This window comes from Orussus abietinus, unplaced genomic scaffold (assembly GCF_000612105.2).
Source record: "Orussus abietinus isolate OABI.00-Male unplaced genomic scaffold, Oabi_2.0 scaffold34, whole genome shotgun sequence".
Taxonomy (NCBI): Eukaryota; Metazoa; Arthropoda; class Insecta; order Hymenoptera; family Orussidae; genus Orussus; species Orussus abietinus.
This window is the reverse complement of record NW_019394290.1, coordinates 523,098-766,156: the sequence shown is the minus strand read 5'-3', so window position 1 is coordinate 766,156 and position 243,059 is coordinate 523,098. Positions and strand designations below refer to the sequence as shown.

Genomic DNA, 243,059 nt, shown 5'->3' with positions numbered 1-243,059 from the left:
CCCGTCTTCCCCTGGACGCGAGGGTCCAGGGTGCCGCGAAAGCGGCGGCGAAACTTTGGACCCTCGACCGAAGGTGTCCTTGTCGCTCGCCCGGGGACGGAGATATCTATCCGCGATGCCGGATGTCCGCTTTCGGATTTTTTTCCCTCGTTTATATTACTTTCCATCGGATGACGTCCGAGTACTCGCGGAAATCCCGGAATTGGTTGAGACGTCTCGTTCCAACGATAAGACCTCGGCGTGGGGAAAAAAAATTTGAAAGTATTTCGAGGTGTACGCGGTATCGCTTCCAGGTTTGGAAAAGCCGTTCGCCAGGTGAGGAAGCGAGGGAGATAAAAAGCTCGGATGGGAAGCGCGAAAAGAGGGAGGTGGAAGGGTGCGAAACGCGCGGCCCGATTCCGGCCGCGGTGTCGCGGGAGTTCGGAATCCCACGTACGGTAACCGCATACTTGGCATTACGGGATGCACCCGTAACGAACGCGGGGAAAAGAGGCGATAATAATGCATAGCGGTAAAGCGGCAGGACTGGTGCAATATCGGCCATCGTGGCGGGGACGCGCGTCCGGGTTCGGGGCCGAACCGACGACGCGACCGTTCGCGACTTTTCCAATCCACGACCACTAGGTGCGAGATGTCCAAGAATCGGGGAAATCGTCCACCGGGTGGTTGCACTTGCGGTTCCCTAAATTTTCAATTTTATTAAAAAGGTCCAGCCCTCTCACAATTCAGAGGCGAACCGTCCCATTTCTCCTCGGTGGAATTTCCAATTTTCGCTGACGAAGTTTCGGCAACCGTCAGGATTTCGGCTCGGGAGGATGCGCCGTCGTGGCCGAGAGCGAGTCGTTCGGTCGATAAGCGGGAGCGAGCGATAAATCCTGCCGACAGCCGACGGTTTACAGTTACGCGATCCCGGACTCTCCGACCGGGAGAAACGCGAAGGAAGCCTCGTTATCCGGCCCTAAGAACGTCGGGGATCGACGACACCGACCGGTGGTCCTCGCTGCTTTCGCCAAATCCATTTCGCGAAGTGGCCCTCGCGGGCCGCGAAAAATCGCGCCTTCGAGGGAAACGCCGGGCTCTCTCGGCGACTCCACCTTGACCGCAACGGAGGTTTTCTGAATTACGTCAGCCCGGTTCACCGGTCTCGAGTGCGTTCATCCGTGACACTTCCTACGCCTATCGTCTCGTGAATCATAACCTGGCCGTGAACCCTCTACTCCGCGAATCCCTCCGCTTTGCGTCGCGGACGCGAAACCACGGCGCGATGGCGGAATTTATCTCAAAAAGGATTTGAGCCGTCGAAAATGTACAAACTACGACATTCCGCGTGGTCGTCGGGGAAATTCAATTTTAATTAATTCCTGAAGTTCGGGCTTTTAATGGAACCTCTGGTAAGGGTCGCGAGGGCTCTCCCTCGCTTCCTTGAGAAGAAAAATCGCACTTCCGGCACCTGGAGGCGCGTGGTCGGGAAATGTATTTATCACTCGTCAACCTGCAGGCTTTATTGCGAGTTCCCCGTATTTATCATCCGGCAATCCCATTCCGGTGATTCCACGGTCCTGATCCGGGGTTAACGTTTTCGACCAAGGACCCGAGGTCAAGAACCTGGGCGAAACCGTAGGCCTCACCTAGAAGTAACTCGTTCCGGGGCCTATCCGGCGGGCCGATCTCTCCTTTCGCTTTCGAGGGTGAAAAATCGACGGAGTCCTTGTCGAAAAGGAAGGCTCGCGTGAAATTCCCTCGTGAAAGATCGCGGCGGCCCGATTATTCCGGATATCTCCCCCCGCGGGTTTTCGGCGAGTAAGCGCCCACGAAAGCCCTCGCTTTTCTACGTCGCGAAAAATTCCCCGTTAAAAAAAATGACGGTAGAGAAAATAACGATCTCGCTCGTAGGTCGATGATTTTCGAGTCTACGATTCGGCTCGATCCCGCTCCGACTCGTGCGGCCATTCGGAGTCATGTATATTTCGACATTCCGTCGACGAGTGGGTATCAACCTCTGGCGGTCAACGCTCCTTGCTAGTCCGATCTTCGGAATGCTGATCTAACAGTTTTACGTTTAACAGCTGGCACCTCGACGAATCGTACTTACGCAAGTCGCGCGCCGGTACGTTCATTCTCCCCGCCTTTTTATTCCTAAAATATTCCCGACGAGATGAAGAGAACCCGACCCTGCAGCGAATATCCAGGGTTGACCGTCTCACGAGTCCGACTTTAATCCAAGGTTGCGGATTTCTTCTCCGAACGAGCACAACGTGCCGAGAAAAAAATATTCCCCCGAGCAAAGCCTAAAGCGGAATATTTTATAATAAATTCCGACCGGAAGAACGAGGTCCGGCGTTCGGCGCGCTTTGGTTCCCGCGGCCTTGCTAACCTTGACCATCCGCACTCTCCGGCCTCTCCCAGGGCTCTATCTCCTCCCGGATGCCAATTTCTAGTTCGTCAAAATGCCCGTCAATTCCCAAGTGCATTTATTCCTGCGTTTTGACAGTTATGAAAAAAATCGTCGAAATATTTGAGCGCCGCCGTTCCGCGCCCGCCACCTTTCCCACACGTTCGGGTCCTTTCTCCGGAGGAATGGACTTCTAATCCGATGAAAGGGCCGATTGTGTCGGCCCTTCGGTCAAAGGAGAGGGCCGTTCCGTGAAGAGGCTAGGAGCGAAGATCCACGGCTGGAATTGGTTACGAGGTAAGGTGGTTTGACCGGGTAGACACACACCGTTCGCCACGTGGTCGGTCAGGGTCGTCGACCTGGGTAGCCCTTACCTAAAGTCCGAGGCGACTCGTCTCTCGGCGTAACGCGAGTACGCAGTCAAGGCGAGGGATTTCTTGACTCTAGCCGACTCGGACCGATGGTCCGGTCCGACAGGGTCCGAGTTGGGCCTGGGCCGAAGGCCTTTCGGAGATGGACCAGCGGCCCGTGAAGGAGGGACGAGAAATATCCACCTTATTTCCCGACCTCGACTTTCCCCGCGTCCATGTCACGGTTAACGACTAAATGGTCGTTCTTCCGACTACGGAATATTTTTTGAGAAAGATAACGAGAGCCGAGGAATATCCACCTTATTTTTCTACCTCCGCGTCACGGTTAACGACCAGATGGTGATTCTCCGGCTACGGAATATTTTTTAGGAACGATAACGCGTGCATCGGCGACGCGAGAAATCTCGCCCGAGAGCGATTCTCTCGCCTCGATCCGGATTTTGACTGCAACTCGAGGTTCGCTCGTCCAGACGTTTTTCCGTCCCTTCTTTCACGGTGCATCGGCTCCGCCGCGGCGTCCATTCGGCCTGCCTTTTTCCTCTCACCTGTCCCTCGGCGGACCGGGGTGCACGCGGAAGCGAGAATTTGCCCGAAGTCGTTAAACCGCGTCCGAATCCTCTCGGAAGAAAATCGTCCCAGCGCGGGGAAAAACTCCCCGACAAAATGGAGGGAGGGAGGAGGACGTTTTGCATCGCGTCGATTCGAGCGCGATGTAACGGTCCACCATCCTCCGGCATGCCCAAATGAAGTATTAACGCGATAATGGCGCGCGGAGGTCTCCACTGGGAGGAGGGCAGCCATCTTGGAGAACCGCGAAGAAGCCGATCAAAACATAAAAAATGTAAAAGATACGAAAAACATCGAAATAACCAACTCGTTCGAATCCGATTGTCCCGATTCAACGACGGAAATTCATCCCTGTTTCCCCCGTCGACCCGATTTCGAGTAAATCTAAAAATCTGCGGAAAGTCGGAGGGATGGAGTCGAAACTCCGGGAAGGAAGTTCGCGAGTCCGAAAGAACCCCCAGGGCCGAAGCGATAGCGCCAGTTCGATCTCGCGGCAAACGGAGTATTAACGCGATTCCGCGACGAAAAAGGGAAATAACGGCGGTCTAAGGCTAGAGGCAGGAGGGCAGCGATGTCGGCTCGCCGGTAGGGAGCGTTTACGAGCCGGGAGGAGGATGGATAGCTTTCAGCCAGCGAGAATGGACAACGCGGGCAGCACCTGCGGTCGACGACCTCCGGGCTCGAGCTATCGAATGCCGAGCCGACCGGAGAGGGAAAGAGGGAGAAAGAGGAGGAGAGACGGAGCGGGAGAGAGGGGCCGACGATGTCGCCGATACCGGAATGTCGTCGACCGATCGAAAACGCCGGAAGTGCCGGGCCATAGCGTCGAAAAGTGCATCCAACGCCCCCCCGGCCGAGCAAAAAGCCACCCTCTTGCTTGAAACGAGATTCCGTGTCCGACAGGGGACTCCCTTGAACCCGGTGACCCCATGGGGGTGCGAGGCACTTAGCGCCCGGAGGGGTGGCCGGATGGTTTGACTCTTTGCGGTCGAGGGAAGAAACGGAGACTCTTTCGGCTAATTATTTCCCGTTTAATTTTCAAATCTAATATTAGCTGTAGGAATTGAAATCGACAGAATCCGGGTGAAAATTAATTGCCTCCAATGGATCCACGATTCGGGGAGGCTGGACCTCTTGCGGAGGTTCTCGGTGGTGGGACGTCTTCCTCCCTCCGCGCCCGCGGCTTCAATGAGCGTCTTCCCGATAAACGGCATATTCGCCCCCCGGGAGGCCGCGGAGGTGGAGGACGCGGAGAGGTTGGGTCATCCGGCGAGACGGAGGGGAGCCTCACGGCGGAGGACGAGGAAACGAGAGGAGCCGAGTAAGAAACAGCTGGTAGGTTGAACGAGCCGAGAGAACGGGAGTTCAATGACTGAGAGGAGCGAGGGTCCCGAGGTGGCCGTCGTTCTCGCCGTCCTCGACGGCGTCCTCGTCGAAGAGCTCGTCGGTTGGGTCCTTCCCGGGCCCGGGAAGAGAAATACCGGAAGCGGGAGAATTACGAAATTCAACCGGAGGCGCCGCGTAAACGGAGGTCCCGAATCGTTTCCACACGGGGTGACTCGGAAATTCGAAATTGAAAATTCCAGAGTCCCCGGCTCTTTGTAGGGGTCGAAAAATGTTCTTTCTTTGGGGTTCCGAGGATCTCGAAAAGGCGTTCTCGCCCCCCACTCGCCGCGGAAATGGTATCATTGGATTACCGCGCAGTTGCGGTCCCGTTGGGTCTCCTGGGGGGAAAATCGGATGCGGAACGTAATCGCGTTGCGCGAGCAGGCGCACGTGTAAACGGGGCGCGTCTTCGGCTCGGGAAGAGGGACGGCGCTAATTAGCGGCAAATTAGCGGTTTAGATCCGAGGATTTTCACCTAATTGACACCGTTGCGAGCCTAACGGCCGTCCCGCACGAATCGCCGCTGCACGGTTCGCGTCTTCCCCGGGAAAATTAATCCGCCAGGCCGGTCGACGGCCTTCCGAAATGGTACCGAGTCGTCGGAGACGTTGGAAACATAGAGTCTTTGTACATACATATACTAAGAAATCCTTATAATTGAAGTTTTCCAGCCACCCGAAGGAATCAAAAATTGAGGATGACTCCAGCGGCCCTTCTCTTCTCTTTTCTTTTTTTTCCTCTCCCCTCGGTGTCGGCCCTTCTCGAATTCCAAGGCGGGGAACGATCGAGAAACCCTCGTGGGCCGTATCCCCGATTTATGCCTCGTCGTAAAAGCGGGAATGTCGAGGGAAGTCGTCGTCGGTTTTCGGCGACGGGCCTTAGGCCCATCCGAGGCGAGGATCGTGGACAGGCCCTTAGCGAGCCGCGATACGGTTATAACGGGACTCCCCCTCGTAATTTGGGTATTTTCTTGAGAGACTTCCGGCACGAGGCATGAGTCGAGTCTGGCCCCTGGAGAGAAAGGGTACTCCGTGGTTTGCTCCTCGGATTGATTTCGAGCCTCCTTTATTCGCGTCTTTACGGCTTTTCCGTCCCCCGGTCTGTATTTATCGACTAAAACGACGACTCGTTTAAAGGCGAGGCTCGGAAATTATGTACCGGACTGGGCCGTCGTGCCTCGGCGCCTCCGAGCGTTTGTTTTTGAATTTCGAAATAGTCCGCCCTTAAAAAAATTCCGAAAACGAAATAGGAATTTTTTTTCTAGAAAAAGGAATTTATTTGGGCATTTATTCCCACGTGATCTACAGCCCTCCGAGCGGGACAGGTTACTCGAAATCGACGGCATAATTAATTTCTTCGTTTAATGGTCTCCGAGGGGGTTGTCCCTACCTCGTCTTCTCGAGAGTCCCAAATCGGGTCGAATCGTCCACGTCTCTTCCGAAATTTCGGTTGTTCGGGTCGAACGGAGCCAGGTGAAAATTTGATTTCACGCATCGGGAGAGAAATACGTCTCGAAATATTTAGCGTTAACCGGGTACATACAGGAAGCGAGGTCGGGACTTTCGACGCGACCGCATCGCGCAGTCGACTCGTAAGAGAGAACTTGGAAGTCTCATCTCGAGGCGAGTACATATTTGCCTAGCGCGACGGGGAAAACGCGGTTAACCTTAGGATCTCCGACGAGGGAAAGAGACGGACCGAGCACCCGCTGGTGAATAACGCCGAAGAGTCGTAAGCACATACGAGCCGACTGTCCAGGCATCGCGTATAAGGTTACGCGGGGTCACTACGAGGTATCTCACGCCACATCTCCATTCCAGGCAGCGTGGAGGACGTCGACGACGTCCTCGACGTCCAGAATGTCCACGACATCCCTGGACGTGGTCGCCGCGCTCGATGGGACCGCCAGAACCTATCCTCCAAAGGTCTCGACCTTCCCATCCGTCCAACCTTGCAACCGCGTCGACGTAAAAAATGACGAACCCCTAATCGACGTTCCGACATATCGTAAATGAAAAAAAAAATCTCCCCAGAGTGCGGGCAACCTCTGGAGTCGAATTCCCCGAGTCCAAAAAGTCTCTTTAAATTCCCCGAAACGGTCGCATCTTGCGCGATGACTCGACTCTCCAGGAATAACTCGATTCGGTATTCATGAATCACCGGGTATTCCGGTCCACGTACTTAACCGAATTAATTAAGGCCCCGACTCTCGGGTCTTTGACGGACTGCTTGAAATCGATTCAGGAGGAATGCGGAAGAATCGCAGGAGGAGAAAAAATGGAAGAAGCCGAATTTCCAGGGATTTCGAGGGAGCGGGCGGGGTAACCGCGGCTTTATCGGTGCAGAGGGAGGAGATGGGCCTCGTAATGGGTCCATAGGGCCGGGGGTCGGGGAGCGTGCCTCGGGACCTTCACGGTCCCCGGTTCTAACACCGGTAACCATGTAGTACCTACGGAAGGGGCCCACACTCGCGGCCGGGACCGCCGTGGTGCGTTCACGTACACGGGCCCCGGCTATGTGCCGCGTGCGTGGGCACGTATGCGTTATGTACACGCGGCCAAGTATGTAGGTACGCCTCGAAGGCGGGGTCGTCGACCCGGCTTTTGTTCGTGGCCGAACCGGCGAACGCGCAGCGTGCCGAGGGGCCCACGGGCCCAAAACCGGCGCGCCCGGTTCGGGACCGGCCAGGGACCGAACTCACTCGGTCGGGTAATCGATCGTAACGTTCCAAGGTCTTTGCCACCTGCCGCGCTTCCGACTTCGGGAGAATCCACTTTGGGACCTTACCAGGGAAGGGCCCCGAGAGCTCGGGTCGAGGAACGGGCCCGATGTGTTTTTTTTACCCGATTACTCGAAATTCTACTCTCGACGGTCCGTGATTCTCCTCTCGGGGAACGGAAAACATCCGAGGGGTCGAACGACCGAGGAAGGGAAGCGGAGATACTCCGAGAAAGGCTTTTCTAAATTTTGGGAAAGCAATTTTCTAAGGTATATTCCGGAGGAATTCCTGCTTTAAAGAACATTGGGCAGGTAATCGGGCCTGACAGGGTCATTGACACCTGCTGACTTCGGGGGAATCTATTTTGGGATTCTACCGAAGTGCCTCGTTTGCATTCGAGGGCGCTAGGCGGGCCTTAGTATTTATTCTAATTGCGCTTATGAAATCTGACGTATGATTTTTATTATAAACGAAGGGGAGAGACGCGTGCTCGGAAATTGTTCCATGATTTGTTGGGCGAGTTGGAATGATTTTCGAATTTTTTTTTTTTATCGAGCGTCGTAATGGAGTTCCGAGAATGAGGCATTTTACGGGGAATGCGGCTCTTCCGGGCTTAGGGGTTTCGGAAAATTTAAGCATTAAGGTAGGTTATCGATCCTCGTGATTCAAGGTCAATGACACCTGCCGCGCTTCCGACTCCCGGAGAATCTACTTTGGGATTCTACCAAAGCGCCTCACGCCCCGTCTCTCGCGTTAACGAGGATAAACGGAGGACCCGGTTTACGGCCGATCGTTCGTTTCGCGCCAATTTTTTTTCGTAAACCGTGGTTTCAAAAAATCTCTAAACATACCGTTCACCTTCGAAAATTCTTAATAATTTTTTATTCGCTTATTCCTTTTACACCCTTACCCCCATTTATTCTAATAAATAAATTACTTCGTCGAGGAATCGGTCGCAGCGATTCTAGGTCTCGGTCACCTGGGGCACTTCCGACTTCGGGAGAATCTACTTAGAGATCCTACTTTTCACCGTTACGCCTCCCGCCTTCCAAGAGAATTAACCCGGGCATTCCAAATTATCGGATTTGACGATAGAAATCATCTTCTTCCAGTCATCGAGTCACGTGACGGCGCTTACGCGTCCGAAACTCCTGAAAATCGATTCCCTGTCAAATCCCTCGAAATTCTCAAGAGCGACCTTAACCTTGGTCGTCGAAATAATCTTCGAGTCATCGACATCGCCGTTCCTTTTCGCGATTTCTCTCTTTTCTACGTAACGTGAGGTCACGAGGGGGATCGGGATCGTCGACTCGCCGTCAAACTATCACGGCTGCTCGGAATAAAAAAAGATGATCCCAATGATCCGGCGCGCATGACCGCATCGCAGAGGCCCACGTGTCGATGCACGCGACCGACTCGTACCTCGTGTACCGCCGATGCGTTTCCGACCTCCGGTGACCCTGCACTGCTCACGTGCGACAGGGGGCATTTCGGAAAAGACATTCCTAGGATTAAAAGATATCATCCCTCGCCCAAAAGAGCGGCTAAAAAAAATTCCTACCGAAGCGCATTGTGCATAAAAAGAAGAGAGGGCGACTCACCTCTAATGGTGCTAGGCATGATGTCCGAATGTCATATCCTGGTATCCAAAGAGTTCCGCACCACCCGCCGACACTCGGCAATCTTCCGAAGGAGCACACTGCACTATCTCTCCTTGTCTCTTGGAAAATTCGAGCACCTCTTCCCTGGCCGTCCCTCGGTGCGATATTCGACGTACGAATCGATATATTAGAAAACGAATACTAGCATCTCAGTCCCCGTATCCGCGTCGTGTCGAGTCAACGACGCAACCGCCGAGTGCACTTCCACCGCATTTTGCATCACTGACCTCCGCGGTTCGTTCTCGCGCACTTTTCATTAATTATCCTCGTCGAGGTACTCGTCATCGATCCTGCCGCCGTTCGCCCTCGGAACCGAGAAACACGAGAGTTCCGCTCGACCACCCTTGTTCCACCTTTTCGGGGTATTTTCCCCCTGCACCCCGGCACTCGGAACTCCTTTAAACACCCGACCAACGTTCCCCGGGACGACCTCCCTCCAAGTGTCGTTGAACGATCGTTAATCGATGCTTGCGCCGTCTTTCTTTGCCCGAACGACCCCGCGACCCCTCGCGACCGCTGAAATGTCCTCTGGAATTTTTCGTCGACGTCACTCGGTTAACCGGCGTCCTCGGAACCGGACGCTTCTGCTCGCGAGTGTCCTTTGTCGATCCCGGCCGAGCTTTCCTGGCGCAATCGCTCGCTGGATTTCGTTAAACGGGAGCAAGTCGACGGGAAAGCTCGGGTCGTGCCCGCCGTTTAACGGCTATCCGTCCCGGACGGACACGCGGGTGCGAATTTCGCGACGGATCGCGCGGGTGACTTCCGCGTGCTCGATCGATCGGTCCTTCGGGATCAAACGGCGTATCGGGTTCGGAGGTCCGATGGTGGTGGTCGGTGAGTGACTCTACCGGCTCACGGTACAGAGATCCACAGGTGCTCGTACCGGCGTATACCCCTCCCCCTTGCCCCTTGCCCCCTCCACGGCACCCACCGTTCCCCACCACACTCCGAAACGCCGTGTACGCACTTCGTCCTACGTGCACATGCGTTCTCCTTCCTCCCTCCACCGCGGTCGACACCCTCTTCGTCTTGACCGCCGTTTAACGGGGTACGGACCCTCGTCCTTCGTTTAACGCTTCCGTGCCCGATCCGGCCCTTTTTGAATTCCGAGGGATTGACTCTAAACCCGTCGACGTCGATCTGCAGCATTTCCGGGTTGTGGGAAAATTATTTTTTTAGAGCAGGAGCGGTTCTACTTCCAGCAATTTTTTGGCCATTTATGGCGGATTTTCGGGATTTTCCAAGAGCCCGATCGATGGAAGACGACCCGAGATGACGGGGATGCTGCCAGGCGCCAGTGGCCGAGATCGGCAGGATGGAGGACCAATCTATTTTCAGGTCGAGTGTCAAGGATAGCTCGGCAACAATTAGATTAATTGGCGCCACGACGAGTTGCCGGTCGTCGTTCGAATTCCTGTCGTTCCTGTTAGCTCGAACCGGGCGCGGAGCGGCTCGTTTCTCTCGTTTAAATAATTCACGGCAACAAAGCCTTGGTGGGTAAGTCTTCGCTTTCGTTTCCCGGCGGCTCGTCTCTCTTCTGAAAGCAGAGAAAAAAAATGGAAAGGTCGAAAGAGTCCTTTGATAATAATTTCGCGATTCTTGCCCGCGAAAATGATTGGGTTAATCGTTGGTCGTTGGATCGTTGCGTTAAAGTTGGAAATTAAATTCGGTGGCGTTTAGGGATTTTCTTTTCCCGGGCGGAGAATTTCAAGAAACACGGACCGTTTCTCCAATCCCGAGGGACTCGATCGGTGGGACGGTCGTCGACGTCTCCGCGACCGGTTCTATTTCCAACGGGAATTTATGCATCTTGGAACGGCGTTTAAAGATTTTATAATTCACGAGGAACGTGGGTGGCAGCAAGGCTGAACCATCGGATGTCAATGTCACTCGTCAGGGGGTCGGTGCACGGTAAATTATTCATTTGTGCAGTTAAAAATCTCGATGTAAATGCAAAGACGCCTCGAGAATTATCCTGCCGAAAAGTCCGCCCGTCATTTTTCCCTCCGCTTATCTTCGGAATTCTAGTTAGCGAGGGCGAAAGATCAACGGAAAACGGCAGAGAGGAGCAAAACGGAGCGGTAGGTATCGATTCGACATTCTTGGACAGTGGGCTATCGACCTCAGCCGGAGAGAATCGACCGGTGTCGGACAAGCGGTCGGAGAAAAACCAGGAAGAAAAATCGATCCCGGTAGGTGGGTCCTCGAGTCGCCCAAGGAGAACAACGGGCCTTGATCGGAATCGTTGTCCCCTTCCGCCTAAATCGATCCGGAGTCCTTCAGAGAGACGGGAAGTCTCTCCTATTTATTCATTTATTACTTATCGTTAATATCTATCGAGGGTTTTCTTGCCAAAGAGCAAAGTCGAGTGTCCCGCGACGCAGCGTCCGATCTCGCGACCCGGGTAACGGGTTAACGGCTCGGACACGTAAGAAGCGTCGCGCTGACGCAACGGCGGAATGCCCACGAGGCGGCGTTGGGCGTCGCGACGCCGCATCTTGCCGGAGGATTTCGGACGTCCGAGCCGCGTAACGGTAACCCGGGGTGACGATCGATCATCGGAATGCCTTTTATTTCGGCCGAGGACCCGCGATCGGCCGCGATAAGATCGCACTCTAATTGCCGATACCCGCGGTTAACGACTGGCGGCCACGTACCGAGGATCCGACCTATCTTGCGAATCGCTCGAGGAATCGATCGCGTCGGCGAGAAACCGAGAGCCACGCTCGAAAGCCTCGCGACCGTACGTAAATATTCCGGTGGTCGTTGACCCTCTCCTCGGCTCGACCGAGGAGCCTCGTTTGCCGATTTCGTCGATTAATCGCAGAGGCGAGCCCTTCCGCGGCAAAGAATACGAATCGATATATTTCCCGGCTCTCGATCGGCGGCGATCGGTCAGGGTTGGCGACTTTTCCTTCGGCGATCCAGAGGCCGACTTTCTTATGGCGTTTCCATTACCGATCGGCCTTCGCTCGAAATTTCGATTTCCGGAAGCTGGAGGCCATCCGGAAATGCCGGAGGAGATCCCGAGGCTCGTTCTCCAGGGTTTCGGAGATCCTTAGAACGATCCCGGTCTCCTCTCCGCAGGAGCCGAACCTTCGGACGTAATCGAAGGTGAACGCCTTGCGCGTCCTCCCCACCTCATGGTTCCCGATTTCGGATAACGGACCGTCCCTTCCCCGATACACCGAAAAACTTCCAGGGAACTCGCATCCCGGCTACGTTGATAAATTATACCGATTAACTTACATACACCGAGAACAAAAAAAAATGCATCGAATCAAAGAAATATTGCGTTAATTCAAAGAATAATTACTCTACTGAAATAAATTCTCATACTTCCGAATAAACGCGGCATCCAATTTGTTCGACTCTCTTCGAGTGAAAGAATTACTTTTTGAATCCGAGATTCCGATTTTGAAGAAATTAGAATGGAAGTTGGAATTCGCTCCCGGTTCCGTCCACCTCGTTGCTCGGTTTATCTCGCAAAAGGACGTCCACGGGTAGCACCTTGGGCAGGGTCTAAAAAATCCTAAGAGGCCCGGGACATCCTCGTTACCATCTCGCGTTTCCTCGTGCGAGTGGGAATAAAGAAACGGAGGCACGAGCGGGTAAATAAAAGTAAGAAATAAGCGATGACTTGGCTGGATGCAGGGGCCCCTCCTGTACCTCGTCCTCGGTCGCATCTGCGCCGATCCGCGGTTGAACGAACTGCCTTCGACTTCGATGTGGCCGGCGCAACGGCTCCGGCTACGCTTGCAGTTGCAACGGTAAACCGCGAACCGGTGTGCTTGTAAGACCGTCCGCGAGAGGGAGAGAGAGGGAGCGATCGATGTAACACTGCCACCTAGCGGTACAGAGCCCCCTCCACCGATTCGGGGCTAGCCGGCGCACGCTTCGCGGTTTCACGAGGTGCGTGACGCGTGCATCGCGGGCCACGCGGGAGATGGCTACCGTGTGCGGGAGCACGCCCCGAGATCCATCCCTTTTTATGGGATCCTTCTCCGAAACGCGATGGGGAAACAATGGAGAGTGGCCGGTCGGTCGCAATCGAAATCTCCTCCCATGCTTTGGGAGGGAAAATAAGAACTTGGGTATAGATAAGAGAAACGCGACGGAGAGGTTGGATTTTTCCGTGGCGCGGGAGATCGTAGCGGTACGGCCACCTACTCCCGCGAATCCCGGTCCCCGGGGAGGAGGGGATTTCATTGAAGGCGCACACCGGTGCTTTCGAAAAATCGACCAAGTCCGATGCCGATGAAATATACTGTTGCTTAACGGTGCCTTCGGGTTGCGGCGGTCGCGGGGACGCGTCCCGGCGAAAACGGATGTTCGCCTCGAGAAAGGAGGGAAAAAATATCCCCGTCCCGCAACTCCGAGTCGAGGAGGAACGGGGATTTCGGTATAACACCGCCGACTAGCGGTAAAACGCCCCTTCCTCTCGCGGATCGCGCTTTACGGTGCACTTGCACGCGATTGCGCGTGCAAGGACCGCGCGACGCGTAGCCGCTCCTTTTTCCCTCGGCAATCGATCTCGGGAGGCCCTAGGGATGGTACCTTTCTTTGAAAAGCGTCTCGGTGGCCGCTTTTTGGAGGGTGGTTCTCGTCGCGGTGCGGCGTTCCTTTCGACGACGACCCATGGTGGGCGATAAGAGCGATAAGGACCGGGCTTGATATCGCGCCTCTTGGCTGACACGGGAGAGAATGGCGAGGTGCTGCGTTGCGCCAGGTCGCGTGTCCGCATACAATTACGCATGCACGGATTGCGCGATGCGTAACCACTTGTTGTCACGGCGGGCGATAAGAGGGAAAATCTCTCGAAGTCGTCTCAGGTTCCAGGGGTGTGTCTCCTTTGCCATCCTTCCCGAAGAGGTGGATCCACTCCGAGGGCATTTTTTGGAATTCTGAAACGGACGCAATTTTCAGAAAAAGGTTGAAACAATATTTTTCAGGTTTTTTTGGAAGTCATTTTAAAGAAATAATCCTCGATGTCGGATAAACGGAATCGCGGTGGGAGACGGAGTTACGACTTTAGTGACCGATACCCGCGACTCTGCCCACTGCAAGCGAGAAACGGTATTCTCGCGTAATGCCGCATAACGAGCCGTAACGCGACGTAACGTAGCTTATCAATGGACGAACACGTAATGCGCGAGATGCAATTCTCTATTTTCTCTCCTCTCGGAATTATGATAGGGTTCTATTTTTAAATTTGTATCTCGGGAAATCACGGCAAAAACGACGGGTAATATTTGTTCAGTTGGGTGCAGTTTGACCATGCTGGAAATGGCGCTGCGGCCGCAGGCGGGAAACGGTACCGTCGCTAACGCGACACAACATGGCGTAATGCGATATAACGCGACTACGGTCGCACGGAGCGGCGTATCGGCGATCTCTCGAATAAAGCTCCGTTCATCGGCAGAGCCTCGAGCGATCCTCGTTCACGGGCTTGGCGAGGAGCTCTATTGACAGTGGAATTCAGATGCCGATAACGCCGGTAAGTTATTACCCTCCGCTAACCGGTCGACGCTCGCCGGGTAGATCCGCGTTTGGTTAATGGGCCGATAGCGATCGCTCGATTTCGATCGAGAGCGACGATCTACGAGAGCGCAGCATCCGCGCCTTACGAATTGCCGAGACGTTACCTTAAATTTTTTTCTCCCAAAAGTATCGTGGCTTTTCCGGAGTCGAACACTTCCTCGAAACGCAGTCCGGTTGGTACGCCGCCATTGTTGGCGCGATTATCGAAGAGGCGTCTTCTTCGCCGCGAGACTGAGTGTCGCCACCTGCCGGAGAACGTCGGAACCGCGTACCGAAGAATCTTGGCCTCTCCTTGGAAACTTGAAATTCTTAGTCAGAGATCGATCGAGGGGAAATCCCCGATGAAATTGGAATAATATCTGAATTCAAGGCGTTTATTAAATTGTGGGGAAAAAAAAATTCATTAGCACTGGGAGTATTTTATTAATAGGGGCAAAAGTTTGAAATCGCGGGATCTCGATGTTTCAGAGGGGGTATTTCGTGAGCCTGTTCACGATTATTACACACGGAGACGTTCCCTTATCGTATCATTACGATTTTCAATTGCGTTGCCGCTTAAACGTGTCAGGCTGTAACGCATAGAATTTCCGCGTCGCGGTATTATGTGAATAGCGTGGAGAGTGAAATCGATACTATCAACTTCTCTTCTGGATACTCTCCTACAAACTATGTGTAACTTATGCTTTGTCGATAGATTTTAGCGAAATTCATAGGTACTGTCGCAATACTCGAGAAATTGGTATTTCCGTATAAATTTAAATAAATAAAGAACCTGTATCTCCAATTTATTGAACTTTCAATTGTTTTCAGTTTTCTATTCCGAAGGACGTTTACACGATTCCGGGACGTCCGGGGATTTTTACGAAAGACCTCATACATCGAGATTCGCGACATCGACACGACGATTGCACACTTTGAAAATGCGTGGCCAATGAGGAGAGGGGAAGACAAAAGCTCCCGTAAAAGTGTGGATCTCCGGCGTATCCCGGAGCGCTCCCGCAGGAGCGCTTGCGCCCTTTCCCCGAAGCTCCTATATAAATGCGGACACTTGTTGAACGGTGCCCATACCTTCACAACACCCTAGGTATCGTTTACAACTGGCCATCCAGTGCTTCGTACATCCGAAAACATCTTACCGTCCAAATCTTCAACGTAGATCGTCAGAAACCAGCTCGAGGTCAGTTTTCTCACGCATCTCTGGAAAGAAGAAATTCGGACCCCGAGTCCATTCTTTTAATTTTCTGAGTCTCCCTTCAATGAAATTTACGCACCAGTGATATCTAAAACATTAACGGGGTCTGTTAGAATTTTACGTCGAGTAGGGCGCGGCTGAAAAATTATTAGAATTATTTATGGATCCTTTCTGCCAAGAAATGGACTGGGACTTATTAATTGTTTTTTGTGGCGAGTCGTGACCTCTTTCCTGGGATGTGATTTCGGTTTCCGGAGATACAGCCAAGTTCTCATTCGGCAAGAAATCGGAAAGAAAATGCAATATCGAGGATTCGATTTTGGACGGAACTCAAAATTCCAATGGTAGCTTTCTCGGATGAATAATGCATCGCGAATCTTGGAGATGCGATTTTCAAGGGCCTGTCAGGAGGGTCCGTCCTATTGACAGGACGCGTCGATATCCTTTCAAATGTCCCAAATGGATCGGGGTTGAGTCTTTCTCTGGTCGGTCGATGTTATTATTGGGAATTTAACGCCCTCGAGAAGAACTTAAACGAGTCAATAATTTTGAAGAGAAAAATTCAAGTCCGACCTGGCTGGACCCTCGCAAAACGGATGAGGCGTTTCGGTTTTGGAAAGGGATTTTGGGGAAGGTTCATAGTGGAGACCCGTGTTTCGTGAAATAAGATTAGCTGCTATTTCCAGAGCGATTTGCCCTCCTCCATGTATGTAGACGAACCGGCCAGAATGGACATTTCGAGTCCAGTGACGTTTCGTACTCGAAGCGGTACCGTCCTGCTCGCGAGCTCTTCTAAAACTACTTTTGCATTATTTAGTTAAAAAAATCTTTGCTTCCGTTTACTCGACATCTTTGGGGTGGATCGTAGTGAATAATCTTCCGTGTTAAAGTCGACTGCAAATAGGAAATTGTTGATCCGTTTGGTCCTCGAAAATTAATTTCGTACCCTCGGTTCAGAAAATTCAGTTTAAAAGCAATCCGAGGCGCAAATGATAGCCTCACACATAAGGGGACGGTATTTAGTTCTAGGCCGCGCCAAGCCTTGTGACACTACCCTAATAAGCTCGGACCGAATGACAGGCGATCGATGCCGAATCCGTAGAAAATCATCGGTCCGCGCTGTCATCTTCAAAGTTCGAGCTCGCTAGGTCAACGCATGGTGTGTTAACTGGCACGGAGCATTCCGATCAAAAAGGGACAAGAAATTCGTTAAAAAAAAATCAAATTCCGCGAGTGGAAGAGATTTCGTCCAAGTTCGAAGCGGAGGAGAAGGAGCTTTCGCGTGGAAAGGTTGTCAAAAACTAGACGACACATGCGCGTGAAACGGTGCGATCGGAATTTCGAAATTTGGGTCCTGTGAGTCCTCCGAGGGGAACTTGGAGTTCAAATTCGACAAGTCCTGCCGCTAATCCACCTGCGAACGTCTTTCTCTTGCAGCAAGCATGAATCTGGAGGATTATCGCAAGCACGGTGAGTAAAAAAATATCATTAAATTAAAAACCGCTTTAATTTAAATGCCCGAAAAAATATTATTTTTTTCACACGTATTTAAAATCGAGGTCTGCGTTAAAAATCATTATTGCGACCGTTATTCGCTGGCGAAGCAGCGGGGATCAGCTGAGACAGGTGGAATCGCCTTCGATGCAGAAATTTGAGCTTGGCTAGTTAACTAATTGTTTCGACATTTTAGGGTACGGTACATTCCGGCCTAGTGGCGAGAGTTTCAATATCTCGAGTTTACAATCAAGAATAAACGGATTTTTCTCTCGCATTTTATTTTCTGTTCGAGGTAATAATTTGTAATTCGAGAAATCCCAATGATTATTTCATTTCTCCGAAGCTCCCGGTGAGTTCCCGGGATCGTTCGTCGGAGGTGGTGGATATTGCGAGGTTTCGAGTCGGCCTTTGATCTGGAAGTTTGAAAGTTAGACGCCGGATCAATGGCGAATTTAAGACGAGGGATGTCTCGGAGAAAGGAGGAAAAAAGGGAGAAAGTCCCGGTATCCTTCGCCAGGAAGTCCAGGACGTCTTATGGACGTTCCGGGGGCGAGGGTGCGATGTCCCCCTCCCGTTCCAATAAAGGGAACCGTTCCAGGCAGGAAGAAACATTTAAATAAAACAGATGCACGGGCCGGATCTCTCCGCGCACTATAAAGCGCCTTCAATAAAGAGAAATCGTCCCGCGATACCCGGATTTTATGGGGATGATATCGTTTACCCACCCGCCCCTGTGAAAACGATCGTCCCGCGACTCTTAAGCTTCCAATAAACCCCTTGCACCCTTCCTATCGTATTTTCTCCCCTTCTTAGACACGAGGAATGTGAAAAATGTCCTGCAATTTGGGGACAAGTCCAATTACGGCACGGATCGACGTGATTTCAGTCGGATCGATGCAATTGTTTAAAAAATGTCTGCCTTGCTCCAAACGAGTGCTTCTTTCTCTCTCCCTCTGTACGGGGTTCGATAAACATCCTCGCATCGTTTTACAGAAGAGACGTTTTCAATTAAGCGGGACAATGAGTTTTTCCGATTTTCTCCGTGTCGACTCGTCGACACACCGTCGACGCGACGTCAAGTGCTACATTTTCTCCAGCTAGCAATGGGAAAAAAAATAAGACAATACGAAGACAGTTTGCACAACGAAGTATGTAAACCTCGTTGAAAATCCCCATTACACCGTGGCTCTTTCCAACGATGAACAAAGATTCTGCCCCGATCCTTGTCGTCTGCCGAAAAATAGTGGAGAAATACGAGGAGATCGAGTGGACCGTGATCATCTGTTTGCAGGAAAAGAGATGGTCGATTACATCGCCGACTATCTGGAGACCATCAGGTCTCGCAGGGTTTATCCTGCGGTGTCGCCAGGATACCTCAGAAATATCCTGCCAGCCTCCGCTCCCGTCGACGGCGAGTCCTGGGAGGACATTTTCGGGGACATCGAGAAATGCATCATGCCCGGTTTGACGCATTGGCAGAGTCCTCACATGCACGCGTATTTCCCTGCCTTGAATTCCCCTGCGAGTCTTCTGGCGGACATGCTGGCAGACGCTATAAATTGTCTGGGATTCACCTGGGTAAGCTAACGGACGAGTTGAAAAAATGAAAAATCTAAAAATAAAATTCTGACAAGAAGAAAAAAAATTTGTTAACAGGCTTCCAGTCCAGCATGTACCGAACTCGAGGCTATCGTGATGAATTGGCTTGGAAAAATGATCGGACTCCCGGAGGAGTTCCTGCATCGTCCTGGAGGATCAGGAGGTGGGGTTATTCAGACAACGGCAAGCGAAGCCACCTTGGTCTGTCTTTTGGCTGCCAGGACCAGGGCGATCAGAGAGATCCAGCGAAACGAACCCGATCGACTGCCAACGGAGATCAATTCGAAATTGGTCGCCTACTGCTCCGATCAGGTGATTTTCCATCTATTTGCGGATCGTTTATATTAAAGACATAATTGGTGTTAATTAATTTAAATGTCTTGGCACCTCTAGGCGCATTCCAGCGTGGAAAAAGCAGGACTCATTGGACTCGTTACGATGCGGTACATAGAGTCGGACGGCGAGCTGAGCATGCGAGGAGAGACGCTAATGAAAGTCCTGAAGCAAGATCGTGAGGACGGACTCGTACCCTTTTTCGTAAGTTGATGTCAAAATTACGACGATTTAAATACAGCCAAACCTAATATCTGCCACTTAAAGGTGTGCAAAAAATTATTTTGTTCTTGAAATAAATTAATTGCCACGAATTCGAGAGGGAAAGGGGGTGCACGGAGATCACCTGTTAGAGAAAAAACCTGAAGTCCTTGGCAGGATTTCTTCTCGAGGCTCGACTCGGATCGAGAGCTGCAAGGAGGTGTGGAACTGTATAATTATGGTAATAACGGCGGAAACGGTGTGGCGAACCATCTGCTCCCAGAGCATTTATTTACGAGGGCCTCGAGGGCGCACTTAAAGACGCATCGACTCTCCTGGCGAGACCGCGAGGGAGGAAAGAAGCTGGGATATCCGGAGCGGAGGCTGGGAGACGATCTTCTTACAAACGGACAATCTCGCTCGCCCAATTAGCCTTGTCTTAACGGAGATTTTGCTCTCCGAAGGGAGGATGGCCGATAAATCCCGCTAGTTGGTCCCCGTGGGCTTTTCGACGATGACTTCGGGATCCAAAGTCTGCGCCAAAGAGTGGAATAATTTTCCGACGACTTTGCGGAAATGTAGGTCGACCAGTCATTAGGGCAACGTCGAGAGAATTGACATTCCTCTTATCTGAGAGGGGAATAAATACTTATGGCTACCAGACAATACGTGATCCCCCTGCAACCGTTCTTTATCGGTAACCTTGCTGACGTTTTAGGATGCAGTCATAATAAAAATAATTCTTACGCTACCTTACAAGTTTCCCTTTTTATTTATAAATTTGAGGAATATTTTATAGCGATTGTTGAAATATTTATTTTATATTCAGGTCTGCGCTACTTTGGGTACCACCGGTGCCTGTTCTTTCGACAATCTCAAGGAAATCGGTCCAATTTGTAAGTACAATAATTTTTACATTACCTAGGGTTTTAAAAAATGTCTGTCCCATGTTAGTTGAACATTTAATTATTATTTGTTTGTTCCAGGCGAAAAGGACGGGATTTGGCTGCACATTGATGCAGCTTATGCAGGCAGTGCTTTCGTCTGTCCCGAATTTCGAGGTTGGCTTCAGGGAATCGAACACGCCGACTCGATAGCTTTCAATCCTAGCAAATGGTTGATGGTGCACTTTGACTGCACCGCCATGTGGTGAGATATTCTATCCTATCAACCTTCTCTCGGAGAAAGCCTCTCCCAAGAATGCCCCCTTCAGTAATTGTCTACCGATCGAGCATTGTCGCGGAAGTAAAGCACCGGGAGCAGCCTTTTTGGTCCTGACGTAATTTCCGCAATGAGAAATAGGCTTGAAAGGTCTTAAAGGATTTCAATAGTATTTAAAGCAGATCGATCGACACAGGACCTCGAGGAGCTTTTATTAACTCGATAAGTCCTCGGCGTCTTTTATTCTCAAATTCTCAGAAAAATTAAAAATTCTCAGATGTTACTTTTAATCGCGCCTTTTTTTTTAGGGTTAAAAGTAGTCAAGCTCTGCACAGGACTTTCAACGTAGACCCATTGTATCTGAAACATGAAAATTCAGGTAAAGTATGCATATTTATTTTTGAAATTATATACGTCCGATAATAAATCGAGTGTATATTTTGGTATTATTTAGGGCTTGCAATTGATTATATGGTACGTAACGTATGATACTTCTTCCCTTTCGCGGAAGTGTCTTAAGTGTTCGTAACTTGCGTTATTTCATGGAATCGCATTACGGAGAAAATCTAATTTTAGCACTGGCAAATCCCGCTCTCGAAGAGGTTTCGAGCTCTGAAGCTGTGGTTCGTCATTAGAAATTATGGCATCACCGGTTTGCAGAAACATATAAGAGAGGTACATGAAAGGGTCTGAAAAAAATTCTTTAACAATTTCCATTCGTGAAAAATTACGTAAAGAAGACAAAGTGAGGTAAAGGAAAAGAAATCGAGGGCCGATTTTTCCTTCTCTTCAGGGCGTTCGATTGGCTCAAAAATTCGAGGCACTCGTCCTGGCGGACTCGCGTTTCGAGATTCCTGCAACCAGGCACTTGGGATTAGTGGTTTTTCGTCTCCGAGGTGACAATTCCTGGACGGAGCGATTACTGAAGAAGATGAACACCAGGGGCAGGGTCCACTGCGTGCCGGCTGCCCTGCACGGGAAATACGTCATCAGATTCACCGTCACCTCGTCGAAGTGAGGCTCGTCGCTGCATTTTTTCGAGACAGGAACAAAAGGTCGAGTTAGTCGAACTCCGGATTTTCTGGTTCCAGCACCACCAACGAAGACATTCTGACCGACTGGGCGGAGATTCGAAACACGGCCGGCGAAATTCTGGAAGACCACAAGGGATCGCCGGTCAGAGCAAAGGTTTCCCTTGCAGGTGACTACTCCGTTAATAAGAACGTTTCTTCGGTCGAAAAAAGTAGGGAGGCATTGTGTTACAATTTAAAATACATTTTGGATTGACTTAGAAAAATTAAATTGTATGATCTTATAACAAGGAATTGTCAGTTTTGAAATACTCCGTGCCGAGCATTCCCTTTCGACGTGTCGTTGGAATAAAGTGAAAATGAATATTTTTCCCGGTCTAAATTAGAAACGCGCGAAAGAAACGAAAACTTTGGGTCGAGCCTGCTCTTGGCGAATTCGCCGATGTCCCCGAAAATCGTCAATGGCAGTTTTGCGGCCATTTACGACACCGCGGATGTCTTCAATGAATGCGTGCGACACTTCGGACAATTGCGACTGGATGCGAGGGACAGTCCAGGTATGGCAATTTTTAATAGATTTATGGGGCACTCCATAAAATCCTTTTGATTTGCTGTCAACAGAGATGCGTCGCCGCATTCGAGGAATCCTGATGTCGGGAAAGCAGTTTTCCCTGGATTCTCGCATGGACCTGGTCCAGGTAATTCATGCCACTCGCTATATTAAATTAAATTAATTTTAGAGCATAGGAGAATAGTCTTCGGGGATCTGAAAAATTGTAATCAATAACGAGGAATACGTGACTCGTTTAAGGGATACGCGTCCTGCGGCCGATCCCTGGCTGAGCCCTGCTCGAATCTCCCCCTGATGAAGGAGGACGACGACTGCACCGGAAAGACGGAATCTTCGATAAGCATCGACAAGACCGATTCCTCAATGGGTAAGTCGATAAAATACATTAGAAATGAAAAAAGTGGACAGACTGGAAAATGGGAACAGTTTTCCCCTCAGGGAACTCCTGCGGAAGTCTGACTGCGCCTTCGGACTCCGAAGAGTCCTTTGAAAGGAATGCCGAAGACACCGGAAGAGACGCGGCCAGAGTGGTGAATGGCAAGGTGGATTCCGGTCGAGAAGAGACCAGGGATAAGGCCATGTCAAAGAGCGAGACCATCGGAGGGATCAGCAACCTCGCAAACTCCGAGGCGACGATTTCACCACTCTCGAGGGAGGACTCTCGGGAAGGAGCCAAGTACTGCCGGAAATGTGGACACTACGGGAAGCAGCAATAAGGGATACTAACGGTTAATAAAAATTTCCAAAGCCCGGCAAGACGTAGACAAGGAAAGTAACGGAGTCGAAGACTCGTCCATAGCTTCGATCGCCGATCTCCAAAATCAACATGTCCGTATTTTAGTTGAAAAGTTACCCTCGATTTTCTAGATTTCAGGGAATCGGGGAAAATGCATCGGACATGTAGCTTAAATTAATGCTAACGGGCCAAGTCGGCGAATAAAATGCGCAATGAATCGTCGCTCTTTCAGGTTCTTCTCCTCCTCTTCCATCTCTCTGATTTTTATTTCTTTTTATTTTTAGGAATATCTGCCAAGTCTTTCGGAAAATTTCCGAGGAAGGTTTCTTGAATTGTTTCCTTGTTTACCTGGTTTGGTGGGATGACCTAGATTTTTCAGAAAATATGGTAAGGCGATTTGAGTAAGGGGTGATATATAAATTTTATTTCGATCAATGATATGACATGATTAAATGCTCTACGCGTCAGCGTCGCGTGCTTCGTTCCTTTTCGTCAGTCTTCTCGCAGTGGATCCACCACGCAGGAGATAACGTCGGTTTTTTATTCGCGTTCAACGCAAACAATTCGCAATTCCTTACTAGCTAGTGACATCTCACGATTTTGAGTCTAGCGAAGTCGAATCCGTGCGGCCACTCGTCTCGAATTATGAGCGAAAGGTCCAAAACGCTGCCAGACTAATTTTCAATCAGATTATATTTCACTACATACTTCCATCCTAAATTTAATTCCAAGTGACAGGAATCTTGAAAATAAAAATTCTCGTCATTTAAAATTTAAAAATTGAAAAATCTAGAATGGCACCGTCTACGAACCTCGGCCTTTTTCGCAAAGGAATTTCAACCTATCCGCGCAAAGCGTCGCTCGCTAATATCTAGGCACCAAAACTTCGAATGTGGAATTCCAAAGCTCTTCCCAGAATTCTCATTTCTCTAAAAGCCCGCAAGACTTAACTAGTAAGGCCGTGAAATCAAACACGTTATCACAAAATTCTACTCCCTCCCCCAGTGTAGTAAATAATTTAAAAGGTCCTGCAATAAAAATCGCAAAACGTCTCCAGGTGAGATAGTGCGAGAAGTTTTGGGAAAATGCGATGCATCTGAAAGTCTGATTTTTCGAAGCCTGGGAAAATCCGCGGAATTCGAAAAAAAAAATGAGAGAACGCGCCAAAACGCGCGATACACTCTCTCCGATCGTTCTAGAAACTTTTATCAATATCAACGGTCGTATATCATCTTGTATACACGTGTATACATGTATGTACATATATATATTTATATATTATGTATCGAGAATAGCAATAATTATTGTGCCATTACCCTAGTCGGATCGAGTCGGTCCGGTGCCGAGCGAGAAAAAAAATTGACAAATCGCCCGGCTCAAGCAAGGATTGAAAATTTTTCCGTTCTATACATTTTCGCCCCGACAAAGTGTCGTTCTACCTAACTTTACATCTAGAGCAATGAGGTCTTAATTAAAAGATAGTTTTCGCAATTGCGAGACCACGGACGATTCGCGCCTCTCGGGTTGCTCCACCAAGGTTCGCCTTTGCAAAGGTTTCCGACGATGTTGCGAAAGAGACTAGATTTTCTTAGATAAAAAATTACTGCATAAGGGCAGCGAATAATTTTCCCAGATTTGCGGAAGAAGGGGGTACATTGAAATTAATTAAGATTAAAGATGCCTTCTAAGTAGGTACTACTTAACTCAGGTATTATTTTGTAATATCACTGACGTTATTTTGTTACTTGGTTACTTCATAAAGTGGTAATATTTTCACTCCAGTTTGCAAAATTAATGACGATTGATTACTGCGGTGCAATTTAAAATACAGTACACTGAGAGTCCAAGCGTAAAAGAAGTCGCTAAAGTATGCGCTATAATATTGTAAATAATAGTTATTAAATTGTAAGAAGCTTTTGCTTGATGTTGGCATTGATAAAACGTTATAGGGATATGCCTCCAAAAGTACTCCACTAGTAAATTATATCCTTTGTAGTTCGCGACATATTTAAAGACGCTAGGATTTCCAATTCGTAAAATAATAAGAAATTATGCAATTGCATCCTTCGCCATTAGAGTAGTCCGTTACTTTCAACATTAACACCTTTCCTCTCGAAAGAAAGTTCTTATCCAGTAATCATATCCTCTGATATGTCGCGCAAATTATTGCTTTTCGAAAGAACCTCGATTTTTCCGTACCACAAGGGGTATTACATTTTTTTAATACCGTCCATGCCACCATCAAACGGAGTCGCCTCCAACCCTCGACATGGCGTCGTCGATCGCAAGTGCCTCGGGTAAAATAAAAATCGTGTAGCAGTGTTTGAAACGTTAAGGGGAGTTCTACGTTGGCATCGTTTCGAGAGATTCGCATTAGGCCCTGCCCGTTTCGTCTAGAGATTTTCGCGACATGAAAGCGGGATTACGGTACCGAAATGGCGGCCTCGCAGCCGCGCGTGCTACAATGAATAAATGACGCGGCACGAGCCGCATGGCTTGCCATAGGAATCTCGCGGGTTCAGTTTTGGCGAGTGGCGAAATTCGCTTGGCAAAAGGCTCCGTTTGAGAAAGCCTTTCTGTGAGGACATGCGCGTTCAGCTTGTTCCCGCAAAATCAGCCCGCTATTCGGAGTCGCGTGCAGGAAGCAATCTGAAGGCCCACGTAGTGCGTACATCTTGTCTTCCCCTTTCGTCAGGGTGGAGGGTGGGTCTGCTTTCGACTGCTCCTCTAATCTGCCGGTTTATTTTTCTCCCTAATTGCTCGAACAAAAATAATTTAAAAAAAAGTAAAAAGAGACCGTATTAAACAAAATTAAAGTTTGCAGCGCCTTGCACAAATTCTCGCAAAGTGGTGGGCCACTCATTTATACCATGAATTTCGGTGTACATCTTGTCCCCCTTTTGATTGAATTATTTCATCCTATATCTTCTACTCGACTATTCTTGCACGTAACGAGTACTCCGAACTGCTGGGCAAAGCACGTACCGTGAAACGAAGGATTAACATGTTCATGACCGAGCTAACAGTTTTAACTCACCTCGCGTAGTTGTATCACGCGAGTTTACGTAACCTTGTCACGAACGTGTCAAGACCTCGTTTTACAATCGGCACTTTTCCCTCGTTACTGTATTTTTTACTCGGAACTGAACTCGGTTAAATAAATTCAGTTATTTTTTACTTTTTCTTATTTCTCTCGATCGCAATCACGATGAATTGTACAGCGCGCCCCGGCCTTTCTTATCGCGTATGCAATTATTGCGACCGAGATTGTTTAATTAATTAATTAATTATCTCTGTTTGTGGCAATTAGAGGAGCAGCGGAAAAGTGGAAGAAAGGTGGCGAACGTGTACTAGTAGAGTACTAATTCAGGCATGCAGTCATGCAGAGTGCTCACACAGTGCTGGTGGTACAGTGTTCGAACGCAAAACGTTAAAGGACAACGGTACAATTTCACTCGGTTCTTGGACGAGAATTTTGGTTTAAAAAGGTCATATAAAACACCCTCTTGATTATTCTTCACGGTAAAGTTGTCTGGTGCCAAACTTCTCGGCAATCGCTTCCGCAGCGAAGCTCGGCTCGATGGCAGAAACTTGCCCGGGGAGAAATGTCTATCGCAAATCTTCCAAGCAAACGCGTAAGTCTACGGTAAATAATTGTACTTCACCTTCCGTTGCATTCGTGGGTGAAAAGTGCACCGACATGCAGCATTGACATTCAGTGCCAGAGTGGAAATCAAGTGTGGATGGCCGCGACGGAAAAAAATGCGCCACCGGCAATACTTGTCCGATTTGTCTGTTATTATCGCTACAGAAATTTCATTTCTTCGCGCCAATTCTGAATTTGTTTTTTTATCCCTGCAGCTCCTCAGCTCGTATTTTCATGGTTTCTCCGGAATCACGAGCGAATACCAGAGACACTCGAAACTATTTCTATTTCGGCGAGGCGCCAGCTGTACTGTCCAAACACTCCGCCAAGTATTGCCACGGGTCTGTATTTTTTTCCAGGTTTTCCCGACGCGTCCAACGGATCGAGCAATCGCGAACACGGTCGAGAAAGACGGTGGAGGTCGACGACACCCTAAAAAACAATTGAAATGCCAACTAAAAACACTCTCCCCGGAGCGACTAATCACGAGCTCCGGGGCCTTAAGATCCTATAAAGTCCATTCCACGCGCATCCTCGACTTCTATCTAAGTATTAACTATCTACGATAATCGGTGGTCCGCGAACGGGCTCCAAAAAACGGCCTCCCCACCGTCAAAGTCGGCTTCGATTTCCTCTCCACAGGTACGTCATACAAATTCATACGCGTACTCACTTTCTCTAAATTCTTTTTCGGGTAGTTGCGGATTTTGGGAGCTCGTAAGCAGCGCACACGTCTAGTTGGTGGGCATGCCGAAAACACGCCACGTGAGGACGCCTTCCAAGCGCATTCTAACTACGAATCATTTCCAGTGGTCGGGTCCAGGGGAAAGAGGTCAGTGTAATATACGAGAGATAATTGGAGAGACAAAGAGAGTCCGAGGTGCTCGTTACACATGGTTGGGTGTGGAGCAAGAATCCGGAAGTATCGGGATATAAGTCGCTGTGATTGTAGCCGGCGATTGTTTCGAACGAGGGAACGGATTTGGCAGCCATGTCGGATGGGTCGACCGACAAGATGGCTGTCAAATCCGGAGCGGGAATCCCGAAAAAGTCAGCCCGAAGAAACGCGCGACGTAGAAAAGTCCATTATAGTCTCTCGAGCCGTAAATTTGCGGTGAACACGAACGCCGTATATATATGTTTTTTGTCAACCGAATGGCCGCGGTCGAAGCAGTCGACGATAAGGTATTCGACGGGATCTTCGGAAACTCGAGAAAGAAACTACCCCGAGAGACGCTACGACGTAGAAGAGTTGAAAGTTCCTAGGTGAACGGGTAAAGGTAGATCGTCCCATATCAATGACTCCCAGTGATCCTACGATCTACGAGGACTCTATATACGGGGTGAACAGTCAGTGAGAACTCGTTCATCGCAGCGATCTACGAAGCAAGCTGGGACTGATCGGGATGGAGCGGAGGGTCAGGATCGCGGGCAGGATCAGGAAGAGGAGAGGACTCGTACTGGCCGAGGGAGGGACGCGATTGCACATATCTTCCTCACAGAAGCACATGTGACCAGTGCCGGTACTTTCCATCATGCACACGTGGTCCACCATGAATAAGTTAATCTGTAGCTGCGACGTGCAGGTTCGCCGGACGCTCTCGAACGCTGAGAAAAGAAAGGACCTTTAGACGTCTTCGGGGTGTTTCCATGTTTTTCGGTGATTTCAAAGCCTTCTAAAGCTATGCGGGAATTTTAACAGCTCCTCGGAATTTCGAAGAGGTTATCGAAGGTATCGAATTCGATGATCGTACTCACGTGATTTCGCGTTGCGCACCATTTTTACGCAACATCCGTTGCAGGTCATCAGGGGAGGTTGATCCCTCGGTAATGCGGTGTAGTTGAAGGGGTCCTTGCACCTCAAGTCCGTCCACGAATCGCATTCGTAGCAGTAAACGGACCGGGCTGTGCGTTGAACGTACAAGAAATGAACGTACAAGTAATTTGGCAAATGCCTCGATGCTTGGTAATGAGAGCGAATTCGATCCGTTATTAGTAGGTTAATCACTTACTCTGGCACTCCGCATGACAGACGGTGACAAACGCGAGCAAAATTGCTGCTGAAAAATAGTGATTAGTAAGCTCGTAAAAATGAATACCGGGGTTGTTACTTGATCAGGGTTTTTCGTGCTATAGGCCCCTTTCGGACTTTTCAAACTATGAGTGTTACTGTCAACGGCAATGCAATCTCTTATTAACACGGTCTGCTCCAGTTGTGGAGCGCGATTCGGTCGATTAAGTCATCTAGCTCGCGTTAGTCGTTACAACACTCGTGCAAACCTCGGAAAAAAATTAACGAAGCACTTGACGAGGAATTACCAGCGGTGCTGCACCGCGTTATGCATCTGGCCCTCGCTGTGGGAATGCAAAAGAACACGAAAACTGGAATTGAGAAGAATGTTATACTAATCTATATTTTTCCTTTCTCCGTGCATGGTGAACTGAATTTCACCGATATCGAATTAATATTCTCCGGCAGTGACAATTCGTAACCTATGGTACTTCTATACTATCAGAGAATTCTTTCGGTGATCTCAAGAATTATTCAGTCTGCGTGGGATACGTTTCCAATAATAATTTAAATTTCCAGTTATGTACTCACCCGCTATCACGTAATCGGGCGCCATCGTGGTTTCAAAAATTATTCGATTACTCCCGATTACATCTGCAAGGTGTTTTCATAGTCCTTCCGTGATAGAGTGGCGATTATTTCGATTTTCTAACAGCAACGGTATATATTTTCCCGTCTCTCCTTATCCGCAGAGTGAAACATAAAGCCAGGAAGAATTCCATTAAACGTTGCATCGAATTGAAAAAAATTCAATGAGGCCTTTACCTAACCCTTATTATGCTACAATAATTTTTGTTTAAAGAAAAGGCTCTTTCCTTTGATATGAATTTTTTTTAATTATAATTTTAAACGATGACGTAAAGGGTGTCCAGAGTTTATGTGACGCGTTTCCGTAATACAAGAAATGTAACGAGGAGCATGGCTGCTCGCACCAAAGTGCATTTAGATGATCGGGCGGTTATGCAACTAGCTTACGAGGCTAGTCGGTTAACTAGAGATAGCATGTTCGAAGAAAACTTAGGAAACCCCTTTCATCAGGATTTTAGCTCGACGAGTGGCTTCGTGGGGAGCGACGAAAGCGTCACCCTGCGAAGCCATCTCGTTAAGAAAAATGATTCGCTTGTTTATAGGGAAAAAATTCTGTATACGTAAAATACGAATAATTACCTTGAATTTGGGAATTCAAGAAATGCGAGAGATTCCTCTCGTGAGTTGACTCGGAGGAATTTGATAGCTTCGGTTGAACTTTGGCGACTCCGAAATGCTAGAGCCTTTGAAGTTTCGTGGAATTTTCGCTGATGCAGCGCTTCAATCTCATCTTTCGATGCAGGACCTCGAACATCGAGCTACTTCAAAAATTCCGAAAAATAGGAACACATGGACGAGAGCTTTTCCCTCCTCGGTACCAATCTGTAAATCAGAAAATCGTAAGTCAAGAGCCGTCACCGATGACCCTCGAAATGGACCCTTCGAACTCCAGGAATCATATCCAAAGTGCAAATATTCGATGGCTCAAAAATGTTAGCTACAAAATGGCCGCCAAAATTAAACCTTACGAAACCCCTTCCCTTCGTTTTCAGGGGAAACCTACGGAACGATGATTCCTGAGTGTAGTTACTTTAACGCGACGCAACCGAGTTAGTCTCATGGCGTAGGTATATTTAGACAGTCTACCGCCTGCTGTGGCAACTTTAGTACACCTCAAATCTCGCCGTTCCTAAATATATTTGTGCGACTGGAGATAAACGCGACCTCGGAAATTCGTTCCATCGAAATAATTATTTCCCTTCTTAATTAAAATTAAACGCGGCCCACCGTGTTCCCTAGTAGAAGATGCGCGAAGAGAAGAAATGATCTCCGATGCCATCGTTCGACCTGTAATTTCGTGCACCAATTTTACGCAGGTAAATTCTACACGTTACCGAAATATCGAGAATGGACGCGTTACCGTTTTAAAAAATACCTTGATGTGCGAAATTCCGAGTGAGACGAGTAAATCATCTTGCTTGGACCACGGTCAAGTGTTTCAAAAATAAGAACATGGCCGAACCGATTAAATTATCGAATTTCCCGTGACACTTGTCCTGCACTCAAACTCATTTTGAAAAAAATTGCACCTCAACTTCCAGAAAAATTCTGGAGAAAATGTACCCGGCAATTTCAGTCGGCCCAATGCACGGAGGTCCGACCCGAGTCAGAAGAGTCCATTTGATCCCTGCATGAAATCAAACCCTGACAACTCGCGTTTCATTGAAAATGGCCAAGATTCGTTGATTTTTGACAAATTGGGAGTTTCAGAATGTCAACTCGAGGGTTTTTCAATGCGAAAAGGATGGGAAGCTCGACGAGGTAGGGACCTCGAAGAACCCATCGGGATTGGATTTGGATTTTGCATTTATCCGCTATTATACGTATAGGACTGTCGCGGATGGCTTATCAGGCGTATTAAAGGTGGCTTATCCACTCACTGCACCGTGGAGGCACAAATTACCGGAATCACAGGTAGTGCACTGTTTTGGATAGGAATACTCAGCGGGAGCCGCACTCGGCACGCTCCCGACCCTCGGAACGTGTAGTCGGATCAATAAGGTTTACTGCAGCTGCGCTGGGCGTCGCGACGCGGCCTATCCCCGCTCCTACGCAGGCGTCCGTGCTTCGATGCATTTCCGATCGCCTACGCGCAGGGATGCGTCACTGCTGCAAGGATCGTCGCAACTTTGCCTTACTCCTTTGTCGACTAGGGTACTTTTGCCGACTCCTAGAGGAACAAGGTGTACGAAGGGATACTTCACATTTATTTTTATTTCTCGAGATACATGGCACATACAAAAACGTTAGGTAATAATCACAAGGGTTGCTTGAAATTTTACAGGACCACCATCCTTAAAATTGGTACGGATAGGCAAAAAATCACGAGCTAGAATTCCCGCGCGAGTGCTTCAGGGCATCGAGAAGGGGGAAAAGGGTTTCGTTTATCCCCTTCGAAATTTCCTCCCTCGACAAGCTATAGATGGGTTGATGAATCGTTCCACTGGAATTGTCTTCTGAAGCTCGTTCGGCATTCGCGTACATTTTTGACACGAGCTTCCGGATGTAATCGGCGATCTCTTTCGAATGACTTTTAACGCCGATGATTGCACTGTCACTTTTAGAGAAATTTCCATTCGCCTCTGAGTTATCGATTTTCGTTAGGTTGTCCATTCTTGTTACGTTTCCTTTTATTTCAGTGTCACGTCTTGTCCCGATGCTGATAATCGTTGAATTGTCGATTTTCGTTGCGTTTTCATTTCTCTCGTTATTTGTTTCTCCATTCGCAGTTGTCAAATTATTGCTCCTGGGTGTATTTTCATGTTTCGTAGCGTTATCATTTACATTATCATTTTCTATAGAGCCATTTCTCGATGCCGCGGTCTCGTTAATCGACAAACCGTCACTCGATGCCACGTCCGGTTTTATCGCATTGTCGCTTCTAGTCGTGTTGTCAGCTGTCATTAAGTTATCATCCCTCGTTACGTTACCGCTTATTCCTAAGCGAGTACTTCCTGTTGAGTTCCCTTCTACCCTCTCATTATCACTTATAGAAGTACCATGAAATATACTCGAGTTATCGGTTTTCATTACACCTTTCGTTATGTTTTCGCTTGTTGTAATATTTTCTGTCATTTTCTCGTTATTGATCCTCGAAATATTGTAATTTATTCCTAAATTACTATTTATTCCGCTGTTATTTTTCTCCATACCTCTATCAGTAGTATTATTGTTACTCCCAAGCAGTGTCAAATTAAGAACGTTTCCGGTACTGTCATTATTACGTAAATCTCTCTGACTCAATAAAACCCCCGAAGTGTTGTGAAAAATCGTCAATCCTGTAAAATTGTCCGCGATTTTTGCGGGTGTTCCAACAATGCCAGATAATTTTTTATGTTTAGTAGCAACATCGGAGGGAACGTCGATTGATGGAAAACTGAAATCTCTTGAGATTGGTTTATTATTGTTGAATAATGATTTAAATATATTCCCAATTGGTGTCATTCTGTGGGGCACATAACTCCAAGCGTCGGAGTTCCTTGGATTGTCGTGAAATGTTGGTGATAAATTAATTGGAGAACCCCAAGAATTTAAATTCGAGGTGTAAATGGCGTCACTTGGCGGGTCAAATGGCAGTCGGGGTATAAATTCTCTGTCATTAAAAATTGGATCAGAGTTCATAAAATTCGATGACGATAAGGGACTGGAGTTGTCGACGTGTTTTGTGTTTGATATTCTCCCCCTGGATTTTCCGTCAGTGACATTGACATCGAAATGTATCGAGACGGTCTCTCCAGACTTCCGTTTAGAATTAACTAAATTCGCGACCCAAGATCCAAATTCTTTGAAGAATTGAGTCGGAAATTCGAAGTTTTCCGTCATCGAGGAGTCCTCGACAGTACCGAAAGTCGAGCCATTTTTAAAAGAGGGAAAATGAAAACCGCGCGAGTCCTGGAAATTTTTAAAATAATCCCTTCTGAAGGAATCATTCCACGGAAATGGAAAATCAGAATCGGAAAAATTTGTGATGGCGTCCATCGACGGCTCTTCGAACTTTTTTCCAAGATAACTGTCATTGAATGTCATCGCTGGCTTTACAACATCCATGGAAACGTTTCCAATGATGCTCGAATTATTTATTGCCTCGGCTGTAGCAAGCACAGAAATGTTCGTAGTATTATTTTTCGGGAGAAAAGATAGTGAATAATTAATTGCATTAACGGGGTTGAGCAATTCATTCGACTTCGTATTGTTCGGACGAAAATCGCTGGATCTCCGTTTCCGACTTTTCTTGGATTTTTCGAGGAACGAGGCCCCAGGTCTACCCGACCTGTCAGTGGACTTTCCTGAATCAGCAGCCAGTTTGAAGTCCTTCTTCTTGAAGAGGGATTTTTTAAACGGGAAACTGAATGCTTTGCGGAGCTTCGCAAGCCTGGTGGAGCTCTTCGTCTTCTCTTGATCTGAATTTTTCGCCAATTTTTCAGCGGATCGTCGCGCCCTTCTTTTGCACCCTCTGCTGGTCTTCATCTCGGGCTTCCTCAAAGTCGAATCCAAGTCGCGGTTCTTCATCTTCTCCGCGACGTAGCCATAGAAATCCGCGACATCCAGCAGCGTCTTGCGATCCGGAGCCCGATCAAGAACGCTGCCATTGTTCCCGAATCCGACTTCTTCGGGAACCTCGTCGAAGGGTCCATTTCTCTCCTCAATGTGGTCTACCATATCTTTACAGTCCAATTGACCGTCCAGCCCTCTCGAACAATTGGAAGGAAAATCTTGGAGAGCTCTAGACTGACCAGGCTGATCGCCAACGATCGTTCTGGCCACTTTCCTGGTGGCAGGGAACGGATCCGCAGCATCCGATGCCAACGAGGATCTACGGTCATCCGAGAACCGACGACTCTTGTACAAGTCCTTCTCCTGGGTCAACTTCACCTCTTCGGCATCCGACCTACCGGCATCCTCGTGATCGGACCTCTTCCCCGACTCCCTGTATTTCGACATCTTCACCCTCTTCAAGATCTCCTCGAGGATCCCACCGTCTTTGATATCCCCGATAATCTTCTTCAGAAAATCGCTACCAACTACGACTTCCTCCACTTCTGGAGTGAGATTTCTGTGCACCTGACCGTATGGCTTGTTGACCACTTGGAAGAGCTTAACGTTCTTGAAGTCGGCCATCCTCTGAGAGTACCTCGACTGGTCCACAAGATCAGGGTGCATGCGTTTCCGTTTCGTGTGTCTGCAGAGAGCTGCTGGTGTGGACTGGATTTTTCCAGGTCTTGAAAAATCTTGCATCTCGTTGCCTTCGACCAGAGGATCCTTGTCGTCGACCGGGGCCATCAGATTCGGGTTGCCGTGCTGGGATTTGCTGCTCAGCTTAAAGCTGCAGATGTTGGAGGTCTCGGGCATCCCGTAGCCTTTTCCCGAATTTACATAAGAGGCCAATCGTCCAATGGCAACCGCTCGCGGTGTGCAATTGTTCATCCTTGATCCCACGATCGGTCTGTGATGGCTCTTCACCCTGTAGTAGGGCATCAACTGTTCGGTCTCCACGTCGTTAAGTTTCGCGTCTTCCCCAAGGTCTGTCCTATTCTCTATCAGGGTCCCCATGTCCCTTTTCACCCCATAGGCCCGATGGACCAGCTCGTTGGGGCTGGAGAACCCATTCTTACCGTTCTCGTTCATCTGGGAGTTGCGACCCCCCTGAGTTTTCGAACTTCTTGCTCCTTGTGCGGTTCTAGAATAGTGATTCGCGGTTTTTACCCGAGGTCGCAGAACTTTGCGGAGTACTGGAAGGGTTTTGCGCTTCTCCTCGAACGAGAGTTCCGGCAAAACCCCCTTCAGGGTCGACAAGCTCTGCTCCACCTTCGACGCTCGGTTCACCTTCCTGATCCTTTCCAGCTGTCTCCGGAAATCTTGGGTCAACTTGTCCACGTTTATGGTGTCCTCTGGATTTTCTGGGATGACCACGGAAATGATGTTCCCCACGTCCATCGAGGCCTGGTTCAAGACCATCGGCTTGCCTGGAACTGAATCCTCTGATCGTCAGAATACTTAGGAAAAAATTGTCACCTTCAAATCCTGGTTTCCCAGGGAAGGGAAAAAAATTCAGAAGCATTTCTAGGAGACTTTATACAAGGAATTAAAAATTCTCAATCGTTAGAATTTTTTCTAATGATTTATCTCACCAGTGACGGTACGCGTTTCGATGACGGCCAGGCAGAACATGGCGGTTCGCAGCGCGTGCCCAAGAAGAGTCATTTTTTTTTTAAATTGTCCCGAAATTACGAGAATGGTCACACTCGGTCCGTGATATCCGAAATCACTCTGCAAAGCTCCTTGAAATCGACCTATCGATTCCGGACTTCTAGCGATGTCGATCGTTCGGCCGACCGAGTCGAGCCTAACGAGCGATTCAAATCTCTAATCGAATTCCAATTAATCGCTTAACGGCTCGATCGTGAGGTACTTCGTCGGCCGATTGGCAAAATATGCCGTTTCCGTTTGAAAAAACCGATCGCCTCGATACGTCGACAAAACGGTGCTTCCTAGTTTATAACCCAAAGTCTCGACCACAAGTCGAAATGCCCGATTAATTTAATGACACTTGATTATTGCCTGATCCACTTTTGCTGGTTTCCACAATTTTGCTAAACGAGTTAACAACTCCTCCATTCGTAATACAGTTTTGTTTCATGTAATACGCAAATTTATATTAGATAAGAAATCGGGAATTAAAAAAGAATCGAAGTATTGGAGAAAATCTCGAAAAATTCACGAATCGGCTTAAGAAAAATGTCGAAAAAAATGTTTACTCCATTCCTGCAATTTTTCTGCACTCCTGGTATTTTATCATTTAGAATGATGCGTCGAAATGATAAGAGATAATTCTCTGCCGCATCTTCCGAGCATTCCGTCAGCGAGCAGAGGTAGACCGCCAGATGGCGGATCATGATCCACCATCGCCGCACCAGAGGAGGCATTACCATCCGAGTCAACAATTCCGGCCCCCAAGTTTCGGCTCGGTTCACCTGTGCCTACAAAACTCTTATGCCTAGTAAACATGCTCCAACAGTTGGCCAACCGAGTTTGTCGCCATTGTGACGGAACGAAGCTCTCGTCGGCTACCACGGAATCTGTCATTCTTGACAGTCGAGGCCGTGCTTGAAATTCGGTGTTTGTCCAATTTTTTTTTTTTCTATATCTTCCGGCAAGAGACCTCGTGTCTCGCGTGGCACGATCCACGCAGTCTTATCACTCTCCGCGGGACGTATCACTTCTGACAGCCAAGGTTTACCTCTATTCCGCTCTCACGAAATTAGAGTCTCTATTTATTTCATGATTATTACCGAAAGGATGACATAGGTCAAGACAATATTGCACGGATTTATTCATGGACGCTATTTTGAATGTTTCATTTACGCAAAGTTTGTTCTTACGTCTATTACGTTTCTGAAAAAAAAAAAAAGTTTGTGTTCTGTAATCATCAGAGCGTGCGGAGTACAGTTGAACTCACGGTGACAGAAGCGGTCACGGTAAAACAGCCTTACCTACGGTAATGATTGCGTAACAAGTCTCTTCTTCACGGAAGCCCCACACATCTCTTGGTTAAAAAAAAAAAACGACGTGTCGAACGAGTCGCACAATATCTCCCACCTTGCTCATGGTTCAAGGACCGCAACCGGCACGGTCGGTTGCAAATTACAAGAAGAATACGAGCGCCCAGAGAGTACAGGTAATTGTTCGAGTATTCGGTACCCGAGGCTTCGGCTGCCTCCGGAATATATTTACAGTCGGAAAAAAGAAACGGATAAAAACGCGTCTGCAGCGCCGGCCCTCGCTCGGGATGAGCATTAAAGGCTATTCTTCGGGCGCATGAAAGTGCACATTCAGAACGTTTCGCGGCATTGAGTGTAGAATTTCAGTAGGACTTTTAATAAGCTTGGGAACAGTACCTCGGTTCACGCATTGATGCCGCAATATTTAACAAGCTCGCGGAGGATTTTCCATTGAAATCGTGCTTCGAAAGTGGAGAAGAAAACAGGTGCCTCGCGGTTGAGGAAACTGGACACTCAATTCCCGTATAAAGGAGATATCTTTGGGCCGGTGGATATAAATAGCTTATCGTAGCTTCCTTTCCTTTTCCGAGAGAAATGGGTACGGTTTGATGAGATCTTTGGTATCGTTATGTCATTAAGGTATCAGATCCTAAAACCTCGAATTTGACGTTTTCTGTCGTTTAGATGTCGCTTATCCGCGACCGCGGTAGTAAACCCCGCTTGACGGTAGATTTCTCCAGGTCGGTTGGCTCGAAGAGAAGATTCCTTTAAAAGGCTCCTGCCGGAGAGGTAGGTGACCGAATCGAGTGGAGGGGTGAACGATAACAGGTCCGAAGGAACAAGTGGAGGTGCGGTAAATGCGGCAAACGGGAAAGCTGGTTCGTTTCAGGGCAAGTCGACTTGCCCAAGGTCTTTTCGGTCTACTTTAGGGAACGAACACCATTTTGGTGAGCGAGCATTCCACGACTTGTCGCGACAATTTGCCAAGTTGCAGCTCGGCGCGACTTCTAGGACGAGTTTCCCTCCTTGCTCTGGATTTTCGCACTCTCTCTTTCGGGATCGCCGGGAAGTCTGGTTAAACGCGACTATGTGGACGGTTTTGATAATCTTCGGAGATCTTCCCCTTGTTTCTATCAAATTAGGCAGCCTTGACTTGGTCTAGCGAATCCTGGAGGGAGTAAATACCGGTTTGGGTTCATCGTTCACCTTACACCTGCATTATCGTTATCATTAGAGATACACACTGCATATGCTCCGTTCTTTAAATATTTACAATTATTTTTTATTATCGGCTTACGTTCTGCTACCTTCGTTTAGAACGGGAAGTCCTTAGGGCAAATGGTATCAAGCAGTTACTCGATTAGATTCCGCGGAAAACGACATTCGGCCAAAGTTTGCGATAATCAAGGCTTGACCGTTTTCGAAAAAAACATTTACACAGCTCGATATAAGAGGTGCAATAATGCTGGGATATCATAGCTTATTGCGGACTCTTTAAACGCGTATAAATTATTTCTAGAACCAATTTGCTTGCAGTTCGGACAATTTGAAGTCACTGTTGTACAAACTCTAAACCGACCCTGACATAGTAGCCGAAACAAAATTAATCTTTCACCAGAAGAAGAGAGCACCGGGATACGCGAGCAAACAATCTCTTTTCAAAGACGAAAAAAAAGAGACGATATGCTTCGTCTCTCCGTGATAAAGCCTAGGGTGCGAACAGCGGACGTAGAAGTTGCCGTCACGCCGGTTTCAGGGGCAAACTCCAAAGGTTACGTCGATGGACGCAGAGAAGTCAATTGACAGGCCATTATCGGTGCAAAGTGGATTGGGGAGTATCTAATCTACTCTCCTCGTTCTCGCGAAGAAAGCAAGGCTCTTCTTGGGAGGCGACGAGACGGCTTCGGATACATACTCTCCGAGAAATGGCTCGTCGCGTTATCAGAGGGGCTCGGTCCCGACAATCTCGACCTCGTGACGATGCGCGGACGTTTATCATCGCGAAAGGCGGGGGTCTATCGATTCCGCTCGGAAATTTCATCGAAAACCGTTCTCCGACCTGAAAACCTGCATCCAAACAACTCGGCTTCTGCTCGGTCACCGTAAAACCTGCAGGTGCACGCAATTAAGAAAAAATTGTTCTGAAGAAACCAGTGAATGTCGTCAACGGCTCGCTTAACTGATTTGTTTTTACGGTTGCATGATTAGACACGCAAAATAACCAAGCAAAAGGGTTAATTTAGTTCAATTTGGTGCGGTTGGGCCGAAGGCGGCCGGTGGACGCGCAGTCGGCCGATCTCGTGGGCGGTATTGCGCAAATATACGTTGCGGTTTGTTATCGCGGTCATTTTTGCAGCGTCAACGACATCGGCGGTGTGGGGGGAGACGTGATTGTGCTTGTTACTCGAGTGAAGTGCTCTCACGGAGTCAAAAGTCAAGAGGGAAGGGCGTTTCGTGAGAATCCGCGCGGCAGGATTCATACAAACCCTGAACACTGCCGAGAGAGCGTCGGAGAACTCTCGACGTTGACGAGACCAGGAAAAGACGTTCGATTCGCCTCCACTCGACATGGCCAAATTCGCCAGGACCTCCCAGAAGCTGCTCCTGGCCCTGGAAAATGGGGCCAAAATCCGGGGACATCGCAGATGCGTCTCCAATCTGCCGCGCGTCAAGATCATCGATGGGACCAGCGGCGAGAAAATCATTCCCTCTCCTTATGGGTCCATTCCCATCCCCGAAATGCCGGTTCACGAGTACACCTGGAGGAACTATACCCAATATGAAAATAAAATAGCGATGGTGAGTGAAGGTGCTCTCACTGAGCTGGGATTTTATTAGAAATTGCAACATTTTACTAAAGCCCGGGAAAAATTGTTTGAAAAATATTCCTTGTCGAGTTGTGGTCAAGGGGCAGGGTGGATAGATGTGTCTTTCAGTTTGATGCAAGAATTGCAATGCATAATTCACGAAGCCAAGTTAAATGTTTACGGTTCGGCCGGCTGAAAGCATTGACGTTGGGTGCATCAGTCATGTCTGTCAAAAGTTTGCCTTGAAATTGTTTGCAAAGTATGGCGACGGGGAATGCGCCTCGTGACGAAGAAAGCCGCGTGTTAATTACAGGGCGCCATTAATTATTCATAAGGAAGCTCTCGGAGCTTTGCGGAACTCCGGGGAAGAATAATTCTAAGTAGAAACTTAAGTTGCGCTGGAAGTTCGGTACGTAAACGTTGCATTTTCATATTTCATTGGAATCGGCAGTCGCATATCTCCGGTGGGGACTTTTAAAACTCCCCGAAATTTCCATAAAGAACTTTGGCGTTATTTTTTAATTGTCTTTCTGGAGCTTCGGATGGCTAAGTTTCTCCAAAAACTGGCAGCTCTGGAAATTTTCGGTAACATTTTGCTCGTAATTGTCCATTGATTAACGAATCATTTTTTTTCCCCGCAGGAATGTGGGGCAACGGGGAGAAAATACACCTATGCCCAATCAAGGGACTATTCGAACTACGTGGCGAGAAGTTTATTAAATATGGGTCTAAAAAGAGGAGATGTCATTGCCATAATTTTACCAAATATGCCAGAACATGGAATTTCGTTTCTGGGAGCTTTGGAGGCTGGTCTGGTCGTGACTACCGTCAATCCATTTTACACAGTTGGTGAGTAAAGAGTTTTTTATCGTACGTGAATAGAATAAATTTTTCTTATTTTTTTGCGATAAATCAGTTCAGGTAATAACCATGACTCGCGGAGACTGCGGCGAGACGTCCTTTATGTAACGGTCGACCGTAAATGTACAATTTGGAATTATGGAAGTCACGGAGTAATTGCGGGTTACAGAATACGAGAGCAAATTGATAACGTTATCAGCACACGGTTCAAACGGACCGATTTGTATCGTTAAGGATAAGATCCTCGTAACGAGAGCGCAGGCGGTCGAGAGTTTCCCATAAATTCTCTTATCGCTTTGGTGGGTCATAGTCGATACCGGCGTGATCGATCATAGACGCACCAAATTGATAAATCGTATTTTTGAATCATACATTTATCTGCAATAAAAAAAAAAGATACCGGAGAGTAAAGGTGCGCGGAACGTCGTGTACTTGTTGTAATACGCTGTTTACATGCCATGCCCACAGTAATTGCAAATTCGTTATTTAATAGCCGCGCTAGATAATCGTACAGAATTTAATACCGCGATAAATCGGTAATCCAGTGAAACGGATTACGCTGGGCAAAGGTACGCGAAGAGCACGTATCAGTAATTTGAAAAAACATTTAATTTCTTAATCTTACCGTAATCAAGTAATGACTCATTCGTTGCCAAATAAATGCATGAATGATTTAATAAGTTAAATCATTAATTAAACGGCTTATTACTATCCTTATCATATCGGTATGTCGCTCAAGCAATATTTCATATATTTCAGGGGACACGCAGGGATCATCCCTGTCCCTCCCAAAACTGTACCTTAAGTGAGCTGAAAATCGACTTGCACCCTACAAATTCATTCTAAAAACTCTGTAAAAAAAAACAATCGAAATCGACTCGTACCTTAATTCATACCTTCTGCCAACGTCGGTCCACTATAGTTCAGTGAGTCGGTCTAAGACGTCTAAGAAACCGAAGCTGCGACAGGTGCACGTCCGTACCAGAGGGATCAATCCCTCGGCGGAGTAAATTGCATCGAATTGGTCGTTCCCGGTAGTTTCTTCGGATTGAAAAAAAGGAATGGCAATTTCCAGGCGAAATCTCGAGGCAGTTAATTTCCTCGGACGCGAAGGGTGTCATCACGAGTGTGGAAATCGCCAATACGGTCCTGGAAGCTGCGAGTGTCCTGAAGCCAATTAAAGCTCCCGTAATAGTGGTCGACGATGGCACGGGGCCTATTCCCGAGGGAGGGATACCATTCCAGGTAACTTCATTTTGTTCCTGATCGACGAGGGCCACGAGCAGTGATTTTCCGGATAGGTCCTAATTTTTTTAATAATAATTTTCAACTTCAAGGATTTGATCGAGAAGGGTAAATCTCTGCCGGCCGTGCCGCAGTATCCGTGGTCACCAAACAGCTTGGCAGCTCTACCTTACTCGAGCGGGACCACTGGCCTGCCAAAAGGTGTCATGCTGTCGCACATGAACCTCGTTAGCAATATCGAGATGATGGAGAATACAATAGGCCAGGAAGCCTGGAATCCCACCACAGGTAGAAATCCGAAGGGAGGAAAAAAGAGGAATGATTTAAAATCTCAGGAAAATGAGACGATCCGTAATTTCTGTTAATGGTCCCTTTCAGATACCTTCCAAGAAGTGATGCCGACCGTTTTACCACTTTTCCACATTTACGGGATGAACTCGATAATGTTGCCGCGATTGGCGGCCGGCTCGAAGCTGGTCACTTTACCGAAATTCCTGCCAGAGCTTTACGTCAGCGTTTTGGATAAGTACAAGGTCCGGAATGATGCAAAAGATTGGAGTAAAAAATCGACGAATTCCAAACTGAAACGACAATAAAAAAAGAATGACATTTATCGGTTTGCAGGCTACCGTATTGTTCTGCGCCCCGCCGATCATCCTTTTCCTGGGAATCTCTCCGCTGGTAAAGAAACATCACTTGGAAAATGTCCACAGTGTCATCAGCGGAGCTGCACCCATTGGCGATGGTGACGTCCGTCGATTTTATGAGAAATTCCAACTGGATAAAAGTAAAGTGTCATTTTACCAAGGTAAGTCAAGAGTTATTATCCGTTATAAAAGTAAAATGCTCGTAAGAACGTAGGGCTCGGAACGTTAATTAAAAAAATGAAAAACTTGGTAGTGTAGCCTGTACTTGAAATAATTCGGGAACGAAATTTGTATCTAATTTTGCATATTCAATCACGTTAAACGCACCGACTCATGTTGCTCGCGCAAACAAATTTTGCAATTCAATCAAAGACACGGCATTAATACTCCTCCAAGAACTTTGCATGCACCTAAGGCCGTAATGTAAATAAAGAATGGTTTATTCATTTACTGATTGATTTATTTCACTTTGAGAACGTTCTATAACTTCTAGGCTACGGTTTGACGGAGACGTCTCCCGTGACTTTCCTCGAGAAATCCAGTAAGAAGTTCAACAGCATCGGCAGACCGATCTGTAACAGCGAGGCGCGATTGGTGGACCCCATCACGAATAAGGACGTGAAGGCTCCGAGAGAAACCGGCGAATTATGGGTGAGAGGGCCACACGTCATGTTGGCGTATTACAAAAACGAGAAGGCTACTCGGGAAATCATCAACGAAGATGGTTGGTTAAAGACCGGGGACCTTGCCTATTACGATGAAGAATTCGACTTCTTCATCACCGACAGACTGAAGGAACTTATCAAGGTGAAAGGATTCCAGGTAGATTTCCAGTGATTTTGGGTACCGTAACGCAGATTTGAGGTTGACCGAAATTGAGAAAATTTTTTGAAAACGCTTAGGTGCCTCCTGCTGAACTGGAAGCCCTCTTGAGAACTCATCCAGACATTGAAGAAGCTGCGGTAATTGGCGTGCCGGACGAGAGGTGCGGAGAAGTGCCTCGTGCATTCGTCATGAAGAAAAAAGAAAGCAAACTGACAGAGGAGGAAATTCAGAATTTTGTCAAGAAACAAGTGGCCGAATTTAAGCAACTCCGAGGTACGTCGACTTTTATACCGAATTATCAAAAAAGAGATAAACGTCAAATTTTCTATTTATTTTAGGAGGAGTCGTATTCGTCGACAACATTCCTAAAAACCCGTCTGGTAAAATACTTCGGTCGAAGCTGAAGAGTGAATACGTGAAATGATGCTGCGAAGAATGACCGGAAAGGTGTCATTAGATGCATCGAACATCGTCGGAAAAATTTCGGCGAGATATCCCTGCAGGATGTTTGAAAGCGCCGTGACGTCCGCTAAATTTCAAACACAATACTTTGTAAATATTAAATATATGTAATCGGGTGGATGTATTGTAAGGTCGAATGTGTGCAATAACGTCATGATGTGTTAATTTATGTACCTTTTGATGATACTAAACTAGAATTTGTAATTTAAGTCTCATAAACTGAATGCCCATTTTATCTGCGGAGGTTTCGCGCATTTATAATACAAATTACGTTTAACAAAAGGTCTCCGAGCCTGCCAGTTTTTATTATTTAAACAAATTCAGTGCCTCGTTGCCTCCTTTGTAAAATGCGTAGGTATAATAATAATTTTCATACCTTGTAATTAACCCGAAAGGTCTGGAAATTCACTTTTATTATAGCGGAACGTCCCTTTTAAAATTCATTTCGCTCGAAGGAGAAAGAAATTCTAGACGGAAAATCCCATGTAATGATCTCAGCCATGTTTTATTGTTCCCGACAAGGCAGCATTAAAACCGACTGTTGCTTGCGTGAAAATTGCGCTCGAAAGGAGCCTCATGAGCCAGGAGAAGGAAACTCCGCGATATCCACGTCCGGAAAAGTCTCGCCTCTCAGAAAGAGAGTTTACCCGAGTGTTCCCAGTAATGAAGACGAGACGTCATGGTACACGTTTAATTGCGCGGTAATTATAATTAGTTAAACTCGACAGGACGGCGCGAGCTGGTTCACGTGCCTGTTTTTTGGAGCAGCAGACGTCGGTAATTCTGGAGAATTTCTGCATTTTCAGTACAAAAGAGAACCAACGAACGCACAACTAAGACTCGGGACTTAAACGTTTACGACTCTGCTGCGTTCAGCTGTCGCATTTTAATTTTTTTTTTATAATTCTTTTTAAGAGAATCGTGCCTTGATTACGCCTCGGCGTTCTCGAGGTAATTGCACCCGGACGAGATTGCGAGACCCAAATGTTTCACAGGGGGTAGCTCCGTGTCGAAATTTTCGACATTTTCATTTCAAACGCAACTCGAGAACACCGCGGTTAAAATGCATCACTCATTAAGCCGTAATTATTCATCACGGTTGCGTCCAAAAAATAATTTTTCTCCGTTTGCGACAATATCGCCGGCGATGATACTTGGGCGCTCTCGTCGGTAATTGCGCCCGGGTGAGAACTCGAGGAAGGGCGGCTTTGTGTCTGGATTTCTGGCCGACGATGACGCGCCGCGACGCCGGCTGCGAAGACGAGGAAACCGGGCGGAAAAACGAGAGTCGGTGGCACGGCGAGGGTCTGGCCGAAAAAGGAAATGAAAATTCATAAAGACCGAGGGTGTAATTAGTTTACGGGATCAAAGCGGGACTCGTGCGCCACCTAATTAGTCCACTGGGGCTCCGATGAGTGCCAAAGAAGGCGTGGGATTAATCATTAACGGAGGGGGGCGAAACCAGATTCGCGTCATACCTCGCTACCGGCTCTCTCTCGAATGGCTTTACACCGGTCTGGCCGACGGAATTGAGGAATTGAAAAGGGCGCCTGTTTACGCTTTTCCTTTCTCTCGTATTCCATTGAAGAATGCAGGGAACGAAAAGTTCTCAGGGATTCCAATATGGCGAAGCACGGCTCTCTCGGCGGGGATTTACGGGAGTTTCCGTTGTTTATCGACCGTGGATCGCCAAGAATAACGTATTTAAAGCAGGTCGCCGGCATACACTCGTCAGGTTCCCCACGATAAATCACCGCTCGAATATTAATTCGAAACCCCGGCTCCTTTTTGCTCTATGGGTAGGACGAGACGATCGCCAGCGGGACGTGCGAATTGAAAAATGGCGGCCACTCCGACCTCCTGGTTCCGGCACCGCAATTTCCTGAATTAATTTCACGGAGACCCCAGTCTCGAGGGGTCCACGGATCCCCTCTTCGGGAGGGCAAATTCTGGACCTAACCTAACCTATAAAAATTTACCGCTGGCATCAAACCCGGGAAGAAAAGAGTCGAAACGGGCGACTCCATGTCTCCGTGTATAAATGATTAATTTATTTATTCGCGTCGCCCGTGAGGGAGCGAGATGCGAAAAGTCGTTTGCAGCATTTTGAAGGCACGTTTTCCGCCAAGTGGACGCCGATAGCGCAATCGATGGGGCGGGTAAATCAGCAGCCGAGGCAGAACGAGGATGATAAGGGCCGGTGGAGGCGGATCGGAGGCATCTGAGTGGGGCGGAATTTAGTAGGGTGGTGGTCAACGGGTTAGAGGGTCGTCGTGACGCCGGGGAGGACCTAGAAGAGGTCGCCAGTGGTAGCCGTTGAATAAACTATGAGGACAGTGACACGAACGAGGAGGTAGGTGGTTGGACGCTGGAGCGTTCTATTTTTGCGCCCGCTCAACTTCCACGTTCTTCGCCGTGTTAAACGGCGCGCCTTTCTTTTCTTCGATGACTCTTCTTCGGAGCTGGACAACGGAAACCGGGCAACGGCCCTTCCGGAGACCCTCTTTCGGCCAGGCGGAAACAAAGGACCCGCCATGGCCTCGTTAGGATGCTTTTCGTCACTTGGCCTCAAAACTGTCCCCACGTTTTGCCTCCGGACCGGTCGTTGATGTCGTTTCGTTCCTCGCGCCTGTTAAAGATCTCTAAGAAGAAATTTTATTTAGAGGGCGCAAATAAAATTTCTGGAGCACGATTTGGAGGTGGAGGAGAGATTCTCCGAAAATTCGAGGTCGTGCCCACGTCCGCGGGGAGAAAGCAACTCCAGGATTGTACGTCCGGCAGCACGTCGGAGCTTTTTTGTTCCCGAGTTCACTAAACCTCCGCGCCGGTTAATTGGCGCGTTTTCCTCTCGCTTTTCTTTTCTCCCACCTCTTTCTTCCGGCCAGACAACGGAAACTGGACAACGGCCGTCCAGAAGGCTCCTCGTTCCCTCTGTCCGTTCCAACAAACTCTCGACGACTCTAGGCCACGGGAACAAAGGACTCGCTTATCAACTCGTTCTTATCTCTTGCCGTGACTCCCCGATGCCTCGAAAAAATCTCCCTCCGTACTCTTTTTCTCATTAGGGTATTCCAGAAGAAAAGGAACGCAAAATGTCCTGCCAAAGATTTTTTTCCAGCGACAGGATATGTACACATTCCACGGTTAGCTCAGCACATTCCATTGGAATGAAAACAGCGAGGGGAAATTAATTTCATTTATGCCTTGTACCATTAGCATTATTCTTTCATGGAATTCTGGGAGCCACACTTTCCATTTGGCAAAGTGCACCGCGCGAATGTATATTTTTTCTTTCGAGGCTGAAATAATTTCGTTCCACTTGATGCGCCATAATTGCTCCCCGTAGCTCGGTGCGAATCGCGAGCACGTACATATGATTGCGGCCTACGAGAACACTTCGAAAATGCATTTACTCGCCAAGCGAAGTGTGTTATCGAGTTTAACAACCCGGCGAGAGTACCGTTTATCTTCCGAATAAAGTTTCCGCCGTCGTCGGAATCAAACATCGATCCGTTCGAGTGATTTCTTCTCGACTAGAGTCGATTTGCTTCGCCCTGAACGTCTCGGTGCACTCTGACGGTCCAATGTCGTATTTCTTATCGGCAAAGATGCAAAAGATAAAAGAAGGACACAGCGTCAATTAGTTTCATAAACACCGAAGGGGGAAATTTAATGTTAATTAAATTCTAGTTCGCCGCAAGTTTGCGAATCGGTGCCATCCTTGGGGGATTGGGTCCCGATTGGTCACGTAATTTATTGGTTTTTTACGTTTCTTGTGGTAAATTATTTTATTTTCGTAATATACGTTGAAAATTTGGAGTGAAGAGAGTAGAAGGGATATTTTTTCCGGCAGTCTGGAGCCTCCCGACCGCCCGCTCGGTCTTTTCGGGGTTTTCCCGGGTCCGAGCCGTCCGTACGGGGGTGCTCGGTCGCTCTCGTTGTCTCTCTCCCTCTTGCTGCGCCCGCCTTGCTCCGTCCTCGTCTCGCCGTGGCGCCACCGCGGCGGTCCACGGCGGCGCTGCGCGGCACACACCCACCGGCGTAGCGGCGAGACTCGGCGAACCTGCCCTCAGTCGTCCGCGCACCCTTGAACGGAGAGGGTCGCCAGTTCGTGACTTCCGCGCTGTCTACGCTCTCTGCGCCCTCCACGCACCTCTCCCCGGCTGAATCCAGAAGACACCACGAGTGCCGTTCGTCGGGAGGCTGTCTACCTCTAGTCACGAACTATCAGCCCCTATCAACACCCTTCGACGGTATATCATCTGACTCTGAACGTTCGCCGACTATTCTTGGTTTTCTTTGAGTCTTGCTGTCTTCGCGAGGAAATGAAGCGAAACGATTCTGGACCTGTTTGCGATTTTAGGTTAGGTTCGCTTTCCTTCCTCTTTCTAAATTACGAGTTTCTCAAAATGGAAGGAAATATTCTCTGTACAAGTAGAAATGGAAGTTGAGAAATTCTGGTTAGACGTGTATTTTCGTAGTATTTTATTGCGAAGAGAATGTGCGATTACCGTGGATATATTGTGCGAGGCTCGAGGGTGCCGATTGAGTCGGTCATTGCGCAAAAAGCACCGGTGCTCGTTTGAAGTTGAAAACGAGGGCTAATTACGGAAGTACTCTTCGGGAAAAGTCGGTGCCTCGGCCCGCGTTACGATAATATTTCAAGAATATCGTAATTTCCATTTTACCTTGGGACCGACCCCGGCAAGCGATAACTCGAAACTTTTATCAACTTAACTTTCCATTGGGGAAGAGTTCATTCCCTCGGGTAATTCCCGTTTAAACGTATTGGTCGCTGCCTGGCCAACTTTTTCCCCAAACGAGAATTACTCGGAAAAACGAGTTTTCGAGGTACTCCCTAGGTACAATGATCCGACGTCGTCGACCTTTTGTCGTTCATTACAATTACCCTGACTTCCGTCCAACCTCTGATTACTTACCCGAAGACTGGAGTCACTATTTACAAACCGAAGGATTTAGTTCGCCTATTTTTTTTTTCCCCATTCCTCGCTCCGTATTTATTTACGTTCTGCGGTTCGCTCGAAATAAGTCAGATAAATCTCTCCATTTCCTTTGCGGCTGGCAAGAGATACATTGAATAAAAGTTGCTCGCTTCGGGGGGAAAATAATTTGCGAGAGGGAAAAAATTGTCTCGATTCCCCTTTCCCGGGGTTGCTAGTTGATCTTTGTCCTTATTCTTCATTCTTTTTCCGCGCGGCTAATGGTCGACTGCATTTATTTGCCCATGTCGCCACCGATAAAAGCGTATTACTTTTTCTACTCGGGAATTCTTTTTTTATAAATTATTTAATTCGCCTCGGTCCGCCCTATTTTCGAGGAAGTCAGCAATTTGGAGCGACTCGCGTGGTGTCGGATCGACTTTTGTTAACTTGTAAAATTAAGATAATTGCTTATCCATGTTAACAGCCGATAATTCTTCGAAACGGTCGATTCGATACGTGCGCTGGAAAAATAAATTATAATCTTTGGCCGTTCTCTCCAATTTGCATCCGCATCGGAAATGCACGCGAGCGCACTCGCATAAATTGCATAAGTATTGAAAGCATTCATAACCGCGAACGCGATAAAACGGAATAGGTCATTTAATTCCGCTCGTCAGCATTATTTCTTTAGGGCCTGCGTTTCGCATTCCCATTTTGATTCTCGAAAATTTTCCCCTTCGCGCAAATCGCGCTGGAGTGGTTCCGCTCTTTAGATTAATTTATCGTTCCAGGCGGAATTATTTCTCGATCGGTCGATTCTTTTTTTTTTTTCGTCGAAGTTCTGTCGATGTGGTGCCCATAGGTCAGTTTGTTCGCGGTATTATTTTTTTTCCCCCAACCATTCAATTTAATTTTTCGCTTTTTCCGCACCTCGATTCGGCCCTGTCGCGCAGCGAGTTTCGCCGCCGAAAAACTCCCGAGGGATACCGCATAATTGAACCACTGTACACCAATTCTCCGGAGCAAGTAACCTCGGCACATTTCGAATCCCCCGAAAAATGTTGAGAATCTCGCCCGATCGAGTTGGGTCTGCCGCGATCTATCGATCATTTGCCGGAATCCTCATCCATCAGACTCGCCTTCGTGCCCCCTCGACGTATTTCGTGCTCTCTCTCTCTCGGAATTATTTTTTTTCCATTGAGAAGGCAAACCCTCGATCATCTCTAAGACGTAGGAAAATTGTTAGAAATTTATCTGAAATAAAAAAAGAATAACCAGGGGATTCGGGAGGATTTTTCCAAGCATTCCGCAGGAACATTTGGCGCCTTCTCTCCTCGCTATTTTAGTAGCTTATTTTTTTTTGTCGATTTCACAGCCGGCGAATAGCGCGAATCGAGCTCGCTTGTCATTCGCTGCGAGTCAGGCAGTAATTTGCATAAATTTCCCCCTCACCCCCCGGGCAGGAAATTAAATTGAACGTGAAGATTTCGCACCCCCCTCGGTTGACACGATCACTCCTGAACGTCCTCGCCTGCACCTCCCTTCGTTTCTGGCGAATCGAAAGGCAACATTTTTTTCCTATTTCCCTTTTCGCATTTTTCTTCCCCCCTTTTGTCCCTCGCTCTGCGAATCCCCACGGCTCGTTAGTCGGCGCACGGTCGAAAGGTGCACAATTTCTATTGACAATTGCCTCGCAAACGCGCGCTCTCGCATTGTCCGCGGCCTGCAATTCGCCCGCGAGTTGTGCGAATGCACTCGGTTGCATTTTGCGAACAATCCTCCGCGGGCTGTTTTCTCGTCTATCCGGGCGAGAGTGAACCGCGAATAGGAATATTTTTTGTACGCAGGCCGTGAACACTGCCATACCTAATTGAGGCAATTAACGGGGAGGGGATAAGGATGACGAACGCTTAAATCGCGTTTAATTGGACTAGGCGATACCTGTAGTATCTCCTTCGCAATTACCGATGCCGATATCCCAGTCACCGGTTTGCGTTAATATTCGCGACGCTTCGATCATTAATACTGCTCGTATCACCGAAATAACGCATTGATGGAATGTACTCCGCGCAAGGAATTTTCATGTAAAATTAAATGCATAACGTTCTACATGTGGGTCGAACAGAAAATTAGGAGAGCCGTATAAATATCTAAGTGGGCGCGTTTTGGGGGGAGGTAATGGACGCGGGCGAGTAGGTGAACCAGCTAATTGAAATTTCTCTTGCGGGAACCGCGAGGGTGGGCGACGGCGAGACCGAAGGCTTGGAAGTATCACGAGGAGAGGGAGAAACGTGCAAAAGTGGCCGAAAACCGAAAGGCGGGGTAATTCGTGGATAAAGTCGGGGGTCTCTAAAGGCGCCGTGGGAACGGAGGGTGTGAGGAGGCGGGTGGGGGTGGAGGAAATTCACTGAAACGAGTTTTCGCCGATGATGAACGATGCCACTCGGATGTGGGTGCTTCTCCACCTCCTGCGGGATTCCTTGCCATTTGCTAATAAATAAATACGCCCTCGGCCGGGGGGAATCCCGGAGGACGTGACGGGAACGCCGGGAGCGCAGGAAAGTAAAGCCGAGTTTACATTGCGCCGACTCGATGTTGCCGGGGCTCAATATTGACTGTGTACCGGTCCTGAATAATTGAAAGCGAAACTTACCTCGTCGAAAGATACGACAGTGTCGGCCGGGTCGCGAATCGTCGCCATTTTGCATGGACTCTTTGAGCGCGACCCGAGGAGACTGCAGGAGTTTTCCGCGGATGGTGCCGGTGAGTTATTTCGAAATCCGCGGGTGGAGTCGCGTCGATTCAACATCTGAGATGTACTTGCGGTTTATAAATGCCTTGTATATTTTTCTTCCTCCCGAATGATTGCGTTCTTCCCTACACCTTCCGGCCAGGCCTTCGGGAATGCAGGAAGAGGACCTCGAAGCCGGACACCGGACGACAAAAGACTTTGCACGCGGTCGCTTCAACGACCACGTCGAAGAGTCCTCCGGTGGTTGCGGCATTAATTAAGCCACGATTAATTCGCGAAAACGCGGCAAGCTCCTTTGAGGCCACCCCCCGGGGGAACGAGGAGCTAATGCAGGACCGACCGGAAGCGAGGGGGTCCTCTTTCGCCACGCTACCCTGCGAACGCGGAAGTGCCCTCCGCGTTTATATCCCCTTTTAACGCCGAGCCTCGGGACGCGAAGGGGGAGGGCCTCCACCCTGTGTTTTCCCTCTCTTTTCTAGGAACCCGAAGGACTGCGAGCTCGAAACAAAGCTCGAGCTTGCATAAGGCTAACGAGCCACCCGAAGCACGTTGCTGCTTCCGGCTTCTCGATTAAACCCCTCGCCCTCCAACTTCAGCTCCGTTGTTTTTCGCTAAACGGCCGCGACTTGGGTCGTGGGGTGTGTTGCTCTTTTTCGGGGAAGTCGGTAAATTTTTCCGCGAGCTTCTGGAAAGACGTCCTGCCCGTGGAGGCTTAGAAGGCGATGCCCCGGGATTTTTGCAAGCGCTTCAGCCCTGGATTCGTTTGCGACTGCCCGAGGGCGAAGAGACTTTGTAGTAAATAATCCGAAGACGAGGATGTGTCACCCTTCATTTTGCTATTTTTTTTCTCCCCCTCGTCTCTCCTTTTTTTCTCGCTCCTTCGTGGAGTCGCGCGGAGACTTCTTTTTTTTTTCCGGCTGAAATATCGCGCGTCAACGAACTTGTCGGCGGAACTTTGCCGAGGTCGCCAGTCGAGAGCTTCCGGTTTGCTCTTCGTGACGTTTCCCGAGGTATCGCCTACACGAGGTGTATCTCCCCGGTCTTTGCCGCTTCGCATTTGCGGAAAGCTCAGGAAAATTCTCCGTCCCTTGACGAAAAGCTCGCCGCGTCGATCAGGGAAATGGATGGGACCAATAAATCGAGCGCGGGTTCTCCGGACCGACGAATTGGTCCCGAGCTTTCCGTTTTCGGTCTGGAAGGTTTTTCCGAAAAGCTTTTCCGCCTGTGGAAGCTTTTCGAGACCCGGGAGGGCCGCTACGGAAGGGTAATTTTATTCTCCGTGCCGGGGGTGCGTGTTTCTCCCCCTGAAGGGCTACGTCAAAATGTGGATTTCTCGTTTTCCCTCCTCTGCGCGAATCTCGCCTCTTTCTCTCGAATTTACGCGCCGGGCGAGACTCGGAAAAGTTGGAAATCTTATGAACGGGCAACGAAATCCTCCCTCAGGTGTCGTTTTTATTATTTTATTAATGGACCCTGTCGCGCGACCAGAGGAACGCCCCAGAAAATGATGTGCATTTTTCGCTGCATTTCGCCCTCCAAATTTCCCACCCATGGACTCGTATTACCGCGTAAAGGGAGAATATCCGTGCAAAACTCTGGCTGCCTCTGTAGTAAAAATCCTATCAGCTGTGATAACCCATTTTTACTGGCACGGGATTTCGCGATGCGGCAAACGAACGCCGGAAGGGTATTTTAAATCCTGTCCTTGATCTCTCCGTTCCGACAGGGTTCCTTTTTCTTTCTTCTATTTTTTCTTTAATTTCCGTAGGACCGGTTCCTTTTTTTTTTTTCATTCGATTAACGAGAGTTTGCGCAAAGCGGTAAGTCCTGCTCGATGCGGACAAAAAGCTCGGGGCTGCATGGATAACGAAATGCCTCGATAAATCGCGTTGTAATTCGCCCAGCCGATGAATTAATCCCAGAAGTTCCGTTTTTCGGGATGAAATATGCCGCAATATCGATCTCGGGAAACGACGTGTTCATTGGCGCTTCGAAAGCGCATCACTCTTTTATTTCATCTTTTTCTTTTTTCCCCGCTGTTTCACAGAACTGCAGGTTTACGGTGAGGAATGGGTCGCGACAATTTTTTGAGATATTTAGCGCGCCGGCGAAATGTATGTACGGACGTTTCGACGAAAGCCTGAATAGTGCTCGGGATGATTTAGTGTCCTGCCGAAAGGACGGGGAAAAGTTTCCCGGCTGGAATTCTTGGACCGGTGTGATAAATTTCTCTCGTTTTGTTCGGGTGGAAAAAAAAAAATTTCCGTGTTACGCGAGTTTATTGTACCGCGCGATTACGGGATTCGCGTTAACGTCGGAGTTCAAATAATGGAGTATTCGTTCTAGATTTTCCCTTTTATTTTATTTTCTCTTTCCCTCCAAAGAACTGCCTTTAGGCAAAACGGGAACCCCCTGGCAAAGGAACAGGTAGGAGTTTTATGGATCGGCAACGAGCGGGCCGATAAATCGCCCCGCAGTTCCCACCGGCGACGGATTGATCCCGAAAGTCCCGAATTCCCGGTCTCCCGGTTAAAATATCCCGCAGCGGGGACCCGTCGAGAAGTTGCACCCCCAAAGTTGGGGGAACCGAACTCCAAGGACGCATTATCATCCCTCGGCGAGGGGCACTTCCGTTCCACGGGTATTTTCGAGGGCTAAAAGGGCGCCACTTCGGCATTCCTCGAGAGTTTTTCCATTCCGGCCTTTGTGCGACTGTGTTTCTCTTTTTTTTCTCTCTCTCTCTCCCCCTTTTTTCCTCCTTTTCGAAGCACTTCCCGCACAATGAGAATCCCGAGTCCTCCGCTCCCTCTCTGGGGTGGCTTTATCGGGCGAACCGGCTAAACGACTGCGGGAAATTCCATATCGATGGCGGATCGAACCCCCGATTAATTTCGCAAATCCGCGAATTCGAGTCGACGCGTTGCGCCCCATTGCGTTGTTTAGAGTCGAAAGTCCTGAAACCTGAATTTTTTGGGGAAAATAATTTTTTGTGTCAATTAAAAGTGGGAGAGGATTGGAAGATATCTGGAAAATTGGTCGAGAAGAGGGCGAAGGTCGAGCGAGTTCCTACCCTCCCGTTTTCGACGTGCCTGCACGTCGGCCGGACGTTCCGCTCGTTGGCGAGCTTAATCCTGGCCGGTCGTATTTTTCAATGAAATCTCCATGCAAATTGGTCCTGGCGACAGGCGTCGAGCGGCGGACATTCATCGCCGAGTGAAATTTCATTTTGTCTCGTCTCGGCTTCCAAGCTCCCCGTCGGCCGTCCCGAGGGACGCGACCCGATCGGGAGAGTTCTCTCTTCGATGTTTTCTTCGGAAATTCCCGGTGGGTCTCACCGCGAATTTCCAACTCGAGAAAGAGGGAAGGCTCCCGAGTTTCTCGAAAGGGCCGACTCGCCCCCCGCGAACTCCGAATTATCATGGAGACGACGTCGTCGCGTCCGGAATTCGGACCACGGCGGTCGCATCCATCTCGCGGCTTCCTTTTAATCGGTCGAAACACTGGGAAGAAAGGAAGGAAGGAAAAGAGGAGGAGTTCTCCATGCTCCTCCAACCTCCTTAAAAGGACGTTGATTTAAAACGGAATTTTCGGAGCAGCGATTTATATCCCCATATAATTAACACTCCCGATTTATCCTAAGAGGACGGAGAGTCCATTCCATAGCGAGGAATAATTCCTCCTGTACGTTTCGTCACTTTTGCATAATTCCCTTTGCACGAAAATTCGACCTCCTCGAGGTGATTTTTATCCAGAGAATCAGCCCGGCTCGTTTGTGCCAGAGAAGGGTAATTTCATTTGCTAGGAGGACCCTTCCCTCTGAGCGACTCCAATTATATGGGGTATTTTTTGTTTCTATTCTTCTATTCTAAATCCTCCCTTTTCCTTTATGGAACCGGATTTTCTTTGATCTCGCTCGGCGCGAATTCCATGGATTAATATTTTGACCCGGGAGTACACTTGTCGGCTGAATTTACGGAGCAGCATGGATTTTATCCGTCGAGCACGAAATATCTGCATAATGGCGAGTCGGGCCCTTAAGCGAGGCTCGTCGAGCGCACAGAGGGTCGCGTCCTCGCCAAAGTACATCTCTCGCTTTTAACGGGGAGTTTTATTTTAATATCGCGGAGGCGCCGCGATGCCTCGCCTCGAGTAGTCTGGCCATGTCCCGCCTGTGTCTCCTCTCTTGTCTTTCTGAGGAAGAAAAGGAGTCTCTGAATGCGGCGCCCGCAATAATCGCCACCCCCTTACAGACGCCCCGCAAGAAGGTAGGATTTCGACGAAAGGATTAAATAAAAGCGAGGAAGGAAAATAAAATTCTATCGAAACGCAAAGGAACGTTCCGACGTCCGGGTCGATTTTTCCCCCTCGAGGAGACGAAGATCGCGGCCGAGGAAAACCACCCCCGAGTGTTGCGGAGCGCAACTGCGACGTCCGCGGCGCCGGGGACGAATTGCGTCGGTCACGTCGCCGAGCCTGGCCGAGATTGCCTCGTAATAAATTCCTCGTCCTTTTTCCACCCTGTCCCACGCTCGTCCTTTTATTCGCGGAGTTACGCCCCGCGAGTCGCGGCCCAACGCGCGCACAATAACCAAAGGGGGAAGGCGTCGCCGCTCCCGGAATTGCGCCCCGTAAATCACCCCCGAGTCCTGCATGCATCAGCCGGATTTATCCCCAGGGTGGCGCGATCGCACCCCGCTAACTCGGAGGGAAGGCCCGTCGTTCTTTGTTCCGACTATGAAGACTGGACGTCGACGTCCGGAAGGACCTCTCCCACCCCCGACATAGGGATCCAAGACCGGTAGATTTTTTTTGTCGGGATCCTTCGACTCCCGGGGGAGCTGCCCGGAAACCGGGTCTCCTCCCCCGCGAGGGACGTCGTCGGAATCGATCCTTCAATTATAGGTCGACCCTGCTTGGCTGGCGCCACATCCTTCGGCTCTGGACTGTGTACAAACCGACGCCTCTCCGTCTAGGGGTTGGGAATGCTCGATTTAGGTGGTCCGGTTGTTTGTTGGCCTGGGAAAAATTACAGGTTTCCCGTAACTCGAGCAGGACCTTGACGGTTCCCTCGCCGATGGCGAAGACGCGAGGTTTCCGATGAAACCCCTCCTAGGGAACAATTTCTCGTCTTCTGGGCTTGGGGGTGTACGCCGCACAGTTAATTGTCTCGTTCGCGACTTAACGACGCTTGGTTTATCAGGAGGATCGAGATTCATTGCCTCCGAGTGAATCGTTATTCGATAGATCGCAGGGGGTCTTACCGCCCTGCCCGGCTGGACGTGCTCGTTTCCAGGACGCCATGGCGCTGCCTGGGGTACGGGGTCGCTAGATGAAGCATTTCCGCTTTGGCAGGTTGATTAATTCCCGCCGAGGAGAGCCGGTTGAATCTTGAACCCTAAATCCTAAACGGGAGCCGGGAGATAGCGCCACAGGGACCGTTGCGTTCGCCAACAATGGCCAAGAAGATGGACACCCCCGACATGGGCAGCTCCCCTTGGTTCCTCCAGCTGCGGGTTTAATTTATTAGGAACCGAAACTCCGATCGAACGTCGGTCGATGGCAATACGCCTCGGTCTCGTATGTCTGCCGGACCGGATGTGCACGTTCTTCGGTGTCCCGATACCGTACAGCGTGGAATCGATGATGTACCGATATGGTGGGTCAACGTGGCACGGTCTGCCGATAGAGCACTTCCGCTTTGGCAGCTGGACTAATTCTCCGCATTTAGGGCTGATTGAATCGCGAACTCTGAACCCTGAACCAGGAATCGGGGTTACAGAGGGGCAGGGCCTTTGGGCCCTGATGAAGATGGGTCCCTGCAGACAGCTTACTCCGGGGCGATAGATCTTAATTTCATATGATTCCGTCTTCCTGTTTACGTTCCCATGGTACGCAGCGGTCCATGTCCCATCGCCGTACCCATAAATATGGCATTTCTGCTTCGGCCTCCGGATTAATTCTCCGAACCTAGAGCCAGGTGAACCCTGGACCTCTGGACCTAAACCAGGCTCCGGGCTTGCAGATGGCACCGCGGGGGCCATTCTCGGACAATGGCGTGCGGAACGGACACCCGCGAAATGGAGCGTTTCCCGGAGAGACATCCCCGTCGTCCCGTTCCTCCGTTTCTCCGGGTTCTGGAGCATAACAAGCCGTAACCCCGCTGCAGGCGGTGCACCTCTATTACCGCACAACGGTACAACGGCGTTGCACCGGTGCACCGGCTAGAGCAACGGGACGACGATGCGTAGTTGCATCGGCGCATCCGTTGTTAGCTCGCAAACGAGAGGACCTCCTTTGGCGACCGTTGCGACGTGAATTTCGGCAGGAAATTTTTCCTGCGGAAAAATTGCCGGATAAAGGTGACTTTACTTGGCCGATGGGAAAGTTGACGCATGAAATTCCTCCCTCCCCGGTAGACCTGCAGATTTTTTGGGAGGGCAGCGGAATTTCATATAAATTCTGTACTGGGTGGGGGAACTTTTTTCACCGCGTTTCCTGTGAACGCTCTGTCGTGGCACTTCGTACTTACTTATGGGGCGAGATCGTATTCCGGTACGGTCAGCAATTTTTCCATCCGCGGCCCTCCAGTGGAACGTTTCCCCGGGGACACGTAGCTTCCTTCCTCGTTGTAACCCGGTGCAAGCGATGCATCGCTATAACGGCGCAACGGGGCGCAATCGTAGGTTGTTAGTCAGGAACCGTTCCTCAAGGATTTACCTCCCGACAATCGCTTTACGACGCGGCTTTCGCGTCCGTCGTGTTTGCACGCGAGCTCGGGTGCGTCGAGTCCTACCTTTGCCGGATCGTTTTCGGGGTACCCACCGACGAAATTAATTAATCGCGGAAAGAAATGCATGCACCGCTTGTGCAGGAATAAGTGGACGTCGATATTACGCGTTTCGCGTCCACGGGAGCGAATTTCGAATGCGCGACGAGACGCAAATCGAGGCACGTATATAACATGGCTTGCTTTGGAGATCGATCGGAAATGGATCCTGGCTGGGAGGTCGCTTTGAGGCCGGACTTGTTCGAGTCCTTTCAAGGATCCTCCCGGTCATCGCGGATTGACGTTAGGGGTCCTTTGCTGGGGGTCGCGTGGGATGGAGAGGACGCGGCGCGACGGGGAGCCCGAAACGTTTATTGGCCGAGAATAGGGATTCGAAAATAGGTTATCGGTGGTCTTTGGATTATTTTACTTGGCTGGAAGGACAAAGGATGGCTTAATGTTGGAATTTTTGGAACCGGGTTCCTAAAGAGACTTGGATGTCGAGGTTCGGATCCATGAGGGTGCTCGGATTTATCGGTACCATTGGGACCGTGAACCGTTTCGTCCTTTCTCAGCCTTTACCTCCAGCACCTGGACCTGCGCCTCCTCACTTATGAATCGCTCTTCCGGTCGCCGGCAAATGGAAAGCGCCTCGACGAGTCGGTTAATAATGGAGATGCGCGTTAATTTTGCACGTACGCCAGGACGCGTCTCCCCTTCTCGTCCCTGGACCCCTTTGAGAGCTCCAGCTCTGCTCTCCCGGATGAATCGTCGCCTCGTTCCGCTCGTGGATTTGTTTCGCTTCCATTTTCGCGGAGAGGACGTTTCCCCCCGGGGAACCTCCCCCGGGGTGCGTGTCGAAATTTGTCGCGACGTAGAAACCCCCGGTCTCGCTGATACCGGGTACCATTTGGTCCCGCTCGGGCCTGGGAATAATTCAGGGACTTTGCCGGCACGTCCTCGATCTGGAATTCCATTTTCAGGAGGGAACGCTTGCCGGAAGAAGCCGCCCTTGGATTTCATTGTAAAATTGCCGACCCCGCGCCTCCTTGTTGGCACCGGGCACGGTTTGACATTGGTTTCGGTCCCGAAAAAAAATCCCGACCCTGGAGATGACATTTTTCGGACATGGAACGGTCGTCGAATTGTGGTATCGAAATTTCAACCCTCTGATAGATCCGATACCGTTTGGTCCTGGCTCCTTCCTGAAATTCTGATTTTGACGAGAAGGAATTTTCGAGGAAGCTTCCCACTGGGTCGTGTTCCGAAGCCGTTTAGTGCCCAGGGACTTGATCGATAGGGCGGCGTTATCAGGGGGTGTTAGGGAGACCGCCATTTAACGTTTGTCCGAAGAAACGCTAAAGAGGGCGCGATATAACGGCGCTTAACGCCGTCTGAACTCCGTCTAGGTTCCCCGGAAGGGGCGGCATCTCCCAGGGGGTTGGTTCGCCCGTTTGCAACGAGCGATACAAACGAGATTATATTCGAGGCGAGGTCGTAAAACCCGAAGTTGAAACCAAGATGGAAGGAATACGGGAAACTCGGGTCGTTAAACAAAATTAGAGGGGAATAACGAATCGGGGAGGGAGGAGCCGCTCGTCGATGCCGCCAGAGGAGGAGGTAAAGGGTGCTCGTAATACCTCGCACTCCGGAAAATTCCCATAATCACCTAATGATATTGGATATCCGGGGGCCTCGTAACCCCCCGGGAATGGAATTAACCGAAGTGACATTCTCCCGGAGGAGAAGCGTTAAATAATTCCGTTTCGCCGAGCACCTCGGACGATCGAACCCGCCCAGCGTCTGCCTTCGCCATTCCTTGGAAATCGGCTCGTTACATTTTTTTTCATACCCTCGTTGTAATAACCTCCGTTACGTTCTTATTTTCGATTAAGCTTGCCTATCGGTTTTCCTTTAGAATTCTACTTAGGAATACGCGTACTCGTTTAGATTCATCTGAACGTACCTGCGCATTTAGTCTCGTTCGATTGGATCCCGTTTAGACTCCTTTGGTTGCACCTCGTCGCTTAGGCTCATCCGATTGCCCCTCGTTGCATAGGCTCATTTACATGCACCTGCTCGTTTAGAATCGTTTGATTGCGCCCCTGCATTTGGGCTCGTTTGATTACCTCGCCCGTTTAGGCTCCTTTGGCTGTATCTCATTTGGCCTCCGTTTGACTGCACCCTCGCATTTAGGATCATTAGGGTGCACCTTGTTTCGACCATCCATGCCATTGTCCGAAACGCGCCTCTGCGGGGGCTGATAGAAGAAAAGTCGGAAAGAACACCCCGGAAGGGAAAAAAGCTCCCTTCGGAAGTTTCGTTACGATCGCCCAATTGGAGGGGAGTAATTAATTCCGCGGCGAGTGGCTTACCCTCGTTCCATCCTCTCACCCCGTTGTCCTCGGGGGTTCTCGGGGCCCCGCGAAGCATCCTTTACACCCACCCCCAGGTCTCTGCTCTCACCCCCTCAGGACCCCGCTCTCCTTCTCCCTTTATAACTTCATTAAATCTCGAGAACGCGCACGGAAGGCACACACAACGCACCTTCGTGCCACCCTACGAATTAATAAACCCCTAGAAAAGGGGGCGAACCGAGGTGATGCATCCCAAGGCACGGCCGTGTATGTCCGACTCGTGATTCCCCGAATCGTCTGACTTAATTATGACCGGTAAAAAATTGCATCAAGTTTATTCCGACGCTATTCCTGAAAATATGGAGATTTATATTCCAAGGGGTGACGCGTACGCGACGATGCCGCGAGAGGTAATCGTAATTCAAGGGGGATCCCCTTATCCGGAATAGATTCGACCGGCCTCTGCGCGGTCTCTCCGGGCTTTATCCGCCATTTCCCCGTTTCCCACGTTCTCCATTCCCCGGCAGGTCCTTATTTTCCTTCCCTCTCGGCGGAGCCACCCCTTCTCCTGGAAGCGCTCCAGATTTCGGCCCGGCATATTCCCTCGCTCGCAGCATCCCTCCCGGTGTTTACAGGTAACCCGTTGTCTCCCGATTCGGAGGAGGAGGTCGGCCGAATATAAAGGCATTTAAATTTGGTCCGCGCCCCCCGAGGGAGAAAAGTTGCACCCCCTCGGGGATTTCGGGCTCCCGACAATCCGGGCCTTAAATCCCGCTGGAAGTTCGTCTTATCCCCCGCCTGATCCCCGGTTAGCCTTATTCCGGGACGCCCGCACGGATGCAGATGCGGATGCACCCCCTGGTACACTTGCCCCGGGCCTGGAATAATTTAATACGTATCGTGCAACCTGCGTGTGCACGCGAGGACCACCCCGAAGACCGTCGATTGTCCGGGTGTCTTCCTCTCTCCCTTTCGCTCTTTGAGCTCGCCGAGAAATCCTCGGGGAATGAAATTTCTCGGCCAGAAATTCCCTCGGCCCGTCTGGCATGCTTCATTCAATTTGCACTTCGACGCGCGCGAGGGGCCTCCGGGGATGCTCCGCGGGATGCAGCGGACTAAGACGCGGGGATGGGCCGATCCTCTTGCGGGAACTCGTTAAACATCGACGGCCCTACATCCGATGGGACGTCTCCCGCAATCGCGCCGGATAAGTTGGCCCGTTTATTAACGAGTTATTGTTCGGAAGTTACTCCCCTGCGGGGGTCCTCGTCAAATATTGACGGCCCTACTCGGATATGCGCCGCCAGTCCGAACTTAATCTCGCGTAATCGCCCAGACTCCCGGATAATTCGTTAATAAATCGATTAGTCGAAAGAGTGCGCCCGGCGAAACTCGTTAAATATTCCCGGTCCGCGATAAGTCGATAACCGCCCCCCGAGTCGGGGTGGCGCTCGTTAATGAATTCATCGGAGGATTGTTAGGCGAGGGTTGCTTTAGACGCAAGTTATCAAATATTGGCACTCGTTATGCACGCGCGGTTCTGCGCCCGACACGCGCGGAGTTTCCGTTCCCTCGTGTCGGATCTTCCGCGTAATCTCGTGCAATTGGGAATTGCACTCGAAGTATCGATAAGTCGCGGGGATCGCTCGATGAATTTATACCGGATGTCGAAGTATCTCGATTAATATCGGTACAGTGGGATAGGGGGACAGCGTTCGATCTCCCTCGAAAACCTACAGTCCGTGGAATTTGTGAGATACAACGGACTCGGTTTGCTCTCGAGAGCGCTCGAGGGTGCAACGACACGACGCGCGATAACCCTTGGATGCCCCCGAGGATAACGCGGCGCGATAAGTCGATAATCGCGTAAAACCGTGGCGGGGTGCACGCGTCGACAAATGTAACCGGATCCCCGGGCCCGAGCTTTCGGAAAATCCGCGGAAATGAAATTTTCCCTAGCGAGCTCGGTTGCGTCTCCCTCATTCAATTTGCACTTAGCCTGGAGAGATCCGGCTAGAGGGCGGCGCCTCCCTTGCGTGCACCGGAACCCCCGCGAGGTTAAGATACACGGAAGACCCGATGCACTCGGAGGGACTAATTTATCACCAGGGAACGTTCCCTCGGGTCGATTATCCACGTAAATCCAGTCAGCGTTCTATCCAATTACCCCACACGGCCCGGAGAAAAGACCGAATGAAAGTTTCATTTCTATCGAAATTCCGGGAAAATTTGTTTCCAACTTCCAAATCAAATTTTCCCCGATCCCACCCCTTCTTGTATATACCGGTCACGTGCACGATAAATACGTTTGAAAAATTGAAGACCCGATTTTTGAGACTGGAAGAATGGGCTCGGTAAGAAAACATTTTTTTTTTCGCTCCGGGAATTATGACCAGGGGGAAGAATTGATCGATCGTGTGGATGTTTGATGCGATCGCGGCGAAATCGGGCTGGAAGTAGGAGGGGCGGGGAGGAAAAAAAATCGGCGACTCCGGGATAAAAGCCGGAGAAGCCGCGAGCGATATTAATGATGCGGTGTACCGTGGCGAACCCCGTCCGGGACTTCGGGGACTCCAAGCCCCACAATAACCCATTGTCGGTCTGCAAAGTAGTTTCCGATATCGGCCGATAAATTCAAATAGCCGGGCCACCCCCTGGATCGAGGACCCGAACGTCCGACCCCTACAAGGGGCGACAGAAAATCGTTAAAGATGCGGAAAGGGTGTCCTCTCTCGGCTGAACACCCTCTTCGGGAACGGGTGGCTGGACGACTTCTTCGGGGCTGCAGAAATCCAACCCCTGATCCCGAGTCTCGATGCTCCTGTCGAAATAACGGGTCGGAGGGGGATTCCAACCCTCGGGAGGTTCGACCGGAAGAAATCGGCATGGTGGTCTTGAAGGGAAGAATGTCGGTATTGGGGTAAATGAGGCGATACAAAAGGAAATAAATTCTGGGCTCGCCTTTTGGCGCAATAAAAGTTAAGGCGTGCTCAATCGCATGGAATCCTTGAAAGAAATATCGATATCTTTCATCTTCTCATTTTCAATTTCGTGAAAAAAATTTTTTATGTATTGCCGCAGCCGTGGAGTGGTCAGGAGGGAAGGAGCATATTGCCGGATGTGGTCTTGGCGTAATTCCGAGTTCAAAGAATTTTAATTGTCAGGGGGAAAAATTGTGGGCGTTTTTGTTCGTATTGTCTTGAAAAATAAAATTAATACGACGCCGAGGTTTTATGTGAACGGCATAATTCAGACCCGACCTTCCTCGGGGGTGGCGAGAAGCTCTCCTCCGGGAAGGAGGACCGGGGATTGGTCGACGTGTTTCCAGTTTCGCGAGTGGGTGCGCAAAGGAGCCTCAGGGATGGTTACCGGGAACGTCGGGAACTCGAACATCACGGAGAAACCTTGGAATCAAATGCGAGTCGCGAGTCGAAACAAAGGCCCTCCCCTGTGTGCGCACCTAAACGCGCGTTGCTCCTGTTCCAGACTTCCCGAGGGAATTCTAGATTAGAGGGCGCGAACTACCTCCGAAACGCGATCGGGAAATTGCCCAAAAAGGGTGACCGGTTGGGGCGAAAAGTGCAAAAGCGCAAATGCGGAGCCGCTTCTTAAGGGACGTTCTTCTTGAGTCGGGACAGATCGGACTCGCGCAGCATCCTTCGGAGAGGACCGGGAAACTCATACCGGATACAATGGGATCAGGGGGGTATAAAGTTCCCCGATGCATCGGTTTCCTCAAGTTCAGCTATGTGCCATATACAGGATGATTCGGAGTAATTTCTGAACCGAACTTGGAAGTGCACTGAATGCAGTGTTTCGAACAATTTGTCCGGAAGTAATTCGGTTTAACAACTTGGAGCATCGCCACGAGTCCTCGATGCTCGCGTCGTGGATTATCGTTGCACCGGTGAATATCTCGGGGAAGTGGGATTTGTACATTTTGAGAAGCATGGAAAATTGTTGGAGAAGCACCCCTCAGGGGGTCGCGACCCCGAGATTGCGAATTTTCCGCGCGAACGTCCCGCTACCCTTCCAGAATCGCATCAGATTCGCCGATTCTTTCATCTCGGCTTCGGCGTTTCGCGGATAAAAGGGAGCGCTTGGTATCCCGGCGACTTACCTTCCTCGGGAAAGAAGGGAGGGGCATCAAAGTCGAAGAGAGGGTAGGCCGGTAGCAATCGGGCGACAGGTCGCCCCCGAAAGAAATCACTTTGACGTCCCTTTGAAGAGAGCAACGAGGCTGCTTTGAGGGTGCGACCCTCTTCGAGGTCTCGTTCGAGGTTTCCTGCGAGGTCACCGATCCCCGAGTCCTTGGAAAACGGAAACACCCGCCTATCTCTCCAACCCTCGAGACTTTCTAAGGACCACAATTGCCGAAAAAAAAAATTATTATCTCGAACTTGTTTTTTTTTAAATCCTTTTTCTCACCCTCGAGTAGACCTCTTTCATCTAAGAAACGAGCGGGAAATTCTTCCGAAACCGAAACGCAGGTTCGACGTCGAGTTTCTTCCAGCAGGTGCATCGAGCCCTGTCCTCGACGGCTCGGCAGTTCCTTTGAGAAATGCAGACCGCGATTCGTAAACCCCGTCTTTGCGGTTTGTCACGCGGGGGCGATGCATGGCCGCATAATTCAGCCATAAATATTCCGGGAGGGCCGCGCCGCAATTTGGTGGCGCGAATTCGCTCTGCCAAAGTCGATGCCGGGAAAGTGCTGGCGCCAGTGGTAGGGGTCGGTGGATGGTGCGCTTTGGGGTTGCCTCGGTGGGGGTGCAACTGCGAGCATTGCGCCGAGACGACCCAGTCAGGGGAATATTTATGGGGCTCTAAAAGTTGCAGTTGCCAATAGCACTAGGCCGCAAAGTGAACAACGGGGGGAGTACGCTCTTAGGACCGGGTCTTTCCCTCTACTCGGCTCCAGGGAACTCCTTAGCCACGAGATTACTCTCGAGCGAAGTCTTCAAATTTCAGGATTATCCGAAATACCTAAACTTGATGACCATTTCGTTCGACGGGGTGACTTTAAAAAGGAAATGCTACAGGACGGGGCTCCAAAAATTGCCCTCAGAGGTAGTTCTCAGAGGGTGCAACAAGCGGGAGTTCCATCAGGGGGGTTTCTCTTGGCCCGTTCCATACCGGGAATTAAGGAGTTAAGGAATTACGGAATCTTGGAGTTGCACGCGCAGCCTCTCTCGCGAAATACGAGGCGCCCCGAGTTCGCCTCGGAACGGCGGATTCGTCGGTAGCGGTGCATCCCCGAAGCACTGCACCGAGACGGTGCAGGCAGTGCAATGTTTATGGGGCTCTAAACCCCCTGGTCGCGAATGGCACCGGAGCTGCGAGGTGAACAACGGGTCGGCGCCCTCTCAGGGACCGCTGCATTCGGGTCGAGGGGAATCCTGGTCGGCTCTTTCCTTCGGGAATTCCCGGCTTAGCCGGAAGTTTCGCCGCCAGGAGAATAATTGGCCGGAATCGGAGGGGGATTATTCAATCCCTCGGCAGGATCGAGACGGGGCAACGGAAACGCTCCAAGGTACCGAACGAGAAATCCCTCCTCGAGACGTGCCGCGACTCTATCTCCGTTAATGGATTTAAATTAATAGAAATTAATTCGAACACGCGTAACCTCCGCCCGTCAACAGGTCCCACGTCCTGGCCCATCGGTGCCGACTCTTATGCCGGGATACAGGATCCCTGGCGAGCGCGTCCATTCGCGAGGTGACACTCGATTTAATGGAATATCGATGTCGGGGCCGGGTTAGTCGCGGGGAGGCGAATCAAATTAGTACTTACTTCATTTATTCCACAGCCGCGACACTCCGCTGGGATGATTAATGGCCGGTGATTAATCGGATGGTCTACCCGGGGACTCGGAGCAGAGACGTAAATCGCGACGTCCGATCTCTCACCGCCATCTTTCCACTGGCTGGCGGAGAATTAGTTCCCGATTTTCCGCGAGACGGGATTCGTTCCTTTATTTTTTACGTTTATTTGTAATTTTTATCTCGAGACCTCCCAGGTGGACGGAAAACGTCTCGCCCCCTTGGGGGTCGGAATCGAGGCACCCGCGATTTTACGGTCGGCCCCCGTTTTCTGATACCGTTCGATTCAATATCGTTGCCGGTTTACTGCTTTCCGAGCGGCTCGGCTTTTATTGTACATACGTAGCCGTCCGTTTCCGCGCTGGTCGTTCCTGTTTCGTTTACTACGGCCTCGCGAAACGGCGCGCGTCGGTCGCACGTCGTGCCGTTATACGACGGACCCGGCTGTTGCTTCTTCGTAAACCCTGGCGGGGAACGGTCCTGCAACGTGCCCTTTGGGCACGCGAGACGAATAACGAGACGGGAAATGGTCCCTGCAGGAACGCCCCGAGAGGAAGAAATCCACCGGAGGAAACCGGGTGCCTAGCGATTTCTGGACGAGATATCGACGGGGGCACCGTCGCGAAAATTTACGATCCTCAGGCCGACGATAAATTTGTCCTGGCGATCCTGGATGGCGACCAGGAAAAGTGAAATAAAAAGGATACCCGAAGGAACGTATCGAGACTCGTTCCGAGGGGGCGCGAGACCAGGAAGCCGAGCTCTCGAGCCGGCATCGAAGGGAACTTTTCCCCGGCCCCAGAAGTGTCAAGAGAAAGGCGCCTGGGGGGAAATAACAAGGCCCAGCCCGGAAGATTCCCATTCCCGGGTTCGATCCGAGGAGTCCGACTTCTCCGGAAGCCCGCAAGAAAGTCGCGGGTCGATCCTGCCTAGGAGCCGGGGGGAAAAGTTTCGAGAGAAAGGCGCCCGGCAATTTCGCCCCCTCGGAAAGTGCAACCTGTATAACCGGAGAGCTGCGGGGGGTCTCGAGCCGGCGAATCGGGGAAACCTCGGAAGTCCGACCCGGGAGGGGGAGGAAAAAATTAATAACTTCCGAGGACTGGGCGAGCGCCGATAGGGGGGCCGATCGCCAAGTTGGAAAATGGAAAATTGCTCGACCCCTCCCTCTCTCCGGACTCCTCGACCTTGTTCTGCCGCTGACAATGCCGGGATGAGTCGACAGGGACGAGGGTCATTGTTGGCGACGAGATATCGATTAGCGGATTAATCGATCCCTTCGAGGGGGCAGGGAACGACGCTCGGATCGGAATCTCCGAGGCATAAACATCTCCCGGACCCCTTGAATTTCCTTCTCCCCCTCGCATTATCCCGGGAAATCTGCGTCGTCGTCTCGCGCCGGTCCACCTTTTCAACCCCTTCCCTCGGGACCCACCCCCTCCAGGACTTCTTTGAGGCTCCGCAATAACTGCGGCTCCCTCGTTTACTCGCGCGCTCGGATGACCCGCGGACTCGTAATGGCTCGACCTCCTCTCTTTCGTTCTTCTCTCTCTTCCGGAATAAGATCTTGGACTTCGTTGTGAGTTTCGCCACCTCGAAGACTCCCCTCGTTGTGATCGACCCGGAGGCCGGTCGGAGGTCGAGCTCGTCCTCAGGTGGGACGAGGAGGCACACAGGGGTGCCTTCGCACCTGCTCGAGGACGCAGTTTGCCTGGAAAATTCACGCGGAAATGTCAAGGAAAGGGAATTAAAGCGAGGTAGGGAGCTCCGATTCGCAGGGGGTCCGATAAAAAATTTAATTTTGAATTAGACGCAGGACGGGATGAGGCGGGGATGTTCTGGACGGCAGTTTGAAGGGCTGCGGTGGGTGGGTGGGTGGGCTTGCGGAATCGAATCCAATAATTGATTCCCTTCGGCTCGACGGCTCCTAAAAAGGACTCGGCGAACCCGTCAACGTCGCTCCGCGTCCCCCGACTCGCCGATCGGTTTTCCGACCGCATATCTTGCCGATGTCGTTTTGTACCGTGACTCGCCGATCGCTTTTTCCGACCGCGAGTCTCGGCCGACGGCGTTCCGCGTCCTGCCCGTAACTTCCTCGCGGAAAAAGAGACCGAGGGGGCGACTGCAAGAACAATGGACGATCCGCGAGCCACGGGAATTATCCCCGGGGAAGTTGCGCCGATTCAGACGCTATTTAGGTCAATAGGAATGTTCGTAATTAATATGTCACAGGCGGATCATTTTGGTAAAATTTTTTTATGAGTCGCGAACATGTTTTTAAAATTAAGGTACGTATCAAAGTCTAATCCAATCTACTCGATTGAATATTTTTCGGGAAATGTTTGAATATTTTCTAGGCGTCGTGGTTCCTGGAGGACGTAATGCAGCTTATGCATTCCAGGGCGGTAATAAATTCCCGACGTAATTAGGGCATATTTTGCCTCGAGGTTCGAGGAAACTTGCGAAGGTCGCGATTTCCGGTGCGGCGCGACCTAGAGTCGAACTTAACGCGAGGGCTTTCCCTTCTCCTTTTTCATATATTCTTTTCTTTCGCTTTTCTTCTTACCCCGCACTTTCGGAACTTTCTCCCGGGAGTCTTGTCGGGGAGAGTCGTGGAACGATTATCCCCATTGATTAAAAAAAACCTCCGATATAAGCCGCCTCCGGCGGAGCTCCGCTCGAGCTGCGGAAAGATTCGCAGCCCCGATCCGCGGTGGAATCGTTGCGGAATCGTCGCAATTAATTCTCACCTATCGCACCCCGGGCCGTACGTCATCGCGTGCGCCACAATTTTTCATGGAATAGCTGCCGACCCCCCCATGTTCGTTTCTCTCAAAATACAAATGCAAAACGCCCCTAAGCGCGATAGACGTCTTAATGAATAATCGTTTCTTAACAAATTACCGCCACTGAAGTAAAATCGGGGACGAGCGTTCTCGCTTTCCAAATTTTTCCTCAAATTTGACGAGCCCTCCGCGGGACTAACGGCGGCATTTCCGCGCGCGTTATGCGGATCCGTTGCGCCGGCTAATTTTCCGAAGAGAGGACTGTTATTTCGCGCTAATTAGTTTCAACTACCGACCCCTCGGGGGGCTCTTAACCCCCGGGGGAGGCACCGCGATCCCGGGGAAAGTTTTCCCGGAGTTTCGCCGGGTTTAACGCGCAACGACGTATGCCTGAAAATCGCGGAGAGAGAGGGAGAGGCTCTCCCTCTGGAGTGCAGCCGGTGCCAGAAATAACGAGTCGTTACTTAAACTCGATGGCACTCCCGATCGGATCTCGTTAATGTATAGATTCCGTTCCAGTGCTCTCCGATAATTGGTAAGACCTTCCATTCTGCCGGGTAACCTCTCTTATTTCCTCCTTTCGGATGATTTTCGTTCCCCTTGCCGGGACGAGTGGCCCGAGAGCAACTTATTACCGATTTCGCGAGAGCGTTTGACCATTTCGTTAATTAACTTCCACGGACCCTTTTCTCTTCCATCGCCCTTGTTAACTCGGCCACTTCTCGGGTCACCCTGCGGTCCATTTTCCCTTCCATATTCCATTATCGAGTTACGATTCTATTACACTAATTCACCTTCTTTCTGCCTTATCACTTGACCGTCATTTTTTAATCTCGATGGCACTTCGCTATCGATCCCCCCGGTCTCCTTTCTCTCTCCGACTTTTTCTCTCCCTTTCCTCCCCGGTATATTTATAATGCAGCATGCTCGATGTGTACGCGGTCGCCTGGTATAGGAAAAAAAAAGGACCGCGATAGTTCGGCTCGAAAATGGAACGGCGGAACGTGGGCCGCGTACCTAAGGACCCCCCGCGAAGTGCCGGCCGGGCACCAAGAGGCGAGGGGGGGGCTTTCGAAAAGTTTTAATTATACGCGGCCCGTGCTCACGGCCCTGGGAACAAGAGCCCCGGTGTTCGGAAAGGAGGCCATTATTGGAAAAACATCAGGCAGTATCAGCATATTCGCCGAGGCGAAAGGGTGGAGAGGGCGGGCGAAGGAGGCGGCCCTTCCGCCGGGCCCCCTCGGGCCCCTCTCGGAGAAGCCGAGAAACGCGGGGAATTTTTTGGGAATTTTATTCCCACGTTGCATCCGGTGCATCCCTCGGCCCTCGTTGTCGTTGCACCCCTGCGTGGTGGGAGGCATTAATTTCGGATCCCTCGGCCTCCTGGACGTAAAGTCGATACAGAAAACGCCGACTCGGCCTGGAACGAGGCTCTAAGGCCCTCGTTGGAAAAAGGGGTTGATAGTGCCAAGGGGCGAATAAGGGTTGCTTTTTTTCCCGGTCGCAGGTGCGCCTTTCCTACGACGCGGGAGGCGGCATTATTTATCCACGCAATTTTTTCGATAAATAACGCATTGACGTTGAAGGAGAACCGTATCAAGGGTATTACGGGGAGGGTCGAGACATTTAAAAATTGTGCAAAATTGTATCGTTTTTTAGGAAAATAAAATTCCAGCTGGGTCTGGATTCTTGCCAAGTGCTTTCACATGCGAGCTCGATGGTGGAACTTTCCGGGGAAATAAATGAAATTCCTGGCTTCTCATTTAATTCTTTCCTATTCTTTGAGAGTACCCTTGGGTTTATAGAGTTCTCAGGTCGGGGGAAAGTAAAACGGAACGCGAAGAAATATTTCCGCGGTTTAATCTCGAACCCCTTCGGATGTCGACTATTAGCAACCCCGAAAGGCGACTCGGCGCGCATCCCGCAAGAATTTCTCTCGGCGAATCCAGCAAACGGGAAAGTATAATGTACGAGAATTGAATTCCCGATGCCGTTGCCTCGTTCGGGGCGATCTTCGTTGGCCCGTTGCACCCCCACAACGTGGAGCATTAATTTTCGGATCCCCCGCCTCCCTCCGACGTAAAGTCGATACGGCGCGGTGCAACGTCGTAGCAATCGATGCACCCCCGACTCTGCACCTGACTGGATCCTTTATTTATTTATTTATTTTTTCCTGCAAATTTCCCCGTAGGTCACGGAGGTAAAAGAAAGAAGTTAACGTCCCCTCGTTAATTCCCCCCCCGTCCGCTCGGGAAATCGCCCGAGTGGAATCGCGTCGGAATTGCATCGCCGAGATGCGCCCGGGATTAATTATGAAATATGAAATATAAAATATCCCCCCGGCCTGATTCCGACCGGCGGAGTGAATATTTGATCGACGTAATCATTAACCGCTGCTGTAATCGAGCTCGTTGATGTCGTTACAGGTGACTGTTGAATTTTCCGGGGATTTCTGCCTCCCCCGAGACGCTTCCTCTTCCTCTTCAGGGTGCGGCTTGTCAACGACGGCGCAGCGAGGGGTGAGTGAAGAAGTGGATATTTCTTTATTGCGATTATTTTATCACGATGTAGCATATTTTCCTTAAATCGTGAATTCTCCACTCGACGGCCCTGTTTAGCTCCTGGTTTTCGGCATTCCCTTCCACCCCGGGGAGAAATTACATTTTCTACGAGCTAATTCGCTCGAGGAGCCGCGCGAGAAATTGTCGGTGCAAACCGCGAGAAATAAACGCGGATGAATAAAGTTTCTCGCTTGGCGTCCGCAAAGAGGGGGCCTCTCGTCTGACCCGCAACTTTGTAACTCCTTCGAGGGAGCCCGAAATTGACGACAGAAAGTTGCGGAACTTTCTCCCGGGAATTTTCCCCTGATATTAATATCGCCGTGACTCGACAGAGTCAAGGGCCAAGCCGAGAGATCGCGATATTCCGGTCTCGCGCTCCTTTCCGTCCCTTTCGACAATGGCGAGTCGAGATCTCGCGAGGGTCCTTTCGCCGAAGGGAGAGCGGATCCGCATTTTCCCGGGTTAACTCGCGGGAGTATCCACTCGGGAAAATTCCCCGGTGAAATTACGTAAAGGATAATGCGGAAGAATTACGTTATTCCGTTCATCTCCTTAATGCACCTTATTATACGTAGACCCGAGGAGAGGTGCGGTCGGTGCGCCGGGAAGGTATACACCGAGTTTCCGGACGAGAAAGCACCGAGGTGCCGTATTTCCCGGGAAATGAGGACCGAGGGATGTTCATTAGGAATGGACCGACTGATAACGCGTGCCCGGTTGCGCCGCTTCGAACTTTAGCGCTGCTTTACGGCCGACACGTGCGCGCTCCAGTTTCACTTAGCATTGTTTGCCCGGATAAAAAGCTGCCTATCCGTCCACTCGCTCTCTAACTGCGCTTGAATGCTACGTACCCTCCTTTCTGTCGAGGCATTGTCTTATCGGCCGTTCAAGTAAGGTCCCTTTAACCGACGCGGAGCTCCCGTTTTCCCTCTATACTTCCTAAACCTCTGCAAACTCGGAGTAATTCCTCGGGCAGGCCTCGAATGGAAATGAAACATACGAGGATGGACCGTGTACGACGACCGAGTCGTCCTTGATTCGAGTAGCCCATCGTCAGGGTTCGATGAGCGATGGAAACTCTTAGACCATTAGCTTTGGCGGGTCGGGAAACTCGAGTGGCCCTCGGTCCGAGGAAACCGACCGCTTTGATCCGCGAACGGCTTAATCGCGCGGGGACTGCGTTCGACTGGCGTACACGACTCGGTACTCGTGTCGGATGTGCACGTCCGGTGCAGATACCGGGTCGCGGAATGCCCCTCGTCGCGAGTAGGTTCTCGTGTCGCATCTGGATGTTACGAGACACGGGGAATTAACTGCGCGTTCTCAGACGTACCTGCGGCCGGAGTGGAGGAGTTACGCCGGGCCGGCGGAGAATTATCCCCGTCGAATAAACCTTGACAACGAGCCCCATGAAAATTCCGCGTCTCGTCGAAACCCTCGAAACGTAGTCATCTAATTTCCCGATCACGCGTCACTCGGATTTAGAACGCGATCTCTGACATTCGAAACCGAAAATTCGACCGGGACTTGACGAAAACGTGAATTAAATTCCCTCACTTGAAGCTCGTTACACGGACCGCTGTAATTACATCCCAGGCATTAACGTTACCGTCAGCTCCCGCGAATAATCGGGGCAAAGCGACTAAAAGTCGGCTTTGCCCTGGGTTAATCGCGCAGCGAGTGGCGGGCTACTGGCGTCAACTGCGCGCGTCGCGCGCAGATATCGCTGCGAGAGCGAAGGGGTGCACACCCCTCGGCGAGGGTAGGTACGAGTACCCGACAGGTACCCACTAGGGGTGAGATCGCGCTCCCGGTGCTCGACTGTGTCAAACATTATGCAGGCAAGCAAAAGCCACTTGAAATGCAAATGTTTGCTGCAAGTGCAATTAAGGCCCTTCACCCCGCGAACGAGGGGGTCGGTCGGCGCATCCCTGACCTAGGATGCACCCGGCGACCCCGCAGACTCCTTGCGAGACGAGGTCGCTTCGTGGTCTGGGCACCGAGGATCTTTCCCGGAGACTCCAAGGACTAATTCCGCGACTAGGTGCCGGGACGATTACACGGGGTGGCGCGCTTTCGAGGGGTGGCTCGGTTTACGCGAGGGAAAAATTATCCCCGGGGGGAAAAAAATTATACCTCCATAAAAAGAGGTTAAACCTATAAGATGGGGTTGATAAAATCTTGTTTCTTTAAAGATTATGATAATTCACTTGAGTGACATTTGTTCATGGCAATGGCAATTTCCCATTTCCGGAGTGCGGCTGGGATTCCTTGGTTGATTTCCCTAGGATGTTTTTTTTTTTTTCGGTTTCTTCTCGGGTAAGTGGATTGGTGCAGGGGGGAGGGGTCTCCTTGGCGTTTCCTGGGAACCCGGCGATTTGCAGCGATTTTCAGAGACTCGTCCTAGGAGCCGCTCCTCACGTCGGGGCGCAATCAGATAGTATTCATAGATCGGGTGTCGCAAGGGGCTGCCTTCCGGGTATCCCTGGATGTTCCTCCCGCGCCTCTCCATGGGGCTCCGGCTTGGGTTCCGGGACGGAACGGGAGTTTCGGGGAATCCGGGATCGCGGGACTACCGCCGGAATTACCATCACAAAGGCGACCGCTCTGGGAATCATGTCGAGGACGCGACGCTGCTCGAATGCATCCTCGATGGCGCAAAGGGGTGCGCGACACTTCCTAAAAGGGGTGCCCGGTTAACGTCGAGTCGTGCTCGGGATGAGTTAATTGCCAGATAAAATCAGGAAGACGTCTATCCGACAACGAGGGGAAAATAACGAGAACCTTGATCCAAGAGAGTGAAAAATGCGAGGATCTCCGCAAGCCCCCAATTTTTCACGGGAATTTTTCTATAATATGTTTAACGTACTCTGGGGTCGGTCCCACCTCTTCTCCCGAGCTCGGTGGATTTTAATCACCTAAAGCCTGGATTTCCAGGACGTATAGACGTATTTAAGGGATTTTCTGGATGCCGGCACCCCGATTCCGCATTAAGTTCGACTCGGGCGCTCGGCCGCGTTTCATCCCCGTAAGCGAATCGTCGGTTAAAGTGGCTCTCTTTAAAGGCGCGACATCGATTAAGGGAATTCCCCGAGATTGCGTTTATTTCGGAAAAGTGATTTTTCGGGAAATACCCGCGGGCCCGAATTAGCGTTCCCGAGGGACCTCTAGTCGTCGTATAAAGCCGGGAGGGATCGATGGTTAAGGGAGGTTTCGTGTTGCCGCGCTCTTAACAGGGGTTGTATGGACGGCGAGGCGAAAGGTCGAGGGGTGGACTTTGAAAGGGATGTTTAACCGAAAGCCCGGAAAATTCTTCAGTGTACTTAACGACAAGCGAGCAGCCAAAGAAGCGAGCTCGAAGATACTCTTTTCCTCCAAGGGGACTCGATCGGACTCGTTCGCTAATTAATTCGCGAAATGGCAATCGTTCGCCAGGCTGGCACGAATCCGCCTTATTACGGAGCGCGAGCTCCGCGCCAAAGCCGTTTATCAAATCGGAATTGAGCCGAGGTGGACTCCGAGTTCGACAACTACTTAATTAACGATCGTAGGTGAGCCTTCCTGCAAGTTGTTCGCCGTGATCGAAAGGAGGTCCTGGACCCTCGGCTAGGACCCTCGAACCGGAAGAGATGCAAGTTCCGAACGAGGAAGAGTCGACGTCTAATGAAATCGGATGAAAAAAAATTATTTTCTTTATACTTATATGAAATATACATGTATTAAAAATCCTGGGAATGGAATTACCACCTCGTACCATAAAGAGCCCGGCCCGGTGAATCTTCGTCCACTGGGACATCGAATAATCGATGGAATCGGAAATCGGCGATCGAGGGTGCTGATCGGAAAACCCAGTCCAATCGCGACGAGAGTCGGCGCTACAATGTCGAGCGAGTGGTTTCGGAACATCCACAAGTTGCTCGCAGAATCCGATGAGCACGAGGTGTCCGAGAATAATCGACCGGCTAATCGTTCTCGCCGGTCAAAACCGCGGAACGCGATCGATTACCGATTGCGGAGTCAGACTGGCTTACGACCCGAATTTGCGAGGAATAATATCATTAGTCAATTTTTATTATATTATTTTTATACTATTATTTTGTACATTCAGGCCGCGTTGTCCCAAGTATCAACAGTCCGATCAGCTGATCGACGGAATTTAAAACCTCCCCTTCTGAATTATTCTCACCGCGGTCCGAATCATTTTTGCGTAATGTCTAAATTATCGGTAGACGGACATAAATATGGAATATGGATCCGTGGGTATCGTTACGTGCCCCAGGATCCGCAGGACGATTCCGGCCGAGGTCCAATTTTCCGCGCGCGGAACGCGCCCGTCCGTTTTATACCCTTAACCCGTTCGCCGCGCCGGACGAGGGGGTTGTAACGGGGTGAGATATGCACACGCGATAAATGCATAATGTGCCGGCGAGCGCCCCCGTATGCACGGATGCACCCGTGCATACGCGAAACCGTGCACGAGGCGGATGTATACGTAAGCGGGCACGGAGTGCATATACGACGGGGATGCATCCGCGGATCCGCGGGGCGAACCGCGGATGCGCAATGCGATGCACCGGGGATGCACGTTACTTTATGCGCCGTGATCCGGGGGACCGTTTTCCCCCTCGGCGATAAAAATAAAAAGGAACCCCCGCGAGCAAGCAGTTACGTTCTCCGTAAAACGCGAACGGATTTCCGATCCGCGGAAGGGGTTGCTACGATTGCACCCGAGGTCCCCGAGGGTAATTCACGGTAAACCGTAAGAAACGAAAGCACCTGCAGGGTAGATAAAACGTGTCATTTAGCGAACCACTTACCTGTGGGAAGGATAAAACGATGAATGCCGGTCTCGGACTGGGTAAAAAAAATTGTACCCAGAGATAGAACAATTTGAGCCACTCGTTGATAAGACCTTTTCCGATTCTTGGAAGGGGGTGATTTAATCAAGGGCAGAGTTTACCGAAGGTAAAAACGAAGGACAAAAATCTGGGATGGGCGTTACCGGCACTGTCAAGTCCGATCGCTATTTAGGGCATGTTCGGGGGAACTTTCAGCCTCCAGGTCGGACTTTATCAGTTTATCCCCCTTAGCGGTCAGAACGGTCCAATTTTCTCGCTCGTCAAGGGCGACTCCGCCACCGGAAGCTGACCGCACGCGATCGCTCCTGTCCGAGACCGCGAGGATTTCCAACGACGGACTCTGGGCGTGATTTCCTGCGAGATGCTTCGGGGGTCGATTCCCCTCCGGGATGGGTTTCAAATCCGGGTCCAATTACTCTCGGGATGGAGAACTCCCCGATGAGAATGGACTTCCGGGCAGGTGCACTTCGAGGTTAAGAATTGAGTCGATTCGTGTATTATAGGTAATTGACGAGTACTCGGAGTGGCTCGTCGGAGGGGTGCCCGCTTCAGGGTCCTCGTTAAGGTTCTCTTCCGGATCCTCTTCAGGGTTTAGACTGGCGCGGTCATGATCTCGTTCGCGTCTTGCTCAATATTTTTCTTCGAAATTGAATTTCCATGCCGCGTCGCCGACTCCAGTGGTAATGGAAGAGGGCCTCCGAGAGTAGGTGGCGATATCGACGACGCTCGCATCGGAGCCAATTACGATGCGTCGACGATCGCGCGGACCCGTCGAGAGGAATCGTCGGGGCGGCTCTCGAAACTTTCGCTCCCGCGGGACCTCTGGTCCAGGAGGGAGAAAGAAAAGGAAGCCGATCGAATCCCATCTTCATATCCCGGAACTTCCTCCCCTGCCGGTCCGGCTTCCTCGGGATCGGCTGGGGAGATCGGAATTTAATTTCCACGAGTCCCGGGGTACTCGATGCCGGAAATCGATTTCTCGTGATGTTGCGACCCTCCCTAGGAAATAACCAAGCCATGGATCGAGAAGGAATCGATAGCATTTCCCGTGAAAAAAGGAGTTCCACTTCGTGCGGGGGTGCTCGGGACGAAATTCCTCTGGTGTTGGAAAAAAAAACAAAAAAAATTGTAGGAATTGCAAATATCAGATTTTTGGAGAATTCGGCACGTTGTCGACGCGCTCGACGTCCTCTTGCCGAGAGGCGGCGATTACCGTCGCTTTATTTCCCTAGGAAACGACGTTGATCGCGAGGGGTCTCTTCCTCTTTCGGAGCTAACGGAGCGTCCTCTCCTCGGGCCTTGTCGGTAAATTGAAAAATAACGGGGTTCCTCGTCCTCCGGGTCGAGGATCAGGAGACTCGGGGGCTTAAGGCAGGGCCGGAGGGAAGGAGCATCCTGCCGAGGTTATCTTTCCGTTGCAGTTATGCTCTGGGATTACCTCGCTCGCAGCCCGGGCCCGGGTTGGGAGCAACAACTACGGTTATCCCTAATGGAGTCTCCTTGAGTTTGAGCCAACCTTGGGCGGTCGGGGAGTTCTCGATTCTGTTTCGCAGCAAGTGCAATTTGACGGAACACGGCCCTCCGGGGGCGCCAAGTTTCGCCAGGGTGCCTCTCGCCCCGGGGGCGCGAACTTGCAGCTGCAGCGTCCGAATGCACCCCTCTTCACCGGAGTGTCACTCGCGGATGTCGAAGTTGAAGGTACCCTTCACCTGGGGCGACGTAGCTCTCGATATTCCCAGTTTTGAGCGATGTTACGTACCGACCGAGGAACCGTTCCACCACGCAAATCCTACCTAGCAAATCCTTGTTACCACGTTTTCCAATACCTGCAATGGTGCCTTGTAAGGGGTTAAATTAAGGCTTTTAGAGGGTCCTCGCTAAAACTGTGCTTCTATCTGGCGCTGATCCGGATACGGGGGCACAGGGGGCCCGAGTCCCGGGGAAGACGGAGTTGGCTGCTAAGCGCCCTAGAATCTAATTACTGGTTACACACTTAGCTCGCACTCTCCTCGTGGCGAGGTGCACAGCCACTCCATCCGCCCGAACGCGCCTTCTTCGCCCCCAGGAGATCGATGAGACGTCGCCGGCGTCGCCCCGGTAGATCGGGTTTCCCGAATGGAGGGCTTTTTCGCTTAATGGGATTCCCGAAGAAGTCGCCCTTGGGTGTCGAGAAAGAAGGAGGTCCTCCCCGTGGCGCCCTAATAATTTCCCTGATAATTCCCGACTTTCGCCGCGTCCCAGAATTTTCGACTTCGAGACCTTCTCCGTTCTACTACGCCGAACCGCTCCGGGGACAAAAGATAACCTGAAAAATCGGGTACACTCTTTGTAAAGGAGTGGGACCCTGACCGCGACCCGCCACCCCCTTAGAAAAGTTTTCCCATAGTTGGGGAAGAGAGATTCCTCCCGGTGGGGGGTTTCCCCCCAGCGGAGTTTTACCAGATTTTTAAATTCACGTTGCTCGATAAGGGGACTCCGACGCCTCTTCTTTTTATTGGCGCGATGATTCCGACTCGCGTTCGCGATATGCTATGGCGAGTTCTTCGAGGAATTCCATTAAGTATCGGGGAAATTTGATTGCTCGGAGATACGAGGGCTCGACGTCGGCGCATCGATTTTCTTCGATGCGAGAAGCCTCTCTCGGCTGCGTAATATAATGCTTAATAAGGCCTCGAGAAGTGGTACTGGATGCAGTTTATGGAAAAAATTGTGACGATAATTGATGCTTCGCGGGTATATGGGAAAATAAAAGCGGAAATTTTCCTCGCAGTTTCCTTTCACCATGGTGTTCGGTAATTGTTTCGCCATTTTCGCGACAATAATGGGACATCAGGGGGCGGCGATAACGAAGACGGGGACGTCAAGGGGGAGTTGATTGTACTCGGAGAATGATTATCGATTAGGGGCCGCTTAATAATTCCGCGCCAAAGGGCGATCTCTCTTAATGTCAGCCTAAAGGGGTAGGTATTACCCTGACTACGCGTTAGGGGTGTAATGAGATTATCAGCCGGGACGAGCATATTAGCGGTGCCTTCAGACAACTGCCTGTTGCAATAATTTTCAATTATTGCTCGCCGTGAATAGACCTCCCTCGAAAATGTGCCTCGAAATTACCATATAATTAAAACCCCCTAATCCCCTCGATTGTTACTCTTTTCAATTATTCCTAGCCTCTTTTAATCATAATCTCGATTATGGGGGCGATTTTTCCGAGAGAGCGTCACTTGCTAATCTGCCGATTGACAAAAAGCGGTACAGCCCAAATGTCGCCATTTTTCCCGAAAATCGATCTCTCGGAAACTGGCCGAGTTTTAGGCTTGGGACATAAATCTTCCCATGGTCACCCCGTGGTGGAAACTTGCCACAGGTCGTCGGGTTGCCTACGACCACTAAAGTCCATGCCGAGGGGGTGCGCACCCCGTTCGGTCGTGTACACGCAAGCGGCCCTTTAAATATTTGTCAAGCCGTAAATATCGACGGGGCCATTCGCGCGGCTGCGACTCGGTGCCGGAAAGGCACTCTTCGGTAAAATCCGCGATAAAACCCCCTCCCTCCCCGTAGGGGGGTGGCAGCTGCCCCCGCCGGGTAATCGTAGAGAAACTCAATTATCGAATTTCACGCGATGCCAGCAACCTGCGTCGGGTTAACTCCAGCCAAAGTCTCCGGCTTTTCTGCTTCCTAATCGAAGTTGGCCACTTTGCTCTTTTACGCGTGCCCCTTCCCCTTTCTCCCGGAGGCGGGGAAATCCGCGCGGAAGGTTACTTCCGGCTCGATCGCGTACTTCCGGCCTCGGGAAAAAAGGAAGAAAATCAAAGGAACGTTTCATTGGAAACCCGTAATTGCGGGCTTTTTTATTCTTCGCCTCGCTTAGCGAATTTCCCGCCCTGTGGGGTGTTTATTTTTTGAAGTCGCGTTTCGGTGCACGGAGAGGGAAATTCCTTGACGAGGGAATTTTTGAAAGTAAAGCAACGTACGTGTCATTTCCGAATACGAGTTGTTGTCGGTTCGATACATCGAGCCGCGGACGAAACGCGCGCCCACGCGCAGCCATGACCTATCACAATAGTGCGGAAATGCACGATGTGACGTGCGTGCGAGCATAAATCACGGCTGCACAGGCGAGAAGCGAGTTATTGCGAAGCCGTGCCTCGGCTGCGTGTGTGCACAAAGGTGCGTTCGTGTGGGAGCGTGGATGTGAGATCGCACGTAAAAGGAGGAAGTGAAAAGCGTGTCGGTTGCTTTTGCGAGATGTCGATGTTCCTCTCCCTCGAGGGTTGCGGGGCGAGAGACGGGGGAGAAGGAGAGATTTATGTGCGTGAAACGCACCCCTTTGCAAAACAGCCATCGACTCGATGACGCGCCCCTCGCGACTGCCTCCCCCTCGGGGGAAGGGGAGAATATAAGTCGTCATCGAGCAGTCGCTTCTTCCCGGGGGAGAGAGCCACTTTCGAGATAAGGGATACTTTCCCCTAAATCGAGGAAACGCTTGTCCTTCTTCCTCTCTAAATTTGGACAGTTAATGCAAAAACCCGGTACTCGATGCCCTTAAGTGCGAATCTTTGCCTGATAAATTCGAGACGAGGGATTTTTCTCGAAATAGGGGTAAACGGAGAGAGGGCAGGGGATGTGGGGTCTGTGCTGGAAATTATTTTTTTAGGGTAAAGGAATTGATCGATAACTACTGGGTGGAAAAATACCCCTGCTGCGGATCGTCCATCGACTCGATGGATTTTCACAGGCTGGCCTCCTCCCAGGGGAGGAAAAGAGTCTAGGGGAGAATGTAAGTCGTCATCGAGAAATATCTCCTCCCCTGGAAAAGTAGGCCGATTACCTACGAGATAAGGAATCCCCCGTTTAACGGAGGGAGCATCTCGTCTCTCGGAATTGATCCGCGTCAATCATTCGCGGTACGGAAATCAATACAATTCCGTATCACCGCAACCGTAGCGCCCGAGCACGACGGGGTGGATGGGCGAAACTCGTTGGAAACCTGAAAAACGAAAATCTAAAACCTGCGAACACCGAAAACTCCATAGAGGAGGTCCCTCCTCGGTGAAAGAGGAGCTGGGAGATGGATGAGCAACGGGGCGGCAAAATACCCCTCGCAAATCAGCCATCGACGACGCACCCTCGTAAACTGCATCCCCCCTGGGGGCGGAAGGGAAAATATAAGTCGCCATCGAGGAACATCTTCATCCCGGGGGGAGAGACGTTACTTCCGGAACAACCCTCCACGTCAGGGCTTGCCTTCATCTAACGTTTATCCATATTTGCCCCCGTTTCGCGAAAACCAAGTACCTACATGGAATATTTTTATTTTACCCATTCGTGCAGTACCCGCGGGAACAAATCACATGTACATGATATTTTGTAAATGATAAATTGCCCACGCGTTTACCAAACCGACATCGAATTGCATTTTGTCGTAAAATGTAAATAAAACCCGTCGCGACGATAAACGTTTCCGACTGGCGTGCATCGCAATGGGACGTCAAACATCCGGACCGGAAGCGGAGCGGCCCGATGACGTCACGCGGGCCGGAAGAAGAGGCGCCGTTTTGTCTCGCTCGCAGTCGTCAGGGCCGTGCCCGGGGAGTCGGTGCCCTCCTTTTGGCCCCGGAGCTTCCATTTATGTTTCAGTTTTCCCCCTGCCGGGGGTGGAAAGTGCTTGCTTTCCACTTGCCGCCTCTCCTCCGGCTTACGGCGACCGGGAGGATTTACCCCGACCGAGAGATCCCTCGCTTTTAGGAGATTCGGGAGAGCCGGATCCCTTTCCGGGGCTGCGTTCTCTTGGACGAAGGCGGAAAAATTATTCCCCGCCTCGGGACTCGAGAGGGAAATGAGCGGAAGGGGTGGGGGAGGGTCCTCCTTTCCCTCTCATTCTCGGATTGGAATTATCCGAGCCAAGAGGGGATTCCAAGGGGCACGTCAGGGGGATGGAAAGTCTCGATCCCTCCGATCGACTCGATCTTTCGGACCCTCTCGATGCAAAGCATCCGACCCGGTTCTTGTTTCGCTCGAGTCGAAATCCACCCTTCTGATTGAACAGTTTCCGAGATTTTTTTTCTTTCTTCGGTTCACCCTGATGGTTTCGCGTTTCGGTTTTATAGAGAATATTTGGCGAGTCTTGCTTGGCTTTTGGGAATGTCGAAAGAGAAGCTGCGTCTCGGGGTCCGGAATGGAGCTCTTCGGGATCGCAACGAAAAATCCCCGCACCCTTGTCCGCGCTCTCTGGCGGAACCACCCTTGTAATAACATCTCCTCCACTCGCTTCGTCTCTTCCGGTTTATGTTCATCATCCTCGCATGAGAGACTGCGGCAAATTTGGCAGCTTAACCCGGGAAACGCGGGGAGAGAAGAGCCGCGTCGAGAGGAGGAAAGAACGGGGGATGAAAAGCGCCGAGCCAGGGGTGGGGTCGAGCAAGGAATCAGCGGAACGGCTAAACTACCCTCGACATAAATTTCCCTGATATTTGCGTACAAAGCATCCCTTTCGAATCGAAACCACGTTACGTGGTAGGCGTTTAGTGCACGGTCCGATTCGAAACAATGCCGATTTACTGCCGGGCGATAAAATTGCACTCGAAGGGTCACGCCTTCCCCAAAATAACGACGCAGCGAACGCTCCGCGTCGACATTTTCTACGTCTGGCCATTTTTAACGGGACGCGATTTTCCTTGAATTTTTAATAAAGGAGTAAAAAATTCAGGTGTCGAATTTATCTACGAGGTAAAACCTTAAGATCCCTGCAACGGGAACGCTCGGTGGTTTTGATGTTTGCAAAGTGGTTTCTTTCTTTGTCCGAGTCCCAGGGGAACCTCGATATGCGGTATTGTCCCGGTTTGACTCCCCGCGGCAAGACACCCCCGAGTATAACCGCAACAATGGCGGGACGATGTAAGCCCAAGATGCGGCCGGGGTGGCTCTTTCTCTATGTGTGGGGGTGTAACGTAATGCCGCGTTATCTCCGATTCTCTTTGTGCTCACCGCGAGAGACGAGGAACTCGGTTAAAGGCTCTTCGTCGGAGATGCAGAAGAGAAGGGGCTGGACGCCGGCGAGGCACACCCCGGAACGAGGGCCGCCATTGTGCGCCCTCGAGAACGAGAAAGGGTCGTGTGCGACACGAGGGAGAACTCCTGAATAGGTTCCAGAAATTCAGCCTCTCGTGTAAGATTATTGTTTTAAACTGCAACGATCTCAATAACAAACACTCCCCCCTATGGGAAAATTGCTTCGAGTCGTCGCACAATTTTTACCGAAATTTATTTACCGACGCGTACAATTTCCATTACATGGTCATACTCAAAATGCTCACCTGAAAGTACCCGGGAACGCATTTGCACGTCGTGGACGAAGTAACGCAGCGTCGCTAAACGGCCATGACGGGCGAGAAACTCCGCTCTCGTTACCTAAATGATCGATCATTCATGAACGAAGTTCGCAGCGAACCTAACCTCACTCTTTGCGCGGGGGATACTTTCAATTTTACCGCGCACTTACCTGCAGGGGGTTGATGGACCGAAAAGAGATCGATTTAATTCCCGGTCCTTTCGTTCGATTCGATAATTCCAAGCTGTCATTTTCGCCGACTTCGATTTAGCCTTCTTTTCTTTTTTTTTTTCTTGTTTTTTTCTTTACGTGGCAACGCCTTCGTTGATTCTTTGCGAGGTTCTCCCTGGGGTGGGACCACCCCTGGGAAAAATACTCGGGTCGTAAGATCGAAGACGACGAGCGGCTCCTTCTCGAGGCGCCTCTCTCCCTCTTCTGTCGGCGCTCGAGGGTGGCGAGGCGCCGGCACGTCGGGCGCCGGGACGCCGGGCGTCGTGCTACGTCATCCGGCTAACCAACCAATCCCGAGCCCCTCTATATATAGCGCCACAACTACGGATTAATCCGCGTCGGTATTCTCGACTCGAAGGCCGCGAGCGAGATGTCGTCTCACCGGTCTCACCTGTCCGATCGGAGCCACCGCTTTTCACCTGGCGCCTCCTGGGGTCCTAGAAAATCTGAGACCGTAATCTCCGCCACCCGACGCGAGGTGTAAAAATCAAATAGTCGATTTGATCCCCCTTTCTCAAATTTTAAAAAGGGGGTAATTTCACGAAATTGATGCTCAGCCAGAAAAATGTTCGAATCAAGGAAAAAATGAATAATAAATATCTGAAGCTTCCAGGTGCAGCAGGTGAGGGATGACGCGCGTTTAAGGGGAGATATGCCCTCGGTGGTCGCTTTTTTCCACCTGGGACGCTCGAAGTCGAGGAAGTCGTCTCTGTCCTCCCCCGCATTTCTCAGGGTGCTCGTATTTCCCTTCTCCCTCCTCGGGGGGAAATTTATTACCAGGTCGTCCCGTAGGTTTCCGTCGTCCTCGCTTCCGTGTCGGAAGCGTCCTTAAGAGCCCTTCTAATACAATAACGCGCGAGGGGAATAGGGAATCTCCCGCGGGTCGAAGGGAGGTCGCCAGGGGTGGACGGGAAACCTGATCCATCGATACGTCAGAGTTACCGAAGCCTCTTGTATAACGAGGAATTATCCCGTAAGACCTGCTTTACATCCGATCCGTGTTATGGGGAATAAACGAAACATGCAGGGGTGAGTCCTTAGGGGAAAAATCCTGAGGGCGAAATCCCCTCCCCGAAAGTGGGCCGATACTTGAACCGAGGGGATCTTAAGAAAATGGGGGAGTAAAAAATAAGGTGAACAAGGTGGATAGAGAAAATCGGGGTGGAGGGACCGTGGCTTGCAGCGAGGGATGCAAATCCTTCCGCTTGTCGGGTTTCCCGGAGGAAACGGGAGTCCTGGGGAGAAATCGTCCTTCGATTGTCAGCCACTCGGAAGGATTGACGTAGCTCCTAGGAAGCTCGCCGACTTTCAGGCGAGTCGGAGATGTCCTTCCGTCCAAGTGTCAGGACCTCTTCTCCGGGGTGAAGGATAAGGGATTACTCTTCGACAGGATGTTCTCGGACGGGACCGCCCCTCTGTCCACGGCCTTGCATGAAGTAATATCCGAGATTTATTCCGGAATCTGCGACCATCTTAGATCCTTAGAGTTCTTCCTCTGGAGGAGTCGCTCGAAACGCGGAACATTGCCAGATTTTCAATCGCGACCGGAGGAGGTTATCGTTCCCTTCGTTATCTAAACAGAGAATTCATGTTCTCGGTACATGCTCCCATTCTGCATCCGAAACTACACCTCGGGTAATGGCAAACTTCCCTGGCGTGAAGCCGATCGTCGAAATCAAGTTTTCGAAGAGTCTGTCGGAGGATGCACGTACCTCGAGGACAGTAAGTGCATCTCGGGGAGATCCTCCAGGGGGAGAGGAGACTCTTGGCGTTGGGAAGGTACATCGAGTGCATTTACCCGTCCACCTGTGATGTCCCGCCAACGTCGGGAACTGGAACACGGGGGAACATCTTCGGGAAGGAACGTGGCGAGTTTACCGAACGCCTACGTGATCGTCCGAGCCAATAGGCGCAACCTCTGTGCCCGGAACTTTATTTAAGCCACGGCTTCGAAAGCTTCGAGAGGAACTTGCGAAGATACCCGGCTCATCTGTATCCGGTTGCACGATTAGAGCACGTCGCTTGGATTACACCGGATAGGTTACCCTGGTTAGACGACGCGGGTTACACCGATTAGGTTTCACGAAATTAAATTTTCAGGGAGGATCTTCGTCCGACATCCAAGCCCAGTCGTTATCTCGACGTCTCGTCTTGATCCCGCTTTGAATTATTCTCCAGCAGATCCGAGGCGAATTTGAAAGTTCGCGCAAATTTTGGGAATATTTGCTCCTGTCTTTTTTTGCGGTTTAATCGAGTTCTTTGACGGTTGCCTCGAACATTTTCCGAGGTGCAGCGAGTGCATCCACGGCTCCACGCGTCTTGGACAAACTCGGGGACCAAAACGCGAAAGCACCTTGAAAAGAAACGTGGCGAGCTTACCGAAAGCCTACGTGATCGACCGAGCCAATAAGCGTGCAAGCTCCTCGGCTTAACCAGCCCCCAAATTGTTACACGAAAGGCTCGAGCTCGCGTGCGTCCGTTTTGGCCCTCTGCATTTTCGCGGATAATTAAATTGCACGAAATTCTGCCCTCGGATGGGGAGCTTTCTCCCAGGGCGCATCCGCTTAATAAATTTCGGTTCTCCGGGAAGCGTCCGCAAAATGTACCGGTCAAGCGAGTGCCGCAAAATTTCCCTGAAATTTCTAAACCCCGCCTCGGACCTCAGGGCAATTAACAATCGCAGATGAAGTCCCAGGAAATTCCCTCAAAGCTCAAATTTCACCCGATTTCGAGGGGGATAATTTCTGCCCTTCGGGACTTCCACTCCACCGTTCATTTAATCCCCCATCTCGAGTAAATCGCAATTATTTATCCTACTCGAATGGATATTTCACGGATCAAGTTCTTTGAGGCGATTGGAATTTTTGTTTAGTGGTAAAAAGTTTACCTGAAATGCACAAACGCGAAAGACGGATCGCTCGATCCGATCGATCAAATTGCACGGACGTCGACTGGCTGGTCATGCGTCAAAAGTCCTGGAGTTAATTAATTCCATTTTCGCTCTCCAACCGAGAGCTCGTTGCAAACCGTGGCAGTCGTGACGGTAAACATGAAATATTATAGATATTTATACGATACTTTTATGTGCACCCGTTCCGAAAGGTCCCATCAGGGTGGACACGATTTCCCTCGGACACGCGTATCCGGTTTTTGCCTTGAATCGATCGATCGGCGCCGATCGATCCGTATCGGTCGCGCGTGTGTCAACTACCCCTTCGGCGCACTAACCCTTCCGAAGTGGATACAGTGCCAACGGGATGTTGAATTTTGAGGAGGGCTCGAACGGGAATGGCTACGTAAATAGAGAGTGCGCATACCGCGAGATTTCAAGTGTACTGCCATTAATTGGGTCGCTCGGTACCCTGCGTCATGCACCCGTCGAACAAAACCGGCGCGCCGGGGCGCACTAATTTTCCAAAACGCGCCCCAGACAGAAGAGCCGCGGATATTACTTCGTCGGGACGCCCGGTACGGAATTGCTCCCAAATGTGATTACCTATCACTGTGCGCCGATGGCCGCCGTAATCAAATTGGATACGTACGTGCGTTTTCTGGACAGGGCGTGTTCCGCACCGACGTGCCCTCCCTCTTCCCCGGCGTGTTATTTTCTCCCTCTAAATTCCTGGACGCGTTTTTTTACCAAATTCGACGCGTAAGGTATTTCTAAAGGCAATTACATATTTTTTTGATTCATTCATCGGGGGACGCGGTATGCTTGTCAGAGTGGCGGATGCCGAACGTCGGACGCGTTTATCGGATGAATGCGCGGTAAAATACAAACGCAAAAGGAAATATGAGGAATAGCGTCTAGAAAAGTAACGCACTCTGGGGAAATCACGTATGCCAAACACCCGACCTGGACCACCCCGATCGCGGCGATACAAGACCAACAGGGTGTTACATTTTGGAGAGTACACTTGGACGACAAGGCAAACAAGGAAAGCACCCTCCTCGGGCTCCCCGTGTACCTTTATTAATTGGGTCGTATGTACGACGTCATTTGTTGTGCCAACGTCCCGGACACCCTCCGGTGCAACCGCGCTAATTTCCGAGCAAAGACTCGGTCGACCAAACTCAAGATGCACAATTTATTCCGAGCGTCCAAACACCCTAACCGAATTTCGTGGTCCCTCTCCGTAATTACTTTCGTGGACAATTTCCACTGGACCGATTGTACTCTAAAATGGAGCCGGATGGACGTCTCGAGAATCCTAACTCGGAAAAGGCACGATTTACCACCCGGCATCGAAACTTTGCCCGAGTGTATGATCATTCCTAGGTACGCGAGGGTAGTTACCCATCGAATGTGCAACATGTTACGCGAATATCGCGATTCGCCGAGTAAATCGTTTCTGCTCCCTTCGGGGGAGGAACCGAGTTCCGAGTTCCGAGTTCCGTGATCGAGGGGACAGGGAGAGAGAGAGAGACGGATAGAGCTGGGAAGCGGGAGATGGAGAAGGATGGAGAGATACCCAGGGGGAAAGAGCGAGCGAGAGCCCTGCGTTTCGCTCCAACTAATTGCGATTCCCGAAACGTACGGGGAGTTTGGCGAAGTAGGTTTTCGGAAATGGTTTCTCCGAGCGGACTAACGATTATTAACGGCTGTCCCGTAGAAGGAGCGTTTCTGGGCTCTACGGGGAATGTCCTGCATCCTGAATTACGGGGGCCGGGGATAGGTCGAGTGGCTCGCCTTTTCCTGGGGTTGCGATGATACACGTCCCCCCGAAACGGGATCGACCTGCCCCTGGACCCAAACTTCATAAATCCCTGGGCAAGGGTCCGGTCCGAAAATTTACTACGACGATACGAATTTTGCCCTGGAATTGTGTTCTTGCGAGGGAATCGAGTCCTGCCCCGGGAGTGAATTTATTCGATCGGAATCGAATTTACAAATTTATCGCGACGGTTCGAATTTAGGGGTGGAGTCGGTTTTACCGCGGAGCAGAATCCTCGGGGAGGATTTTTAGGGTGACCCAGGGACTTGTAATGGGATCGATTCGAGGTCCTCCCAGGATCTCCCGAAGCAAACACTATAAATCCTCGAGTGAGCTCGCTCGGGCGAAGTCAAATTCTTAGATTTATTTCTACGTCTGGCATCCGGCAATTTTATGTGTCTTTCGACCGTCGAGCGGAATTTTCTCGTATTTTTCGACTCCCTCGTTCCGAAATAAATAAAATGACAGATAGCAAGAAACCGTGGAATATTTAATTTCGAGGAAAAGGAGGTCAAGTGACAAGGGGAGCATTTAATGGCGGACAAGACGTGTTCCTGGAACCGTGTTAACCTCGAAGAATACGACATGACCTGTAATTACGATCACTCGCGGCACAAATAATGGGACTTCCTGGGGGAAAAAAAAAAGGAACGGCAGAAAATGTTCACCCTGTCGGGTCGCGATGATACATGTTTGCTTTATATCATCGCCAACCTAAGGATTACGCCGTCCGTAGGGCGCGTAAACTTCATAAATCTCCGAGCCAAGTAATTTTCTAGCTTGCGAGCTTCCGTGCTTCCGGGGTTTCGAAAGCGCCTAAGTGCCTCCTCGAGATGTACCCTGACGGGAAAGGAGGACGACTACAATTTTAGGAAGAAGAATTCCTCGTTTGGCATTTTTTATCGGGTCGAAGGACGCCATAATGTCGCTAATCGGCGAGATAAAGAAGGAAATGGAGACGACTGTCGGGTTACGATACGCCTCGTGCTTAAATCGGCCGCGCAGGGCCCCGTTACAATGAGTTATGAAAGTTTTTATTGCCGTGTCGTATTTTATTATCGAAGTTCCAGGGGAGGGCGGAGACCCTCCGGAGGCCGCGGTACACGTCCGTTTTACGAGGGGAACGTAAGAGCGTCGCATCCTTCGGACATGAACTTCATAAATCCAGAAGTCTACTTCATCCCGGAGGAGTCACTTACTGACTTATGAGCTGGCACTCCCTTCGAGGTTCCGACTGTTCGCGATCGTGTCGTGGACGGACTCGTACTTCCGGGGGACTTATCGGAATTACGTTTTATTCCGCCCTCCGCAAACCGAACGTGGCGTTTCCGTTCCACGCGAGCTTTCCACGAGTCTGGATACGCGAGTCGCAATTAATCCCGAAATTAACCGCCGACGGAAATTCCCAGAAATATCGAATTCCATTCTGAAACTCGGCGTTTCGCTTTAGGAGGATACCCGGAGATATAAAGTAATTTTCCTGAGGTACGAGCTTTATCAGCGGTATGGCCGATGGAACGCGCTCGTCATGATAGACGTCGGATATCCCAAAGGATCTTCGGAATGAAATTTCTTTCCACTTTGCGCCGTTCGGGGATGGTATTTCTCAGATATGCAGGTCCTGCAGGGAATGTTCCGCGTTGGATTACGAGAGGAGCTTTTCGCGCCGGATTCGAGCTCTCTCCTCTTTCCGAGGCCGAGGGATTCGCGCCCCTGCTAATTCACTCGATGAAAGAAAATTCCGAAGACCCGGGTATCTCGTGTCTTGGCGACCTTAATTAAATACGAGTTTCAAAGAAGGGGTGGAAAAACCGCACTCCGGGCATTTCCCCAAATTTTACATTTTTACCTCAAAGCTTGACAGAATTTTTTTAATTAATAATCAGCCGTTTCTTTTTTATTTGGTCCTTAATGAGGCGCCATATTTTTTTTCGTCCTTTCGCGAAGTCACTTGTATCGGTATACATTTTCTTCCTTCCCTTCCTCGGCGTCAATCGTGATCGGTTCTTTTTTCCCGTCGTCCTTTCCGCTGCGTCAACCGCGATCAGTTTCCTCCGGGTTTTCCCTTAAGAGGATCATCAAAGTCGAGAATGGCATTTTTCCCGTCGTTCCTCACCGCGGGCTGAATTTTCCCTGCAGCCCTCTATTCAGAAGGAGCCGGGACTCCGGCGAAGGACGCGAAGGAAAAGCGAAGAGAAAAGGATGCGCCTCTTGGAAATACCGGGAGAAATGGAACGCGGATGGTCGTTCGGGCGAAACCACTGCGAAATGGCCGCATTTCTAGCAGCGGGACGAGCACGGGATGTCTCTCGAGGACTTTAAGGCCTGCCGAAGAAAAACCGCGAGGACGTATAGATCCTGGAAACGAACTCGATCGATTACACAAATCGAAGGGATGTTTTTCCCTCCTATATCACGAATCCTGCGCCGGGTATTTCGGTCTGCGGAAAACTTTTCTTTCGAAACTGTCAATTTTTTATTTATATTTAGACTTTATACTCGCGAGTTGTATCGCGCTTTTCAAAGGGAAAAGTGTGCCGAAGAGAGGGTGCATCTCATGGAAGTAACATTAGGATCGCGAAAAGCCATTCGAGGGAAACACCCGCAAAGCGGCGTAATTTTTTCCCTACGTGACGAGCCCGGGAGGACAGGTTTGCATAAATGGCTTCGCTCGGAGCTTTTCCGAGGTATCGAGGATGCGACGTCTCCTGCCACGGGTAGAAGTTCAAAGGCACGTCACCAGATTCCAGTTTTTCAGGATATTATCGGTCTCTCTGCATCCAGCAGGAGCGGAAAAAAAAATTATCAACGTGTACACAAAATTAGAAGACAGGGAAAAAATCCCTCCTCGTTCCCTTTGGAAATTTATAAGCTATGGTTCCTTGAATTTTTCCTCGTTATTTAATTTCCAATGAAAATGATTATCGATAAAAAATCAGATCGGAGGTATGAATAACGTAATTCGGTGACTTTCGAAATTGCGAACTTTGTCAAGTTTCCGGAGGCGAATCGAATTGCATCCTGCGATGCAGCACGGCTGGACCAATTTCCTCCGATTATGCGAGCTCGGGGATAATAATCGGCTATCGGGTGGCAGAAGTCGAGACGTCGTCCATCTTCGAGGCTCGATACATCGAATGCATTTTCCGGTGCCGTTTCCGGGTCTTCGGGGCTCGACCAATGGCGGGCAACGAAATTCGATGCATCGACTCATCGGAATTGCCGACGCACCTGCCGGCAAAGGGTAATTCAATCGGCGATCATATTGCAAATTTAGTTGAAACGATGCGAACCGTTTGTCCGGTTACCGGCTGGAATTAGCTAATAATTGAAATTTGCGCCAGCACGGCGCGTTGTTCCATGGGCGAGCCCTGTATTCAATCCCGAACCGGATAGCTGTGCAATTTGCAAGGGTGACGAGGGAACCTCCCGCGATGACGCCCAAACTGCCGAGCGGTTCCGCGCGCGGAATTCCAAATTATCGACTTCTCTAAATAAACCAGAATATCGAAGGGATGCTTACAAATTTTTTCCAATTTTTTTTCGAATTCTTTCGTGATTTTCAGAAATAATGAACTTTGGTAGCAATATGCTACCTGGACGCATCTTAAAAAATTACAGGTGTTAGATACTTCCCTTTCGTAACAATTAAATAATGAACAGAAAATTGCAGTTTGCAATTCGAAGGGGTGACGTGCGAAGCTCTAATCCGCAGTTTTCTATAAATCTGCGTATCGACGGTCGCGGCACTCGGCACTCGGTTATTTCGCGGTATTTTGGGGAAATGCCGAACGGTTTTCTTTGCTGCAATTTCGGGGATTTTCCGGCGGGATATTTCCCCACTCGTCGATGGCAAAATCGGCTGTCAGGTTCCGGACAGGTGAGTACCGTTTCGCGAGCAAATCGAGCGAGTTTCGGGGGCGGTCGAGCTTTGCGGTCCCGCGGCCGGCAGCGATGAAAAGCTCGGCCGGCTTCTTTTGTCTCGCGAGCACTTTTCCAATTTATCGGGGGATGCTCAAAGAGGCCGGAAGTCCCCTCGACTCGGCGACTCGGCGACATTTCCATGGGCCACCTTCGCGGTGGAAATCCTTTGACCAATTTGATCGAATTACCCGCTCCGAAAGGCGATTACGCTCAGAATTGTTACGACCGCTCCCCTCAAAAGCTCTTGTCGCCCGATTCGGGCTAAATCCGAGAGTGATTACACCTCGCCTCCCGAGGGCATTTTTAAAAAATTAGAAATTGACGAAATATTTATTTATGTGTCGACTTTTTACCATTTTTTACGAAGTCGCGAATCCGTACCGCGAGACGAGAAGTGCCAACTCGTCGCAGCTTTTCGACTTTTTTCGCCACTTTAATCCACGCGCCGCCTTCGTCAATGCACGTTACGGGAACGATTCTCCATTTCGGCTGGAAATATCGAGGCGATGCAAGTTTAATCACTTCCGGGTGCTTACTGCAGTCAAAAGCTCCGAGCGCGATCGATGCGCGTTCCGAGAGCACGAAGCGACGCACGAGCCGACGCGATCTTTCCGTCCAGGAGACTCCTTAATTATTCAAGCCAAAGTCGTACGATTTCTGGATAAACACCGCGAAGCAATTACGCCTCGCGTGTTTGCGCTCATTTTAACACGGCTTAATGCACGCGAAGAGCACCGACATTGAAGGGGAGCCGTAAATTGAAATCCAGACATGCAAATTTTAGGCGGTGCTAATTTCCGCGATTCGGGCGGAAAGGCCGTCTTTCCTGCTCCCGTTTTCCTCTTTGATAAAGTCGCTTCAACGCGTTTACCCGGCTCGTTCGAAACATTTCCACGCTTTACCTAGATCACTTTCTCGCGGAATTGTGCAAGGATGGCAAGGAAAATCGATATTAAAAATTAATCTCCAGAAAGGGGACATTCGTCGTGCCCGAAGGAGTCTGCAGGATTTTCGGAAATCCTCGGGGATATCGAAGCCGCAAAAAATCGGGACGATTAAATCGGGTGGGGGCGCGGCTATTTGTCGATGCGACATAACGAATGCTTAATGTCACCGCGATCGATACCCCATTAAGTCCTAGGACGACGGCTCTCGATCGGGCCTCGTTATTGGAACACCGTCGTGGGTGTTCCTGAATTCCCGTAGTGACGGACAGGCCGGAGTTGCCGCCATTGTCCCGCACAATGAAATTGACGAGCGAGTAGAGGGTGCCATCGGCCCGATTAGTACTCCGGCCAGTAAATGGTGTTCGCCAATCGGAAGTCAAAAGCGAATTTCGCCGCGGCCATTGAATTCCGAGGGAATCGAGGAAACGATATTAACGAGCAGGACATTCGGGACCAGGGAATTCTCTCTATACCCTTCCTTTCATTTCCCTTGATTTATTTACGTGCATGGTCATCCAATAAAGAGACGATGTACCCGTCAGGACATTATTTAATTGGTCGAGCTCCTAAGTGGTACCAATTATAAATGTGGGGAAATCGAAATCAACGGATTCGCGAAAATTCCCCTGGTAGGTGTCTCCTTAATTGGATATGTAATTAGGAATAATTGCGACGGCGGTTGGTCAATCGGGAGGATCGATGAGGCGGATATCGATCGCGGGATATGGTCGATGGTTGATTACCGAATCGCGAAATCGATCAGTCGGTAATCGTGAAACTCCCTCGCGGCGCGGTACTCGCTAACGACGTTGGCTCGCCGATCTAATTAATAAAGACATTAATCCGCGGATTTCCGGCGCGAGGGGCGAGGGGCCGAAAGCGGGGCTTAAAGGGTTTCGTGAGCTTCCCAACGGCGCGGAATGGCCGCTCGCGGGAGGCGGCGAAATTGCCGCGATTAACTTTCTAACGGCTATGAGCGCTCTCGATACAGGTCGCTCGAGTTGGGGCAGGTCAGTTCAGTGGCGTAGGTCAGGGATAGGCGAATACTCTAGGGCGCGCTTTTCAAACGTGACACTCATTTTTTTTTTCCCATATAAAGTGCGAAATTCTGTGCACTCAGGAGGAGTGCTCAGAGGAGATATCGGCTGATTACGAAACGATCAAACCAAAGAAAATTAAGGTCAACGTTCCTTTTTCTTCGCGATTTTTCCGCAGACTCGTCCGGTTGGGATAGATCGGGGTTCAGAGCGGCTTAAGACTTTTCGACGCCGCGAGAAAATCGGATAACGTGGCATAATCCATCGAGATTCCGGCGAATATCCGGAACGGCGATGGCTCGAACGGAAAGGGCGCGTTTGCGTTAGGAGGTTCGTAACATAAATCACTGGCGGCGGGGCGAAATTGCCAACGGGGCGCCGGTAAAAAGATTAATAAAAAATGTATTACGCGACGAGGAAGAGGGGTCGGCGGGGAAAAGTGCCGAGGAAGAGCAGGCAGTCGCATCCCCTTTCCTCGGGCTTTCCGGCTCGGTTTTTCCGCCCGCTAATGATCTTCGCGATGATCGCGATCCAGATAAATCGGAGAATTCGTTGACGTCCGATAGAATTTAATCAGCGCTTTTTGCGCTACTCTTGCTCCCTCTTGGCCGGTCCGTGGACCAAGTCGCGGTTTTCTGCCACTCTAATTTTTTAAATGAGACGAGTGGGCCTCTTGGAAACGGAAGTACTCCGGCGAAAAAAATCCACCGCTGGCATTTTTTTTTTCCGAGCTCTCCGGCGAGCCCGCTTTTTCATCCCGCTAATGATCGTCGGTCCATTCGGAAGAATTACGATTCGCCCGAGAGCTTCTGTGATTTCGATAAATCATGACGAGGATTCCCCGGTGTTTCCAGTTCGATGGAAACGAGATGCAAAATTGCTGCACTTAGACATATTTCCCATTTATTTTCCGGGTTCTTCGTCGGATTCCAGGAGGTATACATGTATGGTAGGATTAAATTTCGGAAAAAAACAGTCAATGGAAAGCCTTTTTGCCGGGTCAAGGTTTAAATTTGGAGGATTTCGTGTTCGGCCGAGATGTGATTTTCCATTCTTGGAACTCTTGTAGGATTGGTCGAGTCTTCTTCCCTGGGAAACCTGAACGAAGAAAATTAAGTAGCTCGTCGGTCTGGAGGGGAAAACGCTGGACAGAAATTTAATCGAGACGAGTGCCTCTCAAAAATGAATTTCGACGTAGAAGCCAATCGGTACCGGAAGGACATGGTCCATCTTTAGAAATTTCAGCGAAGTCGGTTCTGGATCGAGATTCGGTATAAGCGCGTCTAAATGAACGGATGCGAGACAGAAATTCGATCGAGGTAAGTGCATCTCGAAGATTAATTTCGAGAAAGAACGAGATGGCATCGGAAGGACGCGGTCCATTTTTAGCGATGCCGTTTCCAGATGGGGAATCAGGATAAGGGGTCCTGGGGAGGCTCGGGAAGGATTCTCGGTTCGAAGAACCGGCTGAGAAATCCAGCCCTCAATAAGCCAGAAGATCTTATTAGGTACTTTCACTCTACTCAAAGCCATTCAATTTACCACGAGAAAGCGAGAAAGGGAGACGACAAAGGGGTCGGGGCAAAAGGCGAATCCGAGGAGAAAAGTCACCGGGTGAAAATTCTAGGGAAGTAATTTTCCGAGCGGCATTGAGTGCATCTATTGCACCCCTAGTCGGGAAATTTCCTCCCCCGGGGGAAAACGATACAAAGACATTTCCCTGCGTGCGATATCCCCACGAGGGTGCTTTACAGCGTCCCGTTGCACACGGGGATGATTTTAATGCAGAATGAAAGGAGGGGGCTCCGTGGCCGCGGAAACTGCATACAGGTGCAACGAAGCGAGAGCTCGATTTTCTGCGAGCTGCAGCCCGTGCAAATCCTACAATCTGCAACCTACACGTAAACCTACGAAAAGCGGACAATTGACGGCTAGAAAACTCGGCTTTCGGTAAACTCGATAATCGGAAGAACTTATTACATTTTTTCCACGTAGTGAAGCCATTGAATTTAACGCGAAGAAGCGAGATGTGATTGGAAAATTCCGTGCAATTGCATCGAGGGCCTCCCTTGCACCTGATTTTTCAAGGATGAGAATTATTATTAATGATTATCCGGGAAATTTTCGAGAAAATGGGAGACAAATTGGCTGCGCTTACAAAGTGGGGGATTCGAGTTTCAATAAGGCAGAAGGCCGTATTAGATGTTCTCATTCTACGTTGCAAAGCCATTCAATTTACCCCTGGGGTGGAAGGAACGAGGAAAAGCTGCCAGGAAAGAGGAGGCAAAGGGGGCGGCGGGAAAGCTACGGATTTGCGGATCCAAGGTGAAGTCGCCAAGTGAAAATACTGGAAATATACGTCTTTACCGGTGGAAAAGCAATTTCCCAACGGGCGTTGAATACGTCTACGCCTCGTCGACGGGAAAATTCCCTTTCTCGACGAGAAAAGGGGTGTTTCCATGCGTGCACCGTCGCGAACATACCAAGGAAAATCAAAGGGACGGATCCCAAGACAATTCCGAATGCCCGGCGAAAACGAAGGGAGTTCCAACTCGGAAGAAAATCCGAAAGCTTCTTTCCTTGCAGACTCGCGATTCTTCGGGGGAAACGGAGCGACTCGAAAATTATCCCATCGCGACAATTGCGGGTGTAGGCAAAGCGTGGGAAAAAAAAAAAATTAGGAAAACGTCCTCTTGGTAAAATCGTCGGGGTAAAAAGGCGCGGTAATAACGGAACTCCCCGTAGGTAGAGAAGCAATTTCCCGGCGAGCTTTAAATGCATCTACTGCGGTTTGCACCGGAAAATTTCCCCCCTTTGTGGGGAAAAGGAAGCCCAGCTTTCGTGCGTGTGGGAAAACGGAAGGCCGGACCGCGAAACAATTTTGAAAATCCCCCCGAACGAAAGAAATTCCAGGGTGGAGGAAAAGCCTAGGGGCTGTCGGTGACATTGGAATGAAAAACCGGGAAAGCTCGAATTTCCGTGGAAATTTCCCTACACGCGTAATTAATTAAAAATATAATTTTTTAACTGAATACTTTGTGGGAAAAAGATCAGGAATTTTCTTTAGCCTATTGGAACGCAATTTTGGGCGGCACTCTTCGAGTCAAGATTTACCAGGATTTTCCAAGATTTTGACAGACATAATTTCTACCTTTGGAAAGAATATTTAGCTGTCGCTCGATATTCTCGACCTCTCGGGTAAATATTGGAGGACTCTTCGCAAAGAGGTGGCTAAAGAGCGCCCTCGAATCGGGTGCGTGACAAGGTGCTGCACACTGAACAAAGTAGCAAAGGAACAAAGTTAGGAAATGGTAACGGCTTAGTAGGCAGAGTTTGATTTCGAAACAAGAACGTCGCTTTCCACTTTCCGAGTTGCGAAGGTTGGCGGAAACTCTGGGGGAAGTTTTGGGTGTGCGTTCAGAGGCGTGCGGGGTGCTGGAATTAACACGAACGAGGATGAGGTCCCTTTACCCAGATTACATTTTTTAGATAATTTCCGACAATATTAAAAATCGACTACGGTGACCCGGAAATCCGGAAACCGGGCTCGGGTTCAGAAAAATCAGAATTTGCATGAAAAACTGCCGTCAAAGTTGGCCTCGGGCTTCGAGATTTGACGTGGAACCGCGAAATCCAAAATGGGAAGCGGCAGGTTATTATAAGAGGGCTGCGCTCATTTGCATAGAAATTTGTTTTCGAGGTTTCCCGAGTCGTAGGTTCCGCGCTTAACTGGAAAGGTTGCGTTGACATAAAGCAAGATCTAATTTTTTTTTCCAAAAACCTCCATTCGGGCAAACTACTATTTTTTAGAATATTTTCGAATTCGCAGCTTCGGCCCAGCTTTCTCGTTTTTGTCTCACTCTGGGGGGAAACAAACTTGCACGCCCCGCAGGGAATTTGGGATGCGAAAAGCACCGCTTGGGGGAAACTTGCGCAATTCAAAATAGTGCTTTCGAGGCTTTCTGAGGTACTCTTAAAATTTGAATGTCGGAGAAATAGCCATCCAGGGAATCTTCGAGCTCCCACGTGGGAGAGCTTTCCCCAAACTCGACTTGGCCCGCTTTCTTGGCTTCTTCGTTTCCGCCATTATTGGATGAACCTCCGTCGAATCGATTCTCCTTCGGCTTTGCGGATTCCGCGTCCGGCGGGTCCACCACGACGAATAATCTGTAAACATAATCGCTAATTTACCGACTCGCAAAAATACTTCCAGTAGATATGTTTCCCATCCACCCATTCGCAATTATTTCCCATCCACTGATATGCGGAGATCGAGTACCGGGCACTTGGAGTGCAACCGAGGGTAACCGTTAGAATTTCTTTTTCATTGTTCATTTCTCGTCCAAAACCTTTATTACACCACTTGCGCCAGTTGCGTAATACCGGCGGATCCGACATGAGAGGTTTTACTGTAGCTTCTTCCGCTTCCGGTCTAATTGCTCGGCATTTACCCTGGTTCGTGCATCAGATTCAGAGCTCCCTTCAGGCCGATGTAATCACGGATCGGCAGATAATCCAGCTCCGTGATTCGCCAGTAAATGCGATGAGCTCGCTGATCGCAAAATCCATCGATCTGTGCGAGGCACAATGGGCGTTATCTCCATTATCGACCTCACATCTGGATTTTAATCAAACTTGGACGGGCGAAAAAATTGCCAGAAAAATCTGCAAGGTCTGCAGAGTCTCAAATAAATTTCCACAGACTGTGAAAGGTGGTTCGAGATCGTCGAACTTCTCGGCGCGTGAATAACGAATCGCAAGGTTGATTAATTAATCGAGTAATTTTTTTTCTTCTTAACCGATCAGGAGTAGGAGGTTCTTACATCCTCGAGCAACTCGTGGATCTTGGGAAACCATTTGCTAGAAATGACGGTCTTGAACTTCTGAATTCCGAAACTTGGCTTCTCGACGCAGGTCACCAGGACGTTCACCTGAGGATGTCTCAGCATGCTTTGAAAAATTTAAAGAGTCTCGTAAAGGCACCGAGCGTACTCTGGAAATCGTAATAACGAAGAAGGATGGTTTCGAGGAATTGGCAAATTTAGAGCGGTAGCGAGCTTTCCATCTAACCTAGAGAGACGTCCGAGAAATGAAAGGAAACGAAGAGGAGTCTGAAAATCGCCCGTCAGATCGACCGGTCGATCGTGCTAAATTTACCCGAAGTACTTAGACGCGTGAAACGTCACTTTTACTTGGTAATTGAATTTTTCTTTTCGAGGGAGACTTTCGAAATCTCTATTTTCGACTTACATGCCTTTCTAAAATCCGTCTCGCAATCTCGTTGCAGGTTGATCGTTTCCCAGGAGTACTGAGAGGATGTGAAGGGGGGTTACAGTGCATGCCGACGAAACATCGCGGCTGCCCACACTCGACGTAATCACGAGCACGTGGCGAGACGTCAAGCGGGGTGAGTATTTCCCAGGAATACCCTAATGCAATCCCTAGGAGTAGTTTTGCTAATACACTCTCCAGACATACCACGAAATTCGGCAGATATTAAAACGAGGTACAAGAATTAAATTTATGCAAACCTCGATAAACGATATCGAGAAACAAAAGCCCTGGGATGAAAGAAATGTGAAGGGGTGGACAAGCAACACAGAGGGGTGACTTTTTAACCAGGAATTGAATCGTCGAAATTGGATTCTTCTCGCGTCCCGAAAGTCCACTCCCGGGGGAGGAAAATGGGGGATACTGGCATTTTTATAAGTGAATTCCCAACCACCTATGATGGAATTCCGAACCTCCACTCTGCAGTTGAATTCTAGTTCACGTATGTTCCACCTGGACGCGAGGGGTGCAAACCGCGACCCCCTCGGAGTGGTTCTTGCAGTCTGGGAATTTCAAATAAATTTCCGGCTATGTTAGAAAAATCATTATTGTCGATTGTGGCTCACGAGGGAGATGGATCGAAGAGGCATTGGAACCGATTCTAGAATTCTTGAAATATTTCGGGATTTTATTTCGAACGGCCACTAGGTTCTCTGGATCCCCGGTTAAGGGCGTCGTAAAGTCGCGACCGATTTGTCAGTTTTTACGTTATCCCCTGAAATACGTACCCTAACGAAAGGGTGATCGTTCAGGGCTGGTCATTTCCTATGACAAAGTTCCGAAGGGTCGCGTCGAGATGGGATTCCTGGCGCGGGGAGGGAATCTCGGAAAGGGGACGAGGGTGATCGATCTCCGGAGCTATACAAATAAAAAGCGAAGGACGAACGATAGGAAAAGAAACGAGGAGGAGCCGTTTCTGGCGAGCGCAGGCGATTTAGCACGAGTTCGAGACAAAGCGACTTCTGTCGCCAAGAACGAACTCCTTCCAAGAGGAAGCGCCGAATCTAGGACTTAAAATGGGAGCAAAGTCCTTACCCTGGATTAAAAGCTTGACCGCGACTGCGAACAATTCCCAAGAACCTCCGAAAAGCATATTTAAGAATCTCATTAGCATATTCATAAAAAAAAAATACAAGCTCCATTTCCAATTCGATTTCGCTCCCCTTTCAGTAGTTAGGGTTGATTTTTGATCAGCCGAAGGACTTCGAAATACTTGGATAGTTACCAGACCATCTTCAGAAATTTGTCCAAAATTGATTCCTTCGTTGAACCAATTTTTCAAATTCCCGTTCCGTTTCGAGCGGGAAGCGAATGACGAGCCTGGGGTGCCGTCGGACTCGAGGGGGTTAAAACGACCCAGTGAGAAAAAAACTGGGAAATTCGCGGGGATTATGGCGAATCGAGTTTAATCTCGAAACGAAGCCTCGTCACGAGGTCGCAGTCAAAAAGGGCGTCGGAATGGCCCGGTGGCCACAAATGGAAGAACAAATAGCGAGCGAGTGCTCGCATGAATATGCAGCGGCCCTCGCCGACCACGGGATGGCCGAGTCGGTGTTCGGAATTTTTCATCGCGACTCCAACACTCGGAAGCTCCTGCCAAGCCTGCTAGTAAACTCCCCTAGACTCCGGATGAGTTCCGAAAAAACACCACGTTGACGCCGAGTGTATTTTCAGTTTTTTCTGTTTGCTGTTTTCTTATTATATTTACACGGTGGGAGCTCACGGTCGCAAGACCGCTACGAATTTTTCGCCCACTGCGGTGGATTTCAAAATGTTTTCGGAGAGGAATGAAAAATTTATGAATACAGTTTCCACGTTTCAAATAGATATGTCGGAAAGACGGATACAATTTTAAATTATAACGTAAGGGTACCATAGAAATTGTAACTCTTAAATAAAAAAATGGTACATCCTGCAGTTCCAGTCGCATTGTTTCGGGCAGCTTCGAGGTACTCGAGAGGGGTTAATAAAATGGGCACGGACAATTGATGACGTTATATGGGCAAGGAGAGTTCATGGATTTACCGGCAGGCAGAACTCCGAACCTTCGGCAGAGCCCATCGAGTTATTTGCGAGCCTCTGACAAAACAAACTTATTGTTGGTCCGTGCAACAAATTGTTACTCAGTTTCAGGGGGACCGGGGCTGGTTGTACACAGGGTCAAGCCGTGACATCGTTGTTTTGTCAGTTTAACGATCGTGTATTCTGGGCGTATGAAATACACGTGCCATTCGGCCAAATATTCTCGGCGAATGAGGGATTCGCATTGTTTTTTGACATTCATACCCCCGGCCATTATCAGCTACGTGAATCCCTCGACAAGCGCGATATTGGACATTGACAAAATACCCTCGGAATTCATGATCCATTCTTCGTCCGATATTTTATTTAATTCTTTTCGATCCCGTGCCCTGGGAATTATTTTGCCCGACAAATCGTTGCTGATCGGCCAACTGCAATTTGCAACTGCATTTCGGGGGCTGACTAATGGCGGGAGGGAGAGTCGTAAAGCCGAAAGCACTAGATAAAGTCCTAAAGATTCCCAGAGAGACGAAGGATTCTCGAGATGAGACGAGGTCTTGTCCAGTTTCCGGAGGCATTTTCGAAAAAGAATTATTTTGAAAAGAGACGCGTTACGGGGCTATTCGTAAAACGAGTCGTGAAAGTCAGAGCGGCGATGAAAGCCTTTCCAAAGGCGGCAGGAGAGGCGAGATTTACGTTGGTGTCATTTTTGCGAGCATTTTCCAGAAAGAGCTTTTTGGAAACGAGTGGCCCTGGTACGAAACCCGGAACGATGAGACATATACCAAATTACAAAGGTCAAAAAACGACGATCTTTTGAACGTCCCGAAAGTGTACGTTCACCCGTTTTTGGTGGCTTTTTTCGGGGGGCATTTTTTGGAAAGGAGACCCGGGTCATGGAACGAGTCATGGAGCAAGTCAGAAAGCAAGCTGTGGAGTAAACGCGAATGCGTCACCTAAGCGGATTCCGCCGGTGCTCGTAATTTCGCGGGATTAATCGCGCCCGCTCGACCTGGATGTTCCGCACAGTCGAACGGAAACACGTACGGCCAGGACATTAGCCCGATACACCCTCTCTACATTATTACACATTAAGGTAATATTCTACGACTAAACATGAGACCCTTATTTCACGGTAAAACCCTCGCCCCCCGCGAGCCACCCTAAAACACGTTTTTCCTTTTAATTCCTCTAGGCGACCCCACGTTATAATTTTCCTAAATTTAAATTCACCCCATTTAAATGTACAAAAAGGCGAATCGTGCCGTATAACAGGAAACGTTAGCTCGTCCGAAAATTAAATCAAACCGAAACATAAGAGCCCAGGTGAGCGGAGGATGTAAAGAGAACCCTCCGCCCGGATTATTCCCCTTCGGCAAGCCTTGCGGAGTATATGGTATAATTTAATCTAATGTTAAAATTTCGAGGAAACGTATCCCGAGATGTAGTTCGGAACAAACGGTTCAACTGGTCCAACGGTTAAGCAAACAAGGGGCCGAGTAAGCAAATTTCTCAGGGTCTAAGGAGAAGACGCCCCTCGGAGTCCTCCCCAGGCAAGGCTTGCAGGATACGCGTACATTATTACGCGTTAAGGGAGCATACCCGACGTGCCCGGGGCTGGTGAAAATTTAATTAAAATCCACGCAAGCCGGGAAGCCCGTGATCCCGCAAAGGGAGACCCGAGGGGTCGAGGACGAGCTCGATCATCCCCGAAGATTGGAAGTCGGGTCGGTCCTTCGATTATACGATCCCACCCTGGCGCACCCCTCGACCTGGCTTTTTAAATAAGGCCCTCGAAATAAGGTCCCGGAAGTGGCGGGATGGAGATCCGCGATTTCGGGCTCATGCCCGAGTCCTCGCCGAGATCCACGAGGGATCCTTATAAATATGTATAAGCCGAGCCCGGGCTCGCTTCCTGAGGGGAGGGAACCCCGAAATGCCGGATCGTCCCCTCTCTGGCATAATTAATCCCCGCCACTTGGATCTCGATCGCCTGGACCAGGGGATGAAAGCGTTCGCCACTTATTGCCGGAATTCCGATCAGCCTCCGACTTCGGCTCCCGAGGAATCCCTGGATTCTGAAAAATCTCCCTCTCCGATATTTTCGTTTCTCGAGATTTCCTGGAGACCCCCTCAAAGTTAACAATTTCTCCCTTAATATTCCGCCAAGAAAATCCCTCTTTACGGGAACAGCCAATCCATTACACCACTATCGCGCCCTGGCGCTCTAACGAGGGGAACAAAGTGACCCTCCACGGTTTCCTCCGAGAAAGATTTTTCCTGCGACCGGTTTCGGTCGAATTCCTCCCTGTAACCAGGTTTTCGATTTTCCCCGCCTCTCGGAGTTCTTCGCACATTTTTCAACGTAGGAAGAGTGAGATGGAAGCACGCAGGGGAGGAATTTCTCCGCAGCTCAAAGTTTTTCTGCTCGACATCTCGGGGCTCGGAGGGAACGCGTGGACTTTCCTTCGAGTTGTTCGCAAGAATGTCGATTCGTCGAAGTGTGTGCCCGACTCGATCGCGAACGAAACAGACTTTTCCATTTTTTTTTATCAGCATTTTCCATTTTCTTTCCAGCGCTGAGCCTGCTGTGCTTGCGGACGGTCTCGAGGAGTGCCGCGATGTTGGAGGCACCTCCTGGGAGCCGCGAAGACCTGGTGGAGGCTGCGAGGACTCCCTGCACACCTACAGGTAAATCTGATTTTTATTTATCAACCGAACGTTTTTAATAAAAATATTAAAAAATGCTTTCGGACAAGCGAAACGACATTTAAATTTCGTTACCCTGAAGGGATGATTTAATGATTTTTTTATGCGGCGAAAATTATTTTTTAAATTATACCCACTGCGGTTCCGGGAGCAGTTGGCGCGTTTCTACGGGGAAAAGCCAGTTTCAGTGGGAGCGTAAAGGTGATCCACGTAAAGAGGTAACGTCGAAAGGAAAACTCGATATCGCGCCCTGGGAAAGTTATCGCGATATTCAAAGCCTCCTCTAGCCGCGCCGACCATAACGCCGACGATCCAATCAAGGAGGAAATGCCTGGATATAGAGTGAGTATTTCTTTCTCGCCTTTCCCTTTTCCTTTTTCGAAACGGCCGAGGCGAGCCCAGCTTTAGAGTTAATGCACCGTTAACCGATACGCGTTATGGCAGTTTCAGGTTGAAGGCTAAAGAGCCATAAGCCCTTCCCCTTGGGCGATGTAACGACGCCCCAACATCCGATCTCCCCCCTTATCCCACCTACAAGGATTTTTGCCCCGAATGACAAATTCCACTTCCTCCCCCAGGTTGAGATAAAAAGTGAGATGAATCCAAAACGAAAGAAAAAGTAAGCCAGCGTTCGCGTGGGAGTAGACATTTTTTCAAAAGGCTCGGCCTACTCTCGAAGAGTGCTCCATCCATTTTTTCGAATGCGCCACTTTCCAAGGGAGGAAGTCAATTTCCTCAAATCCTGAGAGTCAGGGGGAGGAGGGAAGCAGGTATTAAATGCGGTCTGAGCATCAATCAACCACGAATCCGCTGACATCATCAAATTCACTCGGGTGGATTCTTTCCCCTTGACAAAGCCGGCGTTGATGCTTCTCCCCTGTGCCATTTCCACCACCACCGATCGGACCTAACGAACCTGCTGAATTTTTCCCTTCGTTACCGCCCTACGCGAATATCGGCCCGCTGTCAGTTCGCTATCGGCACGTTATCGGTTCTCTATCGATTGGCTATCGGCTTTGCGAGGTCGTAATGACCGATTGATCGGAGCCGCTTACGTCGCCAAACGTCCACCGTCGTTGATGAAACCATCTGAACCCGTGATTATGACACATCTAGGGATGTCTTCCTATCGTCCCTTATCGTTCCTTTTCTTATAGCAAAATGGGAAACTTGATAAAAAGTAGAGTCTTAATTTTTTTGAGATTTGCAGTGCAGAGGTGAAGAGACAAACGGAAGGTTTTTCGGCGGTAACTCTTTAATGAACGGTTGGGGAGAAAAATTTATGTAACAAATATGGGAGGGGATGACGTCTTCTTTTAAAAAGGGTGAGGCTGTCACCTTCGTAGAACCAGCGGTTTCAGCGTAACGGATCCGTGAAATCGCGATTTCAATAGACCGAGCGCCCTGGGTATTCAGGGGAGCCCGGAAGTATGTCAGACTTAGTGGCAATTAGGTTACGCGGAGTGGGCTTTTTCGTGAAATTAATTGCAGGGGGTTTAGACAATTTGTGGAGGGGCGTAAAGAACGATGCGTTTAATTAACACGCTAATAGGTCCCATTGATCGAAGGCGAAGCTGCCACGCGGCGGCGCCTAGTGCGGAAAAATGGGTTGTTTCGCTCGTATCTCGTTGCCACTTCCTCCTAGGACAAAAGTGATCAGAACAGGAAGGAAAGCTCGGAAAATGTTCTACGGAAAAGGTCCAGTGCATTTATTTGGTAAAACGTAACATTTCGAGGAAAAGTTTAATTTTCACCCGACTGAAAATAAGCGCTCTCTTGGTCCCGTTCACAGGGCGGAAATTACCCTTCGGTTCATCTCTCCTATAATTAGGTCGGCAGGGATATAATTACCTCTACTTTTTTACTTATTTATTTTTGTAGTCGATTGCGACAATTTAGATAAATTCACGACGCAGAAGGGAGCGTTATGGGAAGTAGGGGAAGTCCTCCCCTAAAAGGGCACTGCACATTCTTCCCTGGTGATAATAAAAAAGATCAGCGGTCTCACTCGAGCGATTCCGGGAAGTAAGGTGGAGTTACGGCTTCAATGGATGGAGCACCCTCACTTTTTACGCCAGAAGGGAATTATGTCGGACCCCGCAGTACTTCCGGTGGCCTCGTAAAGCCCGGATATAAGCACATCGAGATCCTCATAGATCTCTGCTCTTCAGGAAAGGAAGAGGTGCAACCTTGCATGTGGGCTTCCTCTCTTTCCTCCACCCCTCGTAATTGGCATCCCAGGTTACACAAACCATTTTCCAATTTTCTCCTAATTTTCCCGGAGTAATGGCTTTCCCGGTGTCGACGCCTCCTCTCGAGATAAGAGCCTGTAATCTCGTTAGGATAACGACACATCCGCGTGGGACGCTCTTCGGGAAAGGGTAAGGGCTTCCGCGACGAGCCCGGCTTCTTCCAGGTCGAAGAAAAATATTCCCGGGAAAAGGAGCACCCCAAGATATCCTGTTTTCTCGCAAACGCAGGAAAACATTTCTTGAGGCCCTTTTCCTTCTTTTCCGAAGGAGTTTCCGACCCGCGTGGGTTACATCCCCCGGCAAAGAAAATAGAGATCCATTCTATCTACAAATTAGCGTCCACGATCGGCTAGTCTGCCGTTAATAAATATGGAAATGTACAGGTGCGGCCATCGGAACGTGTTCGCGAAATTGATTCGATTAGCGAATCAATTAACGTCGCTCTCGCGTCGTCCCGAAATTTCGGCCTCGCAGGATTTTCGAAAAACCGAGATTCCCGATTTCCATGTACCATAAAGTTGAGCATTGAGGGCGATTTAACTCGACACAGGTGCTATTCGCGAAACACTTATTTTTCCGGTATTTCTTTTCGGGGTTGTCATTGTTTCTCGCGTTCGCGTAATACCGGGATATGGCTGCCTTATTTATGAACGCGGACATTAAGAGCTTCCCGACAGGGCCGGGAACAGGGAGAAAATTGAAAGAGACATTTACCATTCCATATCAGGAGAGCCTCCGCGAGAGCTGGGATGAAAAATAGGGAAAATAGATGAGAGTCCACGGGCGCGCAACTCTTCGTCCCTAAAGCCGATTTAGAGTCCCGAGGGATACCTCCGTACCATCCTGCCCCGTTAAATCGGCTGTTTCTCCGGGGTAATGACCATGCTTTTGGGGTGGGCCGTGAATTACGAGAACTCCACGTTCCTACCTACCCCCTTATGTCTCTTCGTAACTTCCCTGTACATCCCTCCTCGAAACTAAATTTTATCTACATTAATTTACGCGTACAGGTTTGACCCGAGAAAAAATAATCCACTCTTAAATAGTTTCTTTGAGCAATTTTAAAATCTACGGGAATGATTGTAAAAATGGATTTCCCAGTGAATTGAAATTTCGACGAGCCAGAGGGTCCGGAAAGTTGTTGGAAACCCGGCTTAATGGTCCAGGAAGTATCCCGGAGGACACTTCCGGTGCCAACTGTGACTCCGCAAGTTCCTCTCCACCCTGAAGAGACCTCTCGTCCCTGGTCCCGGCTTTTCCGGCCGGTGTCAAACGGACGCCTTATAAATTTTAAAGAGTTTAATTTCGCGTAATTACCAAAGTTCAGCGAGAAAGGGAGGGAGGGCTCGAGGGAAAGAAGACGTAGGGTGGAAACTTTCCGGCGCATTCGGCCATGGGTTCTGATACCGTTTATTTATTTCCTCATAACTGGCTGCGTGGCCCGGAAATGTCGGTTCCCGCTCGAATTCCCGACATTTCCTTCCCTGCTGTCACCGACGACGACGAGTCGAAGCTTCGAGCGAAATTCGTCTTTCTGACTCGCGGAATACCAGGGAAATATTTTTCGTTCAGATTTCGACTGTCGCAAAAATGTCGAAAAAATATCTAATCAAGAAACCGTCAATGTACCGTCACTTGGACATTTGTGGGTAAGCAAATTTGAGGAGGAAGGGTTGGATGACTGGGATGAAAGTGTCGGAAAGTCGGTCGATGCCCCTCACGAGGGATCTGTTATCCAGGTGGTCCATCGATTACTGCAGCATCCGGGAGGGTCTCTCGTTATTTCTCGCGGTCTCTTCGGGTCTCCCATGGTCTCCCACGGCCTCCCAAGTGGCCGTTGGGGTAGACGGCGAGGCAGCACCATGAATTATTTAGCGATACCGAAGTGGCCCTCGGTGTATTTGCCCTCAAACTGAGCCGAACCTCCGAACCACGTTAGATTTCACCCCTTCACCTGTCGGTACTCTCCTGCGTAAGTACCCCCCTTTACCCGGTTACCTGTACATTGTATGATATTACCCTCGAATTCCCTCCCTTTTCCCTCACATCCACGGGGGAAACATCGTAACCCCTTTTAAGTTGCACTTTTCCTTTCACCCTCGCCCTGCTTGCCTCCGCGCGCCTCCACCCTGGGTATTTATACTTCCGCCTCCTGGAGCGACGTGGGAGCCCCGGATCGAGCACGTGAGGACATTCGCGTTCGATGTTAATTTTCGGAAAACGGCGCACCGGAGTGCGGGTTAATCGCTCTGCGATAGGCGGCGCTGCGCAATGGCGCAATTTTCCGGGGAAATTGCCGAGGAGAGTGTTGCTCGACGCGGAGTCGCGGCTCATAAAGGGAATCGCCTCTCCGTTCCGTTCGAGGCGCGCACTTTGGCGGCACCGGGACGAGAGGAGCTTTGCAAGATACACGCCATCCGGCTGAAAATAATTGTAGGCCCCTTTACGAGCCGTCATTTCACGGCGCGCTTTTCGCGCGGTAAATTCCCGAGGACGCCGCGAGAGAGCTTTTCCGCGACCGAGCGCGATCGAGTTAAGACGGGTCAGTTTGGCAGCCGCTTTTCCGCGGTTTCCGCCGTTTTTCGGCACTTTGTCGACACGCTTTTAGAACCTCCTTGCCCGGGTAACGATAAGGGCACACACGAGGGCACGGAACACTCGCTGGATCGAATTTTTCCGGCCTCCGTTTCCCCTAATGCGCCGAAATTTACGACGGCGAAGACTCGACTCGATTTACGTGGCCACGATAAATCTCGCGGCAAGATTTCACCCTGGCTCTGCCGAGGGGGTTACTTATGCGCCGAAAGTGGCAGGAAATGGATCCGTTATTCCGGAAAGAATATAGGAATATACCCGGCTGGAAAATAGAAACGTTTGTTAGCGTTTTTTCTTAAACGTCAATGCGCTCGCCTTAATCGAGTCGAAGGATCGATTCGAGCAGCGATTCGGAGTAAGCCGCTTCGGCTGGATGAAATAACGGGGGCACGCGTGTAATACCGTGAATTGGCTCACGGGTCGAATATCCGTCACTTGGAGCCTCGTAATGCGAGAAAATTTACGAGGCCGAGCTGACCAAGTTTCCGTGGCCGAGAGATTTACCCGTAACCCGAATTCCCGAAAAAGAGCCGGCCGGGATTCTTTATCGTTTCATTTTATTTGTCATATCTCAGGAATTATACCCCCAATTCCCTGCGTTTTCTGGGTTATACTTTTGGTGATAGAGCCTGTAAATAATACTGCCGACCAGGGAAAAAAAATATTTTCGAAAAAAGTTTCTCTGGGTCGTCGATGGGTCCTCATTTGGGCGAGGCAAGGGATCGATTCAAATGCCATTTTGGGTATACTCCACTCCGAATTAGACGCTTAAAGTGCAGACATAAAAAAAGGATGCACCTGTAGGCGTCTTCAGGGTCCCTTGGTACCGATTAAAAAAATCTCCGAAGTCGAGCCGAACCTTTTTCGATGTCTGAAGTACCTAGTAACATTTGAGAGCCAGGGCCAAATAGTCGAAAACTCGAAAGGATCGATCCCGAGTAATTGGCAGGCGCTGCCGTCGGGTTCGCGCCTTGATTGGCAGTGGAATTTTCACTTTTGATTTTTACCCCTTTTTTTACCGTAGAGCTTCATCTCGAATGCCGGGTGCAAATTGACTCGAAGCGGCGACCGTGGGCCGATCGCGGGGGTGGAGCGGAAACGGGGAAAGAATCGAAATAACCGTGTCGACCTCGATTTTTCTATCGCACCCAGTTGGAGAACGGCCCCATTGGGGGTGGGAAAAAATTCACCGGTGACTTCTGCGGGAAAGTCGATTTCAATCTCCAGGTAATCCCTCGAGAGCACGTGGGTTCGCACCCTCGAAGGACCCTCCAAGGATCGTTCCATCCGAGTTCGAGGATCCGCAGGATACGACCGTAGTTATGGCTTGACTCTTCCGTAAGTCGATTTTGTCCGTCCATGGAAAGCGTATCCTTTCGGTATCACTCGGGGGATGAAGGCATCCGTTGTTTCCGGTCGAGTCGGGGTCGCACCCCCCCGCAGTCAGCTGACCGGAAACTGATCCTCGACGGTACGTGATAGAAAATCTGTAGCTGGGATTTCTGGCCGTGGGATTTACCCGGGCATTCGGCCGGAATATTTTCAGAAATTCCCGAAGGATTTATAAATTCTAGGGGGATTGAAAAATTTTAAAAATACTCGGTCGCAATCTCGAATATCCCTCGGCGTATCAGACTTATCAAACTTCGCTCGTACGATAGGCTAACTGATAATTTCCCATCATTTCCGTAAACATCCTGTTTATAGGAGAGGGGATCTCGCCAATTCAGAGATAGCCCGATTCTCGCAAGGTTTCCCGGAAATAGTTGAGCAAACTGCTGTATCCGGGATACACACCGTGATATTGGATTAATTAATTAAAATTCGTTATTCCGCGAAGCCCGGCGTCTGTACGTTCTCGAAACCAGCTTATTCAAAGTTTACCCGCGGGAGGAAATATGGACAAAGGGTAGGAGCATGGGAAAAATCAAGCCTCGCTAACGACCCCTAAAAATGGGAGAAGTTAATTAATAATTTCGCGGGAGGCCTCTCGAATATTGACGGAGGACAATTTGGAGGGAAGGCAAACATTGCCGGGGAGTTTTCGATTTTAGAATTAATTTGTCGAATCGTTATATCCGCGCCGGAGTAGGACTTCCGGCTTTAGATAATTCGCCGATCAATTCGGCAAACGGCCGAGTCGATTAATTAATTCATTATTTCCACGCGGCCCGGGGCTCTGAAAATCAGCTGACCGGAAGTTTATACATGACGGAGTATTCATAAAAGAGAACAGCCCGGCAGGTCGCGTTAACAGCCCCCTAAAAATATCAGAAGTTCATTCCTGGCCCACCTCGTCCATTCCAGGCCGTGGAAAAAATCACCGGTTGGTATCTCGAAAATACATTTCGTTCAAAAATTAAGTCTCTTGCTTTTTAATAAAATGGGCAATTATCAACGCTCTCGAAAGGCAAATTAGACCCGTAATTGTTATTTTTTTTTTATCGCTATTAAATTTCATCCCGGCGATTTTATAGCTCTATGGCGTATCGTCGGGTCGTCCGTGAAGAGTTATAATTTTTGTACGTGATCCTTGGTGACAGCGACGCGTTTTATAGGGCTTGCAGCTTCCCGAAAAATTAACGAAGCAATGAAATAACATTCGGGGCGATAAATTCACACGGTATTTCGATACGAGCCGGTCCAAGCTCCGGATTTACCCGAGGCTGGTTTTAGGGAAACTGTACGAGGGCTCACCTCGAAAATTATGTCACTTTAACGACACGCTTCGAGAGACATCAATCGCTGGAATCGAACCCGGGAAAAGCGCCAGGTAAAACGCAGGTAAATCGCAGCCAAATCGCGCGACGATCATTACTGCGAAAATTGCGCAGAAAAAAAAAATTCAGCTAGATACGGAATGGGCGATTTTATCGACATTCGCGATATGCCGCCGACGACTGCACTGCGTTATTCAGGAAGTCCCAAAACTGCGTGAAAACTAGCTCGGTTAAAAAAATAAAAAGAAAGCAAAAAGTTTGTCGGTTTCGACACGGCGCTCCGAAATCGCAACTCCAATAGAGTTTGCAACTGTTAGAGCGAATTCGGGGATTAAAGCGCAAAGGGTGAATTACACGAGCTGAATGCTCCGTAAATGATTTCGGGATTTAATTTTATTCCAGGGTAAAAGAGCGAGGTGACAATAGGATCCTTGATCGGGGAGGGCCTTTCGGCGACAATTCCTCTGCTAATGTTCTCGCTTCAGTTATTTGTTTTATTCGTGACGGGATGATCGCGTTGTCAAAAGAATGATATTGAAATCGGCAAATAACGCGAGCAGGGATATAATAGCGCTTGCTTTCCGAGCGAGTGAAGCCTCCAACGGGGCGCGTCCACCCGTGCGCGATTCGCGACTCGGACATGGAACCGCTCTCGCGCCCCCTCTTTCGAAAACCCACCGATCGAGAGCGACTGGTATTTCCGAAAATTTTTGTTAACATTTTCGCCGCAGCTCTACCCCAGGAATATTGAAAAAAAATATTGACACCCGTCGCCCGCGTTAATCCGTTGAAAAAACGGGAGCGAAGTCGCGAGTGTAGGGCCGAGAGTGGAGCTCGAAGCCTCCATCTCGGACCATTCGCTGAAGGGAGAATTATTGCTTTTATTTAGTTTCTTTAGTAAAATCACTTAATAATAGGAGGAATATTAGCTCGGGACGTCATTCCACGTATTATGCGAATTCTCAGGACCTCTTCTGCCGAAGAGAACTTGGAGACGATTTTCCCTCCCCCGAGTTTCTGTCCGTGGAGTTGGAAGCCAGTAATAATGGATATGAATTCTCGTAAACGTGCTCCCCGTGAGTCTCTCGGTAAATTGAAATTCCCAACGAAACTCGCGCGACCACTCACACGCGATTCGCCCTCAGGATCACGCCCTGCGGATCCATAAATTCGGAGCCATCGTCGCATTCGGTCGCTCCGATTCGAACAATGGCTGATAGTACCAATAATTTGCGATTCAATCCAATGAACCCGTTCTCATAATTCCGGGGTCCCAAACCCTAGGCTACGAAATATTTGCAATAACCGGACTACAAGCACGTTGCAACATTTTTCAACGGAAGACCGTTCGGAAATATTTTCTGCGAGTACACAAAAGCCACCAATTTGCGTGCATTAAACATTACCAATCTGTAACCGGAAGCCAGGACCTGACCGCATCCCTCGCGCAATTTTCCATCCTCAAGCCGCAACTGAATCCCATTACCTCTACCATAGGGAAATCTCCAACCCTGCCCACAAAACAATTAATTCCTCAAAAAATTAATAATATATGGAGTTAACACTTTTTCGACTAGCAGGTACCACTCCCATAAACTCGAAAAAAAAAATTATATATGAATGTACGATCAAAAGTTTATTTAGAAGCAAAAATTAATCGGTGGTGCTGGAATTCTAACCTACACTAAAAATGTGTATATGGCGACTGGGGTAGGTTTCGCACTCGGCCCTCGGGTTTCCGGATATTAATTTTCTGTCGATGGACACCTACGCCGCCGGCCAGGAACTCATTTCCGGTCTGGCGAAAATTGCACCGCCGTTTCCCCTGCGTTCCATAATAACCGCGTCGACGGGCCGCGCCATTACCGAATCGCGTCGGGCACGAAGAGGGCGGTCGCCATTTCTCCCTTTTCTCGGGCGCACGTACATTCGAGCGTGTCTTTCCCGGCAAAGGGAGCATCCTCGACTCAAAGTCTGCTCCGGAGTGCAAATTCGCGGGTGTCGCAACTTCCGGACACCCTGACGGTAAAGGGAGATCACCAGGGCGCCGCCTGCGCGAAATGGTCCAGGTGCCAGGTGGGCTCGCGCAAAGTAGTTTCGCTCCAGAGATTCTATTTCAGATTCCGACACGGCTCTTAATATATCTGCCTATCCGCCTATCAATCTCAGGATTCGGAGCACTCGAGATCGGCGATACAGGAGAGCGACGAGGGATGCTGCGACTGCACCCCTAATAGGCGATCCGGCGTTAAGCGATTTCCAAAATACACAGGAAAATACACAAAATCGTATTTGTTTCTGGCGAGGTCCTCTAGACCAAGAAAAGAAATTCATCGAATCAGAGAAATACGTTATTCATTAAAAGAAAAATTATTTCACTGAAATTCAAATAAATTTTCAATTCCTGAGAAACGTTTAATTTATTCGAGGGACATAATTATTCCTGGAATTAACCATTTCTTTGGCACCGTTCAATGAAACATTTCATTGGCACCCTTCGATGAAACATTTCTTTGGTACCGGTTCAATGAAATATTCCTTCGGTTCAGCGAAACTTTTTTCTCGGGATAGCGATACCGGAATTTTTTGCCTCCCCTCCTATCTCCGCTTTTCTCTGGGGAGAAGGAAGGTGAGAAATGCGGAAACGATACAAATGCCGCGTCCCGGAGGTGGGTGCACGTACATTCGGGGGATATCTACGTCTTGGCAGCGAGAATTCACGCGAGTCGTAACTCGGTGACACTCGCGAGTTCTCCGCGTCAGCCAGAGAGAAGAAATCGCGAGCGCCGCCTGCGCGAAATGGTCGCGGCAGCAGATGGGCTCGCTTCGCTGGCAGTTTCGCTCTAATACGAGATTCCGTTTCAGATCTGGACACGATGCTTTACGGATACACCAACGGGATATACGTGCTGGACCACAGCCCGGAATCGCTGCCGGTAAGTTCGAGGTCGACCGCCGTTGGAGCGGCTCGTTATACAAACTCTTTGATGGTCAAGTGGACGTAACGCGGTTCCCGCAGGTACCTTTATGCTCCTAACGTTTGTTAGGCAACAAGTTGCCCCGCAAAACGCGCACAATGCGAAGGGCTAACAAAGGCCGGCTCGATATGGTAAGGTTTTGCACGAGTTGCGAGCTGAAATTGATGAGCAATGGACGGCGGAAGCGTGACGTTTTGTCGGGACTACTCGCTACGTTGATTCCCCATAGTCGATAGAATTTTCCTATGAATTATTTCGCTCCGAAGTTTGGTAACCGTGATGGGGGAATATTATCGATTAATTAATCCCTTCGGTGATCGAGCGACTACCGGCCGGGCGATAAAAGGGCGATCGGTATTACGAAGTTTCCTAATGAATTCGGTAAAATTTTGATCCCCACTCCGGAAGTGGCAGGGACGAAGTCTGCAGCCTGTCGAGGACAGCTCGGCTAATTCTATTAAGCCGAGTTAATGTCACTCGTTCCGATTCCTGGGAGTTTTCAGCGCCGGAGAGAACGGATCCCGGAAGCGAAAAACGCGTTTAATGCATTCTTAATTCGGAAATTTCCGCCCGGCTGAGAATTGCATCCCTGGGAAAGTAACGTTTCATGATGCTTGAAATTCCTTCGCGTGGATTAAAAACGGACTACGGTTATTATGCGACAATGCACAACGTTACGCTCGTAATCCAGTTCGTCGATTTTTCCCAGGAAAATTTTCGCGGTGTTTTCAACGGGACCGAATGAAATTCCAATTTTCCCGGAGGAGGAGGAGGGCGAAGGAGAAGATTGAAATATGAAAATGAAATCCGCCCAGCCCGTCGACCATGCCATGACAGGCCGTAATCGCGCGCTTGGGATGCATTTCGATTTCCGAGGGACCCTCCACGCATGGCCGACGTGTACGTGGATCTTTTTATGCGAGTATTATCGCATTAACGGGAAACGAACTAGTCGGCATTAATCGTCGCGCGAATCGTGCCCTGCCGGGTCACTCGTTTTCGGGAAATTGCCCCGTGATTACTCGAAATTCGGCGATTAAGCGAATTCGCCCGACACGGGGGCACCGGTGAAATAAACATTTTCTCTAATTGTTTCCCTAGGTTCCACGTGACGGGATGTGTTTCCAGAATTTCCCCAGAGACGATTCGCCGAGAACGGTCTAGGGATTTCTTCTAAAAAAAAAAAATCTAAAGGCGAAAAGATATAGGAATTATTTTGAAGGGCACAAATTTGAGAGATTTCCCGAAAATTGGTTGGACATTTGGAACGGTGCATCGATGCCGATAACAAGTGAATCGGTTTATCGATAGGTCCGATCGAGGTCGAGGGGGGCCAATTTGCGGACAATTAAGGAGGGCCGAGGGTAAATCAGGCCCGATCGACTCTCCGGTCCAAAGAGGTCTCGAAACCTGTAGGGAGCCCATCGATCGGTGATTAAGGTTAATTAATCCACAAATAGGCCCGTTAACGAGCAATTTGTGGAACAGGTACACCGTAAAATGTCTCTCGTTGCAGGACCCCGTTGCGTCCTCCCTTCTTCTCCCATCGTCCTCATTACCGGCTGATCCAATTGATCCGGCTCGCAATCAATCGATCGAACGAACACCAGTCAGTTCCCCCAACCGAAACCGCGTTGACTCCGTTCCAAAAGAAACAGGAACGGTTCCAGAACCTCTCGGAGTCCAAGAAGACCAGGTGACTCGATACCTCGTCGGAAAGCGGGGAAAGCGTCGAAAAGACGCAGAGATGTTCGAAGCCGGGCGTTTAATTAATCTAATTAGTGTCTCCAGAGCTCAGCCTCGGCACTAAATGGACCAATGATCGAACCGGAGTTGAATCAGGCGCGAGAACGGAAAAGTCGGTCGCGCGCATGCGTCCTCAACCTTCCTTCGTCCCATTTCTTCCCCCTTTTCCACCTCGGATCCCCGTCGGTGGTTAATCAGTTTCCAATCGATCATTCGGGGCAGTTCCATCCCTGAGACTGGGGTCGAGTTGCAGGGATGACCGAGGTTAAGGTCGAGTCGCCCACGAAATGTTGGAGTCGAAGCTAGAGAATCAATCCCCTCGGTGCTCATTTTCTATTTTTTGTCATCGACCTAGAGAATAATTTCCGCCGTCTAAAACCATCGCCGGTCGTTCCAATTGAAATCGTCATTTCATGGGGAAGAAGGAACGTGGAAACGTGGGGGAACGAGAACGCTAGGTGCAAACGAGCCCTCTCGAGGGTTCCCACTAGAGACTCTAGGGAGTTTCGTCCTTTTTTCAGAGGCGCGAACTAGAGGCGGTGCTTCTTATCGGGCGAACGGCCCGCAACGAGCGGGGGCGATTTCCGCCCACTTGAGAAGAAAAGCCGCGACTTTTCGCCGTTGGTGTTCCGCCGCGCGGATTAATTAACGCGCTGGACTTTTTAGCGACTTTGCGCTAATTATGGGGCGGCCGGTGAGACGCTTCGAGCTCGTCCTGGCGCGTCGGTCCTCGACGCGATGCGAATTAAATTCTCTGCCGGGATGTGTACGGCCATGTACGGAGAGTGTACCATGTACGTGCCGTGTACCGTTTACTGCACCCGGTATACAGGGCGCTGGCGAATTTACCGAGGGGAAATTCATCGAATCGCGAACCCCTAGAGGTGGACCCGGAGATTTCCCTAGGATAACTGGGCTCGACCTCTCGACCGGCCGTAAACCGGTTAATCCCCGGGATAGCACGGGATAGCACGGGATAGCACGGGACAGCACGAGGTCTGCCCACGAGAGAGCCAGGATAGGACCGGGATAGCCAGGGACAGGGACCCAATATCACCAGAATATCCCTAGATCTGCCCCCGCGACCAGACTCTTGAAAGATTCCGAGACGAGGTAGAAGGCGCTTCCAAGGGAACTCGAGACGAGTCCTGGGAAGCTGCACCTCGGTTTTAATCACCTTTCGGGTCCAAAGGACGCCCGGAAAACCCCGGTGAAGCGAAACCGAGGGAACTAGAACCGAATGGCTCTTTCAGGGGAAAGCAGCCCTCGAACCGCTCCGATGGCGTGGTTAAAAGTCCCGCTTCTGGAAGTAGCAAATCGTCCTTTTCAGCCGGCGAACAATGCACCGGAATGCCCTTTTTCTGCAGGAGAGGGTACCTCGCGCTTTTTTCCCGCATTCGAGATCGAGTGGGGCTTTTCCGGTGTTTCCATTTCCTCGGACGCGGGTTCCGCTCCTGACGGGCGGAAAACCGCCCCCTCGGCTCGGGGGAAAAAAGCCGCGGTGGCTGCTCGAATTTCAGGGGATGAATCCGACACCCCCGATCGTTAGCAGGAGCCGAGGTGTCTCATCGACAGCCTCTTAACCGCGCAAACGGAAAACCTCGGCCGTTTCGAGCCTCGCAAATTAACGGCCTTGTTGGTCCGTCGTAATTGCCGTACTAAAAGAGGAAGCCTCGAGGAGTCGTTTCGGTACCGAGAGCCTACTCAAGACTTTCTCGAGCTCTTCCTTTGCGCCAACGGGGACTCCTCTCCTGCTTTCCGCGTCTTTGGAGCCCGTCAAATATTCGGAGTTCGACGTCCCGATATCCTGGATAAACCTGGATAAAGGAAAGGAATATTAACCGATCGCGTGAATTCCATTCCAGTCAGGGAAAAATCCAGGATTTTCTCGCGTGCCGGGGAGTGGGCTCGTTTTTTTAGGCAGCGCTCGTTATTTTATCGATTAATGTAATTGAAATGCGTTATTATTGGACTGCTATTGGAATGCGTTATTAAAATTCCACGGATTAAAATTCATATATATAATGATGAGCGCTGTTTATAAATCGCGCCCTATATATATACAGGGAGTTATGAATTTAATTTTTCAGAGGCGCGGGTCAGAGGTCCTCCCCCGCAGGGCCTCGGCCGGACGTCACCCCGCGCTCCGGAAATCGAGCCCCGATTTGAAATCCTCTCTTCCCCGGGGCACAAAGGACGTAATCGCCGGTAGAGTCTCTCGACCTTATTCCCTCCGATCTTTGTGCCAAGCCCGCGCGATCGGACGACCCGACGCTTTCCTCGGGAGAGCCCTCTTGCGCGCTATCTTGCGCCTCGAAAGATTTTACGGGCACTCGAGTGGCAACCGCGAACGGGCCGCTCGTCGCTCGAAACTTACGTACTCCGAATCCACTCGACGTAAAACCGCTTTCGACGCATTTACGAGTCGGGACGCCGAGTGGAAGGAAAATAAAGGGTCCCCGCGAGCTGCGACCCGGGACCGAAAGTCCCGCGTGAAAACTCGAGACCGGAGGCGAGCAACGATATATTTGGTCTTGCTCTTTCAATTACGGCCTCGCGAGACGCGACAATGGCGGTCTAACGACGATAAGGGAGGAGTTTCGAATCCACTGGGTGCAAAGACGATTCCGACGCGTTTACGTCCACTTTCCGAAGTAAAGGGTTCCCTCGGATCTCCGCCGTGGGAATCCAAGACGGGGCCGAATCCCGAAAGAACAATGGCTCCTCGGGCATTCCCTTTGACGTGCGTTTGCAAGTTTGTACATGGCTCTGAAAAGCTCGGCCGAGCTTCCCCCGAGGGAAAAAGTGCCGGCGAGGGAGGAGGGCTTGGGGAGGGACTCGCCGGGGAAGGGCGAAATCTTCCCGTCGTTATTCCGGGTTCCCTGGAAAATTACCCGGCGGGCACCGGCTTCGGAAGTGCCTTTTTCAAATTGATAGGAGCACCCTTTGGACTTTTTTTATCCTTCCTCCTCCTTCGTGCTCGTTTCGACTCCACCCCCAATCAATGGTAAACGTCCTTTGAAGCGTACTTAAACGGCACGAAAGCTGCCACTGGACGTAGAAATTGTACCGTGAAACTCGGGCTACGCGAATCTGATTATGCCCGTTATCGAATTCTCCCCCGCGAGGGGGAAAAGAGAAAACGGCGAAGAGTCACCGATTTAAGTAACGTCGGCGGCCATTTCTGAAAAAGGAATCTCCGAACTTTTAATTACGCCTCGTTATTGCGGCGGTTGAAGTCTCTCGTTATGGCTCACCATTAAACTTCTTGAATGAGCCGCCCTATACCTAGACTTCATTTCTCCCGAAGAAACCTAGAAAACTTGTGGAATTCCCCGTACTCCCCGGGACGTTATTACAACGCGTAATACAGTTCAACGATCTATACCGATGGCAGTTTGCAACTTTGATAATTCCCCTAATGATATGCGCAAGTTTCGGGGTCGAAGTTGACTCCTGTACGCGTGACGCTTTTCGAGACGTTGTCCCCGGTACCTGCGTTACCGTGTATTACAATTATTTCCGCTAATTATGCTCATAAATTTAAATAACCTCTTTAGAGAGGTTCATCGAGCGATGGCCTCTGAGACGTGGGACTTTCTTCAGGACATAGACATGCTGCAGCTGTTCGCATCCCCAGCGGGTAGAGCTCTGATCAGCAGCGAGAACCAACCGAGAGGGTCGACGTCGACGTCCTCCCTGTCTCGGGAAAGCTCTTCGAGGCTGAAGAACAGCAGGAGGACCTCGGGAACGGGCACCGTCAGCGCCCCGACATCTCCTCCAAGGCAGCGCAAGTCCAGCACCGAGCTTTACAAGGAAGCAGCCGAAATTCTGGGCTTGACATGTTCCCTGAGCGACAGCTGTCGCTGCATCGACTGTCAGGTAGAGATTTGCAACATTTTGTTCGGTATACATGGTCCGGTGAAATAACCCATCCTTCGGTTTTTCCCAATTTACCTATATGGACCACTTTGAGTAGTCGATGGTACTCGATGGTCCTCGGTTCTCGAACTAGCAGTCTATGCCTCGAATCGAGCTCAGCCAGCGATTTCCTTTTCCAGAGCAACTACTTCGACTGCGACGACGACTGCGGAGACGCCAGAACGGAATTGGCTGCCGGCACTCCCATTCTGCTGGACCACGCTTTATCGCATCACCTAACGTGCTCCATACAGTAGCGGGCGACGTAAAACCTGACTGTAAAACGCGGCTTACGGGAGAGGAAAGGAGGTCCGAGCGCGGGGAAGTCGTGGAGGAGCGAAACTGCCGTGGACCCGCTGCTGGAACAGAGAAAATCCGGATGAACTACCGTCTAGGTGGAAGCGGAGGTGCTGGCGAACCTCGGGAAGAGGGTTTTGTCGGGCAGCCAGTAGGGGCATGTAGAATCAAACCGAAGGAGGGCAACGCGGCAACGCACCATCGATCCATCCATCCATCCACCGTGGAGCTGGTCCAGGGGTGCCGATCCCGGAGCCAAGTCCCAGCCCGACTGGCCAGATCCTCCCAGTCTTCCTTCTAGGTGGTCCTTTGCCGATGTACCGACCATCTTTATTTCGACTCGACCCCCGGGGGTGGCCTGGATCCCTGCAACGGCGAAACGAGCTCGGCCTGGAACGAGGAGCAATACCGTAAACGTTACGCTCCCGTAAAGTCAGGGCGACAGCGGTGTGTGGTTTGCGCGATCTCGGAGCCGGAGGAAAGGAGAAAAAAAAGGATAGGGGGAAAAGAGAAGACTCCGGGAAGTCGGTAAAGGTCATAACTTACGCGTCAAGTTGTAACCGCGGCTCCGAGTTTCCGGCCGGGATCCGGGACTCCCCGTGAGTAGGAAGTTGCGAGCGGTGAGATTACTATCCCGTGTTGAAAAAGGTCGGGCTATCGATTCCGGAAGTAATAACCTCCCGCGGGCTCCTCGCGGTGTAATAACAATCGGAAAGTTCCTCCGGTTATTTTTCTCCGGGCCGAAACGAGTTCATCTCCGGGATCGACGACTCGACGAGTACTAAACGCGAGCGTGGAGACTCCTGCGGAAGGTATCGACTTGGATCGGATCGAATGGACCTTTGATGACACTTTTCGACGATCGAATCGCTTCTACCGGGACGTGCTTTGAAACTTTTCAAGGCACCTTTTCCCACCGTGCGTTTAATCGGCAATTCCTAGTCGAGTCGTCAAGAACCGATTTTAATCAAACTCGTCGCCGAAGAAGGAGATGTACATTAAAGGATTTCTTTTTATCCTTGCCGAGTCGTTACTTACATCACCTACCGTATAATTTACCGTATTAGTTTCTCACGCTCGAGAACGGAAGCGCGACGATTTTTTCTTTTTTTTTTTTTCTTTCTCAAGGTAAAGTGGGATTTTCGAGATGGACATTTGGATGGTAATCTTTGTCTGGAAATCGATGCAGGCTCGTCAGAGGACGTTTCCGTCTCCCGGGATTTTCGCGACGATATTTAGTCAATGTTCACGTAAAACTCGAGTTTTCTGCCGTAGATCAGCCGATGCGTCGATCGGCTATGCGAGCTAGTTCCTAAGTTAGAGTAATCCACTTCTCGAGATTATTCGCTTGTCCGAAAGTCCATAGCCGAGTTCTCCGCGACTGGACTTAATCTAGAGTTCGAAGGCCATACGCAACTCGCGGTTAGTCGCTCCTAAAACCGTAGAATCCTCCGAAAAGCTCGAGTCACCCGAGAAGCGAACCACGCAACTGCTTTACCGATGCAGAGACCACTCGGTAGACCCGCGACCGAGTTCCGAATTCGTTCGCAGTGTGTTCGCCGCGGAAAGAAGGGAAGGAAAAACCGAGAAAACGAGGAAAACATTTCTCTCCCCTTTTATACATACGCATTCAGCCATCTCGCAGTATGAAAGAAATATAAGTAGGGAAATCGCTTACGGAGCGATACGCGGTAGCGTCGAATGACGCCACAAAAGGTGCATTTAATTCTGGAAATGATGCGAGAGGGCGGCACAGAAGTCGCTTCGTGAGCAATCTCCGGTCTCATCTCCGTGGTGCTTTGCAGCAAGAAACTCAGTCGGCACTGTATAATTCCATTTAATACCCGGAAAGTAATTTCCATTAAGTATAAAAAAATCCCAGGAGGCATGCGATGCTATGAGTAAATTAAAGAAACCCCGCCATTCCTAAACAATCGAATTTGGAACGGTTTTATTAGCGAAATATTATTTCCAGGGAATAATTATACAGGGTACGCGATCGATTTTTTCTGCTGAAAAGCACCTCGCATGAAATCGATTTTAGCCGCTTGGCTCGAATTCGACGAATTTATCCATTTATCCATCGACCCGAATCATCGGCAAATTTTGTCATTTCATGTCGGTGTTTACAATAGTTTTGGACGGGTGTCGCGTGGCCGGTGATAACGGTCGGCTATCGGCTCCGCGGGAAGTACATTATATACATGTACATTGTATTTACTACACGTTTTACTATTGCAGAACTACATCCACTAACTCGTCGACACGGGTTATTGGTAGTCTGTCGGCCCGTGACGACGGAAAGTTCGGTTTTATAAGCTACTTCAACGACGCGTCCACCTCGCCGGTCGGAGCGAATGGATAATAGGTATAAGGAGTACGCATTAGTTTACGATAAATGTAACGACAAACGAACTTAGGCCTGAGCTGCGAGCCCTGGAAAAAAAAAGCGCACGATCGGACGCGAGGAGAGCGACCACTGAATTTCTCGCCCGTTAATAAGCCGACTCTCCCTCGAATCTCCTCCAACTCTCGGTGGAAGTGCAAGTGCCAAAAATCGACCCGATTGTGCGAACTTATAGCTGTTACGAAACGAAAGACACCTGTACCGTGCTGCTAGACTTAGCGAACGTTAAATAAACTGAATTCTTTCGCACTCGAAACCTTCTCCTTCCCTGTTACCACCGATCAGTTTCATTTTCTTTCCAATTATTTTCTAGGTGAAGGAAGTTTATATTTTTACACGCTGTTCGGGGACTACCATCTTATTAAAAATTCTACTTTACCAACGACGAGTAACGACCATACAGATTGCAGCGCCACTCTCGGTAGGAACTATTCGAAGAGTTTCTTCTCTTCCTGAACTAGTATATCCTTGGTGATGTGTTTTTGTAATTTAAACGCCGGGATTCATTCGGCTAACATTCGAGTTCTTAATTGTCTCTTCGAAAACATGTTCGAAATCGATGATTTGGAATTTGATGAGGTAAGAAACGATTACAAGATTTTGTTATTCTATAATGTATTATTAAGTGAATAAATAATCTGTTAATACTGCAATTTTTCCTTCTATCAAAATTAAGATTTCTTATTCATTGTAGGATCTGCTAAGAGATATTAATGAAAAAGAAGAGACTTATTTTTCCCAACAAATTGTCGACGATGAGTATTCTGTTTCAAAGAAACCCAGGTTAGAGGAGAGGATTAATCCACCGACACTGCCTGAGAATTGTTCTGCATCAAAGAGATTAGAATCTTCGAACAGGAATTTAATTTTAGAAAACCTCAAGAAAAATACAGTTAATAGTCCTACATCCGCTGCTGCAAAGTTAAATTCGAAACCAGACTTTCCATTGTCTGGTAAGGAGCTACTTCTAGACCGTTTAAAGAAGATAAAGGAGAAAAGTACTAATGAGAGATCTGCCAATATTTCTAGCATTATAAAAAATGTACAAACGAGACCAGAAAAAACTAATTCCACTAATGTAACGCCAAAGGTAATCGATGTTGCTAAACCATTGACATCTGAACAAGAAATGAATACACGACTTCAAAATTCTATGATGAAAGAGGAAAAGCAAAATTTAGGGGATTCTAGAACAAAAATGGTACTAGATAGATTTAAGCAACATGCAGCAGGTACCTTTGAGAAACCAAAATTTAATCCACCTACATCGTCGATATCATCTCCAGCTAAGCAGAATTATGGAGTGAAGAAATTTGCTCTAAACCGAAAATTTCCTGGGCCAGCGGGACTGCTGCCTGATAATGTGACAGAAATTATTAACATAAAGTTATATGAAGGTCTCGACGAAGGTGAAGAAAAGCAGAATGAATCTGCAGTCTCGGAGTATTGTTCTCAACGTACAAAGTGTTTGTTCTCCGAAGGAGCGTGGCAGCGAATGTTAAATGACTTAGAGCCTGGTTCTTTGGAAGGCTTTGAAATTAATAATATAAAAGAAAATGCTATAAATAATTCTGTTAGGAGTACAAAAATTCCTATCCTGGCAGGTTAGTCATATTTAAAATTACAAGAATTACATGCAATATATTAATAATTTTTTTTAAAAGAAAAATTTTTTTCCAGGAATTATTGAAGCCGTAGATTACAGTTTTCAAGATCCAAAAGTGGTATTAAAGGATTTTACTGGGTCAATCGAAGCTACTCTACACCGGGACATACTCACAGAGTATCCAAATGGTCTTGAAGTTGGCATAGTCCTTTTACTAAAAAATGCAGGCCTATTAGTGACACCTGGTTTGATAAACAAGGACTTCTACATTCTAGTCACAACGGAAAATATTGCAGGAGTTTACACTAATAAAGAGAAGAAGTTATCCTTGTCGCAGCGAGAGACTGGCAAGTTCGACGAAGAAAATGCAGATACAGAAGATAACGATTTATCTCTGAACACATCCAGAGGGAATTCATTTAATAAAAGGAATTCGCGAAATAATTCTTTCGAAGATAGTTTAAATCTTAGCCATTCTAAAATTAATCCACATGAAGAAACCAGCTCAAAGAATAAATCAGAGACAGATGACTCTGACTCCGACGATGGATTTAGTTCAGATGGTGAAAGGACGAACTGTATTTCCAAAGACAAAAAATACTTTAAAGAGAAGGATCCAAGTTTATTAGAAAGACTAGAAAAATTTGGAAGAAGAGTAAAGCACGATAGAGATAAGGAAGTGTTGAATAAGACTGAGTCAAAGCATTGTGCAGTTCCTAGTACTTCAAATGATTTCCTTGAAGATCGGACAAGAATGGAGAGCTCTGATAAGGTGAAAATCTCGGATGAAGAAAAAAGTTCAAAAAATCGAATCGAATCGAAGAGTTTCGATTCCGATGACGACTGTTTCTCTCTTTTGAATGATTCCATACTAGGTGACAAATCAAATAGAATTAATGGTAATTCCGAAAGTGATGCTGAATTTAAAAGCCCCAATTTACAAGATACTCTACAGAGATTTTCTAGAACACCCAAGAGTCTTAAGAAATTAACTCGAACAATAGAGTGTGTAGAATCAGAAAGAAACAACAAGAATCAAGAGTCGTCCATACAAAAAAAGACAATTCAGAGAGAGTTGACTGTACCTAAAAATGTAAATATTGCTCAAAATATGAATGATGCCAAAGAAGAAAAGAATTTAAAATCTCCTGGCAATAGTCTGAGGAAGGAAACAAACTCAGAAATTACACAAAATAGAGTGCAGGAACAAAATGTTGAAAAGAAGGCAGAGTCGAAGCAGCTCTCTTCGTTGAGAGCAAAACTATTACAATTTAAAAGCAATGATGTATTGACTCCCCCAGACCGCGATCAAACCACTACAATTAATTCAAATGAATATCTACAACTTAGAGATTCTACTGCTGAAACTTCATCTAACAAATTCCATTCAGCTTTTGAAGACGACTTATTAAAGGACAGTGAAGACTCGGATGACGAGCTGATGTCTCAGTTGGATTTGGACTCCATTATGTCAAATTACAACCAACGTATTGACAACGATACATGAAATAAGAATTCCTCTATACAGCAAGGCTGGCACTTTTAAAGCGCTGTTTATATTATAAAATAGGTAGAGCTTTCTTACGGAGTTAAATAGAGAAAGCTCATTTTCTTGTGATATTGCTGCAGAGGAATCGGTCTTGCAATCAGTGGATGAAATCAGATTAAAAACGAAAGCTTACAGTGCCTTAAAAACACTATTTTACTACCTATAAATACTGTAAAATAATTTTGCCAAGACGAAGCTGGACCTTCTGACAAAATGGCGAACGATTTGCCCGCTCTGTTCTTTTCCATCCATCGGATCGGTCACCACCTTGCCAAATGTGAGGAAAGAAATTTTTCCATTCAACCTTCGAGTCAAAATTCCCAGAACCTTAAAAAGCCTCTCATTCATTCGACTTTCAGCTTAACTAGCGAACGGCTAATCGACAAATTCAACACCGACAGGATAATCCTTAGAAAAATGTCGGCCGTGTTAATTATTACGATCGACAATGACCTACTCGTATTTTCTTTCGGTAAGATTCTTCAAATTGTCACATTTTATCGCAATTACATCAGAGAGTACTTGCCCCGTGCTAGTTAATCTCGGAAGCGCTCGAATTAACGGCCGGTCGATAAACGATGTTTCCCGCCGCGACCGGCTCCTAAACTTGTACTTTTCCACGAGAAAAGAAAACAGGTTCTACAGGATGTCAGAATTTTTCTGCGATTGCTCGTAAATCTAAGCGCACGGTTAATGCCTCGAAATGTTGCCAGGAATTACGAGAGTCTTTCTGGGTGGCGATGGCGATAATCAATTTTGCACGTAACATTCATGATTTACCGCCGAGGCTCGGCGTGATAGCTTCCCTTTTCCATCTCGTTTTCTCTTTGATACTCGACACCGATTTCCCGGATAGGATAAATTTGATAGCGCTATTTATTCTTCCCTGTGCATAGTCGCTCTTTAGTGGCTCGCTGAAATTAAGCAGCACCATCCTTGCGCGTTAGGGAACCTTTAGAAATTTCCGAAAACGTCTCCTTCATAAGCTGGAATGGGCACCAAATTTAGAGTTAAATGAAGATGGAATAAATTTTGGAGAATGAATTTTTTGGCGGCTTCCCGAGGGCAGGGGAGGCGTGCATGAATGATTTAAATACCCGATAGCCCCTTTTGATACGAACAAATTGCGGTTTATAGCGGTCAGATGTCCCCCGGTCTGCAGGGTATACCAAGGTTGATGCAATAGATGTCCATTGGCGTAGTCGTTTGCCGAATCCGGTAATATCCAACCTCGATAGATTCGATCCACTGCATCTACGCCGGTGCGTTATCATAGCCTAATCCAGGCCAATATCAGGGAAATCGGGAACGTGAATTACTAGGTAATAATAATCTCCTGTTGTCGAGACGCGAGGCTGAAACGCGTGAGCGCGAATAAAAACTAAAAGTTGAATTACCACTTAATATCAACGCTTGGTAATTAATTTCTCTCGCAAAACTGCGTCATAACATTGTAAATAATTATTTAATAAAGGATAATTATTTTGTAACTTCATTGGGTGCGATCGTTAAAAGAGGATGTAGAGTTAACCCAGCCCTGAACGATTTTTCCTAATAAGTCGCCACTGGGATAATAGCCATATTTTAAGTGCATGTCAATTAAGTTTCGAATTGTATGAATTATTCAAACGAAACGTATGAAAAATTGTCGGATTTGCGAGGAATATTTTGCCTCTGCCGAGTAAGCGGAGCAAACTTTCCATTGAATGAGTATCTGGTCGCAAAATATGTCGAATGTCCGATTTCTTAATGAGCCTTGAGTAGACTGCCCAGCCTTCTAACACTCGGATTGCGCAGCATGTGGATATTCAAATTAATATATATTTTTTCTGACCACGTCCAGTAGCGATTTATTTATTATTACCTCTTTGTAATTATCCTCGTATTAATCCCATTACATAATGACCGGCGGTATTAACCGATTACGTAGGGTAACGACTTCCGGAACTTGATTCAAACTTCAAAATGGCGGTATTGTCTGCAAGGGCGACCATACGACGCTATTTCCTTGTCCAGCGCGTTACGGTAATCGTTTCCGCTAGAGTAAAGTTACTCCGGTTTGCGAAACCTTGACCCTGGCTGAATCGCGCCAGAAAGCGGATTAATGTACCAGTGCACCTGAATTTCCCGTTTAAAGGAGGGACATACAGGTGTATCGGTATATTGAAATAAAATCGCTCCGAATGTATCCGTGTATAAAGAGGACACGAAGCAAACATTATTCAAGGAGCCCCTCCTCTAGATTTTCGTCTGTCTGCTAAATGAGACTTTTCATACGGAAACTGGAGCCAGTCCTGCAATAAAAAGCCTTAAATTGCGTTAGATACTCCTTGATTACTCTAACCTTGGTCTTTCAGCCATTCTCTTCATTCGCTGTTACTTGCTGTATTTATACGGTTTTTTTAATGCTAATCTGCTATGTTCACGTCTCCGTTTGCCTTCTATCAATCGACATTTACATTTGACCTCGTAGTTATCGTGCATTTAGATTTAAAAAGTGCGAGGTGGTTTAAGTATCTCACTCCCGACATGGAGTCGGACAAGTTCGTTCGATGCGCTTCTCACACGCGTTTGAATTTTTGGCAGCGGCGTTTGACGTCTGCGTCATTTTTTCCCGGTGGGGAAATTAATACGACGGCCGAAGCTACCCGATCCCGGTGAAAGTCTTCGCATTATTAATGACTCTTAATATTTCGCACAGTTGCAACTGCGACCTTTTGACCCTCGATCACCAAGAGCGCCACTGTCGCCGCGTCGAATTAGAAAGGTGAAATACTCGTTTCGTATTACATAGCCGTAATAATTACCATGCGTGGCCGTTCTGCAGTTTCATCGACGGCGACCCACATAAAAAAATTCTCCCCCGAGACGTGAAAGGATCGAATTTGCGAGGGCCTCACAAGGCACGGCCATGTTACCGCCAACGCATTTCAAACGAAGCCGAAGTCATTGACAGTCTTTTATTGTCACCACGCGCTGCAAAGCCTTTTAATGGCTCAGTTGAGCCTTTTTATGCAGACCGCGATGCAATTAGCCCGAACGAAGCTGCCGATTTTATTTTCTACAATGACGCATTATGCAATCCTACTGGTACACAAGGTATTGTGCGCGAATCGGAACATTCGTGCTACCTTCCTTTCCATTGAGGAAAATGGCGTCGTTCCTTCCGCGGCCATGAACGAAACTTAGCCAGACTCTTCGGAAAATTTGTTCAACCTCCCAATAAAATTACTCGAGAGTATTTTCCACGTTTGTTTCAAGATCTCGAAGAAAATCTTCGAGCAAACAGAGTCCTTGTTATGCGTCGAAACTGGAAGTAGCTGCACTTAATCTTGAAATGCGGATGGACGGCTGTTATGCCGGTATCTTTATTTGCCCCCGTTTTTCTCCTTTTTTTCTTCTTACGAGCTTTAAAAGATTCGTCTTATTTAACAGCTGTATTATCAAGACGATCGGAGGGTGTCGCGATGCAATAAAACACAGCCATCTATATTTCCTCAAAGAGAACGATCATGTCGCTCAAACAAATAACATCGTCGGATGGGAAATTCTTCGAAAAACCTTGAAATTCTTGGAAAACCTGAATAAACATTTTTTCTTTTTAAATACAGCTGTGTTTTTAATGTACCCGGAAATAAATTATTAATTTGGCCAGCCAACATACGGTTGGAGTCATCGAGCGATCTGACTTTTGCGAGTCTGATTGCCTACGGTTGTAAAGTCTAATAATTGGGCTATAATCCTTAATCCGACTATAAAGTACAAACAGGTGATAACACTACCTAACGTCGGTTTTTATTTCTTATCGCAAAAGTCTTAGTCTCTTGGTCTCTGGCAATCTACAATTCGACAAAATTCCTCTCGGATAATATCGTCCGTAACTTTTGAAGAAAAGCAATTTATGGATCGCAAACAAAAAGTCCGACGGTTTATCCCTGTTAAATTTGAGATTCCTTCGAACGTGCAAGCATATTTGGCGTCGATAAAAAAACCTGTCGTGAGAACAAACGAAATATTGAATAATTTTCCATATATCTAACCCAGCCTCTACTTAACTATGTCCTTTCAAGTGTTAATCGTTGCGACATTCGGAAAAACGTTCGGCTGTTGCAAAATATAGTAATTAGACTACAATTAGTAGGGGGAGTACAAAAGTGGTATTCCATATCGCTAACTAAAGCGCCTTCTTCGAAGGCGTCGGTGTGCGCCTCGACGAGCACGGGGCAATTTCGCGACGTCCTGCATGGGCGAAAATGACATCAATGCCTTAAAACTCAATTGGCATTGATGCAAGGTTATCCGAGCCTCGTGTGGAGGCAACGGAACTACTTACGAAATTGAACGGCCAAGTTCGCGCGTAGACCACTTAACGGTTGTCGCATTAATGAGACATCGAGTGCGCCAAATTGGTTTCCGCTCCGGGGTGGATAATTGTCAAGATGGCGGATATCGTAAGCGTCCCGGCTTTGCGAGGCCGATTGGCGATCGAGTTTATCGAACTTCGGGAATTAAGGCGAAATGGAGCTTTAATGACTCCGATAGCTCGCAGACACCGGATTACAATCCGAGTTAAATTATTTCCGATATTACGGTACCATTGCCTTGAATTAAAATGGAACACTAGCTGAGAAAAATGATAAAATAAGAATTATTAATCGTTGCAGGTGATCAAGACCGAATGGTATATGCACGCGATCGGGACATACGTCACCTACTTCTGTGATTAGACTGAGGCTGAATGAGGTGTATATCAATTACTTTGCCACAAAGTGTATCTCCGTATCCTCCGATGGGGGCTAACGCCCCCGCACAGCCCAAGCCGTCATTAATCCCGTCAACTTCCGCATGCAACGAGGTGCAAATGTCACATGACATGTGTCGCGCGGAAGAAGTCGGAGTAGGGGGAGGTCGGGGCGCGTGTTAAAGGACTGCCACTTCGAAATCCCAGTTTCGCGCCGCACTTGGTACCGACCAGGTGGTCTCCGGGTTCTTTTCGCGAGCGAGAAAGTCCGAAGACGGTATCCCCGGCCTCGCGCGATACCGGCAAAATTAGCCTCGGTTCAATTCGTAACTCGCGAGTTACTTCGGGGTTAACGTCGATAAAGCCCCGATAAGGACCCGCTATCTAAAGTCGCCCGGTTGGCTGGCTAAGTGACCTTAAATTGCAGTTTTTTTTCTCTTCTCTCTGCACCGGGGACGGTCTCTTTTCGCCGAGAAAGAGAAAGCAGTTTTTCTTGGTCTGGAAAAGACACGGTTTAAATATGAAGAAGGATACGTGGAAGCTGCGGGGTGCGGTTCTCCCCTTTTGAGTGGTCTTGCGATCGCATTTGTCAAGTGCGTCGATTTTTATGGAAGATCTTCTAACACAGGAATTTAATCATTCGCCCCGGTTCGTTCAAAATATTTCCGTTTCGGCAAAATATTTCGCTTTCGTTGTATACTTCCTCGATATGCTTCGATAAGGTCTTCTATGTTATTCTATGTATATGTTAACGATGGATGTAATCAGCATCCGTTACTGCACATAACGGAGTGTTATGACACGAGTATGTGTCAAAATGATAAGTGACTGTCTGGAGGATCGCAGAAAGTGCGAGGCTCGTGACCATTATCGAGTCTTTGTACTCCAATCAACAATGTTAAGATATTTGCGAAGCTTACTTTCGCAAGTACCTCGATTCCGTCTTTCGTTTTTTTTTTCTTTTCTTTTTCACGAATGTGAGCGTCATGACTTATCACTGCATTACTTTTACGTTGTATCGCAGGAATTTGCCTTTAAGGTAAATCGTTTATCTCGTTACTTACGTGACCGAATGTCGCATTTTTCACTTTTTCTCCATAATCGCTGGATTTTTTTTTAGGCGAGTCACCCTCCGGATTAAGCATGCTCGAAGGTAATCCATCGCGTACAACATTCACGGTTTGTTGCATTCGATGGAGTAAATAAAAAGAAAAATTCAAGAGGAACTCATGACGATCGCGAATCTACTCCCGTTACTCGGTTAATAACATGGAGATCTTCGCGTGTAAAAATTTAGTCATCCCTCGTCATTGTTGAATTAATCGGGCTCTCTCATTTCACTTGCATTTATGCGAAGACTATTACTCGAGAGACTCCAGATATCTCCAGATCGGAGAAATAATTGTGGCAGGACTTGCATAAGATGAGCTTAGGAATGCAGGTGAAGTGTTATGCAATTCACGTGCAATTTGCGATCCATCTTAACGAGCTGGTACTTTTCTAGGCAAGAATTGCTCCATTTCGATGCGTTTCACAAGGCAAATTGCGAAAAAAAAAAACCTGGAGATTACAAATGTCTCGGTACACACCGTGAGCTTAACGTTTGCCTTCGTTTAATGATCGCTTTTATCGAACCTTGCTTCGAGTCTGATTTTCTCATTGCACCTCCTTCTAAGTCCCAGGCATTTTAATTACGCCTGACTGTTGCAAATAATAATTTCTATAATCAAGGATAACCCACGTATGCGATTGCAGAGATACGCTAATTATTCGAAACAATTGGTAGTAAAATCATTTGAGCACGGCGCTTCCTCCTCAATTTCCAAAATAAAGCCTGCAATCACTGCCTTAATCGCCGCGGAGTAATTATTTTCATTACCGTCACTTCCAACTAGAAATGTACCTGGCCCCTTAAATAACTCATTCAAATGCCGACCATTACCCGCACGGCTTTTAATAGCCACTTGTAAGCTATATCAGGATCGAGGGGAAATCCCTCTTTAAATCGGAAAGTGAGCCTAATGCCGATCTTTATGGTCGCCGATTTAATTGGAAGCAGGTTGACAGTCAATTAGCGTTGTCGATTCGCCTAAGGCAATTCTTTTTTTTTTTTTTCTTGCGAAAACAGACCATCAATCGGTCGTCCTCAAGCGACTCTTCCGCACTTGATTCTTCCTCGCACGTGGAGACAGTTTCCGGAAGTCACGTGCTCGATCTGCATCCGCCACTTTGTCTTCGGAGCGTAGACCACGTAATTGAAAGAAGCAGCTGACATTTTGCGTCTAAAGACTTCCTCACGGAAAATAAAATTCATCGTCGGATTTAATTTTTTTTTTCTTTTTTAAGCAGGCCATGAATTTCACGATTCGCGCCGCGCATTACGTACGGTTGACACTAAGAAAGGCATTCCACTTGTTGTCGCTCCTTATGGCGATAATCACAGAAACTGCAAATGATAATTGATTTTGAGATCTTGCACAACCTCACGTGCACACGAAGTCACCATCGTCGATAATAACGGAAACGGTGCAACGACGACCTTTGGAAAATTATTACGTGCACGGGTTTTCTGCACCGTACTTATGGCTCATGGACGCTTTATTTATATAATTTACTTTGTCCTCTTTTCTTCCTCCAGGCTTGCCATGAGAGCGAAATGATAGTAAATTGCCGCTTGTTTTCTGTATATTAGTGCGTGTTTCTTGAAATCGGACTTATGTATGTTTCCGAAAAAAATTGCACGACGAGTTACTTTTCAGATATTTTAGAGAACGATAACGCAACATAATGTCGCATTAAAGTGGGACTTTATTCGTGTTCGGGTAAATTGGTATTTTTAATTATTTTGGAACGGATTTGCGAGAAATTAATACAGTGAAAAAAAGGGACGGAAGTATCCGTGGGAAATCGTCTAGGAATCGAATTATGGTAAACGATCAAACGTGAATCACCATTTTCAGAGAGAAATCGTCCAGGAATGCGTTTATGCAAATCGGGATAGTATAAAAACGGTCCTTTCGTGAATCATAGCGCCACTTCGTAACTGACCAGTGGAAAAGTATAAATTATCTTTAACTCTGGGAGAAGGCGTTATCTTTCATCTCGTTCTTACGTAGGTATGCGGATGATTCGTAGGAACTAATTTATGTTAAAAGATCAAGTATGGACCGACCCATGCACCTATGAATGTTTATGCAGAATAGGGTCGCATAAGAAAGATCTTTTCGCGAATCATCGACACCGTCACTAAAACACTGTTCGAACGAAGAAAAAGAATGAATGGTCATCTCTGGCCCTGCAAAACGTCGCAATTATTATTCAATCTATTTCTTACGCAAATTAACGAACGACTTTTTTTTCCCTCGATTTCCAGGCATTGGGTGTGTTTGCAAAACCGAACGGAGTGTACGTAACCCGATGATCTAACCAGCCAAGAAAAAACAGAACAAGCTGACTAAAAACCGAGAAGCGTTTTGGAAGGAACGAACCAAAAGTTATGACCGATATCAATGGTAAACACAGCAAATTTACATAAATAAAAATCAATCGCATCGAATTCGATGCAGCTCAAGGGGCGTCGTTTTCGGGAATCCCAGAAGAGGCGGGAGATTTAAACGCCCTTAATTCATCTCGCAGACATCGAAACTATTTGATAGACTTTCAACCTCCGGAATGCGTGCAAAGTGGATTTCCTTTTTCATTTTCCCCGAACATTGCGTCGATGAAAGGGAAACCGGAAACTAACTCGTTTTGCACCTGCGTGAACGGTTCAATTTTAACAAAGTTGAGCCGTGCCTATTTATGAAAGGATCGCGTATCGAGGCGAGTCGTAAAATCACAGTTATTTGCTTATTTGTCAAGCTAGTTGCATGTTGAAGTGAATTTCTATTTGCGCAGCCGCGGTGCAAAAAGTCGATAGGCAAAGTTCGAGGACTCGATTACTATGAAAGTACCGGCTCAGCAGACGAAGGTCAAAAATCTCGGTTTCTTACCAAGGAGGTGAAAGGATCCACGTATCTCCAGTAAACACCGGTTAAAACCGACACTACCGACAAGAAATTACATGGCATACATACTTGTTCAAATTATCGCCAAGTTTGTTTTGCCGGGAGCGGTTCAAAACCGTTATAACAATTGTTCATGTATGTACGAGAGAGATTATTTGGGTCGAGAATGGAATGTCGATAAAGTCGCTCTCCTTAAGGAGTCCTTTACCATTAAACTTAGGGTCAACGTCTGATCATTTATATCGTATCACCGATAAAAAAAATAAACACAGTAATTTTAACAAAATATCTAGACAGACTACAATTGCAAAATTCCAATTTCAGTTCTTGATTTTCGTTGCTTAACAATGCCGATAAGGCTATGAATACGGATGTGTTAGTCATCACAAAGAAACAATAACGGATTGCATTACGATAATGACCATTTTTTTTCCAGTGATGATGTTAAAACCTTTTTATACGATAAATGGTCTAGAAAAAATGACAATCGAAGTCATTGAGGACAATTTATTTTGCTCACGTAGTTAACGTTTCTTACGTTCGTCCTTGTATTATCTATGACTCGGAATGCATTGTTTGCTCCCTGTACTACTGATAAAAAAAGTCATTTCATTAAAATGACACGTTCTCTAAAATAAGAAAAACAATCCACGACTGCTTTGTCGCACGGTTTAAACGTTAAAATTTATTAGAAGAGGATAAATACCCGCCTTCATAAACTTCGCTACTGTGCATTGTACTGAACAAATTAACGCGATCTGAGACATTCAGTTTGTGCTATAAATCACAAAGTAATCATTCAACCAGCTTGACGTTCATGTTGTACTGTGTGTCGTAAAAAAAGTTATACCATTTCCTACCGTTCGCAGTCATTGCGCAGTTCTTGCTTTACTGAGCTTTTTTAATAGTAATTGTTTCAGATAAATTTTACTCGAAATAATATTTCAAGCAATTTTTGTACAAGTAATTTTTCTATATTTGTCACCGTACGGCATACGATAATGATCTAAAATAGAAGTAAATGCCATTGTGACCTTTTCCTTTACCTATTATCTTACTTATGACTTTACCTACGTTATTATCTGTTGTCACGCTTTGTCATGAGTGACTTTATCATGATCTTTTATTACTTTCTGGTAGTCTAATGGGAAACATAATTTACATTATATCGCTTCTAAAGGAAGTTTTATATAACTATGTTGCATTATGTATCGTGATTGCCTCGCGGTGATCTGAGATTAATGTGTAATTACCTGCAACAGTCGCCGAATGTAATTGAAGAAAATATAGTTCGAAGTTTTTTCGCATCCGGGGTGACAAACGCTTCCCTATTAGAAGATCATCAATCATTTTCGAATAACGTTTATTCACTCTTACGGTATTCAAGTGAAGATAAATAAAACTATTCCAAGAATACGGATTTAGCTTCCGATATAATTCTGATATAATTAGGAAATATTTTTCAGGCTTGAAAACTGACCAGACGACGGAGGCCCAGTGGCAGAGGTTAAAAAGTGGCCACGATGAGGATATGGTATAAAAATAAACAATTAATTTAACCCTCGATAACAAAAAAAATCCCACCTGCAATTCTTTCACCTCGGTTACAGCCGAAACGGTTCACATAATCATCCCTGTTAAATATTTAAACCCAACAGTCCTGTACATATTTAAAATACATTTTCCATTCTAGCGAGCTTATGGTTTCGAAAGGAGTTTTCTTGGGACTTTTTTCACGTACTTCTCTTTCGTCATAACTGTGGGATGGGCGAGACTGTTTTTTCATTGGTACCCGCACTTGTACCTTTACGCAACGCACAAGAAATGCAGCCTAAGAGAGGCCACAAAAATTTTAGTGATAGTAAGTCCCCTCTAGAAAATTGCACAAGCATTGCATCCTCTATTTAGAGTATAAAGGGAGAAAATAATCTCGCAATTTTTCTCCAGGACGATTATCAGGGAAAGCACAAATCTTACTTTGTCGAAGAGGTGCAACAGATTTCTCTAAGGAACGCGAGGTACCTCTTCCAGATTTTACGAAAAGTGTTAACAATGGCATTCGGATTATCATAAAAAGGTTAAAGCGAATTCAACGTTAAATAATAAAATATATTATACAGCGGAGATATTGGGCCGGTCAACTTAGGGGGAGTTGACGAAGGACTGTTGACGCAGATCCGAGAGAAGTGCGTCAAGATAAACTTAGAAAATGGTACCAAAAGAGAAGTCGAAGGATACCGAGTATTTCGATGCAAGAAACAATGTTACATCTGGGACGAAACGAGAAACGAATTCTCAAGATTGGTCGGCCTGGACAGGAACGTTCTTCGTTCCGAACTCGCTTCCAGCCACGCTGGCCTCTCGAAAGAAGAACAGCTCTTGAGGTAGGATCCTCAAAATGAAAAAAATTTCGAGTACGATAGATAATTAATAGACAGATGCCATTCGATAGAGGCAGACAATGAGAAACTGCAATGTCGCTAATCTCAGGGGTGAAGAGGTGACATTTTAAAATTAATTTCTACGTTTTCCACGTATTTTTTTTTTTTTTTTTTTCAGGCGCATCGTGTACGGTACCAACGAGATTATCGTTCCTGTGCAAAGTATCGGAGTATTACTGGTGTTAGAAGCACTGAATCCCTTTTACATATTCCAAGTGTTTACCTTGGCTGTATGGCTGGCGGAAGGGTATTACTATTACACCGGGGCCATCATATGTATGTCGCTCTTCGGTATCACCAGCACGATACTGCAGACCCGAAAAGTAAGATTCTGACAAGGTCTTCTTCTCCACAGATTTTGAGATCGGATACTTCCTGATGCGCTATTCTAGGCACATTCAAAAGTTCCCTTAGAAAAAAAAAATTTATATATGTATAAAAAACCGAACGGAACGACATGTATGATTAAACGAATTCTCTCGTCTCGACGCAGAATCAGATGAATCTACACGGGACGGTCGCCTCGACGGAAACCGTCAGGGTGAGGAGAGAAAATGGGATCTTCGAAAACGTCTCCAGTGCCAATTTGGTTCCTGGGGATGTTATCGAGCTTCCAAAGCACCAAGGTACCGTGGCCTGCGATGCGGTTCTACTGACAGGAAGTTGCATCCTCAATGAGTCCATGCTAACCGGTGAGATTCCCTAATAAGGGCCATGACATGTCCTGAAGCACTAGACGGGATCAGTGGCGCAGAATTTCTTGAAAAAAAAGAAATCAAGTATTTCTGCACAATGAGCAGGAAAGAACTTTGAAATATACAGGTTTTTGAAAATTTTGAAAATTTCAGGCGAATCGGTGCCGGTCGTGAAAACTCCTTTGCGACCAAACGGCGGACTATACGAGCCAAAGGAGAGCTCCCATCACACTTTGTTCAGTGGGACGATAATTATCCAGACAAGGTAGATGTTCGCTATCTTTGGAAACTTAGAGTTATACGTTGATGCTTTTTTTTACATCAATTTCCCCTCAATTTCCATTTTATCCGCAGAACTTACGGCAACGACCCAGTTCTGGCAAAAGTGATAAAAACCGGATTCCAGACAAGTAGAGGAGCTCTGGTAGCTGCTATACTTTATCCCCCACCAGCAGACTTCAAATTCGACCGAGATTCATACAAATTTATTGGAATCTTGGCGTTAATAGCCACCTTCGGCTTCATATACACCGTCGTGAGCAAGGTGAAAAATGGAGAAAAAAATGTCCTCACTCGAAAGGCTTTATATTTTTAAGTATCGTGCAAATTCCTTTTTTTTTTTAAGATGTACAGAGGAACCACTGCAGGACATATAGCAATCGAAGCTTTGGATGTATTCACCATTGCTATTCCTCCAGCCTTACCTGCAGCTATGACTGTCGGAAAGCTTTATGCTCAAGCAAGACTTAAACGTGCACAAATTTATTGCATTAACAGTCGAGTAATCAATGTCTCCGGTAGCACTGACTGCGTATGTTTCGACAAGGTACGTTCTTGTAATTATCGCTGTAATTAAATCACGAAAGAAGTTCCATGTGACAATTTATTTAATTTCTGTAAGACCGGGACCCTAACGGAAGATGGTTTGGATGTCTGGGGAGCAGTACCGAGTACCAAGGGAACATTATGCAAAGCCGAGAAGGACATTACAAACTTGAAGGAACATTTATTGTTCGAAGGAATGTTGGTCTGCCACTCCTTGACCCTCATCGATGGAGAACTTTGTGGAGATCCCCTGGACGTAAAGGTAATGAAATATTTATTTGCACCTTTGTGGTACCAGTGGTAAAAAAATTCGTTAGAAACGTAATCACCAAATTTTCTTTATCAGATGTTCGAGAGTACAGGTTGGATCCTCGAAGAGCCGAATACAGAGGAGTCATTAAAGTATAGTTTAATGACGCCGACGATAGTTAGGCCACCAGCAAATTATGTTTCGGGGAATAATATTCAAGAAATAGAGATAGTCCATCGATACCAATTTTCCAGTACCCTACAAAGAATGTCATCCGTGGCTCGAATTTCGGGCGAGGAACATTTTGTCACTTACACGAAAGGATCTCCAGAAATGATCCTTAGTCTCAGCAGGCCTGAGACGATCCCAGGAGACATTACGGTTACTCTTCGTTATTATACAGAACAAGGGTATCGAGTTATAGCCATAGGACGAGCTATCCTGCAGCACAGCTTTAGTAAAGTATGCAGTTTTAAAACCAGAATTTTTTTTTTACCAATTTTCTCTAGAGGAACGTTAAATGATTTATTTTTTTTTCTAGATCGAGGGAATGACCAGAGATATGGTGGAGCAGGATTTGGAATTCCTTGGGCTAGTGATTTTGGAAAATCGACTAAAGCCTGCGACAGTGCAGGTGATCAGAGAACTCAGAGAAGCTAATATAAACGTGGTCATGATAACAGGTGACAGGACACTTCATGCTTATGCAATATTCATGACTCTTTTTTTTAATTGAATTTGCTCATAAAATTTTTAATAGGAGATAATATTCAAACGGCTGTGAGCGTGGCAAAAGAGTGCGGCATTCTTTTACCTGATGAAATCGTCATAGATGTGACCGTAGTACCAGGAGAAGCTGGATCTTCCCCACAAGTGTACTTCACTGCCCAAGGACTGCCCCTGGCATCGGTATGGCAATTCCTTTCTTCAATTAAACAATTAAAAGATTTTTCCTATAATTAGAAAATTGTTGGAAATTAATTTACGCCCTGTTCTAGACTTTACAAAAGAAGAAGGTAGTACTTCCGACGCTGGAAAATGTTGAAAATGGGCTTAGCACAAGGAAATACAAATTTGCCTTAACCGGAAGAAACTGGGAATTGTTGTGTCAATATTACGAAAACTTATTGCCAAAGATTTGCGTCCGAGGAGCTGTTTTTGCGAGGATGAGCAGCGATCAGAAGCAACAGCTCGTTTTAGAGCTCATGCAACTGGGTTACTACGTCGGTTAGCATCATTTTAAAATTCCTATTTCCTTCGATACTCGATAGATTTTTTTTATCATCGAATAGTAAAAATACTATTTTTACGAGATAAATGAAGAAGGTCGATTTAAATAGGAACAAAGATAATTATCAATAAATTTCAGCTATGTGCGGAGATGGAGCTAACGACTGTGGAGCACTGCGTGCAGCCCACGTTGGAATTTCCTTATCGGAAGCGGAATCGAGGTAACATTAATAACTTCGATACAATTGTTAACATATCAACAATTAATTAGAAAAATAATCATTGAATATATTCTCCCCTTTAGTGTCGCCAGTCCATTTACCTCTCGAATCCCCGATATAACATGCGTGCCAAAAGTGATCCGTGAGGGCAGAGCAGCGTTGGTAACTTCAATCGGCATCTTCAAGCTCATGGTGACCTACTCCTTGACGGAATTGCTGTCAGTAATCGTCCTCTACTCGATCGACTCAAATCTAACGGATCTACAATTCCTCTTCATCGACCTGTGCCTCATCGTGAACTTCGCCTTCTTCCTGGGAAAAACACAAGCCTTCGAAGGAAAACTAGCACGCAGGGCACCAACGACAAGTCTAATAAGTTTCTCACCCATCATGTCTATAGTCTTGCAGATGCTGTCGATGACAGTCTTTCAAGTATCAGCGTTCCACATAGTTCGTTCATTTCCATGGTTCGAGTCGTTCGCTCAAGCCACCGAAAGGTCCTACAGCTGCTACGAAAATTATTCCGTCTTCTGCGTCTCCATGTTCCAGTACATCACTATGGCCGTGGTCTTTTCCAAAGGAAAGCCCTACAGAAAAGCGATATACACGAACAGAGCTTTCATCAGCTCCATCTTCCTGATGATCGCCATTTGCGCGTACATCGCAGTTTCCCCGGCACAGTGGATCATCAATGCACTTCAATTAATCGTACCGCCTACTTACGATTGGAGACTACTCATCCTTCTCTTGTCCTTCGCTAATTTTACAACCTGTTTGTTCATGGAAAGCTTCATCATCGAATACATGATCGAAAGGGTGATCAAGCCCAGGCTGCACAAGCCTGAGAAGTCGAAGAGAAAATACCTAGGAGTGGAGGACGAGCTGACGAAGAACTGCGATTGGCCGGTCGTAACTTTGGACTTACCTTGTCTTCCCGTTACTCCCAGCGTGGAGAGCTTTGGAAAATCATTGTGCTTCGGAAATGGGGACGACAAGAGCTACAAGATCGAAAATGAGATTGCGTGCAACGGAAAGAGTGTTTCGACCGATTCAGAAAAAAACGATACTAAAGGAATCGAAAATCCGGCCTTTGTCGGAGACGAGAGCGTGGAGTTCAAAATGATCACCAAGTTATGATAAGAAGAGTGGCCTTAATAGATGGAAAATCTGCGAAGGAAAATAGAAAACTATTGGGTTATAATGAAAAATATCCGTAGACCTATAGAAGGCAGAATATTAGAAAGAAATTCACTGTTTCGTAAGGTTTTAGAAAAACGAATAGAACCGAGATATTGGAAAGACAAATGTTCCGGTATAGAGATTTTGATAAAGTATTCAGAAGTAATTTCTACTGCTCACAGACCACAGTCCTTTTTTATCTTGTATGTTATTCTCACGTTAAAGACTAAATTGCGAAATGATATTATTGACTTGTCAACCCTTTTACACCCGTCCTCTGAAAAGTTCCAATATGTGGAACAGACTAGATCTGTGTTAATAGTGTGAAACATAACTTAGTAATAATTAAATAAAAAAGAAGAAATGGCAATCGACAGAGCACACCTGATCTTAGAATATTTTCTAATTTCTTATCAAAAATATCGTGGATAAAATATAGCGTAGAAAGGAAATAGTTAATTTCTTTAACGTGCTTTCCTTCTTGTGTAGGATGTACAAAAAATCTATGAGGTATTTTTTTAATTAGTTATCATACACTGTAGTTGTCATTTTTTTTTTCACATAGTTAATAATAAATTTGTTCCTCCAAAAAGTAAAATAAATTACAAATAGTTAATCGAGACAATTCTTCATTTTCAGATCCTATTATTTGAATTTTTCGCGCATTTCCTGAAATGTAATGACACACTAATTCTGTAAAAAAAAGTTTGACAAAAAATTTAATGCAATGGGATTTATAACACATACCTAGAATTGCTTCGTGTTTTTCAGTTAATACCTCCTGAATCCATGCTCTGTGCCGCAAAACCACACGATTTAGAGTCTGAATTGTACTATCGTAGACGCTGCTCTTCAATAATAATTCAGGTAACGAAGTCACAAATCTCTTGAATGCTTCTTCGCTGTACATAAAGAGAACTTATATCGTTTCAAGTTTTCATCGTAAACAGATATTGGCAACTGTTTCATAAATTAATAGTTCATCATTTATTAGAATGTTTGCTTTAGATGTTGAGTAACGCACCGATGCAAATTGATCAAGCTATGATCCATCGTAATCTCACTGAGTACAGTGAAAAGTTGCGATTGCAATTCCTTCCTAGGTTGTCGGGAGTAAACATCAGTTACAATTCTCAATGTCTCTCCAAGACTTATATTCCTTGTATACCAAATTTTACTTGCTCTTAAAAATAGAGTTCTCAGAAGCTTTACCAACTGTGGGAGTACTGGATAATCGAATGAGGTCCAGTTTCCAATTTTACCTATTAAGTAACATCAAACATTTGTAAAGTATATTTTGGTAAAAATGATATTAATTTTGTAAATGAGAAATAAAACATTGTAGAATACCATTCAAATATTCCAGTACTCGAGTGCAGTAATCTTTGTTTAAAATGCTCACTAATTCATCTCCTGATCGCACAGATGCAAACCAAATATACAGTTGGCAAATTGCGAGATTCTGCTCAGAAGATTCCTCATCAAAATTCTCGGTACAAAAATCCTCTTGCCTTCTTTTTGCTTTTTTGGCATTCTTTGTTTCCCGAAATGGAAATTTAAGAAATATATTTTCCACAAATGAGTTTTGAAAATGTTGAGCAAACCATTTGCTAATATTAGCGACTCCAATTTTTGATTCTAACTCATCTATGTAATCTATCGTCAGTTGTAATACATTTAATAAACTTTTTAATAACGACGATGCCTCACTGGAAATTACTAAATCAGAGTGTGTTGATCGATTCTTTGGACAAACTTCTATCCATGTTCCAAAAAGAAGAGGTATCGATGCACTTATACATTTTACGAGTTCCTCTGATTCAAAGTCTTTACTTTCCACACCTTCATCGCTTATATTCAAAATATAATCAAAATCTATTATACATTGTCCCAAATTATTTGGTTGATACATAGGAATAGATACAGCACTTTCGTCAACTTTAATAGTTTGTACAATATTGTTACAGTGATTAAAATTCTGTACTTTTTTCTCGTTGACCAGAGATTCTAGTATATTAGTAAGGCGATTAAAGACTTTTATCCTCCATTCAATACTAGTGCTTTTTGAATTTACTGAAGTAACAAGTTGACGGCCAGCTTGCGCATCGGTGCGAAGTTTAGATATCATGTCCAAAAAATTCGGTAGTATATTCCTACTATTTTTGGCAACGAGGCCTCCACAATTTTGTACTAAAACATCCAGTAAGATCAAAGAGTCTTCTTTGATATTTGGATCAATGTGAGTCATGGCACATTTTAAGTATGAAATCGGAATATCTGCAAATGGCAAAAGCTGCTCATTTGAAATTGGACTAAGAACTGAAATCAAGACTTTAATAGCATCTCTGCGAACATCTCGCTCTTTGTCAAGTGCAAGCGAGCAAACTCCATGAAGTAACGCATTTAGTTGCGAACTCAAGATCTCTGTTGAATATTGCAATATGATCTCTTTCAATTCTCCAATTGCATCACGACGCACTGTAGAGTTGTGATGTCGAAGCCGAGACAATAGATCCTAAAAAAGTGTCCCATGTGCTATAAAACAAGCTAGGTCGCGTAACCTCAAACTGTAAATCGACTTACCTTAACGTTAAGCTTTCTACGACTAAGTATTCCTCCGTCTTCCTGTTGTTTAAGTTGTTCTCTTATAATTATTTTTTTCACTTTAAAAGAAGTATCCGTTACATTAAGTCCCTTTGGTAAATGTTTTACTTTTTTTGCTTTTAACTTGACTTTTGCTTTCTCCGATTTAAGACTTTTCTGGTGTTTGTTGCCTTTACCCATATTTCAAAAATTCAGTAGAACAATGTTCTAAATATTTACACGCCTATCTTTATGTTGACATTAACTATTAAACTGTATCTAATTCAAAAGCGACATGGCAATGATAAATTTTAACCTACAATTCGGAATTCACGTGTCCCTAGTTGCTGCTAAGAGAGATTTGCAAAGACTACCCTGAACTAGAGATGAGCCTGAACTCATCTCTGGACTGCCCTAAGTGGGAAAGAGTTAGTGGCTCCCCTGCTTCGTGATTGTATTACGTGGTAACTGAATTTTCAATCGGTACCATATAGCTGTGCCATCTATAAGAATCTCCATAAACTTCGATAAAGTCAGTGGGCTTTCCAATTCTACCCGGCTTATTTTGTAATTAAAATAAATATGTATATTTGTATTGTTACTACCAATAATAAGTTTTTGCAAGACAATTAAAACTTTGTGCTATAGGTACTACCTTTATTGTTCAGACTTTCATTGCTTAATATCAAAAAAGTATAAACGTTTTTATTTGAGGTTACCAACATTTCAGAGTAAATTTTGAAGATATTAAAGTAATCATTTTAATTAACGACTTTCAGTTTCAGTACAAAGTATTAATTCCTATTCTTTGAACTTCTGAATGGTTTCACTGAAGAATTTACCGGGTAACTTTTTGCTGAAGTAACGAAGGTTCTTTCAATAGAATACAAAATGTAATCACAAACATGATAAGTCAGCCAGGGATAATACTACATTGATAATTCCCCCTGAGAGCGATGGTTTAATTGCAATAATATTTATTCCAGCGATGGCCAAGCCAATTACGTTTGTGACAGGAAATGCAAAGAAGCTGGAAGAATTTGTAGCAATTTTAGGGAAAAACTTTCCAAGGGAAATTGTTAGCAAGAAGGTGGATCTACCCGAATATCAAGGAGAGATAGATGACATTTGCAGAAACAAATGCCGAGTTGCTGTGGAAATCATTAAAGGACCGGTCATCGTCGAGGACACTTGCTTGTGTTTCAATGCTTTGAAAGGTCTTCCAGGGCCATACATTAAATGGTTTCTTGAGAAATTGGGGCCAGAAGGCTTGTACAGGCTACTAGAGGGCTGGTCCGATAAAACTGCGGAAGCAGTATGCACCTTTGCTTATAGTGCAGGAAGTAAAGACGATCCTATACTTTTATTTCGGGGTTCCACCCAGGGAACTATCGTCAGTCCTAGAGGGCCAAGAGGATTTGGCTGGGATCCTTGTTTTCTGCCAAATGGCAGAAATGCAACTTATGCTGAATTAGATACAGATGTTAAAAATAAAATATCTCACCGATATAAAGCTGCCGAGCAGCTGAAGCAACATTTTATATTAGCGGCTGAAAATGGACTAGATTAGGGATTCAAAAGATTCTATGGCAAAAAATGTATAAAAAATAAAAAATTCCACCGAATCACCTGTGTTGAAATTCTTGTTGACCCATCCCAACTTTTCCTTTCTCTTGATCAAGACATCGTTTTCCTGAACATTTACTTATTCGGTTGATTAGATTGCTTGCTTTTTAAAGTCAATACCATTGAGTATAAATAAAATTGATAAACGCGATGCACTTCGTTGTGGTTCATAACTACACGAATGCATTGGTAAACAGATAATTACAAACTCGTTTGTTCTTCCCCGTTATCCAGATGCCTATAAGAACTGACGTAGAAAGAACACAGCCCACAAAATAAAACGATTTGACAATTGCCTCAAAAGAGGAAGCCAGAACCCGATCAACAAAACTAATTGTTTAATTTGTCTTTGTAGATAGGAGCTAATGCTGTTCCGTTTTTTCAAGCGCTTGTGTCGCTAAGAAGAACATAACTAAAAGCGAAGATCAACGATGTTCCGGTACGAAAAGATAACATTTTTCGTTATATACAACAATGTAATATATGTACACCGACAGACATGAATGAACATGAATCCCTTTTCACGATGCACCATACTCGCGGGGAAGGTATCCATGTTCGCGGCTGTACGACGGTACGTTAAGTCAGATGCACCGGTCGAATGGGTTATCTGCCGGTGATTGTAAGTAACCACCCTCCGAAAGGTTATCGTATTTGTACTTTTGCATTTTAGTAGAATGAGATTTTAGCCTTATAAAAGGGGGAGACACGTCTCCGGTTTCATCAGTCTTTCGCCATGGGTTTCGTGGTCAAAGTGCTCCTTGGTAAGTTTCGCGCGACGTCCTCTCATGACGGGGTACTTTGCCGCTAACTCCACCGAAGCTCGACAAATATCTAATCGTACTCACATCCTAAAGTAACATACTCCTTCAATTAATTATCCGTTAACAGAATAAAGTAACATTTATTTTCAGAAGGTGGGCCATTTTACGACTTTATCGTCATGCGTTCCACATCAAGCACAATTATCTTACCACAAACAGAAACGTCATTGGTGAACCGGATACGACCAATTAAAAAGTTCAATCGATTCAAATCATCCCGATACAATATCATCTCGATACAATAATCCTTTCAGTTTAACTCATTTTCATTGAATAGAGTCGTCCTGAAATTAATTCATTTTTTCGCAGGGTTACTTATCTGTGTGGCTCTTTCGAGTGCGGTTGGTACATTTCCTTATCTTCGAGGCAAGACATTGACATACAGGTACTACGCCGATGTCAAACTTGGAACCCTAAAGCCTGTTCAGTATGCGTCCTATTTTGCGCTGGATGGACATGTACTTGTCACCCATGATAGCAGCGACCCGACAACGAATTATGCCTACATAGTTACCCTGAAGGACATCAAACATACCTTGTTCAATGGGCAAATGACGCTGTGGCAGAAGATCGAAACTTTCCATGAGATGTCCGAAGCGTCAAAAATGATCCACGATCCTTTCGTGGTCGTCTTCGATGAACGGGGCAAGGTAAATTTTATCCAAAGGATTAAATGATTAAAAATAATAAAAATTGGTATCATCTTCTCGTCTGCTCTTTCAAGGTCCAAGGTGTGAAGATCGCCACAAGCGAATGCGGCTGGTCCAAGAATATCAAGCAAGCGATAGCTTCATTGATGCAGCTTGACATGTCTTCGATAATGCCGCAATCGGAAATGAAACCCCACGGTTTTATCACGACAGAGGTAGGTAACGACTGACGGGAACGTTTTTGGTCTAAGCTAATGTTCTCTTTGGTTGTTACCACAAGAACACCATCCATGGGAACTGCCAAGTAGCCTACGACGTGCAACTGGTCCCCGAAAATAAATGGGATTTGAATGGAGAAATTAAGGTGACAAAGTCTTACGACATGCGAAACTGCACCGAGTACATGCAACGAGTTTTCGACAGCAAAATGGGGGATATTTGTCACGTACCGAAAGAGGTAGCATCGCAGTGAAGGAATTATTTGTAGTAAATATTTTTTTAAGGCTAAATGAAATCTCATAGAATTGCATTGTGTAGGATCCCATAACGACAATGACCTCAAGGCAGTACGACCTGAAGAACACTGCTGACGGGTACGTGGTAAAAATGATCGCGGGTTACGGCCAAATGTTTTATTCACCATGGCAAGCGAACTCGGAGAACCACTACTTCGCCAGCAGGTCAGTAGACATCACCCAACATTGTTTCTTCTTGTTCGAATTTTCTCCATTGCCCTGTTGATGAAAATCTCGACCATGTAACGTCTTACAGTCAAACCTTGTGGCTGGAGAGCGTGAAGAACACCGACGCTCAGCAGTCCTCCGTTAATGTCCGAAATGTGCCCGTGACCAACGGAGTTACTTATCAAAAGCCTGAAGAGAATTACGTTCCTCATGCTGGCGAAGACCTGACACAAGGACGTCGCGTCGTGAAGGTGGAATCGCTTATGCCGAAACTGAAGAAGATGCTGGAGGAAGCTGCGGATTATTTCGCGGAGAACCACATTGAAACGAAAGAACCGGACTGGAAACATGGTCAAACCATCAACAGGCTGCTGAATACTATGGGGTATATGGACGTCGGGCTGTTTGAAAGCGTGTTCACCAGTCTTCAGGATGGTCAAACACCAAGGGAAGAGACGATCAGGTGAATCTAAAATATTGCTACGAGATGGTTATTTTTGTAAACAATGTCGTGTCAATTATCGAAAGAATCCTCGACTTCGGCAACATGTACTTCTCTTGCTCTTCAGAAATATCTTCTTGATGATGGTCCCCCACGTCGGAACGTCGGCTTCTTGCATCTTCATCCGGAATGTAATTCGCAAGCAGAAGGTCTCCACAAAAATGGCATTCCACATGTTAAGTTTGCTTCCTCACAACGTAAGGGTACCTTCGGAACGACTTCTCCTTGACATGGAGGATCTGCTAAAACTTGATAACAGCGTGAACGTCGAGGTTCGCAAAGCCAGTATTCTCTGTTTCGCGACCTTGATCAATCGCACCTTCAAACACTTACAAGGGGAACCCATAAATCCTCTATTGAATAGATATCTGCAGCACTTCTTCGATCACGTTAAAAGTGAGTATGGGTTAACGTGCGTGGTTGAGAGAAAAAAAAAAAGGATACGAAGGGGACGATGAACCAATACGGACATAAAACATTTCAGATGAACCGACCTACGAGATGAAGATGGTTTACGTGATGGCAATGCGAAACGTGGAGGTGGGAAATATTCACCAACTGTTGGCTCCGATTATTCGCGGAGAAAGGATGCTATCCGAAAAGCCTGTCCACCTTCGGCACATGGCCATGTTAGCTGTCTCAAAAAGCGTGATAGGCGACATGGACTTTGTTCACGATTTATTCTGGCCAATAATGGCCGACAACACTCTTCCGGTGCACCTAAGGATTACCGCATACACTATCCTAATGGATCAAATGCCAGACATGGCTCGCATGATGAGAATTCACTGGTACATGGTTAATGAGAAAGACCAGAATCTGTACAATTTTCATTACACAACCCTGAAGAGTTTAGCCAACTCCGTCGACCCCTGTATGCAACCAGTTAAAGAAATGGTTCAAAAGATATTGGAGTCAAAAGTGGAGTGGCACTCGGATATTTTCCTTTCGTCTAACATCATCACGAATTACATGGATTCTGTCTACGGATATGGAGAGACTATGAAGATCATGGCTACAGTCAACCAATTGACCGGAATTCCGTATACTGGTATCATCGAACATGTTTCGATCACCTCTAGGAAGCCAGTTAGTCGTTGGGGGGTAAGTTTTACAGTAATGAAAATCACTTTGCCCGAAGAATTGGCCGATTAATTAAAATAATCCACAATACCTGAAGCCATGTTCGAAGTGTTCGTTACCAGAGAATTTTCAATACAATCTTTAATTTTGTAGGTGTACTGGAGCGTCGAGGGAATGGACGATATTCTCAAGAATATAGTCTTCGAGAAAGTAATGAGCACCTTAGAGACAGTATCGAACGAAAACGTGAACAACTTGCTGAAATTGGCTGCCAAAGACATGCCGCAGCACAAGGACATGCACGTAGAAGTTTGCTTCATGATGCACGACCATGTCATATTTGCTGGCCAATACGACAAAGACAACTGGAAGAAGTTTTTCCAAGACTACGGCATCTGGATGGAATTCCAACAAAACATGAACGTCAACTGGCAGCACGTGCAGTACGACGAGCTCTACGAGGCTCATGTGCCCACCGACCTGGGTGTGCCTATGGTCATGGCTACCAGAATACCTTCGGTCACATCCCTGAAATTAAATGCACAGATGACGGAGGAGAAGCCATCGATTAATGTCAAGTTAAACACTGTCATGCAAACTTGGCGACACGGACATTACTCCATCTCGGTTTACAATCCCATTGCCGATGTCTGGCACTCCGTAGAAAGGATGTTCGCCAGTGACGTCATGATGCCCGTCGAGGGTAGCGTCAGCTTCGCTGCGAACACCAAGAGCTTGAAGATCATTCTGCCTCGTCTTATGCATACCGAATCTCCGCAAAAGACAGGTATGATATCACACGTCAAGAATTACGTGACTGTCACCGAGGACGAGACCAATGCCCTGAAGAGGAGTTGTCCCACCTGCCATCATCACGAGGTCATCACCGCTGGACCCACTGAGAAAAAGTACCACCAGACCACCTTCGAATCCAAAGACACCGGTCTCTTGTACTCCATGGCTATTTTCGATTGTGAAAACGGAGTTACCCCCGTTACCCACATGAAGGACTGGCTGAGAGCTATGTCCTCCTCCCATAAGAACACATGGTAAGGCACATCTTGTTTGACCTTAAAAAAGGCACTGGTAATGGTCGCATCACTTACAGAGACTATTCTTTCAGGAATATTCCATTCGTCCACGGGATCATGGCTTTAAGGCAACAAATGACCCACTACATGATCTCTCCTGAAATTGGCAGCTGCGGATATATGATGAAAATGGAGACAAGCGCAGTGCATCCCATTTCTCACGTAGGTTTGTCAAGTCGTCTTGAAGTATTTTTGGAAAACAGATTAATTGCGAGATGAAACCTGATGATTCCAAAAATGCTGTTTTCTTAAATGAATAATATCATTTTAGATTGAAATCGGTCTTCGTGCCAGTATGGAGGACGTCAAGCAGCCGGACACTGCCATGTATCTCTTGAATGGGATGCTATTGAATATTCGCGGTACCGTGGATGTCAAAGCTGCGGTGACAAACGCTTCGATTCGTCACTGGGACATAAATGTTAGTGGTGACATGTCCGAAGGTCATACACGGAATAACTTGAAGGTCCGAATTACCAGAACGACTCCAGGAGAGAAGGACCTCAAGGTAACATCGTACAGATTTTTTTTTTTAATATTCCAGTTTAATTATTTTTTTAATGTTTACCCTTTTCGTCATGTTGCAGATTTGCGTTGATGGTCAAATGAATTACCCGATTGTGACCAAAGAGGATGTAATGAAAATCGACACGGTTAAAGAGGAGATTGCGGGCAAATTAACCTTCTCCATGGGTATGGCAGATGATGACAAGTGCGTACGAGATGATACCACTGTCAGCATCACCGTGAAGGGCGAGATGTCGGATGAGCAAAAGAAACAACTAAATCATGACAGCGTACATGGCAGGTGCATGTACGATATGAAGAATGCGAAATATCGTGGAACCCACGATGTCGTGCCAAGGACAAACGAATGTCTGAAAGAAGCCATCACTTATACGACTATGAGAAAATACACCATGAACATGGCCTACAAAAAGGTAAATCGTGAACTCCTGTAGACCAATTTTGTTAAAGTGTTCCGAAGATCATGAATTTTTTTTTCTTCTTTACTATTAGATCCCCCAGAGCCACATGAGCAATGTCTACTCTATCATGGACAAAATGCATGCAATGTGGTTGCCGCACATCGAGTACTCGGCAAGTCAGATCGAACCTGGCAATGTTAAAATGATCATGCAGTACCCACCAATGACCCATGACGTGGATGTCAAAATGATGACTCCTCTTTATACTCTCGATTACACTGCCTTGCCCTATGGTCATCCAGTTTGGAATGGATACATGTTCAACACTCGCTTCTCCAATACATTCCTCCATAAGTATATGAACGAGCATTCCAGTACGTGAAATACGTTATTAGTACTGCTATTGCAATGAATTAATAATGGATAATTTTAGAACTGGAAGAAAATTAACAGACGTTTCACATAATTACAGAGATCTGCTCGGTTTACCCTCAAGTTGTCATCACTGCAGACAACGGTGCCATTGACTACACTTTGACCAACAAATGGACCTTAATGGCTGGACATTATATCCATAACTATTTTGCCATTTTCGTTAGGGCCACCGAAGGCAACAAAGTTGCCGTCAAAATATATGTCAAGGCTCATCACATGGAAATTACCCCCACCGAGTCTAATGTGATTGTCAAAATTGACGATCAGATCGTAGGAAGTCATCAAAACAACACCATATTTCCTCCTGGCACTCCCGATGATTATATTTTCAGGTAGATTTATCTCGTTACGTGCATAAATTAAATAAGGAGCGTTATATTCCTTTTCGTTGTATTTTAAAATCGAAAATCTTCATTTTAGGATTGTGGGAACCAACAGAAAAATGGTGCAGTCTCATGGTTTGCCAATCTTGTTGGAGTGGACATGGAACGGAGTGACTTTACTCATGGACACCATTCTCCGGGGCCACGTCACAGGCATTTGCGGTCATATGGATGGTACGCATCAAGAGAAGCTGCCCAAAGTTTACATGTTGGCTGAAATGTAAACTAAAAATCAAGATGATCAAAGCGCATCACTTCCATCATTAGCATCACGCCATCTACAAAACAATGTAAACATTTAAAGTCAACCTTGGTACCATAGACTGCGAATTTCACTGCAATAATTAAACGATGTCATTCATTCCATAAATAAATATAGAGAAATGTAGGTATAGAATAAAAAGTAAATAAAATAAATTTATATTAGTGCCCTGTTTGTTATTTTATTTTTAAGTGGTTGACAACACAGAGGAGTTGGGAGATTGCTCACACACGGGAAAAGTCTGACCCTAATCTAAATTCACATAGAAAAAATCAAAGAAAATCCACACAGCCACTCCCGAGTCGACGAGAGGTTGTCCCGTCGAATCAACCGGGAAACATACAATCAACCCTCGTGTCGGTACGGACCTTTTGTCCTGCGACACGAGGAGGTCGGAAGAACGAAATGACAAAACACACCAACGGGACGTTTCGCCTTGTTCGGGCGGTACTCCCCCAGGAATTCCCTCCTGAAGGAGACCTGGGGTTTCTGGCCTCCTCTCCATTTGGCAGAGATGAGTTGGTCACCACACGAGTACATGAGCCGCCAACGGCTACTGGTAGATGGGATCGCCATCGCGAGTGCGCGAGCCCCTACCAAGAAAATCGTTGCGCCGCCCTTGGGGGCAAAAAACGGTGAAAGCTAACGTACGACACCAGAGGGCAGCACACGCTGCGATCGCGAGACCCTGCCCGTGAGCAACCTCCCAACTCATCTCTGGTTCTTCTCTGTTCTAACGAAGCCTTTCTAACATGAATTGGACTCCATTTTCTACGAGCGCTCTGCTGTAGCGGATAAAAGGCCGATAAAAGTATAGACGGGAATACAGTGAATTACGTAAGCCCGGCGAAGAACACGAAGGAGCAAACAATTGGCAATTCAGAAAAATCTTCAAATTTAATTTCGAGGAAAGAAGTGAAGAACGAGCGTTCCATCGTCAAAAACACGTGAGTTTGTGCCGGTTGGAATTTAACCACGGCATTTTTTCTCGTGTTTCTTCGTATTATTACTCGCGATTTATGATTTAACACACCCAATGTATGAATGTTTATTAACGATATTTATGTGCTTGATCTTTCTACCGGTAATTCGTTGACGAATGGGGCTGATTTTGTCGATCGATTTTTTGGGGTTAGTTTTCGTCTACACGTTGGTGGACGAGATTCGTATTTTTTCCAAACAAGTTTTATAGTACTACTTATGTATGTACATACCACAGATAATTCGTAAAAATGAGTGCACAATTCTTCAATCGAGTGGGACAGCTTGGTCTAGGCGTTGCTGTTCTTGGAGGAGTTGTCAATTCTGCGCTTTACAACGGTTAGTTGATAATTCGTTTTCGATAAGACGAAGTGGCTGATTTGTGTTTATTACGGCTGTGAATTTGTGTTTCAGTTGATGGCGGACACCGAGCTGTTATATTTGATAGGTTTGCCGGTATAAAAAATCAAGTTGTGGGAGAAGGAACACATTTTTTCATTCCATGGGTTCAGAAGCCTATCATATTTGATATACGCTCTCGACCGAGAAACGTTCCTGTCATTACGGGTAGTAAGGACCTTCAGAATGTGAATATTACTCTTCGTATCTTATTCAGACCAGTCCCTGACTCATTACCGAAGATCTATACAATTCTTGGTGTTGATTACGACGAGAGAGTTTTGCCTTCTATTACGACTGAAGTACTAAAAGCAGTTGTAGCACAGTTTGATGCTGGTGAATTGATTACTCAGCGTGAACTCGTTTCCCAAAAAGTCAGCGAGGATTTAACCGAACGAGCTGCTCAGTTTGGAGTTATCTTGGATGACATTTCCATTGTGAGTAATGAACTTGTTATAAAATTTTATTTATTGCTGAGAAATTGTTTATGTTATGGTCGAAATAATTTTGTGCTCCAGACACATTTGACTTTTGGCAAAGAGTTCACACAAGCAGTAGAGTTGAAACAAGTGGCGCAACAAGACGCCGAGAAAGCTCGCTTTTTGGTAGAAAAAGCTGAGCAGCAAAAGAAAGCTGCCATTATTAGTGCAGAAGGAGATGCCCAAGCTGCTAGTTTACTGGCAAAATCCCTTGGAGATGCTGGCGATGGTCTCGTCGAACTCAGAAGAATCGAAGCTGCGGAAGACATTGCATACCAATTGTCACGTTCTCGCCAAGTGTCATACTTACCTGCTGGTCAAAACATACTGCTAAATTTGCCACAGTAAAGGAGTAATAAACAGTGTACATATATTAACAACTTACCACTTTAAAAAATTTCATATTTTAGTTCAAAGTATGCATAGCAAAAGGTGATGAGAAACTATTATCTCCTGAAAAGATATTTTAACATTCTCAGTGTTGCGTTAAATAATATGGTTATACCTATATTTTCTATTATTTGAGAGAAATGTTCTCTATTTTAACAATGTATATTGGAGAAAAAAATTTTGCAAAGGTTCCTTGTAATTACGAAGAGGGCAATTTTTCTTTGATACATTTTGTACATCTTATATAATTATGGTGGAAAACTGTATTTACTTAAAAAGGAAGAAAATGCATTTATAATCCTTTCTCTTCTCGTAGCACCATAGAAATTGATAAGGATTTGCAATTGATATTTGTTGTCGCTTTGCTTATAGCAAGCCTTCCTTTTAAATATTGCTCCAAACGTACTTGTAGTTTCTTGTAACGACGAAAATTGTGAAAAGATAGGTTGCATTTCTGTTCACGATGAGCTAATAAATCCGCAAATGTTGAATTTAATGACATTCGAGAGGATCGCACGTAACCCTTGTAATTACTATCGCTCGTGAATAACTTATTTCCATTCTTTACCATTCGACTATAAAAGCCGAGTAGTCGATAAGGTAGAAACATTTCTATGTCATCGCCATCTGTCGTCGATGCGTCAAAACACTATCTACGAGTTTGCGACGACCGTCTCTAGATGGCGGAATCTGGTCGCGGTTTCTATCGGGTACAGTCATTCGTTACAGGATATAGCATGGGCGGTATCGAGCTCGATTCGTTTGGACCGACCGACAGATCGGCTCGATTAATCGGGAACCGAGATTGGTGAGATATTATCCCGGTAGGGGTCCACTCACCTCTCGAGTGTCGGCACGATTCGATAACACGGACCTAATTCGTCATAGTTTGGTGAGCACTACAGGGGGTGCGAGTCTCTCCGAAGTCTCACCTCGAACCTTACTTAGCAACTATCTCACGAGACTGCGGTATTAAGCCCACGAATATTATTTTCTGCGACTTGAAATCCTTAAATCTCGACCGTTAAATGTCCTTTATTTCCATCTCCCTGAAATTCAAACGATTACATCCTATCTCTTCTTCTCCCCGGGAGGGACGCCATTTTGGTTTCTCGGTGAATTTCAAAATTCCCAGTTACAGTAAGACTATTAAATTTCCCGGGAATTAACGCGGATTCGATTATTAGAATGGTATAGGTTTTGGTTCGGCGCGATTTTTGGTACCTTGTCACGGTAATAATCGATTCCCTTTCGTGTAGCTCGAATTCGGGCGGACCAGCCTCGGCGATCTCATCGCTTTCATGGAAAGAGGAGTCTCGAACGCGAGGAAGCTCGTTAAGGCCCCGGGGCCTTATTGTCCCGGAGGCCGAAGACCGTGGCACCAGCATATGCGGCTCGCGTGCAAAGCGCGACCGTGGCAGGAGTAACAGGTGCACCAGATCCGAGGAAGCGATCGTTAGCCAGCCAGCCCGGGTGCGTATGTCCATTATGATTTCTCGTAATTAGTTTCTTATAGTTTCGGATGCATATACCGGCCATTTGTTTCCACGCAGGCCATGCACACCCCGCACGGGCCACCTCCTTGGAGGAACATGTGTCCACGAGGGAGCGCGTCATGTTGCCGATGACAGCGACGCGACGAGCGTCTTCTCTGGGCACAAGAAATCCTCTAGGTAGTAAACAAATTTTTATCCGTATTTCTCTCCAGCCAAAAAATTTTAATTGGCGAGACGATAGGGAAGAGAATCTCCCAAAACGTGCCCGCTGTTTCGCCAACGCGAAATCCTGGATGAACGAGGAGAGATCTGCGTGAATAATGAAGACACGACCTCACGGAAGCCCAAAGCGAGCCTGCGTAATTCCGCTCGGTTCCTCTGGAGCAGAGGTCGAAGCCGAATCCGGAAAGAGGAGATCGAGGAGACGGTGCCACGAGGGGCTGGCGGCAATTAATTGCTATTCCCTCCCAGGATCTAGGGAGTAACGACTTCCCCTTATTTGTCGAGAGGTGCAAACAACCCTTGCCGAGATGCGCCACTATCGCAGGCCGAGACCGAACTGCGGGGCGTCATCGTTTTCGAGGAATTATCAATGACTACGAAGGATGAGTCAAGGTAGCTCATCCGAGTTCATCCCTCGGTAGGTCCTTCCCTTTGGATCTCGGAGCGGCCTTTTATAGTTTTAATCGCAGAAACGTCGTAATGGAATGCCCCGCAATTAATTAAGCCAGCGATTCGCCGGCCGGGAGGGACGAGACTCGGCGGAGCCGAAAGAAAGGGTTGACCACCGTGGGTCCGTCCGTCCTTGCGCCGAATGTCCGAATGGCCGAGGGCATGGCCAGTCGATTTCGTCGCTCTCGGTCTGTGGTCCGGCGGATTAAAAGCTGGAAAATTGAATGCGTGCCGTGATTTCCCTCGGATGCAGCCCGCTATCCTTTTGTTTCTGGCCGCCATGCCCGGCAGCGACGATAAGTGAATGGGATTGCCACTTTGTGCCCTGCCGACTCGAAAGTCTCTCTTCTCGCCCATTTGCGTACGCGTCCACCTCGGCGATGCTTCGTTAATCGTCGATTTAATCCCGAATGCGCGCGCACGGGTTTTGGAATAGGAGCGATTCGAGGATTCCCTGCAGGCTACCGAGTTCGAAAAATCGCTGGGTCCTTCTCGGCAACGTTACTGCTCGGCGCTCTCGCCTCTCGTCTCCTCTGGTCCGCGACGAACTCGGTGGCTGCTCTTGGGGGATTCTCTTTTGTTTCCCTTTGGGGTTCCTAACCGCACGCGAGGAGTAATTTTCAATAAATGCGCCGAGTCCTTATGTCGTTACACCGGGGGCCCCGGTCCACACCTCCGGAGATGCACCGGGTTCCCTCGGTTACACCTCGGGCAGCCTTGAGGGGGTTCCTTGGCACCCCTCGCGATTGATTTAGATCGAGCCCTGTAATTATCCAACTATGCCGGTGCACGCGAACTCTACCCAGGGGGTCCGATTTTTTTCCTCCTCTTTATGGGCCGCGTGAAAGGCGACCGACGTCAAGCGTAATCGATGTTAACATAATTGTCCTAAAGTAGGCGCTGGCTCCACGTTGGGGTTTATTAGCACCCCTAACATCGGTCCGACGGTTTTGGTGGTCTATCACCCGACTCGTTTTGGTTCTCTCTCCGATGGCATGCGTATTGTACTTATGTAGTCTCGCGTACCGCAGATAGCAACGCGTCGCGATACCGCGGAAGGACGAGTGACGTTCCCGTTAGCGTCACGCCGCTTCCTCTTCGAGGTTGTCCCCACAACCTGCGGAAGTCGGGAGGTCATCGCGTGTGCGGATTCCGAGGCACCCGGTGAAAGATCACCGGGGGACCCGAGAATTTTAAAAATCACGTACACGTATCGGGACGCTCCCAAGGGAAACGGTATACTTGGACGTTTTAATTTCACGGGGAGATTGAATTTCTGCCGTTTGAAAATTTAATCGGCGAAATGGAGTAACGACGCCGTTGATTTATTTCAGGTTCCGAGGGTATCCCTTCTCTTGGCGGTACCCGAAGTCCAGCTCCGGGAGTCGGAGGCAGAAGTTCCCACAAGATCGCCTTTCCGTGCAATAAAAATTGGAGTGTGGGGTGGAGTAACATGTGTGCAACGCGAGGGGCGGTACCCGGGAGCCGCGGCTGCGGTCCCGGGCATTCGTCCATCCGCTCGTCCATCCGTTCGTCCATCCGTCTGCGGCAAGAACGCCGGGGAGAGGCCAGGTAATTACTACATCCTCGGACTCGGATGCCTCGTCGATGCCACCCCGGTTCGCCAGAATTCGCCCGGTCGCGTCGTCCCTGCATACGTGCATACCTGCATACCTGCACTCGTGGTATAAATGCACCCTCGAGACGAGCGGCACACAAGGGCGGATGTACCGCCGGCCGATCGCAGCTTCCGTCACGCGACCCGCGGCTCCGAAATTCGGGAGAATTCGGGAGAACTCACCGGTTCCTCCAGAGTGCATTATATCGCGAACACGCGTTCCGCACGAAGATCCGCTCCGCGACGGACCGGATCTCGCATGAGTCTCCCCAGGCTTTCGTCCGGCCTTTCCGCAGGTCCTGGGAATTTCGCACATTTTTTTTCGCTCCGGTTTTTAACTGGGTTTATTTAGTTCTTTTATTCGTTCCAACGGTAGAGAGAGGGAGAAAGAATTTTGGAGGTTTCTTAAAACTAAGGCAAGTGTGAAGCGAAAGAAAGCTGCGGGTTCCGAGACCTTCTTTCGAGGACCAAGAGGGTGGAGGCATCTTCCAGCGTTTTGCGTTCCACTCGGAACCGGCGTCGATTGCGTCGCGTTCTCGTCTACATTGTCCCGGGAACGGCAGAGATTGACCTTAGACCTCAAGATGGGGGAGATGGCGTAATAAATCTTCGTTACGGAGGTGCGGAAAAAATGATATAACCACGGAGGGGCCGGGCGCGCTTCTTCGTTCGTTTCCTTTCTTCCCTTAATGCGCGCGGAACCGCTCCGGGGAGCGTCCGTACCTCTTCGGCAGTTGTTGCTTCCTGGGCGCGTGGTCGCCCCGAGGTTGGGATATTTCGTTCCCAAAAATTCTTTCTTCGGTCATTGACGCGTGTCGTTTAAAGACAATGGATAAATGACGTCTTTTGAGCCTAGATGTGAGGTACGCGTAACCGGCCTGATCCCCTATGGTCCATTTTGCGCTCTTCAAGGTTCCTTCCGAGATGCACTCCGTGAGATCGGGCTCGATGCATTAATTCGGCCGCGAAGTCATCCTGAGATTCCCGGTTGTAGGTGATAAGTCATAGTCAGGGAGAAGGTGTCACCTACCGTGGCTTCACGCGTGGTACCACCGTGCATGCCGGGTTTAAGACGTGCAACCCGATACTCGAAACCGCGCCTTCTCGATAGTATCGCTCGAATGCGCCACCGTTTAACGTACCCTTACAACTTAGCCGGGAAACCGAAAAGGGAGGCGCGACCTCGACGAGGAGGAGGCACTAAAAGTCGTTCCTTCGGGGTGCACCCCGACCCCTGATGTAATCCAAGCTCGCCCTGGATTTTCGAAATCCGAGGAAACGAGGGGGCAAATTGGCCATCGGGTGCGCGCGAAAAGTCCGGCTAAATACCCGTTCGTGTGCGCATGGGTGCATGAAATAAGAGATAATCGATCGCACTTAAGGTAATCTATAAAGCTGCACCGACTTCTGCCCAGCTCGGCTCGGCGTCACTCCCGGCGCAGCCAACTGACAATATTGAGTAGAAGATTGCTCCGGACTCGGGCATAATGATGATCGCTCGGAATAATTTCAGAGCAGTGCGGCTTCTTTGAGTGTCACGCTATTCGTGGCCCACTCTTTCCTCCCCTCTCTCTCAGATTTCGCGCTGGCAACGTAGGGTCTCGCTTTTCCCTTTATTCCACTCTCGGAATTTAGGGATCGAGGGAAGTTTAACTGATTTTTTATCACCATTTATTCCTACATTTGTTCATACATGTTTCTTACACCTTTCCACCTAGCTACCCTCCATCTTCATTCTTGTAAAAGTTAAAATATATGTTAAAAAACATATCCTAACAGTTGTGGTATATGTTATATTTTTACACTATCATCCGCCAGGCCGATTTTCTGTTCCCCTTGCGCGTGCGAAGCGTCGATAGATTTTTTCTTTTTTTTTTTTTTCAATCAATTTTGGCGACGCATAATTCCTATGTTTTGTCTTAATATCGCGACTGCATGTGACGTCCAGGAGAGATGCCGATCTCCCGGGTGCGTGTTTTCGAAAAACCGGTGGTTGACCCGCGGTGGTCCATCCGAGGTCCATCGATGCCGGGCTAACCCGGCGTCTCCTCCACTTACCATCTCAATGACGCGCACGACCGACTCACCGAATCTCGACGGATAACCTTCATTGTGATTACAATGAAGCATTATGCGGGAGGGAACCCCGGGTCAACGAGTTACCCTGGAGCTCTTGATATCTCCGGGGTGAAAAATGAAGAGACTCGCGGAGACGTCTCACCGTCCGAGGTTGTTACGCGTCCGATGGTCGAGGTCGGAGATCGAATTAATTATTTCAACGTTTATCGGCCACGTTTGTCCTTCCTACGTTAAGTAATCGCTTCGCTTAAGTGAAACGTCCGCCGCGTTGAAAAGGAATTGGGTTTTAACGAAGGCCCCTCGCGGATAGGGCCCCTCTTCGTAGCGGTATAATTATCCAAATATTAATAATTTAATCATACGTGATTAACAGGTGGTGGGCACGGTGCGCCTCGTGCAGCTTTTTAAGGAGGCCTTGGGGGCGGACCCATCGACCACACAGGGCGCCGCCATGAATTACGTCCTGGCCAGGAAGGAGCGTAACCCCACCGGCGCAGCGGCGACCGGCTTTCCACGGTAAAAGTCAACGGCGATCGACGCGGGGGAATAAAAAAGCCACCGGCGATTCCTGCGATCTCATCCTGGCAATATCGAGAGCGATTCCTTCCTCTCGACGGCGCTCGGAGGGCGGCTACGAGGCGCGAGTCGCGGCCGATCTTTCGATCCTTTCCTCCATGGCCACCCGGTGGACCTGGAGCCGTGTCCGGCTGAGATTTACGCGTTCCCTGATTTACACTGATTACGGGGCTGCGTCGGGTCGCAAAGCAAATACACGCGCCCCCTTCTGGGCCCGAAAGTCCACCCGACGCGAACACGGGTACCAGTGGATCGATCGGAAATCGATCGCTCCTCCTTCAGGACCGGTCGATTACGCAGGGATCGAGGTCGGCCCGCGACACTCGCCAAATCGCTCGGCTTTTATTCCCCGATTACGCATCGCTCGCGGCGCTACTCTCGAGGTGCCCGTAAAACGCCTACTTAATAGTTCCTCGGGTTTTATGAACTCGACCGGTGCGCACCTTCTGGATCTCGATGGACCTCGTCAAAGTCCCTTAACCCACGGGTGAAGAATGTCGTCGCACCCTGCGGAATTTTGTACAGCATCTTTATGTTACGGACCCAGTAGAGGAAGATAATTCGAAAAATTGTCTTGATTCGGATTTGCGTGGGATGAGGGAGCTTGGATTTAGGTGACATTTTTTGTGGAGCGTATGCTCGTGTAACGTGGATACGCGATCGATCGCCGTTCCGATTATTTTTTATGACTTTCCCGATTTTCTTGATTTTCGCTCGACCGTCTCCCCTCCCGGCGATCTTTCTCCTGGTTCTCGTCATCTCCTCGTCCCGAGAGTTTTGCTGTTCCCTTTGTTTTTCCGGGGCCATCTTGGGCAACGGAGGGCCCCTCCGGCAAAGGTGACCGGACGGCTGAATCATAAATTCCGCGCGGTAATGTAACGTCCGCCGCGATTATTTACCGATACTTACCCGATGCCGGGACCAGACAACCCATCCCGGGCTTCTCGCACTTTTTTGCCGCTCATTTACCGTGCGAGCACACTTTTGGCCGGCTCTCTTGTCTCACGGGAAATACGACAGGAAACCCGTGTATATCATCGCCGGGAGAAAATCCAAGCGGACAGGGCGCGACGTCTCTCCTCCGGATACGAGGTGCCGTCCGAGGGGTAATTCGTCAACGAACTCGAAGTCCTTCCCCAAAAACTGTGGAAAAATCCGCCTCGATTCCCGCCACCAGGAGTGCGGTGGCTAGGGCGTCGGCGGGGTCCTCGCGAGACGGAGGTTCGCATCGGGTCGACTTCCTCCCGAGGTGGATAATGCAATAATTACTCCGGGGCGGAAGTAATAAAATTAATCCCTCCACCTACTCGCGCGCGGTGCCCTCTTATAAATCAAACGCAGTTTAGCTTTTAATAATTCCGCGGGAGGAGGGCGGCCGGGGCCTTTGTAATTTACGCCCCAACTTCGTCCTTTATGTCAAGGAGCCCAACGGGATATAATGATAATAACTCACGAGGCTCCGCGCCGGGGGTATAGTCCTCGGGCTTCTTGCCCGTCCTGGGGCCCCCACCGTGGAAATCCCAGCGACCGACCCTTCCGGTGTTCGAGCGCCTCGTCCCGGGCGACGACTCGCATCGCGTGCCCCTTGTTTCGGGCGAGAGGCCCGCGCTGATTAAGATCGCTTAGAAAAGGAGGAAAGAAAAATAGGAGAAGCGAAAAGGAGTCTCGCTCCTCCCTCGGGCCGGGCCCGGGGCAGTCGCGGACGCCCGGCGTCGCGGCGCCCGGGTTTTCATGAAACCTTATCGAGGCTCGCCCAACGGCATATATACGCGCCTTGAAAAGAATTCGAGCCTCGGCGCGAGCGCAGGGTCTCAATGGGAAGTTCGTCGCTAGGTGCGAAGGGAAAAATGGCAAGGCGGGGGATGCGCCCCCCCCCGGGAGGGGGAGAGGGCGAGGGCTCGCGAGAGACGTCGGAATGGTTACAGGGGCCGGGGCGGAGGGAGGGAGAGAACTCTCTTGCGATTAATGAGCGGTGTTTGTTGTTAATTGCTGCCGCCATTAGGTTGGCATCTCCTCGGCTCTCGTACTTACCGCCTTCCACCGTTCCCTCGAGCCGCTCGGCTCGGCTCGGCCCGGCTCGGCCCCGACCCTCCGAGCTCGAAGCGCTCGAAAGCGGAGCGCGCATGTTAATGATCGCCCACCGCGGCCTTTATCTTTTCCACCTCATTTGCGCGCCACGAGTGAGTCTGGGACACAGGGGTGGGCGGTGGGTGGCGGGCGCATCGAGCGCCGCCACTGATACTGGTATTGGTACCGGTACCGGGCACGCCCCTGGTGCACTCCACGAGCCCTGGATGCCACCGGGACTTTTTAACCCCTACGGTCCCACCCCCCGAATTTAGAACCGACCGGAAATCGTTAGGCGACCGCGCGAAATCCGCTTCCTCGATTCGCTTTGTAGGGACACCCCCTTGGGGGGTCTCGTAACGACTCTCCTGGAAGTAGGGTTTAATTTCGGACCGCATCTCTGGTGATAAGGGTATGTATCGGGGGGTGGGTCGTTATCCGCGCGATCATCGAATTTCCTCCGCGGGCGGAATTTCCACGCTCGGGTTTCACCGGTTTCCGGGGGTAAGGCAGTTTTACGAGGTGTGGCCCGGGCCATCGGCGGCACGCGGAGGCGTGGAACGGAAACGGCAGGGCAGGAGCAAACTGCGACAAGACACGCAAGTCGAGATGAATCCCGATCACGCACGCTCCCGCTCCTTCTGCCGTCTTCCTCCCTTTTTGTCCTTCCCTCCTCTTTTTCCATCTGATCCGCTCTTGGCGGTTCTGGCACGATCTCCGATGGTCGCGATGCGCACCTCCATGGTTGTCCGTTATCGTTAGAAGATGTCGGAAGAAACCCGGCTTTTTACCCCCCGGCGAACGGACCGAGCTACCGAATCGAGCCTCACGCGTCGAGTAATAAATATAAAATAGGAGAAAGGGGAAAGAAAGCGGGGGGAAAGAAGATCTCGCGAGGAGCATTCAACTATGCCGGATGAAGAACCAGAGGAGGATGTATCCTTTAGGCTTCGGACGTAACGTCGGGCTCGGCCTCGATAAACGACTTCACCGTTATTCCCTTGTCTGGAGAAAAAACGGAAAAGGCGCGATTTTACCGCCGACTTTAAGATCGCGGAGAATACTACACGCTCGCAGAAGTGTGTCTCTTTTCTGGAACAGTCGCTTTTTTGCGGGGTTTTAACGCGATGGGGCGAGAAGACGTACTTGATACAGCTTCGGGGTCTGCGCGTGGCCTGAGTCGCGCGCCGTATACATTATGCGAGGCCGAGTTTCTTTACTCGCGACGTCGGCGGAATCGCGGAACGCGGGCGTTTTTCGAGAAGCGAGCTCGATGACGGAGGGCGGGTCCGCTCGAGTAAATGTTCCTAATATAAAAGGAATCTCGGGGAAGTATTCAGCCCCGGGTGCGGCATTCCTGGGCGGTATTAAAAGCACGCGACGAGTTCAGTCCGGGGAAGTAGTTTACGCGTTCCCTTGGTTTCTGAAACTTCTTTCTCGAGGGACCCGGGGGGGGGGGGAGAGGGAAAGAGACGCGGTCGGAAGTGTGCGGCAACGCGTGTATACGAGGGAAGCGGAAAAGAGCGAAGTCAGAAAATCTCAGGCGCCGTATTTACGAAGCGAACGCCACGCCGAGAGAATCGTCCGCGTCGTAGTCGTTGTAAACGCATTTGCAGACAAATTATGCGGAAACGCACAAAGGGCGGCACTCCTCGCTCCTCCATTCATCCGTGGGCTCTGCTTACACATTAATGTTAAAGACACCACTGCGGCGGTCGATCCCTTAATGAGTCTACGTGGAAAAGAATCTTCCGGCGCGCATAACGGGGTGTCGACTCGCGGGTGCGTACGTTAACGACGTTACCCTGGGAAATGAATTTTCGGAGGATTTCCCGAGATCCCCGGCATCTTGATGGAGTTCCTTCCTCCTTGCCGCACACGACTTGCGGCCGAAAAATCCAGCCCGCCCGATGGTAATACATTTCCGACATTTACTCGTTCTTTCCGCCCATGGGGCGGGGGTGTTGCACCTAATTTTGGGGATAAGCACTTTTGGGCGGAGGGTGACCGTTCATTTGCAAACTAACGAGCCGCGACAGAAGGTAATTCGGTACTATCCGTCGAGGGTAATGCCGCAATTTTGGATAAGCCGCTCCCAGGAGGACGCACCGTGCGTAAATCCCTCGTACCGTTGCCGAAGCGATCGTAGTATACGCATCAAAGTACGCGTCCGCCCGGAAGACTTTATCTCCTCCTCGCTAAGTCCCTCGAGCAAAAAATTCTTACGACGTGAAAACCTTCCCCGAGATTAATGCACAATTTATTTGTGGACGTCGACGACGAGAGCATCGATGTGGGGCGAGAAAACGCGCGGTCGGTGAGCGGTTAACAAACGGAGTCGCACCCGTCCCTTCGATTCGAGGACTCTCTTGACACCCCGCGCAGTTTTACCCTCGAAAGGAATTTGGCCACAAATTAAAAGATCTCGAGCCCCATGCACTAGGTCTCGAGGGGTGCGTACGCGCGTGCACTTGACGTTAGCGATGTTTCATTGACTCCTGCACGTACGAGCGTTTCCCTCGAAACGGAATCGAGCGCCACGGAAATCGCGTTGGAGGACCTCCCCGTAAGTGTCGAAACCAAGTGCACGGATAAAGGATAAAGGATAAAGGTTGACGTCTAGTCGAGTCCGATCGTAAGTGGGCATAATGGACGCTCTCGTGTTCGCAGATCGAGCATTACCCGCGACGACGCCGAGTGGCGTCGACCGGGCCCGGTTACTTTTCCGACTGCAAGGTATCGCCATTTCTCAATCAAACGTCGCTACGACTTTCAGTTAACAATGTATAACCCGCGCACACCCTATTTTATTGTCGTAAGCCGCTTAAGTAGTGTGACTCACTTCGGGTCGGCGGCCATTTACAGCGCTACGAACTTATTACTCACTGACCCAGTGGACGTCAGAAATGCGTTATCGGGCGATAACTTAACGCTGATTGCGCGAACCGTCGATATTATTGCCGGATAACTCGTTAAGGTACGGAGAAAAATCCCTGGGAGACTAGGAAATACCGGGGTTGAACTTCTTTAATTTATTTTATTTTTTTTTTATGTCTTCAGGGTACGCCACCCGTGGGTGGGCACGCTTCTCAAAACACGCGTGTCACCGGGAGAGTCGACAGGATCGTGCAATATTTAACGCAACCAATATCCCAAAATTAAAACGACCGGCGAGGTTCGCAAATCACTCTCGGGAGGTCGTCCTGCGAACAATGGTACAATGGAACAACCGTACCAGCGTCGAGGAACGACGACGACCGACGTCGCCGTCGTCGGGTTCCTGGCATTGGCACGATATTGCGTAATGCCGTAAATTTGCCGGAGTGCAACGAGAGGAAGCGTTCGTTCGGGTGGATAAATTCTGTTTAAACGTTGCCATCCAACGTTATCAGCCGCGTTATCATTTGAGAAGATGGACCCTCGTGCTACATGGGTCGTCGCGAGTTTTCGCGAGTTTTCCCGAGTTTCCGTGAATTTTCGCGATCTTCGGGATGCGGAGTCCCACCTAAAACGCGAGCCACCTTAATTAATGAGTTTATCGGAAAGTCGAAAAGTGCCGCCAACGTCGACCAACCCCGCCACCCCCGAGGCCAGGTCCACCCTCGAGCGACCCCGTAACTCCACGGCATTTTAATTTTGTCAAGAAACTTTCTAATTACCAACTTTTCTGATTAATCACAGTTATTAATTAAGGGTCCAAGGAGGAAAACGCGGCTCTTCGGTTCCCTTGCTCCACCCTCAAAATCCTCCAGATTTTTTTCCCTTCCGAGAGAATACATCCATCCGGCGAATCCGTTCGTGGAAGGTCGCGCGAAATAGGAAGAGGGCATCTCGGGAGAGTTCCTTTATCTCGGTAATGAGATGTTTTGATTGGGTTACCGTCGATTTCGCACCTCCGGCTGCACAGGACCGCAAAGGTGTGTACAGGTAGCCGATGACTGTACGTTATTAAGAGCTGGGTCCGGCATCGTCAAAGGGAGCCCTAAAAGGTACACCTGTAACCCTCGTACCCGGGCATTCCGTGACTGGTTCTAATTTGGAAATTGCCGGTTCCCTAACGACTGTAATGGCACCGCTCCGTTACCCGATTTTATCTCGGTCTCGAGTTTCCGCACCGGCTCCCTGGCGACTCCTCCGCGTCGCGACGCCCCTCGAAGAGCGTCCTCGCGGTCGTCGAGATTTTTGCTCTCCCGGGATCCGAGCCATTGATTTACCCATTTCCGAGGTAATTAAAGGTACTTTGGTCGTTTTCTTCGACCCGTTTCTTGTCGCCGGCGTACCTCCCGGACAGGGGAGGCTTAAATTCATTCAGGGGCCGGCAAAAAGGCCTATTTACTTAGTCTCACGTCCACTCCGAGTCGCAGCTCTTATCCAGGGTTTTTCCCTCGAGAAGAAACCATTGGCGCGTAAATTTTAGCATCGCTCTCCATTTTACCGGTCTGGGGTTCTCCCTAAGGAACCAGAAATTCCCGGATCGCGGGAAATCCTCTCTTCCGAGGTGCGTGAGAAAAGAACGCGTTCTCCGAGCGGCGTAAGGAGCGGGAACGAGGAAAGCGAGGAGAAAGGTCGGGGCGTTCGTTTGGCGTATTGTTCCCTCGAAATTGTCCGGATTAGCGGGTCGTTCTGCAACCGACATTTTTAATATCACGCTAGTTAGAGCGAGCACGCGCGCTCGAGCGGGCGTTCCGCGTCCGAGGCGGATTTTTCGCTCCGCGGATCGGCGGGCCGATTCGCGGCCGCGCTCCTGGCGCTTTTTGTCCGCAGTTTTTCGGACTTCTCGGGCCCGGATCGATCGACCGATCGATCGGGCCTTTCGCCGGTGGTTGCAGCGAGATCGCCCGCGGCCTCATACGATCACGTAACTCCTCCGGTTCAACGAACCGCGACCAATTAAAATTTTTGCCCGGGAACCGGGCCCGCAGAGGTAGGGAGCGGAACGCGAGTCCGCGTGGGCGGAGGATCGCGAAATCGCGGATCCCTTCGGAGACGGCCGATCGATTTCGCGCCCTCCTCGAAGGATGACCCTGTCTCTTATAGGTAATTCGATCTAGGCCGTCGATCGGACCTCGAGATCGAAACGGCTTCGAAATAGGACGGTGCTCCGATTAATATCGATCATTCCCGATATTGACCATTTTATAACAATTTTCGTGATTTTCGCGATTTTCGTGATTTTCGTGACTATTAATTTTCATAATTTTTATACTATGTAAATTTTTTTCATTCCTGGCGCAGGACCAACCTTCACTCAGAGGAGCCATCTCCGTCGATCAGCACCGCCCAGCACCAGGTGTCCCGGATTTCCCGTCTGCGATGATTTTTGCCGCTGAATATGTAATGCGCGGTGAATAGAGCCCGTCCCGGATTTCACGTTTAAACGGAAACGCCGAAGAGTGATTACCGTTCCCACCTGGGGAAACACAATTGGTGCACGACGCGACTTCCGATTAGGTTTCCCGCGCTGAATGGACGAGGAGCCTCTTCCTTTTCATCGACGAGGGATCGACTTTAATAAATACAAGCCCGAGGTAGGACGTCAGCTGATTGGGTTACCGCGAGTCGTTTCCCCGATGGGAGGACTGTCTCGTAATTTTCCCTCTTCCAGACTCCTCGTCTCCTGGAAGGTGGTTCCCTCTCTTAAAAAATCCCGCACTCGCGGTGACGGAAAAGAGCGCGCCCTACATCCGCCAGGGTCTCTTTGGTGCACGTACACGGACAAATGACCCGTCTATGCACGTAATTCATTTCCCGCCGCCGATCGCTCCGGTGGAGGTGCGGTAGGTGTGTGGAAGTCCCCGAAGAGTAGTCGATTGGTCCCCGACATGGGTCTGAGTTATGTTCGCCACTTATACAGGAGATAGCTCGGGGCAAGAGATCGGGTTACGACGCCCAGCTTCCGGAATAGGTCCTGTCCTAGAAATCACCCCACGCCGCCATGTTGCCTCCCGGTCCGTACCTCTTGCGGATGAACGATACGATGAGTCCTAGAAAAAATGTTTCTCCAGGATTCACCGTGAAGAGGGAACCACCTTATCGATCCTGGATGAGCCTTTCTCGAATTAATACACCGTAAGTAGGCTTAAATCGAGGGAATCGATGTTATCCCAAAATGGCGCCGATTTAACGGCGGATCCGTCGCGGATCGGCGGCGATCGTCGAGCTCTTGGCTCAATCAGCCGGCCCGTTTTTTCTTTTTTTCGGAGGGATACGGATCGTTTGCTGTCGGAGCAGTCGTCATTAACGACCCAGATTCCTCCCCGGGTTCCTGGTCGCATTGGCAGCATGGATGAGCGACCATCGTTGCTCACGTGCGACGACCCGTGCGTCAAGGGGGTTAACGTTAAATCGCCGAGAAATGGCAGCCTTCACGCTTCTTGCTTCTCTTACGGTCCCCGTCTTCTTTACGGCTCGGCCGACGTTTACTGCCTTACTACGTTACGTCGGGAACTAATGCCGCGTACCGGGGCACCTCCTCCGTTCTTTCTCGCCGGCACTTTCGATAAGAACGTACCGAAAGATATCGCGGTTTTCTCGAAACTTCTGTCCTTTCGGCGGGAAATAGTCGAGAGGGATTTGGAAAAGTCGCAGGGACGATGGGAGGGCCGTTAGGAGGTGCAACGCCGAGGATGGAGCACCGGGTCGTGCACTCCGTCGAGTCATCTTGTAACGAGTCGTAATGACTCGCGATGACTCGGAGGATGTGGCACCTCTCGCCTAGCCAGCCGCGTTCCTCGAGTTCCTCCGCGCCGATTGGTGAATATTAAATTAATATTAAGTACCCTTAACGAGGAATTTCGGAATTTGGAAGTCTCGAGGATGGTTAAGTCTCACGGTCGCGGTATTTCCGGCCTTCGCGGACGTCCTCGACGACTCCCACGCGGCGGAGGAAAAGAAGGAAAAAATGGAAAGAAAACCTGACGAGTCGACCCGGAGCTCCGGTCGGGCCGACCTCGGCGAGCGTCTTTCTAGGTTGAGCGCTTCCTCGTGATCCTTTGAGAATAATTCCGAGCTCGGAGAGATCCATCGAGAGAGTCGGTGGGGAACAGGTCGCGGCGGTCCGAGTCGAGTCATCTCGTAATGATGGCCGAGCTGTCGGCTGGCCCTAGGGCCCAGTCTCGGGGCCAGTCTCGAGACCAGTCCCGAAAATCTCGACGTGTCGTGTCCAGAAGGGTCCCGTCGGTGTCCCAGAAGTTGGCCATCCGAGGACGGCGCGACGCCTCCCGGCAGATCCGGAGTCCGACTCCCATCCCGCGGATCTTTAAATCTCCATAAAGTCCCTGCGCCGATTTCCAGATTCCACGAGGCGGTCGCGAGAGATATATATCGGGTTCGGCGAGCAGGGACAAAAATTCCACGCCGGCCGATCAAAGCGACCGGCGTGAGGTGTCTCGGTCTGGCATCACCTCTCGTTTAATAAAGCTATCTCGCATCTCTAATATCTCGCCTCGCCTCTTACACCTCGTCCCTGGCATTCCCGTTTGCACGGTCCGCCGTCCCTCCGCCTGGCCCCTCTCGATTCCTCTCGGTCCCTCTTAGCGCTCTCGTGCCGAGGACCCAACTGGTCCCGGCTCTCCGAGGCGGAGAACCCACCATGGGCACCTGCCAATTCTAGATCATCGCCCCACGAGACGCCGTTACCCTCGCCAGACCGAAGGAACCTCTTCGAACGATTTTCCGCGGTCCGCGCAAACGTACTTGGCGCAAGCCTCGGCCGAGCCCTGGCTTCTTTACCGTCTCTACCGACTTCCCCGTGCCGATACTCGCGAGAACTCTCTCAGATTCCTCGTAAAGGTACTCGTTAGCGCGGTCCTGGACGCGGGAGGGGGGAGGCGGGTTCGGGCATAAATCAGAATGAAAACAGCAACGACTTATTAACTACATCCACCGTTTATTCTTCGGAAAATTTATTCACCTGACGCACCTACATACGCGCTCTCCGCGCAGGGACCGACCGTGGCGTCTGCGGAGGCCCTCGGCGACGCGGCCGAGAATTCACTAGCAAATCGGCTCCCTAGGGAGTTTCGCGCTCCCTAGGTTCAGCCGCCGATCGGCCGGAGGGAGTGCTCGTAACGCGAGAAATTACCCTCGTCGTCGCGGAAAATCAACCTGCAGCGCAGAGGGACCCCTTCCTCGGTTGATTTTCGGCGACTGTCGCGATAATTTGTTCGATTAAACCGTTTCTTTTCTTTATTCCTCATTTTCTTCTTTTTTCTTTCTGTTTCAGGTGTTCGTTTAATTCGAAGCCTTCGTGCGTCACGTCGCCTTGACTGCGCACACGAGCGCTCCTCCACGTAGGTGTACGTCGACGGATCCGGCACCGCGATGGTCTCTAGGTACCTGTAGGCGTACACGGTCCATCTCCGATATATGTACATGTACTTGTCTACGTCTCTCCCAGGTGCGCAGGTACGTCTCTGAAATACGTAATGAGGTGTTCGCCGGTCGGGTACGTCGCGAGGCGGAGGACGAACGGGCGCTTGCGCAATTCGCTCCTCTCGCGTGCCCCGCGTTTCGCAATGCGACGCTCTAAAATTATGTCCTTCTCCGAATTGACCTAACTACTCGTGGCCGATGATGCGCCGATCGCAATTAAGGCCCCGTAAATGCCTCCGAGCGGTGGAGGCGCGCGACAAGCTCGACGAGGCCGAGCGCCCGCGTCTCCGTACGCAAGGGGACCTTAAGGGCGCTTAAACGTCGATGAACACCGGCGTCCGCGAAGCGAACAAAACCCAAGAGACCACGTCCTACGTACCGAAATGAAACGCGCGTGAAAAAGTACACGGTAGAAAATCCGAAAAAGGGAGGGAGGGGTCAAGTCGAGTTGTACTCACGATTCCGGGGTCGAGAGCGACGCTCTCCTCGCAGGTGTGAAAATTACGCCTCTCTAAGACCGTCGGGGGTTGTCTGGAATTGTACAGATTTTTACACTTTTACGAACCTTCCTCTTTTTTTTTTTCTCTTTTTTCTTAACGTCGCCTATGAGTCGCAACTCTATGTACACCGCGATTGTGCTCCGGAGTTGGGGCATCGGTGGACCCGCCCGCGGGCATTCTTTTTCCACCTCGACCAAGGGTTTGGGCAATTTCCAGAAAATGGGAAAATTGATATCGAGTAAGTCACTATTTAATCGTGAAAATTTTGCCTCTCCGGGGTCGAAGGCGCGACTCGCGCGCGGGTCCATCGTGTACGCCTGGTCGGCTCGCGAAAAAGCGACCCGAGAATGCATTCGTGCACGCTTCCTGGACTGGCCCATTGCACTTGATGCACTTTTCGAAACGCTGGTGTCGATCGAGCGGTCGAGCTCTCCGCCTTCGCTTTGTCGGCGATTCGAGGGGTTCTCGAGGACGCCGAAGAGGTACGTCGGCGATCGCGAGTCCGAGTTAACTCCTAGTCACGGTAATCCTTATCGGGTTCGGGACTCCGCCTATCGTGGGGATTCCGAGGACACTAAGTCGGTATTTACAAGTTCCGGGTCCACGAGGAGTCGCTGGTCACCTAGGGGGGCTCGCGCCCCGATTTTCCACCTGCCATCGTGCCCCGGTTTCATCCCCGTCTGCCTCCGTGCAGCGTCTTGGACCCTCTGAGAATTGGTCGTTACCGAGGATCAGCCACGACCTCGAAGAAGGTGCCGAATAGGACCTTGAAGACGAGGTGGACGCCGGTCACGACGGGGACGACATCGCGGGCGGTGATTCGCGGTTTGGCAGTGGACGAGAGACCTGGACCTCTCGAAATCCGGATGTGGACGAGATATTTACAATGGCGGGACTCGTTGGTTCCTGACGAGCATCCGCCAACGACGCTCATGCCAACGACGGCCTCGAAGAGTGCAGCCTCGTCGACGACACCCGCGAGCCCTCCGCATAATGGTACCTGGAACAGAAAGAGGAAGCTCGTTACCATCGTTTTCGTCCCTGCTTCTTCCAGGGTCATGGCAGAGGAATATCGACATCGAGAGTCGTATCTTCAGGAATGTGGTCGTCTCGGACGAATTCAGGGGGGGCCAAGTGTATCAGGGTTTCGGTGGTCAGGGCCGCTACGCGGAGTAGCCCGCACCACCCGAAGGTAACGGGTGGACGTCTAACATATGAGCGGCTACCAGTGTTATTAATGCGCGCCAGCGCCCGGAATCGGACTCGGTTTCTTTACCCACGTGGACGCTACCGCGGGCCACCCGCGGGTCCCGCGGGATACCCAGGGGACGTAACACGACACTCGGGAACCCCCGGGTTAGAACGGACCCGCCTCGGCCCACCTATCACTGAAGGAGTTATGCTTTCCCGTCCGCCATGCGGCTAATTGATTCGCGTTTAGGACGGAACCCGTTGCTTCTAACCTGATCTTTTTGGGTTTCCAGTTTCCTCCCTGCCGCCGAGAGAACTTCCTCGGATACGGACCACCGGACGTAAGAGGACCACGCCAAGTATAGTCGTCCCTCTCGAGGAGCAAATCTCCCCAGGTGGGAATGGGACACGGTTCCGGGGTCGAGGCGATTATTAAGCGACCTGGGCCGATCCTTCGGCTTCCTAGACTCGGGTATGACTTACGCGAGGTCGGATCCCTACCAGGGATGAAAAATTGTGAAATCTCGAGACACGACCGGGCCAGGCACCCTGCCCGAATTCGGCGGTGTCGACCCGGAGAGGTCTCCCGCGGTCGGGTCCGAGCATTAGCGTCCCTCCATCCCGAGGATTATAAATCCTTAATACAGATCGGCACGCGATGCCGGGCTCGTTAGGGTGATGCATAGCCGCGGTCGGTGTCCCGGGGTGTACGGTAGCTCCGGCCTATCCCGTGTGCGCATATCTTAGCCCTGCACCGACGGGCCCATCGCACCTACACATCCCGGTCCCTGGTAATAATGAGAGATCGGAGATACGACTCGATATTAATTGTGCGCATCGAGTGTGCCGCCGCTGGCGGACGCGCCACACTCCGGGGCTACCGGCTTACCCCGATCCTTCGATGCGATACCCGACGTATGCGATGTGTATATATACGCGATGTAGGAACTGACCCGACTTCCCACACCCACTGGACCGCAGGCCATTCGCGATCGTCCCCTTCGTTTTGCGAGCCACTCGCTCCTCGACCGGGAATCCACTCGCCTCCACCGGGAGCAGGGAGCGGGCCGAACGGAGAGGCGACCTCGAAAATTCATTTTCGAAGGAGGGTAGAGATTTTGTAGAATTTCTCCTCGGATGCTGGGTACCGGGATTTGGACCGAGGAGTTAAGGGCGCGGTGCCCCTCGACGTGCAAACTAGGGAGGTCCCGTTTACGAGGAGCAAAGTCGCTAAACCTCGCCGCAGGAGTGGACGGATCCGGCGGACTTAATACGGTCTTTCTCTCCCCCGGGTCGTCCCATTTTCATCCCGCGTCGTCCCACCCTCGGGAGTCCAGGATCCCATTCCCTGGACCCGCTCCCGTGCGGTCGAGGGGACACTCCACCAGGAGCCACTTTGAAGATACGATCTCGAAACAAATTACGAGTCCTGCTACGCCTCGCTCTACCTCTTGCCCTCCCCTCCCCCTTCGGGCTTGGATTAAAATAATCGCGGCCCGTTAGCGGGAGGGCCGCGTTTTAAATGCTCGACTTTTCCCCCAGGAGGAACCCCTAGGTCTCGGCGATCGAGACGGGAGGACTCCTTCGGGGATGGGAGAGGATTCTCCCGATTTCGGGGAGGTGGTCTAGGAGCCTTCGAGGCACGTTGTCAGCTGAAACCGGGACAGGGCCAGGGGTACCTCCACCCCCCTAGGGACGAGGAAAGACGACCAAGTCGGATCCCCGTCCGGTCTATCCGGCTTACGTTAACACCTGGCCGCCATTGCGTTTTCCGCCCTCAATTTTATCATCCGCTTCCACGGGGGATTCCAATTTTCTTTTCACCTTCCTCCTCCCCTCCGCCGGCCTCGTCCACTTTTTCGCAGGCCGGGTGGAACTCAATCTGTGTCTCATCATGGATTATCAGGATTTCGCGAATGCGGGAGAAAAAAGGACGCCATCCGTCCACCCTCCTAGGGTGGAGGATCCGCCGAGCCGAATTCTCCAATGCCCGTCGACCTGACGTCTTCCTGCACGGCCTGGATTTATCCCGAAAAAATTCCGGATAAATCCGGGATTTTTTTCGACCGACTCCAGTTATTGCGCCCACGCCCTGTATGGCGATAATGGTTTCTCTCAAAGCTTTGATAAAATAATATTCTAATTCGTTCCGAATTAATCGGGGGCTTCCTAGGATTTCGGGGGGTATCGAAAGGCGCACTTTGGGGAATACTTGGATAAGCTCGGACACGTGCATCCTGCACTACTCCTGCGATCCCAGGACAATGCCACCGAAGACCAGCGATGTCAAAGAACTCCTAGGTCATCCCTTAATTGCACGAGTGCGGAACCTCGGTCACCCCCTGGTGGTCTCGTGACATTCGAATCTTCCATTTTCTCCCCCTCCGATTACTTTCATCGATGGCTTGAAAATTATCCTCGCTAAAAAGCGGCGAGATGAATGGAGGCGCTCGAGGAAAATACTTAAAGCGACGAGCTTAAGCTCCGACTTTCTGGTCATCGCGTTTAGTAATGAATGCGGCAAGCCTCGGATTTTTACGCGTTGAAAGACACCGGTGTCAACACCTTGCCGGTTCTGTCCCATCGTCAGCTTCCTTTCGTTAAGTGACCCACGTCTCGATTTAATCCTCTTACGCATCCTAAATCCAAGGAGAGGAAAATGGGCTCGTCGGCGAAATAGACATTTCCTCGAAAACGGGAAAATCTGAACGAGCGTTGGGAGAATGACAAATTTTCACGCATGGAGGGTAAAATAAGTGGAGTGGCTCTTTCCGGGGTATTAAAAAGTAATTAATAAGCGTCACGTAATCCCACCCTCCGTCACGTTTTTCCCTGTAATCCGCGTTATTATCCACCCCCCGTGCGGTAATTTGGGTTCGTTTAAAACACTTGCACTTTTCGAGTGTGACGAAAACAGCTGACGTGCCGCTGAAAGCCGGCGCCGACATGACGAGGGCTCGGCTCGGCCTTTAAAGGCACGTTCGGTAACTCGTAGATCGTTTTCGACGTAATCCTCTTACGGTGGGAGCAAAAAGGAAGGAGGAAAAAAGTGTCGCGGGCGGGTATCGATATGGAGTTCATAAGCAGTGCCGGCGGAAAAATAATAATCCTCGGAATAATTGGCGTAAGGAGCTTGCCGACCGGGGGAGGCCACATCAAAGGACCGCGCCCGGCGCTTTGCCCACCCCCGTAATTCGGTCGCCATTGGAGAGCCCGAATCGATTTCGACGATTAATTTTCAACCGCGAATTAATTACGTCGCCGCCAATCCCCGCTGTAACGGATGGACGCGAGAGCTGCTCTCCCTCGGTTTTTAAATAATTAAATAAAAAAAAAAAACAACAGTAACCCGCGATTTCGAAGACCGATCGATACGGTCGAGGAGTCGGTATCGATGATTAATTTGGAATCGCGCCTTAATCACGTCCGGGAGCTCGACGGGCAGCACCTCGGGGGATGCAACCCCCGGTTCGCGGACGGTACGGGGTAGGCGCGGACAAAACGAGAACGTCACCGCCACCCCCGGCCGGCACCCCTCTGGAGGAATAAAGAATAAAGGACCGGGGATTGGGGGCCGAGTGGGAGGATTGTCCAATGGGGAGCGGGACGTGATTGCGAGGAACGCCTGATGAGATGGCCAGAGAGAGCGAGAGGGGGAGGAGGGGCTCGCCCTCTCCTTCTCGCTCCCCGTTTCCTCCATCCGTCCCTCTCGCTCCCCGTCGACCCGGCCTGCAGTCTCCAAATTGAACCGCCCGGACACGGAGACGTAAAAAATGCAATCGGCTATTAGAGTAATGAAAATCCGGTCGTTGCGTCCCGAAGTCACTGGACCGAATGGGCGCCGTTACCGCCCGAGGGCGAATCGATTCCCCGGGTGGGATCGAGTGATCTACGCGGGTTAATCAGGGGGCGTGGGCGTTAATTTGCTCCTCGAAGAGCGGGGCACTTGGGGTAAGGTCGAGATTACCTCGGCCAAGAGTACGGCATCCTGGAGATGAGTCATTTTTTCTTTCGAACGCGTTTTAATCGCTTTTTAATCCCAGGCACTGGGGCTGGTCGCACCGTTTACGAGGTGGTAATCGACGGGATTAGGAACTGTGAAAGTCGCGCGTATGGTGTAACCAGCGCGGTAATTACGTCTAGGTAATTGCACTAATGGGGTGTCAGGGGAGTGAACGGAGGTTTCCGGCAGTTTTTCTTGGCGAATTCGGATTTTCTCCGAATCGGGGAGTGACCCTTCCAGGACGAGGGGTGGATTTCTCGCGGCAAGACGCGCGCCAGCTGCCGAGAGGGTTAGACTTGGCGCGAGGGGTAGCGACTTGAAACAAAGAGGTCGTCGTGGATTGGTCGATAGCTCTCGGGCGCCAATCGGGCGAGACCTCGGGCAGCGCCCCTCGAGCTTCTGGAGCCCGCTCCGAATCGCAGCGCCGGGCTCTCGGGGGTTGCTCACCCTCGGCCTCGACCTCCCGGGCGCCGGTCCGAGGACCCGGGAAGCCTCTCGCCGCGTCGCCAGGGTGACGCGGCGAGAGGGTTCGCGAAGGGTGGTCCATCGGACGCCTTGCCCGAAGACGTCGACGACTCGAGATCTCGAAATTTCGGATCATCCCCTCCGGGGATGCCGCACCCTCGGTCGAGACTTCGATCGATGCCTCGATCGCGACCCCGATTTCCCGCTCCTCCGAGCTCTCTCGACCTCGTTGCGTCGATCGTAAATCCATCCTGGCGGCTCCGGGAACATGGCGCCGGGATAACGTTTCAGCCTTCCCCGATAAAGAGCCTTTTCATTAGGGTCCCCCGGCCGCGGCGCTCGGCCACACCGTCGGCCAGGAACCGGCCGGCCATTGGACGAGGGACTTTATCGCGCGGCCCTGGCTCGCGCGTAACAACTAGCGCGAGCGAATGAGGCTGCGCCGCCGCTGCAGAGGTCGATCGTAAACGCGTCTCCTAGAGTCGCGCGCGCACTCGCCTACGAGCAGCCGAGTTGGAAGGAGCTTCGCGCTGTGGATCCTCGCTCCGCCTCTAGGAAGCTCGATTTTTCCAATTTTCGGATTTTTTGCATTTTTGCATTTTCGCATTTTCGCATTTTCGCATTTACGCATTTTCGCATTTTCGAATTTTCGCATTTACGCATTTTCGAATTCTCGATTTTCACTCGGGAGTACGGGCACCGCGTGCCTAGGGGAAACGAGAGAAACTTGCCGAAGATGCACCATGGGTATAGTCAATTTTAGGATATGGAAGAAATATAAATCTCAGCGCGGAGGCGGAGGGCGGGCGCCGTTTGGACCGCTCGAGTCGGGGGCCCCTCCACCCCGCGCTAATTACCCGGGGGTAATTATTTTTCCGGATAATAAAAGGGATACCGGCTCGACGAGACTCGCGGAATACGCGCAGCCATCCGGGGGAAATATTAATTTCTCGCCGCGGCGCGTCCCCGGGGTCCTTCGGGAGCCGAGGACGCGCCACGGCGGATTTTCACAGATCGCTGATTGCCAGTATCCCGACGCGTTAGCGCAGAACGATTCGCGATATACGCGCCTGCCTCTCGGGACTCGGCTCGCGAGTGCACTCGGCTGCGAGCGCGCCTGCGAGCCCGCCATTAATAACCGCGAATAATTGCAAACGCGGTTGCAGCCAGTGAGCTCCTATCGGGCCTCCGGGGACCGCCGAACCAATGGCGACTGTAGTCGCTTCAAGTGCCGTTCAATCCTCCCTCCCGAGGGAGCGGCGCGTCTCCTTTCTCCGTGTTTCCCCGGGACGATTCGGTGGACGACTCCTTATCGAATCGGACTTTTGCAGGACCGGAATTGGAGTCCCAAAAAATATCGTCGGTGCTGGGAGAGAATGGCGAAAGGACCCTGGACGTTTGGGACCTGGGTAGTTTGCAAAAAGAAATCCGAAAGCGCGGGGTGCGCCCGAATGTACGAGGGTGTACGGATATGTACCCGCGTACCCGGTGATGTATACGGGGGTATATAACGGGTGCCTGCGGTTCGTTACGAGGAGACAAATGAATTTTTATTATGTGAGCATTGGAGCCTATCGGCCCGTTCGCGGGGCGTCCGATTGGCACAATGGCGGCCCGGAAAGGGGTGAGGGAGGAGAAGCGAGCCGGCGGCGAGGCAGAGGGCCGCCCGGTAATTATTTTTACGAGGGTGAGGAATCTCTGCCGATGACAGCCGCGCGGCTGCGTCCTCGTCCGCTGCTGACGGAGACGCGAGCCGGCTACTGGGCGGCCGCCGAGACGACGTCGACGGAGCCCAGGAGAGACAAAGATCCCCGTCATCGGCAGCGTCTCCGCGGGCGGAAACGCGTGCGGCCCGTTCTTCGGTCCTCCCTCGCCGATTACGCGGCTCCGTCGACACCGAAGAGCCCTCCAGAGGGGGAGGGCGAGAGGGTTCCCCGTTTCCAGGATGCGCCGTCGTTTCCTCCGCGGTTACCTAACGGAGAGGACTCTCGCGGAAATCCCGAGTCTCGTCTCTTATCGAGTACTCTCCCCGGATTGCGGGGTGGAGAGAGAGAGTACGGGGATCGTCCGAGGCCAGGACTATAGCCAGGACTAAGGGAGGATTCGGCCGGCGGTGGACGATGACTCGCCGGGACGCGGCCGTTCAATTTCTGGCGTCAATTAAAAAGTGACGCGAACCGAGGAAAATCGGCACCTAATTAACGAAGCTGTCCGGCCATCTTAGGTTCTTACGTGTTATTCCGCGGCCGAGGTCGCCCCCCGTCAGAGGGAGGGCGTCCCTCCTCTTTCGGAGGCCGTCTCGACGAGCGGAAAACGAGCGATCGGCGATCGTTAAAAGACCTCTGCCGCGAGCGCGCGCCAGAGAGGATCGGATCGGTCCTCGAGAGGACTTCCTTTGGATATCTTATGGACCTCTTATAGCTCGTTACGAGCCGTGACTCGACGATTCCCCTCCCCCGGGGCCTCCTCCTCGGCGGGCCCCGAGGAGGCCCTCGACTCGGGCGCGATCTCCGCCATTAGCATCCTCCGAAAATTCACCTTAATTGCCAAACCTCGAATTACGACGGTCCCCCGTTTTATTCCTCTCTTTAATCGTATCCGCGCGTTTTCTCGCGACCCCTTTCCTCACCTGGTCCAGGAGACGACGGTCCCCGCCGCTAATTACCCGAAACAACCCATCGGTCCTCCGGCTATACCTCAGAAATTACAAGGCAGAGTGCCCGTCATCTCCGAGACGAGTTAATCTCCTCCGGGACTCTTGGGTGGGGTTGTTTCCGTGAATCAGCGGTATTCCCTGACCGAGGAAAATCGCCGTCTCGAATGCGCGTTAAGAGGTCCCTCGGAGGTGCCGGAGGTGCCTCGAGGCGAGTGGAGTCGTAGAAACGTTTCCTCGATTTTCTTTTTCTTTCTTTCGCAAGCCGGAGACGCGACCGGGACGCGGTCCCTCCCCGAGGTAGACCTTTTGCGAGCGGACCGTCTCGGAGACGCCTCGATGGCCGGCACACGTCTCGGTTTGGCGGATTAATTCCGACGGAGCGGCCGAAGTCAAACGAGGCACGGACCAATCACCGTCAATTTCATAGCTGTCATCCGCGGCAGCCCGGTACCGGTTGGGAGCCTTCGGGATTTCGTCTCAAGGCTGCCGAGACTCGGAACGCCCGGGATATACACCTATACGCGCGAGGGGTATGACCGGGCGCATTCCTTCCGTTCCACGGAACGGCCGCCCGATCGTTATCCTCCCTCGTATGAAATTATCCCGGGTGTCGTGACACCTACGTGTCGGATTCGCGGCCTTTCCTCCGACCCCTCGCCTCCAGCTTCCGAACGGTTCAGAAAGTATCGTCGACGGTTCCCGTTCGGGTACTCTCGGGATCGTCGACGATCGGGTCACCTCGAGCCGGAGATGGTTCTTCGAGAACCACCGACGACCGGAATTCCCCTCGATCTCGATCTCCCAAGGGTGCGGAAACGCACGATCGAGGCGAATTCTGGGTTACGGTCGATCAAGGAGAGGCGACTAGGCTAATGGCGGCGCTCCGGCTGCGGTGATTCCCCTACCGGGGCAAAGGAGACTTTTTGAGCTGGGTCCTACTTTGTGGGGACTCACCGTGTTGCGCGAAACGATCAAGAGGCCCGATCCTTCGCCGCTGGTGAGGCTCGACTCGGCATTGGCGAGATGCGCTCACGTAGGCCAGGACTCTTGAACGCGCACGTTGCCCGTCGCGTTCCAGTCCCTGCAACAGACACAGAGGCGCTTTCTGAGTCTCGACATGACACCCAGCCCCGGAACTACCCCACAGACCCGGAGGGAACGGCCCCGGTCGGGAAGGAATCCGGCGTCGAGAGCTCGGCTCGGCTCGGCGCGGCTCGAAAGAAAGGCCGAAGAGGAGAGAGGGGTCCCGCAGGAATGATGTCTCTATAATGCATCGCCACGTATCTTAATATCAGCGTTTCTCCGTGCGTTCGCGCGAGTCACGCGTGAAGTCGCATACATCAAGACGACCGGCCGCTCCTTTCCTCGGGTCACGGGGAGCGAGTCCGGCCGACTCGGCGCGGATTAATGGACCAGTTACACTTTGACTCGGCGACCTCGGTCTCTCTTTCCCTCTCTCTCTCTCTCTCTCTCCGGCTCGAATAGGCCGCCGCTGCGGACCGGGCCCTCCACTCGCGCCCGCCGAGAAGACGCGCGGCGGTCGTTCCCCGATTTTCCCGGCCGGCGTTTTCTCCAGATTCTCCCCTGGGGGAAAAACCCACCTGCGACTGCGGTCGCATTGGTAACGCGGCGTTACGTCGCTCCGACCGAGCGGACAAGGAATTACGAAACGGCCCGTTACGTCAATCGGCACCCGCTATCTTACGTCCGAGGTTCCCCGGTTACGTGAATTTAGAAACGAAGCCGGAAGGTGAGCCGCAACGCGCGGAGCCCCGGCTTCGCCCTCGGTCGGGGGGTTAAGCATCGCCGACTGCGGTTATGGTCTGGACGGGTGACCATGCTTTCTCGAGGCGGATCGGTGGGATCCTTTTCACGGGGTACGCGACACAAAGCGGCCCGCCGAGGACCAAAAACCCGGCCAGCGGTGGAAATGGATTTTCGCAAGTCTGACTCGGCGAAACGCGAGTTCTCCTTTCGAGGCGAGGCATATCTCCGGGGTTTACCTCGTCGATTTTCACGCGTCTGGATATTCCGGACGCGGAAACGCGAGGGAGGTGTGTAGGCGTCCAAGATGGGGAAAGGATCGGGGAGGCGCGAGAGCAAAAGCGAGCGTCGCGACGCTATTACACGGTTCATTAGGAGGCTCGCCCGCGGGGAAAACGCGCCGGAGACGCGCCCTGGACTGCCGGGAGGAGGCCCCGCCGTCGCGGATCGGCCGCAGCCAACCAAACACCGACCGCCCAGCCAGACCCTTACCCGCCCTAGGTGCACCTATGTGCAGCCACCGGCTAATGAGCGCTACTTCGATCACCGAACTAATGGGGAACCGGCGCCCCCTAATTACGACCCAGCTCGTCCTCGCGCGGTATAAGCCTCTCCCCGGTTCCGATTTTCGAGTCGCTCCGCCTTGCGATCGCTTTTGCGAATCCGGGCATTCGAGGATATCCCTGCGACTCCGCGGAACGTATTCCGCCACTGATTGCAAAGTGCGACTCGCTGCGAGTGAAATGGCTCCTTTCCTCCGTTACTTCGAGGACCGATAAAGGACTCGATTTTCACAAGCGGATCTCTGGTGGAGGGACGACGGGATGCGGCGTCCACCCCCGTGCCCGTCTCGCGGGATGCAAAATTCCGAGCTCGGCCTGGCCGCAGTTTTTATGAATTCCGGGCCGACGGGACTTCCGGGACGCGGATCTCGTCTCCGAACCCTCCGCACCCGCCGCAGTGGAGACGGACTTCCGTTTCCTGCGCGTGATTTGTCCCGCTCCGGGCCGCTCAGAAATACTGCATTCACGGGTATCGCTTCCCGGGGCGCGTCCACGGGATCGCGGCGGGAATTTTCGTTGCCCTCGCACGAGCGAGTCGGAAGAACCCACGGGGCCGAAATTTAATCGGCGAACCAAGTTGCGTCGGATGGCGGGTTCCTCGTCGCTGGGGACGCGGCATAGGGTGCTCTCCAGGTCCACGACCCAACCCCGCTTCGATCTCCTTCGGCGATCATTAGCGGGCGATTCGTCGGCGATTAAAGCCCAGTGGAGCCGGAGAGTAGTTTCGCTCCCAGGATGGGCCGGGGGAAGGGACTCCGGGTGCAGCTCTCAAATATTTACCACCGGCGGGCAAACAGCGCGGCCGCCATTGTTCCGCGGCGCTACTACGTGTAAATTTGATCTTCCGCCGAGGTGAGCCCCGATACAGAGCCAGGACTCGCGCGAGACGTCCTGGAGCCCGAAAACCGGGACCGAGGGTTCCAGGGATTCCGCAGTCTCCGTGAATTTTGGTCCCCGGTCCAGGACGTTCAACCGTCCCGTCCAGAATTTGGGATTCCGTCGGTGTTCCTTGGGGGGACTCTCGGAGGAAAGGGTTCGGGGTCGATGACGAAGAGGGGACCTGGCAGGTCCGGCGCCGCAGGTCCAGGTCCAGGTGTCCGGGATCTTGATCGGCCGACAAAGGGATCGAAGGTATAGGATAGGCGTTAAGCGGCGCCGCAGTCCAGTCATGCACCTCGAGGAGGGACTAGAAGAGGGCCGAGGATTTTGGAGGAAGAGGAGGGAGAAGGCGAGAGATGAAGATGTCACCGCGGTGAACCACGGCCGCGACCTCGGGCCGAGTCAGCGGATTCCTTCTCGTCGCCTCTTCGGTCTCTTCTACCCCTTCCTCCCCCGAGGAGCGAGCCGACTTCTCGAAGAGAGCCCACAACCCCGGGGGAATCCACCTCCTTCTAATGAATCCATCGTAAATCGGCAGGTCGAGTCGAAGTCCCTCTTCGGGGTCGTCTTCGGGGTTTTTTAACCCGAAGAATGATTATTTCCCCGCTTAATTGATCCGTGTTAGGGAAAGCTTCGGGTTTGGGCAGGGTCTCCGGGCCTCGAGGAATCTCGTCGGCCAGGTTGTGTCAGCCCTGCTCTTCGGGAACGCTAATGGCTCCACTTAACGTCTCAAGCACGGCCAGGGTTGCGAGAGCGGGGCCTCGCGGTCCACTCGCTCTCCATCATCGTCTACGGAGCCGAGTTAATAATCGGCAATATTTATTCCGAATTGGTCATGGCTCGGTTCGGGGGAGAATGACGAGGTGGCGGGGGCGGGGAGGCCCGGAATGACGTCGCGTTAAACGCCCGTTCTCGGCTCGAGAACGAGCGGGCCGACGAAACGACGACGGATCGGAGGAACGACCAATGGACGGCCGCCATTGTACCGAGATTAATGTCGCGGTTGGCCGGCAATCGTCGCCCGACGTGGGTGTAAGGTTCCCCGAAGAAAGACCGGACATTCTTGTCCATCACCCCGATGGGACGGGGGATCCAATCAAGGCGAGCGAGCGAACGTTGTTTTTCGGAAGTGGTGCTTGGCGCGAAACTCATGCCGGAGAACGCGCTTCGGCCTCGATTTTGGATCATCCGTCTCTTCGATGATTTTCCGAGTCGCCGCGACCGAAGGTCCCCATCTTGGAAATTCCCGACAGGGTGATCGATGTCCCCCCGACGATCGGCGTCGGAAATTTCGACGACACCGAACGGGCCAGGGTCCGATCAGCGACCTCCGCGAGGAGTAAAATCGGCTTCCCCCGCGGCGACACCCGGAGCGCCCAATTTGCACTTTTCAAGGTAATCCGACGTGAGTTTCGGTGCTTTGCCTAAATTTACCGGGGGTGGCGGCCCCCGGGGTCAGGTTTTCGGGCCCTAGGACCCGGGGAACGAGGATGCCTTCGTGGAAGGCTGCCCGCCGACTTCGGGTTTTGTCAAATCGCCGCATCGACGGGTTAACATTACCGGGAGATTGATGTCGCGGTCGCCGGGCAATCGTCGCCTAACCTGGGTATAAAGTACCTCGGGAAGGGTGGGACATACTTGTCCATCAACCTCGCGTCGACGGGAGGGAGTCGCGTCGAAAGTCCAGTCCGATGAACGTACATGTCGCGAGACGCCCATGGAAAAAATCGATTCCCTGGAAACCGACCTCGACCACTGGTCGAACTTTTCAGAACGCGGTCTCCGAGCTTCTTTCACGGAGTTTGTCTCGACTGTTCTCGCCCGTTTCGAGTGGCTCCCGTCATCCCGGAAGTGGAGGAGACTCGGTTAGGAAGTCGAGGCGGTCCACCGGGTGAAATTTCGGAACACCCGGTACGCAGACAGCGCAAGGCCCCGGACCGTAAAGGACCCGGCACGTTGGGGTAGGAGCGAGGACCTGTCACATTACGGAGTAGAATTTATGTCCGATGCCCAGCGGCGTGACAAGTTGCCTCTGATGAACGGCCCCACCGCGAACTCTTGGCCCTGCTACGTCGCGAAGTAGGGGCGAAAGGAGAGAGCCCGAGAGAGACGCCCGAAGAAGGCGAGAATACGCGGAGAGAGAGGGAACTGGGCGACGACCGGGAGGAAGAAGAGGACGGAACGACCCTGCTCCGATTGGGCCTCGGACCGAAAACCCTCGAATCGACCCTGGATCGAGTACCGCTCCTTCGGGACGCGGACGCCGACCGTCGTCGTCGCATCGAAGATCACCAACGGCGAGACCTTGCAAACTTGTCCAAAGGCGACGGAGATGGATTTTCAAGGATACGGGATTTTTGGGGGATATTTCTTGACTCGAAAGTGCTCTGCCATTTTTCCGGAGTCCAGGTCCAGGTGCGAGGCGGACCCTTTTCGAGCAACCCCCGGGGGTGGATTCCGGTATTTTACGATCCCCCCTGGGCTCCCGTCGTAAAGGAGCTCGCGGGGGTAGATTCGACCCTGAGGTTAACGTTGACTTTCCGGATCCGCGAGGGCACGTAAAACGCGCCGCTCGGCGGGAATCGTGAATCGGAACCGAGCTCGTAAGTCTCGGAGTAACTCGAGCGCCGAAGAGCGCGAAGGGGGAGGGCCTCTTCGTCTCCAAACTCGAGGAGTCCTCCAGGCGAGTGGAGTTTCGAGAAGAGAAATAATCGGCGAGAGGGGTCTCTCGAGGCAAAGCGGAGAGATCGATTCGTCTTGGGCCCGGTGGAACGGTGGGATTATTTCCTGCGAGCCCGGGATGACTCGGGCCCGGGAACGGGGCGCAGGCGAGGCCGGTCCTCGCAGGCCCCGTGGGTTTTAAAAATCCCATATGATTTTAACGCCCCTCGCGAGAAGTCATAGCTCGCGCTAACGCCGCCGGCTAACACGGCGCGAGGTGATAAACACGCCAAGTTACGATTTCTCGGAGTCGCCGCGTCGTACGTAATACCAAGCGCGACAGCCTTTCGGACCCGAGTCGTACCGAAACAATGGATCCTTTTAGAGAAACCTCCAGGATTTTCAGACGGATCGCCGTCCCTCTTCCTTGCCTCTCTCTCGCGGATCGCCCGAATTTCTTTCGACATCCCGATCGAGCTCGAACTCACCCCCACCCGAATCGTCGCCCGGCGCCCCGCCTGGAGCCTTTCTAACCTATAAAAATCACCGGACGCCACCTCGCCCGGTTTATGACCAGGTCGATATTAAACGCGTTTGCGTTCGCTGCAGGCGTGCGAGTCGTAATCTCGAAGGTATCTCCGACCGTCCGAAGTTCCCTCGAGGATTGTCGACATTTTCGTCAATGGCTCTCGTTTTCGATTCTCTTCGGGGAGGTGCACGATTCGCGGAGATTCGCGGCTCGCGGTGTCCTTGCTCCTCCTCGTCATCGCATTCCGCGATCCCGGCCAGGAGGTCTCGATCTCCCGTTACCGTCTCCTTCTCGGAAACCCGGATTTCGCAAATGTCGCCGGGCGTTGCGCCTCTCTCGGGCACTCGTGTAGACCCGCTCGTGTTACGGCAAACACGGTGTCGAGTGACGCGTGTAACGTGTGTCCCGACACGAGCACGGGCTTGCATTCTGGAAAGCCTCGTGCTTGCTCGGGCCTTTCGTCAACCCGGAGCGAGGCCTCTTCCGGTCGGCGTATTGCAATATCGAGCGCGATTCCCGCGTCCGATTCTTCCCCGACTCCTTTCCCCCGTTCCGGAATATTCCCGGCCGCTTCCCTCTTATCGGCGCTCCGGTTCCGCCGCGTCCATATCTTCGCGGGGTCCATTCACGGGACAACGAGAGGCAAAGTTTATTGGACGCGGTCGTATCGACACACTCGGCGTTTGTCTGCCGGACGGGACGTTCGGTTCTTATCGCGCCTCTATGGACCGCTGGGGAATCCCTGGCCCCGCTGATACCGCGAGAAGCCTCGGTCCATCGGACGCCATTTCTATGGCTTTTGCACCTTTATCGAGGAGCGACCAGAAATCGGGATTTAACCCTTTCGCTCCTCACGCCGGATATATCCGGCATGCCTGATGTGACCCACGTGGACGCGCAATGTGTGCACTTCGTGCATGCCGGATATATCCGGCGATGTGACCCACGTGGACGCGCAATGTGTACACTTTCGGCGCGGGGTCCAGTTCGGTGGCGGCGCTAAAGGGCTAAATATCGACGGGTGGGTACTTCGAGTCCTGGAACCGGCATCCGGTGGCGTCGTCCTGACTCGAGGAAGCGGCCAGGACGCGACGTTTCGCGGTATTAGCGACAATTAGTCGGGTCGTCGCCGGTTGGTAGGCGTGGCAGGGTCTGTCGTCGCGTTGGCAAGCCAGGACCGACGTATATCCGGCCGAAGGACCTGCGCCCGAGTCCTGGCGTGCCGCTCGTAAAATAGCCGACCCGGGGTGGACACTTTTATGGTGGCAGCTTTGTCTAGCGGTGCCGGGGCTCGGGGTTACGGCCGACCCTGCGGAGGATTCCTGCGAGGAACGCCAGGAAGGACCCTCTTCCTCCGGCAGGAGCCCAGCAGGAGTTTCGCCAGGACGCGCCGGTCCCGTTTTTGGCCCTCGCAAAATCCAACCGAGAAGGGGCCCGAAAACGAAAACATCCTCGACCCCTGGCGCTGGACTACTTCGACGTCAGGAAACTCGGTAGAGTCTCGCGCCAAGCGCGACATTTAGCGGGCATGTCTAACCTGGGGCGAGATCCAATGGAAATGTCGAACGGTTAGGCGACATCGGAGAGAAAAGTGGTTTGGCATTTCGCGGACCGGCATTTTTATGGTGGAACCTGCCGGTCCCGATTTTCGGGTTTGACCGACGGCTCGACAGGTCCTGGAGGACTCGGCGAGTGGCTCTGGATATCCCGAGATGAAGTTCCCCGGATGGGAATCTGGAAAGACGGATTCCGGGGGTCGCCCCCCTGCGGCGCTTGGTCGGGCGGACTTCAAAGTGTCGGAGACTCGACGCCGATACAGGTCCCTGATCACTACCGACAGATTAGGCGCTGTTCCCTTCGTTTCTCGAAATTCGCCCGTGCCGAGAGACTGGTCCTTTTATCCCCGGTTTTACATCCGGCAACAACGACGCCCCTCTTCCTCGGGCCCTCGTAATCCTTCTCGCCGTTCCCGTCCCCGGAGAGAATCTTGAAAACGCGAGTCCTCCCCTGAAAGCGAAAACCTGACTTACGAGTATCTCGAGAGAAGCGCTACTTTCGGTCCCTGCAAACTTCGGCCCGGAGTAATGGTTTAATTTGTTGCTCTAAGCGCATTACGGCATTAGATTATAAATTGGGTTTAATGAGGGCCAATGAAACGCTCCCAGAATTGCAGTCCGAGTTCGCCTGCGTATCATTTGGCGACCGGACATCGCCAATATCAATTGATTGCACTCCTCGAAAGGGGCTTTGCATAACGCGATAAACTCCCGATATGACCTCTTAGGCGGAATTCATATATATATTTTATTTTTCTTTTTCGCGGACGATCGAGCGTCGGGTTTATTTCCTATCTTCGGGAGGGGTCGAAAACTTTTCGTCGATTTTAGTTTCTGGCAGTATTCCTCCCCGAAGACGGCGAGTTCTCGGAGTAGGTCGAGTCGCTACCTGTTTCGAGGTGGCAAAAGGTGGGAAGAGGTTCCCGAGTTGGTCCGATTCCCTCGGAAGCGCCCTCCACCTTTGCGGGGCAACCTTCGCGTCTACAGGTGGTCACTAAGCCGATTAGACGCAGGTTCGGCGATTTGTTAGCGAAACTTAACCCTCGTTTCACGCCGGGAAGAACACGACGTGCCCCTGGGAATCCGCCTGCGCACCCGGAGGACGCCTCCAACTGGTAAAGGTCCTTTTGTGACAATTTCCCATTATTTCACCGCGATATATTCCACGGATAATGAGGTGTAGAGAAATGCGCGATAAAACATAAGACGCGAGGTCGACGTTCGTTTTGGGGATTTTATTCTGTCGGAATGCGACTCTCGCAATTTTCGAGATGCTCCTCGGCGTGGACGGGTCTCGATCTCGCCAACTTCCGGTCGGAAGTCCGCGAGCGGTCGGCGAGCAGAAATTGATAAATTGCCAGTTCCGGGGGCGTTTCGGCCGTAATTTCCTGCCGCGATATCGGCCATCCTCCGTGGAAGAGGGGCCCGAGAGGTGAGAGAGAGGACACCGTGGACGGGATATGGGTTGGGTCGGGACACCAAGGGAGTGGAAGCGAGCGCGGATCGGAAATTGGCCCGATGACATTGATTGAAGCGTTTACCGACCGTGGGCGACAATGCCGCGAATTAATCGCTCACGGTGGACGAGGCGACATTCGGAGGGCTCCCAAGATGGAGACGTTCCCTTTCCGGTTTTCTTGGCGGTTCAGCAAAATTTAGGAATAAATCTCTTGTCTGGAAACCCGATGGCATCCTTTGATTTCTTGTGATAAACAACGAAGCGATTCGGTGACAAGCGACGTTCGGCCTTAAAATTGAGACAATGTTCGGTGATCTCAGACGATTTCCAACTGATTTCCACATGATTTTGGGCGTTAAGATCAATGATGGGAATGAGGGAATGCTCGCTCGGATGGCCCCGATAGCTCTAATAATACTCGCGTTATCGATGGTACCGCCGCTACCAGGGGCGCTACCAACGCATCGAACGACGCCATTGCCGGTCCGAGGTCGAACCGCGGACTGGCCGGGCACCGATTTATTGGCGAGTTAAAGAGAAGCCGGACCCCCGACATAACTCAACGTCCGGCTGGATGTTGACTGAGCGTGCGGACTAAACTTGTCCGAGACCGGCGGGTACTCTCTTCTACGCCAATCAAGGTGCATTCACGGCCGGCTAAGTGGCCAGCCTTAATTAAACGTCCGACTGCCGGTTTCGCCGATTCCGTCCATTTCGGGCGCGGGATCAGGACCATGAAAATCGGCGCCTCCACCACCGGCCCGAGTAATCCGCCGTGTCATTCGATTACGGGCCGATAATAAAATCGCATCACGAGCCAATAAAATATTTATGGAATCGTTTACGGCGCGTGCGGGACCCGCCGGCACACCCCTGTTCCCCAGTGGTTACACCCTGTTTACCCTCTACAAACCCCTGGGGCCCTGCAGCCCCGACATTCGCGAGCGAGTTCTCGCCTTTCGCTGGTTTCAGCTCGTGATTTCATTCGAACCCTCGAATTCAATTAATTCCCGCTCTTCGGGGTGGTTTCGAGAAGGGAAGAGGTCGCAACGGGGAAAAAAGGTCCATCTTTTAGGAGAAAAAAAATTAGAGAACCAGGGGGTGGTCCAGGTGCTCGTCGGAGATCGGCACGAGGCGATCCGAAATCGTCCGGTTGATCGGGCAAAGATAAGCAGGACCTCCGAGGACCTCCCGGTCCATTAGGAGGTTAACGCCTCTATTAGTCTCAATAATGCCTTTCGCGTTTCTTTTTGGAAACGCATCCCTTGAATTTTCCTCTCCAAACTCTCCTCTCTTCTCCACCTGTCGCGGTCCTAGCCTTGGTATTTCGCGCTCGACCCTAGATCGTTATACGACCGTCCATAAATGCACGCGTCTCGAAGACGAACGTTCTTGGAAGAATAAACTCCGACTTATGCAAATCTCCCGGCGAGAAATCCGAGAAAGACGGGGAATAGGGGGAGAGGGAGAGAGAAAGAGAGCGATCGGGGCGATTCGGAGAACCGATCGCGCCGAATGCACTTCGGCGGGAACCTGTCCGCGTCCTATCTATTTTCATGAATAAAACCGGGGAAAATAAAGTACTCGGTTTTTTAATGAAAAAAAAAAAGGTGGAGAAGAGGTTCCAGGGAAGGCGAGGATTTTTAAGGGGAGTTTGAAATTTTCAACTTCCATCCCTTTTTCATGCAGATACGTATTAAACGCGAACAGGCGGAGGTCTCGAGTGGTTGTTTTGCTTATCCGAGACAAATTTGCTGTCTTGTAAGCGACACCGAAGGGTCGTTTGACAAACTGGAGGGCTCGAGGGAGGGCGGCGCCGTGTACGCAGTCGGACACGTCGGACGTGTGTCCGTGCACATGGTCCCCCGTCACTCTCCCTCTCTCTCTCTCTCCGAACCCTCATAAAACTCGAGCAACTTTTTTCACGGCTTTCCCCGACGATTCGGAAAAATACGGGGAAGCTACCCTCTCCTCGTTTATTCCCGCGTTTGTTCCTCGAGGGCAGGAAATCGCGGGATTTCTTTTACACCCCGAAGGAAGTCGGAGGGACTTTTCGAGGTCTCTCTTCGGGGTGTGCATCGAGCTAATTGAATCCCCGCTAGAATCGGGGTAAGGAGCGTTGACTCGTAATTCTCCTTCCCCTGGCGATCATTAGGGTCGTAATGTCCGATCAGCCCCATCTTCTGGTCACACCCTCGGCCCTAGTTCATCCTGCACGTCCAGAGATCTCCTCCTCTTCCTGCCTCGATGGCCGAGCTAACGTTCCCGCTAATGTAGCGGGACCCCCAACCCTCGGACGTCGGGACGCGTTAACGTCATCCCTAATGTACGTCGTGGAAACGCGAAGTCCTTACGTCTTTCGACGGTGCGTGCGGCACGCGAGTCTCCTTCGACGCCTTCTGTGGACTATTTCCAGTTTCCACCTCCACCCACCTCCGCTTCCGGGAGTGCACCTCGACTCTGCGGAAAAATCATTCCCGCGAGATTTTTCCAAATTCAATTTCATCCGGTGGTCGATCAAATTTATTCCACGTAATGTTTCCGGAAAATCACGAAACCTCGATTTTGCGGAAAAATAATTCCTCCGCATTTATCGTTATTAGAATTTTTTTTCGAAATTTCCTTCCACTAGATACCGAGGTAGAGGAGGTTAAATTTATTTTTCACGAGGTCGGTAGGTGGCTTCGATACGCGTTTCGTAATTTCTTTTTTTTTTTTTTTTCCGGAAATGGTCGGCCCCACCCAAACGGGCACACCGTGTCCCAATAACGGAGTGGAAATCCGCGGGAATCGGAACGCGGAGGTAGGGGGGCTTGAACGGAAGTAAATCCTCGTAGAATTTCCGGGGCCGATCTCCCGGCGTCACGCACCACGTGGAGGCAAGATCTGATAGCGGCATTAATTGCAGAGAAAAGTGGTGCACGCGAGGAGGCGACGGAAAGCGTCGAACGATTTCGGCGTCCGACGTCGGAGCGGCGCGTAATGCACCGCGTAATTAAAAGCATCCCCGCGCAGTCTCGAGTGCTTTCGGGGAAACTCCCGGGAAAACGTCCCTTATTAATTTTCATGCCCGATGGGACGCGTCTCGGAGGGTGCTCCGATGCTCCCGCGATGAGGTATCAAGTATCGGCAAGCATCGGGGACGACGGGGGGAATTAAACGCCGCGGACCCTCGGTTTTTATTTTTGAGCCTCCACCCTTTACCACCTTCCGGTGCGGTTGCGCGGAAGAACGACGTTTCGGATGCGTTTCCGCGACGGGACGAAGCCACGATAGCCTTCGAGTGGGCCCTCGATCGGGGAAAAACGTCAAATAAAAATTCGTCTCGAAAGCGGAGGGCCGAGAAAATTGCGCGGCAATTTTTAATAACTCAGGGAGGGAGCAAAGAGGGCGTAAAAAATTAACAGGGATCGTGTCTATGCAGGCGGAGGCGGTACACCTGTATCGGCTCGTCGATACGCGGTACCGGTTAGGCTAGCACCGTGTTCCAGGTGCTACCGCAGGTAACGACCTAATTAAGATCCCGTGTTAACGAGTTACCTCGGCGGATTCCCTCGGGATTAACGCGAGAGACCCCGCAGGAGACTGTCGCGAATTAACGGCCCGTTTCCACCCCGGATCGTCGGGGTGCAGGATCCGCACGTGGTGGGTGACATCTACATCTCGCCTCCCCCGCGCTTACGAAACCGTAACGAGAACCTGTTAAACTAACGAACCCTCCACGAGGTCCCGACACCTGGTGACCCGGTCGCCTCTTCAGGGCCAGACGAGGATCCTCTCTCTCTCCGAGCTCAAAACGGATAAACGACGCCCGATTCCGCTAGACTTCCCATTTCCGATCGGGTCGCTCTTCGATGCTTTTTCCGGATTTTCCTCTCCCCTTTTCCTATACTCACCAGGCTCGCACGGATTCCGAGTAGCAGCCCGTCTCCGGGTTCAGCATCTTGCGCTCGCTGTCCGACCTGCAATCAGACGAAACTCGACGTCAGGATGGTCCTTAGATTTTAATTATTTCAATTATCCCGATCGTCTCAATTATAACGATTTAATCCTTCTTTACCGAGCAGAATTTCTTTTAAAGAGCTCCGGCATCGAGGGTGCCACCCTTGGTGTCGTGGTATTCACCAGGAGAGTTCGAGCGACGAGGAGTCGAAGGGAAATTTCTCGAGGTATCGAAATCCCATGCTATTCCATTTACCCCGAAATTTGGGGGCGCCGAGGGGTGGCCGTAGGTGGTTACAGGGCGCATTATCGGTCGCGATTACGAGCGACGTTAACGAGGCACGGGGAACCCCGTGAGAACCCCATCTGTCGGCGCTCGCAGGCTCGGGGGTGTCTAACGTGCAGGGGTGGAAATCACTGTCCGCAGACGTAACGCATTCATGCGTGCCGGTCGCGTGAGTCGACGTGTGGGAATGCCTTTGTGTGGCCGCCGTTAATTTGCGGGGTGGCGGCGAGATGTGATTCTCGACGGCCACGTCGACCGGCGACGGTTTTCGCATTCCTACGGGGCCGGAAATTCAGGCCGGAAGGATTCCAGGACCTCGGGGACGTCCTTTTCGAGGAGCGATCGAATCCGCGCGAGAAATTCATTTTCCCTGGGGAACGGATGACGGGTTTTCGGTATCTGCCATTTTTCCGCACCCCCGGTACGCATTCCCAGATGCGCCGCTCGGTCGATCGTTCGTCGGAATGCTGGGGAAAAAAATTCATCCGGGGGTGGGGAATTTTGGGAGCCGGAACGGGAGTTTCGAAGGGGTCGCCAGGGGGAGAGGAAAGCGAAGGTTGGGGGTGCGGAATTTTTTGCCGCTTTAAATCCGCGCGTTTGCATTTTTCGAGGCATTTGCGAAACCGAGTCGGGCGATCGTCGATACTCGACAATCGATGTCCGGGGACGGCGGGGGGAGGGGGTGCGACCACCGGGGGATGTCTCTCGCTCACCTTTCCCGGATCATTTGTCAAGGTGACAGGGTAATCTTACCCAACGGTGGCGATGCCGCCCCCGATGGGAAACGCCGAGCGGCCCGACGTCGCCGTTGACGTCGCCGTCGAGGCCCGCGAGGGGCGGGAAATAGGGGTCGAAAAAGTTGGCGGCTAATGAGGGAGGCGTCCACCGTGATTTCGAGTACACGCAGCCGCGTCCCAACGTGTAATTCCGACCGCGGAACACAACCGCCCAAGTACCGTGTCCCTCGGGATAATTATGGTGTTTAGCGGGGACAACCCCGGCTCTCGGTTCCCATACTCGCCGAGGCGCGAACCCGGGGCCCCGCGAGCCTACGGGGTGCGCGCTTCCCTGCGACCTCCAGGGGCGTCGCGGCCGATCGATTCCCGGGGACCTTCATTTTTGGAAAGCCCGAAAGTATCTCCCGATGAGGTAAAAAAAAAAAAGTGAAATATGAAGAAGCGTCCTCCGCCCCCTCCGTCACGAGGCAATTAATGATCCGTCCGTCTCTCGTCTTCTCGAAACGCCGACTCGCCCCTAATGGTCGTTAAGGACGCGAGCGCGGACCTCGCGAGGATCGGCCAATCGGGACGCGGGATCGTCGGCGGAGACCAAAGGCCGCTGCGGAGGCAATCGGTGCGGCCACCGAGGGAGAGGTTCCGCGCCCTTCCGGTTCCGGTGTTCCGGTAGGCTTGCCTCCGCGGCGGGCCCGACTTCCGCCTCGGGTGGATACACGCTCAGCCGAGCGCCGGGACGCTCGCACGATCCCCGGCGTCGAAAACGGAATCGGGTTTCCGAGTCGGCGGGGACTTCCGGCCGCCGTCCTTGCCGTCGCGGAAAGTCGCACGGGAGGCCGCGGGGGCGGAACCGTCTCCGATAGGAGCAACCGTTTCCTCGTCTTTCGCGATTCGGGGACCGAGGTCTCCGGCGGATCGGACGCGCGTTTCTGGGCTCGGCCGCCGGAAGAAAGGAGGCGGCCAACGGAAGGGGAAGTGGAAGTGGAAGCAATAACGACGCAACGCGGCGACGCTTATCGAGATATCGCCGGCGCGGCATTTCCGCAATTTGCACAATGTCCGCGGGGCGGCGAAGCGAGCCAGGCCGGAGGGGGCGGTCCCTGGTCGAGTTGCGGATCCTCGACGGCCGGGAAGTCGGAATTCGTTGTCGGGTGCGGATCGCGTCGCGTAGTCGTCGGGACGGTCGCGGCCTGTCCGCGGGGGCACCGCGGAGAGCCGTCACACCTGGCCCGGCGGCGCAGCTGCGGCTGCGCCCCCTGACGGCGCGTCAGGGGATGAAAAGAGGAGCGACGGGGCGAGGGGCGCGGCGGAGGGGTGCAATGGATGTCGAGATTTTCAGTTACGCCATTCCGGGAGCCTCCCTATACGGCGAGCAACGATTCCGGGAGCCGGCCTTGCCCTGGTGCCCGTTTACCGAGAAACCGCCGTTCCTTGTTCCGCGCGCCTTTCCTATGGCGCGTCCACCGGCGATTTATGGCGCCCGGGAAGTATATCTCTCCCTAACGACTCGGTGTTTGCTCTCGTTATTCCGAGTAACGTATCGGAAAGTGACGTACCGAGGTCTCGGAGATCTCGAAGGAAGGATTCCAGGATCCCAGGACCTAGATCCTGGAGGACCGGGACACCTTACCGAGGGATTCTCGCGATGCCTCTCGGATTTCTCGTTCGGTCTCTTTCACTTCTTCCCGGGAGAGGTCGAGGGCTTTCGCCGGCGCCTCGTTGAATCGAGGCATCGAAAAGGAGCTTTCGCCTCTTATCGTTCCCCCCTCGCGCCCTGAATTTTCCGCGGGCTTAACCGCACCTACGCCGCGAGGACGAGGCGCGATTTAGAGGACGGGAGGGTAGAAAATTGATTTAACTTTGGATGGACGTAGAGTATACAAGAGGAGTCTTTAGGAGACGATGCGGTGGGTCTTGGCGTTTGGGATCGGTCGGTGTTTCCTGTCGACACGTTCCGGAAGCGGCAGGTGAATTTATTCCTCCTCTCCAGCGCGTGAAAGGACTCGGGGTCTCGGTGCGTCTTTCTCTTAGGCGCGTCGCGGAGCGGGACGACAAAGGACCCGGGGTGGGGTCGCGGCAAAGGGGTCTCCGCGGACAATGACTCCGATCGACGATCGCCTAATTTGTTTCTAAGTACCCCGCACACGCCAGGCCCGCCACGCGAGCTGTGAAATTCTATTTGTTCGTCCTGGAAGGACGCGCCGCACTCGTCCTTACGGCAGGTTGTCTATTTGCACGGGACCGGCGCATTGTCCCCGCCGGCCGAGAGGAGCGAGGAGGTGGGAAGTGCCGATGAAAGAAAACCAGGGGGTAGCCGCCCCTCCGGGAAAAGGTGCGCCACTTTCGCGCCTCTCCCGGGAATCGTAACGAATCCCGTCGATAAATATTCATGGGGGTTGGCACCTCCGATCGGACCCCGTGCGGCGTCCCGCGAGACGTCGCCTTCGCCTTTTTTACTCGCGGCCCTCGAAATTATCATAAACCGCTCGTATTTCCACGTCGGGCCCATTTTTTCCCCCAAATTCCGCGCTCTCGTGAGACCGCACGCGCCGGGCATTACCTCGAGGTCCTGGACTTCTTCGGGTTCCTGGAAGCCCCTCGCGTGGAACCCTCGTCCCGGTTTCTCTCCTCTCTTAAAGTATTTCTGCATGCCCGTTAAATGGTACTCCGTCCGCGGAGACCGCGCTCGATTTTCTCGTAAAACGGCGTATAAAGTCCTCGCCGATAAATAGCTTCCGCCGATACATCCGCTGGCCGGCGAGGAATTTAGCGACGCGTTTTTTTTTTCTTTTTAACCCACCTGCCCCCGGATTCAATTTTCGGGCGGGGAGGGGATCGCAAATTGGGACGGGTTCGACGCCAGCGTCCAAACGAGCCAACTAATGGACGTTTATGGCGCGATCCCGCTCCTCCGAGGCACGAATGAAATAATATTCCTCCGCAGCTTCCACCCGAGCGGTCCAGCGGCCATCTCGCGGCGTCTCTTCGTGTGCGTCCCCGGCGCACACAGGAGGGCCAAACCGGTGGGGCCCGTGCGTGTAAACGCGCCTCACGGAGGCACCGTATAAACTTTATCGTGGCATTTACTGGCGAACGCGTGCACGACCGTCGCCGGTCCTAGGACCTCCCGCAACCTTGCGGCAAAAAGCGAGGGAGCCTGCCCCTTCGAGCCTCGCGGAAAACCTCCCTTTTCTCGCGCGATTTCCCTTCCCCGGTTTTCCTCGGCCGACCCTCGCCGCGGCCATATTTTGCGCGCGCCAACATTTCAGAATTTTAATATTCCAGCTCCCGTTCTCAGGGTTAGGGACCCGAAGGGACGGCAGTCCCTGTCCGATTTTTTCCACCGGTAACCATATCCGAGTCAAAGGACCAGTTTCGATCCTTTTGCTCGGCCGCCTTCCAGCCGGAGCTCCTTCGTCCTTCGGGCGAAGAGTGTCACCGGGACGAGGAACCTTCTCCAAATATTAACTCAGGAAACAGGCGATTCCGGCACCTCGCTTGGAGTCTCGTAACACCGGTAGCCGAGTTTGCTCCGCTGTTTGTCGAGGCCTTTTGCGCGGCTCCAGGACTTTCCTCGCGGCCTCCAAGGCCGATGGATTCTTACTCACGTTTGCAGGGACCTTCATAAATACCGACGAATTGTTAAGGAATTTTTCCGGAATTTTAATTGACAGCGAAGCGCCTCCCAAGGACGATAGATCCTGGTTCACGGTGGCAGCGACCGAATTGGGATTTTTTTTTATATAAAAATCAACGAATTGTTACCGAAGTGTTCGGGGATTTTAGTAGAGGAGGGGAAAAACGGCACGAGGGAAATCCTCGAACTTTCGGCGAATCGGGAAACTGGCGAGTTGAGAACCGGGGCTCGGGGGGCCCGGGGGGCCAGGTATGGGGCCCCTCGAGAAATCTCGGCCCGTACCCGCCGACGCGCCGTCAATCGGCAGGATCGGCAGACAGTTGGGCGCCCGAAGGATCCCCGCTCAGGTAGCAGGACTATTTCGAGTCCAGGCGCGCGTGCGCATGCGCGTACCCGCTCGCCTCGCCGGCAAAAGATGTATAGGTGAGCAGGGGAGGGGTCGGACCTCCGATCCCGGTCGATCCCGAAACCCGCGTGGCCAGGTACCCCTGTTTTCTCGCACCGAGCGAGCGCACCTGGCCGATCGGTATATCCATCGGGATATACGCGGCCGATGGGTAGCCGGCCGTCAATGCCCCTCCCTGATCCCGCAGGATCGACCTAGCTACCACTTCCTTTTCCCGGATTACGGCCAGAGGTCCTCATTCCCTCGAGCCCGTCGATACGAAAAAAAAAGAAAAGTAATAACAACGTGAAAAATAATACGAAATGAAGTATCAGTTTTCGCGAATAATTAAAACCAGGTTTTTTTACGTGGGAAAATTCCCGGGCGTTCCTTTGATTATCGTATGGATGGGTTTTTTTTTCCCCTCTTCTCCAGGATTTGAAAATTCGACTCGCGGCTCGAGCTGGCCGTGCAGTCGGAGACACGTCGGCACGCGGGAGCACGGCGGATGACGTACGCGTTGCGTACCTGGTAACGCAACAAAGGTAATAATACACCGGGATACGGCAAGACCGAGTCCTCGAGGGGAAAAGAGCTTCCTTCGCTCGGGAGCGCAGGTGGTTCCGGGGGGCAGGGCGCGGGGGGTGGTTTCTCATTACAAGGGGCTTCCTGTATGGAAATCAACGCGTGACAGATTCCGGCCTGGAAAAGAGAAACTGGCTCGGCCTCCGATAATCGGGAACGAAATCAAATCTGGGTGTTCCTCGCCTTGCCACACGCGTGGTCCATTGTTGGCCCGCTTTGGGGGACGGTTTGTTCCCAACTGGAGACTACACCCGGGACGAACCGAATTTCCCGTTCGGGATCTAAACCGTTGTTCGTTTGCATTATTCGGGGGAGGATTTTTCAAGACTAACGAATTTTCCGGGGGGCAGTCGGCGAGGATTTTTCGAAAGGTGGAGTTTTGGGGAGGCGATCGACGAGCGGTGCCCTCGTTGCGCCGATTGGAGGGCGTCCAGGAATTTATCGGGGAGTCGATAAATCCCGAGGGACCCCGTCGTTGGCCAAACGGCAGACGATGTAAACCCGACGGAATCGGTAGGACGATTTAATAATGGTCGCCGTGGGGCGTCGTAATCACCCGGCATGCGCATACCCTTTGGTAAACGCGCATTGCACCGTAGGTACGTATCCAGGGGATCTTGATAGCCATGCAAATGGCCCGATGTCAGATCCTATCGGGTCTCCGTAATCAAGTAGACCTCGCACCGGCCGAGCACGAGGACACCCGGGTCTTCCCACATCCCTGGGTTCCCCAGGACCGGAAGGATCCTCGTTCGAAGGACACCTACCCGGAACGCGCTTCTGTCCCCCTTGGGTGCACCTCCAAAAAAGAGGAGCACCGCCTCGACGATCGATTTCTCTCGGCACCTCGAAGGGAGAACGAGGCGGAACAAAGGAGACCCCGAAGAGGTACTCGCAGAAAAATCCAATTCATTGATTTTCCTAAATCATAATTCTACGCGTATATTTTTTCCACGGATTTTGAGGACGCGGACCGATTCCTGGCAGGATACGGAGGGATTTTGGAGCAAGAGGGAGGAGGAGGGACCGGTAAGGATCCCGACTGTCGGGCCGATGCGTCGTCGCGCTTGGAAGGAACGACCGAAAGCGGCCTTTTCCAAGCTCACACGGGGCCCTAACAGAAACAGAAGGATGCTCCCGTGGCTCGGCCTCTCCGGTCCCTTTTGGCCCCTTTTCCGCGCCCGCGGTACACATCCAGACCGGAGATATTCCGGCTGAGTTGCGCCTCTCGGATATATCGGGGGCAGATCAAATGGCGGGCCGACCGGCCGGGTTTAGCCAGGGATGAAATCCGGTAGCCGCGACCACGTCGACCCAACTTTGTGTCTACCGGGGCGCAAGGCGGTGCCTGCACGCACGGACATGGACCTGAACCGAATTTACAACGTTTATGCCCGAGGACGAAAAGGAAGAAAAATCCAACTCCAGCCGAGGAGTCCGAAAACTCGGAGCAAAGTCCCAGCTTCGATGCGATCCAGGGAGCGGAGGTCTCGTCGCGGAATGGCGGCGCGAGCGGAATAAAGAGTAATTTCCCGGCTCGCGGTCGCACATCTGGAACGACGAGCAAGGCGGAGCTCGGAGAACCGCGGAACGGCGCGGAACACGAGAGAAGAGATACGCGGCGGAGTCGAGTAGTAATTTCCATGCTGTCACAGCCACCTCGTCGGGTTCGCGGTTGTCTCGTCTCGTCTCGTCTCGCGTCGCGACGCCTCCTGCGCCCGCCCTTTCGCCGTTTCTCCGTTTCCCCGTTCCTTCGTCTCGCTATAGCCTCGCGAGCGAAGGGGCTCACCCTCCACCTACGCGAGCGACAAGTTTCCGCGACACCTGCGAGTGATAAGTCCATCGAATCCGTTCCCCGTTCTTCGATCGAGCCAGTTGACCGGCCATTTTGGATCTTGAGAAATTTTCTGATGCAAGATAATTCGGATTTATCGATACCGAGCATCGGGTGGGCAAATTTTCGAAAGAAAGAGCGCTGTTCCCCGGTACCGGAGGAAAAACCCAGCGAATTGGTGGATTAATTAAATTTATATCGGGTATAATTTCGGCTCCACTTAATTCGCCGTAAACCGACTGTGGAGGAGAAAAACTGTCGGAAGAAATGTTTATTCGGTCTTTTACCACGCTAGCTTGGAAACGGGAGGGAAAAAAAAACCGCCGCTCTATTCGTCCGCGTTCACGCTTTATGCAGTTAATGGAAAAATGAATCCCGTGTAACGAATTCGAATCGGGTATCGAAAGTTTTATTCGGGCGTAGTAAATCCATGGTTTTCAGGGCGAGAGGGTCAGGGATCGGTTATTTATTTATTAGGTTATTTCTAGGTGTACGTGGTCGCAATTCCTGCAATTCCCCCGGAACCGATGCCACGGTCGACCACTCTTGCAATTATCCCTTTATTTTAGGCGGCAACGAATTCGCGGAAACGCACGCGGCGCACTGTGGCGCAATTACGAAAGTGCGCGCGTACACTTTCTTGCGGAAACGGGGAGCACAATGCGCAGCTGGTCCGCTGGACGCTGGAGGCCGCTGCAGGCTGCTGCAGCTCGATGCAGCAGCACGGCGAGCCACACACGTGGGCCGGGTGTGCCGTCCGCGAGGACATGCTAATCACGGTATACAACCTAACCCCCCGAAGTTCAACTAACCCTGCTCGAAACCGAACCTTTGTTTCCTCTCCACCTTCCCGACCTTCTCTCTCGTCGCCGCGAAACGGCCTCTCCGCGTCACCTACAGTGGGCGGGTTTGCGTTTCCAGGAATTTCGCGTCCCCGGGAATTTCGATCAGAAATTCCCGTGGCTTGAAAAAAGTCAAAGTCGTCTCGTACTTGAATTTCGATTCCCACTCCCGTGAGGCTTTGTTCGAGCCGAGGGGTCAACGAAATTCGGGGCCCGTTCTCCAGGAAGCGTTCGATTCCTGGCCGGTTTCGGCGCGCGAGCGACGCGTGCGCCTCGTCCCTCGGGACCTGGACGTGCCCGATCGCCGATAATTACGTGCTATCATAATCGATACACGGGGCCGTGCGAGCGTCATCGATTCCCGGCTCACGCGCATCTTCCTCACGTCCTCCTTGTACCCGTTGGTAGCTCGTTACTCGAGGCGAGACGCGACGAGACGGACACGTCGCTGGTTCATGAATATTCAGCTGGGGCGCCGAGTCGGGACGAGACGAGACGGCCGCGAGTTTCCTCGACTCCTTTCCTCGACTCATCGGTCTGCCTGCCGCGCGATTCCCTAGATACCATTTCCCCCGAGCAGCCGTCAGATTCCTGGAATTCTGACCGCCGTCGTTCCTCCCAGGAGTAAATTTTAATTCGATTACTTGAGGGAGGGGGAGATTAAATTCGAAAGCTCGCCTATCGACGATCGAACGCCGCCGTCGCCGGGTTTTCCGGGGATGGATCCCGATTTCCGCGGAAAATCGAGAGGCCGCGATCGGAGTTTGCCAGCGGCAGCGGCCGGGTCAACTCCGGGAGTTCCTTGCCTTGACTAACTACTCATGAATTTATCGAGACTCCCGGCGGAGTTTCTCGCCTAGTGGCGGACTCGAGGGGCGCGGCGAGAGGTAACGGAGCGAAGTTCGCCGAGAGGAAGGGGGCGAGTTTCGAAGTTGTAGTTTATGAATTTATAGCGGCGCAGAAGGCAGTCGAGTCCGTAGCAAAGCGACGGCGCGAGTTATGCACGCTCCGGTTTATTCCGTCAACCACCCCCCGCGGAGATTTTCCGCATAGAAATTCCCCCGGGGAAGTTAAAGGCCGGGACGCGCGGCCTGGGACCGAGAGTCGAGCTCGCATCCGAGATACGTACCCCGACTCTTGGCCAGGATTAAGAAGAGGTGCAGGTGCAGTCGCGCGGGATCGACATCTCGAGAGGAACGGGATGGAAAAACGGTTTACTCCGTCAGAGAACGCGACCGGAGTCGCGGGCAAGGAACTTTTGTTAAGGGTAATCGGGCTGATTCGAGGGAACCTAGAAAATAAGGGCCGCTCAGGGGTAACGCTCCCCGGGGTATATATAGCGCGAGCCGCGCCCCTCCGCGGCAGAAGCGCGGCGCGCGCCAAGGAGTGCGCATCGCGCGGCCGGCCCAGCGCCGCGGGTTCCGTTTCCCGGGGTTGCGGCACAGGAGTTCCAGTTACATCCGACACCGGTAGGTAAAACCGCACGCGAGGGGGCTTTCCGTGGCAGGCTACGGTGTCGAGCGGCCGCGGGCAGATTCGGTTCGGTCACGGTACCCGGCGACGCCCTCGACGCCCGGCCCCGGGGCACCCACCGTGTCTCCGGACCCACACACGTCGGGCCCGGCACGCACGCGTTTCTGGGACTCGGGTGTCCCCGGGCCCGTGTCGCGCCACCTTACGTTACATTCCGTTCCGTGCCATCGTGAGCTTTTCCTTCCTGCCTCTCTCCCTGCGGCCCACCTGCGACTCGCGTGGCTCCGCTCGCGCGTGGCCAAGACCGACTGCTCGAGTTACGCCGCGGGACGTGGTTCCCGATCCACCGTACGTGGAGGGTGGAGTAGCGATTTAAATGCCGCAGGAAATTAATTTAATTCCCATGTATGACTTTTCATATGTTCACCTGGGGCTGTGGATCTTTTTATCCTTTTTATCCTAGACCTAGATATTTCGGGCCTCGGGTCGCTCGCGCGGCGCAAAGCGCAGCAGCGAGTGGCATCGATCGGGCCTGCCGTCGATTTCCGCGGGTCGGGCCAATATTTGGTCAATAATGTCAATAATCCCGCGACAAGCGACACTCGGGTAACCCGATTGGCGTCGGAGGACGCCTCGGCTGCCAGGGTCCCACGCCAGGGCGCGTCCCGCTCCTCCGCGTGGTGACTAGCCGGTTGGCGCTTCGCCCCACATCGAAACGGCTCGAAACCACCGAAAGTCAAGCCCATGACTCACCGGAGCTCACCTGCACGGAGGCGTCGCGACCTGGGCCACTTCCTCGCGGAAACGTGGAGGAGATCGAAAGGGCGTAGGAAGAGAGAAGAGCGACATGGAACGAGGAGAAGTCTCGACCGGAGGAAGAACGTCACCGGAGGTGGCGCTCGGACGGCGAGAAATCCGAGATCGAGTGGGACATCCGAGACCGCTCTCCATATTTCTGACACTATCGCGATGCTCCACCGTGCTACTCGGCCCGAGACGCATTTGTCCCGGCCGGCTGCTCTCTGGAATCTCGAACGAGTACTCGATCATGGACCCCCCTCTCTTCTACAGCTATAGGTGCGCGGATCCGAAAAAACACGAAAAGTGGAGTAATTGGAGAGATCGGTCGCGTTTATGGGGCACCTTGCCGCCCCGTCGGGATTCATGACTGATGGGCGGCTATTAGCCATTAGTCCTCCCGGTGTCGATGCATTATCCGTATCGGATAGCCTGGATATAATGCATCCAGATCTCGAGAAATCCTCGTGAAAAATAGCCTTTACCCTATATCCACCGAGTAACCTGTCCCCTTAAGGTGGTAACACGAGCGAGAGCGTTCCTTCCCTTCCGCCACGGTGGAAACCTAATCTCCGGACAATTAACTAATACACCGCACGCGACCGCAAAAAACCGGCCGAAATAAGCCTGAAAATCAATTTAATGGCCGCCGGGTTACTCACGCGATCTGACTATTAGTCAATGGAGGAGTCTAACCCTTCCTATGTACCCGGCCACGCATGCACGTCTACGGGAAGTGCGCTCGAGCACTGCCCAAATTGCTCCTCGACGCTCAAAACCCAAGGCCGAGATCGAGGGGATGGAGATATACCCCTTTCGGAGCAGATGTCGAAATCCCCGAAGACGGAACGAGCCCCCTTCGTCTTTTTGGAACCTGATTTCGACCCGTCACTCCTCCTCCATCGACCTCGAAGTACCGGAGCTCTCGGAGAAGCGCTCGATGGCTCGAATGAGCATCTCTAGCTTCACCGATTCCTCCGTTTTACGTCCCGCGGTTCGCCTCCTGGCACGACACCGGGTTCTTTTAACGTTTCGGACCTCGACGCATCGAGATCGACTTCCGGTGGGCTCTTTAAAGCTGCGGTTGACCGACATGACGCCCGTGAATGGGAGCTGACGGAAGCCCGGAGTACACTCGAGCGTGGTGAACAGGAAGTCGGGAGGAACGTATAGACGTCCCATGGCCGACTTTCGGCCTCCCGGTGTTTTCCAGAATTGTCGTAATTGATTCCAACGCCGGTCGCGTTCCCCGGATAGCGGGGGAATTGAATTAAATTAAGCATAATTCCGTATTTAGGCGTAAAGCCGCCAAGGTGATTTAGCGTTCGGTGGCTCGGCGCGCACACGTTGGCGAGACTCTTAGACCGTGTAATCCCTATACAGGTCGGCAGAGCGCGTAAATCTTCGCTTGATTTTTTTTCTTTTCTTTTTTTTTTACACCTTGGAATCCCTTTTACAAAACCGACGGGAAAGGCACGAAAATCGACGGGACTTAGAAGATACCGGAAAATCATTCGCAGGCAGATCAAATGCCATGGAAATTTTTCTACGATCCACCGTACGGAATAGGTAACGAGGGGTAGGAATGAAAAAAGGAAGAAAATTAGAAATGCACATTTTGAGCGCATTCCAGGCCGCCTGGGAGCCGTTCCTAATTTCTGTAATAAGCCAGGGCATTCGATGCACAGGTATCTCTCGCTCGTGGTCGGGGATCCCCTCTACCGTATATCCGTGTCATCGGATGCCGTCCGCACGGAACGTGGCCTACGTGGCCCATTGTCATTGTAATATCAACCGCTTTTTGATTTATTTTATGGGTCCCGCTAAACGATTACGCACCAACCGGGCGGCCGTGCCGGTGCGCGGAATCTTGACCACGGTTGGAACCACGAGAGACAGCTCCGAGAAATTCCGAAAAAAGTTCTTTTCCCAAAATCTTGGAAACCCATTTAAAAATCCGCCTTGGGAATTTTTGAGGAATTTCAAAGGGCGTGAATCGGCACTTCACGTCGGTCGCAGCATCCGAGAAATTCGGGCACGCGCCCTAGGTGGAGGCGAGGAAACCCTCCGAAACGGGAACCCCGTGGAAGAGTGTTTGCCGTTCGTTCGTTCGTTCCTTCCTCGTCGGCCGTTCCTCGTTCCCCCTTGTTTGATCGTTCCCTGGCCGTCGGTTCTCCGAGTGTTTGCTCGCGCTCGCCGGGCGCGGAACACTCGTAGTTTGTCAGCTCGTCGGGGAGTAGTTACGTAGGTAAAGTACGGCTACTCGAGACCGTCCCTACCCCGGCCCGGATAAAGTAGGCAATTACTCGAAGGATCGACGAGTGCTTCACTTTCCTCGGGAAATCCGATCGGGAATTTCCCCCGAGCCTCGCTCCTCCTTTTTTCCCCTTTTTTTTCGCAAATGGCGAATTAAATTAAACCACTGTACTTTGTCCCTTATGCGCGGGCACGAGGGGCGGCCTCTTCAGGGCGAGTCAATCATTCGTCTACGTAGGTAAATGTACGGTGAGAAGAAGAAATTCATTGGACCAAGGAAATATTTAGCTACTTTAAAGAGCAACGATCCGACTCGAATGAAATCAAAGAAAAAACGTCGCGTCCTATTTATTCCATTTGACTTGAGTGAAATAATTTCATTTTTTTTTTTTTTTCGAGTAACAAAATATTTCTTGGGATTTTCTCGGGGTATATAAACGGTGGTAGGATGCCCTGGGAGATCGTAGGTGCTTTTTAAGTGGAATCTCCGAGACGCGCGAACGGATGCGTTGAAAATAATTGTGCTCCCACCCATCGGCGCGACATGGCGGTGACAAAGTCGTTACATTAGCCCTCCAGAGAGCGTGCCGACAATGTCGAAACGCGAGCAGGACCGGGGCGGAAGAATTTATTAGCGAGCCGAGTACATTCGCAATAAACCGCGGGTCGCGGGGAGTCGGGCCGCGAGGTTGGTTATGGCGATGGTGGCAACCACCGGGCAGACACCCACCTCGGCCAGCCCCGGTCGGAGCTCTGATTTACTGCCAGGACTGCCCCACCCAGGAATGCCGAGTTCCAAAGCGGATTTTCAAAAAAATCCGGGCCAAAAATTCGCCCTGGTGCCCTGCCGGAAACGCCACCATCTCGCGACATCGGAAGGCCCCTCTACCGTCTAACCTCTATTTCTCCGGAATTTCTCCCGTTCTTCCTTTGGATTAAAAAATCCAAAAAGAAAAAACAAAGAAAAAAGTGGCCGCGCAAAGTGGCGCGGCATGATTCGCCGATCGGTTTTTACGCACTTTCTAACCCACCACGCCCGGCGAGTGACGAGTACTCGCTGCAGTACCTATCGGGGTGCTCGGGTAATGAAATTTAAATTCAGGATTTGTCGGGTCTTGTTTCATCGTTGGAACTTGTGTCATTGGGGGGAAGAGACGTTGCGCCGAAACGTACCGAGGAGTTTAACGCGCGTTTTGAAATCCAGCCCGTAAGGTCGCGGGCCGATCGCCGACCTCGTCCCGATAAGTCGGCGATTTCTAAACGCGAGCACGCGCGTAAGGAGCCGTCCGACACGTGTGCGTATTCTGGAACGGCTCTTGACACGCGTGCGATGAAATGGGTCTTGCGCCGTAATGTCGGGCGCGAGTACCGAGACAACGGCGAGACGCAAATCCGGCAAAGAAACCCGCCGAGTTTCGAGGCGAGCGCACGCGTCGGCCGCGTTATTACGGGGTTTTATCGCGATAGCGTAAAACGCTCCGTCGAGGCGTTTTTGCGAGAGATCGGGCCGGGCAGGGATAGTCGAGTTCGCGGGCAAAATTGCCTCGGCCTGAAAATCGAGCCGCGCCGGACGGCGATTATTGGCCAGAATAAATATGCGCCCAACAAAAGCGGCGCTTTCTTCTCCCGGAGGGAAAAGTTATAAATCCTTAATCGAATTCCAGGAGCGGGGCCACGGGGCGGGCGATTAATCATCGGGAAGAAGGAGGGAAAAATCTTGGGGCTCCGTGGAATCCCCGAATCCCCGAATTTCCGAATTTCCGGAAGGGGGCCCCTCGGCTCGCGAATTCCATCCTCGGATTCCAGAGTCCAGGGGGTGGTTTAGGGCTCCAGGCTCCAGGATCGCTTTTCCGGGAAGGACCCTGGCTCTCGGGACGAGGTCCTGCGGCCCTGCGAGGGGGAGGAGGAACCGGACGCCCTCGAGGACACCCGGCTGGGAGTACGGACGTAAAGTCCTGGACCCAACGGGAGGCTGCCTCCCGCGTACGGACTTGTCATATTAGGATAACCAGGACTCAGGATTCCTCGGATGGTCCACCTCGTCCTTTTTCCTGGGAGCCTCTTGGCTCCCGGGGAGTCGCAGGTGGAGGAGTAGGCGCGGGAAGGACGAGATCTCGACGGAGGCGCCATTTTCCCACCGCTTGGTCCGGCAAAGAATCCTCCACCGTGCCCTACCGGAAAATTAAATCTGCCAAGAGGGAAAGTAAAATCAATCCCCTTGGAATTTCCACCGGGTCGAACCTACGTTTGTCCACGCAATTGGGATTTTTTTCGGCGAAATCTTATTTTCGATGGAGTCCCCTCTCGACGAGGGACGCTTTCTCTCGCACGGTCTTCCCAGAAAAGGAAGGGCAAGAAAAAAATGGCGGTCGCGACCCTCCGGCGCGTAGATTACGGCCCGAACGTGTCAGATTAGGCTAACCAGGACTTCGGGATTCCTTTGGCCGGGTCCTCCAGGACCCCCGACGGGGGTCGCGGACTCTCGACCGGGACGAATCCGGGAGTGTAATAATTTAGGAAGGGACGCGCGACGTTGCATAATTTTTACGGTCCAGATTTCCTCCCCGGATTCGCCGGGCATGGAAGGCGCATACCAGAAATCGGGTGGACTCGTGGATGGTGTAGCTGGACCGGAGGTGCCAGGACCTGGCACCTTAGGGACACCGAGATTTTAATGGTCCTCGCATTTTTCAACTTCCCACGTTTCGGACCGTCCCCCTCTGGCCGAGCGCGGGAGAGAGAAGGAGCCACCTCGTAAATAATATTTCCTCCTTTCGTGATTTGTGGCTGCCGACTATTTCGGGAAGAGGTCGAAGAGCTCGCAGGTTTAAGGACGAGCGGTCGCTTCGAGGAAGCCACCTGCCGGCTAGGGAATCGGCGAAATCCTGCCGAATGAACCGAGCACTAAGTTTCCCGGCCGATTTCCCAATTTCCACCCTCCCGACCCCCTCGATAATATCGGAAGACATCTCGAAATCGGTTCTACCGGTTACACCGATAATGCGCCCGGCGTAGAAGGTTATCGCGGTGATTTATCTCCCCGTTGGATAACTAACCGTGACGACGTCGAGCTTATTAACGACCGCGCAAATAAGAGGGCGCCGACAGTACGAGTAGCGGCGAAAGGCCGCGGACTTTCTTAATCCGGTGTACATGCGTCTGGAGATCTCCGAAAGTGCGCATTAAATTCGACGTTCATTTAGGGGCGCAGAAGTCGAAGAGTCGAGGTCTCGATTGGCAGAGGAGAGGTCGTTTTAGGAGTTCCACCACCCTCCGGGGGGGAAGGAAGCGTCTTTCGTCACGTCGCGACGCCTCCACTCGGAAGGCTCGAGTCACTCGCGGGCGTATCGGCGCGCGCGATGGGAGCTCGTCGCACCTGCGTCTCTGCGTTGGATGTGCGTTAATTAATTGCAGGAGGATGCACGCCGGGTCATCCGGCGAGCTCGAGCGGAGCTCGAGCGTGGATGACGAAGGGCAAAGTGCAGCCGCGACGCCGAATGCGAGAGGAGCGAGAGGGAAAGAAAAAAAAGAGAGGGAGAAAGGAGCGTCGACTACGGTTGCGTGATTCTCAACTCGGGCCTTTTTACCGAGGGAACACTTAATCGCGAGTTTAAGTAATTAATAACGCGCCTCTGTCTTCTCGAGGAACCCGCCGATTGCGTCCTCGAGGGCGTCGCAGAGTCTCTCCTTCTCCCTCGCCCGTCGATCCGCCTCGCGCTCTCTCTTTCCCTCTAATTGCGCCTCTCCTGCGCGCTTTACGCGATCTCGCGCGCCCATTCCGCGAGAACGGCGTTTCGCCCCCGATAGATTTGCGCTCGTTTAACGTCCCGTTTGCTCGCCGCCGACGCGGTAACGCCTGTCCCCGGGAAAATTTCGCGTGCAGTAGGTGCGTGCACCTTGATGCACCGGGGATTGCCCTCGTGATCGCGTTAAAAAAAAAAATATATAAAGAGGTCCTAAGAACGGTTTGCGCGGGGATTTACCGGAGGATCCTTTTTCTTTTGGATTTCTTTCCTCGACTTAGGTCAGACACCAAGTGCAAGTGCATCGCCGCGGTCTCGGGGAGGGAGATACTCCCGTTTCTCCGCTCTTTCCCGGGTAGGCACTCTCGAGCACTCGATGGACTCCAATGCCTCTCCCGACCTAGGTTCACCTAATTACGTAATTACGCAATTAAGGCACGACAGTGCGTACGGGAGCGAATTCGCAGCGCTGCGACCTATTCGACTCGGATGCGCCGGGCTGCTAATTACCAATTACTCATTAGCGATGTACGCCCTCGCACGCCACTCGACGCCCACGAGAGATCGAATCTCGGTGCTCGTTCGCGCCTCCTGGGGTATCTTCGATTTTCCGACATTTCGATAACCCCGGAGAGGGGAGGCGAAGGGAGGAGACGAGAGATATTAATAAAAAGAGAGGAAAGGAGCGGAGGCGCGAGTCCAATCGGCGCACGGAGCGGCTTGCACCTGACGGATGCCCCTGGGGACCCCAGGGACTCCTAGGGGGTTCTTGGCATTTTTTTACAGAGGGGCCAAGGATTTCAGGGTCCCACTCCTGCGGTTCGTCGGGGGCTCGACCGAACTACTACGCCCTGCGGTTCGTTATGATCGACGCGTTCGACGGCATAAATAATTAGCGTCGCTTTCGCGACCGCGACGAATCGCCCATAAGAGTCGGTCATACCTCGCCTATTCACTCTCACTGTCAAACCCAAATGACAGCTTGGCACCGGTTTGAGTAAAAGCGCAGCGATAGAGCGTGCGGGAATAACGATGGCTGATGAGAATATAATTGCAAAGTCATTCATCAGGACTCAGCCGGTACGACGTGCAAGTAACGGCACCGCCTGTCTACCTCCTAGATATTCCGGCAGCACTTAGTTCCCGGTGCACCGAGTCTCCCGAAAAATTCCCCCCCGAGTCGGTGGAAGGATTTGACCGAGATCGATTTTTATCGATCGCGCGGTTGGGCGGTGCAGGATTTCCTACTCCAGAGCTCCCGGAAAGAAACTCGGGCGCGCGACAAAATGCACTTGGCGCGGCATCGTCCGGGATCGGGCCGCGAGGCGATGCAGTTTATTTTCGACTTATCGCGGTCTGGCGCATGTTTGCACGACATGACGCGGTGCAAAGTGAACGTCCAGGGCCGGCACCCCGCGGGACAGGTGCCAAAGTGGCTCCGTACCCTCGGTCAACATTTACTTTTGTTATTAGCTCCTTGCTAAACTCGAGTCGCCGACGCCTTGTCGATCGCGACTGCGCCACCGTTACCGGGGAATTATTCGCGGACTATGAAACCAGGAGTTCACCCCGCGGTTCGCGTAAAGAGACTCGGTTGCGTCCCGCGCCAAGTGCGCCCCGAGGAGGAGGGCAAAGACATGGACTAATGCGCCCAGAGACGGGGACATCTTTGTCACGTCCCGGAAGTCCCCGGCTCTTTTCCACCCTCTCCGGCAGTCCCCCTGCCGAAGAGGTCTCGATATACGTCCCCCGGGGCGGAATTGCCCCCGAAGAAGTGCGCGGGAGATAAGGCCTCGAGGTGCGTCGCCCGGCCGAAATTAAGACAAATCTGCGCGATTGCGATCGCGTTAAATTAGCGTCCTCTCGCGTCGAGGAGGGTCAGGCCGCGCCAAGTGATGGAGCACCGAGGTTTGTCGCCGGGGCCGCATGCGAATCGCGCATTAGCGGCGAGTGCGAGTACCGTGGTTTGCGCCAAGTACTCCATGAGGTTATCGATCCTCCCACTCCGCCGTCAAAACGAATTTCACGCCCGCTACCCGCGGCCAGAGGGCTGCGGGGACGAAACGCGGATTTTTTCAAATTCCTCAAAAATTCAATTTAACGTAATATTACGTTATAACTTTCTACGATTCACCTCGGCGAGGTACTCGAACCGCCCCCAAGTCCGTACCGTACCCCAGTCCCGAAATGAAAGTGCACCCCAATTGCCCGACCGGAGGACCCGGAATAAATCCCGCGATCCGCCGTTTGATCGCCTACTTCGCCAAGGATCGAGCTCGATTTCTCGCTGGCCTCCTATTATCGGGGACGACCGGATATCGGGACGTCGCCCGAGGGATCGTTCCGGGTTTGCACGGTTTAATCCGCGTTGCCCGGCACTGTTTGCCCGTACCTCGACTTTGTCGCATTAAGAACGCATTAGCGTCAAGTTCACGCCGGGTTAAGCGATCGGCGCGATACAAGGTGCACGCGATCCTGACCTCTCGGGGAGCGAGGAGCTCCACCCAGTTTCTCCGGAGGTTTCGTGCCGATCAGCTGATCCGACGTCGAGTGGCGATTAAATCGATCCCCGACTCGGCCGGAACGGTGGAGGGGACTCGAGACGAGAAATTAATTGGGGCGCCTCCCGAAATTCGACGTTCGGGAAAACGCGTCGACTCGATAGTCGCTCGCCGTTGGGCAGGATCCGCGAGTGGGGCGGATTCCGGATCCCGGGGCTTGCGGAAAAAAACCCGTTTCGGGCAGCATTCCCCTCGTGGAGCATCGGGCTCGAGCGAGCGGGAGGTTGGCAGTCGAACCGGTGGTGCTATTAACGACATTAACGCTACTCCGGGCAAACACGGCTCTATATCATCCAACCGGCGGAATAATAAACAATAAATTCCGGTGAAATATGGCGCCGAACGAGCGTAACCCATTTGTTTGCGATAAACTGACCCTGAAGCTAGTCCGACCAGTCCGCAACGACCGCCTCGCCCCGGCTGCAAACCCGATACTTTAGCCCTCCTCGGGAGAGGGAATGAGAGAGAGAGAGAGATAGGGCCCAACTTGACGCGTGCGAAAAACCGGAACTCTCCTTGTAACGACCAAACACGACGGCGTTATTCCTCTGCAATGCCCCTTGATAAATGACCGATCGCGGCCTGGAGAGGTGAGGCGAGGTGATGCCCATCTCGCGCCCCTCCCTCGAGGATTCACCCCAAGGGGCCCTATTCCCGTTCCTCCTTGTCTATCCTAAAATTCAGCGACCCAATATAAATATTCCTCCATGGAATTAATTTAATCATCGAGTTTAATCGGGAGAGGTGAATCCACGTGAGGTGGTGCCCATCTCGCGCCCCTCCCTCGAGGACTCACCCCAAGGGGCCCTATTCCCGTTCCTCCTTGTCTATCCTAAAATTCAGCGACCCAATATAAATATTCCTCCATGGAATTAAATTTAATCATCGAGTTTAATCGAGTGAGGTGAATCCACGTGAGGTGATGCCCATCTCGCGCCCCTCCCTCGAGGACTCACCCCAAGGGGCCCTATTACCGTTCCTCCTTGTCTATCCTAAAATTCAGCGACCCAATACAAATATTCCTCCGCGGAATTAAATTTAATCATCGAGTCTAATCGTCTCCAGAATTTAGGGACCACCGGAACCGATGGCCACCCCTTTGACGGCGATCCAGGAATTTTTGGAGGTTCTCTCCGCTCGAAGGGGGGAGATTTTCATGGTCAGGAATTCTCGTCCGAGGTGGACGTTGCGGTTGTCGAATGCATTCGGGGAGCCCGCGATTCGGGCCCGACCTGGCCGTTCCCCGCTGGAGGTTTCCGGCGATGGTCCTTTGTCGCCAATAACTGTCAGCGCAGCGCGATAAAGATGAGAAATGTCTCTCTCTCTCTCGGGGAAAAAAAGGATATACAGCGGAGGAAAGGGAAAAAACCGGTGGCGGGTGCATAGGGCCCCGGGGTGGCAGCTCGTAACGTTCGTCGCGGTCGTAGGGGTGGTCCCACCCCAGGTGCGCGTCTACCTTCGGGGTAGGTCCTCGGGTCCCACCCTAGACCTTTGTCCCTCGGAGCCGAGGTCGGGGCATTTCGATACGTCGGGACGAGCGTCGGGACGGGGGCGGAATAATTCTTGAAAAATATTCCGCGACCCGGCCGCAGGGGTGCGTCTAGAGTGGAGGAGGTCCCGCGTAAGGACGATCGGCGCCTACCCGAGCGTAAGACTTCCCCGTTGACTAATAGCGCTTATCGGGACGTTAATAACGCGGCGGCTTGACGCGAAAATTCGGGGCCGAGGCCCGTGGCAGGCTGCCAATATCCCGGGCGCGCGTTTCCTCCGCAAAGGAGTGCGTTTTAGGTAATTGGCCGTGAATATTATCTTACTCCGGGGGAGGGACCGAGGGCGAGGGTGAGACGGCCGCGGCTCTCGCAAATTGCAACTCGCGAGGGGTTTTTGCGGAGGCACCGACGCGTCGCCGATTAAAGTTAACAGAGTAGGTTATTACCAAGTAAAACTCTCCGCCCGCGGGCCGCGCTCCTTCCCCCGCTCGCTCTCGACGCCGAGGCTTGCTTTTCCGCTCCGAGGAGTCCGCTGCACCCGGCGCCGCCGATACCGAGAGACGCGCTCTCGTCGCGACGCGTCCGGGCCGCGACTTCGGGAATTTACCGTGCCCCGCAACTGGCCAGGAACATCCCCTGCGCGCGTCCACCGTTCTCGTGGATGCGCACGGAAAGGAAAACGACGAACTTGGGATCGTTTAATTTTCCCTGACAATGGAGGACCTAAAGCGACGCGTCCTCGTGAAATATCCCGCGAGCGTCTTCTCGCGGTTTACTCGCGAGTTTCTCTATTTTCAATTTCCGCAAGGTCGCGGCGCACTTATGGATCTCGGCGTCAATCCGCCGGGTAATAAATGGCGCGTGGAATTGGTAAAAAAAAAAAGAATTGACGCTCGGAGAGGATCTCCCAGGGTCGCGTCTTCTTCCCTGCGGCGTTCTCCAGAAATCGGCGGGATCGACAATTTCGAAACGTCGACGCCGTCGACGTCGCGAGGCGCTCGTAACGGGACTGGCGTCGTTTCGTTAAAACGGCCGCGTCGCGACGAGCGCCTCGCGTCAGGCTATTTCGAGGCGATTCGCACTTTCGTCGGCGTTAATCGATTCGGCGTCGCGAGCCCGCGGAGTCGCTTAGGAATTGGTTGCCGTTAATGACACACGTTGTACCGAGTAATTATGCAAGGGATTACGAGTCAATCTACCGCGAATAACCGGTTGAATCGAGCCCGTTGCACGCTCCGTCGAGTCAACACCCTCCACGACGCGCGGCGTCGTCGCGAGCGAATCGATGAATTATGTCGCGTGGGAGTAGGTCCCTACAAAAATTCGAGAAATTCCGGCAAAATCTGTCCGAATGTAGAAAACTCAAAATCGGTACATCCAAGCCTCGAGGTCGAATTTACTTTTCGAGCATGGCGGAGAGACCGAGGAAAGGAAGACAAACGCGTTAATAGGAAAATCCCGAAAATTGCCGAATCGATTTCAGAAAATCCAAATTTCGACCTTTATGGATTTTCCGACCAAACGAGACGTCGAGTCCGTCGTCTTCTATTCGGTCGAGTCGAGAGATCGTCGGGCCAAAATTTCGATTCCATCAAGGTCGATCGGGGAGTCGATCGAGAAAGAGACCGCGGCCGAGCGGAGGGAAGAGAGTGAAAGTTCCGGGAGAAACTCGTCTACGGTCGCGCTTAGGGATCCCGAATCCTCGGTCATAACCTATAAGACGGAAGAGGAGGAGGTCCGGACGGGAGCACCTCGAGTACCGAATTCCCTTGTTGGTCGGAACACGGGGCCACTAGGTTGGCTAGGTGGTTACGCGTAATTGAAGGCACTTTACCGACCCTACGGTCGGCGTACTTTCCGTCGGCCTCGCGGCGTCTCTCTTTCTCCCGCGGCCGAGTCGCTCGCTCTGTCTCTCTCCCTCTCACGGCGGCGCCGCCTCCGGCTGCTCCGTTCCTCGCATTTGCATTTAGTGGCGAAGGGAAGCCTTTTAACCGAGATCACTTGTATACGACAAACGCCACCTCCGTGCTCCGGAAAACGATGAAATATTTATTGCCCCGATTTAATGGTTCCCCATCCCATTTCTCCGAGAAAATGGCCGGGGTGGCGTTAAAAGTGGCCGCGCTAGTTAGCGCTCCGATTCCGCGGGCAATTAGCGTACCCTCGATTAAATTTCCCCGATCTTCTGTGTCACGTACGGAAGGTCACCACTTTCGAGTACCTCCATCCCTCGGAAAATTTCATTTCCCTCCCCATGCCCAAAGAGAGAGAGAGAGAGAGAGAGAGTTCAAAAAACCGCATGCACCGTGAAAATATGAATTTTGAGAAGATAACTCTCGAATTGAATGCAGCATAATTACCTTGTCTCCTCCCTCCGACCATGCGTCTCTTCTCAAAGCGTATAAAGCTGGGTCAGGATCGATTTAAGGGCGAATATCGAGATTTCGCGAAAGAAGTCGCGAGATTTGCGACCAATCAGGAACAGGTGAGGAGAGGAAGCGCGCGGGGTGATGAGCAGAAATTGAAAACACAAATCAAATTCACTTAAAGTCGTGTTTGTATATATATCTGTATATGCATTTATATATATACACACACATATATATATATAATTCGAAAGGCCAGCGGCGAATCGATGCCGCTGGGCGAGACAGGTTATGTACAAAGTCCTCCTTGAAGCGGTCGCGATCCATCTCCAAATATATATATATATGTATGTATGTATCTATGTATACCGACAACTAAATTTGTACAAGTAGCCTTAATTGTCTCCGGTTCCGCGGACCGTTCTCGCGCGAGTCTAATGGTACTTAAACGAAAGAGGAATTGGAGCAATCGAGGTCAGAGGGGTCTCTCTCTCTGCTGCACTTGCAATTAAAAACTGCACAGGTGCGTTAGCTCTGTTTTTCTCCCTCTCTCCAGCGCGCTTATCCGTATGTACCGTCGTACGTAGACGCCGTAATTAATATTATGTACTCCTAGGCATGCAACGTAGACGCCTCCCTCGGCAAGCGTCCGTCGTTCGACGGATCTAGTCAGCGCGTCGTCAAATAGTCGTCGAGAAAAAAAAAAAAAAAATGGGCAATCATCGAAACACACGTCCCAAGAAATTTATCAAAATTCCGTGCTACGGGAAATTACCGATAAAGCGGGCAATGATAAAAAGAAAAAAATTCCGCGTTTTGAAGGAACTCGCGAACCGTCGAGACGGCACCGATATATCATTTTGGCGATAGGGAGAGAAAAAAAGGAAAATTTATCGGAAAGGGCAAGTGACGGAACGTCATTGCGTCGGGAGGTAAACGGACGACGGTCCCGGGGACGGCTACGAAAATGGTGACCATGATCCGATGACGAGCCCACGTAAATGACCGTACATTAGATATGACCATGTAAGAATCCGCGAGCACTCGGAGAACAGACCGACCTCGGGCCTTTCGGGCCGATTTTCACGTCCCGTGATTTTCTTATTTTTCTCTCTCTCTTCTCTATGTACACCTTCCTACATATTCGCGCGCGTCGATGGCGATCGGCGACCCTGGAAGGGCCGGGAATTATTTACAAAGTGTCAAGGTCCATTTCGAGACTTGTCACAATTATCCGAGCGTCCGTTTCGTCGCTCCCCTGCGAGAGAATCCGCCGAAACTAATTCTAGCCGCGATGGAATGAACGCAGCGAACGAGAGGACGACCCGGGATGCAAATAAAAAATTTTGTCTTCAATATATACAAATATACGTGTATCATCGCAAAGAGGAACTGCCTCGCCAGTTGATCTTGGAAAACGTGCTTGGCTTCATTCTCCGTTAAGGTCGCTCTTCATGACACAACAAAGAAATAATAACGGCGAACGAGTACGATACAAAAGTCCGGCCAGGGCGCCGCGACGCCGGCGATCCGCTTTCGAGCGATTCGAAACGGGCGAAATAAAATTTATACAAATAAGACAGCGAATCTCCGCGTTCACTCCATCTTAGAGACGAACCCTGTCCTCCTAATGGACCGTGAGAAAAAAAAAAAAGTCACCGAGCACCTCGCAACGTCTAATAAAGACGAGACGAGTTCGTCCCAACGTCGAGACGTAACCGAAGCGTCGCCGACACTTCCGAGACCGGCGCCATCTTGGGTCTTAACGCGTGAAGAGACCATTTCCTCTATACCCGCCGTTTGCGGTCCAGATGGCGAAATTGCGTACCGATTGCGAGGACCCAGGGTGCTTAAAAAAACGTAACGGAAGCACCCCGAGGAATCTGGGACCTCCCTAGAGGGATTTCGGTCGAAATTCCCAGACTCGCGTCGCCGGTCTCGAAATCGTCGACGAAGCGTTCCTCCCCATAGGCGAGGTCTCGGTTCACGGGGTATCCTTCATGGTTATCACAGCGGTTACTCGAGGAGAACGTCGTGGCGAGTATCTCGTAAATACAACATAACGCGTACAAATGTCCAAGGGAACCCGCGTAAACGTGGCCGGGTTATGCGCGTAACCGCACACGGGGATGCACGGGCAACATGCTCGGGTGGTCGTCGAAATCTCTGGAGCTCGTCGGGTCGCGGGGGCCGTCGGTCGAGAATCGTGAAAAAGTCTCGTCACCAGACCCATTTCCCAAAGGACTCTCCGAAATCCCGGTACCCTCGGGCAAGCTCCCAAAATCTCAAATCCGCGCCATTTTGACTCTCGCTCCCTCCCCTCTCGCCCCCGTCCATCGGAGAAATTGGAAAATCTCCCGTGGTCCTCCAACCTCCGTCCAGCATCGTCTCTAAGCTATCCTACGAGGTTAGTTTACGTTGCTTAGTTAAACAGCCACATGAGAATTGCAAATCGTGCCCTCGCCTCCGCTCCGCCCACCCCGCCGACACCCCAAGAGAATGAAAAAAAAATCCTCACCCCCCTCATTTTTTTTTTCCAATAAGAAAACAATACCGTCAACAACGTCACGATCGATCATAAGGGCGATTAAGCGGGGTGAGAATTGCGAGAATGGCAAAGCCACAACGCGAGCGAGGTCGGGTCCGCCCGACGTCCAGGGGAGCGACGCCTCCGTCCGGAGGCACCGGGTCCCGAGGCCGCCCGGACGGTCCTCGACTCGCGGAGTCAGAATAAGTGGGCTTACATGTGCGTGAGAGGAGGCACGGCCGAGTGGTGCTGGGCCAGAGGATCCGGCGAGGGTCCCGGCGAGTAGACGCCGGCCCCGTGCTGGACGACGCCCTGCTCGCTGCCCTGGGGCAGGTACATGGAGATCATGTGGCGCAGGTCACTCTGGGGCTGCTGTCCCTGCTGCTGGGACATGTACTCCCGTTTCACGACCCCGGAGGTGGCGGAGGAGCCGGTGGGGGTTGGGGTGTGGATGCCGCCGCCGCCGCTCGCGGGGCTCGTGGGCTCGGACTTGATGCTGCTTCCGCTGGGACTGTGGCTGGACATCTGGGAGCCGGGCTGGGCCTGGTGATAGGGCGAGGGCGAGCCGGCCGGGACGGTGGCGGCGGCCGCGGCCGCAGCGGCCCCGTACCCGCCGTACCCGTTCATGTAGCTGTTGATGGGGCTGGGACTGCCGCCGCCCATGTGGTGTCCCATGTCGTACCGGGGGTACCCGGCGGCGGCGGCGGCGGCCGCCGCGGCGCCCATGTGGCCCCCGTAGGCGTGCTGCTGATAGGCCGCGGTGGGGTCGTGCATCATGTACCCGTTGGGCATGTAGCCGTTCGGCATCTGGTACACGTCGCGGGGGAGCTGGGCCTGCTGGGGCCCGGCGCCGCCGACCTGCCTCTGGTCGACGCCCAGCATGCCGCCGACGCCGGCCACGGCGCCTCCCAGGGGGAACTTGTCCTTCTTGAGCAGGGTCTTGGTCTTCCGGCGTGGGCGGTACTTGTAATCGGGGTGCTCCTTCATGTGGACGGCCCGGAGCCGCTTGGCCTCGTCGATGAAGGGCCGCTTCTCGGTCTCGCTGAGGAGCTTCCACTCGGCGCCCAGTCGCTTCGAGATCTCGGAGTTGTGCATCTTCGGGTTCTCCTGGGCCATCTTCCTCCGCTGGCCGCGGGACCAGACCATGAAGGCGTTCATGGGCCTCTTGACCCGGTCGATGTTGTTGTTCTTGCTGGTGTTGTTGTTGTTGTTGGGCGCCTGGTGGTGCTGGGGCTGCTGGCCCTGCTGGTGCGGGTGGTGCTGAGCGGTTTGCTGGGCGGCCAGCGAGTGCATGGACTGCTGCTGCTGCTGCTGCTGCTGTTGTTGTTGTTGCTGCTGCTGCTGCTGTTGCTGCTGCTGTTGCTGTTGCTGCTGCTGTTGGTGCTGCTGGTGCTGCTGCTGAGCCGCCTGCATTGAGGCGTAGTGGTGCTGCGGCGTCTGGTGGTGGTGCTGCAGGCCGCCTCCCAGGCCTCCCAGACCGCCGCCGCTCGGCGGACTGCCCGACAGGGCCGGGCTGTGCACGATCGAGCCCAGGGCCCCGTACGGCGACACTCCGGCGTGGTGGCCTATCGGCGAGACCCCCTGATGGGGATGCGGAGGCATCTGCCCGTGCAGGCTGCAGCCCTTCAGGTCCGTCTCCATCGTAAGCATGTCTTCCTCCCTGTGCCCGTACAGCTTGACGTCCGTTTCTGGTACTGGGCGAGACGTCAACGGACGGGGCGCGCGCCCTCCGAGGTCCCCGAAACGCGCGGGGATTCCGCACCTACGTCGCCGCGGACGCGAGGCGCTCCGCTAGGCCCGGCACATGTGCGCGACGCGCCCGACGATCACTCGACGACGATCCGTCGCCGACTCGTCATATCACTCCCCGGCACCGATACGATCCGTGTCCTCTGCTCCCGCGCGCCCCGCGACGTCCTCCGACCGCACACTCGACGTCGTCCCTTGACTCGACGCTCCCGCGAGATATACTTTACGGTGGGCAGCGCGACGCGACTCTCTTGGCGGGGCTGACTCGCGCGCACGTTTCTCCCGTTGGCGAGCGCCGAAGAAGCGACCTCCACTCTCTACGGAAGAACGTAACCGTCTGAGCATTTGTAGGTTTCGCCTTCGGGTCCCACTCTCCGGGCTCGCTTCCTGCCGAGGCGACCAACCGACCTCCTACCTCCTCCCACCGCTCGGCCCTCTCTCTCGCGCCCGCCCGCGGCCCCTGGCGCGTCTCTCTCCCTCCGGCCGCCGCGCACCCTTCTCCCCTCTCGCTCGCTCCGCCCGTCCTTTTCTACCTGCCTGCCTATACGCCGCGCGCCCCCCGCCGGCTGCCCGAGCCTACCAACCGGCAATCGATTGGCACGCACGCCTGCCATCATTCCCGCCGACCAATCGCGCGCCGACCCTCGGCCACCCGGGGCGGGGCCTACCCCCGTGACGTCACTGGTAAACCAGGGCGCCCTCGCGCGGCGACGCGTCCCGATGCATGCGGCCCCCGACGTCCGAGGATCGCGGGGTGATTAGCGTGGCCTTCGCGCCGCCGGGAAACGCGGGGGGGGGGGGGGAGTTTGTTTTCGCGATCCCCCCCCGACCCGTCTCCGGACGTCTCCGACCGCTTTCCAACCGTTTTCCCCCAATCGGCGGGGGAGAACGACCGACTCCGGTTTTCAAATTTCTTATCGTCCCTCCTCCGGATTTCGGTTTGCAGGTTAGGGACGCCGCGGGCTCTCCCTCGCTCTTTGCCGCCTCTCGGGATGGGTGTCGCAATCCGCCTGTATCCTCGTTACCGATCGCCATCCGATCCGATCCTTCGGTAATTCATTTCTTCTTTTGCCAACGGAGGGACGGAGACGCGGAGAGACCTCGAGGTGCCGCCGTAGCCCGCTCGGCCGGGTCCCGGGCGTAGGACCTGTTGCCGCGAGTCTACATAATGGGAAGAATACGTCATAGATAATCGTAGCGCTCCCTGTATAAGCCTTATACGATATAAAAGCTGGGGCCCCCGCGCCGGCACCTTCAATTTCCACGAACAAACGCCGAGAGTCCGCATTGTGTGCCCGATGTTTGTATACAGTCGCGCGCGGCTCGTTATACTTCTTGCCCGGGATTCTCCTTTGACCGACAGTTTGTTTTGCCTTTTGAGACGACACGCGTCGCCGAAAATTCCGCGAGTCTCGCGACCTCGAGGGAAATTACGACAGGGGCGACGCTCGGCGTCGAGGGGCCGGTACGGTGCGTCCCGCTCGTCCAGTTTCGGGCCATCTTTCCCGGTCGGAGGTCACGTGGGGAACGAAGTTTCCCGGGGAAACGAGTCGAAAAGTTGCCGAGTCGCGGCCGAAACGCCACAAGTGGCACATAACCGCGGTAAGTGGATTGATAGGGAGGAAAGCGAGAGCGAGGGAGAGAGAGGACGGAGCAACGAGTCGGGGCCCCGACAATGCGCGGCCGCGGGAGGTCTTTGTGATTCAAATCAATGTTTGCGATACTCGATGGCGCCGCGTTTATGCGCCGATATGTCGCGCGTCGCGTCCTCTTGCGCGGTTTCGCCGATCCCCCCCCCCCCTCCGCGATCTTGGACCGCGCATGGAAATCGCAAACGGCAGGCCTGCGGTACATCTTTCGAGAAACAGGTAACGCAACGATTCCGAATATCACGTACCTACCGTTCTTTTTTTAATATTTCGCGCGGCGCGAGAAAGAAAAAATCCTGCGATCAAATACGTCCAACAAAATGTAGGGAATAAAATTTTTTTTAAATCAAGGACGTGGATTTTTCTTACGAATGAAATTCATTGGGAAGAAAAATACGTATGTAACGATATATATATATATTTTTTTAGCTTTGATCAGCTGATCTCCTCCGGGCGGGAAATGCCCCTTGCGATTCGGTGCGCGATCTGACCCACGAGAAAAGGAGTCGGGGGAATTTCTTTTATTTCCTTTGCTGGCGGGATAATTTATTCCGCGGTCGGATGGAAATTCTGGAATCGATGGGATCGATCTTCTCCCTCCTGGAGGGCCGTGAAATCGGCGATCGCGCCAAAGAGGAGAACTCTCTTCCGAGCCGGAGGCGCGGGTAACCGGATTAAAGGAAGACCGGAGAGGGCCGAAGCTCGATGCGCATTATTGGGCGGCGGTGCTCCATTATTCGTCGTCATTGTCGGCGACATCGTCGGCGTCATTGTCGCCGGGCGGGACTCGGCCGAGGAGTAACAAGTGCGCCGTATAAACATATGAACGGCCGATGACACGGCGGGGCATTAATCGAGCTTATTTGGATTCGGGCCGCGACAATCGAGCTTTGTCGAGCGACGCCCTCGATAAAGGACCCTCCCCTCCTTTGATTTCGACCCGGCGCCGCTCTCGCCCTCTTCTTTCGCTTTCTCTTTAGCGGACCCTCTGTCTGCCCCCTCCCTCGCCCTCGTTATTCCGCGGAGACTCGATCGAGTCACCTGTTGGTCGCTCGAGGATCGAGAACGCGAAGGACCTTTGGAAAAATCGAGTCCTGGAGGGTGCCTTCGTCGCCGGTTCCCCAGGTGAGTGTACCTCGGTGTACCTCTCCTCCCGGGACTCGGGGGGTGTTCCTACGTTTCGGGGTTTTGACTCTTCCTCGGACATCTTCGGGATTTATTGCCCGCGGCTTTTCGGGTCCTCGGGATTCCCTGGAAGGGGAAAAATATACGACCTGCCCAGGGCGCGATAGCGAGAGCGAATTTCCAGGGAAGAGGGGAAAGGGTTGCAGGTGCGGCCGCGTCATTCTGGGTTAAGGGCCGAGTTCCTGGGAGGCGTCGTTCCGGCGGAGGCAAATTTGCGGTTGACTCCTCGGGGACGGGACGGCGTCCGAGTCCACCGGCTTCGATGAGTCGGGAAGCATTGTAACCCTCCACCTATAACCCACCAGCCGGGTCGGCGTACGGGGAATTTTCTAGGGGCCTAACTGTCGACGGCTCGACCGGGACACCGATCCTTCGGCGAGGAAAAAAAAACGGCGAAACTCGGAATCCAGGACCTTTCCAGGGCGAATATACGACCGACGGCACCCGCGGAACGCCGGGACGCCGTTCGGGGCCCCCTTTGTTCGGTTTTCGAAAATCCGGCTACCGGGCCGAACTCTCCTCCCCGGGCCGTAATTCGGCCGGTAATTATCGGTAATCGAGGGACACGCTGCCGGCGAACAACGCCTTCTGGCCCCCCCGTCAACCACAGGTGTACAAATAAATTGTCCGCCGCTCTTGCCTGACGTATATATAACTTTCTGATTGCTGCACGACGCTGCTGCATCACCGTCCCTGATTGCCGCGCGATGCACCTACGCGATTGCGCAAGGGTCACCCCAGACGCGGCGTCGCCTCGGAAATTCACTCTTGAGATATTTTCTAAATCTCCGTCCTGCTAAGAAAAGCATTTTAATTTTGGAATAGTTTCGCTGGAAGTTTTACTCGCACCCGGTGGAATAAATTCATAATATATTTGCAGTAAATTTACAAAATGTCTTATAAATTCAGTACATACAGTGTATTCGTTTTCCCGGACAATTTCACAAAATTATGACATGTCAAATTATAAATTTGTTTAGAAATTCCTAGTAAATGCATATACCAATTCGCTTTTGGGACATGAAATTTATAATTGTACTACTATTGCCAACAGTGCAGGTATGCCCGGCTCGCGTCCCTCTTTGTACGTACACCCCTCCCCCTCAATTTGCGCGGCACTTTTTGTTACGCGAGTCTTTGTTCCGCGGTAAATTGTAACACAATTTGCGCGGTTATTATTTCCAACATTTTTCTTTTGTTAATTCTGCTTGAAATAAATATGTATTTTAAGAACTCACGTGTACTAGCTTCTATTTCCAATATTTTTTTTGTTTCTTTTGTACCGACAAATTTTGTTTACGGGATTTTCATTCGCGTTAAACGAATCCGCGTGGTACGGACGCTCTGAGTAAATTGAGGGACGCAATCTCGGTGGTACCCGGGGGGAAGAGGGGGCTGCAAATTGGGGGTATCTCCAGATTCCCACGAGGTCTACCCGGAGAAGTTAGCCGAGGAGAGGACTCGGTGAGAACCGCTGAGAACCCCTGAGAACCGGGCCCTGCTTGGTCCTCTTCGCGGGAAGGGGGCCCTTTCGCTCCACATAGCCCTGGGCCCCGGGCCCGCGGCCCCCCTCTGGCCCCCGAAGGGGGCCCGTTCCGACGAGGGTTGTCACGGGAAAGGGGGACGCGGGGCCGCGAGAGAGACGCCCTGACTCGCGGAAAACGCCGCCGACGAGGACGCCGTCATGCCAGGGGGCCCCGATATTTATTGCGGGGATGCGTGCCCGGCAGATATTATTATTTGTACCGCACATAATTCAAGGAGGTCGTTAGAATTATTTTATTACTTGTTCTACATAACGCCCGAAGAGCCGCGAGGGATGGGGGACCCTCGATCACCCTTGACCCCCTTGGAAAATCTGATTTCCCGGGGGAGGGTTTTTCCGAAATTCCCACCTACGCTATAGGAAAGATATCTTATATTTCCCCGATTTTCCTGGGGAGTTCTTGCCCTCCGGGAGTCGGGACTGATCCGAGGAATTATTTCAGTGATTTTAAGGATCCGTTGAAATTGTTGATACAGGCGGTGGCGTAGACGGGAAGAAACGAGGAATCGATGCGAGATTCATAGGTGACTGCGCGAGAGGATGAGAAATGCCGGGCCAGCCCCCCAAATTCGAGGACACCGGAGGATCGCCGATTCTCCGGCTCTCCTGTAACCGACGCAAGGTAAGAGTCTCGTCCCGCAACAAAGGAACCGGGATTTTTCGGAAGCTAGGGAAGGCGCAGGTCCGAAAAACCTTTTTTGCCGCGGTTTTTGCCGCCTCTTGACCCGGCGTCCTAACCGGTCACCTCCTCGGCGGGGCGCGAGGGAAACGCACCGCGATCCCGGAGTCAGATGAAGTGGAATGACGAGCGGCGAGACCAGAATCTCGAGTGGGCTCTCGGGAGTAACTTAAAGTCGTATCAATCTCATTTATGCCAATTTCGAGTCCCCGTGCCCTCCCCGTAGAGCGGTCGTAAGTTCTCGTCGCACCTTGGTCCCCACCTCGTCGCCTCGTCGCCTCTCTCTCGCCCTCGCGCGCGCCCCCATGCGTCGGTCTCTCTCTTCCTCTCTTCCTCTCGTATACGCGCGGTTTCGCCGAAGCCCGGCCCCGTACGTTTCGACACGGCGAATTTTCATGACAATCGAAGGGTGTCGTGGACACGTCGACGACGACGACGACGTCGTCACGAGAACACGTTCCCGCCTATGCAAATTCCCTCCGTTTGACGCGCATCCTAAGACCTACCGAACAAATGTTAACCGGGCCCCGGGCGTATTGAGACGGGCGTCGTTGCGTCACCTGTTTCTCGGACTTTTTTTTCCCTCCCCCCCCTTTCTCTCTCTACGTGTATTTTCCCCGCGGACGTCGCCGTCGCGAGCCGCGGAATTTAATTTCCTGGAGGTTTTAATCAGGCGTCCGGGATTTCGAGCGGAAAAGTTTCGGTCGGGGCGGTTTCCAGGAAAATCTCGCGCAGGGGTGGCGTCCGGGTTACGGGGTTCCAGGGCGAAAGGACAGGTAACCGTTCGGGCGATTCCCACTTCTTTTCCCCTTCGGGTTTCCTAGAGAGAGAGCGTCTCGCCGGGGAAGGTTTTTCCGAGAGTCCGGGATTTTTGGAAATTTCTGGGGGGGTGGGGTAGGGGGGTAGGGGGGGGGCGATAAACGGTGCCTCCGGGGGCGAGGACGCAGGAATCGCGATCGGGGAATCGGGAGCGCCGGGACGCTTCCACCCTGCCAAGGAGCACGGAAGACCGAGGGGTACCCTCGTCACCGACGTCGTCGTCGAGGTGACAGGTAAATGCAGGGGAACGCCGGCTCTCCCCTCGTATACGCATGCCTATGTACTTTATTATGTATATATGCGTGCCTCCCCGGGCGAGAGCGTTTCCTACCAGAACGGGGATTAAATCCGAGACGCCATTTCCCATTGTAAGCGAGAGCTCTGCGTAGTGACCCAGAAGGAATTGCGCGTGCACGGGGCCTCATGGGCCCCATGGGCCTCCTGGGGGACCTTGGCTAGGTCCCACCATCCATGCGTACTGCGGCCAACCTGCGACTCGAGAATTATTTCCCTCGTTAAAAAAGTATATATCGAGATCAATTCTAAACGACAGCATCTCTGGAATCGCTCTTTTACATCTCGTCGGATTTTCGAACCTACGGTTTGGTTTATTATTTATATGTATATATATTTTTTGTCTTGTTAATTTGTACCGTTTTTTTTTTTTAATTCCGCGCCAAGTCACGGTTAACTCCAGACACGGTTTACACGAAAACCGCGTCCGGCAGCGTTGCCGCGAGACAAAAGAGCCGGCGAAACCGCGGCCGATCCCACGGGAGTCCGGGGCGGGCCCGGGGCGCATGCGCGAGCGCGAGCGCGGCGCTTCCGGTGCGCGTCGAGCGAGCGAGCGGCGCAGCATCGGCCGGGTCGAGGGGTGGAAACCATCTGCATCGCGATGAATGCCACTAACCTCTCCCTTCGGCACCGAGTACCCCCAGGAACCCCCTTCGCGTTTCAACCCCCGACAAGGGGCAGCCGGACGCGCCGAGGGGTTCTCAACCGGCTCGAAGGCGCGATCGAGGCCGGATTTTCCCCCCGCCTCTGCCCCGGATTCCGGGGGTGCCCAGCCGCTCGCGAAATCCGCCCTTCCGCGAATTTAATTATCCCCGGGGGTGGGACTCGGTAAAGAAGCGAATTTCGCGATCGGCGACTAACCTGATACGGAGTTTTAGGAGATGGCTCTTCCGCCGCGTATTTTTTTGCAGACTAGGAGTCGGGGGTTAATTCGGGACGCCTCGAGAATGACGAATTAAATTGCCATTCTCACCCCTGGGGAGAGCTACTACGAAAATCGTGAGTCAACCCTTCGGATTCACCGAGCATCCTTTACCCCGGGATTTAAGGGATGCTTTCATCCTTTGAGAAAATTCAGAGGAGGTTCGGACATTAACGGGAGTGTCTCGAGGAATTTTTTGGACCTTGATTGAGGAGACCGAATCGCTGCCTCGCCACCCCTCCTCGGTAGGGGTAGAAAATAGAAAAAAGGCCGATGAAGGTGCGAGAAGTCGACATTCTGGCATTTAGCTTAACTCGTTCCCGGTCTTTGATCCAGAGGAGGGGTGCGCAAGAGACGTTTCGTTTTCCTCCCCCCTCCCAGAATTCGTAGGGGTAGTTCGCGGAGGGCTAATTTCGGGTTCAGCTCCGAGTCGTCGGGGCTTCGCAGCCGACTTACGAGTTTTTGAGGGGCTCGATATTCATACCGGGGCTCGACGAGGCGTTTCGAGAGACATCGAATTCCAATAAACCACCCCCTGTGTCTCTGGACCCCGACCCTCTCCCCCGTTACCTCTCGGCGGCCCGGCAAATAATTTTTCCCGGGGTATTTTTTATTCCCTCCTTTTCCTTCCGTCCTGATCTCGGCCAAGTGGCCGTCGTATCGCAATGGGGTGGGTGTCAGGGGGTGGGAAAGGGTCGAGGTGTCGCCGGGAAAAATGGCGCTCGTAAAATCGCGCTTGGGGGTGGACGTGGAGTTAGAGCCCGCGTTTCCGCGACGCGGACTTCGGCGTGTACGGAAATCCGCGAGTGCGGCGGTTGCCTGCGCCCCCGGGGCACGGGGGTGCGGAAACGCGCGACATGATTTCCGCATTATGCCGATTTCGAGCCGCGACGTTTACGGATCGGGCTCTCCGCCGCGTCCTTAAGGGAGGAACTACCCCCTGTGGGTGGATCGATCGGATCTCCATACGACCCGACACCTTCGACCTCTCTTGGCGTCCGTTTCACCCCTTCCATGAGCTCGGAAGGAAATCCAAGCGTTTTCTCAAAGTCACCGAGTCTCCGGTTCCGGGAAATGCGCCGCGAGATTTCGAGAAAAAAAACCCGAGGGGCTGGAGGGGAACCTGTCTCCCGGATTGATTGAAATTTTAATGCTCCGAGGCCTCGTGGCGCGCGAACCGCCCGGCTCAACCCCTTCCGAGATTAAAGGAGAATTATGAGCGTTCTTTGCGAGCGGGGGAGGGTTGAAAAGTTAAACAAACGAGACGCCCTTTCTTGCCTTCCTCCGGGTTATACTCCCGTCTCGGAGCGCGAGCCTCCCCCTCACCCCAGAACCCGGGGGGTGGGAGTTCCCTTCCGTTTTTTCTTTCCCCTTTTTCGTTCCCTTTTTCCCCGTTTTCCACAAAATATATGCAGCGCGATAAGTTAATAACTCTTTCGCCCGAATTCGGATGCAAGGTCTGCGATCGTCGGGAATTGCCATTCGAGCGTGACGGGGGTGGATGGTGTCCCACCCCTTCGGAGGCCGGCAGAGAAAATGGCGACGATCCTTCGCGGGGTGGTGTTTCTGAAAAATGAAGAAATCCCTTTCTCCCCCGGCCTCGCTTTAAGCGGCCCTTTCCGACCCTTCCCAGCGGCGGGGGTGGCCTAAACGTTTGTCGGCGGAGGCAACCGCCCCCTCCCGCTTTGGCTCGGCGAACCGCGGGGCGGCAATCAGGGTGGCTGCAATTTTGATGAAGTTCCGCGTCCTCCGGTGGCAGGTCTTGGTGCCGTTGAATAATTCAGGGTCAAGCGGGCGCATGCGCGTCCCGGATCGTCCGATTTTTCTCGGGGGTCGATAAAAGCGCGGCCCGCCCCCACCACCCCCCAGGGGGGTGGCGGTGCCCCGGCGGTGCAGAAATTTCGGAAGGGAGAGGGAGGGACCCACTCGTCGACGACGCGCCGGCGTCGTTTTTATTTCCTCTTCGGCCTCGGTTAATTTTTACGAGGTGCCCGATCCCAAGTACAACGGCGACCCCGTCCACCCCCTTTTACTCTCCCTTTGCCTCCCCCAGCTGTTGCAGAAAAATCGCACGACTCACGATCGGCCGGCCACCCTCTGGCTCGGTTTTCGTGGACTTCCGTCCACCCTCGGGAGATTTATTAGCTCTTTATGTGCCCACGTATTGGCCGGTGTATCCAAGGGGTTGTAAACATTCTCTTGGGGGAGGTAAAGGGCTGTTTCAGTGGACAATGGAGCGCGGCCGGTCTTGAACGATGTTTTTCGGGCCCTGGCCGAATTTTATGGCCGGTTTTACAGGCCGGAAGACAAGACGGTCTTTCGGTACGCTAATTACTCAACGCTGGAGCGAGACTCACGGGACCCCCCGCGGACTATGGGGCCGGTACGGCCTAGTTTGGGAACCTGTCGGTCGTGGAGTCGTCGGGTTTACTGCGAAGCAGCGCCCACCTTCATAATCCCGGAGGGTTTCCTAGGGCACGCATTTATTGGGGCGATTATCCGAAGGACCCGGTCACACGTCCCGGGCCCCCCGGATACGCCATTGTCTAATTGGGCCCTTAAAATCGGACGGTGCCTTGCTTTTGCATACAATCGCTCATCGGTTTGTGTCGGCTCGGTCGTCCGAATTAACTCGATTTGACCAAGGTAATTGGATTTGCCCGATTGTCGGGGAAAACGTCGAGGCTCGGTTTCTTACCGGGAAGGGCCCGGCCACGCGCATTTCTATCCTGGAAGTCAGGAAATTCCAGGACGGGGGCGGGTCCCTCGGGACGTCGATCGAAGTCCTTTCCTCGATCGAGGGGTTTGATGGATCAGGGATTAAAGGGAGACTCGTCGACGTTCCCTCTGACGTATCGCCCGGTAGCGACTATTTTACCGAAACGCCGTGTCCCTTGGAGCTCCGAAAAGGACCCACCCCCGTGGCCCTCGGGAACCCGGAGCATGCATCGAATTAATCTTCCGACCTTTCCTTCCCGACTCGACGACTATTCCCGCCCAGGGGGGGGCGAATTCTGACGCTTTAATTCGACCTGCCCAGAGGAGGCCGAAAATCCGGCCACGAGGCGCGGAAGAGCGGTCGATCGGTCGTCGAGGAGATCCTTGGATTTTCCAGGGTATCAAAAAGTGCCTTTAAAGCCACTTTGCTAGATCCTGGCTCCTGGGATGGGCCATTAGGAGAGAGCGGGTCCCAAATCTAAATCGGCCATCGGCCATTCGGCCCGGGGACCGGCGGGGATGGTTCTCCATTTTCCCCGGGCGACATTCCACCTTCCGGCCGACTTTTACCGCGTTTTCTTTCCCCGGGCGTCGTATCGCGGCGGGTCCTGGTCGAGGTTTTCCGGGGACGGGGGGTCAGGATATGGCGGAAGAGGCGGGGGCGGGCGTCGAGAGGACGCGAGGAGAGCGAGCGGAGGCCGAAGAGAAGATTGGAACTCTTTCTGCGGTGACGGGACTCCTTCCGGCGGGGGAGGGGGCCCGATAGTGCCGGCTATTTCCGGTGGCCGCCATGACATTGCTATCGCGTCGCGTCTGCCACCCCCGGGGCCATCCGCGTTAAGCGCGACTCGCCCCTGCGCGTTTACCCGCGACCACCCCCGCCACCCCCTGGCCGAGGAGCTCACTTTTCGCCCCCGAGTCCCCCAAGGCGATCGTCGGGTCGACGCGAGAGAACCGCCATGTCGCGAGTCCTTTATTCCCGACCGCGAGCTGGGTCAGGAGGCGAACCTCCGGGTCGAGGAAGCGGGGGGGGTTCCTCCCGAATTCGAGCCTCCTCCGTATCCTCGGGGAGGGATTACGTCGGCCGAGGAGGCGGGCAAAAAATCAAGGGGGTCCTCCGGGAGCCACCCCCGAGGCCCGAAGATGGGGTTCCGATTACGCGCTCTCGGCCTCGGCGCGTCCACGCACCGCGTACACGTGTGCACGTGGAGTCGGCCATTCATGCGTCAGTCACTCGGCCGCGGAGTCCCGGCAGTCCCCGGGAACATCTGCTCCCGTAGGACGCGATATCTCCGACAGCCTCGTCGTTGAGTAGGATGTGGAGTAGGACGCGAAGCGGGAGGTTGTCGCGGGGCTCCTCCTCCGAGGGCGAACCGGAGGCGAACCTCCCCTTCCTTTTATAACCTAGCTCCCGATCCTCCACCGGTTTGTCGCGCTCGTTGTATTTCATTATTTTACGACGGCTTGTAATACCTTTTATAATACCTTGTAAAATCATGGCACGTCTCTTGGGGGAGAATTCGGGACTGCCGTCTCAACCGGAGCCTCGATTATCGCCTGGACGAAATCGCTTCCGTTTCCGTCAATCGTATCCACCGAGACTTCCGAATACCGTGCCAAGCCGAGAGACCCTGCAAATGACCCGTCCATTGCAGCGGAGGTGCTGGACACTGGGGCCCCTAATGTGCGGTCGATCGGCTCGGTCACATTTTCCGAGCCTCGATACATTAATCGGAGCGTCCGTCGGTGGACGGCATTCGATTCGACCGGAACGATCGGACCTGCCGGGAGCTCTGACTGCGCTTCCGCGCCGGTTACGAGGGCGATCGGAAACGCTTAGAGCTATTATTGGCCACTGTTTAGATGCATTTAGCGCTCCGAGTCCCATCGGGAGATTGCCGATCGATCCGCCCCCGGGGTCGGATTAACTCGCCCGGGGATGCGATTTCGCCTCCGAAGACCGACCGTCTCCGTTTAACCCCCTTCACCCTCGTCGGGGATTTTATTTTTTCCCACTTTTCCCAGGGAGTCATCGCGAGGGGGTTCGCGACAGGAGGATCCTCCTCCTGACTCAATGGTCTTGTTAACGAGTTGCGATTGAGATGTCTCTCCCCCCTTTTCAATTCTTTTCTTCTGTTTTCGTTCCTTTTTCCTTTTTTTTTTTCTTTTTTTTTTTCACGGGAACATCCTCCGGATGGGTGTCGAGGGTCGTTTCTGGTTTTCTCACCGAGAGGACCAGCTCGCGCGGTAGCCGTTCTCCCTGGGATCTCCGAAAAAGAAGCGGCGAGTAACGCGACACCGTCCCTCTGCCCCCTCGGGAGAGGGCCTCCTTTAATTCGAGCCTGGGACGAGATCCTTCGGGAGATCGGGACGATCCTACCGGGCTTAGGTGTCGCCAACCTGGAAACGCGGAAAGATGTCTCGGGGTTGCGTTTTTTTTTTTTCTTTTCCCCAGGTGTACCGACGAGTTTCTCCGCTTTCCCTGCGAGAACGGGTCCTGGGGGGATTTATGGCGCCCTAGGGTCTCGGGAATAAGTGAATGGACCGAGGTCGACCTGGACGTCGCCACGGGATTCGCGATCGACTCCTGTGCCCCGAAGAGGCGTGAATCTTGAAGAGCGATAAATTTCCCCCGACAGCCTCTCGATTTCCATGCATCTTCCCTGTTTCTTACGGAAGCTCGACGAGCGGTGACTTTTATGACGTTATCCCCGTCAATTAAACGGCGTCCCGGGATTTCTGGGAGCGCTACGTCTCTCTTTCGGGGGTGTCTACGTCGCTTCTCACGGGGCGACAAATGGCCGCGCCGCGGGATGCTGGGTCCGCGAGAGGCTGGACCCGGGACCTTCGGGGAAATCCCTCGGGAGAGAATACGAGGACCCGGTCCTCCGGCACCAAAGGAAGTGGGTGGCGCGAATATAAATGGCCACGGGTATCGGTGATCTCGCCTGCCGAGACAAACCTTGAATGAAGGGAGGTCCTGGAATTTTCATTCACGCGCGCCCATCTCCGAGGGACATCTCGCCGAATTCCGCCGAGGTCCTTCCGAAACGAGGAGGTGCTCTTGGGTTTCCGAGGTCCTCTTCCAAGACCCGGGGATAGGGTACAATGGGTGCGATAGGTACCGAGGCCCTGGTAATGATTTTTTTTTCTCTTTTTTTTTCCTTTCGATCGACGAAAATCCCCCGACTATTCCCGAGGCGAACCTCGGAAAGGGTGCGCGGTACTTTGACACGCATCGTCCAGTTAATCGCGAAATAACGGACAATGATTCCTTTTTAACCGGGAACCAGTCGGACGAGGGACGTCGACAGGCTCGTTACCAAGGACCCATTGTCCGGAGGTATATTCATACTTTTGAAACACGCGCTAGTGGTCCGCTTCCTGCGGGATGCTGGATGAATGACGCCGCGGGATGTCAGGACACAGGTGGTACTGGTGGCATCCCCGTCTTGGTAGGATCTCCTAATCTCCGTCTTCGGGGACCGGGATTAGGCTCGTTAACTCCCGCTGGACGCGCGTCCTTTATCCAACGGTTTTCCCACACGCGGAGCCTAGTCCTGCGAGTCCGGGGGCCCGGATGTTTGGCGGGAAAATAAATTAAATGCGACAGGTGGGTCGGTGACGCTCTTCGTCTCGAGATACTTTTCGGGAAAATGGCGAAATTCGCTAAAAACGAGTTCTTCGGGAGACGTTGGTCGGCTCTTCGACATCCTCTCCTGGTTCCGAGGAGACAATTTTATGTCACGTTGGATGGTGGTCAGGATGGAAATTTTTTCCGGTTTCGAGGGTGGGATTTTCGTTAACCGCGCTACCGGTGGGAATCGCAAAAATCAACAAAGCTCGAAACGAGCCATCTTCAGGGATGGATTTGACGTAGAAGCCTGTTAGGGCCGAGCCGCATCCTTTCTTGCGTCCCGATGGAATCGAGCCTAGCGAATCGCAAAATCCCGTCTGAAAGCCCGGGGGAGGATTTCCGAAATTCGGCTCCTCCACCTGCTGCAGGCATAAATCACGGGAGAAGTCTATCTTGCACCTCGTGACGACCGGTGGCGGGTCTTCGGGTTTACGGCTACCGATTTTCCCGAAGACGTGCAACCTCGACTGGTGCGACCGGTCCCCGAGTAATGTTGGGTAATATTGGGTAATATCGGATAATTTACGGCTCCTCTTCTCGGGCGGAAAAAAAAAAAGAAATCTCAACTTGAACACCTCCCCCGACCGAGGACAGGTGCCTCTCTGGTGAGGCGTAGAATTTTGGGAGAAAATCCTGAAACGACTCAATTTTCGAGAAAAAGGTCTCGGTGACAATACATTTGACAGGTGACCGGGTGATTGTCGATGGCTTCCCATAAGGTCGCGCCGCCACTTCGTGGGCGACCCGGGGGATTTATGTCCCGAGGTACGGTGAGGTCAAGATGTCCCGAATGAACCTCCCTTTTTTTCACGGCGAGTATCTCGGTTCTTTCAGGAGGAGCATGAACTCCCGGAGGCACAATGTGCCGCCACCGGGGAATTCGCTTTTAAACGGGCGAGCGGTCGTATCAATCGTGGCGGGGGTGTCCCGATTTAAAGAGACCTCGAGAAGACCGAGGTCGGCCGTCGATACCGAGCGATTAATCCGCTCGTAAATTTTCACCCGAACTTTCCTGGAAGGCGGGACGGTAATTTATATTTCGGGCCCGGTCCACACCTGGCCCTCCCAGCGGGGGCTCACCTGGACGGGAGGCCCAGACTGCGTCGCGCCATTTTGGCCGGGCTCCTTTTTCTCTATTTTCGGCCGGATTCCGGCGGAAATTCGCCGCGTCCACCAGGGCGGTCGGCGTTATTAATTGCAAAAAGGCGCCGGGGGAAAAAGCGAGCCGAAGGTGTCGGCCCGTCCTGAGTCATCCTCGGGATTCCGGCCCGGTCGAACCGGCTCTCGAACATTTCTCTACCGGGGCGAGCCGACGATTTTTCTATATCCCATCGATAGTCGTAAAATCCGCTCCGTACGTATTCCGGTCCATTTATCCCTCTCTAAATCGGGGAGGTCCGAGCCACTCGGGGGTTGACACCCCCCGGGGTCAGCGATGGGGTCCGCTCTCGGAGGAGCGAATTTTTCGGCTTCCGGCGCGAATCCGGGCGCGAAGATACGATCGCTTTCATCGGACAGAGGAGCCTGCCGGGGACTCGGAGTTCCTCTATGGGCTCCAATAGAATTCGCGATCAAAGGACTCTCTCCTCGGGTTTTTCAAAATAGGGCTCGGCCGGTGCCTACGCACCTTACGTTCGCCGCGCGGCGCTCGTTCTATGGGGCCTTCAATTGGCCGCTCGTGCATTCAGCGCGTTAAATCGGCTTGGTTAAAGGTTAAGGTACAACAAACGCAACAGGTGAAGATCCGTGCGTATACGGAGTCACGGCTGAATGCCACGCGCCGGCCAGAATGGGGCGAAATCGGAAGAACCTGTCAAAGAAGCGCTCCTTGGATCGCTCCTCCGGCGCGGTCCATTTTACCGCGACAATGTGCCCATTGTCGGTCATCCCGAAAGTCAGGAAATGATCGGCCCAGAAGTGGGCCACGTGCGAGGGATATTTCGAACTTCTCGAAGGTGGGGCACGGGCCCGTTCTCTTCGACCCCGGATTTTTTCACCCCAGCGGGGTTGCGATCGGATACCCCATTAGGTCATTAGGTGGTAGATTCGCCACCTGATCGACAGGACTTAGGAATGGATTTTTTCATTCCTTTCTTCCTTCTCGAGTTTCTTCCGGACGGCAGTGCCGTTAATAAATCGTAAAGTTGGGGGCACTCGTCTATCGGGGTATTTATATTACACACCCCGGGGTGCACGTGGTAGGGTTAAGGGTGGACAATACGTCGCGCTATCGCGAATCAAAATTCCCCACTCGTGCCCACAGGAATTACGGCCGGCATAGGTGGAGGATCGGTTCGCCGTAGCACAGGGGAGAAGGCTGCTTACAAAGGCTAAATTAAACAGTTCCATCGGCCCTCGACCCTTTCCTTCAATGGCGGTTCCCACTCCTTTAACGCGACCATTATCTGACTATCGAAATAACCCCCGTCGGCCCTCGAGGTGCTATCGCCGGTCAATCGGGGAGGGGGGTGAAATGGCACGACAAGAACACAGGAAAATCTAACTCGGAAACCGACCCCGAAGAGACCTCCTCGAATCTCCCGATTCTCAGGGATTAAAATCAAGGGATGGAAGAATGGAAATAAAAATAAGAGGCGGAAAAGAAATATCGAACTCGGATTTCGATACTCGAGAGGGCAGGATGGACGTGGGCCCTCGAAAATCGGAGCGCCGGATTCGGGGTGCCCCGGGGGATGGAGAACGGTACCGGGTCCTCTCGGAAGGGCCGAAGGGCGGAGGGGGTGAAAGAGACCGGAGATCCGATCTGTCGGACCGATTTACCGTGAGCCGCGTGCACACCCGTAATAACAACACAAAAAGGGCGAAACGGGGAGAAAAAGGGAGAAACGGCCTCCTCTCTCGGGGAAGGGGGAAGGGGGCCGCGCATTCAGGCGGGCCGAGTAAGTAGAGATTTCCGGAGGCTGTGCCCGGCTCGCCGCGGGGGTGTCTTCTTACCTGGTCTTCAATTCCCTCGAAAAACCTTAGCCTACCTAGGGGAAAATCTACATTGAGTCGATGCCGAATGAATGGGCCGACGAGCGGCGGAATCTTTTGTGCGCATTCCTTTCGGTCGGCAGCGCGCACCGCCATGGGGTGTGTCGGCTCGGACCGGAGAACCGGAGCAACACCCTCGCCACCCCATGGCTCGCCGCCTCCCCGGCACAAAAACGATAGACAAAGTCCGAGGACATTCTCACGGCGATGCCCGAGGAGGCGAAGCTACCCCGAGAGGGCCCGGCGAATTTCGTTAAAGGGATCGAGATCCCACGGCCCGTTACGCGCCCCCTCCCCCCGAATAACGCGAGTCACGCAAAAACGCCGCGTTTAGGCCGCGACGGGCCGAATTAATTACAGGCCGTTCTCCGCGGGAGGACGGCGCGTCTCGGCCGCACCTTCCCCCGGGTCCTCGGGGCGCGAGGGTGCGATCGCCGATCGTAATTACGAGGGGACGTCTCTCTTCGGACTTCGTAGGTGTTCGACGTCCACCTGAGGCGGCACGTAGGTCAAGGTGCGGGATATCGCTCCGTCATGCGGCTCTATTACTTTTTACCCGCGTTCCGATCTTACGCCTCCTCGGGGGTTCTTCCTTCGTCTTCATTAGCGCGTCCCGGGGGCGGGGAAGGGGGTGGAAATTGGGCCGCCGGACCTTCGATCCCTCCAAGGCTTGCGAATGATTCCTCGGATTCCTAATGTCGTCCGGGGTTACCCTTACGCCGGGGATGTCGAATTTGCATGAATTAAATTTATCGAATTTATTTCAATTTAATTCGTTGTCAGGTATTTTAGAGATTGCGCGCCTTCCTTGAGAGGGAGGGGGAGGCGGGGGTTGCGATTTCGGACGGCCCGGTTCCCGGGGGGCTTACCTCTTGGCCGGAATTGATTTTCCGAATTCCGAAGAGCTCCGAGGAATTTTTAGCCTCGAAACCCCGGTTTTCGAGGGGAAAAAGGGAGCCGGGGTTGCGACGCGTGCGTTTTCCGGGAACGATTTGGACACGGTGCGTAGACCGCAGTTATGCCGCATTAGCGGCCGGTGGAAACTCTCGAGATCCTCGAATTCCCGGTTTCCCCTCTAGATGCACCCAGTCATCCCCAAGGAGGAGCTAGACAATGCGGCGCTCCCTTTTCTTTTATTCCTGGGGCCCCCCGAGTACACGCGCCGTGTTTTCGGGGAAAAAAAAAAAAAAAGAAATTATATCCGACGTTCCGCAGTTCCTCCCGGCAGAATCCCCATGGACGAGAGACCGCTTTTTACAGGGAAATTCATTTAATCGTCGCATCTCCCCGCTGGATCTCGGGGAAAAAATATACCGTGCCGGCTTGGAATAATTTTTAATTCTTAAAATCATCATAGGAAAATTCAAGTCACGCGGGGAGGGTCCAGTTTCCTTGACCATGGTCGATTCCGTCCCATGGCCTCGTCCATTCATGGAAAAGGTAGTCCTGGGCCATCCGGACACCGAGTTCTACCTCAACGAGTGATGGACGGTTTCGCCGAACGCGATTCTCGCTCTTTCGCCCACCTTCCTGGATTTTTCTCCCGTTCCCAGGAAACGGCTCGTCGGGGCGCGAAGCGATCCCGGGGGAGACATTTATTTAAGCAGATTTTTTTTCGCGGAGCCGGGAGACGCGTCGGGGAGAGACAGGGCGGAAACGAGCGACGCGAATTAAGTCCGGGGCCAGCTGCACCCCGGAAGTCGGGGGTTTTACGGGAGAGACGCGACGGCGTCGGGACGGCCGAAAATTCCCACGTGTCGTCGCCCTTTTCCAGGATACGAAATCGCAATTATTTCCGCCCTTCCCCGTCCCCGCCGCGACTCGGCTCCGCGGATGCCCCGTAAACGCGCGGCAAGACAAAGGGTGTGGTGGTGCGCCCGGGATTTTACGAGTTTTTCTTTTTTTTACGACCGCTAAATACAGCGTCCCGACCGTACGGTGTCACGGTGTACCAGGTTATAAAGCCGGGGGTATAAAGGTGATTCATCGGCGCGGCGAGTCGGGAGGGAACTCCGAGATGGCGTCGTCCCGGTCCTGGTCCAGAACCGGAACGCGCGACTCGCTCCCGCCAAATCCCAAGGATATATACCTCGGGAAGTGGAGGGATTTTTAATATGGACCCCTGAATTTCCTTTTTACCGGCGAAACGGGACCACTTCCCGGGGAACGGAGGACGTCGGCGGACGGGGAGGGATCGGGGGCCGCATTCTTCGGGACCATCCGTCATCCGTCGAGGCAGAAGTCGGTGACTCGCTGGTAGCCCCGGGTTTGGTGAATGGCCTCGACGTCCGTAGGACCGGCGATCGCGTCCTTACGGCGCGGACGTTCCGGACATACGGATGGACGGACCTACGGTTCGCGTTCATTAGCCGCTATTCAGCCGAGCGGCCCGGCAACGCGAGGGTGGTGGCTGCGAGTCGGTGGCTGCCGGAATGCCCGACATGTTACACCGTATACTAGCGCGTAATTACACGAGCCTTCCCAGACGTCGCCTCGCCAGGAGGATGAGAGGACCTAGGGAACGCCGAGGAGCCGCGATCGACTGCCCGTAAGGGTGGAGACAATGAGCGCTCCTCCAGGCCCGCCTTGGACAGCGGGACTACTCCTTGGAAGAAAATCCTCCGGACGAAAGTTGCGGGGAACGACATCCGGAAGAACTTTTGTTGGAAGTATTTCTCGATGCGACCCTTCCGCGGGGCGGAAAACGCGTCCGAGCGAGCGGAGTCGCGGGGTCGAGGCTCCTCGGTTTCCCTGGTTCCAGAGATCGCGTCTCCGCTCCCTCTTCCCTGGGGTCCCTAGGACCACCCCGACGGAATAGGCCGCGCATATCGGCGGGCACAATTTCAATTCCACTATCTCCCCTAGCTCTCTTGCACCATCCGCGCGCGAGCGAGCATCCGTGCATCCACCGCGGGAAGAGAGAGGAGAGCGAGGAAGATCCGAGGTCGGATAGGAGAGAGAGTTAGGCCTACCCGAGCACTTTCTCGTTCTCGGCTGTCACTCAAAATCCCTCTCGCCGGCTCCTGTCTCCTCTTTCTCCCGGGCCACCCCTGCGCCGACTAGGAGCCGCCCCCCCGCAGACTCGGTAATTGAATTTCACGAGTTGGTTACCCAACCCCGTTACCGAGATGTGCGCGACGTACGTCGACGGAAGGGGGCGAGACCCTCGATGCCCGCTTAACGTCGTATCACAACATTGATTACGAGAGCCGACGTCGCCGGGCAATATTGTCTCGGTCGCCGGAGAGAGAGCGAGAGAGAGTTCCCCCTGTTTAATATTTTCATTCATTTTTCTTCCCCGTTTTTTTATTTAATTTTCTATCCGATCCGAGGAGCGCCGGACGTCTCGCATATTTTTCCCGGTGGGTTCGTCTCCTCGTCTCGCCATCCTTTCGGTAGGGGCGACGCACCGATCGTCCCTTCAAACCCCGGTGAATTTCTGAAAAGTGCAGTCGCAATTTCCCCGCGACTCGAGTGGAGGGCACGCCGGAAAATGGCGAGGAGGCCCTGGTCCCTCTGCCGCCGGCTTCACGGTTTTCCGCGTTCATAAATATTTACCGGAACGCCTGTAGGGACGCGCACAGGCCACGGTGCTGGCAGTCTACCATTCTCTCGGATTTAATGAACCGCACTGATTTTTCACGGGCGCGCCGGATGCCGAGGGGTGCACCGACGGAGAGCCGTTTGTATCCATCTTTTGCGCCCCGCGAGGCGAGCCGGCTCGCTCGGTCTCTCTCCCTCCCGCGGGCCGCGGCCTCGCGGCCTCTCGCTCCCTCCCACGGGGAGGCCGGCCTCTCGGTTTTTCGTCGGCGATAATTTTCAAATCGCGGAGGGGAGAGACTCGAGGTGTCGGGGCGCCGTCGAAGATGAATTATCGCCAAGTGACGTACATAATTCTCTCCTCTTTATTTATCGTTATCCTCTTCCGGGGCTCCCTCCCTCGGCCGATCCCTCGCGCTCCAGGTGAACGCGGGACCGTTCGACCTGAAAATTCCCTGTTTCTTTCCCAGGGAGAGATTCCCCGTTTCGCGGGATATCCCGAGGGAAGTGGCGGGGAAATTACCTGAAAACCGGAAAGACGATCGGCGATCAGTCCATGCGTGAATCGCGATTTCGATACCTTATGCCGGCCTTTTCCGCGTTCGCGGGCGACCTATGAATGGAAAAGACGTAACCTCGTAATCCAGGGTACCTACACATTTTTTAACGCTCCTAGGAATGTCGCATTATTTTAGCGCAAGGTCCCCCTTTCCGTCGACATCTTAACGCCATTCCTTCCGCACGCGGAATGACTCGCTGTCCCGCGGGGGCCCGAGGAAAGACACGGCTCAACAATGGCGACGATGATCCCGATCTCGCGCAACCGTGCCGCTCTTCGGGGCGGATCTGGCCGGTCAATCAGTGCGCATTGTACGTAACGAACCTCCGCACTCGCCGTTAATAGTCGCGCGCACCCGCGGCCCCTGTGTGCGTGGGTTATTAAATATGACGCGAGGGAACAGTGCCCGGCTTCCTGAAACGCCGATCGAAGGCCCCAACAACGACGGGTCCCACCGACGAATTGCACCTTCAACCTTGTTCCGCGACCCCCGCCGATCTAATAAAGGAGTCTTTCGCTCGGGTAATTTCATTAGCCCGGATGTGGC

The 243,059-nt window shown here is 51.1% G+C and overlaps 12 protein-coding genes across 25 annotated transcripts; 8 read left to right on the top strand and 4 right to left on the bottom strand.

Annotated features, from left to right (window-relative positions):
• Positions 1–17,160: 17,160 nt before the first annotated feature.
• Positions 17,161–23,163, top strand: LOC105696314 (histidine decarboxylase). 2 transcript variants are annotated; one of them, XM_012418698.2, is made up of 15 exons: positions 17,161–17,299; positions 18,618–18,904; positions 18,983–19,237; positions 19,319–19,462; positions 20,289–20,355; positions 20,446–20,608; positions 20,929–20,999; positions 21,075–21,094; positions 21,197–21,295; positions 21,414–21,634; positions 21,712–21,821; positions 22,038–22,208; positions 22,273–22,349; positions 22,463–22,589; positions 22,649–23,163. In XM_012418698.2, the coding sequence occupies exons 1-15, from the start codon at positions 17,272–17,274 to the stop codon at positions 22,936–22,938; spliced, it is 2,130 nt and encodes a 709-aa protein (XP_012274121.1). In that variant the 5' UTR covers positions 17,161–17,271; the 3' UTR covers positions 22,939–23,163. The 2 variants fall into 2 exon arrangements, with proteins under 2 accessions (XP_012274121.1, XP_012274122.1); XM_012418699.2 differs by having other exon boundaries at positions 22,661–22,938.
• Positions 23,164–23,354: 191 nt separating this feature from the next.
• On the bottom strand, positions 23,355–31,251 carry LOC105696328 (protein quiver). 5 transcript variants are annotated; one of them, XM_023434987.1, is made up of 6 exons: positions 31,167–31,251; positions 29,843–30,085; positions 29,207–29,356; positions 28,924–28,986; positions 28,363–28,509; positions 23,355–28,212 (listed from the first exon to the last, which is right to left on the bottom strand). In XM_023434987.1, exons 3-6 carry the CDS (start codon positions 29,229–29,231, stop codon positions 27,971–27,973), a joined length of 477 nt encoding a protein of 158 aa, XP_023290755.1. In that variant the 5' UTR covers positions 29,232–29,356; positions 29,843–30,085; positions 31,167–31,251; the 3' UTR covers positions 23,355–27,970. The 5 variants fall into 5 exon arrangements, with proteins under 5 accessions (XP_023290755.1, XP_023290754.1, XP_023290756.1 ...); XM_023434986.1 differs by having other exon boundaries at positions 31,144–31,237; XM_023434988.1 differs by lacking the exons at positions 28,924–28,986; positions 31,167–31,251 and adding an exon at positions 28,617–28,664 and having other exon boundaries at positions 29,843–30,165.
• Positions 31,252–31,451: 200 nt separating this feature from the next.
• LOC105696343 lies at positions 31,452–35,572 on the bottom strand. Its single transcript, XM_012418756.1, has 2 exons — positions 35,392–35,572; positions 31,452–35,232 (listed from the first exon to the last, which is right to left on the bottom strand). The coding sequence occupies exons 1-2, from the start codon at positions 35,462–35,464 to the stop codon at positions 31,586–31,588; spliced, it is 3,720 nt and encodes a 1,239-aa protein (XP_012274179.1). The 5' UTR covers positions 35,465–35,572; the 3' UTR covers positions 31,452–31,585.
• Positions 35,573–36,328: 756 nt separating this feature from the next.
• On the top strand, positions 36,329–43,992 carry LOC105696331 (4-coumarate--CoA ligase 1). The gene is made up of 10 exons (XM_012418732.2): positions 36,329–36,938; positions 39,119–39,561; positions 40,211–40,418; positions 41,506–41,675; positions 41,768–41,963; positions 42,054–42,208; positions 42,300–42,483; positions 42,816–43,144; positions 43,225–43,420; positions 43,486–43,992. Exons 2-10 carry the CDS (start codon positions 39,331–39,333, stop codon positions 43,569–43,571), a joined length of 1,755 nt encoding a protein of 584 aa, XP_012274155.1. The 5' UTR covers positions 36,329–36,938; positions 39,119–39,330; the 3' UTR covers positions 43,572–43,992.
• Positions 43,993–47,695: 3,703 nt separating this feature from the next.
• Positions 47,696–123,860, top strand: LOC105696350. 3 transcript variants are annotated; one of them, XM_012418765.1, is made up of 7 exons: positions 47,696–47,862; positions 71,456–71,548; positions 99,921–100,040; positions 104,564–104,677; positions 115,128–115,198; positions 120,593–120,868; positions 121,048–123,860. In XM_012418765.1, the coding sequence occupies exons 4-7, from the start codon at positions 104,608–104,610 to the stop codon at positions 121,162–121,164; spliced, it is 534 nt and encodes a 177-aa protein (XP_012274188.1). In that variant the 5' UTR covers positions 47,696–47,862; positions 71,456–71,548; positions 99,921–100,040; positions 104,564–104,607; the 3' UTR covers positions 121,165–123,860. The 3 variants fall into 3 exon arrangements, with proteins under 3 accessions (XP_012274188.1, XP_023290769.1, XP_012274189.1); XM_023435001.1 differs by lacking the exon at positions 99,921–100,040; XM_012418766.1 differs by lacking the exons at positions 47,696–47,862; positions 71,456–71,548; positions 99,921–100,040; positions 104,564–104,677 and adding an exon at positions 105,004–105,037.
• A 253-nt stretch (positions 123,861–124,113) lies between these two features.
• LOC105696348 lies at positions 124,114–128,555 on the top strand. 2 transcript variants are annotated; one of them, XR_001103714.1, is made up of 4 exons: positions 124,114–124,190; positions 124,306–125,215; positions 125,292–127,043; positions 127,126–128,555. XR_001103714.1 is itself a non-coding variant. In XM_012418762.1 (3 exons), exons 1-3 carry the CDS (start codon positions 124,158–124,160, stop codon positions 126,722–126,724), a joined length of 2,376 nt encoding a protein of 791 aa, XP_012274185.1. In that variant the 5' UTR covers positions 124,114–124,157; the 3' UTR covers positions 126,725–127,069. The 2 variants fall into 2 exon arrangements, 1 of the variants encoding a protein (XP_012274185.1); XM_012418762.1 differs by lacking the exon at positions 127,126–128,555 and having other exon boundaries at positions 125,292–127,069.
• Positions 128,556–131,716: 3,161 nt separating this feature from the next.
• Positions 131,717–142,599, top strand: LOC105696315 (probable cation-transporting ATPase 13A3). 3 transcript variants are annotated; one of them, XM_012418702.2, is made up of 18 exons: positions 131,717–132,100; positions 134,881–135,019; positions 136,981–137,048; positions 137,208–137,375; positions 137,462–137,532; positions 137,635–137,898; positions 138,074–138,278; positions 138,449–138,647; positions 138,804–138,915; positions 139,005–139,194; positions 139,276–139,476; positions 139,552–139,737; positions 139,822–140,187; positions 140,267–140,408; positions 140,486–140,634; positions 140,724–140,952; positions 141,095–141,176; positions 141,260–142,599. In XM_012418702.2, the coding sequence occupies exons 2-18, from the start codon at positions 135,004–135,006 to the stop codon at positions 142,311–142,313; spliced, it is 3,702 nt and encodes a 1,233-aa protein (XP_012274125.1). In that variant the 5' UTR covers positions 131,717–132,100; positions 134,881–135,003; the 3' UTR covers positions 142,314–142,599. The 3 variants fall into 3 exon arrangements, with proteins under 3 accessions (XP_012274125.1, XP_012274124.1, XP_012274126.1); XM_012418701.2 differs by having other exon boundaries at positions 131,717–132,155; XM_012418703.2 differs by lacking the exon at positions 131,717–132,100 and adding an exon at positions 134,598–134,623.
• A 240-nt stretch (positions 142,600–142,839) lies between these two features.
• On the bottom strand, positions 142,840–145,299 carry LOC105696316 (testis-expressed protein 10 homolog). 2 transcript variants are annotated; one of them, XM_012418705.2, is made up of 5 exons: positions 144,939–145,299; positions 143,706–144,870; positions 143,380–143,617; positions 143,103–143,257; positions 142,840–143,024 (listed from the first exon to the last, which is right to left on the bottom strand). In XM_012418705.2, the coding sequence occupies exons 1-5, from the start codon at positions 145,137–145,139 to the stop codon at positions 142,921–142,923; spliced, it is 1,863 nt and encodes a 620-aa protein (XP_012274128.1). In that variant the 5' UTR covers positions 145,140–145,299; the 3' UTR covers positions 142,840–142,920. The 2 variants fall into 2 exon arrangements, with proteins under 2 accessions (XP_012274128.1, XP_012274127.1); XM_012418704.2 differs by having other exon boundaries at positions 142,840–143,257.
• A 167-nt stretch (positions 145,300–145,466) lies between these two features.
• On the top strand, positions 145,467–146,563 carry LOC105696219 (inosine triphosphate pyrophosphatase). 2 transcript variants are annotated; one of them, XM_012418483.1, is made up of 3 exons: positions 145,467–145,586; positions 145,718–145,831; positions 145,925–146,563. In XM_012418483.1, exon 3 carries the CDS (start codon positions 145,927–145,929, stop codon positions 146,506–146,508), a length of 582 nt encoding a protein of 193 aa, XP_012273906.1. In that variant the 5' UTR covers positions 145,467–145,586; positions 145,718–145,831; positions 145,925–145,926; the 3' UTR covers positions 146,509–146,563. The 2 variants fall into 2 exon arrangements, with proteins under 2 accessions (XP_012273906.1, XP_012273905.1); XM_012418482.1 differs by lacking the exon at positions 145,718–145,831.
• A 737-nt stretch (positions 146,564–147,300) lies between these two features.
• Positions 147,301–153,486, top strand: LOC105696201. Its single transcript, XM_012418448.1, has 15 exons — positions 147,301–147,328; positions 147,698–148,038; positions 148,113–148,253; positions 148,319–148,495; positions 148,576–148,718; positions 148,810–149,184; positions 149,291–149,619; positions 149,708–150,327; positions 150,460–151,355; positions 151,430–151,559; positions 151,669–151,905; positions 151,985–152,338; positions 152,418–152,700; positions 152,799–153,093; positions 153,182–153,486. The coding sequence occupies exons 1-15, from the start codon at positions 147,301–147,303 to the stop codon at positions 153,366–153,368; spliced, it is 4,536 nt and encodes a 1,511-aa protein (XP_012273871.1). The 3' UTR covers positions 153,369–153,486.
• A 652-nt stretch (positions 153,487–154,138) lies between these two features.
• Positions 154,139–156,156, top strand: LOC105696207 (protein l(2)37Cc). Its single transcript, XM_012418455.1, has 4 exons — positions 154,139–154,353; positions 154,626–154,726; positions 154,802–155,223; positions 155,305–156,156. Exons 2-4 carry the CDS (start codon positions 154,639–154,641, stop codon positions 155,611–155,613), a joined length of 819 nt encoding a protein of 272 aa, XP_012273878.1. The 5' UTR covers positions 154,139–154,353; positions 154,626–154,638; the 3' UTR covers positions 155,614–156,156.
• Positions 156,157–173,893: 17,737 nt separating this feature from the next.
• LOC105696306 (transcription factor Sox-2) lies at positions 173,894–222,294 on the bottom strand. 2 transcript variants are annotated; one of them, XM_012418685.1, is made up of 3 exons: positions 220,439–222,294; positions 194,659–194,724; positions 173,894–174,036 (listed from the first exon to the last, which is right to left on the bottom strand). In XM_012418685.1, exons 1-3 carry the CDS (start codon positions 221,869–221,871, stop codon positions 173,967–173,969), a joined length of 1,569 nt encoding a protein of 522 aa, XP_012274108.1. In that variant the 5' UTR covers positions 221,872–222,294; the 3' UTR covers positions 173,894–173,966. The 2 variants fall into 2 exon arrangements, with proteins under 2 accessions (XP_012274108.1, XP_012274109.1); XM_012418686.1 differs by lacking the exons at positions 173,894–174,036; positions 194,659–194,724 and adding an exon at positions 217,977–220,094.
• Positions 222,295–243,059: the final 20,765 nt, after the last annotated feature.

Coding starts and splice junctions, on each gene's coding strand:
- LOC105696328 (XM_023434987.1), bottom strand. CDS start 29,231: ATGGCGCCCGATTACGTGATAGCGG. Junction 28,510..28,923: donor AACGCGGTGCAGCACCGCTG/GTAATTCCTCGT, acceptor TTCAACGCACAG/CCCGGTCCGTTTACTGCTAC. Junction 28,213..28,362: donor GGTGCGCAACGCGAAATCAC/GTGAGTACGATC, acceptor TTCTTTTCTCAG/CGTTCGAGAGCGTCCGGCGA.
- LOC105696315 (XM_012418702.2), top strand. Junction 138,279..138,448: donor CGATACTGCAGACCCGAAAA/GTAAGATTCTGA, acceptor GTCTCGACGCAG/AATCAGATGAATCTACACGG. Junction 141,177..141,259: donor TTATCGGAAGCGGAATCGAG/GTAACATTAATA, acceptor TCTCCCCTTTAG/TGTCGCCAGTCCATTTACCT.
- LOC105696350 (XM_023435001.1), top strand. CDS start 104,608: ATGTTGGAGGCACCTCCTGGGAGCCGCGAAGACCTGGTGGAGGCTGCG. Junction 115,199..120,592: donor ACAGCCCGGAATCGCTGCCG/GTAAGTTCGAGG, acceptor GACTTTCTTCAG/GACATAGACATGCTGCAGCT. Junction 120,869..121,047: donor GTCGCTGCATCGACTGTCAG/GTAGAGATTTGC, acceptor TTCCTTTTCCAG/AGCAACTACTTCGACTGCGA.
- LOC105696219 (XM_012418482.1), top strand. CDS start 145,927: ATGGCCAAGCCAATTACGTTTGTGACAGGAAATGCAAAGAAGCTGGAA.
- LOC105696343 (XM_012418756.1), bottom strand. CDS start 35,464: ATGACTCTTCTTGGGCACGCGCTGCGAACCGCCATGTTCTGCCTGGCC. Junction 35,233..35,391: donor CGAAACGCGTACCGTCACTG/GTGAGATAAATC, acceptor CAGAGGATTCAG/TTCCAGGCAAGCCGATGGTC.
- LOC105696331 (XM_012418732.2), top strand. CDS start 39,331: ATGGCCAAATTCGCCAGGACCTCCCAGAAGCTGCTCCTGGCCCTGGAA. Junction 40,419..41,505: donor CAATCCATTTTACACAGTTG/GTGAGTAAAGAG, acceptor GGCAATTTCCAG/GCGAAATCTCGAGGCAGTTA. Junction 41,964..42,053: donor AGCCTGGAATCCCACCACAG/GTAGAAATCCGA, acceptor GGTCCCTTTCAG/ATACCTTCCAAGAAGTGATG.
- LOC105696314 (XM_012418698.2), top strand. CDS start 17,272: ATGAATCTGGAGGATTATCGCAAGCACG. Junction 20,356..20,445: donor CAAGGAAATCGGTCCAATTT/GTAAGTACAATA, acceptor TGTTTGTTCCAG/GCGAAAAGGACGGGATTTGG. Junction 21,635..21,711: donor TTCACCGTCACCTCGTCGAA/GTGAGGCTCGTC, acceptor TTCTGGTTCCAG/CACCACCAACGAAGACATTC.
- LOC105696348 (XM_012418762.1), top strand. CDS start 124,158: ATGTTCGAAATCGATGATTTGGAATTTGATGAG. Junction 124,191..124,305: donor ATGATTTGGAATTTGATGAG/GTAAGAAACGAT, acceptor TATTCATTGTAG/GATCTGCTAAGAGATATTAA. Junction 125,216..125,291: donor AAAAATTCCTATCCTGGCAG/GTTAGTCATATT, acceptor ATTTTTTTCCAG/GAATTATTGAAGCCGTAGAT.
- LOC105696316 (XM_012418704.2), bottom strand. CDS start 145,139: ATGGGTAAAGGCAACAAACACCAGAAAAGTCTTAAATCGGAGAAAGCA. Junction 144,871..144,938: donor GTAGAAAGCTTAACGTTAAG/GTAAGTCGATTT, acceptor ACACTTTTTTAG/GATCTATTGTCTCGGCTTCG. Junction 143,618..143,705: donor AGTACTGGAATATTTGAATG/GTATTCTACAAT, acceptor GTTACTTAATAG/GTAAAATTGGAAACTGGACC.
- LOC105696306 (XM_012418685.1), bottom strand. CDS start 221,871: ATGCTTACGATGGAGACGGACCTGAAGGGCTGCAGCCTGCACGGGCAG. Junction 194,725..220,438: donor GTGCCTCCTCTCACGCACAT/GTAAGCCCACTT, acceptor GTCTGATTGCAG/GTCGGACAGCGAGCGCAAGA. Junction 174,037..194,658: donor TCGGAATCCGTGCGAGCCTG/GTGAGTATAGGA, acceptor TTTCTGTTCCAG/GTACCATTATGCGGAGGGCT.
- LOC105696207 (XM_012418455.1), top strand. CDS start 154,639: ATGAGTGCACAATTCTTCAATCGAGTGGGACAGCTTGGTCTAGGCGTT. Junction 154,727..154,801: donor CAATTCTGCGCTTTACAACG/GTTAGTTGATAA, acceptor TTTGTGTTTCAG/TTGATGGCGGACACCGAGCT. Junction 155,224..155,304: donor TCTTGGATGACATTTCCATT/GTGAGTAATGAA, acceptor TTTGTGCTCCAG/ACACATTTGACTTTTGGCAA.
- LOC105696201 (XM_012418448.1), top strand. CDS start 147,301: ATGGGTTTCGTGGTCAAAGTGCTCCTTG. Junction 147,329..147,697: donor CGTGGTCAAAGTGCTCCTTG/GTAAGTTTCGCG, acceptor ATTTTTTCGCAG/GGTTACTTATCTGTGTGGCT. Junction 149,620..149,707: donor CTTCTTCGATCACGTTAAAA/GTGAGTATGGGT, acceptor AAAACATTTCAG/ATGAACCGACCTACGAGATG.